Consider the following 288358-nt stretch of genomic DNA (forward strand, 5'->3'; position numbering starts at 1 on the left):
GGTGGTAAAGACTCAGCGCTGATTCTCAGCCCCAGTCTGTCCCATTTGTACTGCTCAATCTGGCAAAGGGAAATTCTCAACTTGCTTAAAGGGTATAAGGCCATACTCTCACTAGGGACCGTAGCCATTTGTTGTAATTTAGAATACTTCCCAGGGTCCTCTTGATTACATCAGAATCTGGGTTATGGCCAGAGCTGTTTGAGAATCAGTGTCTTCTGCCTGATATCTTGCTGTCTTTCTCATGCTCAGGGTATCCAGACACCAACGAGAAACTGTCCCTCCACCATTAATTGTGCAAGTCACTGAGTATTTCTTCTGTTTCTTTTATTGGTTGAGTCTATCCTATGTGAGTGAAGTTGGTAGGGGCTGGGGGGAGGGTATTAGTTTAGCTCTGCAGAAACCATTTTCACTTTGCTTCACAGAAAGAAACTACATTTCCGTTGAATTCTCTGAACCAGCTGAAAAGCCAAGAAAAAATACTTTTTCTTGTCCCTTGTGTCTAACTCTGGCAGGCAATATTTTCGCATATTATCATCTTTAATTCCCATAGTAATTTGGCAGTGTCCAATCCACAAAGTGCAGGACTATTTAAATCCAAGGTGGGTGAGGTGTAATTATAAAAAAGCATTGGAGGGAAAAAAAGTTTTACAAACCTTAAATATTTATTTTGGGGTTGGGACAGTTCTTATATTCTCTGAATTATGCATTCTTCAGCCATCTCAGCTTTTGACCCAATGTTAGGGCTGAGTCTTACAAGTCATTTAAATGAGTTTGTTCATATGTATAACTTCAAACATGTACTTTGGCACTCTACTGCACTGCGATGAAGTGCTCAGTACCTCGCAGGCACGAACCCTTCTGCAAAAAATATTGGGAAGCTCTTCAGTTTCAGCATCTTAGTCCAATAATGCATCTTGCATGCACATAGCACACTAGTCTCCATTTTTCCTATTCATGCAGAAACATGCAGATTACCAATGAAAATGAGCCAATTGGTTTGGATGAAATAAGAACCAGCTGTATCCCAAACCTGACTATTTTTCAAGTTTGGAGAAGTGTGGTTAACTTACTTTTCACCACTGCCTTCTCTTCCCACTTTGTATTTGGACCAGGAATACCAAAATACTTTGTCATTTTGATATTTCTAAACTAAATGAAACAGGGAAATAAAGATATTGCACACATGTACACACACATAGATATACATGTCTATCTTGTCAGCAGGATCAATTTAGTAGAAGTTCTCAGAGTAGGCCTGACAAAATAATAGGTCCAAAGAGAGAAGTGGCAATGATTGCATACTTTCTTTCAGACCTTGAGCAACTCCACTAGCCTTGTCTCCAGTTCCTGCTTGCCCGTTCTAGCCTTACTCCTTCCTTCCTCTGTTTCTTTTCAGTTCCCTGACTCTGGAGCAGCTCAGCAGATTCTAACTTCAGTTTGCTTTTTAGACATGGGTTCCTGTTCATACCTTCAGATTTCAATCCTGCTCTAACCATTTTTCAGGAACATTCATGCTTTGTTCTCTGACACTTCTGGAAAGCACTAATGAAACATGCTGTATAGGCTCCAGCTATTATTATATTATCGTACAAGAAAGGTCACACAAGAAATCTGTAATAAAACAGGGAGCGGAATCAGGTTTTTAAAGTCCTAGTCTACTCCTCTAACCATTGGTCGATGCTTCCTCTATTACATGCCTTTTCCCATACCCATCTAAACTTTTGCAGAAACACTAGGCTAGACCTTATTCCACCTACTAAACATCTAAATGTAATCTTACTTCATCCTGCCTAAATCCCTGAAACACCATTAATACATCTACTTTTGTCCATTTTAGCATCTAAACTAAACTACAAGAAGCTCCAAAGAGTATGAGGAGGACCACCCACTCACCTTTTGCATTAATAGTTTTTTAGGGACTTGAGCAGGGTAGGTTGGGAACACTTTACATGCATAAATATGGCTTAGTCACCTAATAAGTGGGGTAGGATCTGGCCCATTGTGTCCAGCTGATGAAATCTGATTAAGTTGCACAGGGAAGCAATAGAGATGAAAAAAACCCCATGCACAACATAGTATTACAGAAAAGGCAATCAAGTTCCTGCTTCACATTCAGTTTAGAGAACAGAAGATCCTTTCTGACTGAGAAATGATGTCCTTCCTCTCCCTCCTGCAAGATAGATAGGAAACACATTGACCCAGGGTAACAAATCCCTACCCCAGTTCTGGGCTTCCCATCTTTGGCTTTGTTGTGGTGTGTCAGCTCCAGAATTGTTTTCTACCTTAAGTGATATGGTTTGGCAAAGTTGTAGCTCTAATTAAGTGCAAAACTGTCCGAATCCATTGACCTCTTCTCCCACACCCCTTAAGACAGCTGCAGAGCTCTCAGCTAAGCAAAACTCTCTGGCTTGCAGATGCATTTAGCTATTAGTTTTCTATGAGAAAAGTGCAGATAGGGTTGGATAGTGCTGGCCAGAGGCCAGGTGCTCCAATTCCCTTTCTGTTCAAGAGATCTGGCCTGCAGCCCTGTTCTTGCATTTCCCAAGCAAGGGATAGCTATTGACCTGTGAGAAAACATTGGCTTCCAACCCATTTTCCATTACAGAAGAATATTAAAGCAAGGCTATTTCAATTCAATGTTAAAAATAAGACCTAAAAAGTATAGTTTTATTTATGAACATGTGTTACACAATAAATCCTTTGAATTTCTCTAGGACTTTTCATATCAGAATCAAAAAGCACTTTCCACACAGTAAATTAATTAAGTTTCATAAAACCCATGGGAGGCAGAAGTCATGTCACCCATATTTTACAGATGGGTAACTTGAGGCATGGATAGGATAAAGCACTTGCCCAGAATCACATGCTAAGTCAGTTGTTAAGTCAGAGGTCAAACCTGAGACTTGGCCTTTACATACCCTTCCCTCCAGCCAGTTGATGACACACACTTCTATTCCGTACATTAGTAGAACTGGTTAGGAAATGGGAATGTTTTTATTATGCAAAAACTTGTCATTTTTTTTTTTTGCTGAAGTAGTAGTAATAACAATATCGTAACTATAACAATTTCCAACCACCTCTTTACATGTTATTAAAACGGAGATGTTTCCATACAACTAAGTATGCACATCGGCACATTCCTTGGTACCCAGAAGATTGAAATATAAGTGATCTTAAGGGTACAGACAGCAGTCTTAAAGGTACAGTGGTCTTAAGGGTACAGACCATGGTCATAGTAATAAAGCCAAACAAGTTAAAGACTTGTGTAATTCCAGAAGATTTGAATATGGCTGTCAAATGTGAGCATCAGCCCATGAGACCAGCTTATGCTTACTGGTTCTTGATAGCTTCAATTTTTAATTTGCTTACTTTCCAAGTGGAAGTTCTTTTTTACTATCCTGACATGGTCAATCTAGATTCTGAGAATTAAATTGGTTTCTTTGGGTTCGCTCATCATAACTAGTAGGAAAAATTCTACAATTGGTATTAGCCATGAATAAATTTAGGCTGGAAACGATAAGATTTTTAACCATCAAAGCAGTGAGATTCTGAAATAGCCTCCAAATAGGGACAAACAAAGAATAGGGGCAAACAACTTATGTTTGCAGCTGGAGGTTAAGTTTTTTTAATCATTTTATTTGATGCCCTTGCCTGTGATATCCAGAAAGGTCCTTTCTACTCTTATATTCTTACTTGAGGATACTGTTGATGATGTAAAAGCCTGAAAAGAATTCAGGTCATCTTCCCAGAATTATATTGTTTCTGCTGGGTTAGCAAGATTATATTTAGGAAACATTTGTTTTTGTCTGTAGGGTGAGTTAACACGTATACTCACAAGGAGCAAATATGCTGACCAAGAAGGTATCATCCTTACCTAGTTTCTTTTCAATGATCCACATTTGTAATTCTGAATGGCAGGGGGCTTTTCTGCTCTAGTAAATCTATACAAAACTATCTTGTAGCTTCCTGAATGGGCCTGAAGAACTCTGAAGGCAAATCAGTAGCATGCAATACTGAGCAACATTTTTGTTTCAGCAGTTAAGTTCACTTTCCAAAGGCAAATCATGAGGTTAAAGGGAGTTGTGTAAAGAACTAAGCTGTTTGCATTTTTAAATATTAATGTAGCATTAGAGAGCCATCTTCACCATTTTATTAATTAATTCATGTCCTGGTACTAACTTGTACGTATAGAAACAAAGCACACATCAGTGAAAAAGATTAGATGATTACCTGTTTTAATGTAAAGTATTAAAAGTGCTCATTTCAGCCAAAAACACTGCTGCCTTTGCTTACTTCATTAGTTCTATTAGTTTGATTCAACCTAAAATCCGAATAAAGTTACTGCATGCAAATGATGACATACCATAACCTGAATTTTACTACATTGAAATGAAATTCAGTAATCTATTGAAGAAAGGCTTTTAATGTCTTTTCTTCCTTTTTTTTTTTTTTACCATGGAAATATTTTGCTCATGTTTGAATCATATAACTTAATTAGAAGAAAAATGATAACTGGATGAGCTCAGTTGCTGAGAGAGAGACCCAAGCTGTAAAATATAGACCTGAGTGCTAGAAAGGGCCAGGTTCTGGTCTCTTTTGTCCCTGAATTCTACTGGCTGGAACTCCATGTGGGACAAGGGGCTTGTCACTGTGGAAGGTACCAGGTGTGTGGCCTAGGTGGCTGAAGCTAAGACTGGTGTTCATCCTGTTACTATGATTGGGACCCTGTGCAACATTTAAGACTAGGTTTAAATAGAACATTTGGAGGCGTTTGGATTTAACGCTTGTGGTTTGAGTTCAACTGTACATGGTTCTACTGGTACGTTCTCTATATTTATCCTGTCCCAGATCCTTTTGTATTTTTGCCAGGGGTGGATGAAATACTCCTTCCTTATACTGAGGATATGGCCATCATATTTTTATTTTATTTTGCAAATAACTTATTATTTTGTACGCAGCTTTTTCTGAAACTATTACTGTTGTGGATCTTTGAATTGGGAATATATATGACAGAAAGCAGTAATGATCTAAAGAATCTGTGGAATGTGTACTGTACAGTGAAACCAGCTTGTGTGCTGCCTCTACAGTTTTTTTCTTACTTCTTAAGTTTTTCAGACCCAGTAGTGCAGGATAAAAACATGCTTGTTAAATCTTGACAGGATCCCATGTGAAAATGTGTTACTATTTGTGCCATTATACCCGATTATTTCACCCTTTTATCATCTAAGGCATCAGTAAATACCAGAACTCACCTACAGCAGGCAGGCTGGCAAGTCCATCCATGCAGATGGATACCCCTCCATTCTTCTGGAATGTCTGCCTGGCATATACACAGTGTGATTCCCAGTGGAGGGACTGCTACCACAAGAGCTTTGTTCCTTATGGCAGCTGCTGGCAGTACCATCCTGTGGGCACAGCCCACTTTTATTGTACCACACCTTTTAAAAATCCTAGTTGTACTACTGTCAGTTCTTTATAGTGAATGAACAAGACTGGAGCTGTTTAGGAAAGGGCTGTGTGTGTGAAGCCATAGGTCTTGAGATTATATATCCCCGTGGTATAATTGGCTGAGGAATGGAAAACTGGCGACGAAATGATTTTTGGATTATTACTCGTTCATACCAGCTCTCTTCCAAGAGATGGCTGGCTCTCACCACATTCCACGCGCCAGCCATTTTTGGAGAGTATTTTCAATAAAGTCGCCATCATCTATTTCTGTGGGAGTATTCCAGCTCATTGGGTTTCTGATTTGAGAATTCAGCTGTTACTTCTGGATCCTCAGATTTCTCCCCTTCTTTGCCCAGAAGGCAATGAAGAAAATGCAATGGGCTATGACAAAAAGACTGGTAAATCATGTTGAAAGACAAAAGAGTGGCTTCTGTGTTTTGCAGCTACAAGCCTTTTATTAAAACACAATCACATGTTTTCTCATTGCCTTGTTATCTTTGTCTTATTTTCTGTTTTCTGGATGCATGAATCTGTGCCAAAGACTGGCTGGGTCAATAGGAGGAAACTAATTGCTGATTCTTAAAGGTGGTGAGCTCTTACTGGCTTTTAGGCATGATTGTAGTTAACATGGGAACTTTAGTTTTGAGATATTTTTAACAGCAGACATCACCGTATGAGGCTCCAGTAATGAAGACAGTGTTAATGCAGCAACACCTATAATTAAGGTCACCTGACCCAGTTTCAATTTCTTATAACTTTGTCAAATTTTAAAAATGGGGGTTGAAAATTTGGGTGTTGTTTTCAGTCCTCTGTTTTTGGGTGGGTTTTTTTGGAAGTGATGGGTTCCAGTTCAAATGGTCAGCCTTTTCTCAGAAAAAGAATGTGAAGCCCATGGTAAAAATAAAGTCTTATTATGCCACAAAATTGGCCTTTAAAGTAGCTTAAATGCCCTTTTGCACTGCTTTAATGGCACTGCTGTTTGCACACTCGGTGGCGTATTCTGCTTTAAATGACTTTGATACGTAGCAAGATAAAACACCTCTGAAGTATTTTAGTTTGCTACCTAACAAAGTGCAACAGTGCACAGAGCGCTGGAAACCAATATGCTCAGGGCTTGGCAGGCCCCGCACAGTTCAGGGACTGTGGGACCTGGCGGCAGCTTCTGCCGGCAGGCTCCACTGAAGGAAAAAAAAAAAAGCATCAAGCCTGATCTTTTTTTTTTCCACCCTCCCTGGAGCCTGCCTGCTCACCTGCCTGAGCTGTTTGGGGGCCCAGTGCTTCCTTCTGTGGCTGTGGTGCCCCCCGGGACCATCTGGACTGGGTGTCAGCAGGCGGGCACCATCTGGGGGGTCCCCATGCAGCTCAAGGACTGCTCAGCCAACTGACAGCTCGCCCCCTGCCCCCACCCACCATCGAAGAGGCAGGTAAAGATTGGGCTGCCACCCTTGTGTACATGCCATGGGGGTTTAGTTCAGTTTAATTCTCCCTAAATTGAAGTGGTGTTTTTAAAAACCTGCCATTTCAATTTAGGGAAAACTAAATCAAATTAAACCCCCATGGCACATACAAGCAGCCTCCATGCCTTGTATCAGGGACTTGTAATTTGACAGGTGGGGTCTCCTTGATGCCAGGGATGTACCTTTTGACAGTGATAAACTCTCCTAACTAATGAATTTGAGACTAAAATTTCAGCTCAGCAGAGATTTGTTTGAGTTTCAAGACCAAGTGCCCCAAGGCTTCCATCTGCACAGAGCAGGCCCTTTCTCAGGTACCTGGGCAGGACTGTCTGGCCCATGCTCTCCTAGTGCCCCTGGGTAGCTCCCAGGCAGTGAGGAGGTGTTGAAGACACACCCTAACTAGAAAACAAAAGAGTGGGAAGCCAAGCCTCAGTGGAAAAGGAGAGTATGAGGACAAGGATACAAAGGAGGAACTGGGAAAAAGAGCTCAAGTGGGTTGGGAAGGACATAGAAACTGGAATGAATAGCCAGGGTATATGGTTGATTTCTGAGTTGTAGTCCCAGGTGATCTCTACTCTTTGCCAACAGAGAAGGGCTGGAGTCAGTCTGTGGAGGTGACTCTGATGACCATTAACTGCTTCCATTACATCCTGACTGGGTGTCACTCCTGTAAGAAGCATGTTGTGTTTCTGATCCTGCATTATATTTTGTGACCTTTGAAGCACTGGCTCCTGATGTTGAATGGTGATACCAAGTTGGGTTTGTAAAGGATTTAAGGTTAGGAAAAGTTCTATGAGGTGTGACTTTTCTAGGATGAAAGAGAAGATGGAGGAGAAGAAGAGCCTATATATCTTAGACTGGACATTAGGAAGAACTTCTTCACAGTTAGAGTAGCCAAGGTCTGGAACGGGCTCCCAAGGGAGGTGGTGTTCTCCCCTACCCTGGGGGTCTTCAAGAGGAGGTTGGATATGCATCTTGCTGGGGTCATCTAGACCCAGCACTCTTTCCTGCCTATGCAGGGGGTCGGACTTGATGATCTATTGAGGTCCCTTCCGACCCTAACATCTATGAATCTATGAATCTCATTAGAGGTCCTATGCCTCTGGACTCTCCTACTTTCAAAACATATGTTTGATGAAAATCAGAATGGACTGAGGGATATGCTTATTCTGTCAAATTTTGGAAAGGATTTAATATTTGAAATTAGAGGGTTGACATTCAGTATTTGTTGTGCCTATGGGCTTAAGGATTATCCTGGTCACATTTTTAAAGGATGGAAGGTAATATGCCCAGGTATATCATTGTTGTTGGGTACTGATACATTTTGTATACAAAATAAGGTATAGACATAATATGTTTTATATATTGTATTTTACTGAAGAAAAGAGGTGTTTGGAAGAATTACTAGCAATCCAGTGGTGAGATAACTGGCACAGAGAAGACACTCATTGGTGGTGTGAAAGGATTTAAGGCCTTCCAGAGGAAAATAAGTGTGAAATCAAAGTATAAAGGGTGTCAATGTGCAAATCTGGACTGCATCATGGTCACTTTCCTTCACCCTGTCCATATCATGTTCACTGTTAGACAAGTCATCCTTATATTATTATCCAGGAATGGTAGTCTTGATTCTGGTCATATCAGCTCAAAGAGGGATTTGTGTCTAAAACTCTCTAACTTTACTTCTCTCGTGAGGTAGAATTCTGCAGTTTTTCCAGCTGACATATGCTATCAACTTTCACAAAGGAATTTCAGCCACTCTTAATTTAAAAAACTCCTTAAAGCAATGATGTATTTCCTCCAGGTGTTTTATGACACATGTACACCATCAGTTACAAATAAATAGTAGCAAGCCACCTCCTAAATTGCTGCCTGCCATTTTTCATCTGCAAAACACCCAGAATTTGGGTAAGCAAACTCAGTAGAAATCTGCTTAATGACTCAATTTTGTGCATGCAACATTTCTGGCATGAACATAAAAGTCACTTTGAAAATCTGTCCTTATCAAATACATGAAAGCTACTTCATTCTGCAATGTATTGTGTGTAATCTAGTGTCTATAGATCTCCTGGTCCAGCAAAATCCAGTGAATACCATTCTTAAAAGATTATTGGACTGGATTCATTCCAGCTGCACAGCAAATTAGACCTCCTACTACTAGAGGGCTTTTCTTCACTCTGTGGATGGAATTTAGCCTGAGGGAAGAGGAACTGAAAACACTATGTGCCCTCCTCCGAGGTTTCTTTTTGAGCAGACAGTTTTTTATTCTGGATCCTCCATAGTAGTTCCTTTGACAGAAGTTACTTAGGGGGAGCTAATAGGGGAGTGGTTTGAACTGTTAATATAATACCCAGCTACTTTTGTCATAACCTTTCTCTCCCTAGCCAGTGTTACCAGCTTTTCAGGCTGCTTTGCTGCTTCTGGGTACCTTGTCAGATGTGTTGCAACTGTATTGCACTGGTGGCCCTCTGCCTTTGTTGAGGCTGGCACATTCTGTACAGCTGTTTCCTGCTGCGGGCAGTTGCCACCTGGAGGTGTCAGAAGAGGCTGGATGGTAACTTCTGTGTTATTCTCTCCTACTCTCACCATTCTGTCTGTATCTGAAAGGACTTCTGAGCTGGAAAATCTCCATTTCACAATGGGATTTCATTTTGGGAAATAGTCTCTTTTAACTGCTTTATCTGCAAAGAGAGGTCATTCTGGCCTTTGGATCCACCAGGAAAATACCAAAGTAAAGGAGTTCCTCACTTTTTTGCAGCCTAAAAGTTAACAAGGGATTATACATCTTAAAAATAAGATAGTCATGGGGCTAAGATGATTCAGGCAGAAGATAATCATAATAGACACCTCCATGGGCAAATAACTGTTCCAATTAGCTGTCTTTCCTTGATGTCTGGTGATGGGGATTTCATGGAGCATGTACATAAGGACGCTTAATGAATAACAGCAAAGTTACAAATGGAGTGTATACCTGCAAATGATATTTTCTGTGTGTGATATCTGTATTACTTCAGTGTTGCTAAATGTGGTTAATTCTGAATATTCTGTGCATCTGAAACAATTGCCTTTGCTCTTTATCCCATGCAAACTGTTCCCTTGAAAATTTTAAATGTAAATGCCGTGCCATATAGAACAGTGTTAACTGAGTGTTAATGAGCTGCCACATCAGCTTCCAGCCTTCTCTATAATCCAGTGCGAGGTCTCAGAGGTGTCACAATAAAACAGAATTTAAAGGCTATTAAATATATTTCATGGATATGGCTTCTGACTGTGTTTCCCAGTGAAGTGGATGTCCTTATCTTGGTCCTAATGAAGTAGTGCCAGCTGTATGCGTACATGGGAGTGGGTGTGTGATTATTTTTGCTGACACATCAGGTGGCCACCAGTCCTCAACCAGACCAGATCTAGAAAGTGGAATCTTCCTTTTTGAGGAAAGAAACTAGAAAATAAATATTTTTGCTGGTGTTTTAATGCAGTGATTCTCAACCAAGGTGTTGTGGCACTTTGGGTTGCCTCGAGATCTTTTCAAGGGTGCCACAGGGAGCTGCATAATATTAGCACTGTCAGGTGTGCGAACATCATTTGCAAGAGAAACCCAGAGATTTCAAATAGGAATCCATAGATACTATATAAAAACCTTCTGGCCTGTTGTGGCCTTTCTGAGTTTTTTGCAGCAGAAACATGACTCTCTTATTTTTTTGTTGTCAAAAAACTGCAACTGTAACCATAACCGTAACCCTTTCCCTTTTCTTCTCTTGTACATTTTCCCTTTTCCTTTCTTATTTTATTACTGCAGCAAGAGTAGGGAATTGGGCTAGAAAAAAAGAGGCAGCAACGAGGACTATAGAAGTTCCTATGCCTGCCCTTGTAGTACCTCTGCCCCTTCCTGGTTCCAGTCAGTCTAGCTAGAATAAGGACTTGGCAACCAGGCATGCATAGTACATTGGGTTTTCAGACCGCTGTCACTTAAAGGAATGTTCCTTCACATCAGATGTGGCAGTAGCGTAACTAGGGCAAGATGAGTATGGCACCCAACCTGGGCACTGTCTAGGATGGGGCTCCAGAATCTCCTTTGCCGGGAGCATTTGCTGTAGTGCTGGAAGCCCTGTGCTGCTGCTGCCTGGCCACAGGAGGCACACAATGGCAACACTTCACCAAGCCGGCTTTCTAGGGGCTGGGGGGTGAGTGGGGCAAACAGAATGGCACTTCCCCCACCCCCTGCCCCTCTCTCAGGGAGCCTTTGTCAGGGCAGGCACAGCCCTGCACCCAATATGTACATATTGAGGGGGGAAGTGAAAGGGGCACCAGGATCAGTGCTTCCAGGAAGTCTGGCCATTGGGCTGCTGCCAGAGCTGACCTGCTGATGCTGAGCAGCAGCCCAGGCAGGCAAGACTTCCTTTCTCTTACCCATGCTGCCCTGCCACCACTCTGTATCACCATGGTCAGCATACCCTTGCCCCCCTCCCCTCCTACCATGGGTATTCACTGAGTTCACTATGCCTCTGAGATATGGTGAAAAGGCTGCATCATATCTGAGCCAACTGTCTCTAAGCCACTATCAGTGAGGGGACTCTCTCGGCTGCCTGCCTAATCTCCTTGACTCTGTGATTAACCTCTCTGGCTCTGCATCATTTGCCTGGAGGCAAGTGTTATTCTATAGACTGTAATTTTGTCTTTATTCCCTGGATTTATTAAGGTAAGCAGCATAAGATTTAGCACTCTGTACACTGTGGATGATACAATAATAACAATAATAATAATAATAATAATAAAGTTCAGTAGCAGCATGTAGGCCCTAGTTCCTCAAGAGCATGTATAACTTTGAGCACTGGATGCTTGGAGTCACGGGAAGAGTTAGATACCTTGTTGAATTACTGCCTTGTTGTATCGGCTAGTTTGATTTTCTCCATTTCTGTTGCACTTGCATACTCAATACTTCAAAAACAAATACTGCTAGTATACTGCCATGAAACTAGGTTAAGAATAGATGCAAAATTGCAATTATGAAATCTTGGATTATCAAAATAGTTCAAAACCCATCTTTCCCAATAGGGATGGATAGCCCAGTTGACTAGATTTCCTACAAAACAAAAAGGTAATCTCCTTTTCTGTTCTAAAGAAAAATAATTCCAGCCTGAAGAACCATTTTATGATGTCACCCAGAGACTTCCTACTAAAAATAAATGTGTAAGTGTGTGTGTTTTATTTATATCTAAGGCAAAAACGTATTTGTTGTGCATACATTGGAGAAATTGGTATTATCTGGACAACAGCAAAGGAAATTTATTTAATCTGCTTACCAGCCCTTTTAGCTATGATTGTTCTGAAATGTCTCACTATAATTCTCCAGTGATCTAAAATATTTAAATCAGTAACTGATGCTCCGATTCAGGAAGGCACTTAAGTATATGTGTAAATCACATTGGAGTTAGTCAATCTGAACCATGTGCTTTTCTGAATAGGGATGGATTTACACATGTGCTTGAGCGCTGTCCTGACTCAGGGTCTGAGAGGTTGGTTATACAAGAAAAATTAATTGGAATGAACTAAACGTATAAATTTATAGGGGATAAAGCTTTAAATTAAACCAAACTTTGATTCAGAATGAATGTCTGCATAGGGGTTTAATGTTTTAAATTATCTGCTTTAAATTACACTTTTGTTTAATTCAGATAATTTTCCTGAATGACCCTATGTAGATGAGCAATTTATTAATCACAAATGTACATGAATGCTTTATATCAACTGCACTATTTATGTCCCTAATGTTAAGCCTGGATATTAATGTTTACAGGTTCAGAAACTGGCAGAATTTGTGTGCTTTAAGAACTCTACATCTCTACATTGTATGGTGACTTGAGATAGGTACAATTTATAGATGTGATTTCACAATGGCTTTATAATTTTCTGCAGAGTTTCCTTACTGTCCAAAATAGACATATAATCTCACTACTTTCTCTCTCTACCATTTGAATAAGCAACCTAAACAACCAATTACCTTCGGATACACAATATTTGGGTCTGCATTCCAGCTAGTCAAAACCAGACACTGGAAGATTATTTTTAAATATTTGCTATGCTCTAAGTTTGCATTTTCTCCTGGCCTTTATGATACTTGACACAGTTTGTTGCTGTGTCTCTAATAAAGAGTTTAGTATTAAAATAACAATCTTTGTGTTGGTCTTTGATTACATGAACTTGTCTCTCTATCTGGTTATTTGCTGGCGGTGGGGGAGGTCCCACTCTACTTCCACTGAAGTCAGCGGCAAAACTCCCACAGTCTTAAATGGTGCCAAATCATGTGGCAGCCATCCTGCTCTCAGTGAAGTCAGTGGGAGTTTTGCCACTGACTTTAATAGCAACAGGGTTGGGTTGTTCACACATGTCACACTTTGCATACTGTTTTAAACTCTGTCATTAATAATTTCCTGCATGAGAGCATAAATTCTAAAAATAGATTAGGGCCAATGTCATTTTTCCATTCCAGGGCAAAAATAGATCATAGGAAATGAGTTATATTCAAGAGGGCTGCATATCATGCTGCCTTATAGCTATGACCTCCTACTCTGCCACTGACTAATATAACCATTTTCTTTTCCCTGGATCTTTTATTTTTTTCTCTCTTCTCTTTCTCATATTTTGGCATTTTCCTTCTTCAGGCTCCAACTTTGGTCAGGATGTTCAGACAATATTTAAGGAGGTGTTTTCTTTCTCTAGTTATCACTGTTGTTGCTCTAAACTAGGCAAGATTATTCAATTCCTCATAAGAAGAGATGACTTAGTGCAATTCGTTTGCTGAATTTCACTTCTCTTTCTGTTGATAAAATGCCCAGGAACAACTTAAACATTTTGAAAAAAATATATTCATTTTTTTACAGTAACTTTCTCTGGATAATTCTTGGTCCACACACCTTGGGGACCAATTTGGGAGGAGCTGATTGTATTTGCTGCCTGGATATTCAGGTTGTTTTGGATACCTTTGTCTGGTTAGATAGCAAGGCTTGATTAGATGAATTCTGCTATCTGCTTAGATGTGTGCAATTTTTGTTTTATTAATTCAAAACTATTTTGTTTTTGTTTTTTTCCTGGCAAGAGACACCTAAAAATCCCGGGTGAGGATCCTAGCAAGTACATTTGTTTGTTTGACTGTTATGATTATGATAACTGTTATGAAGCAGGATGGAGTGTGATTGGAGACTTCTGTCCCTCCTGTATGCCTAAGCTGTTTCTTGCTCTTCTGAATTCATCATAGCAACAGCCCCAGTATGAATGGTGCCCCAGAAGGTGGAAAATAAGGGGGTTTCCCTGTGTTTGAGGAACACAAGGAAATGGAAGGGAAGATATTAAGAACAAAGTTGTTACAGGGAGATGATTTTCATGACCCCTTGGGTGAAAAGAAGAGGCTGTGACACTTGATCCTGCTGCAGCTGTTCTTAGTGAAATTTAGCTTTCCAGAGACTCCTCACCTGCACAACAGCTAATGCCCTGCAACTACAAAGGGCAAAGAAAGATCTTATAGCAAACGAGGAAAAGGCCCTTCATTTAATGCTAGCTGTATTTAGTGCATCACCAATTAAATAAGCACATCTCCTGCCAGCAGCTCCTTCTATAGCTGATGCTGAAACTTACCAAAATATGTCCCCAAGTAGAGTTCCAAATTCCTTACAGATCATGCACCCATGTGAAGTTGCAAAAGATTCTACAATAATTTCATAATGCGGTGTTGGCAGAAAAGGGGGGAAGACATCTTATTTTGAAAAGTTTCAGCTCATGATTGCTATGTGAAAATGATGCAGAATCTAATAAAACCTTGACTTCATATATTTCAAGTTAAATGTTTTAAGACATATAACAAAACAGTAAACTATCCTTTGAGTATCTATATTGGCAAATCACAGCAAAAATATATGGAGCAGATCCTACTCTCCTAGGGGATCTGTTACTTACGGGCTTATAGGATATTTCTAGAAGCATCTACTGTCTCAGCCCACAGTCCACTTGGGCCAAATCTATCCAAACTGATTTACTTCAATGGAGTTATCTGCAGAAGCAGTTTACCATGTTATATGTGGGGGGGGGGACTGAAACAAACATTTTTTGTTCTATGTGAGAAACTATTTTACTCCTGTGAATTTCCAAGGCCTTTTATGAAATTGATGGTATAAAAGGAAAGATTATTTTTCTAAAGCCAGGCTCCCATGTGGTGTTCTGATTTTGATTACTCTGTGCACTTCAAGAGTTGTTTCATGGTGAGTGGCTTGTTTAAATGCTACTTAGTTTTTAATATTTCATTTGTTGCCTTTAGAGAAAGTGAGATGCCCACAGAAGCTACCATTAACATCCTTTACTGTGTTCCCCAAGGTTGCCTTCTATAAGGGAGATTATTGATTTTGACTTTTTGAAGGAGAATTGGCCAAAAATAATCCTCCTTGACAGAATTTCTGCTTGGGACAGGAGCTGAGAGGGAGCAGTTTAACAAAAATAGCAAACACCATTACAAACAAAAAATTTATTTCAGTCTCATGGAGGAATTCTGTGGATTGTACCAGCCCTAATAATAAATCACCTTGCTGTATGAAGTCAGCTTTCCCATGCAGGGAATTAGAGGAAATACCAATCCTTGTTTCTTATATAAGGGAGTTTTCATGCCAGTTAACTGGCTGGGTGACGTTCTTTCAGAATGTGAATTTCAATGAGTTGTCTATTAATAATTACACTGGGGAAAATTGATTTTCTTGTTAAAATGTGTCCTGGATCCCAACGTGGATATACAGAACTGGCTTAAGAACGGGAGGCCCAGTTGTCAGAGTACTGCATTCATCTATTATGTGTGTCATTTGTGTATCTGCATGGAGGCTGCCCTCATGGATCATTTGGAAGTGAAGATTATAGACAGATTCTTCCTTCGAAAACAGATTCCAAAAATAATGATCAGTAAGAGAGGTTTTGTTTTTCCTCACAGGACACAGGTACCTATTAATTAAATGTATAAACAAAACCAGAATATAATGACCTTTTTCAAAGCATAAAACCAGGGTTCAAATTACATTTTGACTCTTGAAGGGGGCTGCAAAAAAAATTAAACCAGCTCATTAATTAATAAGTCCACCTACATGAAGGAGCAATCTGATTGGAGACCCCCCAGGTTATGATTTTCAAATCCTTCAGGGGGGACTTTTGTCTCTTATGGTGGATGCTCAGACCCCTCCCGGCCTGCCCCCTAAGCTCCCCCTTAATTCGGACCTTGCATAAAACCTGTCATTAAGTCTGTCAGCCTTGTGTCTTCAGCTCTTTACACAACAGATGTATTATGCCAGCCCACAGAGGCTCAGTGGGGCCCAAATAACTATGTTTGCTGATTGTACACAACATACTAGACTTAGTTACATCTATCTATGCATGGCTGCTCTGGAAGGGTTCTGGTGGCTTCTGAAACAAAGATGATGGTGGAGACTGCAAGGGGGAAGAATCACAAACTAAAGGATCATGAACCAATTTCTATACATTACAACATTTTCTGTTCAGTGGCATGCTGTTTAAATACTGCAAAACAAAGAGTAAATAGTTAATATATCTTTATTCTGGAGGTCGAATGGCTCTCAGCAAGTGTGTCTTTTATCTATAGGGCAGTGGTTTTCAACCTTTTTTCATTTGCAGACTTCTAAAAAATTTAAAATGGAGATGTGGACCCCTTTGGAAATTTTGAACAAAGGTGCGGATCCCTTTGAATTGTAAGTGTAGGTGTTCATGTACTTTCAATTGATCATAATCATCTTTTGCGGACCCCTTAGACATGGTCTGTGGACACCCAGGGGTCGGCAGACCACAGGCTGAAAACCACTGCTGTAGAGTCACAAACCTCCCTGCAGTCAATGAGTGTGCCAGCTGCCTTCTGTTCACACTAAAGGAAGGAACAATTAATTGCCCTGTTACTGGCAGTCAAAACAAGGGAAGCCACTGACCAAAAACAAGCCTGAATGTAGTTGCAGGCTGAGGACTGATTTGGCTGCAGCTGTGTAGGTGTAAAAGAAGCAGCCAAAAAGCAGGCATAAAACTTTCAAGAAGGTTGGAGACCACAAGAGAAGCATTGGCTCTGAGAGAAAACAGAGAGAAGGAGAAACCTGATTGGGCAGAGTGCTGGAAATAAAGGGAGGCTTGCAACTGTTTCTGTTGTGTTCAGGGAAACAGGACCTTGCACATGTTCTGTATACAATAAACCAACAGGATCGCATCAAGCTAATACCTGACACTACCATCAACTTCTCCTAAAGAAAAGCACATGCTTGACCCAACGTGTTAGCTAACTGTCAAGCCAAAGCAGTATTATGGTTTCTTGAGCACAACACAGCATGCATTTGCTTTCTTGAAACAACAAAATCAGGAATAGTCAAAGGAATAAAATCAGTGGTTCTCAGGAAAAGATGTGGCATGTCACATACCTTTTTAAGATCTTTGTAATGCCCATGTATGAAGAGGGGAGAGAGGAGGTATGCTTTTCTTCCACTGCATAGTTCCCATAGACACTCAGGGAGAATTAAACTGTCCTATGCAGAATAGAGTTGGCACCTGAAGTGTGAGCCCTGAATCTCGGGCAGTGTTCTGAGTTCATTTCCCTTTGGTTCTGTAACAAGGGGTAGGAACCAGGATGGCAGGGAGCTGTGAGTTCCTATTTCTTTCCCAGAGCAAAATAAAAGTAGGTCATACATATTTAAATGAAATGGCAATAGGAAGCCATTGATTAGAGGCTCTGAAAGTGCTTGTTTATCTCGAGAGCTTCCAAGCATGACCCCCTCTGTGTGGAGGACTTTTACAGAGTGAGAAAATCCACACAGATTGGTTCACTGTATTGTTCTTCCCCGGAAGGGCTCTGGTCTGGGGAGCAATATGGAGAGGAGAATTCCCATCAAGAGCTACTTCTGAGAGATCTTGAAAGGTGAGATATGGAAGGCAGAAGCCTCTTCCACGGAGAGTGTTTATGATTGGGGCCCCTCCGTTGCTACCATACGCCTGGCCCCATTTTAGCCTTTGCATAACAAGCCCCTTTCCTGTTATCTGCAAAGGAATTTTATAGCTGAAAAAGTCTTTTGGACAAAGACCAAGGGGCAGCTAAAGCAGAGAAGGAAAGTTACACACATAGACCTGTATAAATAAACCTGGACACTTTTTAGTCCTATGGATTGACCAGACAAGGTTCTTAAGGGAAAATATTTACTTCCAATTTGCATAGTTTTCTTAATGCTTATTGCTCTGTGCCTGAGTACAGTGGGAGGAAACAGTTGCAACCCCTGCATTTCTTGATGCTTCCTATATGTATACTAAGGAGAAACAAAGTGCAACCCTTTCTAAGGAAAGATTGTTCCCTAGGAAGAACTATCTTCTGGGCTGTTCCTGCCCTGCCTGATTCTGGAGGTACCTGGGATTTCTGCTCTTACCACAGTCAGTTTAAAGTTGTAATTCATGAGACCTTTGATCTTGCTTCTTGCTGCTCCACTGCTTTCTCTCTCTAGTTTCCTGTCTCCTTGCTGCACTGCTCTGCTTCTTCTAGGTTTAGAACCATCTATTATTCTGTCCTGTCTGCCTTAGCAAGCCTCTTGTTTTCTGCGTGTGAAACCCTTTTTCTCTGCACCTTCAGACTCTCTCCTTCAATCCACATCTCTCCTTCAAACCACGTTTTCTCAACAGTAGGCTTTCTCATTGCTGACCTTTTTCCCAACATCTTGTCCTATTTCTTCTGTTTGAGGCTTATCTCTGTTTGTAAACAACCGTATACATTTAGTATTATGAAATCCTTTGTAAAGTACTATAAAGTTTCAGGATAAATCATGCGTATCTCTGGACAACAAATTTTTGAAAAACAAGATTGTTAAAGACAACAATGATAGGTTTTGTCATAGAAGTAACATATTTCCTCATGTGAGGACTCGTGACTTGTGGCAAAATTGTACAAACCATTTCTAATGGGTAATAAAACTCACACCCAGTGCTCAAACAAATAAACAAACTCTCCAAATAGAAATTCATCTGCTACTTTTCCTGACAAGTTAATGTTTCCAGTCTTTCAGACCCATGAATTTTTCCCCCTAAGCTATTGCAATGTATTCATATTGGAAGACATATAAGACACTGAGGCATCAGAGGAGGTAATGATACCTATTGTATGTGATGGTGTGATGTTGTTAAATTTGAACTTTTCCCTATACTCTATTGTACTTTTTTGTTGTTGCTGCAGAAAATTTGCGTTTTGGGGATACTATCAACTGGAGGTCCATCTAATAGTCAAAACAGACTGCACAAAAATGACTTGCCCTTTTAGCTTATGCCCTTGGTACTGGATGCAGTCTTGACTGGGCTGATTGAATTCTTGTTCAATGGACAATTTTGATATTTCAAAATTTGTTTCTATTTAGAATCAGGACAAAAAGTTGAAATACTGAAATTTTCAAAGAACAGAAAGTTCTAAAAAAAAAATCAGTTCCCAATATTTCCTTTCAGCACATCCAGCAAACCTTTTGACCTTTCCCTAGTTGAAAGTTTTAGCTTTAGCTTGGGGAATTTGGGGGGAATTTTCAGCTTTAGCTTGGGGAACCACTTCGAAACATACCATTTCACTCTAGTGAAGTGAGCTATTGCTCAAGAAAGCATCTGTGGTTCAATGACTTTATAACATGGGTGAGTAATTATTTGAGCTGGAAGGACACTGAGGGAGTTTTGGTGAGCTGTTGTGGGGTGGGGCAGCACTGCTCCCCCCTTGTTCTGGACTCAAGACAGCTCACTAAAACTCCCTAAGTGGCTCTGTCCTGGGACCTGGCATCACTCAGTGGCCCCAGGGTTTCCATAGAGACCAGCCTGGGACCTGCGCAAGCAGGCAGGGCATGCTCAGCTGGACAGATGGGATGGGACTGCAAGCAGGGAGTGACACCCGGGAGTGGGACAGGTGGTCTGGGGCTGGGATTGGGTTCACAGGGCAGTGACAGCATGGGGCTGGGGCCTGGGGTAGAGCTGCAATCTGTTCCCTGAACACCCCTGCTGGTCACAGGGATGTGTGGTCAGCAGATCATGGCTCTGCATCAGGCCCCAGCCCTTTGCTATCAGTGCACTGTGATACTGATCCTGACCCTGGCCCCAGCCCCAACCCACCTGTGGTCCCATCCCATCTGCCTGGCTGAGTGCACTCTGCCCACATGTGTCCTGGGTTAGTCTGGCATCCGTGGTGGTGGGTGCAGGGCAGACACACTGGGGTGCCCAGGCAGTGGGGTTGGATCTGGTGGTGGAGACTAGCAGAGGCAGCTGGAAGGAACTGCTACTGTAGGGGCTGTTGGGAAGTGAGTCCAGTTGCCATATTACCCCAGTCCCACTGCACACCTGGGAGTGGTGGCACTGGCTACATGAACCACGGCCCAGGCTGCTCCCCATGCCTGGGTCAGACAGGACCAAGGGACCAGGCCTATTGTCCTCTATGGACCCAATCCTCCAGGTAGACAAGAAAACGAAAGGGTTAGATGAATATAGTCTTGCCTTATTTACAACATGTGGTTTCTGATTATTCTAGATGTGAATCAGTCTCATGACTTGAGGGGAATACAACTTTCACTCCTGCTGGTTCTGGAACTTCTTCCTTGTCCTAGAACAGGGGTGGCCACTTGCAGCCTGTGGGATAGATCTGGGTCACGGAGCCTTTGGATCTGGCCTGCAGAGCCATGGCTTTGGCAGCATTTGGCAGCAGGGGGAAATCTGTGCTATGCCACATTCCCTGCAAGGGGCTCCAATGGAGGGGAAGCTTTGCTTGTGCCGTGTCACAGTTGGGCAGCAGGAGGGGAGAATGGTGGGGAGAAACAGTGGTAGTGGTCAGGTCCTAATGCCCCCCTCCACCTCTGACTTGAGCTGGGCCGTTCTGGCTCCTCAGATGGAAACATTGCCAACCCCTGTTCTAAGCAACAAGCTTTATAATGTGTTGAATTCCATTTCTCAGTCAACAGTTAAGCATGCACTACTATGTAAAAATCAACAGCTCCTTAGAAATAAATACTTAAGTTGATTTGTTTTTAATTATTTGCTTGTTCTGACTTGTGACTTTTGTTTGTAACTCTGACTTTTCTTTTTATTTCTTCCCTCCTATAAATGTCATGTATAATAGCCACAGTAGTGGTCGTTCTGTCCCCAGTGCTGTGTGCTCTAGAGCAGGGCTATCCAACTGATGGCCCATGGGCCATATGTGGCCCCAAAAGGGCAAGCACAAGGCCTGCAGGCTCCTGCCCAGCTGTAACTGCTCCTGGGGGTGCAGTGGTGTAGCAGGAGGGGGTCTGTGCTGCACATTTGCTGGGGCAGGGGGTTAGGCTCCTTACATTTCACACATGGAAAAGAATGTGTAGGTATGGTGCACAGTTGAGATGGGGGGAGCTGGGCTGTCCCTGCAATGGGATGAGGAGTCTAGGGGAGGGGAGCTCCCCTGACCATCTGCCTGCTTGTGTGCATGGCAAATAGCTCATGCAGTCTGCAGGCCCAAGCTGTCCGGGAGTTGGACAGCGCTGCTTTGGAGCATGCCATAAGGGGGCAAACACAGTGTCTAGGGACAGACATTCAAAAAGCCTGAGCCTGAATTGATTCAATCTTTGCAGGTTAGTCTAATCAATTTGGTGATGGATAGACATTCCCTTTTCATTCCAGAAATGTAGGCACATGCCTGCAGTGGCTCAGGCTAGAAGAGGTGGGGTGCAAGAGCAGCTTTCCCTCCCCTTTTACAGGACTGAGCTGGAGGGGTTGTGGCCAGGCCCCAGCAGGTTGCTCTGATTAACCCCAGGGAACTGATAACAGTGTTTATCACCCCTAACTCAGTGTTTATCACCTCATTAAGACAACAACAGAGGGACATTACCAGTTACCTGTTGATTCTACCTTTGTCACAGCACTGATTGGAGCCAGGATGTGGTTTGCTAACTAATACACAGATACCTCTCAGCAAGGAAGAGGGGAGGGGGGAATTCCTACTTAGCAGGGAGTGGTGACAGGGAGGGAGGGAGCAGCCTTCAAATCTTTGCCGGAGCTGCAGCCAGGGAGCAGAGAGCCCTGCCCAGCCCACAGAGCATGCTGGGGCTGTCTGGTTTTACTTAAACCAGCAAGGGGTCTGGGACAGACATTGCATATACTGATGTGACCCAAATCAGTTAAGTCTGATACTACATTCAACCGGGTTTATCTCAAACTGGTTTCAAAACTGGTTTATATGCACTGAACATCTGTTCTGTTACAGGTTTAAACCAGTTTCTGATCACTTAAACTGGTTTATGTGTAATGTCTGTCCCTAGCCAACAAGTCCTTTCTGTATCTAGTCCTTAGCTTCTCTGTACTTCAATTCATCTGTGTCACAGGGATATAGTAATATGACAACAAAATGAACAGTTGTGAGATGCTCAGATTCTGTGTTACTAGAAGGGACATAAAGTACATTAGATCATGAGAAGAGGAACTTGAATCTCCCCTGATTAGTTACAAATTTATTTTAACTAATGTATATATTCAAATATATTGTTATACAGAGATTGGGTGGAGGGGAGGAGGTGGTACGTGCAGGGGGGGTAGTCTGGCCTTACAGTTTTCAGATCCCAGGTTATGTTAAATCTGTCTCAGTTTCCTTTCTCATGGGAAACAATGCTGGTGGCAGGGGGAGGCTGGGCAGCTTATGTGTTATGGAGTCACCTTAGATGCCAAGTATCAACTGCAATGCATATGCCTAAGGCCAGCCCTGGAGGTTGGGGAAAGGCAGAACTGCATGGTAGGGATGTGTTCTCAGCTGACTTTACTCCTGTTCCCCACCTTTCAGGAAGAACGCAGGCAAGCACCATGAATTACCTTAATTGGATATTAATTTATCCTGAATTGACAAGTGAAGCGACAATTTGTAAAGGCAAAAATAAGCACCTAAAGAAGGTGATCAACAAGGAAAAAATCATACTTCTGTGCCAGCCAGCATCCTATCTGCTATTTTGCACAAAACTTGGAGCTTTGACGCAGATCCACTTAGAAAGCTGGGCTGGTGCTGCTCTTCCTGAAGTCAAAACTCAGCTTTGCTGAATGTCTGTGATAGGCATTTACATTTTCAGACGTAAGTTGGATCCACGTTGAAAATTTAAAACGATAAAAAAAACCCCTCACGGAAGGAATTCGGGAGCTAAAAATAAAACATGTCAAAGGTGTTTTAAATTACTGCGAAAAAAATCCTAAAATGATAAAATCGGCCGACAACATGGATCTGCAGATGTGATTTAAGCAGCTTACAGGCAATTGTTGTCACGTGGAAACAGGGGAAGTGTAACATGGTAATGGGAGAGGTGTGCCGTGGACAAGCGCCCTTACCGTTACAGAGTACTAGACCACACTCCCAGGGAACTGCACAGAGAGCTGGAAGGCGCCCCTTGCTCTTGAGGCAGCTGGCATGGAAATTTATGTATATTGACTTCAGGTGATTTGTGTTGCTCTCCTACACTCTCACGTATTTGGCACAGTGCTTGGTCCCGTGTCCTAGCTTCCTTCTGCATCGCCTCTGTGTTGGCTGACAGCTGCGGAGCTGAGGTGATTGTTTCCAAGCAGCAGAGGGAACTGGAGAGAGAGGCTGTGCTCCTGGCGCTTGCCTGCGCTCTTCCTGAAAGGTGGGGAAGCAGAGAAAGGGAAAACATCACCAGAGACACCACCAGGAGGAATTGCCTCAGAAAGATAACTCTTTGAAGTCTGGGACTTTCACAAATGTTTATTTTCATACCTTGAAGCCGGTTACATTTCAAATGTTTTTCTTACCCTGAGGCTGGCAATGTTTTTGTTTTGATTTCAGCATTCATGCTGCCCTGCACATAGGCCACCTCAGAGAAAACTACCGCGCAGGTCCAGCTCTTGGAAACGTTCATTGCCTTGTCCCCCTTTCAGGCGTCTGTTGCATCCCAGCAGATTTTAAACTTGTTAACAAATGAGATGACGGGCTGGCCTGAGGTTAGCACTGCCAGCTGGGTCCCGAGACCTTCCTGGGTTGGTAGGGAATGTGTTTTTCTAAGGGAAGGAAGCCCTATCTGACTCTTCAGTAACCAGGAAACAGGACAATAGGGCTCCACATCCAGCCCTTCACAACTATGCTGTAAAATGAAATCTTGGAGGGAGGAAAGTCTTCCTTAGCTGAATGAGAGAAATTAATTAAAAAAACAAACAAACAGCAGTATAAAGGTGCAAGTGAAACATTGGAGCTGTAGATGTAATTTAGGAGCTTGTACAATCTGAAAATTCCTTAATAACTTATTATGATTGATTAAAGATACCGAATCTCTGTTGGAAAGATGAGAACCAATAGGGCTGATGAAGGAAAGGCACCCTGTGGTTGCTTAGGAGGAGATGCCACTTGTCATGAGAAAAAAGAAGGAAGTACTTAAGTCCCAGAGGCCTACTTGCAGCTGCAGCAGCAAGGCTAGGAGCCAGACTCCAGACCTGCCGCTGACTACATTATTGACACCTTCTCTTGGACCTTGAACTTTGCCCTATCACAAGACTTGGTCCTCCTGCTTCCCCTTTCTGTGTAGTCTCTTATAGGGACAAGCAAACCAGCCCTCAGTGAAGAAAATATAGCAGGTCCTTTGCCTTCCCTAGTAAAGCAAACTATGCTCTCTCCCTTTCCCCATTCCAATTTCATTTTTTCCTTTATTGCTGTGCATCTGAACACATCACATCATTTATTGGGACACACTAATTCTTGTGGCCTACTCTGGTTTTCTCTTTATATTCTACAGAACTCTGGATATCTCGCTTTCCCCAGCTTCCCACATACTTTTCTTCTATTCCCCTCCTTTTCTTCTTGTTTTTCCCTATTCATTGTTCTGAGACCTGGAACAAGCCTATCCTATCTTTCTGACATTATTAGTTCACATCACATAGGGCACGTCTACATGAGATGCTAACTGCAGGGTAGCCTAATAATACTGTGCAGTAGTGCATCACAGCACGAATAGTGCTAATAAGCTACTGCACAGTATTATTAGGCTACTGCACAGTAATGTCACTAAAAAGGTGTGCGCTGGCACTACTGTGCAGTAATGCTAGTTACTGCACATTAATTTAGTATTTGATTATACACGTACTAAACTTAAATGTGCAGTAACTACCGTGCATTAATAAAGGTTTAGACAATGACATGCCCACCAGGCACCAACTTCTCGGTCATTACAGTAGATACATAACAGAAACGTAAAAGTCAAAAGATCCATTCCCTACTACATACTCAACTAGTTTGCCTCCTTTTGAGTTCTGGATTGGTGAGTAGAGGTTGCACCCCACAAGCTGCCAGGTGCCTCCAGGAGTTACTGAGTATGCCAATGCCCCATTGATTCAGGTGCTAGCCTGACATTGGCTGCATTTTTAATACTTTCTAAACTGCTACTGGCATTCTTCAGTAGGTAGTTTTTCTAATGGTAAGAGTGGGGCCTTGGCTGCCAGGACTGATGTGTTCTCCTGGGGATCCAGCACTACTTGCCATGTGACTAATTGAGTCCCTTTTCCTTACTGTGTCTGGTTTACCAGATGTGTATGGCTTAATTAATGTCTGCAAGAAAAGTAGGAATGTTAAAAGAAAGGCAGCCCAGAAATGCCAAATATTGTTGTTTTCATGATTAAGCTTTGTACAGACAAGTACTCCAGTTCTTCATGTGATATGGGCTAGGATATCACTTTTGTAGTGTCAAAACTACAATAAAAAGGCAAGAATGTATCTCCTTTCTCCTAGATTGCAAGCTTATTCTGTTTATCTCTCCTTCCATAGAGAATAGAATAATAGAAATACGACTGTGTACATGTGACATCCCTATTCCATCTCCTGTCAGACTGGCATTTTATTTTGAGAAAAGCGGATTTATTTTTGTGCAATTAAGTGCTCCATGGCAGATACCATACTCACTGAAGTTCATATGGACAGCCTGCTCCCAAGCTGTACTGCTAGCATAATATACAACTGAACAAATTTCATAATTGACTGTGGGGTGCTTGGTCCATTGAAGGCTGCGAAGATGACAGAATTGTGCTGGCTCACAAAGTCAGAAGGGAACTGTCAATAGCAGTAGCATAATTCAGGCAAGGTGACTGGGGCAGCTTCTCTGGGGTGGGGTTGAAAAAAAATGTTATCCCAGGCACATGATCATTGATCATGCTAGTAGCACAGCAGCAACTGGAAGTTGATGCAGACTGGGATGTATTGCAGCTGCCCCTGGGTGCCTGACTACATTGTTATGCCTCTGGACAACCCTATTAGTGGGTGGAACCGGAAGTCCAGCTCCCAGCTGTAACTCAGAAGGATTTATGCAGTCTGAGTTACAACACTACCTGGGACCAAACAGATGTTCACCATTGGTCCCAGATGAAGGGGAATCCAGCTGCGAGCTTGCAGCCGTGTTCCCATAGCAATGGCCATGGCTCTCTGCCAGTGCTCCCTGTTTTCAGAATGAGAGGGGGGAAAGGCAGCAGAAGGAGCTTGCTCTTAGGGCTCCCCAGCTGGTGCTGAAGGGTGGGGTGGGCAAATTGGAGCCTCCCCCGACTTGGGGTGGGGGCTCCAATACACCTGCCTCACTCTCCAGGGGGGCTGAAAAGCCCCAGACTGAACTCCTTCTGCTCCCTTTCCCCCCTCCCATTCTGAAAACAGGGACAGGCTGGGAGCTCCCCAGACACAAGTTACAAAAGAGGCTACATTTTTTAACATCTTTATCAGATACCTCATTCAATAAGGGGTCAGATTTTCACCCAATTGGCCATTTTTGAAGCTGTACACAGCCATGTACTTGTGTTTGGTTATAGCTATAAACTGCTGTCTGTGGCCAAATCAGGCAGACTTTGTCACTTCTGTCTGCACCTAAGTGTGAACAACAGAAAGAAGCAATAATTGCTGCTCTGGAAAATGCTTCTTACCTGTTCTAGGATTAGAATATCTGTATGTGTCCAGGGGACCAGAGTGTATTATGTATTAAGTCATGGGGGTGATTTTTGCCAATACAGTTATATCAATAAAAGCCAGAATGTGGATGTCATTATAACAATATACAGGTTTGAGGGATTAGTTTTTCCCCTCCTTGTACAAGAATCAGTTGGTCTAATAAAGGCTATCACATCTACCCAAAGAGCCTGTGGCCATTAGTACAAAACACTTTTATACCAGTATAACTACACCCAGGCTAAAAGGGATGTACCACTAATAGCACAGGACAGTTAAAGCTATTCAACTTTAAGTGTAGACAAGACCCTAAACTGGTTTACAAGTGACTAATATCAATATAGCTTAATCTGGTTTGTTTCTGGCCCAAGCTCCTGAACTGATTAAAGTGCATTCATGCAGCTGGGAATGGAGAGGATATCAAGAATGTAATCAAAACAAGTTTGAAACCAATTTAGTTAGATCCTTATTCAGGGACTCTAGGTATGAAGGGGCTGGCAGCTAGGAGGAACACTGACTTACAGGGGGAACAAAATACACTGCTCTCTGGGAGTCAGTGCTTCAGACAGGGCGGTCCAATTAAGCAGCTAGGGGCCGCATGCCCTGTGGGCTGCAGTAGCAAGGGCTGCATCAGCGTGGGCCATGGGGCACCAGGGCAACAAAGTGTATGCCCCCCTACTGCACTGTCCCTTGCTGCACCATGCACCCTGCCACTACACCACACTTTCCACCCTCCCCGCCCCCCCCACTACACCACGTGTCCCCCCCCACAACTATACTTCATTCATTCCCTGCTTCCCTCTCCTGCTGCAACATGTGCCCTGGTGTCCCCCTCCCATTGTACCATGCACCCTAGATTGCACTCTGCTGCCAGGGGTAAGCCAGATGGAGTAGCAGCCAGAGCAATGTGAGAAGCTGTGGTTGGAAGGGAGCCTAGCTGTAATTTAACCCCCCCACGGGCCACATGCAGTCTGCAGGCTGCCAGTTGGATGGCCCTGACCTGGAGCACAACAGCTTCCTGTAGCAAGGTCTCTACATCAGTACAAGTGGGGGGGTTGTTTGTTTCTTTGATTTTGGTTTTCTTTAATTTTCTGTTCTCTCCTCTCTTTCCTGAGTAAACAATAGGTTGTGTACAGGCCACTGTCACTTGTAACTGGTCTGCTGTTTTTTGGAGATTGCAGCTCCTGCCTGATCCATAGACTTGAGGGATCTTTCCCGCAAAGAGGAAGAGTGATCAGCTCTAGTAATTAGCCCACCAACCAGAGGATCATACCACAGATAGGCACCCCAGGCTGATGTAAAGGTAAGCACTAAGTTCATATGAAATTAGCTAAAAGACTCTGCTTAATGAAATGCTGATTTCTCCAGAGCAAGTTCACACATTTGAAGAGACATCCTGTACCAGGCTACCAGCAAAATGGCTGAGAGAGCTAGAGCTGTGCAATTTGTCCTTTTCATGCTGAAGAAACAGAAACCTGCTGCCCATATAAGCTTCACTGGCTTGGAGTGTGTGTGTGAATATTAATCCGTATCCTGTGACAGTCTTGATATTAGTCCAATGGGCAACATAGGAACAAAATCCTTGAACCAATCTTTGAAGTCTGGGATGAGGAAGTTTTGAATTTAACCACCATCTCTTACTATGGAAGGTCATTTTTTTAAACTAGGAGACTCTTCATTACATGTAGGGGAGAATTGGATAATAAGCTTCCAATATTGGGCTGGCCACAGCATCCTTAGTTTAGGGAACCCAAGTGTAGAGAAGTGCTGATGGGTGCTACCGGCTTGCCAGAACTCGCTTGTTCCTCCTTTCCCCAGTTTCCAAGATATAACAAAAAAGAAAATGTTTCTCTCAGCAGGCATGCAAAATCCCATGCTTTAAATATAAATTATACTGACATACAAACATTATACTCTAGGAATCATTTCACTCTCCAGGGAAATGCAGCCCATCTCTAGGGGAAGACATGGCAGTAACTTAACAACACACTGAAAATTTTAAAACAGCATGAAGATCACAAGCATTCCTTCCTTCACAAGGGTTAAAGTTACCCCTAGACATTTATACTAATGTCATCCAGGAGCATCACTCAGCACTTAAAACTGGTCTTAATACTTGCCAATCAAAACATTACAAAGTTCTAGCTGCAGAGCTATGTTTGTGAAAAGATCACACCCTGTAGCCAATTTAGCTGTGCTGGTAAAACCTGTGATGTGGCTGCATACCCATCAGCAGAAGAAACTTCTGCTGTCAAAGCTGAGGCTGTTCGGAGAGCTGATATAGTGCTGATGGCAGAAGAACTCAGAGAGCAAGCAAAGCAACATTTGGACCAGGAGACTTAACTGCTGCTGGTGAGCCAGCCACCTCCACAGTCTACACAAGGGCTGTCCAGTTTCTAAGCAGGCAGAAGCTGCGTACCTCATGGGCCACAACAGCAGGGGTTGCATGCCCTGCAAGCCGTACCAGCAGGAGCCATGGATCCCCTGTGCACATGGGTGCATTTCTCCTTGCTGCACTGCATACATCCTTCCTGCTGCACCACATGCCTACCTAGCTGTCCCAGACCCATCTTCATTTCTCCAACTTCAGGCTTTCCCATGCTACACTGCACCACGTGGCTGCCCTGGGCCATGGCCTCCCCCTGCACCTCAGGCTGTGCCACGCTGCTCTGCCTGGCCTGCCCCCTGGCGTAGGAGTGGGAGCCAGAAGCTGGAGGAGGGAGAGAGCTCAGAGGGAAGTGGCAGCTGGGTAGAAGCTCAGGGAAGCAAAATAACTCCTCATGGGCTGCATGTGGCCTGTGGGCCACCAGGTGGGCAGCCCTGGTCTAGACCAAGCCTAGATCCAAGAGTGTGAAAATCTGTTGTAGTCTCAACAGATTCTTCCATCAGATACATGTGTCACAGTAGGGTATAGTTTCCTTGCTTCTCTGTAACTAGACTGACACTTGTACCCAGGGTGGATTGCTTTAAATGCAAGTGGTTCAAAATTGTGATTTAAGTCAGTGAACAGGAAACCTTTAAATACTTGATTTAATCTTGTTTTATATTTATGCTTGTTATTTTTCTAACGAAAGGTTGACTTTTATTGGTAACCATTTTGATTTGTAATGTAGTCTTTACACTAATTTTGGTACTTGGTTTTGCTGATGAAGAGGAGGCATGATATCTATACACATTTATTTAGCAATAATATAGGTTAAAATTATTTAATGAGATTCTTAATTTTTATATGTTTTGTTAGGAAATGGAAAATGGTGTGTTTATTTGGGGGGGGTTTTCCTTAAATATATTTCTGAAGAGCTGCATTTGCATGGAAGTTGGAATAAATTCAAACACACAAAATAGCATTTTAAAATCTTTTTATTACTTGAATAACACTACCTTAAGTGCTGGGTACATGAGGAAAATAAATAAGTTTCTCACAACATGCTTTGTATTTAAAACTAATGTATTTATTAAACTGAGCAAGTATTTGCAGTTAGTGAATCGAACCTTGTCCAAGATTTCAGAGTGCCTAGATCTCATCCCTTCACAACTCATTTTTATTCATCTTTATGAAAGAAAAACAAACTTTTCAGCTTTTTCTTAACTCTCATTTGGTTTGTCAACTTTGAAGTAGCTTGCCATTTAATTGAATTAGTTATATAAACTGAAACAAAGGAAATCACTCTGTGACTCTAGAAGAGACTCCTGCTGTGTCAAATGCTAGTTTGTCATTTCAACAAAATCTTGTTCCAGGTGCTTAGCCAGTAGCATCCCCTGATTCAGTGATCTGACTTTCCTTAAAACCTGGGCGGCAGATGCAGGAGTTGAATTGTAATTTAATTTAAATTATGTTAATGGTTTATGGTGAGCTTAGTTCTTAATACAGTTTGTCCTAATTTCAAATTTAATTTTAAGTCAGTTTATTTTTTTAATGCATTTAAATTTAATTAAAAGATTTTTTTTAAATAGTTGTTTTTGCCCATGCCCCCAGTCCTGCAAGCTCGCATTCTCTACAGCTCCACTGACTGACTTAGGGTGGTAAAAGTTGTGAATGAGCATACCATTTGACCGCAAGAATCCTAAAAAGCAGATAGACTAGTGGGAAAACTTTTCAGTTTCCAGAAAAATGAATGCATTTTACATTTCAGCTGTTGCAAAGGGTGAGGTTGTCTGCAGGCTTCTGAAGGACAAGTTACTTCTCTTTGATGTATCTTTGTTATATCAATATTTTACCAGCCCAACTAGGTGCCCAACAAGTAAGAGGGTGCTATAAACCTTCTCTGTATTTAAGCAGATGCACAGCTGTCAGTGCTTTGTTCTATACAAATAAAATGTGTGGAGGGTATCAAAGCACCATCCATAGCATTACATGCCCTGAAGAGGAAATGACTGTATGGAAAAGAACGTATCTCCCTCCCCTCTGCTCATCAGCTGACAATCCAAGGCCAGTGCTGTGGGAATGGATGCTGCCTAGCTCCCCCAGAACAGTGTTTCTCAACCCATGGTATGCGTACCCCTGGGGGTACGCGAGACACAGGCAGAGGAGACACAGGTGCTGCATTTTTATCTTTGCCTGCTTGGGCTGGAAGTTCCAGCTGCCGTCCCTCCGCCCCCTGTTCATTGCGCCGGGGCTTACACTCCCTAGCATCAGTGTGCTGGGGGATAGGAAGGGAGGCCCTATGCAGGCTGCTTTGTCCTGGGCTGGGGTGGGAAAAGTGAGACTCAGCTCGCAGCGGCAAAACTGGAAGAGCCACGTTGGGACTTCCGGTTTCGCTTTTGCTGTGTCGATCGGCAGGGGGTACATAAGGTACCAAAGGTTGAGAACCACTGCCCCAGAACACGTAAGGCTACTCTTCTAGGAGTCTTCTGATCACTGCTGCTAGCATGACTCACCTCTCTGCTACCTTCCCCCTCTCCTCTTGCTGTGTCCGTACAAGCCTTATTTGGCCCACTGGCCTGTTTGAAAAAAAAAAAAAAGGCTGTATAAAATGCGAGAACTTGGCCCATGTTAGAACCAGTTGTGATAGCAGGTACTGGGTCAGCAAGGTGGAAGGGAATATTTCCTGATTGGTGGCTGCAGCAAGCAAGATAGACTGTTGCATATTTGAACACCGTGTGTGAATGCTGCCTGTGGTGCAGGGCTGCATTCCTGGGAACTACAGACAGCTAACTCCTGCCGCTGCCCCAGACAAGCCACTCCCCCAGATTTGTTTCTGTATAAAAATCAAAAAAGCATGGGATGGAGGTTATAATGCCAAATAACCATTGAGGAGCAGGGCATTTCCTAGGGAATTAATGACTGGCTGAGGTTAATGGCCCTCTGCTTTGCCTTGGGCCATCAACTCTCCCAGCTAAGTCATTAATCCCCAGGAAATGCCCTGTGACTCTGGTTATTGCTTGACTGGGGAGTATGAATCAACAGTGTTCTGTGCCTGATTAGTAAAAAGGCAAAATGTTAATAAATTCATTTTTAATAAGAAAATCTGTTGTGTTTGTTTTTGGAAGCCCCCTAGTTCTCCTGTCTAACACTGACCAAAGGTGGGGGAAAAAGACTCCTCATCAACAAAGCAATATCAGGAGCTGGTAGGAGAGAAAAAGATGCATCATTAGAGTTTCCTTGACCCCAATTCAATCTTGGGTCTCCTCTCACTCGGAGCTCTTCCATCCTGGACAGCCCTTTGTGCAGACCATTTTAATCTTATCCTGGGTAGCCTGAGGTGGAAGGGCAGTTTTATGCATTAATAACCAGTAAAGAAGTCAATGAGCAGCTAGCTCTGAGTCTTACATTCTGGGCAGGGAGTGTGAAGCAAGATTCCCCCTTATACCATCTGTCTCAGTTTCTGTCATATAGGCCTGGAAGGACTTAAAATACAAGCAGAAAACTCTCTGAGGGGAAGATAGGAGAATGGTGTGCAACTCCAAATGTGTGTCCTCGCTGCAGCTAAAAAAAATGATCACAGGGAGACTCAAGCCAAGGACTCGTTTGCAAAATAGCAAATATATCTGTTCAGAAGATGGAGGTTATGCCCATGTTTGTAAATGTGCGTCCATATATATTCATTGGGAAGCACAGTTATATTTTAACTCTTTACCTGTCACTGGTTGATTTATTACAGTTTTTAGTTGCTTATTGCAGCTGATCAGGACAATACATCCAGAGTGCCACTGTAAAATGTCAATCCTTTCTGCCTGAGATGAATTGAATTCAAAGCCTTAAATGTGCATTGTAACGCAGAGGCAAATATTCTCATTTTGGTATGCATAGATTTCTGCATATAACTCACTATGGCATTAAATTTCATCATGCTGTTATGAAAATGCCCCTATTTTGTAATAGCCACATATGCCGTGGCAGAGACGGGTCAAAATCAAAACCTTGAATACAAATCTCTTTTATTTATGAGCAGCAGATTCAACTTGATTAGCTAGATCTGAAGCCATCCCTCCAATTTTCAGATGTAAGTTGCATCCTATATCCAAAAAGGTATTGTTTTCTGTTCTAGTTCTGGTACCTTTATAAAGTGATTAGACTAAGAGATAAGAGTCAATTAAGGTAGCAGTTCATGTTGGTCTAGATCAGGGATGCTCACCCTTTTTCCCCAGTGGGCTGGATGGACAGTACCCCATTTGTCTGCAGGCCAGATTCCACCAGAGGTCCTAATCTGGCACTGGGTCTGGCGTGGTAGGCATTATCCAGCCATGTGGAGAGGGGTGTGGGACAGCTCAGCAGCTACATGGCCCCATGGGGGAAGGCATAGCTTGGACCCAGAGGTAGGGCATGGCCCAGCCCCAGTCCAGCTCTCAGGGGAAATACGGGGCATGGCTTAGCCCCATGTGGGGAAGGGCATAGCTTGGCCCCATGGGGAGAAAGGGCATAGCCCGGTCCCAGCCTGGCCCTGCAGGGGAAAAGGGGGCATGGCTTGGCCCATCACCACGGGAGTGGGAAAGGGGGCATGGCCCAGCACCGACCCAGATGCCAGGGAGCGGGAGTGGCCCAGCTGTGACCAGAGGTGCGGGGCTTAAAGTGTGGGAATTTGGCAGGGGAAGGGTGACTGTATTAATGGTCACCAGTCCTCTGCCGCTATAGGGAGTCTTGTGGGCCAGATGCAGTGCTTTCATGAACTGCAGGTTGGGCACCCCTGATTTAGAGGGTGAAGAATACGAGTAGTTAAGGTTAATCAGCAATTCACATGTGTAAAAGGACAAGGAGGAAGATATTGTGGACACAACGGCAAGCAACTGTTATGAGGTGTTCAGTTTTCTCAAAGTATTCATATAGCCCTCATATCACCCTGGTATCTGAGCTCCTCACAGTACTCACTAGATTTCATTATCTTTATACACATGTGAGCTTTGGAAATTCCCCCATTTTGTAGATGTGGGTCTGAGGCACCAAGCAGACTATATGAGTTGCCTCTAAGCATGCAGGAAGCTTTATGTCTGAACCTAGAGGTCCCTGAATGCTAGTCCAGTATCCCACCTACCAGGCCATCCTTCCTTTCAGAACAGCCTGCCAGCTTTGACAACCCATGAACAAGTTTTCTGCTACAAGTGCATGTCAGGACTGAAGTGATAGGGATCTCAGAACTGGAGAAGAGGGAAACAAATGCCAAAAACAAGTGGAAGAGGTGTATATATTGCAAGGAGATTTGTCTTTGGCAATTAGATCCTGTCCAAAACAACAATATTACCTGTGCGTTATCTATATGTGTGTGAGTAAGTGGCAATGGTATAAACCGATGGTGCTCAGCGTATCTGGCCCTGCATGCAAATGAGTGGTGTGGGGCTGGTCTGAAGGCTGGATTCCACATATGGGGTCATTCCATAGGCCAAATCCAGCACAGGATCAGTCCATGGTTGTGATATGGTGCTCCAGCCCAGCCCTGCATGCCATATCTGATCATGCGCAACCAATGCCACATGCTCAGATCTGGCTGTATGCCAGCCTGACCCTGTGTGCCCTGATCTGGCCATGCGTGCCAGAATTGGCCCTGCATGCCATCCTGGATGCACCTAGATCCAGCTGTAGAGCAATGCCACATACAATCTAATGTGCATGGCCATGTCACCCAGCCCACAGGACTCTCCGTGGGTCTGGAAATTTGGCAGCAGGGGAACAGCGATTAACACTGTCATGCTCCCTTGCCTCCAAACTTCCAGACCTGTGGGGAGACTCATGGGCCCACATGACACAGCTCTGTAAGCTAGGGGTTGAGTACCACTCATGTAAACTATCCAGCAGCTTGCCTGAAACCCTGCAAAGTCCTACCCATTTGCTGTCAGTGTGGTGCCCCTCCACAGGGGAGCTTAGTCTTGTTGTGATGGAAATCTATTTGTTATTCTTAAAGACAGGGCAAACTTTTGGATCCTGTTACACAGCATTTGGAGTTCTCCCTGTTTCTTTGTGGCACTAACCATAGTTGTGGGGAGGACTGACAACAGTCCCCCCAAAGCAGCTTCCCAAGGGCTCCCTGTGCATTTCAGGCAGTTCCAAAGGCTGACCCCACTCACTCATTGTAGCTGTGCAATGATTACTTTCCCTTCTAGTTGGCAATGCTTGGGAGGGTTGTTACATCAGCTGTTAAATGAGTAACAGCCCCTTGTTACCTCTCCTCCTCAGTTGCTCTGGTTTTCTTCCCTTTGCAGATATGCCAGGTCCCCCGCATTCCTGGATATTTAGAGAGGTAGAATACTATTTGCATGTTATCCATGACAGGCCTGATGCCTTGCCAAATCTATCTATGCCATGTAAAACTCTTAGAGCTAACTTCTGCTGGTGTGATGGAAAGCAGAATGTGGTCCCTTTTAGCAGTAGCAAGTAGGAAGGCTCCTCAGCCCTCTGCAGCCTGCAGAGTAAAAATTCTGAGTCTGTTCCTTAGCATGTGTCTTGTGCAAGACAGGGCCAATATCTGTGCTCCCAGGTAACCTAGAACGCAAGTAATGGAATTTGGATCCGTAATTGGCTCCCAGTAGGAGCTTGGCAGGCTCCTGTGTTGGCTGCCTGGAACAGTGGGATTGTCTGCGGAGACTGTGTGTTAGAAGGCTAATTCTCTCTTCTTTTCAAGCCTATCAGTTCCTCAGGAGATCAGTGTTAAAGGAGTTTCAACAATAAAAAAAGGTAGTTTTCCCATGCCAATTTTTTTTCTATGGAAATTTTCTTGAGCCAGACAACATGCCGGTATGGAGAGCATTTCCCTACGGTGTTTCCTTTGTGAATCAAAAATTAAATCTATGGCCTCTCAGCCAAAAAGGGAAGCTGGGATCTTTAAGGGTTGTATATTTTCTTTGATAATGTAGCTGTAAAAGTTAAAAATGTGTGTGCGCATATATTTTAAAACTAGCTCAAGCCAAAGAAAGGAGGCACAAATTAACAGCAGTTTATTGGGTTTCCTACCTTTCACCTGCCAGTCCCCAGTATAAACAGCAGGGTTTACTTTTCCTTGCATATCAAAACATAAAAGTATTTTCATTTCTTTGTTATAAATAAATTATTGTTTTGGATAACCCTGCACACATGCATTTTCACAAATTTAATAAAATAGCATTTTTCTCTGTGTCTCTTGATTCAAAAGCTATTTCCCCATGGAATCCTGAGCTCTAGACCCTAACAGATTGCTGCCTGTATTGGTATCAAAGGTTTATTGAACTGAATTTTGCTACAATAGTTACTTCTACAAACATACAATGTTCATAATCAGAGATACTTTTGCTTTCAATATGTATATGGTGATACATTATTTAAGTAATTAGTTGCTGTGCCAGGCTGCCCGTGATTTCTGGAGTTCATTACGGTGAACAGGAAAAGCCAAAATATGCCCGGCAAAGAAGTTACACTGGCAGTCAATTGAGAGTAAATTTGTTAATATTTCTGAATTGGCAAGATTAAGACCTGATGCCATCTAGGTATACAGCCTGTGAATCTTGATGCTGGATTTAGAGAGCTTGTGAATTGCCCTGACTTCTGCCAGGCACATAACTTCCCTAGTATGTAGATGTAGATGTATATTAGGTCTGTGTGACACTTCAGTTGCCAGTTCGATTTGGAGGAAATTCAGCCTGATTCAGGGGCTGAATCTCTGAATCCAAATCGAATCAGGAGACCCATTAAAAGCTCTGAATCGATTCAGAAAAGGATCGGAATTTTGGATCGGCTGGGGAGATGCTGCAGGCAGCTGGATGGCTGCAGGTTTTCCTGCAGCTCCTCCAGCTGTGCCGCCTCTCCTCAGCCAGGGGGAGCTGCGGGGGAAGCCTCCATGGCTGTCCTGCCCTGCCCGGTCCCAGCCTCCCGGCACTTAAAAAAAGCAAAAAAAAAAAAAAAAAAGCTATGCACTCACCAGATGCAGCAGTCACACGGAGCCCGGCAGCACTCATCCCCAGTGGCCCCAGCTCCCAGACAGCATGCAGCACCCTGCTGAGCCAAGCTGCACCTGCACCATGGGGCAGCTGCCACATGGGTGCCAGGCAGGGGGGGTGATCCCCGCTGCCCCACACTGCATAGTGGGGCTCTGCCATAAGTGCCCAGAGACCCTGATCACCGCTGCTGCAGCAAGTAAGTGTGGGGCTTTTTTTCTTTTCTTTTTTTTTTAAGTGCCAGGAGGCTGGGGCCAGGCAGGGCAGCCATGGGGGCTTCTCCTGTGGCTCCCCTGACCCGGGGACAGGTAGGCATAGCTGGAGGAGCTGTGGGAGAACCTGCAGCCGCCTGGCTATGCCTGCCTCTCCCAGACTGATCTGGATCACCAAATCTCTTCGAATCAGCACCGAATCTTTGGAAGCCAATTTGGCCAAATTGAATGGGGACAGTGATTCGAATCACCAGATCAAATCACTGTCCTCTGAATTGGCCGAATCCATATCCGAATCGAATGCTTCCCTATTCACACAGGACTAACATATATGTACATGTACATGTATCTGCAGATAAACCCCTGAACCCCACAGGTTTTTTTTTCAATGAATAACTTTTCATGCTTAAAAAGAAACAATCAAAGCCGAAGAGATGGATTTTGGTTTCTGTTTAGTTGATGGAAGTCATGGATTTCTTTCATGTATATACAGAAGCTGAAAGAATTGTATCCTCCACAGCCCTCTCCAGTACACTGCTCAGGCTATAGACAAAAGCCTATGTTGCTTAGCAACCACAGTGAAGCCAATCAACACAGCTTTGAATATTAATATTTTACTCCCCTCTCCCCCCCGCCAACAAAACCACACAACAAAAAAAACCCAACAACTTATCCTGAAATTTGCGGGGCGTTCATTCCTCTCACCTTTTGGTAAAAAATTAAGTAATGGCTTTCACTGTTTCATATTAATGTTTCAGGCCAAGATCCATGATTTAATCTTGTTGCATGGAGTCTAAGTCTGGCACGACGCCTTTGGCTTCCTTAAAGTTCTGCAAAGGCTTAGTGTGGCCCCTTTTCCAAATACACTAAAACATCTTTCTTTAAAGCAGCTTTCTGGTTTCAGAGATGCATTTATATACTTACTCCACCTACTGCTTTCCATGCTCTGTGTTTTTCTCTTTGATACGGCTCAGCTCCATATCACTTATCTACCCCAGTTTGTGCACTGAGTTCTCAGTCTTCATGCCCAGATTTATAGACCCTCTGCTTGCTGGACTTGTCACTTCAGCTGTTGTGTCTTCCAATGAGAAGATCCCAGCAGGGTATTCAAAGGCATGTTGCTTGAAGGACACTGAGGGGGCACAGGCAGAAGAGATGACATTGAACAAATCAGACTGAGAACCCTGAGAATTTAGTAAAAGCAGATAAAGTGCTCAACAATTAAATGAGAACTATGTATCAACAAGTGAAACTCAAGAGCTGGGTACAGGGCCCACACATGGCCTGTGCATCACACAAGTCCAACTTTCACCCTACTTTCAGGACTTAACCAGAGCCTACAGGAGGCATGGGCCTTGCACTTCTGTTCAGGCATGAACGTAACCTCTTGAGAGGAGGAAAACCATTTAGCATGAGGGAAGATATACACTAGGAAGTGTATACTGTCATACTAGCTATGATAGTGGGGGAGGCCAAAAGAGAGGGAAAACTTTTCCATCTCAGCCCTTCCCATTCAAGGAACAGGGTAGGGTCCTTTTTAGTGTGTAAGAGTGCATCATGAGATATGCACACCTGTCACAGTAATACAACCCCATGTTTGCAAGGGGACTTGATGTGAAAGACTGTGCCTGGGAGAAGAAAGCAATGGGAGCTTCTGCCTGCTCAGCGCTTCTGAAAATAAGGCTGCTATTATAGAGGATAAATACGGGCTTAGGTTCTTATGTTCCCACATCCTTGTTAGAAATCTTGGCCATAACTTGAGGTGCAGCAAGGCACCAGGTTCTACATGGAGAGCTCTAGGGAGTGGGAGACTGCCTGGAAATGTCACCCAGGAAGTGAGAGAATACCTACACTTTGGCAAAGGAGTTCTTTACCATGTAATTTTCCTTGAAAACAAACTTAAAAAAAACCTAGTTTACTGTCAGGGACCAACATGCCTAGAAAACTGATTAAAAACATTATACAGAGTGAGAGGCAGGGGTCTTCATAGGGGAGCAGCAGCTTTTTAACATCAGGCAGCCAAGTTCCAGCAGAGTCCTAATGTCTGTTATATGTTGGGGTTTTTTTGTTAAGTAATTCTTCTCCCAAAATTATAGGAGGAGTTAATAGTTAATAGGAGAGTTAGACAACCAGGTTCTCAGATGTTACCATTTTGTATACCCCACCATCATAAAAAAGTGTATCCTATGAACACCTCATGTTCCCCTCCCTCTTGGTCATGCAGTCACATGGTGTTTCTCAAGAACTTTGCTTCCACTGGAAAATAACATTAAGAACATATTTTCTCTGTCTGCAAAGCTTTATGTGTTTTGTCCTTTGAAAGAAGGTTAATTGCCCTCAGCCAGATCCTCAGCTGGTGTTAATCAATATAGCCTCATTGACTTCATTAGCTCTGCCAATTATCACAGTTTAGGCTCTGACCTAATCTGTGTGCCTAAAATCATTTGTTCATAGGAACGTGATCCAAAATCCATTGCAATCAATGGGATTCTTTCCATTGATTTCTGAGGACTTTGCATCAGGAGATTGGACCTCCTTTGGCCTTCCCTCATTTTGTTCTTGTGCCACCTGCATTGAATTTAGCAGTTACTTCTTCTCTCCATTGGTTTCACAGGGAGGAGGATCAGTCCTACCAAGCATCCTTCATGTTAAGCAAAGACTACATGCACAAATTAGTGTAAAGACTACTTCATTACAAATCAAAATGTTTTAATGGTTACCAACCAATAAAGGTCAGCCTTTAGTTAGAAAAATAACAAGCACAAATATAAAACAAGATTAAATCAAGTATTTAAAAGTTTCCTGTTCACTGATTTAAATTGCAATTTTGAACCACTTGGATTTAAAGCAATCTACCCTGGGTACAAGTGTCAGTCTAGTTAGAGAGGAGCAAGGAAACTGTGCTCTACTGTGACACATGTATCTGATGGAAGAATCTGTTGAGACTACAACAGATTTTCACATTCTTGGATTTAGGCTTGGTCTAGACCAAGACTGCCTACCTGGTGGCCCACAGGCCGCATGCAGCCCATAAGGAGGTAGTTTGCTGCCACGAGGTTCAGGCTAGCCTTCGTTGCCCTCTGAGCTCATGTGCAAACATCCACAGGCAGAGTTGGGGTGCATATTGGAGGTGTGTGTGCGCACAAAAGCTGCTGCACGCTTGAATGGAGGACACATAGATGGTATAGTGAACTATGGCAAGGATACGTCACCTTTCTCCTCATCTGTGATTGTGCCTGTTCTTCGCAGCATATTTTCATCTTTGCAGTGTCACTCAGACCTACCAATAAATATTCTCTTCCTGATGATGCAGCTCTCATTCTGAATAGAATCCAAGACTGCTCTTGTAAAAGGTAAGCAGAATTATTTTTGTCTTTCTCTCTTTAAATGCTATACTATGAAAGCTGGTACTTTGTGATTCTTTCCCTGTCTCCTTTTTTGCCAAGGGTCGGGTCGTTGCAGCAGCCTGCTCCAGTCCTTTAATTACAGGTTCTCCTGTCACATACCCAAGTATCCATCAGTTCCCTTGCACGTATTCTGAAGACTGCATTTGGGCTGAATGAGCTGCTTTTCTTTTTGAATTCCCTGATTTGGACTTAGAGCCGGTGAAAGGTAGATTACTAGCCCTGGAAACAGGAGTTTTCCAGGTTTTTCTTTATCTACAGAACAGGCACAGCCTATCCAATCAAGTTTCCCAGTCAATATGCCTCAGTCCTGTTTTCGAAGGGAGGATGAGCTCAACCAGCCCTTTGGTCTGCTGTCTGACATCACATGTTTTGTGATGTGGACCCTCATCTGCTTGGAACTGAATTCTGACAATCAACTGATTTCATAGGGACCATCAGCTAGTAACAATTTCTGGTCATTGACTACTTAGGTTAGATTTGGACCAGCAACATAGTGGAAGGTCCCATATGCCAATACACATTCCCTTGGCTACCCTCCATTTGTTATTACCCATTCACCCACTCTAGCTTCCATAGAGGTTTCAAGACTCTGTTGGGGCTGAGTTCTCCTCGCCTACAGAGAAGTAGGGCTTGGATGAGTTTCCACCCAACAGACTCCAGGAGGGACACACCTTCCCTGCTATGGCCAAGTGTCTCCTCTTCAGTACACCCAGATCTTATTGATTTAAAGAATCCCATGTTTTCAGCTCTACATGTCTTGATTTCTTTGGTTTCTGATATCATTTCTAAATTATGTGTATTTCATCCCAAGGGAAATAATCTAGAACTAAATAATAGTTCACCAAGTTCAATTAAGCAGTAAAATGTATATACAGGCTAGGAGAGATGAATCACAGAATGTGGCAAGAGCTGGAAACCATTTCTCTAGTTTCAGAAAGGCTACAGAGAGTCAGTGACAGCAGATTACCATATTTTATCACATACCATATGCCCCCAAAAAACACACAACTTATTTTTGGAAGGCAGACTGTAGAAAATAGTTTCTTCCAGAGTCATGGCCTAGAACTAGCTTGCTCATGGAGAGGTTGTGTTGCAAAATAGCTGCCAGGTTCTTGCTCAGCCAGCAAGCTGAGAGAGGCTATGAAAGGGTTAACAATGGACTCCACCCCTCCTGCTTGCTGGCTGAGAGAAGTTGACAGCCATTTTGTAACACGGTGTCTTCATGGTTCTATTTAGGAGGAAAACAGTCAGCTTCCCTGCTTTAGACTTGCACCCCAATTTTGAAGGACTCACTTCTAGGGGAAAGGGTGTGGTGGTATGCAAATATATGCAATATATGAAGGTAGAATTGAAGAAGCAGGTAACACATTTATTGCAAAAGGATAGTTATGAGAGGTGTGCCTGCCAATTTGCAGCATACTTAAGAATGGACGTTGCTGAACTTGGGCTTTTTGATGGGATAATGCGGGGCAGACTCTTTTTGTAGAAACTGTTATACACTTGTTGGTGCTGCATTCATCTTGCATAAAACTGCTTAGTTGCAGAAACTAACCCAAACAAACTATTCGTCAGCATAGGAGTAGACAGAGATTAGGCCATCCATTATACCAGCAAATATCAAGAGAAATTCCTTCTACTTCAGGGGAGTTGCTTCAGATTTATGCCATTGTGTCTGATAAAATATAAGCCTAGATCATATGTCTGTAAAGCAGTTAGGAGAGGACTTGTGCATTGTGGGTGGCTGGGTCGGGTGTTTCCCAGCTCCAGGAGGTTTAACTTTGTTCCTGGCTGACTGCACATAGTGCTTATTGTAGTGACCATGGGGTTCAGTGAAGACGGGCACGAATGAGACAAACTAAACAATAAACACTTATTGTGAAGCAGTAGAAAAGCCTCTGCAGTCCTTCAATCTCTCTATATTGTTTTCTTGTATACAACATGCAACTTTTCTGCTGGGGATGGAAACGCACTGCTTTGATTCCTGCTCCGCAGTGGAGCAGCTGTAGTATTACTACTCTGGCAGCTGAAGGAGTCAATGAATTTAATGGTTCATTGTTCTTCAACCCACAGGTGTTAACAATCACCTCTCCTTTTTAATGGTCTCAGTATGCCAGTAATCAAACTATCCATTCTTAGGGAAATTTTGTAGTTTGCTAGCTGCTCCTAGTTTTTTTCCTTCTGTTTCACAGCCCTGGGGACTGTAGCTTTTTTCAAAATCATAGATCACCCCTGGAGACCAGTCCTCAGCAGCAGCTATGGTTTCAGGTATAGTTAGGCAGGAAAGGGAGGGCAAGTCATCTTAAAATTAGGCTCTGTCCCTGCTGTATGCAGCCATAACTCTGGAAAAATCTTTTTTCCTTCATTCTGCTTTTCAAAACCAAAGTCTGTTATATTCCAGAGTGTATGGTATGCAAGCAAATATAGTAACTAACAGCTACTCCCTAACTGAGGAACTATCTCCCAGTTCCCAACTCTTCCAAATCAGGAGTATCTCTAAATTATAACTTTTATCACTACACTTCACCAAGCTTATAGAAACAACACAGTGAGTATAACTAGAAAGCTTTTACTTACTGTCAGCCAGCTGATTAGACTGGCTGGCAGAAGGGAAGGGAAGGGCACAGGGGTCATGTGTCAGAAGTGTGATAGAACAGTTGCATCTTTTATAACTTTGTTGTGCATTGAATAACTATAGAAACCAATTAGCTTCTAATAAGGAAACCAATTATCAGTCACTGCACAGATAACCATGCAGATACACCCTGTTTTACTATATGGGTATGTGTACCAATTAGTTGTCCTCTTATTGTTGAACCTCCCTGCCTTCCGGGAAGATGTGTCACTTGACTTATCATCTTCCAGGTACAATCTGCAAGGGCTTTGAAACTCCTTGCTCATTATATTTCTGGCAGCCCACCCAAGCCTGGTACTATCTTCCAGGAAGAGAGATAGGAAGGGGGAAACTGAGACCTTGTTAAACAAAGAAGAGAAAGGGACAGTATAATGAGGCAGGGAGGCCTGCTAGGAGCTGAGGCCTTGTTAAGCCAAGGTTTTGTTGAAGCTGTAGACAGTGTGTTAGGACCATAGAGGCTAGTCTGACCAACACTGTGTACTCCTTAGCCAGGATACTCTGTTGTGTTACCAGCCAGTACTATCAGGACCATTGGTTCAGGGAAGCTTGTAGTAGTTAGTGTCCAGTCTTGATATACATGATGAAACGTCCTACCCTGGTTGTTGAATCAAAAGTGCCCCTTAAAACTCAGTAAGTATTTTCTGTGGTTTAGAGCTCAAAAAAACTAGGGCGAGAGATTTGCCTTCGTGCAGAACTGAAATTAAGGCCAATCACGTCATGCATTTTGAGAGAGAAGGACAAGACAGGACAATCCCTCCATTCAGAATGCATCGATTTATTAAAAAATGCATATAGTGGGAAAAGCTTTTAATTTGAATGATATTGGTGCCCAGAAGCATGGCAATTACAGAAGGTCTGCCAGCATTTCTATTATATATTCTGTTTTTATGCATTTACTATCTCAGCTGTTCAAATCACATCAGGCTGATGTCTGGCAAACACTTTTTTCCTCTCTGGATACAAATCAGAGCCCCCTCTGCTCTTCTGATGCTTGTGCTTTTGCCCTAAGCACAGGGCTTATTGGTATGAGTAGAGGAAAGGCTAGTGCTTCAAGGTTGCATGGCCTTTTGTGGCAGTGATGCACTTCTATGCTCCCATTACTAGACACAGAAAGGAAAAAAAACCCTTCTAGCTAGGGGTGGCTGGTGCAATATTTTGCCTAGTTCTATATGAGCTTTCTCCCTCCCAAGGTCTTCATTTCTCCTTCCTCTCCCAGCCCTGTACAAGGAAGACGATTAAGCTGTTTACTGTACATGCTGGCCCAAATGGCCACATCTTTTCTTTCCCAGATCCTGATTGGGTCACAGTGGGAGATGATGAGATGTGCATCATAGATTCTTTCTGTCTCTGGGTCCTGTGCTGGGGGCAGTAGGAGCCTGCTGACCTACTGCTATGCTGGTGCCATCCCTGGCCATGGGGCCTAGCTCCTATATTTTCTTCCTTTAGCCCTTAATGTATCTGTTTCTTAAGGCCTCTTGACCACGGTGCTTTGTTTACATGTTAAATCTCCTATTCCTTATTTAAATTGTTTTTCCTTTTTGAATTGTAACTTAACCTGGGACAGGTATTTCCTCTAATTGGGTGTTTATACAGAGCATGAGAGTGGGGACTCAATCCTGATTGTAGCCTTTCAGTTCTACTACAGTACTAATGATGATGAAAATAATGATGATGGAATATTTAAGCTGAGCTGGTGGCTGTCTTCAGACCTTGTGAAGTTCAGGGTACTCTAGAGGCCAGAGGGGCAGTGATGCATTCTATGACCCTGTTGAAGATTTCAGAACAAATTATTTTAGACCAGCAGATAGAGTGTGGGATTGGACATGTCCATTGATCTACAAGCAAAGGTAAGAGCTGGTCAGGTGGAAGAAGAGTTAAGAGTTCAAGGAGCCTGCTGGAGACTTGGGAGGGGGAATCCAGGTCAGATGGATTTGGTTACCTGTATGCAAGGAGGGGCCAAGAGAGAAACTAGTGAATCTTAAACAGGTTCAGAAAAACATAAGGTCAAGTTCTGTGCTAATTTACACTGCTCTGTGCAAACCCCTGGGAGATGTGCAAGGTAAAAGTCAATGTAGAATTTGACCCTTACATTTTGAGTTGTTTGTTACAGCCAAACCTCCAGATCTGTTTTGGGTTCTGCAGTTTGCCATTCAGTCTAGTGTTTGCACTTTCCATTTTAAACAGTCTTCATAAATATTGTGCAAATACAGGTGATTTGTACCCAGAGTGCAGAATCTGAGAGAAGGGGGACTGGAGTTGCACAGAACAGCTGAATCAGGCTTGGAAAGGTACAGAGGAGCTTAGGAGAGATTGGAATAGCACAAGGGAGCTGACAGGATTGGAGCAGCCTGAGGGAGCTCAAAGAAGATCAGAACGATGATAAATGCAGTATAGATTTTGTAGCTGGAAGGAATGCCACCAGAGAAGGAAGTGGGTGAAAAAACAAATTGATGGTACTCTCCTCTCATAGCTCTCTCCTCATGCAGCAGCCCTAGCATGTCCTGCGGGACACATCAGCTGCTTAAGCTCAGCTGGTCTCTCTAGCCAGGGACTACTCAGTGTATGATTTCAGGAAGGAAGGACAGAATGTGTCATGCCAACAGAGGCAGTGAAGAGTACCTCACAAACTTTTAGGATGACATTATTTTTAAAATGAAACCTCTGCTGGTCAGAAGCTACAGGATGGATTCTTATGTGTTAGCTATTAAATGACCCAAAGCTGCAGTAGCTTTAGCTAACGTAGAGTTTGTAATTGTAACAAGACTGAGTTTTTTGTTTTATACTGATCTCTGTAATAATTATTTAAAATGTTGCTGTCTGCTGTTAATTGCTGTGCTGGGCCATCTGCCTTGTTATTTCCTGCCAGTGTACAATGTTTGACATTACTCTTAGCTGGAAACCGGAAGTAAACCTTGCCAGATATAAAACCCAGTGATAGAGATTAGTGCAAGAGAGCCAGGCTCCGAGAGAAAATTGGACCAAATACTGTCCTGCTTGTATGTGGTTTCCTTCCTCCAGGGGATCCCAATACATGTTATACACAATTGACAGGAATTGCTTTAACCACAACTGAAATTCAGTTGGAACACAACTACTGAATGGCAGCACACAGCAAAATTGCATGACGTTTAAAAAGTGAAATGAGGAGGGATACTATAGGTAGTCAAAACTGCAGGGAATATTTAGGCATCTAGGGTACAATTATCCATACTAGAATTTGCCCAAGGCACTCTGTTTGCTACTCTTGTAAGTGTCATGGCATCGTTAATGACCACAAAAAGTCAGAGTTGCTGTTTTGCTTTGGCTACTTAACGATATTCCAGTGCCCTAATTCTTGGCTGGTTTTTGCTGTCATACAGGAAATCAATAAGTCTGTTTCAGCTGATGTCCTGCATTTTCCTTGGAGATCTCCCATCCATGTACTGGCGGTCCTGTCAAATGTCAGTAGGTAAGATAACAAAGTCTACAACTCAAGTTCTTGCTAGTCTTTGCTACCAAGCCATCAGCTCTCCCCTGCTCTTTCTCTGTGCATGAGCCTGATGCTGCCTCAACTTCTGGAACAGAACTTGCTAAATTCTTTAGGGCTTGTACGTCATGATAGAAACAAAAACAAGGTGCATATTATACTATGGGGTATTTTTATATGCAAGAAAACCTAGTATATGGAGCTCACATTTCACCTTGAAGTGTGACTTAACCTACCTGCTTTGTAGTAAGGATCCATCTCAAGCCTGAGTAGCAGATTCTGGGTGTGGATTGTCCACCAGTGCCACCCCTTAATTTCCTGGAACTACTCACTTCTCACGTGTCTCCCATGCAGCAGAAACAACTGCTGGTTTTATACACACAGTCTGGTTTTAGCTCTTTGTTCCAAGTACCCTACTCCATTTCTGCAGTACTCAACTCACCTCAGCCAAATCATGCTAACTTATGTTTTACCAGCTTATTGCTAAGTTGGCAGAGGAGCACAGCTGGGGAGGGTTAGACTCTGTTGTGAGTATAGCAGAAACACAGATATGGGAGATGTACCGAAAACCAGTTGGTGTATGACAGCATCTTGAAGAAGCTGATGGAGGCTAGAAAAAGGTCCAGTGTAGTAAACCAATTAAAAGCCTTGATTATGTCCTCTGTAGGCAAAAGGATACTAAATCAAAACCTCCCTCCTACCTGGGAAGCAGTTTGACAGATAGTATGGATATTGTTGGCTACATAGGCACCCAAATAGTTTTGTGTGAAGTGCCATCTTGCCTTCAGTTTGTCAAAGATTCACTTTGTCACCATCCTACAATTGTTAAGTGTGCCATTAAAATAGTTGGGCAAAATATGGCCCACATGCTGGGGTTTGCAGGGTGTGGGGACTCCCCCACATGTTCTCCCCATGGTGCACAGTCCCTGCTGCCAGTGGTGGCAGCAGCAACAGGCAGCAGACCCTTGGGGTGCTTGTGGCCTGTGCGGGTGCAGCCTCCCAGTTGCGCGCAGCTCCACCCAGTTCCAGGGGCTGTATGTGGTGGCAAGAAGCAGAGCCAGGCTGGCCTACCTATGTGCCATGGGGCAAACATGCAGCTCTGGGGACTTGTGTGCACCACTGAAGGGATGCAATGGAGCCAACTGTTTTCTCCACTTCCTGTCACCACATGCAGCTTACAGGACTCCACTAGGAAGCAGTGCCACTTCTGGTGGAGTCCCATGAGCTGCACGTGGCAGCAGGGAGTGGGGAAGGCAGCTGGCTTCATTGCACAGGGCTTCCCCCCAGTGGTGCACTGCATGTGATCCCTGCATGATAGAGGCAAGCTGGCCTGGCTCTGCTCTTTACTAAACACACGTTGTTCCTGGAACTGGCTAGAGCCAAGTGTTGCTGGGTGGCTGTGCCTGCATGGACCATGAGCACTGTGAGGGCCCGCTGCTGCTGCTGCTGCCACCAGCAGGGGCTGTGTGCCATGGGGGGGTCATGTTGGGGGGTTTCCACACCCCCCACCCTCCCTCGCCCATCCACAAACACCACATACATCCATACCCTGCCCACATCTCCCCCACAACTTCCTTATGTACACACACCCACACCCTGCAACATACCCTATGCAAACACACATAAATCAGGACAAAATATTCATAGATTGCTAGGGGCTGGAAGGGACCTTGTAGATCATCGGGTCCAGTCCCCCTGCACTAGGCAGGAAAAGACAACTGGGTTCAAATGACCCCAGTGAGTTGACTGTCCAGTCTCCTTCTGAAGATGTCCAGGGTAGATGACTGCACCACCTCTGGAGGGAGTTTATTCCAGTCTGGACACCCTGACTGTGCAGGAGTTTTTCCTGGAATTGAGCCTGAAGTGGCCTTCCAGGAGTTTGTATCCATTGCTCCTGGTCATCCCCAGGGGTGCTCTGGTGAACAGCTGTTCACCAAGTTCTTGATGTACTCCCCTGATGTAACAGTAAGCCTCTACCAAGTCCCTTCTCAGCCTTCTCTTTTGTAGGCTGAAGAGGCCCAAGTCCCTCAGCCTCTCCTCGTATGGCTTGTCTTGCAAGTTCCTGATCATACGGGTGGCTCTTGTTTGGATCCTCTCAAGTTTTCCCATGTCCTTGTTGAAGTGCGGCACCCAGAACTGGATGCAGTATTCAGCTGCAGTTTCACCAGTGGGGGTATCACTTCCTTAGTTTTGCATGAGATGCAATGGTTAATGCATGCCAGCATGTTGTTTGCCCTGCTGGCTACAGCATTGCACTGCTGGCTCATGTTCATGCAATGGTTGATCACTACCCCTAGGTCCCTTTCGGCTGTGGTGCAAGTCAAATTGTCACCACCAAGCCTGTAGGTATGTTGGGGATTGTTTGCCCCCAGATGGAACACTTTACACTTCTGAGTGTTGAACCTTCTCTCCTGTGTGCAGGTGGTGAGGGACCTGTTCATAGAAGGAGAAGAGATTGGTAAGACAAGACCGACCCACAACAAAGCCATGCTGGCTGTTGTTCACAATCTTACCCTCAACAAGCGTATCACACAAAGATTCTTTAATGAGTTTTTCCAGGATTTTCCCTGGGATGGAGGTTAGGCTGACTGGTCTATAGTTATCCGGGTCCTTCCTCTTCCCCTTCTTGAAGATAGTCACAATGTTGGCCCTCTTCAAATCCTCAGGGATTTCCTCTGTGTTCCACGATTTCTGAAAGAGTTTTGCCAGGGGTTCCACGATGGCCTCAGCCAGCTCCATCAGCACTCGCGGGTGAAGTCCATCTGGTCCTGCTGACTTATAAATGTCTAGCTTTTCTAGTTGGTTTTGCACCAGCTCAGCATCTGCAGTGGGAAGGTTATCATTCCCACCATGCCTCCTGTGATCCTTATCTTGCTTGTCTTTCCCCTTGATCTGGTGAAATACTGAAGCAAAGTGGGCATTCAGGAGTTCAGTTTTTTCCTGAGTGTGCATTACCAGCTGTCCTGAGGTGTTAGGAAGGGGCCCCACACTTCCATTTGTTTTCCTTCTGTTCCCTACATACCTAAGGAAGGACTTCTTATTGACCTTGATTCCCTTGGCTAACTTAAACTTAGTTGCCATCTTAGCTTTCCTAATCATTTCCCTATGACTGTGGACCACTGTTGTATAGTCTTTCTTGAGGACTGTCCCTAGCTTCCACTGTGTGTATGCCTCCTTTTTCTTTTTTGAGAGGACCACAATGTCCCTATTGACCCAGGAGGGCTTGCCAGCCCTTCTGCTACCTTTCCTCTTCATGGGAACGGTTTTCTTTTGTGCTTTGAAGATAGTGTTCTTGAGGAACAACCACTCTACATGCACCCCACTCACCTTCTGTCCCTGGTCCTGCATTGCCTCCTCTACTAATGCCCTGAACCTGTTGAAGTCAGCATTTTTGAAGTCTAGGACTTCAATCCTGCTAATTGATTTGTCAACCTTGTGGCAGACAGTGAACCCAATGTGCTCATGGTAGCTGTTGCCCAGGTTACCTTCAATGTTCATGCCTCGCACCATATCTCCTCCTTGGCCAAGACCAAATCTAGGAGAGCGGTACCTCTGGTTGGCCCTTGCACTTCCTGGGACAGAAAGAGCTCCTCGATTACAGTTAAGAAGCTACATGACTGATCTGACCTAGCCGAGTGTTCCTCCCAATCTATGTCCAGGTAATTGAAGTCACCCATGACAACCAAGTCCTTTGCACATGCAGCCTCTGTCAGTTCTCGAGAGAACTCCAGATCTGGCTCCTCCCCTTGGTTCCGGGGCCTGTAGTAAATGCCCACAGTTAGGTCTCTCTCACCTCACTCCCCCTCCCCTCCCCCCCTACCCTTCCCCATGAAGCTTGACTCAAAGGGTTTCAAGCTGCTTATCTTTGGAGCCAATGTCAGTCTCCAGAGAGGTGTACTGCTCTCTCTGCCTTTTCTCCCTGCTTAGTCCTTTCTGTGCAGGGTGTAGCCCTCTACGGCTATGCTCCAATCATGTGAGGAGTCCCACCAGGTCTCCGTGATCCCTACTGGGTCATATTCCCCACTAGAGAGCAGGAGGGCTAGCTCCTCCTGCTTCTTCCCCATGTTCAGCTGAGGACCCCAACTGACATCCTCAATTTCCTGAGATGCTGTAGGAGAACTGTTTGGTTAGCATTTTCAAAAACAGTTATCTTAGTGTCCTCCATGTGGGACCTTTCCTGTGTGCCAGTCCCCAGGCATGCTTCACTTGGAGTTTCCCCATCCCCCAGCAAAGTCAGTTTAAAGCCCTGTCTAATAGATCAGTCATCCTGGCTGAGAACAGGGACTTACCTCTCTCAACATGAGGTGGATGCCATCTCATCCCAGGAGTCCTCTCTCCCTGAAGTGTGTGCTGTGGTTGAAGAAACTGAAGCCCTCACGGTAGCACCACTGTCAGAGGCATCTGTTTACTTCTTCCACACAGCCTTCCCTCTTGGGTCCATGGCCTGCAACAGGGAGCACAGAAGAAAAAACTACTCAAGTCCCCAGAGCCCTGTAGTCACTCATGACCCAGTCCAGATTACTCCTGGTCATGTTGTTCGTGTCCACATGGAAGAGGAGCATGGGGTGGGAGCACCAAAGATGGTGATCAGGGGTGGGGCACCTGTCAAGGGGCAGGGCTACTGTTGCAGCCCTTGACAGCTCACCAAAACTAATTAATAGTTTCATAGTTGGTAGGGTCGGAAGGGACCTGAGCAGATCATCAAGTTCGACCCCCTGCCATGGCAGGAAAGAACGCTGGGGTCAAACAACCCCAGGTAGGTGATTATCTAGCCTCCTTTTGAAGATCCCCAAGGTAGGAGCAAGCACTGCTTCCCTTGGAAGTTGATTCCAGCTCCTAGCCGCCCTGACTGTGAAGTAGTGCCTCCTGATATCTAGCCTGAATCTACTCTCTGTCAATTTATGGCCATTATTCCTTGTTACGCCCAGTAGTGCTTGAGGGAACAGGGACTCTCCCATTGCCTGCTGGTCTCCCTTGGCCAGTTTATAGACGGCCACCAGATCCCCTCTCAGCCTTCTCTTGTGGAGGCTGAACAGGTTCAGGTCTTGTAGCCTCTCCTCATTGGGCCTGCCCTGTTGCCCCCTGATCATGCAAGTGGTCCTCCTCTGGACCTTCTCGATGTTGTCCACATCCCTCCTGAAGTGCGGCACCCAGAACTGGATGCAATACCCAAATTGTGGCCTGACCAGTGTCACGTAGAGGGGGAGGATCACCTTCTTGGACCTGCTTGTGATGCATCTGTGGATGCATGACAAGGTGCGGTTAGCCTTCCTGACCATGTCCCCAGATTGGGGGCCCATGTTCATCTTGGAGTCTATAATGACTCCAAGATCCTTTTCTGCCTCTGTGCTGGCGAGAAGGGAGTTCCCTAGCCTGTAGGTATGCTGCTGGTTCTTTCTCCCTAGGTGCAGTACCCTGCACTTATCAGTATTGAATCCCATCCTACTCTTATCCTGCCACCCCTGTAACCTGTCCAGATCCAATTGCAGCCTGTCCCTCCCTTCTAGCGTGCCCACATCCCCCCACATCTTAGTGTCGTCAACAAATTTGAACAGGGTGCTTTTTACCCCCTCATCCAAGTTGTTGATGAAGATGTTGAACAGTGCAGGCCCAAGGACCGAGCCCTGGGGGACCCCACTGCCCGTATCCCTCCAGGTCGAAAATGACCCATCCACCACCACTCTCTGGGTGCGGCCCTTCAGCCAATTGGTGACCCATCTGACTGTGTAGGCATCAACACCACAATCTCCTAATTTTTTAACGAGAATGCGGTGAGAGATAGTGTCAAAGGCCTTCCTAAAGTCCAGAAAGACTAAGTCCACCGCGACACCTGCATCCAAGGATTTTGTGACCTGGTCATAGAAGGCCACCAGGTTGGTCTGACAGGACCTGCCTGAATGAACCCATGTTGGTTGCCCCTAAGCATACACTCCCCTGCTTGCCCTTCGCAGATGTGCATCTGGATAATTTTCTCAAAGAGCTTCCCCAGGACCAAGGTAAGACTAACAGGCCTATAGTTATCTGGGTCCTCCTTCCTCCCTTTTTTGAAAATGGGGACCACATTTGCCCTTTTCCAGTCCTCTGGCACCTCGCCAGAGCACCACGAGTGCTCATAAAGCCGTGCCAGGGGACCCGCAATGACCTCTGCTAATTCCCTCAGCACTCTAGGGTGGAGATCATCAGGACCTGCTGATTTGAACACATCCAGTCCCACCTGAAGTTCCCTAACTAGGTCCTCTCAGACCCTGGGCCTGGCTGTGCTTCCCCTGGGACCATCAGGGATCCCGGTAGGGGGGATGACCCGGTCCCTGCTCAGAAAAAATGGAGGCAAAGAAATTGTTAAATACGTTAGCTTTGTCATCTGGCGAGATCACCAGATTTCCAAGAGTGTCCTGCAGAGGCCCCCAGCTGATTAAGCGGCCCTCCAGCTGAAATAATTGCCCACCCCACATTAAACCCTCTTCTGCCAAATTCAAGGTCATGAGTAAGGGCAGTAAAGGGATAGGGTACACTAAAATAGTAGTGAGCAGAGAGACCCCATTGTAGTCATATTATTTGAAGTGAATTAAGTCCAAACAGGTGGACAGTAAATTGTCTTACAGTTGGGACAACATTTACTCTGATAAAACATCCCATCACCTTTTACCTTACATTTCCTACTTCCTGTATTCACCACCTTGGCACCTTGCATCTTTCTGGTCCATTTCTGACAGGTGTTTATGAGCCTGCCTTCGTGGCCAACCAGGATCTGTATAATGATTGAAGTTTGGCTTTGACGTGTTCATGTGCTCCTAGTAGGGGGCTAACTTGACTACACATATGCGTCCAGTGGCCCTGACCCAGCTTGCAAAACCCATTTCCTTAATGTTAGCTGTTTTTTTTCAGGCACAGTAGTTCTCTCCATGGTCTGTGGGGAAACCACACTATCAATCACAAACAACACTGCAGCACCAATAATTGACTTGCCTACTGTAAGCTGGTGAGCTATGAACCTGTAGTAGTCTGGAGTAGTCAGATCTTATTGGCAACCTGCTTCCAGACTGGAAGGGCTTCATTCACATGTGCATCCTGATGCTGGAAGGTCAGGGCAAGCTCCTCAGCCAGGTCCATGAAGCTCTTTTTCCTCCTGTGGAATATTCTGGAGCTAGCATAAGAGTGTGACCCCACCACACTGCCAACTACCTTGTATCAGCTTGTATGTGGAGAATTCATAGTGACCACAACATAGAACAGATCTCCAGTCTGCAATGGGGAAAGCCCGTGTGATCTCATCAAGACCCTTCATTGCATGCTTTTAGTAAAATGCCCTCCATCAACTTTCCTGCCCTCTACCTTCATTCTCCTAAAATGACAGAGCAGCCACAATCAGGAATAGCTTGCACCAAATCTATGGCTTGGCATGGACCAGATGGGCTTGACTGGAAATACCTCTGCTAAATGTATTGGTGAGTAAAGAACAGTTCCACCTAGGGAGGACTGATGAGTTCTTCCACACTTTACAAACCAATTCCTCAATTTAATGAAGCACTAAAAGGCCTGGGATATGCTCTCTGTTACCTGGGAACTAAACTCAGGTAGCTACAATAGCACTGTGAATGGCTTCCAGAGTATGAGATGTGCACAGGTCTGACGTTTGAGTACTTGTAGATAGGCTTGGCCAGCCCAGTGGTCCATGCCCAGAGGGTGATATGATCTGCAGTAAAGAAATGCCCACAGAGAGAGCTGGGAGGAGAAGCAATCAGGGTATTGATTAGGTCAGGGTTCACTATGTATGTGAAGAGGGGAAAGAGCTTCAAAGGAACTGGAGCACAAGGTGGAGAGTGTAGTAAGGGAATTGCACAGAAAGGAGTGGCCTGGGAAAAAGAGTAGCATGCACTGAAGGGAAAATCTGAGTAGCAATCAAGTGCTGAGAAGGGATCAGAGCAACCGGAAAAACAGTGTTTTGCTAAGAAAGAGAAAAATGGGAGTTCTGATTGACATGCAGATGTCATTTGTGGCAGAAACGGTTTCTAGGGAAGTTTCCAGCAACAGTATTCATAAATAATGCTTTTAGTATAAGTTTTACTTTTCAGATCCATTCCTACTTTCACTCTGGCTGTTGTCATTTTTAAAGGAACACTGTCATAAGATTTTCTCTTATGTCCGCCTATTTTCTAATGTATACCTTCCACTCTATTTCATTTGTGCATGCAAACTGTATTGGTGGGAAAACATCAGGGTTTAGTACCTGAAAATCCTGCACCAGTTGCACCCCTTACCCTAGTCCAGAGGGTACTAGAGAGACACTAATGGAAGGCAGATCTGGATTCTGATCTGCCACTGTCAGCCTAAATTAGAGCAGTCCCTAGACTGGCTTCACCCATGCTTGTTCAGGAGCCAGCACAGATTGAACCATCAAATCAGGGGGTGGAACCAGGTCCCTGAAAGCTTTCTGCTGTCTAGCACCAGACACATACTAGGGGCAGGTAAAAGTCCAGTTCTTTGCATCCAGAAGAGGCCTACAATGGCAAATGAAAGCCACATCTCTTTTATAGATGCCCAACTTCGGTAATTAAAAACAGGATGCAAGTAGAACAGTACAATAGACCAGTACAATTCCACTGCTCTGAAAAGACCCATTAAGGTACAAACATGGAGACATGTCAAAAATAAAATATTAGCATCCAAATCTGCACAGCAAATCTGCACAGTAAAATCTGCATCCAAATAACATTGAGGCTTTCAGGACTTCTACACTTGTGCATTACACGCTGGTAGTTATTATAATATCTATTATTTTTAAGTATAATGACTAACCCAACCATCAGGAAAAAAATTAATGAAAAACTAATAGTCCCTACTAGATGGACCCTTTTATATTCTGAAATCTATACACAGACTCCAGGTATCATAACAGGATAATTCTGATTACATTAGATTAGACCCATAGTGCATAATGGATTAATTTTGCCAGTTTTTCCTCTTGAGGTCAGTTTATGGCTTATGATAGGTTTCTGCCCAGCACAGATCATCCTTCTTAAAACACCTTTTACCTTACCGAATAGCTATTAGTGTAAACAGTGTTAAAAGTTCACAAATAAAGATTTTACTTTGTATTTGTTTAGAGTTGTATCTATTGTGACATTTACAGGTAAAAGCCAGATTAAAGGCATCAGACCAGTCAGCAAATAAATTCCAAATTGCAGATATCTAAATAAAAAGCAAAGAAATGTAGAGACTAAGCCACCTCTCAATGCCTAACAGGGCTTCTCCACACCTAGATGCAGTGTGCATAATAATGCTGAGCAAACTGCAGATTTGTTTTTGTTCCAATTAGCATCCAGCTTTATACTAACACCCAGAACTGGCCTTATGGAAAATGGCACCATGGGCAAACTTGTATTTTGGTGTGCTCCCCCACCCCAAATCAGTGGTGCTACTGCAGGTAGAGCCAGGCAGGTAGGGGTGCAGGGTGTAGTCTGGTGGGGAGGCAAAGTGGCATGGTGTGCCAGGCAGGTGGGCAGGCAGGTAGGCACTGCTGCTGCTGTATGGGAGCAAAACAGGTGAAATGGAGCAGGCACCACCTCACCTGCAAGTGCCCGGCCCTGCTTCTCCTGAGCAGGTTGGGGTGAGTACCGTCCTCCTGCCTGGGGCAGGGCAGGGGGAGAGTGCTGCTGTGAGCACAGGCTGCTCACGTGTGTGTGTGTGTGTGTGTGTGTGTGTGTGCATTTGGCACCTCCCTGACCATAGCTCCTTGGGCGGTCACCCACATTGCCCACCTCTATGACTGCTTCATTCTCAAGAATGTTAGCAGAGCCAATCTCAAAACCAGCTCTTAATTCATTTGTGTCCAAGAATAAGTTAGGGTCTGGGGCATCCCCCACAAATGCCTGCATCCCACCTTCCATCAGGGTCCCTCAAACGCTCTGTTTGAATTTTCATCTTACCCTAAGAGAGGTGTCCCTGCCTGAAAAATGCAGGAGGGTCAGGGAAGGAGCAGCCAGGAGCAAGTGAGCAGTAATTCCCCACCCCCCACAAAAGAGAAGTAGTATAAGGCTGGCTTGTGGGAAGAGGGATACCATATTTCCTCCACTGTGGCTGTGGTCTCTCTAGGGAAGGCTTAATTAGCCAGCCATCTGCTTATCTTATGCCTAAGGTTGCCTTTGCACTTCCTTGAGGTCTCATGCCTCCAGCTGAACTTCCCAACACAAAATCTGCTAATTGGCTTTAGCTCTCTTATTATGAGGTCTCATTATAGGGCCAGTCCCCCTCCTCTATGAGCAGCTAAAATCCTCAGAGAAGTAAATTTCCCTCTTGGCAGTATAATCTTATTTAGAAAATATAACGTGGTACTTTCTCCAGCAGCAAAGTTTCATCTGAGGAATACTCCAACTAGTTACATTTCACTCTACTCTAGTGGGGTTTCCACACTTATGCATTTCACCCAGAAGGCAGAACAGTATCTTGCCACTAGGATAAAACGCACATAATATGAATGGCAGCGTAGTTTCCAAGGTGCCCTGGGAGCTTGGGGGTACAACTAAAGGAAAAACTAAAAAGTAATACCTGGTTTGAGACATCGACAGTAGAGCGCAGCAGAAAGTAAGGCTTATCAAGAGCAGGAAGGAAGTGGTTACCTTCTTGGGGTGGAGTTGGGACCAGAATGAGGAGTACTTTAATAGGATGCATCTGAACCTGAAAGGAATGTTTAAGTTCAGATCAGAAGACTGGCAATTCTTATACTGCTCCGGGTAATTCACACCCACTTTTTTTTTTAACATTATTTCCTACTAGGAGTTCTGGTGCAAGGCCTAATCAGGGCAGAATTATGTTAAAGGCATATGGAAATCTAATTCCTAAGTCCCTGGTGTTTCTGGATTTGAATCCAAGTATTATCTTTATTTTATATAGAGATTTCAAAACACTTGGTACTTTTATTATTTAACTTACAGGCTAGATGAATGTCAGTATATTAGTTACCAGGTATTTGTCAAACTGAAAAGTCTGAATTGAAACATGCTTGTGAAACATGTCAGGTAGAATATTCCTTAACAAAGATTAAGTTCTAACCTAACTTTTTCTTGCTTAAGTTAAGAGCAATCATGATATGTAGGTTGAACATAAGCTTCTAGGCATCTGTTGTTTTATCATTTGATAATGTAATTAAAATGTCACTTATCAAGGGGCAAATTTTAATGAACTTAAAAGCACCTTGATGGTATATTATTATTTGACCTGTTATATAAGAGGCTTATTTCCCTGTTATGGATTGAGTTTCTTTGTTACTACAAAAATAATTGTTTTCCAATTAGTTTTCTCTTTATGGAAGGGGTAAAGCTATCCATTGCAGCCCTTTATTACCACTAAGACTCCCTGCTAGCCAAGTTAAACTGAAGACGCCCTCTGGTTTTACACTTTGAGTTCATTATCTCCTTTAACTGCTAAAAACTTGGTAAATGTTGTTAGTCTGTGGTAAAATGTGTGAAAAGAGGACCAGGAGGAAAAGACTGTAATTACAAAGATATTTGCTGAAGGTCATTTGTATTGAACTGTATTCAGCTGGAGTTGGAGGGACTGACTGATGAGGAAAGATTAAAAGGGCTAAATAAGGTATAGCTAGGCCAAGTGACAGTGAAAGGAGGACCGGATAGCCACCTACAAGTTTTTGAAGGCTGTAGACACCAAAGAGGAAGTGGAAGTATTTAGGCTGGTATAAGGTGTTCTAACTGATAGGGAAGGAAGCTTTCATGTACTATAAAACACTTCTGTTGGGGAGAAAGAAGTGGCTTTGGAACAGCATTTGTGGGAAGCAGTTTGTTCATTTCTGTATGAAACAGTTAAAAACTGAGCTGTCATTCCATATTCTAAGACTTAGCACTCACTCTTCATTCAGCTAAGTTCCCATTGGCTTAATTCTGATTTTTCCCCCAAGAACATAATGGGCAAATTTAGCCCAAATGCTAGCCTCACTTCTGTCCTATTTAGACCAAGTCTAAGCTAATTTGCTCAGGTCTAACTCCTGATCTCCTCCAGTCTCTGAGAAAGCCTGCATACCCCGTCAGCTGGGTTTTGTTAAAAACAAAACAAACAAAAAACCCAGACTTGCTCCCACTGGGTATGCCCTCATGAGTGGGAGCATGCATTTCCCCAAAGACAAACAGCAGCAGCACAATATGTGCCACTGCTACTTGTCCCCAGAGAACACCCATACTCGTGAGCTCTGGCGCGTGGCACATTGCCTCAGGTGGGGTAGGAGAGGCTGGGGCCAGCACCTGGGCTGGCCCCAGCAACCTTACCTGGGGCTCTTGGGGGCCTCCAGAGGCTGCAGCTGTGGCAATCTGACAACAGGGAGCCTGGCCAGCTGAAACCTCACTCCAGCTGCTGGCCAGGCTGAGGTTTTGGGTGGCACATGCTGCTATCACATGCACTGCCCCACTTTTTTTAGTTGTTGGGGTATTTTGACACTGGGATCTCCTGGTGTCAAACCCCTCTCCCCCTCCCCCCTCCCTCCCAACTGCAAATTAGCACTGCAGGGAGTGCCTGCATGTGTGGCATATGCAGTGTGAGGCACCGCAGCCAGGTCTGCGACACTGCATATTTTACATCTGCACTCGTCTGGATGTGCCCACTGATGTCAGCTGTAGCAGCTTCAGGCTCAGAGATCTGAGTACCCTGCACATGCCAAAATACATCCCATTCCCTTTTACAGTTCCTGTCCCCATGTCAAACAAGAAAAGTAAGGAGATGGAATCACCTTTTTCATTGTGAAAACACTGTTTCTATTGTATTTTTGCATTGTGAGCACATCCCTCATTTTCATTGTCCTGTCTTCCGCTTCAGGGATCTGTATCCCCCAGTGTTCTACATACCATGACACCAGTGCATTTCCTTGCAGTGAGCTTGCGAGTGTTCAGTTTTGACTTTGGCAGATGTCACAGAACCCTCCCACAAGTAGGATTTCGGAAGAAAGTACTGTAATTACGCACAAAGCACATTCATCTTTTCCCCAGAATTATCTCTTCCAAGTATTGGTGTGCATGTTTTAAGCAAGGAAGCTCATTTCCTTGCCAGAACTGTGGCATGTGGTTACTGTAATGGCTGCCAGAAACTGCTGACTCCCTTCCCTGGCTCATGCAGAAGGGTCCAAGTGTGCTGCTTTGGTCACTTGCTCTATCCTTGCAAACTGCACAACTCAAGCTTTAACCCCATCAAAACCACTGCCAAATTGGCAGCAGCTTTTGGCTGAGCAGGTGTTTAGGCACCTCAGGATGCAGGCAGCTGCCTACAGGGATATTCAGAAGCCTTTGGGCCTGTAAATCCTTCTGAGCTGAGGAGCTGCCATCCTTACCATCTGAGTTCCTGCAGAAGGTTCTACACTGCTGTCACCTGCATGGAAAACTGCTACCTTTTATAAGCAGATTTCTGGAATTAATACGAAAATTTTATTTCCCATTACATGTTATTGGAAAAGCCTGGTTCTTGTCCCATTTAAAAATGAAAAATCCTGTATTTAAGCAACCTTCCTAAAGCAGTAGGGCCACATACTGGCTATCTGTCTGGGATGACAAGCATGAAGACTGAGCTGGTAGGTGTAAAAAAATTAATGTGCTTATTTGGGGTGGATAAAATTCTCACCTTTAGCCTAACTTATGATCTTGTAATTTTTAGGGTGCTCTAACAGACTATGTTGGCACTGCACAGGACAGAGGCATTCTGGGTTTCGTAGCCCCCAGGCACATGAGAGACTGCAGACTGATAAGGGAAGCTGTATATAGACAGCTCCTTTTTCTCAGGGAGGGGAAGTTTAGGAAAGACATTCTCCAACAAAAAAGATGCAGACTGAGGTAAAGAAAGCCTGGGAAAGGGCAGACTGTCGGCTGTCTTCTGCTAGAAAAAGGGAAAGGGTTAGGGAGCTCTGGGTGTTTCCACTAAGGACTTGGGAAATAGTTTGTCAGGGTTTGGGTGAAAAGCATTGGAGCAGGAGGCAGCAGAGACAGGTCAAAAGCAGAGTAAAAAACAACGCAGGGGGAGGTGGTTTATATTGGGTTTGGTGGCTTCCTATGGCAACCCTGTCATGGACTATGTTAGGATAAAAGAAGTAAGTTTGGGCAAGACCTTGTGTGAGATGGAAGCTCAGAGCCAGCATCCACTTCCTCAGAAGGGTCCAAAGCCAGAGCTCCTACAGGAGGGCATGAATAGATAATAATGCTTGCTGGTGAATGGGAGTGCAGGTGCTGTTTGTCTGGATTTCAACAACTAAGAACGCTTGTACACATTACAGGGGTTTAGTCCTCAGGGTTTTAGTCTATGCCTCCTAAATTGAAATGGTGGGGCATAGACTAAAACCCTGAGGACTAAACCATTTCAATTTTCTGTCACCTTATGGTAAGGGGCCTGATTTCCACCCCCCCCAATAACAAAAAAAAGATTTGGCCCTTTGCTGCTTCTGATTTCAGCAGGCTCCTGTGACTGGCAGGATGCCTGGGACCACCCAGGAAAGGGCTGGCTTGCCCCGGGGCAGCGCGGGAACATGGCAAGAACATAGCTGGGCTTGCTGGTGGCTGAAGAAGGCAGCGGGGATGATGCAGGGGGTGCTAGAAGCCTGGGCAGGCTCAGGGAAGTGTTGGATCAGATGCCTCTGAGCTAGGGCAGCACCCAGCCAGCTAGCAGCCTGCTTAGGCTTCCAGCACCCTGTGCACCACCCCTGCTGCCTTCTCCAGCTGCCAGCATACCCAGATGCCCTCCTGCCATCTTCCTGTGCTGCACTGGGGCAAGCCAGCCCTTTCCTGGGTTGCTCCAGGCATCCTGCCAGCTGCAGGAGCCTGCTGAAGGCAGAAACAACAAGGGGCCCTATGAGGAACTGAAGGATACTCACCTGGGATGCGTCCCTGACCAGGAACATGGACCCCACTGGACCGGGATGTCCACGCTGCGGCGGGAGCTCCCAGTCCACCCCAGCCTGGTTTTACCACCTCGGCAGGTGTGGCAGATTGGCGCAAATCCACAGCCGGGGCAATATCCAGGGACTGGAGGCAGAGCCGAGAGACAAAGGGAGGCAAGGATGGATGAAGGTGGCGAGAATGAAGTCTGGGAGCGAGAGATGCTAGGAAAATGCCCCGAGAGCAGGGTAAGCATCCGATCAGGCTCCGAAGATAACAAGGAACCCTTGCTACAAGGGTGAAGAGGAGGGGAAAGTAAAGAAAGAGAGAATAAGAATAGGAGAGACCCAGAGGGGAGGTAAAGAGGGCAGATGCTCCCGAGCCGTCGGCTCCATCTTTTTTTTTTGTTGTTGTTGTTCGGGAACTTGGATTAATCACTGCAGGCCACCAATTGAGCCGGGCGCAGCTGCAGCAAGAAGAGGAGTCAGATTGAGAGAGAGAGTCTCCTAGACTGGGGAGAATGAAACCTTGCCTCCCTAAAGGCACTGCAGCAGGACCTGAGGGGACAAGAAGCCAAGACTGGCTGAGGGAAGAGGACAGGGAAGTCCACCCCTCTCACATCCCTCTGCCTTGTTTGCGCTGAGAATTTCTTTTGCTTGTTGAACAGCAACGTGCCACCAATTAAGGCGGGCGCAGCCGCAATCAGCCCAGGAAATAAAAAGAGATCTCCCCAGCCCACCTGAAGGTGCAGGGAGAATCCAGGCAAGGGAAGCCTCAAATGAACCCAGGGGATGACCAGGACCCAATTATCCTGAACCTAGACCCAGCAGCTGTCCCACCTATAAAAATAAAGAGGAAAAACAGAGGAAGGAATTGCTTCAGACTAATCATTTAGCCACCCCTTTGTCCATGGCTTTGGGAACCAGGGCAGGAGCTGGCAGTCGGTCCTGGTGGAGGCGGGTAGTCACCACCTCCCTTTTGTTAACATCTCCAAAAGAAAAAAAAATCTTTTCAACATCAAAGTCGTGGCAGGAAGGAAGAGAGAGTGCGTAGGACCCCGCCTAGACTGACCAAAGGTTGCAAACACCCTGAGAGGGCCGGTGGATGTCAGTGGGACCTAAGGACATGCGCCCATATCTGGTGGCTACCTGACAGGCCCAATCTTATTTTTCTGCAGAACCTGCCCAGTACCCACCTTTCCCATGTCCAGGGGGCTACTTGACAGCTGTATTGCTGCAATTTGCAACCTAAACTACATCAGGATGTAGTTTAGTTTGCAGCAATGCAAACTCATTTAAAACCCCCAAAACTCTACTATGTGTACAGTGCGATGCCATTAAGCCGCACACAGTGACATTTTCATCACGTGTACCTCTTAATGGGGTCACTTGTACAAGCACCTAAAGCACTAAGGAGAGTTTAGGCCTTCAGGAGAAATATCTGGTCAGGAAAAACTCTGGGAAGACCTACTTTGTTTGTTTGGGACTTGTGTGAACATTTCAGTTTTGCTGGAGATAAAAGGCTATCCTGCTGGCCCAAGAAAATGAGGCAAGGTCTCTGGGGCCTGAATACTGTGATGATGGACATGTTATAAATCTTTGTAGAGAGCTCCTGTATTTAGTTGAGATGATGTGCCAGGAAATTAGACTGGCTAAGCAGGGACTATAGAACCTCACATAAAGACATTTAACAGTTGAAAGTTTCTTAGCTGGCATATGATCACGTGCAAGCTGAAAAACTGAGTTTTGAGTTCCATTTTAAAATACAGGTTTTAAACTCTTAATTGCATTAGGACAAACCTGGAATTCTTGATTCAAAATTACCAGTCAAGTGTTTTAGAAGCAAATTTTCAAAATTCCTCAGAAGAGAAAATGCCACAAGGAAACACCTGTCTTTTAGTTCAGTCCTGCAAACTCTCTCAGGAGTGATCCTTTTGAAGTCAATGGCTCTACTCACATGAATAAGGGTCTGCAGGGCAGCTTCTTTTATTTTTTTCTAAAAATATATTAATCCCTTCATTTCTTTCTTTCACTTATTTATTCTGCCTTTTTAGAGACACATTTTCTTTCATTTGAATTGGCATGAGGGGATGATTTAGTTACCCATAGAAGCATGCATGTGTTGGGTATGTATGCAAGTGTGTATGTGCATGCAACCATATGTATATGCTATACTATGAAGTAGACAGTTTGGTTACTCACAGAGGAGGGGGTGAGCATGTATGCGGCATTTTCAGGTGGGGATATGCATCTGGATTAATTTAGGTATCATGCAGATTTAGTGTAAAATGCATTGTGGGGGGAGATTATTCTACAGCTAATAGCTTTTACCCTGTCAGCATGTTCCAGTGGTCTGATTAGCAATTTTATTGTATTTAATTTGTACCAAGGTAATTCAGTGTCAGGCAGAAGAGCTCTTGGGATGAAAAATTGCATCAGAATTAAAAACCAATAGTCAAACTTTCAGTCTGAACGAGCTTTCTTGGTAGAATGCTGAAGCGTGATTAACAAAGAGTCCATCCTGGCCATCCCACAAAAGCATTTTATGGAATAATGTGTGTGGGAGTGGAGAGGTTGGTTGTTCCTGCTACTCTACATATAACTTTAGCGAAATGTGAGACAGGTTTTTGTTGTTTAATTTTGCATGCTTTTTAGCCTGAGTAACTGAAATTGTCATCATTCCAGGAGTTTTTTTCTATAGATCTCTGTTTCTGATTGTTGAAACAGCCACATTTTTCTACTGATCTTTTAAATTGTGCACCTTAAGCTTTTGATTAAAGTTTGTTATATTTCACCTCTGACTTCCAAGCCAACGAAGAATTGCCTCTTCCCTTAATATATACAAAATACCATAAGTCCCCATGACTTGGGAAGTCTACCCCTGTGTTACTGGGGAAAAAATATTATGATTATTTATTAATTGCCAGCCATATTCTGTTGCTGAACAGAACCTAGGGTAACATGACTTCTGGCTGACAATTAACTTACATCTTAAACAGAACAAGCAATAGAGCACTATGCTTAAGTGCTGGAAGGCAGTTCCCTCCCTCACTTATCCTTGTAACTTCATCAAAGTTTGTGGAGGCACACGGGTGAAACCAAGGGCAGAAATAGGTGCTGAAGAACTGCTACATGTTTGACTTTGATTAAATTGGAGTCTTCTTTTTTACACTGATTCTGCAAACACTAAGGCCCAGTCTACAGTACAAAGTTTGGTCAGCACAGCCATGTTGCATAAGAAGTGTGAAAGGATCATATTCACAACATAGCTACACCAGGAAAATCGTTTCCTAGACAGAGCTTTTCTGAAAGAAGAGGACATCTTTGGGCTTAGCTTCTGCTGTTTGGGAAGGTGTAGGTAAGTTAGCAGAAAAAAATTCTCTGCCAGCACGTCATGTCTCCAGCAGGGGGCTCTGCTGACATAGCTATAGTGGCAGCAGCTCTGTAATGGAGACAGGTCTTCCCACTGAAGTCAATCATGCCATCCAGGGACTGCAGAGACTTCCTCAGCCTTAAAATGGGTTTTTAAACCCAAAAGCTTGCTAAAAAATATTTTTCCAACTATTTAAGTTTGTCTAATAAAAGATATCAGATTCACCCAAAGACCTTGTCTGCCTATGTCCTTAGACCAACACGGCTACAACCTATACCCATGAAACTATTCAGGTGTTTAAATTAAGCATAGCAAAAATTATTGTAGGATTGGGTGTTTATTTGTTTGTGGACCTGAAAGGTTGGGGTCTTTTTTAAATTTTATTTCTTTATAGGCACACTTCTTCCTTTGACAGTATTGTATTGTTGGAAGATTTCGTAGAAGCAGTGGGTCTGGTTCTGCTATCACTTTCAATGGAGAAAAAATAGTGTCTCTGACAGCTGAGTTAGGCTTAAGAGGCTTGGGTCTCCTCTGCTCTTTGTCACAAACACCTGTGTCACGAGTTACCATTTGAGAACAGCAGTGTCCACCCACCTTACACAGAAGTAGAGGACTAGACAAAGTACAGGGCAGAGAAATACTGTGCCTAACAAGTTTTAGGAAGGATTTGAATGAAGAGAAAGTGTGTCTGATATATAAGGTATCTCTTCAATAAAAGAGAGGAACCAATTGAAGGAGAATCCCCAACAAACTGTGTAAGGCAGGGGTTTTCAACCTTTTTGGATCATTGTACCCCTAGCCACCGAGGGGTGCGGGGTGGCGCATGGCTGGACGCAGAACGGCGACAGCTGCCATGTGTAAGCTTCCCCCAAGTCCAGCTGGGTGAGCCACACTTGCACGGCAGCACAGGATGGTGCATGGTGGCGCTCCATGCCTGCCTGCTTACGTGTACCCCCTAGGGTACCCCTAGGGGTGCGTGTACCCCTGGTTGACAACCCCTGGTGTAGGGTGAAGCACAGGGCAAATGAGTATGCATTAGACTAGCAACTACAAGACAAAGTACATGGAACAGCATTTATATGTTCATTTAAATCTTCTGTGGAAATTAAAATGTTAAGGGTTTTTTTTCTCCCCAGTGAAAAACATGTTCCATTGTTACTTAAATAGCATATATCGCTGTAATAGCCTTTTAATGCAGAGCTGTTTTTCTTTAGGGCCTTGGATGTATGCAAATGAAAATGAAGAAAAGAGTGAAGTGCAAAGGAAGCACAATAGCCTGGAAAAAATCTGAGGGGTGGGTGACTGCAAAGATCAACTGGAAAGGCAAACTTATTATTTTATTTAGGTATTAACTGCCCTGGCATTCATCCTGTGTGAGAATATAACTAGCTTGTTATAGCTAGTATAACTAGCTGTACATGAGTCAGATGTGAGGGGAACAAAAAATGAAAATATTGTGTCGTTTCTGGTGAGACAAATGATACAAATCAGAACATTTCCATTTCCTTGACTATGATGGCATCAGGCTGAGAAAACAGTGTTTAAATGAATGATATCCTGTTTATGTGCATATTAGCAATATGGATACTAGTAAAGGCTCACAGAGATGCAAATATTGCTATACATATATGCCTTCTCCATTCTGGCAGCGTGGAAAAAACTAAGGTTGATAAATACCAACCAGTAACTATAACTGCTTAGCTAGTGATAAGGTACAATGTACTTGCATACCCAAGGAATATAGAACTTGCTCTCAAAAACAGGGGCATCTTATTATGATGACAGAATTCTTACCATATAAAAATATTTATTTGAACTAGGAAGTAGTCTGCTTAAATTAACAGTGGCTGCCAGAATAGATCAGTTCAGAACACTCCCGTGGCCCAAGCACTGATTTATTCTGAGTCAGTGATTATGCTGAAATATTTGTAAATGAAAATGTCCTTGAAATATCAAAGCAGCCAACAAATTTCAAATCAGCCCTTCTCTATCAAATAGCTACATCCCAATATGCAGTGTGGTGAATGAATTCATGTTCTTTGTCCCCTCTGCAGCAATATCCTAAGTAAATAAGTAGAGGCTTGAGAAGAGAACAGCCGTGAGACAGGAATTTGCTGGCTCTATGCAAGTCACTCCTGCCCCATTGTCGCTGAACTGGTCACAGGAGCTCATGATGCTATTACTATATGCAAAGACAGTTTGTTTCCGACTCCAAGGCTGGTTTGTTCACAGCTGGGCTGGAAATTTTGACGAGATGGATCCAGTTCCAGACCAGAGCTGGGCAAGTTCTGCAAAACAGTAAACATTCATTGGGGGGGGGGGGGGGAATGGGACAACAAAACCCTCAGGTTTTCTCCTGTTGTATTTGTCACATTTCAGTCATTTTCCACTAGCATGTGCACAAGCAATATTATTCGCAAGAACATTTGTGGAAAGCAAATATCTAGAAAGTGCTCACAGAAATGTGTTTGCACAAAGGTCTGTGATGGAGTTTTCCTTTCCTCTAACTCCTTTCTGCTGTAGAATGGGGAGAGAGCATATACAGTGGATCCCCTATGAGCATGCTCGGTATTTTGGTTTTTTTCCTTACCACATGTAACCTTTAATTCCTTACTTCCCTCAGTAGCCATAGCAAGTTTAATGAAAAGTTCATCTCATTTTGTTATAGCCCCTACCCCCAGTCTATTTGTGTTTTAAAAAAAAATGTAGTTACATGCTCTTTTACAAACGTGTGAATATGGCTGGTATTGTCTCAGAGCTTGGAAATTGCTGAAAGGTTTTTGGATTGAGTTTATAAAAAGAATACCTAAAATCACATGCCTTCAGGCCCAAACTGAAAGTTCAGGAAACTTCAAGTTTCTTGTGCAAACAGGGAAACTAGAATAGAAACTGTTTTGTAACATAGCAGACACTACCAAGATCTGTGAAAATGAGGCGTGATGCTTATTAGTCTGAGTAAGGGTCAGTTTGTGCAAGATCTCTGGATTTTTCTTCAGCAGCTCAGTCTTTTTTTTTTTTTTTCCTGTGGTGATATGGATCTTTTTGCTGTAAACCTTGTTTGTTGAGGTCTAGTCCTGGTTTAAAGAACTCTTTCCTGAAGTGTTGCTCTTGTAATTATTTATGGATCCAACAGGGGTGCTATAGTGTATACACACCTCTGTTCTAGTGCTGTCCCTGGCTGATCCAGATGCAGGCTGATCCAGCTACAGGCTGTGGCTGTTCAGGGTGCCAGGCTTAGCACGGACCAGTGATGACAGGGTGCAGGTTCCTCCTTCTAATACCTGCTTCCTGTCCCCACCCCATGTCCTGTGCTGGAAGGAGGAACATACAAGTTGCATCAGCCTGTGACAGCAGCAGCATGTACAGGGGAGTACAGAACCTCTTCTGCCCTGTTCTCCAGGGAGTGGCTGTGTGGGGAACCCTGCTCAACTGAGAGCAGCAGCAGTAGCTGGCAGGTTCCTCCTTCCAGTGCCTGTTCCCAGACACCGGGAAACACCTGCAGGGGAGGTGAAGTGAGCAAAGAGCAGGTGCTGGACAGAGGAAACCATGCTGCCACTGCTGTCCAAAGTCAAGCCTGGCTTCCTGTGCAGCAGCAATGGTGTGGGTGGTCCTACAATCCCTACCCACTAAAAAGGCCCATATGGATACTCCTGCTCCCTCCCCACTTTCCTGGTGTCCTCTGCTGATTTGGAGCTTCCAACTTTCCTGGCCCCCATCATCCCATGATTTGAGGGGTGGTATGTTGCACCCTGTTTTAGGAAATTCTGGATCTGCCTATGTGATCCAGCTATGTTGAAATTTAAGGGACTTTCTAGAGTATGTTGCTAATGATGCCCATGCACACAGAAGTCACTGAAAGAGGCAAAGTCACACAATCAGCCTTTTTAGAACAGAGTTAATCATTATATAATGTTTGCATATCTGAAGTGCAAAGAGGTATAGGTTGTAGCCATGTTGGTTTAAGGACATAGGCAGACAAGGTTCTTTGGGTAATCTGATATCTTTTATTAGACCAACTTAAACATCTGGAAAAATTCTTCTTTGCCAGCTTTTGGGTACAAATGCCCTCTGTCAGGGTGAGGAAGTATCTGCAGTTGGTCTGCGCTCTTCCAAAGGCACATTCCACTCTAATTCAGCTAGTTCAGCTGGCACCACTGAGGCACAGCACTGTCCTCACTTGGTAGAAGGACAAGGGGCATAGTGCTTCAGGAAGCACAATACTGCATAGACCTCTCATCATGGGTAGGTGGTCACAGTGGTTTATCCATATGGGGCTTTCTTTTCCCCCTTCTTGTGCTGAAAGTTCCAACTACTAATAGTTTAGTATAAACACAAGTGCAGTGGGCTGTGCCTTCCCAGAGAGATTCTGCATATGTGACAAGGTCAGAAACCATCCTTCTGCTGGCTACTGCCATGGAGTGCTTGGGCCATTTCCTCCCTCCAGTCTTTTTGTGGGTTTATTGCATAATAACAAAATAATGTGCATAGGATGGCACCATGTCTAACTTCAGGTGCGTGCACAAGGGGGACTGGGAGGGGAATGCTTGATATATTTACTCAACAACTGCCAAGCCTCCCCGAGCTGAGGTACACCTGTGTCCTGAGCCATCCCTCTCCCTTCCACATTGCTTCTTGCCATCTTATTCTTTGTCCCACCAGCCTAGTCTCTGTGGCCCTAATTAACCCTGTTCCAACTCACAAAACCCAATTCATTCTATTGCCCACAATGCCTCAGTTAATTATAGGCTCAAGTGTGGGGTCATTTAGTGAGATGGGGAAAGCAGGGGCACCCTGCCATCCCACCCTGCCAGATCTGGGGTCAGTGATGTTCCCAGTACCATGCCAGGCAGATAGCTTCTTGCCACAGTGACCAGGTCCCCATGCCAGCTATCCTATCAGCGGTACTGCTGCTTCTTCCAATAGTGTAGCAAGCAGCTTCATCTTCTGACCCAGCCACAGCAGCAGCACTAGATCTGTCTCTTAGCAGAGGTAGGAAGAGATTGATGGATCAGTTTACACTAGGGGCCACGTCCAAAAAGGTGTTTAGACATCTAAATTACCACTGACAATGGGAGTAAGCTCCTGAATAGGAATTGGGTACTTAAATACGTTTTAAGATCCTGAGTTCCCATTCAGAGGTTTTCTTCATTGCTGTAAGAATTAGATGAATTTTTTCCTTCAGGTTTAGGTTGTGCAGATGGTACTTGCCCTGAATGATTCTTGGTTGCCATGGTGGGATTGCAGGGGGAGGGAGAACAGGCACAAAGGGCTTTCTTGTAGCTGTGTGCACCTATGCAAAAGCAGGGCACAGTCTTATCACTTGCACTCAATGAACCTAAGGATTATACAAGGCTATGTTTGAATGATGCACTAGTCTGAATCTTGCATATTTGACAAGCATGGTTCTGCCATTGGTACCACCAGCAGAGATGGGAACTGGCAACAATACCTGTAACCCCCTATGAAAAGGTGTAGTACCTCCTGTGACATGGGCTTGTGGCTGGAGTTGTACCCCTATGATGGGCAGGCCCGTCTTGCCTATTTTCACTCTTGAATTCTCTGAGAGAGGACAGGATTTCCCCAATACTGCTTCCAGTTGTTTGTATTGACAGCTTTCATGCTGTGTTATCTCCTCTGGTTCATTGCTGAATTTTTTTCTCAATATGGTGTAGGATTGAAATTCTGAATGCTGTAGTGATTTATTTGTAACTGCGTATAAAATATTGTGGGTTCCTGTTATCCAATACGGTAGAATGTCATGAACATATTTCATGCCTGGCCTTTGTCTGAAGATTTTTTTTTTTCCTTTCTCAGGAAAGTCTGAAAAAAAAGTTTCTATTTTTTTTTTTCTAAAAAGCTCTTCAGTTAGTCTCCATAGAGAGCATTATTTAGTTTTAGAAGCTAGCTCTCTCAGAATGCTTTAAAAACTGATGTAATCAATATATAGTATGTACTGAAGCAATCCTGCTTGTAATGGAATAACTGCATGGAAATGCTGGGTCTAATTGGCTCTTTCAAAACTGGCATTACACATTCATATCTAAGCTGTAATCAAAGCACATCTTCAGGTAAAAGGTTATGACTTAAAAGTTTCCATTTCAGTTGTCAAATTCTTGAGGAACATTTGTATTTATTTACTTTTGTTGGAACACTTCTGCTTTCCTCTTTATTTATGCTGCTATTCTTGTGTTATGTGCTGAAGTAATCCTAGCACAAAGGTAGCAATTTGAAAGTTTAAAAACTCATTCTGGTAGTGAGAAGATGTTGTAAAAAGATCTCCTGTTTTTTCATCCATTGGTCCTAAAATGTGATGATTTTCTACGCTCCAGCATCCCTTATCTCCAAACACTAGCTGCTCTACTTAGCTTGTCTACCAGTTTCCGTGTGCTGCCTAGACCATGACAACCCCACATGCCCTGGTAATCTCAAGTCAGCTAGACATCCTTGATGCAACTGCTGCAATCTCACAACCCTTTGCAAATTAAAAAATGAATAGAGAGAGAGAGAGACTGTGTAATTAAGTAGGTTTAACAAGTAACTGAGGGTGGGGAGGTGGGGGTAGAGGTTTGGGTCCTGGATAGAAAGAAGTTGAGAGCCATAATGACATGCTACTAGATATTATTAAACAACTGCTTCATTCTACCTCAGAGATTAATGCACTTCAAGTGATTATTTAGTTGTATAAACATAGAATATTCTTTTAAAGTTAGGACTCTGGCCATACTAACTTCGTTTTTTATTGAACTAAGCAGATGAGACTCAGACGATGCACTAGGAGCAGATACAGAGATTGTTCTTTTTGAGTCAATCTTCATGCCATTGCCTTAAAAGTCAGAGGAGATACTCTATTGGGGTTACAGGAGAAAGCTAATACTGAAGAATAATTTAAATATTATCCAAAATTAACAAATCTAACATTTCTCCCTTAGGCTAAATTGTATGATTTTTTTTTTCTTTTCTTGGATCCAGCACTTCCAAAAAGCACCTTTTTTTATAAGTCTTGCATTGGGGACACTCCTTAAACATTTTCAGTCATTAAGCTTAATTTTAGAGACAGTTCTCAGAACGAGATGTATTCATCTAGCAGAGTAAAAGTACAGAGCACTCCTTTTGGACAGCGGGGTTTCAAACCTGATTGGTCTCAATTACAAAGAATTTTTAGGCCCCAGTCCCATAAATGTGTGTTGACTTAACTTTACTCACAGCACTATTCAACTTGGTAGGGTCCTTTACATACATAAACTCACAAGCGTGTAGAGGCATCTGCAAGATCCATGCTCTAGTGTGCAAATGGCCCACGCAGAACATTTTGTTTTGGTCTCAAGTAAACTTACATATTAGGAGAATTCTCAAAAATAGCATCCAAGGGGCAACCAATCATGATTGCTGATATGGAATTTCCCTTAGCTCAACAACCAAGGTTTAAAGTGAGCAGCAGTGGTTAAAAGCAGCACATGTATTCTAACCAAACACAGGCAGTTGGCTGCTGCTTCTAATTAGTACCACGCATGTTAATATGCTTTTGAACTAAAGCAGTATGGAAAATGCTGACTGCTGTTGGATATCATGCTACCAGAACTTAGAACAGAGAGCTGCTCCTGCAAGGCTGTGAGGGCTCTCCCCTCCTGCTGCTCAACAGATTGCAGAATCAGGCCTTAATACAGCCTGGAAAGAATTCATACAGGATGATTCAGAATGTGCATGGCCATCTCCTGAAACAGCCTCTGTCATGTCCCATCCATGTGACCTCCTTTCCATGTCTCTCCCCCACATACAGATGCATGCTAAGGGAAAAGAGTCATACAGGCCAGTTACTTAGACTAAGCACTCCAGCTTTGGCAGCTTTGATCTTACAGTCCTTGATTGGGCAAAATTCGCATCTGTGTCTCTGTGTTCTGCCTGCAGTAGGATTGTAAGAGCAAGACCAAGGTATACTCTGTTCAGCACCCACTGTACAACCAGACTAGACTTTCCCACCCTTCAGTACTCAAGCTGGTATTTGGCAGAACAGTAGATAAGCTAGCACACTACCAGTACCTGTTTTCTGTCTGTCCGTCTATCTCTCTGAACTATAAATTAGAGTCCTTTCCCTCCAGGATGCTCTGATTTACCACAAAGGCTTGATTGGCACTAGCTAGGCACAGAATTAGAAAGTTTCAACAAAGACATAAAGCCAGCTTTCTCCTTTCACTTCCTTTTTGGGTCCTGCACTGAGCACGATCCATTAGAACCCAAGAGTCGCAGCCAAGAGCTGAAAACAGTCGCACAATTTCCAACTTATTTATTGCCATCACATTATGTTTTTAATAACCAATTGTGTGTGGCAAGTACTGTCTGTAGTGGGAAGTCACTGCACATTCTTTGAATACCTGGGGACCATTATATATTGTCAATTCCACACACGCATCCCCAGTTCACCTCAGGCGAAGTTACGTACATGAACTGAGGCCTCTGCTGTGAAAAGAAATGTGGTGTGTTCACAAGATCTCTTGGTAATGTTGCTTGGGGGGGGGGGCAGATTTCCTTTCAAAGGTGGAGATGGCTGGGACTCCAAGTGTATGTAGAAAGGCAGATGATGCTTCTGAAATTACTTTTGCTTGTCATAGCACTATCATTTAATTTAAGGTTTAGATAGACAAGGCACAGGTCCCCCTTATGAAAAAAAATAGTTAAACACATACCGAATTTCAGCTCCAGGCTCTAAATGTTATCTTCTGCCAACATTTGAATGTCCAAATCATCACTCACTCCTAGCAAATATTGAAAGCACAAGGACATGGTAAATTGAAATCCAGTTTTTAATTTGCCAGAAATGTTTTCCCTGCTATTTGACCTGCTCCAATAGCAGGTGGCTTATTTCAGTTGAAATGAGTTTGGTGCTACACTAACTTCTATTGTTTATTCTTTTAAAAACCTGATTCATACTGGTAAGCAGATTTCTGAAGGCACATTCTTAATTTAGAAGCAATAGAACTTAGAGATGGGACCACCTTTGTTAAATGAAACAGGGAATGTGGGATATAGTCTCCTGTCTGAAGACCTAGCACATATTACACTGATAAATCTCTTGCCTAGAGGAAATTAGTAGTCTTTGTGAAGTGTGTATGGTAAAACACATTAATAATGGCAGCCAAAAACTTGCTGTCATTTTAGTAGATCACCACATAACACTATGCAGCTATTGTGAAGAAACTCTTGCTGAAGCTGAGAATGTGTCACATAGAGCACATCAGGAGCTTTGGTGGGGTTCAGCGTGGTGCTGAGGAGCTTTCCTATGCCACCCAGGCCCTGAGGGGGAGCAGCAACCAGGTCCTAGTACTGGCCTGTCTTGGACTGGAACAGGGGCATTCCAGCCCACTAGTAGAAAATAATGATTGTTGACAGTGCAATCAGCACTTTGATGGATCAAGGCAAATTTAGGAGTAAGCTGAATATGAATGCACTGAATAGATGAAGTACAAACCAGGGATGTCAAACATGCTGTCCTGCAGAGTGAGCACCATTGACTGGTATTGAATTCTTTTAAAAATAGGGTGACCATAAAAATTAGAGGGAAATCTGGGATAGGGTAGGGGGGTGCACCAAGGGGTAGCTGCATGCTGAATGCATGCTTGTGCTCGTACATGCACTCATGCATGCATGCACACAGCCCTGTCTCTGCAGCTCCTAGAAGTGGAGCTGGGCAGGACAGCACAGTGTGTGCACACACACACACACACCCTGTGATCCTATCCCCAGCCTCAACTCTACTACGCAAGGGACTCTGCTCATAGCCCAATGGGATCTCTTACCAGGGAGCAGCCAATTGGCTGGGCTCCCTGGAGAAAATTGAAAGCAAATTCCCGGATTGGCGCAAACTTGCCTGCACATGCCTGGCTCTTGACTTAGGAACCACACGTGCGGATGGGTTCCCGCCAATCCAGGACTTTTGCTTCAATTTTCTCAAATGGCTTGGATGCTGAGACAGCTTCCAAAATCCAGGACTGTCTCCGCCAATTGTCACCCTGTGTAAAAAGGACCTTCCTCTTCTCCAGGACAAGAAAACTCCCACACTCTATGCAAACAGAAGCAACTTTGCCCATAATAATTCACTGCTCTTTATTTTTTCTTAACCTTGGGATTAGGTCCCTCCCCTCCCTTACTGGTGGTCTGCCACTATTTCTATATGGTTGTTAAATCCAAGTGCAATTTCCTGTGAGGCTTGTGAAGCCCCATGCAAATGAGGGTCCAGCAGAAAGTCAAAAGTGTTGGTGACATGTTTAGGGATCTCAGAGGCTGTGAAAGCCACTTACAATCCATTTTTTGTTTGAATAGAGTGAGTCAGGAGTCAGGGGAGGGGCAGGGGTGGACCATTTTCAAGGGTAATAGTGTGTTCATGAATCCAGCCCTTTGTTCTAGTGGAGACTGGATGCTGACAACTGTGCTGTTTCCTGAGAGCTATGACATCTTTGTCCCATGTCCAGGTGCAGGAAGTAGAGGAGAGACTGTGACAGTCTGTTTCTGAAAGGACAAGAAAAAATCATTTTAAGATTTGAAACATAACAAAACAAAACTAATTTCTCACAATCAAAAGGGCTTCAGCCCAGGAAAACATCAGAGCCTCTTTTCGTCTCCACACTTCTATCCTACTGGAGCCCAGCTGAATCCAGCTGTTATCTGTCTTTTTGTGTAAATATTGCCTTGTTTTTTTCTTTTCAGAATCTTTGTTGAGGCCATTAGGCCTACACATCCTATATATTGACAGCTGGACATGTATTATCATACTGGGCAAGGGTTTTATCATTCCATAAACCTGCTTCTTGAATGTAGAAGCCTAATTTCAACCTGGCAGGAAGATAACCAATACGCTGAGGGCTAAGTTCTCAGACATTGCTACCTTAAGACAGGTGTAGCAAACCTGTACTACCATAATCTAATGGGTAATTCTTATTGCATGGTCACTGGAATCTACTTTGAGTTGCTCATGATTTTTTTTGGTGAATTTTTGTTAATTTATTTTTGCCTGAGGACTGAGACACAATGTGCCCCACAGAAATGATATATTCCAAAGCAGGAATGTGGGAATAACAGATTACTCCATTTGGTATTGAACTGAAAAACAGGGGGAAAAGAGTCTTGAGTTAGCTTCAAACAGATTTTTTTTATTTGCAAAACTTTTCAGTGAATCAAAAACTGAATTTTTAATTTTTTTTTTGTGGTCATTTTTAATAAAATAAAGGGAATTGGGAAGCCAATAGCTGGATTAATGAGGGAACGTATAGGTGTTTCATGGAATGGGGAAGGGAGAGGGGTCCTTTCTTTCTAACACACAGCCTAGCGATTGTAGCACTCATCCACAATGTGGGAAACCTGCTTTCTGATTTCCTATCTGCTCTGTTCAGATCCCAGGATATGGAGTATTCCATATCCCAGGAATACTCAACAGGATATGAAGTATTCTGAGATGAGTTTCTCAAACCCCCATGTTGAAACTGTTTCAGTAGGCTTTATAACTAAGTATTCATTGGAACAGAGACTAGAACCAGAGTTTTTCAGGTTAGTGCCCTAACTAGGATAGGGATTGGCAACCCTATCCAATGGGTAAAAAATTGGCTGATGGGGCGCACCCAGAGAGTAGTGGTGGACGGGTTGTACTCAACCTAGCGAGATGTGAGCAGTGGGGTACCCCAGGGCTCGGTCCTCGGGCCCACATTATTTAACATCTTCATCAGCAACTTGAATGAGGGGGTGGAAAGCACACTGTCCAAGTCTGCTGATAACACTAAGATGTGGGGCGAGGTGGACACTCTTGAAGGGAGAGAGAGGCTGCAACTAGATTTAGACAGACTACAAAAGTGTGCAGACGGGAATAGGATGGGGTTCAATGTAGATAAATGCAGGGTGCTGCACCTTGGGAGAAGGACTCCGCAGCATACATAACGGCAGGGGAGTTCCCTTCTTGAAAGCACAGAGGCGGAAAGGGATCTTGGAGTCATTATTGACTCCAAGATGAACATGAGCTGCCAATGCCAGACTGCAGCCAGCAAGGCCAGCCATACCTTGTCACGCATCTAGAAATGCAACTCAAGCCGGTCCAGAGACGTGATACTCCCCCTGTATGCGACATTGGTCAGGCCACAGTTGGAGTACTGCGTCCAGTACTGGGCACCGCACTTCAAAAGGGATGTGGCCAGCCTGGAGAGGGTCCAGAGGAGGGCCACCTGCTTGGTGAGAGGGCAGCAGGACAGGCCCTACGAGGAGAGACTGAGGGACCTGAACCTGTTCAGCCTCAGCAAGAGGAGGCTGAGGGGGGACCTGGTGGCTGCCTACAAGCTCATCAGGGGAGATCAACAGTAAATAGGCAGAGCCCTTTTCTCCCCAGCACCACCTGGGGTGATGAGGAACAATGGTAATAAGCTGATGGAGAATAGGTTTAGGTTAGAGATCAGAAGGCATTATTTTACAGTTAGGGTGGCCAAAATCTGGAACCAGCTTCCCAGGGAAGTGGTCCTCGCCCCTACCTTGGGAAATTCAAGAGGAGGTTGGACGATCACCTGTCTGGGGTCTTGTGAACTCAGCATTCATTCCTGCCTGTGGCAGAGGGTCAGGCTAGATGATCTGTTCAGGTCCCTCCTGATCCTAGCTACTATGAAACTATAAAACCTATGGCCCATGGAGCCATTTTATCTGGCCTACAGAGCAGGGAGCTTCTGTGTGGAGGGAGGAGCTTCTTCCACATGGCAGCTCAGAGATGGGGAGAAGCGGTAGCAGTGACATTATGGAGGGAGTGGGGAGGAGAAGTAATGACTGCTGTGGCAATAGCACAGGCCAGGTTGGAAGTGTCCTGTGCTGTGAGCTTGTTGGCTACAAATGTCCAACTTGGGATCCTTAAAATTCTGGTTTATTAGGCGGATTGAAACACTGTAATGAAGATAAATCATAAACCTTGGGGCTGGTCCCCACACACACACACACACACACACACACATGCGCGCACGCGCGCACACACAATAGCGAGCTACAAGAGTCAGGTATACTTATCCCACGGGTGCTGGAGTCTGCCGTTGAGGCTTCTTTCAGTGTGGTGTTATCTTCCAGAAGGGGGTTGCCGGCTGCTTCTTCTGGCTGGACAGGTCGGGTGCTGGTCAAGTTGGAGATCAAGAGGGCGCCACTGAGGGTCACTTTTCACTGCTTTTTATCTGTTCTTGGTAGACTTTGGTGACTCCCCAGTTTTCAGGTTTGCCCAATCCAGGGGTCGTTGACCCTCGTGGGACTTCCCCCCTCGGTGGCTACTGGATGACATCTGTCAGCCCCAGGAGTCGTCCGCATGTACGTGCAGGTTTGGGAGTCCGTTGATGAATTTTGAATAGGGCTCTGGGAGCAGTCGATCTGGAGATATTCAGCCCAAAAGTTGGTCCCTGGTGTTGATTAACTCAGACCAGGGCTTCTAGCTCTTGATCAGTGACGTTTAGAGATGTCCGGGTTGCTACATTGTCTTCTATTGATTTCTTCCGTTGGTTGATCTGCAGTTTCCCTAGGTGTTAATAGCTGTCTGCTACTGTTACGCATTCAATCACTGATTCACTCCCTCTTTCAGGGGCCCACCTGATACAGGGAAGTGCAGTTTGACTCCTGCCCTTGTTAGCACTGTTACAGTGTATAACTTACTTCTGAAACTAAACACATTTAGTTGAAAGGTGAGGAGTATAAAATATAAGCTACAAAAGTAATGCCATGGCACACAGATAGATAAAAATACCAAAATACAAGGGGAGATATAAAATGCACACACAAATTTTAAAACACAATTCCTTATCTTAAAGTGAAAGAAAGAGGAAGGAAGAAGCGGTAGAAGAGGAAAAACATATCCAAGGAGGGGAGAGCAACTTCAGGCAAGAGGAAAAGGGGGCTTTCTGCTACAAGCTAAGTGGCATTAAAGTGAAAACCCACTCCAAACTTTACCAACTCCTACACTAGGCTTTGGAGTCATTCAGTCTCTGTGGCCTAGTATGTCTTTACATAGATTTAGTGGAACAGCTTCATCCTTAGAGATGTAGAAGAAGCCCTTCCCTAGAAGGCCTGCCAGTCTGGTGGTTAAAGCACTCCCCTAGCAGCTGAGAGGTCTTGGCCTGAATCAGGTGAAGAGAGGATTTGAACCCAGGGCTCCCACATTGTACATGTAAGCTTGAATCACTGAGCCATAGGGTTAGTAGCTGTTTTTCAGCTCCCTTCCTCAAACTTGAAACAAAATGTTTTAGAAATGCTTAAGTTATCCATATTCATATTTCTTTTCTTTTTTAAAAAAAATTATATCTAACTGAAACTTTGCCAAACTCAGCCCCAATGTTTTAATAGTTTTGGTTGACCTGCAATGGCATTTTTCAGTGAAAAAGTACTCTCATGGAACAGAAAAACCACCCAGGTCTCTACAGAAGTAGTTGTTATGTTTTTACAGCTGTACATATTTTAGGAATGGTGCACCTGGCATGTGGTTCTCAAGTGCACAATCTGAACATGATTCAGAGCTCATTGAGGTTGATGGGAAGATTTCCATTGAATTCAGTGGCTTTGAACCAGACACAAATGTGATAGTTTGGGATATTACAGTTTCAAATGCTTTGAAAGCATCACAAAATGAGCAAATCAAAACCAGATTTCTCTGGCCAGACAAACCTCTCAGGACTTTGTTTGGATCAGACACAGCAGGAGTAATCAAGAACTTCTGAGTTGTAATGGCACTGGTTTCAATGATTTTCTGTGGCCTTGGACGAGCCACTTAACTGTTGTGGACAAGAAAGTGGCTAGCCAGTGGATTGAAGGGCGGGGGTAGGATGACCCTCTTAAGTACCTGCTCAAGGAGAATCCATATATAAACTCATCCTTCTGATCCTCGCATACAAGAGTGAGGGTTGCCTGCCAAAAGATGTCAGTGCCAAACACCCCAGGAAAGGGGGAGGAGAGCCCCAGCTTCATCCACACTGGCCACTGGAGCTGTTCGTTCAAGCAGTGCTGCTTCCCCTGGAGCTCATTCTGGCTGCCACAGCTGCAGGGCTGGGAGCAGGGTTAACACATTAATTGTGTGAACCCAATCCAGGCCTGGCTTGGAGTCCAAAAGTGTAATGGCAAAATGCTTTGTAAAAGTACTTTGTGAAAATGCTCTGTAAAAGTACTTTGGAAAGTGGTGCTTAATGCAGCAGCACCTTTCCTCTGGGGGAGACAAAGCATTCTATACACATTAATTACTTACGCCTCACCCTGCCCTTGGAATCCTATTTGGTACATTGTCTCGGTCTCACAGCTAGGTATAGTCAATCATGTGGGCTAACATGGTGTGTCTTTGGTCACAGAAGGAGCCAGTGTCAGAGCCAGGAAAAGAGTGTCTTGACCTGTTGTAATCACTACAGCCCCTTCCCTATCACTGGTCAGCTCACGAGAAGCCCTGACCGCATGCAGCTGCCGTAGAAATCTATGGGAATATTGTCAGATACTCAGCACATGTCCAGGATTTAGCCATCTACAGATAAGAGGATCCCTCTGCACAAGGAAGAGTTCATCAGCATTTTAAAATTCTGTTTCTGGTTTAGTCTATGTAGTTTAGTTTATCGATGGTTTAAGGGGCTTTTTTGCACAAAATAAGGCTTCTGGATTTCATAAGTCCATGCTAGTATGTAAATCAGTAGCTTTTTAAAGCAAATGTCCTATTCTAAATTCCATGCTGAGTCTCCATTCTGCATGGGTCATCCCTGAGGGATTCTCTGAGTCAGATCAGAAGTGCACCCAGGTACTGTACAGATCCTTTCCTTGAAGGAGTACCTTTTGTGTATACTCCAGATCCACATGACCACTGGGTGCAGCATCGTTGTTCCTGATTAGTGGTACAAAATGGCATGTTCTTGTTGGGGGCTGGCTGGTGGGTCAGAAGTTTTCCTTCCTTCTGCCCATTTAACTAAAAAATTGCACAGCGGAAAGGCAAAATAAAAGGAATTTGCCTAATTGACCAGTCCCCTTTACTGTCCAGTTGCTTCCCCCCCACCCCACTTTCTCTTCTATATAGCACTGAAGATCTCTATTCATGATCGTATTTATGCAGTATAAGTGTACCAGTCAGGTAAATCCTGAAGTAAGCAATCAACATGGTTCTTTCTCATGGAGTTGCCTTGTGTGCCCTTCTACCATGGTGATATGCCGAAACCTAAATGAATTAATCTATTCATTCTTTGCCCAGCAAAATATGCTGGTGAGACATTTTAACATTGTTTTTTCCATGGGATGCCACAATACCATAGACAGGTGTATCTGTAGCCAAACATGTGCCATTTCACAGCTCCGTGGCACGTACACATTCAGGATGTCTTAGGAGTTAAATATTGGAACTAATGGCCCATAAAGAAAATCATGCAATGCTGGCAACAAATATCCTGCTATGCATAAAGTTTCCATTAGATGTCTCTAGTCCCCTGATCTTGGCAGAGGAGGAAGTGGAGCATGACAGTAGGTGGTTAGTAGCAGAAGATGGAATTGGAAAGTGGTCATTAATCCTTCTAGTTAGCAAGCAGGAACTGATACAGAGTGTCAAACCGCTGAGGAAAGCTCTCCTGCTGCAGAAGGAACCCTCACAAATGAAGGTCCTCTCTGACCTCCGGTGGCATTGGGTTTTCACAAGTAAATTGTCCAGATATTAAAAATAGTTGCATTAATGGAGAGCATTCCAGCACTGGGATTGTTTTGCATTTTGTAAACATGGCTTCCTAAAGAATTTTCTTTTTGATTGTTGAAGAGGCTGCAGTTATTTTTCCTGCCTTAGTTGGATTGCTTAAACAGGCACAATAGACTTTTCGCTCTCTCCTGTCACAGTACAATTAGCAGAGATTCTTCCAAACAATCTTACTTACATTTTCAAAGTACTTCACACACATTAAGAAACTGGACAGATGCGCCAACTGATTTCAGTGAAGGACAGGACCTTTAATTGGAGTCACTTTACTAAGTATTACCATGCCTATTTTACACATGGATGAGCTGGGGCAAAGAAGTTAAGTGACTTGCTACCTCTACCCTACATTACTGGGGCTGCTGCTGCTTTAACTGGAATGACAATGCTATGGCAGCCCTGGTATAGACATAACTCTTCTGGGAGAAGCTTTCCTGCTGCCAGAGGTGTACCAGCTGCCCTGAAAAGCAGAAGCCATCTCTTGCTGGCAGAGCTGCATCCATGCCAGGGCTTTCCTGCCAGAACAGCATCTGCCATAGGGCATGATTGGGCCATACAAGTAGTTTGGTGGCAGGAATTTGTGATATAGATAAGGCCCAAGTAGATGACAGAGGTAGAATTAGAACTCAGGATTTCCTGGTTCTTTGCCCCCTGCTCAGTCCATTAGGCTAAGCTGCTTCTAATATTTTTATGCAATATATCAAAGACAGTAAGAATGACATATCTATTCTTTGCTGTTGGCTCATTAAAGTAATTAAGTATGTAAATAGGTGTTAAGATGAATGACGGTCTCTAAGGTAAAGAGACACGGATAGGAAAAACTGCAAAGCACTAATTACATTAATTGCAATCAATTTGAGTAAATTTCCTCCCTCCCCTTTCCCCATCGATACATTTCTGAAAACCCTGCCAGGTGAAACATCCCAATCTCACAGTCCCATGCACTTGCTCAGTTCCCTAAAAGCTGGTTTGGTCAAAGCCAAGTCAAAACAGCAGCATGAGACCTGAAATGACCATCACCGCTCCATTAGTCTGCAAGGCAGAAGTACTGTTTTAACACTCACTGGGTGCATCTACGCATGCGCTCTGATGCGCAGTAGACTATTTTACTGTGCATTAAGGTGTCACATAAAAAACCATGCAGTTGCTCTAATGCACAGTAAAAGCCTGCTGTGCTTTTAGCATTGCTAAAAAGCATGCAAATGCACTACTGCACATTAGTACAGCCTAATGAGCATTAATTTAGTACCTCACATTGGAGGTACTAAATTAAATGCGCATTAGAAAAAGCGCATTAATGCACGTGTAGATCCACCCAGTTCTGCTTCCAGTAGTCACATGAATACTTCCACTGTGTGCTTCTGAGACACCCTTGTGCCTTTAGACTGAGATGCTTCCACTCTCACTCTGACTACATTCATTGCACCCATGGTGGCTTTGTAGCAAGGCTTCCTGATGTGAATGAGGCCATACTGGATTGGTCCCTTCATTCTTTGTTTGGCCCATTCAACCTAGGATGAAATGCTGTCTGCAATTACAGGGCCATGTAAATAAACAATCATTTAAAATGATCTGACTGTTGCTGAACCGCTCATAAAAAGAGTTAACCAAGATGTATGAAGCAAATGCTAAGTGTATAAGATTTATGGCAGGCACAATGACCTTGCTTTGAAACAATGTCAGTGTCACTCCCCTTGCTGGCTGAGCACACGCTGCCTCTGCAGCACTCCCCGCCGATTTATTTATTTTCTGATTTATAAGACGTGCCCTATCTACATGTCTCAGGGCGCAGGCAGGACTTTCAATAAACACACACAATGCAGCCCCTTTTACAAAGAGTCTAAAGGGAAAACGCTCTTCCTCATAAAATAAACAGTCCCCCACCCAGCCACCCATCCCCTCAAGGAAATGCATGAGGAAAGAGATGCAGGCCTTGCATTGTGCCCTGAAGGTTCCCAGAACGATGCTTTTTGGGAGCAGTATGTTCCACAGGTGAGAGCCATCAACTGAGAATGCCCTACTGTCCCTCCTTCAGAGATTGAGATCTAAGGCCTGTTAGACCCAATTCGGTAGCTGATCTCTTCTGTGGTGGGGTGCTTTGGAAAAGAGAGGCTATTTCTGATAGCCAGGAGCCAGTGCTCAGTGCCCAGTAGCTCCCATTGTTCTCAGTGGTAGCTGATGGATACTCAGAGCTATAAGATATCCTCCATGGGGCTTTACATATAGAACCTGAAATGGCCCCTGGAGGGGAACAGGAAGTCAGTCTGTTTCCTGGAGAAATGGTGTAGATGAATGTCTATAGCTGAGCATACCTGACAGGTGAGCAGCATGGGCAACTGGTGCCTCCTGAGTCTGTGGGGGCACCAGATCACCAAGGCGGTGCGGAGGAGGTTTCCAGCTGCCGATCGCCAACCGGGGTGGGGGGGATGTCCCCCAGCAGCTTTGCGGCTGGCACATCCAGGGGGTGCATGATCTCAGGGGGTGCACATTGCCAATGGTGAGCAGACATCTTCTTTACCAGCAAAAGGCTCTGGACAAGATGACTGACACTGTCTTCACTGCAAAAAAAGATGTGGGGTTTTGTAGTGGGCTACTAGGCCTTGCCTATCTTTCTGTAAAATCTTAATTGGAGACAATGCACCTGTGGTTTTTAGAGCAGGGTGGCTGTTGAGCTTGGCATTCTCCCTCTGCTCGTAGCTAGCCCCCTTCTCATGTACCATGTGGTAAAATTGCAGAGCCACGTTTCCACTAGGGTTCCGCAGCAGATAACATGAGTTTAGCTACCCTGCAGTAAAAAAACCCTCACCTTTTCCAGCGATGAGAAAAGTGCCTTAGGGAGTAATTCTTTACCTGGCCTGGAGAAGTGAAAACGTGAACTCTGTATTGCTCTCAGATCAATGCAGTCAAAAAAATGTTTTCTATTTCATTAAATATATCTTTGTGTTTGCTAATGGTGATTATTACTTCAAGTCAATGCACACTGGTATATAACTGGAGACTGGCAGCAGTAGCAGAAGTGATGAAGGTGAGGTCACAGGAGCATCTATGAGTCTTTCCACACTCTTGACTTATGGGCTGGAAACCCTAGAGCTAATTGCAGTTTGGTTAAAGAGTGGAGAATTTGACTTGTTTTTTATTAAAAACCATCATTTGACTCAGGGTTTGCATGAAATTTGCCCAGTTTTCTTTACTAAGTGCTTAATCTAAAGCCCACTGAAGCAAAAGGAAAGGCTCCTAGTGCTTACTCAGTCTTTGGGTTGGCCCTTGGTGAACTTTTTGATCAGCCTGAGCTGAATTTCAAGTTTGTGGTGAAATCTAGCCTAAAGCATTAACTTCAGATAGTTTCAGATTTTGTAGCATATTGCACAGCCCTATTTCCAATAAAAATTGTACTACAGCCAGAGGAGAGGGCAGGTTACTGACTTTGGGTAGGAGGGAAGAATACAGGTGTGACAAGGGAGGAGTATGTGATGAACAGAGTAGCAGTAGTAGCGGTACCACACGCATGGCACTCTTGGGACTGAAGGATTCCAGGTGGTCTTTCTAAGTCTGACAACCTATCTCCCAGGCCATTATACCCGACTTGACTCCTCTAAGCACCTAACTTTTTTTAGAATAAGGTCAGAGTTAGTTTTCTGCCACAACTCTGGAAATTTGTGTTTCACGTTAATTACTCGCTGACAGAAGTGGTTACTCCTGAATTCCCTTTGTGTCTGACCCTTTCTTAGCCCTGGCTTATGGAATCTCGCTTTTGTAGCTGTTAACTTCTGAAACTCTGCTGCATTACCACAGCGTTAAGATAAATCACTAGAATGGAGGCTACTAAAATTTTCTCTTCAAAACATCAGCATTAATCAGTCTCCATCCCTTATCATTTGAATTGCGGCTGCTTGTCTCCTCCATCCCACCAGAAAGAAATATTTAAAACTTATCCAGAGCCAAGAGAGCTTACATTAGCTTGCAAGGACAGCAGTCCTACCCTATGTGCAACAGTCATTCTGCCTCAAAAGTATTCCTGGCACTGTTGGCTCAACAATATTCCTTCATCATTTGCAACGTTTATTCTGTATCAGCCTGCAGAGGCTGTGTTTTGGTGAGAACACAGGCAGGTTTTCCATCTGCAAAAAGAAGTAGTTAGCTGTGTTAGTCTGAAGTCAGGCAGAAGGCAGGATAGAGTTGCACTTTATGGACTAACTACATCAGAGATTGCATAAGCTTTTGTAAGCAGAATCTTGGTCAGATGCTAATAATGATAGCATCTACAATATTAATAATAATAATGATTTCTATCTGCAGCCTCTGATGCTCCATAATATAAGATGCTAACCAGTTTTGAGGACATTTAAATTTGTACTGCAAACACACAATCTGCATTTCAGCTTTTTAATGGAGGGGAAGGGGGCTGGATATAATGTGATGTGTGGGATGCCCCTGAAAGTGAAGATAGTGCAAGTCTAGCTTCCAGAGCAGCTAGCAACAGTGTTGAACCCCCAAGGCATTTTCTGCCAGTGAAAGTTTCTTCTGATGATATAATGTTCAGCTCTTGTTACCACGTTGGAGTCTTTTGGTGGACGAAGTTGTGTGGAACCAGCAGTGAAGGGCTCTTTCTTCTGCCTTTTGTGTGCAGTTTCACTTATGGTATTCAATGTGGTTTTACACAGAATAAATGATGCATGTTAATAATTAAGAAGTGATGGGGTGGCAGCAGCTGCCTTAAGTCTAAGAGCAGTCAAAAACAATAACTTTGTATATAGGAGTTTGCTGCTAGCATGTTGTTATTTATTTTGAAGTCTTTATAAAATTAACATGCTTAAGCTCAGCTGAATAAATTTCACCCTTTTAACTATGCATGATTTATATTACGGCAGCACTTGCAGGCTTCAATCAAGGATCAGGTCCCTGTTTTCCAGTGGATGTACGAATGTGTACTGAAAAGACAGTGATTAATGACCACATTCAATGGGTGGATGAAACAAATGGGTGGTATTTTCCTAACTCTATTCTGTTCTAGTTTAGTCTATATGTCCCTGTTCTCATACAAAGGAAAAGCAGGATTGGTGTAAAGCAGACCTTTTGCTAGCTGATTCAGGATGGCAAAGGTAAACAAAAGAGACTAGAAAGAAATAATCCCAAAATGAGTATATGAGGCTACAGACAAGAGTAGAAAGCTAAAACAAAAGCACAGAGCCTTGGAAAGCATTCATAAGAGAGAAAAGGAGCCAGTAAATACCATTGTCAAAAAGCTTGTCACGGACCCTCATTTAATTAGTAACTTTAATGAGTGGGGTTTTTTTATTATTACGTGATGTGTTGACAAATGTCTTGTTTACATGGGGTCTATGTAAACAGAGGTATGAGCAGTACGATCATGGCATTTAATCTGCTTATTTTCCAATGTAAGAAACAAGGAAAATATTTGAAAGCTGGCAAATCACTGTGCCCATCAATAGCTAATGTGTGCAGAGAACACTGGTCTTTGGTTTTCATTGAGAAGATGGAACTCAAAGGGACAAATCCCTGGGCCTAGCAGAGTGGTGCTTGGCACTGCACATCGCTGGAGGGCATGGGCTGAAGAGGGAGAAGTTGGCTCTGCACTGACTTTCTCCTCTCCTGCTCCTGGGACCAACCCCAGGCCAAACCAATCCCAGACATAACCTCAAACAGCCTAAAGGCGGCTTTCAACCATGATAGTTAGAATGGTCCCTGGGGGCCCATCCACCAGCCGGGGATTGCTGACACCCCCAGCCCTGTGCTCTGTTCAAGCCCCCTGCCTGCCCAGGAATGCTGGTATTGCCTGAGGGCAGGGAGCAGGTGGTGCAGAGCTGGTGAGGCTGGCGATATGCCAGACAAGGATTCGCTGCTGTTGTATCAGTCCCCAGGTGACCTGCTTAAAGTAGTTCAGTGGAACCAGAGCAGCAAGGAAAGGGCTGAGGCCCAGGATCCAGATCACCGTATACAAATTAAACCTAGCAAAAATCTGGGTCTGATTCCCATGCTTGGCCTGTGAACAGTTTGCATCATGCTGGATCCTTGGCCCGCTTCATGGATTAAAGATACTTGGGCAGCTATGAAATGATGGAAAAATGTTTCTAAAAGTGACTGTTTGGTATACATTATGTATAGAGGCTCTAGGACCCTGAAAATGAAAGGGACATAGGCTTGAATCCATTTCCCATCACCCAGACCATGTGCTGTACCTGGTGTAGGGACATCCAGGCTGTGGAGCAAAAGCTGCTGTCTCCAGGCAGGCAGTATCGGAGGATCCATGTTGGGATGTATTCCTCCCCAGCCCACATCCTGTTATTCCATAGAACGGTGCATGTAGCTAGGCTTCATGCTGTTCAGGGACTGAGCACCCCCTTCACAGCTTGCCAGGATCCTCCACACTGCTGTGGAAATGCATGGGCACTGTTGTAAGAGCACTCTGTATGCCAATGGGAAAGGGGCAGGTGTTTCCTCTGCATGTATCATCTGCTGCAGGTTAGCTTTAATTTCAGCCACTACTGTAGGATCACAGTCTGTCTGAAGTAGAAAGCAGATCCATCAGACATCTTTTCCCCGCCCCTTTGGAACAGTCTGAGTAATGATCCTCCCATGCAGCAGCAAAGGAGAGAGTCAAAATTTTGCTTCTATTGCAACTCGTGACCCTCATCCACAATGCTGAGGACCGTACCATGCTCTCTAGAGGGCAGCAGGCATCAGCTCCCTGGTTTGCGGAGCCTCCCAGCATGTACCTGATGGCTGATCTCGTTAATGACCTTTATCTTCACGAATGAGGAGAGGAAGGATAACTCATAAGTGGCTTTAATGGGTGAACATAAATATAATGGGAGATCTGCAATCATGTAATTATCTATCTAATCTGTCTGTCTGTCTGTCATGCACATGTTATTGATTATGCACACAGACATATATATGTGTGTGTGTGTGTATAAATATTTATATATGAATTATAATCTGCAATCTGTATATACATTTGCAAAATGTTGAACAAATCACCTGGTAGCTAAAAGATTTATCCTATTTGCCATGATTATTTGAACCATGATTTACCTTATAACTGTTGTTTTTGGATGCCCCTAAGTTTCTTAAACATGTTTCTTTACTAATGTAATTTCTATTCTTGCTCTCTGTGCAATGTTTGAGGGACAATATGGTTACTGGATGCAACCACATTTGCATCCAGCATGGATAAAAAGATATTTCCCTATGTTTTTATTACATTTCATTTAGTAGTAGATCTCCAGCGTAGCATGCCTGGAAGGGCCAGGGTTGCTGGCACAATATACTTCGGGGTGTGGAGGGTTACAATTGCCTCAGTGAAGCAAAGTGAAAACTCTGCACTCTTCTTAGGGATAAGAAAGCAAACAGAAATGTTTTTTTACTGAGGAGAGGGAAAATTGTGAGCAAGAACAAACCCTTGTGAACTTGTCTTAGGGCCTCTCAGCAATACGTGCAACGCTCTCAGAGATTCAAGCTTCCTCCTGAAAACATGTCTCCGCCTGTTTCAGTTGCAAAGACTCCATTATCTCCCTGTAGGTTATGGTGCTGCCACTGCCCTGTTCAGTGAACCTTATAGAAAACTGTCCCTGGCCAAACAGGAGCAGCTGTAAAGGTGGGACTTCACTGTCCTCTCCTTTCTCCCAGTTGCCTAACAGGTGTGAACCACAGAACCTAATTAGACCATTTAAAAGGTAACTTTATTAAATACAGGTAATTTCTGTTCCTTCTCCACCCTCTTGTAAAAAACTAACAAGTAAGGAAATCAGTGTATAATCCAGCTCCGCAGTTAACATTTAAAAAAATTGGGATATCTAACGCAACCAGAGTACAGCATTAATTTGGCCCAGCATGTATTTGTTACTTATACCACAGCCCAAAGAGAAATCTGTTAAATGATGATCTCCCTCACAAAAGCAGAAATTATAGAGTGAGGGTCCTTGGCCTGTGTTATGCAGAAGCTCAGCCTGGATGACTGCAATGACCCTTTTTGGTCTTAAAATATACACATCTAAAATCTGTGAATGAAAAAAGTGCTCTCATGCACCATGTGGCCAAGATAATATTGTCAGATGGGCCTTAGCTGTTGCATTTCCTGGCTTCTCAACCAGTTAATTATGCACCCTTTACAGGTCTGTTAACATAGTATTTTGCACTACATGATATGGATAAATAGAAGACTTAACTCTCCAGGGATGTTGATTAAAAGGAGAGAGAGAAAGACAGGAATAACAAAAGCAAAACAAACCAAAGGCCAAAAGTGTGCTTCTGCCAATGCAACAGTTAAAAAATTCAAACCCTGAAGGGTTTTTGCAAGTGACACAAGGACAGAAGCAAAAGTCACCCTCCCACATGCAACTCACAGCCAGAGTAGTTGGACTCTGTGTAGGGAGCTACGCTAGTGTGGGTTCCCCCCTCCCTTCCACCACCACATACAGGCTGGATGTGGAGCAGCTCCAGGGCTAAAATAGGGGCCCTGGACTTTCCCTACACAGAAGCCTTACTTGGATCCCAACAGGCGTGTGTTTGTACATGCAGCGGTCATGCATCGCTTCTCCCATAACCTGCCTCAACCTTCCTCCATGTACTAAAGTGGCATGGATGGACTTCCCAGAAGGCAGCATTCCTTAGTTCTGCAGCCATAATCTTGGCTGTGCCCTGAAATCCCTAGGAATGGCCTCTACCAGAGGTGAATTTTGCTACACAATGACCTCTTTACCCAGGATTATCTGATTTCTTAATCCTGAAAAAATCACCAGTTCTCCATTGCTACACTCATGCGATGCCAATCAATGCCCAACCATGTTTCAAGACACTTCTGTTCCTACAACTTATTTTTTCTGGTTCCAGGATATGTAACTTGCCTCATGTGTATGGTCCAGAGGTGCCCAACCTTTTGGCCCTGCTGACTGGATGAGAGGTGCGGAGTGGATCCCCAGGGCAGATCCAGTCCATGGGCCTCATCCGGCAGGCATAGGGTCAAAGCCCAATCCAGCATATACTAGATCAGGCCCTAGTCCTGCACACCATATTGCTGCCGTGACCCCAACCCCACATTGGATTGGGCCCACAACTCCAGTTCCAGCCCTGGCCCCTCACATGCTGAGTTGGGCCCTGTCACACCAAGCCCCGTCTGGCAAGCTGGATCTCACAGTACTGCAAGCCGGATATGGCCCGCAGGCTAGGAAGTAAGCACCCCTGATATATTTGATTCCTGATGAATGCACCAGCATGCCAACACTTCCATCCCTAATTGTATTTCCCTGCTTCTGCCAGCAAAAGTTCTGGCACCTGGCAACAGATAGCAGCAGTTACGCACACATGAGCATGCGCCATGATGCCAGCGTGTGAAGTACATCCTGGGAAGGCATCAGCTGCAGAAGGGATTGGAGCAGCCAGCAGAAGCTGCGGGAGCTTCCACCTGTAGGTTCTTCTGGCTGCTGGATGACAGTAGAAGTACTTCAGCTCTGACAGCGGAAAGAGGGGTTCTGCCACCATGGGGAAGCTTTGAGTGTGAATTAACTCAAAGTTTTGCTTGCAGGAGTGAAGCTGTGGTGACAGAGCTTTGCAGTGTACAGTATCTCCAACTTGGACCTGGAAATACCTTTTCATAGAAGACATTGCTACATTCACATTTGCAAGTACCTTATCTAGAACCAGTGGAAATAAGGTCTGGATACCCTGGGGCGAATCCAGGATTTTGTTCAGGGGGGTTTGGGAACAGCAACTGGCGCTGCAAGACTGTGGAGCAGGACTGGAGTGGGCTGCCTCCAGACTCCAGCTGCTCTATTGGAGCATCTGGAGACAGTGGCAGCAGTGCGTGGGGGAGAGGACTTAGGGAAGGGGAGCAGGGCAGGTGCTGCTGAGCACAAAGGGGAAAGGAAGGGTGGATTCTTATCCGAATCAGGTACTTTAAAAAAAGTCCCTAACAGCTTTTCCTGTAGCACTCTCACCTGAAAGTGGGGAAGGGTGTCTGTGCCACTGCACCCACTTTGACTCCATCCTTGTGGATACCTGAGCATGTCTGAGAGCAAAGGGCAGGTGCGTTGTTCTTAGTTTCCTATGTTAGAATCAAAAGGGAGTTTACCATGGAGCACAGGGATCTGTGAATGTATGCGGGCAGTGTGACATATATGTGGTAAGGCATGTGGGTTGACATGGAGGTAAAGTCTGGCTTTACTGGTGATTTCCTGAGTTCTGGGTGACTGTTGAAAGGAAATGTGCAACAGTAAGTTAGCAATATCTTTTTCTCTATTTTTGGCAGGACCCTGTAAAACAGATTGGTGTCTCAGGAGGTATCATGGGAGACTCTAACCATGCATGTGTGTCTCTTGTTGCTGATTACATTTTTCATTTACAGATGAGATGATAGGTGCTCAGGGTTATTTCAAAACTGCAGTAAAACACAGTGGATTCTGTGCTTTGCTAGACTCGTTCCCCTTTTCATGTAGTTGCAGCTCAAGGCCAGAGTTCTCATACCTAACAAGCCATCTGAGGTGTGAAGGGGTTGTCCAGTTGTAGGACTGAGCTTGGCTCCAGGATGAGTTGGAAGCCAGCAGGCCAGCATGTGCCCCCACACCCCAACAAGCTTCAGTACTGCCTGTTACATTGTACTGGGACTGGAAGGACTTTGTTCAATGCTGACAATCCTAGACACAGACATCTGGCATTTATCTTTGGAGCAGGCAGAAGATTGGCAGAGATGATGCAAGTTCCTATGTGTTGCTCTGCAGATGTGCCTCAACCTGGTGCTAGCAGGGTGCCCTTGGGAGGTCCAGAAGTAACTCACTCACCATGCTGATGCTCTCTCTGGCCCAGAGGCAGGGATAGCAGACACTGCAACCCAAAGGAGCATTCTTATGTAAATTACTTTATAAATAAGCCAAGGAACCATCACTTCAGCCTTCCTCTGAGTAATAATAACCAGGAATAAAGCAGCTTCAGAGACTAAGGACAGCAGAGTGATCACGAGCACTTATAACCACCATCAGCATGGAGATGCCATGCATGGCTAGAAGCCCCCCTCTGACTTTAGGAAGGGTCCTCCATGCAAAGAGGACATCTGTGGTGGGTACATTTAGCCAACTGTGTGCCCAGATGGTCACAACACTTACCAGCTCCCTCTCCCAGGAATAACTGCACTAAATACCCTCTAGATTATAAATGTTCGGCTTCAAAAAACAGTATCCTCTGGAGACTTAATGGTTTACTGCTCCTCTACTTGATTACTGTATTTGGAGGAAAGCCAGTGCCAGGCAGGATTTTATATTCCACTCTAAGTCATGAGACATCACACAGAGATGGGACTTCTTCATGGAAAGGCTGCAAGGTGCATAATATCTGGCGTGGCAGGAAGCGCTGGCATGACATTTGCTCCCTGTTATGCCAGCATGTCCACATGGGCCAAATGGCATGCCAGTGATTGGACTGCATATACAGTAAGATCTGTTGAAAGTATTGCAGCCTCCTGTTAAACAGTGGACCCAATAATGAATGTGTTGGCAAACTTTGTTTTGGTTATTTGCTTTCAGTGGACTATTTCTGTATAAAAAACAGCCACAAAACAAAGAATGGCCTAGCCAAACAGAGCTCTCCACAATGCACACAATTTCCTTTGCTTCAAGGAAAGGACAAGCAAAAGAGTCAACTAAACATGGCACATAGTATTCTTATCCTGTGAGACATCTCTGGAAGGTGCTCAGAGACCTGGGTGATTAGGGCTAGATAAAAACCCTGAAAGAAGAAAGTTTGAATTTGTCACCAGTCCCAAAAACTAGGTAGCTTTTAAAGGTAAAGAAGCTCTTTGTTTCTATAGTGCCTTTCTGCTGAGGATTTCAAAGCACTTGACACACAATTTAATCCCTCAACTCTGCACCTGCTGACAATCTCAGGGGACTCCTACATACCTGTGACAGGGCAGTGAGTCTGCCCTGCCATGAAACTCCAAAGGAACAAAGGAAAAGGAACAACTTACCGGAGCAAGCCCGGGCAGGGAGAGGAGACGTGGCAAACCCGGGCAGAGGAGGAACTGTGCAGAAGACCCGGAGGGTAATTAGTCTGTTCAGCTGCAAGAGCCAGGAAGGCAGCGAATGGGATACTGCTGTGGCCAACGCAGCTGATCGGAGTGGGGATTTAAAAGGACGCCGAGCGGTAGCTGGTATTGGCCCAGGAGCACTGGTTACCTGATGAGGAACCTGAAGGAATGAGAGGCAACAACAGTGACGAGGGAATGACCCAGGGGACTCGAGGAGGAGTCCTGAAGATTTACTTACCTGCAGAGACAGGGAGATGAGGCGGTTGCAGCGTTCCAGCTTGCGAGTCTGATTCCGGTGGGTGTGGACAGCTGTTCCAGGGACCTGGAAAAAAGAAGAGATGGAGGTATGTGTTAGCATGAGTCTGGGATATTGTCCCCATATGATCTAGTCCTGAAGGATAAGGCCTGGGATGAATTGTGGGATGGTCAGCTTGGGACCCATGCAAGGAAGAACGGGGCAAGCGACTGGGAGTAAGGGGCTAGACCCCTAGAGTCTGGTCAAGACAATCAGGAGGTTGAAGCTCCTGCAGACAAGAACTGATACAAGTAAATTCATAACATCTGGTGTGGTGAGGGCAGGGTATAGGGATGGTAGAGCCCTGTGAAGAGGAGCCAACCTTCTAAGCCACAGAGTTAACATCAAACATGTCTCATAGGCCTCTATCTATCTTTCATTCCTTCCTTTTTCCATCAAAGTCATGGTGGGCAAGTTCAAGGAGACTATCCAGTCCAGCGTGAGAGATGACAGCTTGTTTTGGGAGGACGTGGCTAATCTTCCACAATATCTATCTTACAAACAGAGAAGCTAAGGAAAAGAAGGATGAAATGACTCCTTGAAAGACACATGGTGACTCAGTGAATAGGTTGAATATAGAAAGCAGGACTCCAGGGACTCCTAGGATCTCCCAGACAATAATCTAAATCAGGGCTGTTCATTTGGCAACCTGCAGGCCACATGTAGCTCACAAGGGGTCAATATGCAGCCCCTGCGCTCTCACCCAGCTATCACTCCCCTCATCGCTCTGTCTGCAATAGCAACAAGAGCCTCCAGGCTCCCACTTCCTGCTTTGGCTGCTGCTTTCTGCCTTCATCTCATTTAGATGAGTGTAGTGATGGTGTTGGGGAATGTCCACGAGGCACACCTACCACAGTCCATATGGCATGTTGTCCCCAGTGGTGTGACCTATGTGTCATATAGCTGCACAGAGCTTAGAAGTTGGAGAGCATTGAGCTAAATCAAGTTTGAAAGATATGGGATACCTGGAGGATGTAGGGGAAATAAATCAGTGCCCTAAACCCAGTAGCAAGCTACTACCCCTGGGTGTATACACACTTACTAACTTTCTGATAGTTAAGCTGGTTTAGCTTTTTTAAGTCAACTTAACTGTCAGAGCATACACATGTATGTGGAGCTGAGGCGACTTAAATATGCAAGCTAATACACCTTTGAGGTGTAGTATTTTGAATCACATTAATTAAGACAACTTAGCTCACAAGATAGCTGCCACCATGTCACGGAGCTATACATGTGTATGCTCTGACATGGCCTAACTTAAGGCAACTTAATTAAGTTGCCTTATTTTAAGTTGGCTTAGTATGTGTGTATGCACCCCTTGTCTACAGCAGTCACCAGTTGCTTGGTAGCACTAGGTATGCAGCTTCTGGAACTGGGTAAATCACCTCAGTGAATCCAGAAATAGCCTGTCTTACCACTTCTTTTCAGTGGAGCCCCCATATTCAGTCTACAGCAGTATTAAAGGGGTGAGGAGGGATGATTCTTGCTTTCTTCCTGGCTTGCTTGCTTTCCTACACTTTTGAAAGTTGACTGGCAAGTTAGAGGAGCCCCAAAACTGCTCCTGATTATGTGCAGCTGCCCACTGCTCCAAAGGGCTGTCCTGGCTGTTGGAAATAGTAAGAGCAAAGAGATTTTCTAGCCTCTGCCCCTTATTCCCCTCTGTGCCCCCTGTTCTTGGAGCTGTGAAGTGGACATACTCTCAGACAGATGATTTCTGGAGTAGCTGGTTAAGATGGTTTTCCTGTCCTCTGCACTTCTGGAGCATTGCATCAGACCCATGGCAAATTCAGGTTTTGTACATATTCATTATATACCCTGGCACAGATTAGATTCTTGTCCCTTTAAAATAGAGGGGAAATTAAATTTCCATTTTTCCTCCCTGGCTCTGAGTTTGCCTTTGACAGAGCAAGCGGACAAGGGGCTGGAAATGGAGTTATAGCTCCCAGGGCCTCGACAAAAATAGCCTTGAGTTTAACATAGGTTCTTGCAAAAATATATCAAAAGAACCAGTGAGATCAGACTGATCTTTGCCATTGTAAAAGCTTCAGGCCAGCAAAGAAAAAGACAGGAGAAACAAAACAGTTTGGTATAAAAACCTTTGGTTCTGCATAACCCAAGAAGTTAACTAGAAAAAGAAATCCAGTGCACACTTGAATCTGGCAATAAATAAAATTTATAATTTAGTCTGCAATCTCGGGTCTTGCTGAAATCACCACTCTCAGCCTACAGGATCAGACAGACAGTTTAAGTCCATTTAATGTATCATCCAGTAATAAACTAGGTCATTTTTACCTGTCTTTTAGAAGACACGATTTTCATTATTTATGCTCTGTGAGAAGGCTAAGGATCTAAAAACTATGGCTATGGAGTTTTCATGTTCCTACTCATCAGTTTGGTTAATTGCTCATTTCATTTACTAGCTGGGTTTTAACTTTCCTCTGGATCACTTGAAATTCCAGAAGTACAAAACGTCAGCAAATTTTGGAAAGCATTCTCTTGAGAAAGGTCCTGGAACTCTGACAACATGCGTAATTTTCATTTGTGCAGGTTTAGTGCTCACACAGAATAAATAATCATTAACTATCCCCCACCACTGAGCCAAGATGCAGTGATTTTGTAGCCTGCGATGTGCTGTACTAGGGGACTAAGCATTTTACCTTGCAGGCTAATGTCTTTGTGAACAGAAAGTGTAATCATTACTCAGTGTATACCTTCCAGATGAAACATCCCTTGAGAATAGCCATGGCTAGATATAATACATATGATGCCAGTGAATGAATTACTTTGGCATTTAAATATCAACTCTAGTGTAAAAAGAATAAGAAACAAAGGTAAATTTTTGATTAACCCTTCTAGCCACTGGGTGCCACTATTGATTTGTTAAGTTAACAGAACAGTGGTGTTGCAATTTTGCCAGAGCTATCTACATGTAAACCACTTCAATTAAATATGAACACATGGAAGTTCACCATAATCAAATTAAATGCATGCAAATGACACGGACCTAGTTTCCCTCCATCCCAGTTCTAACAGATTCTCTATCTCAATGTCAGGGAATAATTTTAAATACTGATAGAGCTGTGTAACCAGCTCCTGTGAAGCCTGATCCATCAGAGCAACTAAGTCCACTCTTAACCCTAAACAAGTAAGTAGTCCAACTAAAGTCAAGGATACTATTCAACCACTGAAAGTTAAGCAAGTCCTGGGCCTCAGAGTACTAGGATCTAAAATCATAAAAGAAGTGCTATAAGAACAATAGACTTCTGAACCAAGGCTGTGCATCAGCCTTGCCATTTGAATTATTCATATCACTCATGGTTGTGTGCTTGGTTCTGTCCCCACACACATTAATAACACCCAGCAATTCCTTCAGAAGATGGAAGGCATCCTTGACTTCTAATTCACTTCTTCCATGGTGCCATTCTGCCTTCCTCCTCTACCTCACCTCTAAAATTCTTGAACATCCCATCTTCCCACCTGGTCTAACCATTCTGTCTTCCAGTTTCTCTTTGAATCTCTCCAATCTGACTGCTCCCCTCTCCACCAGTTTAAGTACAGGAGTGATGTTCAAACAACAAAGTTAAATGTGTGCACCTGTGTGCAGAAACACACGTCACTTCAGACTTTGTATCAGTTTGGCTTGTGCTTGTAAGTTGACAACCAGTATGAAACAAATATAAGTGTGTCCACACTAGGGTCTCCAGTCTTTAATTGGAGTCAGACTGATGCAGTTACTGCATGCAGACAAGTCTTGTTGGCTACCTTACATCTGCAATGTAGAGATTGTTGGTCACCACCTTCTATGTCTTAGTGCCGCACCATGTCCAGGTCTCTAGTTTTCACCCCATTCCACGTTGCTCTTCTGTGCCCAGGTTGTTTGCTGTCCATCCACAGGTTGGTTTGCTTCTTTCTCACCTTCCAGTATCAGTGCCGGTAAGGAGTCCCTGAAAGATTACCTCGCACGTCCAAGGACTTGCATTTTCCTCTGAGTTACTATATTGATAAGCTGTTTTTTTTGTCAGTGCCATCCTCTGCTGTATCTTACTATTTAACATGATCAGCATTTAGCTTATTTTCAAAGCATTCCCACAGCACCAGAATTCAAAGACCTGGAGACGTCTTTCATCAGACTTCCTGAGGGCTGTATACTTACATCCTTGAAGAACTGTTGACTGCACATAACCTGTTAGCATTCTTGCTCTGAACTCTAGGTCCCTCTTGCACTCTCCTAAGATTATGAAATGCAGATATTGCCTCCTGAATTCTGGCACTGACTGATCTTGGTATGGCATCCACCACTCCCTAAATTGAAGGTAAATTACAGGTGGAAGCCAAATGGATAGAAGCCAGGTTTAAATTGATGTAGAAGTACACTGTTTTAATTCAGATTGACATTATATATGTAACTATGTTGGTACAAGGTGCATATATAGACAGTGCCTTAGTCACAGACAAAGGGGTGTTTTTGCCATGAAGATTCATAGATTCATAGATGTTAGGGACGGAAGGGACCTCAATAGATCATCGAGTCCGACCCCCTGCATAAGCAGGAAAGAGTGCTGGGTCTAGATGACCCCAGCTAGATACTCATCTAACCTCCTCTTGAAGACCCCCAGGGTAGGGGAGAGCACCACCTCCCTTGGGAGCCTGTTCCAGACCTTGGCCACTCGAACTGTGAAGAAGTTCTTCCTAATGTCCAATCTAAATCTGCTGTCTGCTAGCTTGTGGCCATTGTTTCTTGTAACCCCCGGGGGCGCCTTGGTGAATAAATACTCACCAATTCCCTTCTGTGCCCCCGTGATGAACTTATAGGCAGCCACAAGGTCGCCTCTCAACCTTCTCTTGCGGAGGCTGAAAAGGTCCAGTTTCTCTAGTCTCTCCTCGTAGGGCTTGGTCTGCAGGCCCTTAACCATACGAGTGGCCCTTCTCTGGACCCTCTCCAGGTTATCCACATCCTTCTTGAAGTGTGGCGCCCAGAATTGCACGCAGTACTCCAACTGCGGTCTGACCAGCGCCCGATAGAGGGGAAGTATCACCTCCTTGGACCTATTTGTCATGCATCTGCTGATGCACGATAAAGTTCCATTAGCTTTTTTGATAGCTTCGTCACACTGCCGACTCATGTTCATCTTGGAGTCCACTAGGACTCCAAGATCCCTTTCCACCTCTGTGCCACCCAGCAGGTCATTTCCTAGGCTGTAGGTGTGCTGGACATTTTTCCTCCCTAGGTGCAGCACTTTGCATTTCTCCTTGTTGAACTGAAACCATGATGTTTTAAGTAGGTCTTCTGACCTGCTTCATTACATGCTGCAGACGGGATGTTAGGAGCACTTCTGTGTAGTTGTATTTAATGTCTCTCTGGAGCCTTTGATAAGTTAATAACATTATTCTCTGCTTTGGTTTTCACATTTCTGTATTCTCCAGATTTTGTTTGTGCCCCATTGGGCATATCTTCATGTGCAATTAATGCACATGAATACATTCCAGAGCTTATTGCTCCAGAGTTTTTTGCTCCTAGGCATGCCATTTGAATGTGCACCCGGGAGCAAAAAGCTCTGGAATATATTGCTCCAGAGTTTATTCATACACATCACATTGAGCTCTGTCAGAGCAATCCCAGCTGTCAGCAGCCCAGGGCTGCTCCAAGCAGGCTCAGTGTGCTGCAGAGGGGCTGGCTGGGGATGAGGGGCTAGCTGACAGGGTACCTTGTGTTAATGCCTTTCAGGATTCTGTTCCCCTTCCCACCCCTCTCGCTCTCTCTATAGGTGCCCCCATCTGCTAACATGGCTTTGACTATGCTCCCTGTCCCAGTGCCCCCTTCTCACTCTTGATTGCCATGCATCTCTTCAGCCATACTTCTATCTCTCTCTCCCTCTCCCCCTCTTTCTCTATGCGTCATCTCCTCTTGCACATCCCCAGATCTCTCCTAAATTCAATCTCTCCAAAGTTCAATGTTTTCTCTTTCCCGTTACACTTTTTAATCTATCTGCCATCCTAACAAGTTCACCATTTTTCCCTCCTCAGCAGCCCCTGGTGTGCTGGTTCATATCCTTTTTAGACTCAAGGTATTTTTCATTTGACTCAGGGTACCTCTTGTTAGTCTCAAGGCACCCCTCAGGGTCACAGTTTTCACTCATTCGTTGACTATGAAAAAATCCTGGAGAATTCTTCTATTGTAAAGAACTCAGGAAGCCATGGTAGGTCAGAATGGTTTTGACACTCTGGATTCCTATTTCAAATCTCTCAGTTTAACTTGTGGCTCACGCTGCAGCACTCTGGGTGAGAATCGCTGCCCTAACAACTTTGCCATAGTCCTTATGTCCCAGACTTGTAACAACTCTGCCATCTTGGACTCCTCTGTTTTCTTGCAAACAACAAATCCAGTGCCATGCTTACCTACATTTTCTCTTTCCTTGCTTTTCCCACTGCTGAAATGGCAGCTCACACTTGCTCATATCTCACCTTGATTATGGTAATCTTTTTCCTGGCCTCCCTGTTTCTTACCTCTCTTTTCCTCTCTATATAAAATTTGGATGCTATTCTAACTTTCCTTCCCCACTGCTCCAGTCATACCCTTCTTTATCTGAATGCTCTCACTGGCTTTCTCTCTCTGACTGAATCTAATTCAGCATCCTCATCCTCTCCACGAAGGGCAGACACAATTTTAACAGCCCTGCATTCTGTTCCCATTTCCTTCTACTCCCCCTTTTCTCCTAATGCTTACCCCTGTCTTCTGTTCTTGCTGGTCCCTTATTTTTTTTCTCCTACTTTCAGTTTGGCATTTTCATTCACACGTTCTCTGGGCACTTTAATGCACAGTAGCCTATTCTACCGCACATTAAAGTGGCATGTAAAAAAAAAGTGCTAATACACTAATGTGTGGTAGAATAGGGTGTTGCACATTAAGTGTCATCAAAAAAATGTGCACTTGTGCTACTATGCATTAGTGCAGCCTAATGAACATTTATTTAGTACCTGATATTGGAGGGTGCCTCTACATAAGCATGGAGGCTGCTCTGACAGGCTGGAATTTCAGCACATCAGAGCAGATTTGATTAATCAAGTATGCTGGAGCATGGCAATTACTACACTCCAACAGCCTCCTGCGTCTCATGTAGCAGTGTCCCCACACTTAAAAATGGTGGCAGGGGCGCTTGAACTAAAGTTCGTCGAATGAGCTTTAGTTCAAGCACCCCCTGCCAATTTTAAGCATGGGGATGCTGATACATGAGATGGGGCAGCATGTGTAAAAGTGCCTGGAGGTATTAAATTTAATGTGGATTAGGAAAAGTGCATTAATGCATGTGTAGACATGCCCTCTGTGTTTGGAAGTGTTTCCTGCTCCATCTCCACAAGTCTCTTTCTCTCTTTCCATCCCATGTATTATCAGAATCCTTCATTTCCTCTCTTCTAATCTTTCCGTGCCTTGTTTTACCTCTCACCTGTCATCCCATGTCTAGTTTGTCTTCTCAGTTTTAGACTGCAAGCTGTTTTGGATAGGGATGATGTCCTAGCACATTTTTGTAAAGTGTTGTGCAAAGTTACCATGCCATAAAAATGATATGAGAGGCAAGGATTTCTTTAGGTGATATCACTTGTTGTACCAACTGCATAGTTTGGATAGATTTAGACAAGCTTTTGAATGTAAGACATTCTTCTTCAGGAGAAGAATAAAGACCTGGAGAAAAATGTCTTGCATTTGAAAGCTTGTATAACTTTCTCTCAACTATGCATTTTGCCCAATAAAAGATATCACCTAAGGAAATCTTTCCTTTTTGCATAATTCCTGGACCATCGTGGCTACAACATCACTCTACCATAAAAATAATATTAAGAATGTTAGAACATAAGTAGGCTGGAGAAAAAGATGTCTAATATATTCTGCTTCTGGGGAACAGGATTTACCTGCAAATATCATTCCCTTGAAATCAGTGTGTACTCCCAATTCTCTCTGGCATTTCTCATCACTCACATCATGTGAGATGCTCTCCTGCTGTGAGATCCATTCAGCATAGAACAGTGAGAATTCAAAGATACCATAAGAGAACTGGCTATAGGTCCCCAGTGATCCACCCTGTTTTGGATCATGATCCAACTGGTAGAGGACAGTGCCAGCACAGTTCAAAGGACTGGGGACACAGAAGAGCATGTGACCCATAAACTCCAAAAGGAGGTGTGAGTGAAGAGTGACTTTATGACTAGACTCTAATGAATAAACCAGATCCTCATTTTTCAGAACTTTAGCTCTCTCAGATAGTACTGTTGATTTTACTGGGGCTGCTTAGATGAATAAGAGTTTGTAATGCAAATGCAACAGTAGGTACAGTGTTTGCTTAGCCCAGATCTATTATGATGCATTCCATTTTCTAAGTGAAGGAGGACTGAGTTTGTAATTAACCTAGGCATTTTTTCCTCCATCTGTTTTAAGAAATAGTTCTTACTGGTTCTCTGAGCTAGTGTTTCACATAGGAAGAGGATTGCTTTGCAAGAAATCACCATTTCATTAAAAATATACCTTTAGTCGATGACCCTTCTCAAACCTGCAACTTCTTTGCTCTCTTTCGAGCACCGTACACACTGTAGCAGTTAGCAGCATGCTTCTGGATTACAGTGTTCTAAGCAAGAGAAATTGCTCCTGAGATCATTTAACCTCCCTGGGGAGATGACAGGAAGGAATTAATCTTCCACTGCTAATCCATCCTGTGCTGCCGGATCAAAAATTGGCATTGATGGGGGTGCCCCAATAGGGAAGCCTGAAATGGCATTCACAATCCACGCAGCCCTTCACGCCCCAGAATGGAGAAATGATAGCAGGGAATCAAAAGGGCAGATATTTCAGGAAGTGTATGTAATGCATTGTCAAATCTTCTATGCTTTATGCTGTGTGGGAGTCTGGTTTTCACTGTTACACTGTGGTTTAATCCATGTCAGCAAAGTGAACGTTGCAGAAAAGCATTCACCAATACTCCTGCAAATCACTCTCTCCTTTCGCTCTGTTGCTATTTGCTGCTCCTTGCATTTGCCTATTCATGAGCATTCTGGTGCGTGAATGTTTATTCACCACACTATTTGTGGAAGGTAATATGGGCTAGTGTGAATAAGTGCTTGTGAGGGCATCTGCACCAGAAGGGTTTCTGTAGCCGTTGTGGAAAATTCTTTCTGTTGTGAGTACTACAATGGGCTGAATGAACAATTCAGAATGTGTGCAGACAATCTGCAAACAGAAAAGGGGGCTCCTGTTTCTAAAGCTTAGGTCAGGTCAGTCATATAGATGCAATACCCATGTGAGGTAGGTGACCAATCCTACGGCATGAAAAACAAACAGTAAATGCCCTTATTGACTAGGTTGTGTTTGCTAAAAATGTGTTTGCCCAAACTGCTTCTCGAACATTTGGAAAGAATGAACAAATCTGCACCAATCAAAAAAACCTGTGTGTGTACAATTTGGGAACAGAAAACCCGAGACCGAATCTCTGGGACAGACTTTTCAAAGGGAATGGTAAGAAATTAATGTGAGCAGCTTGAGGACAAGGCTTGATCTTGTCCTCATTACAGTCAAAAGCAAAACTCACTTTGATTTCCCTGGGAGTAGGATTGGGCCCCAGAAGAGGTAGGTGGCTGGGCTTCATGCAGTAGCTGGAAAAGCATTTGGAGTCTCAGTTATGTCACGTATCTTTGCCTTACACAGTGCAAACAAGTGCTAGGGGCCCTGCATTCTTGTAGGTCCACACAGCCTGTGCTGACTTGGCAACTTGCAGGCTGGCTTTGCATCTTTGTCTGGCAGCAGGACTGACAGAGAAGGAGCCTACTACCTAATCCTGACTCCTCACCTGGCAGTGTGAGGCACTATGAACCGTATAAGGCAAAGCCTTACAAGAATTCCTCTTTTTTGGGGGGAACAGAAGTGAAGTAAATACATTCAGACCATTGGCGATGTGTAGAGGGTACATGCAGGTGCATGTGCACCCCCTGAGCTTGGCAGTCCACCCCCTGCAAAAAGTGCCACTGGCACAGCTCAGTACCCACCCCCTTGCCACCGACACCGCCAGTGGTGTCTGTGAGTGGTCCCCAATCCCTGCTGGCTGCCACTGTCACTGCCGGCAGTGTCTGCGGGTGGTCGCCGACCGCTGGTTGGCGCTTGCCTTTCCCCGCCTCCGTTGCTGACACTGCCATGGCTACCTGCAGGAGCTCCCCGCTCGCTGCCACCACGCCCCTGCCGCCAGCATTGCCAACACTGCCTGCGGGTGATCACCATGCCCCCCCAGCCTCTGGGGGCATGCGGCATTGATGATTCAGACTATTCAAGCTGAACAGGGAGATGCCTGTTTATAAATTTCATTGTCCCCTGTGAGTACTGCTACCCCTGCAGAAAACAACTTTTCACCCCTGCTAGTACAAATTCTTCCGAAAGGCAATTTTTACTTTTAAAATGCTCCAAATGGTATTTTTATTGTGAGGTAATAACCCCAGTCTCCTCTCTTAAAAATGCTTTATGCCTCCTTTTCAAATGACTCCCCTTTAACACCACTCCCAGAAATAACACATAGGCTGCGTCCAGATGACTGCCACTGTGCGGTATGTGGCACTGCAGACACATCTGCAGTGCCACATACCACACATCCCGTTGTTCTCCGTGCTGCAAGGGAGCAGTGTGGATGATCTCCAGGATATCCAGGGGTAAAAAAAACCTGCAAAAAAAAAAAAAAAGTGGAGCTGCACATGCAGCAGCAGCATGTGCCACCCAAAGCCAGAGCCTGGCTGGCTGGAGCTGTATTCTACTGCTGGCCAGGCTCCACGCGGCAGGATCGCCACTGCTGCAGCCCTGGGAGGCTCCCAGGACCCCAGGTAAGGCTGCTGGTAAGGCTGCCAGTGCTAGCCCCAGCCTCCCCTACCCCACCTGGGGACAACTAGTGGTGGTGCAAGGCATGCCACTGCTTATTGTCCCTGGGGAACCAAGCATCCTGGCACATCTGGACATCACCATAGGCACCAATACAGTCTAAAAATTTGGTCTAAATGAATGTTTTATCTTTATAAGGGGAAAAAAACCAAATACATAAATAAATAAGAAATTAAAAAGGAAACATTTAGGGGCAAAAACAATTGTGTCATTTACTCTTTTAATTATGGAAGAAAAAATTAGCTATGTTTGTGTGGGCCAGAGATTCCAAGATGCACACCATGATCCCTCCTTTCTTTAAATTCCTCAGAGAGTCCTCAGTATTTCTGAAATGTTCACATTAAACATACAAACCTTGTAGTTATTATCCTGGTCACAGAAGGAGGCTTGTTACACAAACACACAAGATGGTGAAGATGGACCCCTTTAAAACTCTTTTGTCATTTCTTGGGTGTCCCCCGCCACACAAAGCTGCCTTCAGTGCTTCCCCTGGACCTTTTGAAAGCCTTTGTAGGCCTTCTGTCGATCCTCCGGCTTTCTGAAGCTGCTCTCCCCCCATCACTCTGAAGATGCCACTGACAGTCTCATTGAAGTTGGTTCTGAGGCTTCTGGTTCCCTCTGTACATTCCAAACTCTGATGTTGGATGAAACCAGGCCTCCCTATGAATAAGGTCTTTTGTCTTCTGTGTTCCAACCATAGGAAGCTACAGGTAGAAGTCATTATATCTAGAAATGTTCTTTTATATGGATACTCCAGGCTTTGATACTCTCTATTTCTGGGCTGTAGTCAAGGGATTGTATTATAAAGCCAATGATTGATCATACTTTTGTAGATGATGCAGATATAATCTATTAATGTGATCTGTATGTTTCTTTTTCATTCTTTTTCTTGGTTTTCTTTTTTTCCCTTGCAGAATCACCGAGCCCTCTCAGTAAGTCCATAAATAATACTTGAGTATGTTTAGGATGCCATTATTATACTGTCTTTTTCAATGAAAATACCTGGATGCATTCAGAGATCCATCTACAGTGTTTACTAGTGGGTGGTCTGTGATAATAATCAAAACTCTTAAGCATATAAACTTTTTTTCTGTTAATCAGGAATCTGCTTGCAGCTGATTGATCAAGGTGCAGAAATGAGTGGGTCAGGAGTCCAGGAATTCTGTGTCACTACTATAGTGAAAAACTTCAGTAAATCATAGTGTGCAACAATGGCCTGCCTTGTTTTTATACCAGCTGATTACACACAGCTAGCACAATGCATTGTAATCTAGTACAGTTTCACACGAGGAGGCTCTAGGGCTGCCAGTAAACCTTGTACACATGACACTGCCCTCACACAGTCAAATCGTATCTCACACGGCATCATTGAAAACAAACATATACATGCCCTAAATCTAATATGAGCAGCAGAATGTGTATTTCATTTGTATATTAAAAAGAACTTATGACTTTCAGCATGCTGCCTTACACTGAGTGTTACCCAGATATTTGCTTTCCTTCAGAAGGATTATAGTGTGAGGCCTCTTACCAAGGATCGCTGAAAATGGCATTGTGGTGGATTATATATTGCTTAAGCATACGTTCACGTGTAGTCTTTCTGCAACTCTGTCACATTCTCAGTATGTTAAAAAACAAAAGTTATTTTGCTGTGTGTTTGTGGTAAGGATTAGCCTCCCTGGTGACTGAGCACAAAAGGTCTCCAATTCCTAATTACCACTTTTTTCCTCATAATAGTTCCTAATGGTGTTTCAAAGAGCTAGGGCTTTATTTTAAAGGATTTCTCACCTGCGTGAAGCCTTGTCTACACTAGATTTTTCCCTCAACCATTCCCCAACATTGTTGGTGTCAAAGCAGTGTTAGAAACCACCGCACATTGTGGGCCAAGCATGGTAGGGGCTAAGTTGCAAACACTGCTTTCAGCACTGATTCTACTGGGAAAAAAACTAGTCCATATGGTGAAGAAAAAAATGTCAATGATCAAACTTTTTATTTATGGGAAATAAGAGCTCCCAACAGAGTTCACACCATTTTAGCTGAACCCCTGTGATAGTAGCTTCATATTATCTTATTCTCAGAGAAACTCCAAGACTAGCACTGTGGCTGAGGACAGACCAAGCATGGGTACAAGAGATGGGAAATTCTTCCTCCAGATATTGTACAGCAACAAGCCCAAGCCTGATCTTGGTCTTGGTTTTTAAGATTTTTCAGATGGAAATTAACTCCTGAGAAATGAATGGCTCTAGTTTGTGGAGATTTTTAACAATTTCAGGATGAAAAGAATTCCAATTCCACAGCAACTGTAGGGGAATCAATCTTACCTCAGAAATTAGTTTATTAAAATGCTATGATGCTTTTTTTATTTGCATTAAACCTAAAGCCAGGTTTTACTGGGAGGTGCGCAGTAGTGACAAGGCATTTGCAGCTTTGTCTGCATATACATAATTTAAAGTTTAGCAGCAGAAGGTAATATTACTTAAGCAATAGAACAGCAAATGTAAGGTTAATGATTCTTCAAATAGATAGTCCAATAAAGTAATGTACAGGTGTAGCCCAAGGGACCATATAAACGTCAGCCAACTAGCTGTTCTTGTATGTGGAAGAAACTGCTATTCTTTCTTAACCTAAACCTCATCAACTGTGTCCCAAGTGAGTACAACATGATAGACAGTGGTGACATGAACAGATGAACCCCAAGGTGACTGACTACCCTGTGTACGATAATGCAAAGCTGAGTTCCTTTAAAGATGAATTACAGTAGTGGTCAGATGCCCAAAGTCTACTTCTCCCTTAAGAAGTTGCCTCCTCAACTATCTTCACACATGAATTCCATGCATATTTGCCTTTAGAAAGAATCTCAGAGTCAGGGGAATCAAATCCTTCATAGCCTAGTGAAGCTTAACACCTTTGGAGCCCAGCCTTTTAAATGACTTTTGATTACTATTAAATAGTGCCTGGTCTCTTACCTATTACTTATGAGCAAAGGTCTAGGGCAACATTAAACTGTCAAAAGAAACGTAAAAATGTTACACAGATGATTTGTCATAAAATGTTTAGATTAATTTAAATTTGACATAGTCCTGTGTTTTGTTATGGCCCTGTCTGGCTTTGTCCATGCGGTTTAAGAAAGAGAAGGTGGAGACAACTTCGTAACTCCTTCATTTAGGTGAGGCAGGAAACAGTTTTATGTAGGCCTAGGGCAAAAGATTGGTTAATCTATCACTTTCATTAGGAGCTGTATAAACAAATGAGCCACGTTTTTATGCTGGTAATAGTCTGTTGCTCAAAATTAGAAACCAAGTCTTGCTTTCATTGGCACTCCTGTACATTTGGAGTAACTGCAGGAATGCAACAACCTTACACCAGGCGTAAATCCAAAATATAAGGATTTGGCTCACGTCTATGCATTCAGGCAGATTCTGAACATGGTTTAAATTTTAAATCCTTCATTTTCCATGTCCCATTTTAGTTTATATTCTCCATCTGGAATGTTTTATTTGATGTGGTGTGGTGGTTCACCACTTTCCACTTCATCTCTAAATTATGTTAGTGACCTCTCCTGACAAAAGTTCATAGAACAAGGAACTGGTGAGTATACTTGCTAATATAAGCTGAATGCAATCTAATAACTCTGAGGGCATCAATAGTGGCTCCAGAGTTAAAGCTATTTGGAGATTTGCAGTTAAAACAGGACTGAAATCCTCCTGTTTCAAATGTTTCTGATTGAATTTAATCTACTGATTTGATAGAATAGCTTTTGCATAAGACAAATGAATTTTCTGTGTACACTTTTGACACATTTACTATATTTCATAAGCAAAGCATTTTAAAATGTTGGATGAGGGTAGGGTCCATCCAAGGTTTGGATATAGGTTCTGAGGCAGGATGAAGGGGCAGAGGGACTGTGCAGTTGGTAGAAATGTTTTGAAATGTTCTCTTTCTGAAGTATTGTTTCCTTTCTGCACATTTTTTGTCAAATGACTATCAACTTCATGCTTCACGGACACAGATTCTGAGAGCATCTCATGGCATGGGCTGCTTTTTAACATTTAAAATTAAACCTCTTAAAGGCATTTTCCTTGCTCAGCATCACTGGTTAGAGTGATTGTCAAGATGAACCAACGGAACTGCTCAGTGCTCATATCCTCTTAGCCTCCATTGCTCACATACCTGGCCACAGAAGGTCTGGAGATGGCAGGTGGCAGATGACAGGATTTTCTGAAGCAAGGTGAGTGATGTGGGGGCAGCAGGACTGCAGGGTGAATAAGGTATATGTGCATGGTGTCCTGAAGGAAGAGTGGTCCAGGGTTTGATGTGCATGAGTGCTTGAGGCCTGCTAAAAGTGCTCGTACTCCATGGGGCTGCATCTGTTGTGGAAGCAAGTAGAGTTGGGGAAGAGGACATGGGGCTGGCAGTGGTGAGGATTTGTGGCAAAGGGGAGCCCACTGCTTTCATTACCAAATTGACAGCAGCTGAACAGCTCCCTTTGCAAATGCTGTTGTATGTGTGCTCCTTCACTGCCTTAGTTCCTCTCTGCTCCAGACTTCATTGCCAAATCAGCTGAGCCTCTAAGCTGAGGCACTGATGCATCTAGGGCTCTCCATAGCCTTCAGAGCATCAGAACTGAATTAGGGCATCAGGCTCACTTCCTGTCATGATTCCTCAGTTCAGAGGCCATGGCTCTCCCCAACACCATCCGACAGCCACTGTCTGCAATTATACTTCTGCCCCATCCCCACAGCCCCACTCAGCCCTTATTGTGCCCATTTCTTTTTTCCCAAGTGCATCACGTAGTAGTATTGTGGAGAGCTGCAGGGGCAAGTGGCATGCAAAAGGGCAGGAGGAGAAAGGTTGTGAGAGTAAAAATGGAAAAAAAAGCCTTGAGCTGTAGGGCCTCAAGTGGAAGAACCAGAGGGGAGAAGGGGCTGCCTATAATATGTCACAAAGGTAGCTCCTCTTTGCAGGCCCATCCAGCTCAAGAACCATTTCTCACATCTTTCCCCACAGCCCTGCAAAGCCCTCAGCCCTTCATACTTTTCTGTGTGCCTGCTAGAGCCTTCCACTCCACTGTCCTGTATCTTCATTCTTCACCATTCTTCCATACTCCCCCACACCATTCATCACTTGTCCATATGTATGAATGTGCATAGGTATCAGTAGTGATACATGGCCATAAATCAGGATTTAGTAGCGATGTGTGGTAGAGAAACAAGGGGCAGGGTAAGGTCTGAAGGTGGGGGTGAAGGAGGATTCAAGGCTGCAGGAAGGATAGAATATGAGAGGGAGGAAACAAAGTGAAGAGCTCTTCGGGGGACAAATAGGAAGAGTAGTGATGTGTGCAGGGTGTGAGGGCTAGTAGGGCTCTATGGAAGAAACTTAGAGATGAGACCACATGAGCAATCCATGTCACTTACCAATACTTGCATAGAAAGTCCACCAAACAAAAAATGTTAAAAACAGCTGCAGTTGTTCCAGTGCTTACATCACCAATGTAAGCACCAAAAAGCTGTGACATCCCTAGTTAAGTCCTCCCCCTTTTCTTGCAGCCTTTAACTGTAATTTCACCTTGAACACAGTCACCAAACCAGCATTCATGACCCACCTGCCTCCACCCTCCACCACCATGCAAACATGCAACCATAATTCTACACACAGGAAAACATCACCTCTGGAGAAAAGAAAGTAAGCATCAGAGTTCCTCAGTGGACCACCCAAATGTCACTGCTACAGACCTTACAGACAATAATTTCTCAAAACAATAAACTCCAAGGCACACTATTTCCATTTGCAAAGCAAATGATATAATCCACACCACTCACAGTCCTCCTAAACAGCACACGTTTAACTGTCAGATAAAACCTTAAAACCATGCACTCAGCCTACTTCAAATAATGCCATTCACCATTCCAAACAAGAACATCCTATTGTAACCACTGCACATGGTTAGAGTTTATGGTAACACATTTTGTGTGGAGATGGAGGGACAGGACATGTGGGTTGTGGGTGGGGGATGTGGGTGAGATGATGTGGAGAAGGTGAAACCATGTTTACAGAGTGCAATTTGGGGCAGGACAAAATAACAAATCTTTTGATTCTTTTTTTTGCACATTTGTGTTGGTGCTTTGTGTACTGGAGGAGCAATGAGTTTGGTTGGAATAAATATTGGGAAAAGGCAAAAGTAAAGTTAAATAGTGAATGTAGAAATCATAACACAACCAAAAGATTTTTTTTAAAATCTCTTTTGTATATTGTTTTATTTGTGCTCTGGGTTGGGATATTGACTTTGCTAAGAGCTAGCTTCCCACATAGGTTCTCATTTTGTGTGGAGCATAATGCTGTATTTATGCCACCATAGTTGTCTGGGATATGCATGTGATATAACATGCAGCAGTATGCCACTGTAGGATCAAGTAGGAGGAGCAGATGGCTTAGGAGAGTAAAATCATTGTTTAGACAACAAATATCACCCATACTTAGCAAATGTAGCAAAGGAAATTATATTAAAATGTGTGAACTTACTATATAAGAATATGAAGAAATATTTAAAACAGCCCCTTCTCACAATTTTCATCATTTGCCATCCACAAACATGAGTGTATATAACCTGCCCACCATGTTAAAGTTTCTGTTAGTTTTAACAAAATAAATGTACGGCAAAATGCTCAATAAGGGCTGACTAGGTGCATTGGTTTTAAGCATCCAACTTGAGACATTTAAGTGTCCCAGGACAGAACCCAAGATTTGCGGTGCCCCAGATCAGTTTACTTCTAAAAACATTGTCCTGGGGGTAGGCAATTGTCATTGAATTTGTAACCCTGGAAACTATCCATAGAGTAATTGTAGCAGAACTTGTTTTCTTATACTACCGCTATCGCTATGCTAAAATCTTGAGCACCAAGACATCATTTCGAGAGCATGACTGATTCAATCATAAGCAGCAGAAGTGACTGCTTGAGGCCCTACAGTCCCATTTTTTAAAGACATAGGCAGGGTAGATCTCTATCTCTGGCTACCAAACCAATACTCCGGTGGCTGCTGAGCTATTGCGTTTGGAAGTTTGCACCCCAGCAAATCGTAAGGCTCTAACTAAGAACTCTCTGCTGACTGAATATGTAGCCTTCCTGCCAAGATTTCTTTTTTTTTAAAAGCTGATAAGGATTCAGGCACCTACCCGCATTGAGTTAGCTGATAATCACCAGCTCATTTAATGCAAGAGTTGAGTGTAAATGGCCTTGAGATAATACATTTTGGTTACTCCTGCATCTGCATTCAAAAGGGACTAGCTATGCAGGGATCACTCTTTAAGGGCCTGTTACAAAGTCCACTGGCCTCAATAGGCAGACTGCATCAAGGCAGGAGAACCCAGTCCTACAATATGGTGAATATAACCACCATCCACTCTCTAGGGGTTTCAAGGGAGCTGAAGTTCCTAAGCAATTTACAGACGGTCATCAACTTGCTGCTCCCCAAATAGTATTTCAATGGATCCTTGATTCCCTTGGTACCAGACTGGTGACGCTGATGCTTTCCAGTAGCAAAAACGTTTTAAAAAGCAGACAGTAAATGTTTGTGTGGCACCAGCAAACACATTTTTCTGCTATAGTACTGAAATCTTTATCCAAGTGCGGGATTGTTTGCTTCAGTGAAGCAGTGTCACAGAAGTGGCAATAATGTTTAGGGTTGGCAAGCCGGTCAATTGACCGGTCAAATATTGTCAATTGACCAGTCAATTGACTGCATATTTTTGACAGGTCAAAGATTATAGCAATTTTACAAAAAAGCTGCATTTTTTTTATAGTTTCCTTGACAGAAATATGATTTTTTTAAAAATCGTTTTTGACACATTTCTTAATGGAAATGTTGTCCTTTTTCTGTGTATTATTTGGACCTATTGGCAATTTTTCACAATTTTTGACTAACGTGTGACTGGTCATCCCCTTCCTTCTCAAAGGCAACCCCCTGCTCTCCACTTCCCCCTCACTCCCCTGCCTGCTCCTGCTGCTCTCTCCACTGCTAAAGGTAGAGCAAAGCTCTGGAGCCAGTGGAGTTGAGCAGGGGCAGGGCAAAGCTAGGAAGGGGACAGTAGCAACAGCCTGGTGAGAGCAGCTCCTGCCTCTCTGCCTGAAACAAGTGCAGGTAATGGGAACCCCCACTTCACCCCTGCTGCCCTGTCCCCATCCCCAGCTGCACTCAGCCCCAGCACAGTGGGCAAGAATGGCACTGGTGCTTCCCCTCCCCTGGGATGGGAAAATCAGGTGTGGAGGTGGGGAAATGGGGTAGTGTGGATATAGCTTTAGGCAAGAAGGGGAAGGGAGGGAGGATTTCCACATGCTTTAGGGACTTAAAAAGTCCCCAGAGGTTCCTGTGGTGCAGTGCAATCCAAAAGTGGGGTGCAGCCACATTACTGCATGCCCTTTCGATCCCTCCCTGGTCAACCCCTAGCCAAACTACACAACTTACTGGTCACAAGCAGCCAGTACTGTAGCAAGGGCAGGGGGTGAGCAGGGCGACTGCCCTGGGCACTGAAGTGAATAGGCACATTCAGCCCAGTTGAGGCAAGACATGGGATGGAGCTGCTTGCAGCTCGTTTGGGGGTGGCTTGGGGATGGGGAAAGGGCAGCTCTGGTGGCTGCGTGCACTCCTGCGCAAGCATGGGGGGGTGTACTCCCCCTGAATCTGTGTGCAGGGTGAGGGCAGGTTGCTGCTGTGAGCTTTGTCCCCAGCCCCAAACCTCGTTGCTACGGCACTGCAAACAGCAAGAGGACATCCACGTAACACTGTCACGAGCAAGGCCCCTTTCTCCTCTGTGCCATGAGAAAGACCTTCACAGACCCGGCTGCCAGAAGCGGGGTCTTTTTCCCCGTTCCTGCGCCCCGCAGTCTGTGGCTGAAACAGGGCCTGCGCGTCCATTCCCTACCCGCCAGCTGTAGTGTCTATCCGCCCACCTGTCTCGGGGAAGCGGGAGGGGCAGTTCAGAGATGACTCAGGCAGCTATCAGGGGCAGAAGGGGGTGACTCATAGGGAAAGGGCTGAAGAGTCATTCGGGAATTAAAAAGTCAGGCTCGCAGCCTCGCGGAAGAGGCCGGCCTGAGCTGGTATCCCCAGAAAGAGCCCGAGCTCTGGGCCGCGCTTGTCGGGGGAAGTGCCGAGCGCCGCTGGCTCAGCGAGGGCCCCACAGGCAGCCGCGGAAAGGGGCAGGCCCGCCGGCTCCGGAAGCCTCCGGCTGCGAGCAGCAGCGAGGCTTTGCCCGCAGCCTGCGCCTCCTGCTCTGCCCCAGGCCTCTTCCGCCCCTGCCCTTCTGACACGTCTTCCTCGGGCGCGATGCGAGGCGGGCAGGGCAGGAAACCTCGGTTTACCACCCCCGACCGCAGGCCCGGGGGGGGGGGCGAGTTGCGCGCAGCGGGCTGAGCGCGAAGGCGAGAGCACAGCCCGGCTGGCCCAGCGTGCTGCGCCGGCACCTTCCCCGGCTCGGGCTGCGGATCCGCAGCGGCAGCAAGGAGGGAGAGAGGCTGGCTCCCGGCCCAGTTTGGCCCTCCCCGGCCGAGGGCGAGGGGAGCATGCTGCCGCGCTCCCCATGCATGCGGCGAGGGGGAGGAGGCGGGCAGAGCCGGGCCTCGGGATGAATTGTTTGCGCTCGTAACAAGGCAGCAGCTCCAGCAGCCCAGGCGGGGGCGGGTCACGTGCAGCAGCCCCGGCGGCGGCTGCAGCAGCTGGCAGGAGCGCGGGAGCTCCTCCCCGGGGGCCCGGCGTGCAACCCGCCGGCACCGCGCCGCTCGGCCCCGGGGCTCCGGGCCGGGGGCTGTGTGTGTGTGTGTGTGTGTGTGTGTGTGTGTGTGTGTGTGTGGCGGGGTGGAGGGTTGTGTAGGAGTGTGTGTGTAGGACAGGTGTAGAGTGTGTAGGGGTGTGTGCGTGTGAAAGTGCAGGAGTGGGTGTGTGTTTGTGTAGCAAGGGTGGAGGCATGTGTGGAAGTGTGTACGGGCCTGTGTGTGTAGGGGCAGGTGTAGAACGTGTGTGTGTGTGTGTGTGTGTAGGGGCGGATGTAGTGTGTAAGCGAGAGTGGAAGGATGTGTGCGTCGGGAGGGGGTGTAATGGGCGAGGGGGGTGTTTGTAGGAGTGTGTGTAGGGGGGTGTTTGTAGGAGTGTGTGTAGGGTTGTGTGTGTGTTTGTAGGGCAGTGTGTGTGTGTGTGCGTGTATGTGTAGGGTGCAGCCCCCACCCCTCCTCAAACGCGGGGCCTGGCTAGCAGCCAGCGCCGCGCTGTTTTCCAGCCGCGAAGGAGGAGCTGCTCCTCGGCTTAGTCGCTGCCACGAGCCTGTGCCACCCGCGATCCGGCAGCAGTTCGTAGAAGCGAAACGGGGGCAGCTGGGGAGAAAAGGAGCCCCCGGCTCCCGCTGCGCCCCCTCCCCACGCCGCCCGCACGGCGCACGGGGCCACGGCAGCCCGCGACGCTGGCCGGGGCTGGCGGGCGGCGGGGAGCAGCCGTGGAGATCGCGCTTAATAAAACAAACAAACCGGGCTGCCCCCCCCCGCGACACGGACAGTTGGCATGTGTGACAGCTGCACGCGGCAGGCAGAGGCAGGGGATTATCGCGGGCGCACACACTCATACCCACGCACATGCATGCACGCACTCGCGTCCAAACAGGCACTCACGCACGCACACATCCACACACATGCACTCAGACATGCACATGCATAGAAGACTCACACCCACACACGCGCGCCCACCCACCCACATGCACTCACATATGCACTCACACCTCACATGCACTCACTCCCATGCATACACCCACATGCACATGCAGATGCATTCACATACACACTCACACCCACCCACCCAACTACACGCACTCACCCGCACATGCAGTCACACATGCACACACACCTACACATGCACTCACCCCCACACATGCACTCACTCCCACGCACATGCACCCACACATACACATGCACACACACAGGCACATGCATTCACACATACGCTCCCACGCACACGCATTCACTCACATACACACATGCACTCGCACCCACACGTGCACACACCCGCTGTGGTACGGCAAGAAGAGCCCAAGCCAAGTGCCCGGGGGCGGGCTGGGGCAGGCCGAGCAGTGCCTGGGGAGCAGCTCCAGGCGCCCCCACGGGCCCCGGCTCGCCCGCCTGCCGCGGATCAGCGCCGCGGTCTGTGCGCCGCCCGCGCGGGCCGGCCCTTGGCCAGCCGAGCCAGGCAGTAGGTGTGGGAGCTGGCAGGAGCCCCGCAGGCTCCCCGCGGGCGGGCGCTGTGCAGCGCTGCGCTGCTCCTGCGCCTTCCCCCGGCTTCCCGCGGGCGGCGCGCTTGCCAAGCGGGCCCGGCACGGAGCAGGGGAGAGCCCGCCGCCATTTGCATGCCCGGCACGCTAGCTCGGAGCAGGCGCGGGGGAGCGGGGAGAGGCACCGACCCCGGCTTTGGGTCCCGCTGGCTGCAGGGCCCGGCCCCCGCGGCAGCACTGCAGCCCGGCCACCGATTGCACCGTTGTGGGGGGCTCGTGTGCCCGGGCGGTGGAGAGCTGCAGGGGCAAGTGGGATGCACAAGGGCAGGAGAAGCAAGGTTGTGCGAGGAAAAATGGGAGGCAAAGGAGAGGCCGCGTTTGCAGCGGGGCTGCATCCTGCCCCGCGCTCGCAGACCCGCGGCCGCACGCCCCGCAGGGCTAGGGCACCGCGTCGCGGGGCCGCAGCGCAGCGCAGCTCGGGGAAGAGCCGCCCGGCTGGGCGTGTTGTGGCTGGCACGGGGGAGCCGGGAGCCGGTGCGGGAGAGCTGCGCTGGCGTCGCCCACTCACGCCTGTCCCTTCACGTGGATTGCCAGCAGGATGATTCACATCTCGCCTGTCAATCAGGTTGCAGATCCGCGAGGCATCTTGCAGGCGCGCTTTGTCAAGGGATCGGCGCCTCTCCATTGTTTCCCCTCCGGCTCCGCCAGCCCCACGGGAGGCTTGCAGCGTCCTGTGTCCCCCCCACCCACCCGAGAAACGCCCCAGCCCGGGGGTGCCACGGGCCGCTGACCTTGGGGTGTAATTGCAATGAGCGTGCGTGTGTGCTTGTCGGTGTGTGTGTGTTCCCCATCGCCTATGCCTGAGGTTACAGCCTCTGACTAGACAATATTGAAGTGACAGGCTGCCATGCAGCGGCAATCTTAAATACAGCTGCACATTAATATGCGCGAACGCCAGGCAAGGTATTTGCTCCCACTGCAGGGATTCATTCAGCCTCCTGCTCCGCCACTGGGCAAGGCTGGCTCAGCAGCGCGGAGTTTCCAGCCTGCCGGCCCTGCCTGCAGCTCTCGTCTTCCTGGGGGTTGCTGTTGTAAAGGCTGGGGTGGGGGATGTAGCTGGGGCTGGTCCTCCTCCGAGAAGGGGGCTGCACTGGGTGCTCTCCTGAGGTCCCCTTCCAGCCCTCGTTTTCTGGGAAATATTGCATCCCAGAAATGAGGGTCGGCAGTGACCTCAGGACAGGAGGGCACCCAGTGCACCCCCGTGCTCTGAGCAGGACCACCCCCGCCCGCTCTACGACTTGATGAAGTCTCGATTCCTTCGCCCCCCTTTGGTCTCCCTCCAAACCCAGCCGCGGGGGCTGGCGAGCCCATGACTAGGTAGAGCTGCTTGACTGCAGGGCACTTCCACCGTGGCCCCCGTGCTCAGAGCTGGGTTGAAACCCACAGTGTCAGGGACAGAGGCTGCAGGGGCTGGCCATAATCGGGAGGACTGAGGGGGGGAGCAGGGCGCAGGTCCTGCTAGCAGTTAAACGCGAGCTGCTCGTTATCGTGCTCGCGGACAAACGCAGGGAGCCGGAGGCTGCGGCTCGCCTAGCTCGGAGCGATGCCGGCTGTGGGGAGCACGGCTTGTAGACCCCCGCGCCCCAGCAGAGCCCGGCTTGACTGTCACCAGCTCCTGCCCATGAGCCGTCAAGTGGCTGCGAAGGACCGCGACCTTCACCCTGGGCAGTCACTCGTGCAGGGCCCCGGGGCCGAGCAGCGACCGCGGCTGTGGTAGAGACGAGCCGAGAGGGCGAAGCAGCCGGCGGGAATTGCTAATCGCCTCGGCCCAGCGCTTTGTGCCCGGGCCAGGGAGGCGCCCACATGACATCAGCTTTCCCTGCCAGAGCTTGAGCAGACAGGCGCGGGGCTCATTTCCCTCCCATGCATGCAGGTGGCCCGGGGAGGCTTCCAGGAGCCCGGGGGCCATATTCTTGCTGCTGTGACATGCAGCCTGCCCCTGGTGTGTAATGCGGGAGAAACCTCGGTGGGACCGGGGCCATGGGTGCCGGCAAAGGTGTGATCCCCGCGGGAGCTGCCCAGCAGCTCCGCGCCGACTCCGGGCAGAAGGAGGCGGGTGCCGCTGCGCTGGCTAATTGCCACGAGAGGCAGGCGGCGCCTGCGTGTCCCTGGGAGGCGCTCGCCCTGCTGCCGGGGCCTGACCTCCAGCCCTTCGGGAGAGAAGCGCTGCCGCGTGACACCGGCTTGGCCGAGAGGGGCGCGGGAGCCTGCCCGCAGCCTGCCCGCCCGCTCGCTCCAGCTCCCGCCGCTGCCGCGAAGGGCTGCCGTGTCCTTGCTGAGCCGGGCCGCGCTCCTCGGGCGCCGCCGGGGGCTGCGGGGCTAGGGGCCACACACACACACACACACACACACACACACACACACACACACTACATACATATATATATGTTTGTGTATATACGTATATATAAATGTGTGTATATGTGTGTACATATATGTATTTATACCTACACGTCCACACGTATACACACATACACACACACTGGACACACGCACTATATAAATATATGTATGTGGATACATGTTATACACGTGTATATATAAAGGTGTGTATATGTGTGTGCACATATGTATTTATATCTACATACACATATGTGTACACATGCATACATACTAAATACACACACAATATAAATATGGGTGTGTATATATGTGTGTGGATATGTGTGTATATACGTATATATAAATATGTGTGTACACGTATGTGTGTGTGCGCTGTGTGTAGTTGAAAAATTTCTTCTTAGCAAGCTTTTGGGTATAAATACTCTTCCTTTTTTCAATTATTTAAGTCGGTTTAATAAAAGACATCAGAGTTACCCAAAGAACCTTGTTTGGCATGTCCTAGACCAACACAGCTACATCCTATATTCGTGTGCGTGTATATACGCACACATTTATATTTACATGTATATACACACATATACATATGCACGTATATGCAGACAGACACAGGTGTGTATATATATATATATATATACACACACACATATGCATATACACATTTACACACGGACACATGCATACACACATGTCCAGGTGGGGGTTTAGGTGCCCCCGCGGGAGGGAGACAGAGACACGCGCGCCCGTCCCCGCGCCGCCGAGCTGCGGGCGCTGCGGAAGGATGCGTCCCCGAGCCGCCCACGCGTGTCGGCGTGGAGCCAGGGTCACAGCTGCCAAGCGGAGGGAGGCCCGCGCTGCCTGGGCCCAGCGGTGCAGGGGATGGGCCGGGCTGGTTTCTCCGCGGCTTCCCCCAGGCCGCAGCTGGCACCCGCCGGCCGCGGACCGCCCCGCTGCGGGGAGAGGCAGCAGGAGGCGCCGGCGGCAGAGCTCACACGGGGACCGCTGCCCGGGGCCGGGCGGAGGCGGCGCTGTGCCGGGCGCAGGAGACCCCGCGGGCTCGGATTCTCGCGTGGGAGCTGCGACCCGTAAGCCGAGGCCGGCAGGGCCCGCGGGGAGGGCCCCAGCGAGCTCCCTTGCTGCTGCCTGCCCTCCGGGCTCCTCCCCGGGCCCCTGGGCTAGCTGCCCGTGCTGCGCGTGGGCTCCCCGGGCCGATCCCCTGCCCCCTCGGGCTCCGGGAGCGGCGGCTTCCCCTGCCAGCCTGGGCCAGACGGGGGTGGGGCGGAGCAGTGGCTCCCCGGAACCCCTCTGTCAGCTGCGGGAGTGCGGGCTCCCCTCCTCCCCGGGGCCCTGGGAAGGAAGCTATGCAGCCTCTGCCCTGCCCGGGGGCTTAGCCGGCGGCCCTGCGCCCGCAGCCTCTCCCCCCAGCTAGCCAGGCCGCAGTGTGCGTGTAAAACGGATGGCGGAGCTCGGTGGCCCTTCCCTTCCGGAGGGAGGCAGAGCAGGCACGGGGCCAGGCTGCCCCTGAACCGAGAGAGATCACGACCGCTGATGCGGGTTGCCTGGCTTGGCCCACGGTGCACGGGGATGCCTCGGGAGCCGGCAGAAGTAAAGCAGCGCTTCTTTCCATGCACGCGTCCTCAGTCCCCCCTCCCCCCAGCTCTCCAGGCCCCCCTGCCCAGGCAGAGCCCGGGGGTGCAGCCCTCTCCTGGGGGGCAGCAACCCAGAGCAGCGCCCCTCGGCAGCTGGAGCAGGAGGGAGGACGGGCTGGTCGGGGCCCCGCGGGGACTGGGGTGCGGATCGCTTCCCATCTCCCGCCTGGATGGATGCTGCGGAGGTGGCAGCAGCGCCGGCCGCCGGGCTCGCTCCGCAAACAGTGCGGCCCCGGAAGGGCCACTGGCAAGGCGGGCGCGGGGCGGGGGCCGGGGAAGCGGGGCTCCCCCGCACCTGCCCGGGGGAGGCGGCGACCGGGCTCTGCCACGAGCGGGGCTGCTTTCCAGGTGGCCAGGAGCGTGCTCGTAAACCCTAGGGCCACTTTCCCGCGGGGATGCACGGCCTTGCTCTTAACACGTGTTTCAGTTTGGGCTCGAGACTGTCCACGAGCCGTCTCGGGCGGCCTGCAGGAAGGGGCCGGCTGTCCTCATTCACCTCCCCAGCCCGGCGCTTCCAGAGGCCGGGCGGCTTTCTCGCAGCTTCTCGCCCAGCCTCAGCAAACCGGGCTGGGTGTGCTCCCCTCCCCTCCCCTCCCCTCCCCTGCCTCCCTCCCCGAGCCAGCTGGACTTTGCCTCCTCCAGCCGCGCTGTGCCGCCCGGCCCGGCCCGTCCGCCCCCGGCGCAGGAGCGCTCATTCTTCATGTCGCCAGGATTCAGCTCACAGCTGCGAGAAAACTCTGTTTACCCTTCCAGAGCAGAGATCGATAGTGCTAGTGCTGGGCGGGGGGATAGCATACAAGGACCCCAGCCCCGGATCAGGGGGGCTTGGAGATGTGATGCATTTTCCGTGGGAAGGCATTGCACTCTCTTCTAGCATCTAAATAAAAGCCAGGTTCTTCGAGCGAAAGATAAACCTGTCTCCCTCCCCACCGCCACCCCGACACACACACACACATACACGCAGGCAGCAGCCTATATATTCCGCGGGAGAGTTCTCTAAAGAGTGATAACTAAATGGCCGACCGTCTCCAGCAATTAACATTTAATCTGTTATCTGAGATCTGCAAACATTCAGAGCTTAGCGCTGTCAGAAAAGTGAATTCCTGCCTCCGTGCACCTTCTCTGCGCGCCGTGGTAATTGCAAAACACTTACAGCCATTTTAAGCCGTAATTTATTTCTTAGGCGCTGGGAGTCTCCCCGTGCCTGCCTCCCCTCCGCCCGGCTCGCTCCCCCCGCCCTGTCACCGGGAGCCAGCGGAGCAGGAAGGCTGGGCTTTGTGTTTGCCTAGGCATCCTGTCGTCCAGCCAGCTGAAAAATGTCTCCTGATTGCTTTTTTTTTTTTTTTTTGCTTAAGCGGCCGCGATCACGAGCCCTCAACCTCTGCTGGCCTGCAGTGTTTGGACTCCGAGCCAGCTGGCCGCGGAGCCCGGAGGCAGCTCGGTACAGCGCTTCCCAGCCGCACAACCGGGGCAAGGGAGGGAGGAAGGAAGGGAGGGAGGGGGCGGTCTCCCGCCAGCGCCGCCGCGAGTCTCGCCGGCCCCAGCACTTTGGAGATGCGAGGCAGCCCCGCACGGCTGGGCGGTATTGTGTGCGAGCGGTGCTCCGTGTGTGTGTGTGTGTGTGTGTGTGTGTGTGCGTGCGTGCGTGCGTGCGCCCGCACCAACCACCTCGCGCCTCCCTGACGATCGCAGGCAGCCTATAAATAATTTCCATTATGTTCAGCTGACAGCGCAAGGCGATTAATTTTAATAGCTGTATATTTGCCTGTTTCTCCTAATGCCCTGTAATGAGATGAGAAGCCGGCGAACCCCAGATGGCTCCGTCCCTGTGTGCGGGGGGCGGGCTGCGGGCGGGGTGGGGGGCTGCGCGGCGCCTCCTGCGGGGCCGCGGAGGCCCCCGAGCCGTGCCCGCCGCCGCTCTCCTTTCTCTCCACCTCCCTCGTCTCGGAGCTCCAGGAGCCATTGTGACGCGGCACAGCCGAGCGCCTGACGCGGCCACTTGTGGGCAAAGACTTTGCTCCGCGGCCGGCGGGGCTGGGGCTGGCCCCGGCTCGGCTCCCGCGGGCCACGCATTACCCCGGGCTAGCCTGAGCTGTGCGGGCCGGCGGGGGGAAATGTAGCGGATCGCTGTCGCTCGGGGTGAGGGGAGGGCGAAGGGGATCACGGATCACAGCCCGTCCTATTAACCTAAATTCCGTATCTTTGTGGCCTACGGTTTTGGCGGCAGGCGGGGAGGCGGCGGGGGCGGGGGAGGAGACGCCTCGGGAGGTGGGTGCTTTGTGGGAGCAGGGAAATCAACACGCTGCCTCGCCGCCGGCAGCAGCAGCCAGCGCTGTGGTCTGCCCGCCCGCCCGCCCGGGTGTGCGAGTGTGTGTGCGTGCGTGCGTGTGTGACAAAGCCTCGCAGCAGCCAGCCAGCTCGCTCCTGCATCGGCCGGGGGAGGGGGAGGAGGAAGCGAGGAGATTTCTAAATGTAGAGGCATTGTAGCGAGTCCCGGATCCAGGCGAGAGAAAGGAGCCGGTTCCTTCCCTGCTTAGCCAGGTGGAACCCCGGCGAGGCCGGCACCTGTGCTTGCCTCCTCTCCGCAAGGCGTGTGCTGATAATGACGGCGCTTAATTGCATTTCTTTGAAGGTCATTTGAAGTTCCAGGCAGGCTGCGTTTCGCTTGCAGACCTCGCAGACAATGCGTGCGCTCCGTGCTGCATGGCAAGCACGGGGCATCCGCAGCGCCGGGGCGGGCCGGACGCAGGCAGCTGGCGCCTCCCCCGCCTACACGCGCGCCCCGAGCCTGCCCCACAGCCGCGCGGAGTCCTTCTCTTGGCAGAAAGGGCGGCAGGCGGCACGCTGCAGGGCCGGGCACCCTGCCCCCCGCAGCCCCACCGCCGGGCCCACTCGAGAGCAGTGCCAGGCTGCCTGCCTGCCTGCCGGGCTCTTCTCGTTGCGGGCTCCTCCTGGCCCACGGGCTCTTGTTCCTCCGGAGAGGCTTAGGGGAGTGGGAAGCCCGAAGCACATCCGCCCAGGACGGGTCGGGGCTGCGAGCGAGGAGGCGGAGGCCCCAGGGGCTCGAGGCACCACGGCGGCCTTGCAAGGGGCAGCCCATTGTAAGAGGATGTGGCACTCTTTAAGTCCATTCCCGCCTCCACCCCCCTCCCACTTCCCACGTGGACAGTCAGGCTTTACTGCTGAAAACAAGGCTTGATTAACCGGTGGCCACAGGGCCCTGGCTTCCCCACAGGGGCTCCCTGGCTCCAGCACTTCAGTGGCTTTCCTCCCCCGCCCCGTCACACCATCTCGCAGCGCACGGCAACACTGAGTGCTGGCGGCCGGGGAAGCCGCACTCCCTAGGGAACGGCAAGGGGGGCCCTGGGAGTCTGAAGTCAAGTGAAAGGCAGGGTATAGACTAGCCCACGTGTGCCTACGCGTGTATATATGTATATATTTGTATATGTATGTGGATGCATTATGTATATACATGTACACACACACATATATATATGTGCATATATATATATATATATATATGCTTGTGTGCATATAGATGTGTGTGGATTTATGTTTGTATGTGTATATGTATGTGCATATATATGTATATGCTGAAACTTCCTCAACCTGATGAAGCATTTTTGAACCCGATTTCCCCCCACACTATTTAAGTTGGTTTAATAAAAGATATCAGATTCACCCCGAGAACCTTGTCTCTCTATATGTATAACTTGTATATGGTTGCATATATTTATATATATGTATATATGTATGTGCATATATGTGTATATATGTATATACTTGTATTCGTATATGTATATACTTGTAAATGTGTGCAAAGAGCAGTGTGTCGGGAAGAGACAGAAGCAGCACCGCGGGGTTTCCCCTTCCCCTGTGAATCACACGGGATCTCCCAGGGGTTGACCCCAGCGGCAGTGTGAGGAGGGAGCTGCCGGAGGAATAAAGAGAGTGGGCAAGGCCAAGAGGCGTCAGTAGCAGAGCGGGGACCAGAGGGGCTGGGTCCTTCGTGTCCTGTGGGCTGCACACAAAACGTGTCGCGGGGTGGAGAGAAGCTGGGGTGCGGAGGTGGGAAGAATCAGCTGAAGGGAGAGAAAGCGAGGACGCGCAGGCCCCTGCGGTGGAAGCCGCCTTCAGTGAGTTTGAGACGGGAAGTGCGGCTTCCCGGCGGCTGTCCGGGAGCCGGAAGAGGCAGGGGAGGCCCCGCGCAGGGCGGCAGCCTGTGCTCAAGCCGAGCGAGCATTTCCTGGGCTGTGACGGCTCGTGAGCAAATCCGGTTCCTCAGCGCGCAGCCCCGCGGCTCCCCTGCGAGCCGGGCCCCGCAGCGGCGGGTGCAGCGGCGGAGCCCCGCAGGAAAGCGACTCTGCCCCTGCTGCCCTCGGGGCGGGGCAACTCCCTGCTGCCCCTCGGAGCCTGACCCCAGGGTTAAGCATTTCTTTAGAGAGAGGCTGCCTGCGCCTCATCATCATCACCCGCCCGCACTGCTCCCGCCGCCGCGCAGGGCCATTCACTGCGCGCGGGCTTCTCAGCGCCGCACCTACCCGTCCCCAGGCACCTCGGTGCCGGCAAAACCCCAGCCTCCCCGCCGGAGAGCCTGCTCGGGGAGACCTGAGAAAGGGCCTGTTCCCGGCCACCCCCGTGCAGGGGCCGCGAGGCGAGTGTCCCCACGGCCCCCGCCTGGATCAGGGGCGCCCCGGGGTGCCCGGGCCTGTGGGCAGCACAACGGCAGAAAGGGAGACAGCCTGAAGCCGGAGGACACGCACCGGGGCGGGGGGCAGAGCCCAGAAGCCCCTCGGGGGCTGGGCGGGGGCCCGGGAGCCTGCCCCGGGGCTCCCGCGGGGCCGGGATTGTTGCGGCCGCCGAGCAGAGACGAACCCGGTCCCGCTCCCGCCGCCGCTGAGATGCAGCTTCGCTAGGGCTCGGCGGCTCCCGGTTGCGGCCCCAGCCCAGGTGCTCCTCGCCCGCCCCCGGCCCCCAGCGCCGCCCGGCTCCGTCGGGGCCCCCGGCCTGCAGCGAGAGCCCCGCCGCCCCCCATCCCGCTGCTGCTACTGCTGCTGCTGCTCCCCCCGCCGCTCGCCGGGCCCTTTAATCAATTTCACCCTATTAATTATTAATGTTACGCCAGGCAGGCTGCAAGGGGGGGGGAGGGGGGAGCTGCTGCTGCTGCCGGGAGTCTCCGCGTGTGCCTGCGAGCGCGGAGCGGCCCATCGCCCCGACCTCCCGGCCGCGGGGACAGGGAGGGTGCCCCAGCGTCCCTTGCTCCCTCGCGGAGCAGCTTTGCTGCCGGCCCCGCACCGACTCGGCCCAGGCTGCAAGCGCCCGCCCTGGGGCGCCCCGGCCAGCCCCGGCCCAGCTGCCCTCCCCCTTCCCGGGAGCGCGGAGAGGTGGGGGAAGCGGGAGCTTAACCCTCTCGCTGCCGGCGGCACGCCCTCATCCCCCCTGCTCCGGGCCGGGGGAGGGGGTGGCTTAGGGAGGGAGGGAGGGAGGGAGGGAGGGACACTGCCCCCGCAGCCCCGGAGCGCGGCGGGCGGGGGCGGCTCTCGGGAGAGCTCGGCAGCTGCTCTCAGGCAGGCAGCGCCTGGAAATCTATTTAAAGCGCGGGGAAGGGGAGGAGAACAAAGCCGGGGAGGAGGGGACGGGGCGCGGGCAGCGCCGCATGAGCCGGCGCTCACATCTGTCCGCGCCGCGAGCTCTGCGCAGGAGGGACCCGCTGCAGCCCTGCCCTGAGCCCGGGGCCACAGGCAGGCGCCTCCTGGGGCAGCCCTGGCTCCGCTTCTTGTCTCCTTTTCCTGTCCTGCCCCCGCCGCCCCAGCGAGGGGCCCGTGCGGCCCCCGCCCGGCCGCTCCCCTCCCGCACCCAGCCCAGCCCAGCCACCCTGGCACTGCGAGGCAGCGGCGTGTGGCTCCCGGGCTCTGGTGTTGGAGTACGAGAAGAAAGGAGGAAGTTAGCGAGCAGGAGAGCCGAGAAAAGCCCGCGTGTGTCGCTCACGTCCGGAGTGAAAGCGAAAGGCCCGTGCGGCTCCCGCTCTTTGGCCCTGCGGCTCCCGATTGCTCGGCCTGGCGGGCGAGGGCACGGGCAGGCCGCCGGCCGCTCACAGCCTCTCGGGGGCTCTTTAAAGCAGCGCCTGGGGGGAGCTCAAGCGCGCTCAGCGGGTGTAAATCCGGGGTGCCCGTGTGTCCGCCCGGGGAAGGGGCACGAGGCCGTTTGGCTGCGGTACCAACCTCCCCAGCTCCGCCGGGGCAGGGCTCCTCGCCCTGGGGACGGCAGCGGGCCTGGCAGAGGCTTGTTCGCGCAAATGGCCCATCCCCACCCTGCCCCCTGCACTGTCTGCACTGTCCTCCCATCGCGCCAAGGGCGCCGGGAACCCTGAACACCCATTGTTCTGCCCCTGCCACGGGGCGCTGTCCCCGTGTGCGCTCCTGTGTGTGCTCCTGTGTGGCCGTGTCTGTGCCTCTGTGTCTGTATGTCTGTGTGTGTTTGCCCGTATGTCTGAGTGCACCTATGTGTGTCTGTACCCGTGTGTCTATGTGCCTCTGTACCTGTGGCTGCATGAGTGTGTGTGTGTGTGCCTGTGTGTGGCCATCCGTGTCTACATGTGCGTGTCTGTGCCTGTGTGCCTCAGTGTGGCTATGAGTGTGTGTGCCTGTGTGCGCCTGTGTCTACGTGTGTGCATGCCCGTGTGCCTCTGTGCATGTCTGTGCGTGTGTGTACCTGTGTGTTGTTTCTCTGTGTGCCTTTGTGTCTATGCATATGCACGCTCCTGTGTGCCTATGTGTGTCTGTACCTGTGTGTTCCTGTGTGTGCCTTTGTGTCTATGTGTGTGTGCCCCCGTGAGCCTCTATGTGTCTGTGCGTGTGTGTGCATGTGTGTACCTGTGTTGTCTCTCTGCGTGTGCCTGTGTCTGTACACGTGCTTGTGTGCCTGGGTGTACCTCGGTGTGCCTGTGTGTGCGTGTGTACCTGTGTGTTGTCTCTCTCTGTGTGCCTTTGTGTCTATGTGTGTGTGCGCGCGCCTGTGTGCCTGTGTCCGCGTGTCTATGTGTGTGCGTGCGGTGCCGGGCTCGTGGCCTGCAGCGGGGCGGGCCGGGAGGCCGGGAGCTAAGCGGAGCAGCGCCCGCACGTGCGGCGGGTTTCTCCCGGGATGCTCCCAGCCGCGCAGGGGAGGCCGCGGCCTTTCAGGCCTTACTTCGCTACCGTCTCCGCGGCTTCCTGCCTCCCCCGTGCCCGGGGCCCGCGCCCCTCCCGGCGCTGTCTCCGAGCCGGCCTGTGTGGTGCCAGCGCGGAGCCCACGCTGCTCCGGCGGCCGGGAACAAAGCTGCCATTCAGCGCGGGCTGCCCGGGGCCCGGCCGGCTGCTGCCCCCACTCCGCTCGGCAGCGAAAGGCTCGGGGAAGCGGGGCCCGCCGAGGCCCGGAGCAAGAGGGCCGGGAGCAGCCTGAGCTCGGGCTGCTGCGCTCCGGGCACGGGGCGCCAGGTCGGGCCGCGCCGTGAGCCCTGGCACTGCCCGGGGAGGGCCGCCCCCCCCTCCCCCCCGCAGTGACCCCCGGCGCTCCAGCTCCTCTCGCTTCCTGCTCAGCGCAGCTAATTGGATCAGCCGCCGCCGCTGCTGCTGCTTGTTGATTTTTCCAGCTCGCAATCATTTCGCCTGCTCCGTGCCCCGTCCCCTCCCCCCGCAGCCCATAATGAGCAACTTGTTGGCTCTGTGTGAGCCGCAGCCCCTCGGAGGAGAGCAGCGGGCTCCCTCCCTCGCGCCCACAGGGACGGAGGGCAGGGGCCGGCGGGTCAAGTCACAGGCTCTCCCCCAGCCCTGCAGTGAACCCAGGGGCGAGACACTGGAGGGGGGCCACGCCGGCCCCGGCCCCGGCCCCTGCCCCTGCCTGTGCGGAGGAGAGGGCACGCAGGTGGCCTTAGCCCGCTCGCAGCGACCATCCTGCGTCCACCCCCGAGGCCCCGCGGGGGGCGGCAGGTTGGATACAACCGAGCCGCCTGCTCCCGTGGCCGGCAGGAGGACCATGTCCGGGCGGGGGTGATCCAGCGGGGGCAGGTGGTGCTGGGAGCAGAAGCTGGACTCGATGCCTCCCGCCGGTCCGGGCACCCCTCCTTTTCTAGGTCGGGGGAAAGCCCGGGAGCCTTCCGCCGCGGCCGCGGCCCCGGCCCCGGCCCCGGCCCCGGCCCCGGCCCGCGAGCTGGAAGCAGCAGCGAGGGAAAGCCCGGGGTGGAAGTTTCCTGTGTCCCCGGCCGGGCTGCGGGCGGCTCTGCCCCCGGGCTGTGCCTGCAGCCGCCGGCGCGGGAGCCGGGGTGGGGCAGTGGAAGTGCCCGCGCCGCGCAGGAAGAGCAGCCTCCGGAGCCTTTTGCCTCATGCAAGATGCTGGCGATAAGGAGCCTGAGCAGCATCCCCTGCTCGCCGCCTGTGCGGCTCCGCGCCTGCGCACTGCGGCCGCCGGAGCCAGCCCGGCCGGGAGTCGCGCGCGGAGTTGTCCCCCGCTGCTCGGGCGCCTGGCGGGGACCGGCACCTGGCCCCGGGGGGGGGGGCCACGGCAGCACGGTAGGAAGCGGCTCGCGAGCCCTGCGCCGGATGCATGCAGCCGCACGGACGTGCAGGCAGGAGCTCTGCCTCGCGGCTCGAGGGGAGGCGGGCAAGCCGCAGGGGGGCCCTTGTTCTGCTCCCCCGACCCGGCCCCCTCGGGGTGGGGGGCAGTCCCCACCTGCCTCCCGGGGCCTCGCCGGGCTCGGGTGACTTTTCCGGGCTCGGCGCCCACTTTGCGGACACACCCAGCCCCAGCCCCAGGCTCGCCCTGGGTCCTGCCCTGGCTCGCCCCGGCTGAGCCAAGTACAGCCCGGCAGGCAGGAGTCAGCGCGGCTTTGCTCCCCCGTCCCTCCGGCGGGCTGCAGCGCCGGCGCTGCTCGTGCGCCTCGGACCTGCGTGCCGGAGTCGCAAGCGTCGGGCTGGGGGATTCCTCGGATCGGTGGTTGTGTGCGGAACCAGGGGGCGGCCCCATGGCCCTTGCCGCGCTAGGGTCCTCAATCTCTAGCAAACCTTTCACGGGGGATCGGAGTTGCAAAGGTGCAGAGGCTCCTCATTTCCGGAGTTTTGCTCCTAAAATCCCTGTAAGGTCCCCCGGCACCTTTCCTGTTCTCCAAAGCTTGGGAGGAGGCATGCTTAAGAAATGTTTGTGTGGTGTGTGTTCTAGCTGGAGAGCAAGACTGAGACAAGAATGATGAGGAAACCCCTTAGTCATGTTTTTTTGTGGGGGGGGAAGTTATATTCCAAGTGGATCAGTACGGATGTTAAGTTTGTGCTCAAGGATCCTATGGCTTGGTGGGACTGCACCTCTATCCTGTTTTTAGTTTGCTCTCAGTCATGTTCTGAAGAAAAATACTGCAGTTCCGTGCACTCACTTTTATGTGACTCCTTCGGCGATGAAGTAACTAGCCAGGCTGGATCCACCAAGGGTTTAGACATGCAAGGTCTGATTTTTGTGTACTCTGATACCTGGAGGAGTCTTCGGTCCCCAGTTAAGCAGCAGTGTGGTCCCATGTGGAGAGTTAGGCACTGCACAATGAGAAGCTCAATGGCTGGCAGGTTGAGCCTTTCCAAGCTACTCAGGAATGTTTAAACCTCACTCCTCAAGGGTACTAGGCCTCTCGCTCTGCTCAGGAGTCCTAGCTAGAGCCCTCTTCCCCCTCCTCCAACTTAGGTGCCTAAGACTTTTTCACAAAAATAAATAAAGCCCACCCCTTACAGCTGGAAACCCAGGTGTCACCAGGCAAGTGGGAAACCTGTTTTCAAGCCTCCCTTCTGCCTGATGTCCTTCTGACTGGAGGTCAGGGACCCAGGACCCCCACCTTCCAGGAGAGTCTCCATGTTGCTGGGTATTCCGGGGTGAGCGTCTCTCAAGTCACTCTTGTTGAAGAATTAAATATGCATTGGGTCAGATACAGAGATCTGGACTGCACAGACAGACTCTCCCACTCACGGAGGGGGCAGGAGAGTCAAGGCCTACCTAGCCCCTACTCCAGTGGCAGCCAGTATTCAATTACTGTATCAAGTGAAACAGATGCTGCTAGTGGGGATGGGGGAACACAGTTCTAAAGCACCCAGAGCCTGGGAAATTAGAGTGTTTTCCTAATGTATAAGAAACAGACCTTTAAGGTCCTGCTCCAAAACCAGTGGGATCATAGGTGTCGACTTTAATTTTTACAGGGGGTGTGGGGAATGGGCACACTAAGATGATGGACATGTGGAAAGTTTTACTCATTTCAAGTGACATCCCTCTTACCAAGGGGGGTCCAGGCCCCCCTTGTGTGGGGTGGAGATTCAACCCTGTGTCTTCCACAAGGCAGCAGAATCCTGCAACCAGAGGCCAAGTGGAGAAATAGCTGCACAGAGCCAGCCCCCAAAATCCTGATCTGCTTATCCATAGCTGTCTTTTGGGCAAGGCCCAAGTCAGGAGGTACATCCTGTGAAAACCTCCTAGAGCAGGCCTTGCTGGTGAGTTTGGCAGGGGAATGCCTGGTGCTGGGGCTTGCGTGCTGAGGAGCTCAGTGGCACAGGGACTTAGGTGGTTGCCTGCATGCCCACAAACAGACAGGTAGGTACCTACGGACTTTATGCACTTACAGGGTTACACAGCCACTGAGCAGGGGGTGGGGGTGGGGGTCTCAGTGGTGCCCAAGTCCCTTGGTGAATCTAGCCCTAAACATTTTGTTCTTTACCCTTCCACAAATGCAGTGTTCTGTGGTTATGCTGTCCCAGCGCTGAACCTTGAATTTAAACATTCAGTTGTGTAGAGGTTGCAGAGCTATGCTGGAGGCAGCGCTAACTTGTGTGCATTTGGCTCTGATAAGGATTCTTAAACAATGAGGTGGTCTGTCCTACAGGGTCACTGTTCCCCTGGTGGCTGTTGGTGTTTATTTTATGTATATTGCTGTAGAGCTTGTGAGCAGCAGTTGGAAACCTGGAACCCACTGTGCTAAACACTGTGCAAACTCAGCCTGTGCCCCAAAGAGCTTGCGATCTGAGTGTAAGACAGGAGACAGCAGTGGTTACAGTGCTCTGGATGAAATCACGAGACAATATGGGTCAGCATGAAAGGCAGAGGTCACTGCTCAGCACCTGCCTACCTGTCACTATATCCTAGGCATCAGCAAGGGATGCATGGACAGTGAAGCAGCTTTGCAGGTGTCTGTGGCATTCCTCCTGACCATGGAAGGTGGAATAGGAGAAAGCAGGAAAGGGCCTGTTTGAAAATTTAAGAATTGTGATATAAAAGCCATCCTGGGTTGATGGAGGATGTCTTGGGATCGACCAGGAGAAGCTGTGGGGGAAAGCCAAGACAGAGCAGTCAGGTCAAATCCCTTGTTTGATGGTGTGGAGAAAGGGGAGGCAGTAGGAGGAGATACAAAAGAAGCCACTGCAGAGGGGTGACCCAAATGGCCAGGAGTGGGACAGACAGGCATTTGTCGAGGCCGGGAAAGAGGATGTGGCAGCGGTTGCAAAGAACGTGATGATGCTGGCTGAGAAATGGGAGAGGGGCTCTCCCAGCTCTTCTGTGACCATCACTTCTCACACCCTTTGTAGTGGCAGTGGGAACCAGCTGGGGGGTGGGTAGTTATAGGCTTCTCCTATTGCTGCGCCAGTGACCTGTCATCCTGGGCCGGGGACCTCCCACAGCTCTTGGCTGCCTGCTGTGTGCGGGATGGCCGCGCGGGTGCCAGGGGAGGCCGTGGCTCCCGGCCGCGGGCCAGGCAGGGGCTTGCCTTTCCCCTTTGTTGTGGCCCCCGAGCCGGGCCGCCGGAGACCTGGAGCATCTCGTGAGCCGGCCCGGCGGTGCACAGACGTGGGCCGCGGCCGCGCGAGGCCGCAGGCGGCCGGCAGCCGCGCTCGGAGCGGGGCCAGGCGGGGGAGCCCCGCGTGCGGCGGCCTGGCCCCACGCCCTGCTCCCGCCCGGCCCGGCCCGGCCCGCCGCAGCCGCGCTGCCTCTCTCGCTCGCTCGCTCGCTCCATGTCGCTCCCTCCTCCCCCGCCTGCTCCAGATGGTCTCTCCCCTCCTCCTCCGCCTCCCCCCTCCATGTTGTCTCCGTGCCTCTCCCCTCTCCATGTTGTGGCTCTCGCGCGCTCCGCACCGCCTCCCCGGGGCCGCTCTCCCCGCCCCGCGCCCAGGGGCCCCGGGAAGGTGGGGAGCGGGGCGGCCCTCTGCCCCGCCGCCTAGTCGGACCGGGCTCAGGCCGGGGCCGCCCGCGCCAGCGCCAGGGAAACACAAAGCATGCGGGGAGCCGGGCAGCGCGGGGCCAGACGGAGCGGGGGGGGGGGAGACTTCCCGGCGCGGCCCTCGGGGGTGTAGATCCGGAGAGGGATTATTTGGGGCGGAGGTGGGGGGCCACTCGGGTTTTTTTCCTTCTTAAATACAAGAAATTCAGGGATCAGCATCACTGGGCCAGATTCATGTACGCATGCAAAGTGTGCATGCATTTGCACACATGCACGCACAACCATACACCTGCGCACATTCAAGCAAGCACACATGCATGCACACATGTACAGACATGCACACGCTCAGGCACACATTCATGCACTCAGGCACACGTGTCCACACTCAGGCACACAGGCACGCACACACATGGATACGCCTACAAATGCACATATTTACACATGAAGGTGCACACACGCACACTCAGACACATGCACACACTCAGATACATGCACGCACACGCAGGCACACATTTACACAGGAAGGCACATGTACACATGCACACTCAGACATGCACACATACAGGCACACACATTTACACGCAAAGGCACACATGCACACACACTCAGGCACATGCACACGCTCATGCAGGCACACATTCACACGAGGGCACACGTGCACACACACATGCACACTTAGGCGCTCATGCATGCACATACAGATGCACACACTCATACAGGCGCAAGCATGCACACACGTATGCACACATGCACATTCATACAGGCACACACAGACAAACACTCTCCCATGCACGCTCATACAGGCACGCACACACGCACCAAGACCCGCCGCGAGTTGAGAGCCGCGGACTGCCGGCCCGTGGGGCTCGGAGTGAGGCCCAGGGTCTCGCACACGCCGGCCCCAGCTCGCGGCCCAGATCCAGCGCCGAGCCGAGCCGAGCTCCGCCAACTTCCCCCAAGCCTCAAGGCGCCTGGCTCGAGGCGGCGCTGCACCTCGGGGCACGGGGGCTAGGGCTGGGCTGAGCCAGGCTGGAGCGCAAGCAACACACAACCCCGGGGAAGGGCCGGCGGGCTCCCTGCCCCGCTGAAGCCAGTCTCGCGGCCCGGGGCAGCACAGGCAGGAGGGACCCCGGCTCCGCAATGCCACGAGCCGCTCCCTCGCGGGGGCGGAGGGGGGCGCTGAGGGTGGCAGCTCTGCCCCTGGGCGCCCGGCCTGCCGCGCACGTAGCGCTGCCCCTGCCCCTGCCCGCGGCTGCTGCCATTGTTCCCGCCGGCGAGGCGAGGCGAGGCGGGGCTGGAGCGCGGCGCTGGCGGCAGATGAATCGGCTCTGACGGCGCCCGGGCTCGTGGGGCTCTGACCGGAGGGCAGGGGGGCCTTGGGGGCGGCAGCGGCTGAGCCCAGCGCTGCGGGCGCCCGGCGGGTGGGGCGGGGGGTTCCCGCCTCTGCGAGCCCCGGGCGCTGCCCCCTTCCCCGAGGGCTCCGCGGCCCGGCCGGGCGCAGCAGTGCGGGGTGTGCGGGACATCGCCCCCCCCCCAGCCCCGAGGGGGAGGTGCGGGCTGAGCAGCCCCCGGGCAGGCAGGCACAGGCCCGCGGGAGGGCAGCGGCCCACGCGCGGGGTGGCTGGGGGCGGGCTCCGGCTGCGGAGGGGCCAGGCGGAGCCCAAGGCTCGTGTCGCAGCGCGGTCCGGGCTGCGCTGGAGAAAGCAGCGCCCTCCCCCTGGCCCCGGCCGAGAGAGGAGCCGGAGGGCAGGGGCCGGGGTCGGGGACGCACGGTGCCAGGGTGGCCGCGGCCAAGCCAGGCAGGCAGCATCCCCTGCGAGCCGGGTGCCTGCCTCCCACCCGGCACAGCTGCCCGGCTCCCCCCCGCGCCGCTGCTGCTGGAGGCGATGGTCCCCCGTGGCCAGAGAGCGGCTGCACTTGCTGCAGCCCTCCCGGCGCTGCCAGGAGCGCTCTCGCCTGCTGCTGCCGGGGCCGCCGGCTGTGAGGAGCCCACTTGCCTCTGGGAGGGTCTCCCCGTGGAAGGCAGCGCAGTGGAAAGCGGAGAAGAGTTTAATGGAGGGGGGAAGGGAGGAGATGCTGACAGCTGAGCTTGCACGTGCCTTGCCGCAGAGAGGCCTTCTGAGGACTAGGGGCAGCTCTGCTTACAAACCCCTGAGAGAAAGAGGGGGAGAGAGGCAAAGCTCTGTGGCTGTCTGCATCTCCGGTGGCTTGTGAAGGCCAGACCAGAGCACTCATCCCCAGCAAAGCGGAGCGGGCAGCGCTTGCCAGCTAAGAGAAACACGATTCACCACCCTTTCTGTGCCAGAAGAGATTGGTTGTGTGCCAGAGCCCATGTAACTAGCCCTGGTGGGAGAGGGAGGCTGACTTTCTCCCCAGCACAAGGGCCAGGTGTACGTGGCACACAGCAGATTGCCAGAGCAGTTGATCTCTCCTCTCCTCTCTTCCTATGTTGCTGTGGGTTAGTGGGAGAGAGAAGGACTTTGTGCCTGGGTCGAAGAAAAGAGCTGTAAACACGGAAAGGTGTTAACACAAGCTGATCAGGGGAGTAACATTCAACAGAAGCTCATGGCTTGGAAACAGCCTTCTGGGCTTGTGTGGGAGAAAGACGCAGGCCCCAGGGGAGGGAGGCAGCACGTGAAAGATCTGGAGGCAGAGTGCAAGAGTGAGACAGCAAGGCATGTGTGAGCTAGTGCAGCCTCCTCGCTCTGGGTCAAGGCAAGGTCCTCCTCTCCCCCCTTCCTTGGTTTTGGCAGGGTTTGCTGCAGGCCTTGCTACACACTGATTGAAGGATCCGAGCATTTCAGAAAGGAAAGGGTTGTAGCTGAAATTCACACATTTACCCCAGAGGTCTCTGTACTTCGTTCTGACCTTCCGCATAGAGCTGGTAGCTAGCCATCTACTTTCAACACCTTCAAGGAGTTTGTCAGAAACAACCGTGGTTTTATCCACACTGTAGCAAATGTCTGCCTGCTTCAATGGCTAACAGAAAGCAGTGCAACTTAGCCAGAAAACAGGTAAAAGAATGGTTCAGGCTTCCTGTTCTGGCCTGTACAACCTGATCTAGCTACCCCTATTTAGGCTTTGATTACTTTTAGAAAACTTTTCCCGGCTGGGGACCTCCCCAGTTCTTTTAGCATCCTGGTAAAACAAACGATGTCCACACTCCCAATAGTTTGTGCGTGTGCCAAAAACTCTGTGGATTAGACTTGCTTTCAATAGGGCTACATGCCGATTCAATCGGATCCAATTTAGCCTGTGCTGATTGAGTGCCAGTGGGGATCATCCTAAATGGTTCAGACTGAAATGGTTCAGATAATCCTCCCACATTGTCCCACGATGTGTCAGTGGCATTCTGCAATCTCCCTGGAGGTTCTTCTAAGATCTGTGTTGGGAACTGTGGGCTTGTTATCCCAGGGGGCATAGCAACTGAAACCATTAAAAGCAGGAAGTACTAGGGTGGATGGGGCCATACAGCAATGGTTCAGAGCACAAATCAGGTGGGTTAGTGTGGAGGTGCTATGCTGGTTCAATTAGAAAGGGTTTGCTTTGCTGGCACAGGCCCAGACCTAACCTCTCTAGATATCCTGTGCTGCCCCCTTTACTCTGCCAGCAAGATGAGGATCTATGCCCTAGTGGTGTCCAGGTTGTTTGAGTGCTGGCAGCAAAGATGACACAAACTCATGAATGGAATTCTTTCCAGACCTGGGCTTCAGTACCCAGACAATCACAGGATTTGCTTGCTTACATTGGCTGTCCTGTGTCTGTTTGGAGCAGTGGTTTTCAAACTGTGTTCTGTGGAGCACTGGGGTTCAGAGATAGGTCATCAGGGGTTCTTCAAAGAAACTGGGAGGAACAGTGGAGCAGGCCAGGAGGCAGTGCACTGCCATTGCAGGACCGGTCACCTGGCCCTGTGTCAGTTCACACAGCCCATGGAGCTAGGGGCAGGAGTTCCACGGCAGAAGAAAAGATATGAGAGGGTTCCTTCCCTGACTTCAGGAAGTTTGAAAAGCACTGGTTTAGACTATAAGTGATTTGGGCATAACTGCATCTTTTAACTATCTTGGAGTGTCTAACACAGTGGGTGTTATATAGAGAAATAATGGGCAGTTGACATTTTAAACTAAAATAGGAGGAAAGTCACCATGCATTGAGGTGAAGGGGAAAATAGATGTATTTGGAGCTGGAGACATGAGATTAGTTTCCGTGTTATTTTTATTACTGTAAGAGCACCAAGATGGCTACACATCCTATAGTTTAAGGCTGCCCAAATTAGTACACAGCAATGTTTTTAGACATAGACATATATATAGATATCTGTGCAGGCACACTGCCAATGAATTGGCACCCAAGGTGAGCTTTCTTCTGCAGCCCCTGAAAGCCCAGCTGCAGTAGAACCCTGTCCTGTCCTGCATTTTCCCATGAACATGTGTAAGCATGTTCACACAAGTGGCATTTTGTTTTTTACTGAACCTGCATTATCTGTTCTTTAGAGCCAGTTCCAGTCAGGAGGTTCAGGTAAAGGCAGCAAATCTGCAGCCATTCTTCCACTGGGGAGTAGGGCATCACCCATGTCCTTTCCCTGCCCTGGTTTTGGCTGCCCACTGCCCCACAACCAGCCTTGCTTCCACATGGAAGCCTGATCTCCACTTGAGAACTTGCTGGCCCTCATGGTGCAGGACAGAGGATGGGCAGTTGGTTGAAGGGGAGAGGCATGGAGGTCAGTGCACAGCAGACTGAATGTGTTGGGGAGCTCAGGTTGTCTTCCTCTGAAGTCCAGGGAGGCCACCTGGGACTACAATAAGGAGAAACAACTCGAACTAAACCAAGCACCATACCAGCGTTTGAAATGCAGAGCTTTTCCTATGTATTTAAAGCCAGAATTAGTTTCTTCCTGTTCTCATTTATCTTATTAGGACCACAGCAATACCTCTACAGGCAGAGAAAATTTGGAAATTGTTAGTGTATTTGTTCAATTAATGCATTGAATTGGAACAGGGTTTATGTGTACCGTTTGGATAGGAAAACACAAAACTTGTTTTGTTTTATATAAAGATTCGGGGAGAAATTCCTACCCATGTACAGTACAAGGGCAAAGTCACTTCAGTCATACTGTAGACTTTGAAACCAAATACACCTGAGGCACAAGTTTTGCACTATCCTATTGCAATGGTGGAGAGTGTCACCAACAGGGAAGGATACAGGACTGCATGATCCTGTGCACTAAATGGCACCACATCTGGCACTGAAAACTTGCAAAGGATGGCATGGTTTTGGTGGGCAAGGCCCCATTGAATTTGGTGGGTCTCCAGTGCTTTAAGGAAGCAAATAGCAGCTTGCAGGGGAGGGCGCCCATTCTCCTGGCTTTGGCTTCTGTGACTCCTCTGAGTCATGATATTTAAACAAAATGTCAGTATTGGATTCCCACATATATATTCCAGTTCAGCTCCCCATGAAACTAATGACCAAACCCTCAGAAAGTCAAATAGAAGAGGGATTAAGAGTAGGAAGAGTAATTTAAGCCAAATAAACTTGGTCATAGCAGAAGGGTAGAAAGGGCATGTAGTACTGAATGCTCGGACTAGGTGAATTAGACAGGCTAGTGAGGAGCCTATTCAATGGTACACAGTGACCCAAGGCTTCAAGGCAGCTAGTTGGAGTGACACAGCTTCATAAAGCCATGAATTACATTTTGGTACCCTGTGCTGCCCATTCAAGTTATGTGCTGCTTTATTATAACAAAGGTGACTTCTCCCCATTCACTTTTTATAGGGAGGGCCAGCTAAGAAGTTAATCTGAATGGGATAGCCAACTAACAGGCTTTCAAAGGGAGTGATGCCAATTGTGAGAGAGAGCATCCATAACCAAGGTAGTAAAACATACCTCTACATTCTCCCTGGTAGGAAAATTTGGGCCAGCTGTAGAAAGAGCAAGCTCCTATGACTCAGAGGGGAAACCTGGCCATGCTGAATGCATGGAGGACCAAGTGACTGCTACTGTCAGGATTTGCAGGCTTACAAGGTGTCAGTGGAAAATTAATTTGTCCTAGATATGCAAATATAAAGGGCCAGATCATCTACATGCAAGGAAGGCAGCTTAGCCCTCAGTTCTGCACTGTTCTGCTCCTGGTGTTTTGCTGTGTAGGCCAGTCCCCTTGGCTGTGTTACAGGTTACAGCTGCCTCTGGACTCCACTAATTTATCCCAGCCTTTCAAGGTTACAGGGGGCAAATGCACAGCAAAGGTGCTGCTTTGATCAGGGCCCACATTCCCTTTTCTCTGGTGTTGCAGAAGGTGAGTGTCAGAAAAGCCCTGAAGGAAAACTGGATACCATGGGAGAATCACCTTTATAGGGGGGGGATTTCCCCCTTGGCCAGCTACACCAGCTTTACCCATACATTGCACTGGTGGTAGAACTACACTGCACCAAACAATCCAGCTGTGGCCTCCCAGCTGTCCTATCACCTCGGCCAGGGTGTTTGTGCATGACTGGGCCATTCTAGGCCAATAGGATTAGTACGGACAGGAATAATATCTCCAATCTGACACAGGACTGTGATGTCATGATAAGACTCTATGTGCATTCCCTGACTAGTTGCCTTTTCTAAAAGGATCTGTGGAACCAATCCAGAACAAAATTTAACATCCCTCACATCTGGTAGAAAAGATAATAAATTCGTGTTTCTCTGCCTGGTATATGTATGCTACTGAGTAGAATTTAGGAGTCGGGGTGGGGAGGAGGGAGTTGGGGGTCTGTGAAAGTGGGGAATAGGATATTTATGATACTGGGAACAGGCATTTTCAAGACTCTCTTTGTCCAGCATGGTTTTTAATTGTTGATGATGTTGAGTGGTGAGATGAGAACTCCTCAGGGCAGAGGCTGTCTCTTTCTTAATAGTTTATATAGTATGTGTGAAAATGAGGCCTCAGTCTTGGTTAAGGACTCCTGGAATTTGGGAGGCAGCTGATCAGGAACTAAGAAATCATTTATTGTATGTTAGAGAATGCATCCTTCTGACATCTGTCAAGAGGACACATATAAGCAGCAGGTATAGCTGGAGAATAATAGGGGATGAGGGACGGTATAGATCCCATGGAGACTCTAAAGTTAAAACCTCTATTCTACAGGAAGCTTGGATCCATACTCTTCTCACACCATTGGGTTGGGCTCCAAAGAATGAGCCCCACTACCACCAAGTTCTGAACTGGAGGTGTATAATAACTAGATAGGTCAGTTACCACATGTTTCTCTATGTTTATACTCTATATGCCTAGAAGTGGGTTCATGTCATAAGGAATGGCAGAAAATGTGTTCATTGTGTAGTGGTTTCCTTAAGCTTTACTATAGAATAAGGAGCTTGCCTGGGTTAATGCTACTGTAACAGTGCTTGTGAGGAAAAGTAACTTCCTTCTGACTTTGAGAAGTCTACAGCTGTGCTGAAGGTTGGTGACAATTGAGACCTTAAAAAAAAAAAAAATTCTGGAGAAACGTATGCTCCTTGGTTTGATCAGATGAGGCCCATGGCAAAGTTGATGGACAACAGTATTCTGCATGAACACATGCGCGTTGTCTTCTAGACAACATGCATAGCTTTTAACAAAGTCTGTATTGCTAGGAATGTCTATTAAAAGGTAATCTGCAAAGGATTTTAAACATATGGGTTTGATCCCTTGCTTGCTTCTTTATTATGTGGAATGGAGACCTGAAAGCTTTCTTTTATTTTCTAACTTTATTTCCAAAACAAAGCATTTTTGTCTTTTCTGCTTTTTATAAGGCAAGTCATTTCAGAAAGAAAATATAAAATCGTTGCTGGCAAAGTTTGCAGATGGCATCAAAATTGGTAAAGCGATACATTATTATAATGGGTCTATTCTACAGAGCGATTTGGATGATTCAGTAAGCTGGACTCCCTTGAACAACATGTATACAGCCAAATCCAAGGTCATACTCCTAGGGAGAAAGACTGCATAGGGTGGGGGGAGGGGCCGTATTTTGGAAAGCAGTTACTGAAACAGTGTCAAGATGAATAACTAATGAACACAAGTCCCCACTGTAATATGGTGGCTAAGAAACCTGCTACAATCCTTGGGTATATAAGCCAGAAAAGATGGAGTAGAAGCAGAAAAATGGTATGACTTCTGTTTACAGTGTCAACAAGGCAATTGCTGGAATACTCTGTCCAGCTTTGGGTGTTAAAAAGCATGGAGACAAATCAGCATGGGTTTGGAAGAGAGCTCCAAAAAGAGATTCAGTATCTGGAAAATCTATTTTATGGCCAGAGACTCAAGGAGCTCAATCTGTTTAGTTTATCCAAGAGAAGGATATGAGCCGATGTGATCAAGGTCTTTAAGTACCTCCATGGGGAGATTTCTGAGAGTAGAGGTCTCTTTAATCTAGCAGACAAAAGCATAATGCAATCCAATAGTTGGAAGCTGAAGCCATAGGAATTTAGACTAGATTTAAGGTGTGGATGTTTAACAGCAAGGGCACTGGACCAAGTGAGATAGGGAAGAGCTGGGCCAAAATGTCTTTCACTAGGTGAAATTCCATGGCCCATATTGTGAAGGAGGTCAGGCTAGTCAGGCTAGCTGATCATGAGCCATCCTGGCCTGTCAGTCCCTAGGTCAGATATTTCAAATCTTGTCATCCCTGATATTGTTGGAGGTCTCAGAGATGAGCACTGTCAGTTGTCCTGCCTTCCACATAAAGAGGCAGGGGTGCCACTGCCACAAATCTTCTATTTTATGTGCTCATTAGGGGCTGGAGTTCAGTAGTTGCTAACAAGCAAGACAGTTTCAAAACTGTCTGACTAAAACGACTGCTTTCAGTTGCTCAGCTTTGTCTGGTGTGGAACTTCACTAAGTGAATCTCACTGCCTCAGTCCTTTATGTGAGGCAAGACATGAAATCCCAATTAAAAAAAAAAACAACAAAACCCCCCAAGTAGACAGCATCCTGGAAGCAAACTGCTTGTCCCCACACCACCTTCTCCCCACAAAAGCCTGACAGGCCTTTTTTTTTTTAAATAGATCATAAAGAAGCAGGAAAGGGCACAAGCACCATTTGTTCTCCACTCTTAAAGGTGGAAAGCCATTCTCTAACGGGACACCCATTTAGCTGAAAAAGCCTGCAGCTTGTCTGACTGAATGGCCAGGGAAATGGTAAGGGTATTTAGAGAGGCACAGGGACAGGCTTGAAATTATGCAAGTCATTAACCTCCTCGAGGTTTCATAAAAAGGCCTCCAGCAAATTGTCCTCGCTAGGATGTTGGGGGGGTTTCAAGGCACAGCACGGGTCTCTCCTCCCTTATATGAAGAAACCCTTCTATGACTCTCAGGAGCCTTGTAAATCATAGCTACTGTCCTACGGAGACGCTAAATATAAGCTCCATTCAGCGCCTTGTTAATCTTAGCCATCAGAAACGGAACAAGAGCTGGTAATTGGTGCAACAAAAGACCGAGTTTAAAGGATCTCCGAGGCTGAACTCCGTTATTGGAAGCCTCCCCCCACTCTGAAACCGGGACTGAACGAGGGGGGGAGGCACCGCCAAGTCCCAAGGCGGACGGAGCCGGTGGATGGGAGCGAGCCAGGCAGATCCGCCGGCGAGCGGCGGCGCCTCGGGTGACTTGTTCAGGCGCCTCCTTCGTGCACGGGAGGAAGAGGCCCCGAGACCCGCTGCCCGGGCCGTGGATCCACGGAGTGTCTCGGCGCGCGGGGGCAAGGGAGGGAGGGAGAGCGCCCACGGGCTGCTGCCTCGCTGGCCTGGCCAAGGCTCGGCGGCCGGGAGCCCCAGCCTGTCCTGGCCGCGGGAAGTCCCGGTGGGAGCGCAATGAATGAGTGGGAGGCTCCGCGGCGAGTGGGGGGGGGGCACGATCCGGGGCGAGGGGAGGGCGGCAGCGGCCTGGCCAGGCCCCAGGGGCGGCCCCTGCTCTCGGGCGGGGCGGCGGGACCTGCTGCGGGAGAGCCCGCGGACAGCGGCGGGGGGGCACCTCCTTGCTCCGGGGGCCGGGGACGCGGCTATAAAAAGAGCTGTCCTCCTGCCACCAGACGTCTTAAAAATAAACCCGGCTGGCTGAGCTGCCGCCAGCTGCGCGGGCCGGGAGGCAGGAGGCAGGAGACCGGAGGGGGGGTTGGAGCTGGCGAGAGGCCCCGAAAGCCGCTGCCTGGGCTCAGATCCAGCCCCCGAGCTGGGGCCACGCTGCAGGCCGCGCCGTGCTGGGGCGGGACCGGCCGCTGCGGGGGGCGGCGGGGCAGGACGCTGCACCCCCGGGCTGGAGGCAGTTTGCCCGCGGCTGGCGTGGCCCGGGCGGAGGGAGGGCTGCAGGGCGCCGTCGCGCGTGGGGGAAGGCACGCGCGGCTCCCGCGTGGCGCCGCCCCCGCAGGTTCCCGCTCCCTGCCGCGTTCGCGGTTCCCGGCCGCACGTCTGTCTGGCCGCGTCATTGTTTCCACAGCCCGCGCCCGGCAGGACGCGCGGGGGCCCGGCCGCGCCGCTGGGGAGCTGCGGCCTGAGGCTGCGCCAGGCGCAGGGGAGGGCTGCGATGCTGCCCCGCAGGCCCGAGCTCCGGCCGGGTGACTCCAGCCGGGCTCACGCAGCCCTGGAGCGCGACCTGGGGAGCGGGCTACGCTGTCCGCGCCAGCCACCCGCCTCACGCGGCACCGGCGCCCGGGCTCTGCTCGCTGGGCTTTCCCCTTAGCTCCGGCCGCGCTGCCTGTTTGTCCTGCCCTCCCTCGCTGCGCCGATCTGTCCGGCCCTCCCGCTGCCCCGGGGCAGCCCCCCGGCCAAGCCGCGCCTGCTGTGCCAGCTCCCGGCCCGCGGGGCTGGGCCCCGGCTTCTCACGGTGGGATTAGCGGCCCGCGAGCCGGGCCCTAATCGCATTAGCCCGAGCCACTGCGGGGGAGGCCGGCTCCCGGGCAGGGGGCTCTGCAGAGGGGGGAAGGCCGGGCTCTGCGGGGCCTCAGTTTCCCGGCATCGGCCTACCAAAATACGGAGACGGCGCCCAGCCGGTCCAAGTTCATGGCTGCTGCCCGCGCACCCCCCGGGCCTAGCCCTGCCTGGGAAACGCTCTGCCCCGGCGCTGACCCGCGGCAGCCGGCAGCCTGGAGAGGAGCCCGGAGAGGAGAGCGATCCGGCCCCTCCAGCATCCCACGGGCTAAGGATGGGCAGGCCGGCTGATTGGCCCCACGGCTTTTTGGACTGCTCCAGGTCCAGGCCTTCCAAACCACCGTGTGCCGCATGAAGTACCCGGTCATGGACCACCCGTGCACAGAGTACTCGCACGGGGAGCACCTGGGCATGGGGTAGCCCTGCACTAAGGACCCGTGCGTGAAGTACCCGTGCACTGAGTACTCGCACACGGAGTGCCAGGGCACGGACCACCCGTGCAGTAAGTACCCGTGCACAGAGTATCCGCACAGGGAGTATCTGCGCATGGCGTACCCCCGACATGGAGTACCCGTGCACCGATTACCCGTACGTGGATTGCCCGGGGCCCGGGCATCACCCTTTGCCTAGGAACAATCCGGCTAATTCGACTCAGTTGGCACAGAAGCCAGTGTGCACAGGCCGGGCCCAGCCTGCTCCACTGCCAGTCGCAGCCCGAGCCGAGGCGGTGGCCGGCCAGGCGAGCGCAGAGCTGGGCCCGAGCCAGGGGCTGGCGCGGGCGGAGGAGCCGGGGCGCAGCGCGGAGCAGGCGCCTCCTCTCCCCGGGGCGGGCGCAGGGAGAGCAGCCCCCGGGGAGCTCGCGGCGGCGCCGAGACTCTGCCTAGAAACACCGCCGCTAATTTTGCATTTTTACATCTGAAGGGGGCGGAAAGAGAAGGGGAAGGAAAAAAAAAAAAAAAAAAAAGCCAGCGCGGCTCACGCTACCTGCCCTCCTGTCATGCAAATCGGGACGCAAATAGCTGCGCGGGCACGCCAAGCTCTTGCCCCGGCCCTGTCGCGGGGAACAGCACGTCCGCAGCGCCTCCCGCACGAGCCCCGCAGGCCGCGCCGCGTGCAGGGAGCGAGGCCAGCGCCGGGAGGAGCTGCCCCAGCAACAAAGCGCGGAGCAAACAAAACCCACCCCACAAAGTTGCCGCTCGGCAAAGTGGGGCCGCAGCGGGGCAGCCCGAGGGAACCGGGGGTAGCCCGGCCCTTTGTGTCCGGCACCACAAAGCCTTGCCAGGCAGGTGCCCTCCCCCGGGCCGGCCTCCCGCCCGGCCCCGCCGCGGGGCTGCAAAGGTGGAGCCCGGCGCAGCCCCCTCCTCCCTGCGGGCCCCGACCTCCGGCCCGGCCCGGCCCCGACGGGGACCAACCGCGGCCCGGCAGTCGCCAGGGCCCGGCCGGGAGGAAGGAGCCGGGTGCGAGGCAGCGCTGCCGGGAGGAAGTGGAAAGGCGAGAGCAGAGGCAGGCGGGGGGAGGGGAGACAGCGCCATCTTTTCATGTCACAGCCAGCGAGACACAGCTCAGCTCGGCTCGGCCCGGCCCCGGCGCCCCCCCCCGGCCCGCCCGGCCCGGCCGCGGGAAACGTGCCCGGGGCGGGTGGCGGCTGCCTCGCGCTCACGCGCGGCTCGCCCGCCCGCCCGCCGGCCTGGGGCAGGGGTCACGTCTCCACCGGCCAGCCGGGGTTCTGCAGGGCCTTGCGGGTGCAGCGCGCAGCTCCCCGGGCTGAGAGGAGCGGGGTGGTCCCTGCCCCGCACCCCTGCTATCGCTGCCCGCACGCTGCGCCTTATCGCGGGGAAGCAGCCGGGCCATGCGTGCCTGCCGGCCGGACAGAGGGGCGCAGCCCGGGGGCTCGTGCGCCTCTGCTGCTCGCAGACGGGGAGGGGGGGAGGGACGTGGCCCAGAGCTGCCCTCCCTTCCCCTTCCCTCCCCCAGCCCCGTGCCCAGCGCTTTATTCTGCACCCCTCATTGTGTCGGGCAGCAGCCCCTGGCCCGGGGGCGGCTAGCCCGGTTCGCCTGGGCAGGGAGCTGCGCCCCGCTCCGGGCACGCTGCCACCCCGCGCGGCTGGCGGTGGTTCTCCCGGGGAAGCCGCGCTCAACCTAGCAGCAGCTCTCGCTCCGAGTCGCACCAGCCAGCCCCAGCGCTGCTGCCGCCGCCGCCGCCTCGCAGACCTGCTGATGCCTGGGGCTGGGTGGGGGATTTAAAGCCGGAGCAAGGGGCGGAGGGCTGCGCTGCCGAGGGGGATGTGGTGGATGGTTGGCTGCGCGCAGGGAAGGGGGGGGGGGGCTGGCTGAGCCTGCTGACTGGGGATGAGAGAGACTGGGGGGTGGCTGCGCGAGGAAGGGGGGCCGCAGGGGGCTGGCTGCTAAGGGGATCTCGCTTTTTTTTGTTGGGGGGGGTGGTCGCAGGTAGCTCCCCATGGAGACACACGTCTCTGCTTCGAGTAAAGGAAGCGGCCTGCACTGCACGCTGCGTGATGGGGGCGAGGTCCTGCGGGTGTCGCTTGGGGGGGTGACAGCTGTCCCCACTGGGGAAGGGGCTGCTGGGGGCGGCGGGGGGGCCATGGGAGCTGCCGCCTGAGTGAGGGGCTGTGTTTGAGGGGGCCTTCGGCTCCCCGGCTTTAGGGGCTTCCGAGCGGGGGAGGTCTCGCCCCTGCTGGGGTGGGGACGCACTAGATGCCCTGGTGGGGGATTAAAGCGGGGCTTAACTGTCCCTGGTAGGGGGCTTTGAGGAAGGGGGGTTGGTGGTTCCTGGCGGGGTATAGAAAGTGAGGGGTGATTTGCCCCGGGGGGCATGTGAAGGCGGGGAGTGTTGGCTGTCCCCGATGGGTGTCTATGAAGGAGGGGGGGAGGGGGAGGCTGCTCGCCCTCTGGGGGGTGCGGGAGGGTGGCTGGTTGCCCCTGCGTGTGAGGGGGCTGGGTGCGAGGTGGGGGAGGTGTCGGCAGCGCCGTGCCCGCTCGCATTGGCGAGGGGCGGTAGGAGACACGTCTCCTGTTTCTAATAAAGGAATCGGCTTTTATTGAAGGATAAATGCAGAGAGCCCGAGTCGTGTGGGTTGCAGCCGCCGAGCTTCGTTAGCTGCTGATGTGACTATGAAGAGAAAACGCGTCCCCATCCTTTGCGCGCGGGAATCGGCGGGGATGCAGCCTCCCCACCCCCCGCCGACCCCAATAAAGCCCCAGTGTCTCTCCCGCCCCCGCCCCGCGCGGCCGCCCCGGGCTCGGCAGCCAGCGAAGGTGCCCGGGGAGGCAGGCGGCACAGACCCTGCTAACGGCTCGGCCTTGGGCGCCTGCCAAGTTTCTCTGACTTAGGGGAACTCGGGGGATGACTAATCGCGCCGGGCTGGGGCTTAGGGAGGGTTTTTTTTTTCTTCTTCTCCTTCTCCTCCTGTCATCAGCTGCTGACCCCCCCCCCCCTCCGAGAAAGTAACTGCGGCAGGTTTCTGAGAAGGGCGGGCGCGGGGCCGTGCCCGGCTGGGGAACCCCGCAGCCCGGGGGAGGCAGCCGGAGAGCGGGCTGAGCTCGGCGCTACGGGCGTGTGCCTGGCCGGGGGGGGGGGCAGCAAAGCCCTGTCGGAGGGAGAAGAGCTGCCACCTTGGAGCGGGAGAGCTCTGCCTGAGCTGAGGCCCCGATGCAGGGGCGAGGAAGGGGTTGCCCGGGCCTGCGTGTGAGATCCGCTCCCAAGAGCGAGGCAGGAAGGCTGTACTTGCCGCGTGCGTGGCTGGGCTCTGTCCTGCCGGGTCGTATCCCCTGGTGCTTGGAGGGGTGCACGCGGGCAGGGATTGCTCCGTCCGAGAAGGGCCCCGCTTTCCAAGATGGGGGCTCTTGGACCCACCTCCTGCCCAGCTCCGGCCCCAGCTTTCGAGGCCTGCGGGCGTAAACCTTCCTAGCTCGGCTGCACGTGCGGACTGTGAAAGCAAAGGAAAAGCCTCTCCGGCCGTCTTGTCAAGCAAAAAACCCTTGTGGTTTTTGCTTGACGAGGGGGCTGGGAAGGCCGAGGGAGTCTTTTCCTTTGCCTTTTCCTCGCGTCTTCCCCCCACTTTTTTTTAAAGCCTCTCCCGACCTTCAGCCCACTTGTCAGGCAAAAACCACAAGGGTTTTTTTGCTTGACAAGAGGGCTGGGGAGGCGGGGGGCTTTTCCTTTGCCCTCACAGTGCGCACAGGCCGGGGGGAAGAGGACCCTGCCGGGCACGGCTCCCTGTCCCCTTGCGCCGCAGCCACCGGGATCGTGCAGCCCCGCCGCTGGAAGCAGCGCGCCTGGCTAATATTTCAGCGTAGTGCCTGGGAGCCCGGGCTCGGATGTGCAGTAAATCTTAATGATTCGTAGCTTTATGTAGTCTAATTACCTGCATAATTCCGGCTTCCCATAGACACGTTTATCAGAGAAACCTTTCCTGAAGGAACTTGTGCGTGGCTCGAGCTGTGCGAGGGACCCGCGTTTGCGGTGGCATTTCGAAGTGAAAAACGCTTGTATTTTCCGCTGGGTTTTTTTAAAGCTGTTTTCCAAATGAACGTTTACGCTATTTTACTTTTTTTACTTTCTGGGGATAAGAGGTGACCCATCAAAATCACGCGGGGAGGGTGTAGGAAGGCTACAAGCAGGCATTTTTTTCCTCCAGGCGTCTCTGCTCAGGGCACTGTTATCTTATTTTTCCCACTTGCAAGGCGACAAAAGGGTGTTTATCTGTCTGCCCAGCCCCCCACTCTCCCCGTCCACGGCTAAAAGCAGGGCGAAGTGTTAAGTTTAGAACTCAAGAATCTCTCGGCCTTGCACCAAAAAAGACCTGGCTGTTTTAAAACAGTGGGGGCTTTTCTCTTCAAATACGCGCGCGCGCACGCGTGTGTGTGCGTGTGTGCGTGTGCGCGCACGCGGGTAGGTAATCACTCAGACACTGAGCTCTCCCCTCCCCCTCTCCTTTCCCACCGTGCTTTCATATTGCACCGTTGCCATGTCATATGCATGCATCCAGGTTAGGAAAACCGCGGCGGCGGCTCCTGCTGCTGGGCTTTCCTCTATCATGAAAGCCCGAGCCCTCAAGGCCAGGCAGGCGGAGAGGACGAGGCAGCAGCAGCGCTGCCTGCTTGTGACAGAGGCCTGGTTCAGTGAGCCGTGCTCCGCGCTGGCTCTCATCCACCACCCGCCCGCCCTTCCCGCTCCAGGAGGGCCGGGAGCAACTCGCTGCAGTGCCCGCCGCCCCATGCACAATTCCGCCGGCTGCTCGGAGAGAGGATTATCTCCTCGTGTATTCTCCCCACCTTCTTTAAAACAAAAACACAACACAAGGTGGAGGGGGGTGGAGGTGATTCAGGGCCTGAATCCAATGATGAACACAAGAGCGAGTGTCTCCGTGCGTGCACACACACACACACACACACGCACGCACACACTCCCCCCGCTGCGCTGTAGTTGAAGTCTGGAGCTGGGAGGGTGTTTTGTCTCCTCGGAGTCGTTTGTCTGTGTCACGGGCAGGCCGCTAATGGCTGGGATCGACGAGGCGCTGCGCATTGTGCATTGCCGAGCTGCCTGGGACGCGCTTGAAGGCTCCGGCCGGGGCTTTGCGGGAAAAAATCCCCTCTCGCAGGGCCCGGCGCTTGGCTGTGACAAGGCGCTGCAGGCGCGGGCGGGCTGCAGCGAGACGCGGATCTCTCCCAGCGAGCGATGTCGACCGTGCCAGGCTCAGCTTGCTCCTCTGTCGGCCTCGTTTGTTGTTGTTGTTGCTGCCGAGGTCGCGCTGCTCGCTCCAGGGTTTGCACGAACAGGCCTTCCCCGCTCCCCGCCGAGCCGAGCCGAGCCGGCACGGGGCTGGGACACCACCAGACCAGAGTCTATTTTTACTCCCCCTCCCCGGTCGGCCTGCGCCTCGCAGCTGCATGTCCCTGCGAGCAGGACCGGACGGGCTGGCAGACACTGAGCCCTTTCAGGACGTGTCAGCGCCGGCCTCCGGTGCCTGTCGGAGCTATGCCTCCCCTGGGCGCCCCCCAGCCCCCGCCGGCCCGCCCCGCGCTCCCCTCGCCCGCTCCCCGCAGGGGCCGGGCTCTCCCACTTGGAGAAGTGGCGGGGGGCTGCTTGCGGGGTGTGACGGGGGGGGGGTGGGGGGCTGCAGTAGGCCGAGGCACGGGGTTGCGTGGGGAGGGAAGGCCAGGCCGCTTTTCCCAGCACCAGCACCCACTACATCCTCAGGTCACTGATTTCGCGAGCCCCGGCGCTCCCTGCCTTGCCCAGGCCCGGGGGAAGCCAGGGCACGTGTGCCCGGCCCGGGACTGGCGCGTTTCCCAGCCCCGGCAGCTCCGAGGTTCCTTCTTGCTCGTGTTTCCCGTGCTGCAGGGGAACAAAGCCAGGAAGCTGGAGGACCAGGCTGGTCCCGTCTCTTTACCTCCGTGGCCGCTGTTGTTTCCTCACTACTGGAAATCCAAGCCGGGGGCGGGGGCCCCGCCTGACTCTAACCCTCCTCGCCCTCCCTCGGGGCACGGACATACTCCGCCGCCCTCCCTGGCGCTCAGGCCGGGGGGATTCCCATTGCCGGGGCCCTGCCCGGGCAGCGAGAGGCGCGGGGACCCTGCCGCTGCCTGCGCTTTGTGCCGGGCTCGCAGGTGCCACCCGTGCCCGCGTTTCTGGGGAAGGCTGTGTGTGTGGGGTGGGGGGGATGTCTGCAGGACGCAGCGGCCGTGCCTGGCAGCCCTGCCACGTCCGATGAGGGTTGTCCTCCTCGGAGGCGCCAGCCGCCCCCTTCCCCGGCTTTCAGAGGGAGCCCGCGCCGCGCGGTAACAATATGCTGGCACCGTGTCAGGGCTGCGAGCGCTGCAGCCCCTGTCTAACGCCAACTGCAGCTCGTCTTGTTTTGTTATTTAGATTTGCACGCTTCCATTAGGAGCAGCCCTGCCATGGGCGGGGGAGAGGTGGGGGGATTGCCGGTGCTGTGGAGCGAGGCCAGGCCAGGCCAGGCTCGCGGGGAGGCAGGCTGTGAGCTTACATCAGGGTGCAGGTGGGGCGCAGACTGGACCCCCCCATGCCCTCCCGGCCTCGGAGCTGTCTCTCGGGGCCGGAACTTCTGGGCGATGCTGGGGAGAGACGGGGTGCTGGCACGGCCGGCCCGGGGGAGGGCGAAGGGGAGCACCGAGGCGCGCTGTGCCTCCGCCAGCAGCTCCTCCGCGTGTGCACGGCCTCGCCGGAGCCCCGCTCCCCGGCGCTGTGCGCAGCGGCCTGACCTGCCGGTCAGCTCCCCGCGGGGCCGGAATGAGGCAGCGCGGCCTGCGAGAGTCCGGGGCCGCGGAGCAGGCACCGGGCCCGGAGCGGGGCAGGCCTCCCCTCCTCCCCGGCCGAGCCAAAGGCCCTGCAGCACAACAAGCGCCGGTCTGTTCCCGCAGGAAGCCGCACTCACAAAGACGGAAAGTTGCAGAGAGCTTGCAAATCAACGCGGAGCGATGGAGGTGCAGGCTCCGCGGGGCACGGAGCCGAGCAGCTCGCGGAGCCGCAGGAGGGGGCTTCTTTGTAAAAAAGAACAAACCAAAAAAAACAAAACTCCGGGGGCAGTGTGGGGATCTCAGCCCGTAGTAGCGGATCGCGGGGCTGGGCCGGGCTCGACCCGCTCCAGACACCTCGGCCACTGCGAGAGGCATCCGCAGCTCCACTGCTCCTGGGCAGGGCACTGTTCTCACCCCGCGAGGCATGGGGGCGGGGGGGGACGGGGGACGGGGACCAGAGGCCTTTCCTCCAGCTGCGTGTCTGTGTCTCACGTGTGCGCAGTCTAATAACTTTTAATGTCTAGCCCTAAAACGTGTTTATAAAAAATCGCTTTACAACGCCGGAGGCCAGGTGTCCTTCTGCCGCCTGCGGGAGAAGGAAAAAAAAAAACCGTGCTCGGTCTGCCCCTCCCCCCCTTCTCTGCACCCGCCAGGGAAGCTGGCACCCAGCTCGGCTTCCCTGACCCACGGGCAGCTCCCGTGCCCCCGCCTCGGCCAGCCGCGTTTCCTGGAGGCCACTCGACCGCCTGCTTCTTAAAGAAAAAAAAAGAAAAAAAAAAGAAAAAGCAGTTTGTCATTTGCATCAGCTGTTTTTTAGAGGCTTCCAGGCAAGGAAGCGTGTCTCGAGTCTCGGCTTTCGGGCTGCAGGTCTTTCACTTCTGCTTTGCAAAGGGGCCACTCTTGTCTTGTAAAGAGGTCCGGCCCGAGCACAGGGCAGGCTGGGGGCGGCTGTCGGGGGCAGAGGAAAGGCCGGGCGGAGAGAGCCTAGCTAGTTACCAGGCACCTCCGGGCCCCGACGAGAAAGGAAAGCCCCGAGCGGGGGAAGGGAGCGGGCAAGGCTTGAGCCTGAAGCCGCAGCGCGCAGCCTGGCGTGGGAAGGCGGCCCAGGACCGCGTGCCCACAGCACGAGACAGCCGTGCCAGGAGAGGAGCCGGAGCAACCCGGCCCCGAGGGCAAGGCAGGGCAAGGCAGGGCGCGGGCACCGCACGCACAAGCCCGGGGGAGGGGGCGGGCTGCAGGCTCTCCTGCTGCGTCCTGCCTTCCCTGTCCCCCGGGAGCCAGAAGGCTTTGCCCCTGCGTGTCTGCAGGGGCAGGGCTCCGCGCTCTCCTTGGCAGCTGCTACCCCTGGCATAAGATGCCGGCGCCTCGGCTGCGCGGACACCCCGCGACGGGCGCGGCTGGCAGCGGGCACGACTCGAGCCCAGAGCCGCGCTGCCAAAGTCAATAGCTGAGGCCGATAAGGGGCTGCAAACTAGCAGCCCCAGACGGGAGCCGGGCTCGCCTCCTCCCCGGCGCTGCGGACGCCACGGGGACGTGCCCAGGAGGCTCCGGGCCGGGGCTGCAGACGGCGGGTCACGTCCCCGGGCAGCGCCGCGGGCAGCGGGGACCCCGTCGGGCCCGGCGGGCAGACGGCGGCCGCCGCGCGGCAGTGACAATGGCCAACGTGTGTGGGAAGCCGGGAACAAAGAGGCCGTCCCGTGGGGGCCGGGGGGCAGCCCGGGGCAAGCCCGGCCGGGCGGGCAGTCGGGGCGCGGGGGCAGCGTGCCGCCGGGTGGGCAGCGAGCGCGGGGGCGACGCCCGGCGGGGGTGCCCCCGGGGCAGCGGCGCGGAGCCCCGAGCGCGGCCGCGGAGGACGCGGCTTTGCTCCGGGAGCGGCGCTGCTGCAGCTGCTGGTGCTGGCGGCGGCTCCCTGAGCGCAGCGCCGGCCCGGGGGGAGGGGACGGGAGGGGAGGGGACGGGCGGCAGGCGGCGGCGGCGGCAGCAGGAGGAGGAGGCGCAGGGAGGGGAGGAGAGGGGAAGGGCGGGCGGGAGGCGAGGGGGCTGCGAGGGGAGCGCAGCGTGCGGCAGACGGAGCCTGGGCTCCCAGCGGCAAGGTGAGGAAGAGCGGCTTTCCCGGCGGAGGCGGGTGGCGGGAGGGGGGGGACGCGGGCCCGGCACCAAAGCCGGGGCGGGCGCGGCGGGGCCCCGTGCAGCAGCGCCCGCCGCGGGACCTGGCCCGGAGCAGCCAGCAACATGGCGCTCCGCTCCCGCCCGGCCCCGCCAGCCGGCCGGAGCATCGCGGGCTGAACCCAGCGCCGCAGCCCTGCCCGCCTGCCGCCACCTGCCCCGGCCCGGTCCCCGCAGCCCGGCCCCGGCGGGGGGAGGGGACCAGCAAACTTTTCTCCTCCGCCCAGACGGGGCTTCCCCTCCCCTCCCTTCCGGGGCCCCGCGCAGCCCCGGGACCGCGGGCCACCGCACGCCTCGCTGCCGCCGCCGCTCTCCTGCTGGCGCGGATAAGGTCAGTGCCGCCGCCGAGCAAAGCCGGGACTCGGGGCCCGGGCCGGGGGCTGCCGGCGCCGGGCTCCCTCCGAGGGGCAGCGGCTGCGGCCGCCGCCGAGCAAAGGTCTGGGCGGTGCGGGCGCAGGCTGACGCGGAAGTTTCTCCCGCCTGCAAACGCCGGGGCCGTGCGGTGCGGGGGCGGTTTGGCAGCCCGCGGAGCCGGGGGCCCGGGCCGCATGGCTGAGTCCGCGCCGTGCCTGCAGCCGCAGCTGCGTCCTGGAGCGGGGAGGGGGGACTTTCCCGTGGCCGGGCTGCCTGCGAGGCAGCGGGAAGCCCCGCCGAGGAGCCGCGCGGCCCCGGCTGCTGCTGCCGCCCGCGGCTTGACTTGTTTCCAGGCTGGCGCCGCCCCAGCGCCGTGTTACCCGGGGGTGCTCCCCCCCCCAGTCCCGGGCATAGCTCCGCGCCGCGGGGGTCGGGCTCCGCTGGCAGGGGGCTGCAGCCGCGCCGCGGCCGGGAGATGAAGTTTGCAGGTGAATGGAGAAAGCAACTCCGACCCCTCCCTCCCCCCGCCCCACCCCGCCCCGGGGCGTGGGAGGCCCGGCTGCTTCCAGCGGGATCCGGGCTGTGCCGCAGCAGTGCGGGGGCCCGGCGGAAAGGGGCAGGCGGGCTGCTGGCAGCAGCGGGGCAAGGGTTGGCGTCTCCGGCCATTTCCGAGGTGAGCTGCGGTGGACGGCGTGGGGGGGAAGGGGCTTCCCCAGGCATCGCCCTCCCGGCGCTGCTGGACGGGTCCAGACAGCCGGGCACCGAGCCTCGAAGGCAGCGCGGTGCGGGGCCGTGCTGGGGGGGCGGCCGACCGAACTTTACTCTTTGCAAACTCCTGGAGCGGCCCCCTCCCCGGGCTTCCCTGGCCCGGCTGCCTTCCCCGCCCAGAGGAAGGCGAGTTTCCGCGGGAGCTGCCTTTGATCGTGTGCCCCCCGCCGTGCCCTCGCCAGGCGCGGGACCCGGGCCCCCCGGGACGGGGGGAGGTGGAGGGAGCCGCGGTGCGGGGCAGGTGTGCTCCGCTGGACGTGCGGTGCGGGCCGGGCGGCAGGAGAAGACCCGGCTGCCGAGCAGCAGATAAAAGCTGGCTTGTGTCGGCTCTGCCTGCAGCGCGGCCCATCCTCATTCCTCTTTGTCTGCGCCTTGGCTCCGGGCGCTCCCGCCGGCCTGGCTGCCTTCCCGGGGAGTCCGGCCCGCGCCGCGGCTGTTTACACGTCACTTCGGAGCAGCGCTCGCCTGGGGCGGGGGAGGAGGGGGGCAGCAGCGCCTTCCGCCAGCAGGGACTCGTGCCCCCGCCCGGCCCCCGGCGCGACCTGACCGCTGGGCTTTCCCCGGTGCTCTCCCGCGCGCTGGCTCCGCGCAGCCCGGAGATGCGATGCGGTGCGTGCGGGGCTGCGGCAGGCCCGGGGCTGTCCCTGCCCTGCGCGGGCCGGGGTCCCCGGCGCTGCAAGTGCGGCTGACTTGGGCCGGTGCACACCAGGCCCCGCGGGCCCTTTGCTCCCGGGCCTGAGCCATGCGCTCCCCCCTTTGCCCCCTGGGGCTGGTGCCCTCCAGCCCCGAGCAGCCGGAGGCGGCTTCCCCCTGTCCGTGCAGCCCGGGCAGGCAGCGATCGCGCCGGCCCAGCCGATCCCTTGGTGAGAGGTAGGCGAGCTCCCCCCTCCTCCCCCCGCGGCTCCCTGGGCAGGCGCTCGCCGTGTGTGCGCACGCCGGGGAGGAAGCGGAGGCCTTGCCTTGCAGACAGGGGGAGTTCCCTTGTCCGCGGGCAGCGCTGGCTGCTGAAGCCTCTGCCCGAGCAGGCGGATCGCCAGCGCTGCTCCGAAGCGACCTTTCCCTCCGCCCCGCTCGCCTGGCACGGCCCGCACCTCTTGCCAGCAGCTCGGGCGGTCTCTCCAGCAAGCAGCTAATGAATGTTGCACCGGGGCTTCTCTGGCATGTGCAGCGCCTCCCTCCTTCCCGGGGCAGCCACATCAGGCTGCAGCGAGAGGCCGCGGGGACTGTCCGGGGGCCGCCGCGCATCTCTGCCCCGGGCCCTGGTGCCGGGCGCCGAGCCCCGGGGGGAGGCTCCCGGCCGATCTGCACGCCAGTTCCCAGTATAATCTCATTATGCGCCACAGACTCCCGGTGTTGTGTTGTCGAAGGCGGACAATGATCAATTTGCATTGACCTGGGGCCGGGCGAGCTTTTAGATGGTAATTGCCGTATTGATTTGTATGCAAAAAAAAAAAAAAAAAGCCCTGCTAAAATGAAAGGCCGGAAGCGCTGGGACGGGATTTCTTGTCCAGGTGCGAAGTGCCGGGAGCCCTGCTCAAACTCCTGGAGCTTTAGCGGCCCAGCCTGGCTTCCCCGGGCCCTGCCGCCCGCGCGGAGCCTCCTCTTCCCCAGCCAAAGACAATCTTGGCTGCGGCTAGGGAAAACAAAGCTGGATTTGGCTCAGGCAATTAGAGCCGACAGCGCAGAAAGGCCGGCTCCGCGGGAACCGGGTTGCAGGAAGAGCCCCGTGCGTGCAGCCCGCAGCCAGGGAGGCCCGGGGGCGTGTCTGCCGTCCGGGCCAGCAGCCGCCGGGACCCGGCCCGGGGCCACACCGCCCCTGCGCCTCCAGGTATTTTTAGCGTGGCTCGCAGGCGGCTCTCGGGGAGCGAGGGGGCACAGCGGAGTAGCTCAGGCTGTGAAAGCAGGCGGCAGGTTTAATGCGGGGCCGCTCAGGCCGAGATTTGACTGGCTTGGAAAGGAGGGGGTAGTGATTCAGCCACCAGACTTACGGGGAGATTCACTCGAATAAGTCCGGATTGTTCCCAGTCCAGGTGTTAGGATCATAGAAAAGGAAGGGTCTGGAAGGGACCAACCTCTTCCCCCAGCAGGACCAGCCCCAGCTGGATCATCCCAGCCAAGGCTTTGTGTATTTGGACACTTGACAGGTACTTAATGCAGGGCAGTGGGTTTGCCTCTGTAAGGTTTCTGGGGTGCTGCCAGAGCTCAAATCTCACTCAGAGCAGCTGCTGGAGGTTTTTTTGGTGCCTCCCAGTGCATTTCTGTTGGGGCCTGTCCAGGCCTAGAGGCTCAGGTTTGAAGTCCCGCTGCAGGCAGTGGTGCCCACAGGCACATGTTCAGTGCCATCTGTGGGGCTAGGGCACTCCTGAATGCAGCTCAGGGCTGCACTCTGAGGACTGGCTGGGTCCAGTTAGAGGAGGGGTGTGTTTGGGTTTGTAAGGAAAGAGGAGAGTAATGAAATCCTTCCGCCCCTGTTTGCAATTGTGCCTCCTCCCTAGGGGCCAGGTTAGCAGTATCCAGGCTGGTTTGTGCTCCACCTGTTCCTTTGGCCTGGCACAAAGCACTTCCTGGTAGGGCAGGGGCCACTGCACTACTAACATGGCATGGCCCGGGTGTCAGATCTGTCCCCTGTGGTGGAGCGCCTGTGCCGTAAAGGCAGAACCTTGGTGTATGTCCTGACTACAGAGTCCAGCCCCAGATCTTTGCAGTGGACTTATGATGGGGTGTGATCTGTGTTGGGCCTGAGGGAAGAGCCGCAAAATGTAGCCTAGGCCTCCCCTCAGGACCCCCCTTCCCCCAGCTCAGGTGCCAGCCCCTGGGCCCTGGGTTGCCTGTAAGAATGAGCAGACCTAGGTCACAGGATGAGTCACTCAACCTGTCTAGGCTAAAAACAGGAGTGGTTTTATGTGGGCCTGAGAGACTGGGTTTTGACTCCCATCCAGACAGGCAGCTTGAATGGCCATTACCAGACGTTAGTTTTGTTTTTCTCTGGGACAATGTGTTAATTCCAGTACTTCACAGGTACTTAGGGTGGGACATTGGGCCTGAACGGCTGTAGGACCCAGGAATAAAAGGCTTTGTGGGGTAGGGGTGACAGGCCCAGGCAAACTCCAGAGGCTAAGTGTGACTACCTTGGCAGCAAGCCCCAGGTGTGTAGGCAGGAGCAGTTCCAGTCACCTGCAGAGGCCTGGTTAGCCCAGACAAGTGGAGGGGTACACGTCCCCTTTTCTGTTAGCAGGGGAACAAGAACAGCTCTGCTTAGGCTGCCAGGTGTGACAGAGCCTGGCTTGGGGCTTCTGCTTTTGCTCCAATCCCTGTAGCCTCTGGGTAGTGTAAGGGCCCAAGGCGGCTTGGCACCTGCAGTTGGACCCAGGTGTGTGGCCTCACCGTGTAGGCCTGGGGCTTTGGCAGTGAACTTCACACCCCTAGCCCGACCCCAAGTGTGCCTGTTCTTTTCCATGGAGGTCATGTGTAATGGTCAGCAGCGAAGTGTCCATGAGACCTGAGACTTGACATTGCAAGGAGCTGCTTCAAAAGTAGCTGCTGCTATAGTGCTGGCTGGGGTGAGTAGATGCTGGGAGGGGGTGGCATGGGGAACACGCACACTTGGCCAGGGACACCTTAGTGCGCTGCGGGCTCTGTGCTGAGCAGGCGCCTCAAGGTTGTCTTACTGCAGCTGTGGAAGGAACCGTGGGCCCGTTACTATGAGATCGCATGTTCAATAAACTGTATTGGCTCCCCTCTTTATACAAATTGCTGCTATGAAAGAAAACCAAGCCTGCATGCATGGAGGCAGGCATAAGCTAGTGAGATCAGGTTTCCTACTGAGCTCCCGGAGGAGAAGTCAGCATTTGATTGAAGCTACACTTGGTTCTTGGTTCCCAGGGGACAGCAGCCCTGAAACACGAGAGCCCTCCCTCCCTCCCTCCCTCCGCTCTCTCTTCTTCCTCTAAAAGCCTTTGTGCTGAAAGAGCTTCAGTAGGCACGAATCGCTGGTCTCTCACAAGAATGTGTTGCAGCCTTTGCTGACATTGTTTTGTTAGCGATGGGTTTTACCAGGCCAGCAGATTTTTAGCTCCTCACAGGCGATGAGCAGTCCATGTCCCCAACCTGCAAGGCACCCCCTGGGATCCTTGACGAGAGAATCAGGATCGGAAGTGGAGCGCAGACGTTACACGGCGGTGCCAGACTGTGCCTGCCTTGTGAAACGTTAACCTTCAGCAAGAGCTGGGCCGGGAGGGAAAGGCTCTTCAAAAACAAGAACAGCGACCCTTTAGTTGTCGCTTGCTGCAGGTCCCAGGGCGGCTGTGCACACCTCGGGCGGGCTCCTGCTAGAATAGATGGGCTCGCGCGGGCTCTTGGGGCAAAGCCGCTGGCTGGGAAACATCCTTGTGCAGCGCTGCGCTTCTCCCGGTGCCGACGCAGGGAGGGCAGGCGGGCCTGCCACGGGCTGGGAGTCGCGGCCGAGCGGCGTGCTCGGCTCCCGCCCGCCGAGCCAGTGCACACGGGAGGCACTAGCGCTGCCGAGTGCAAGCGACAAAGGAGCGGGCGAACTTACTGCCACGCTGATTTGCCGCTTAATTATTATACAGGCTATTTCACAAGCACAGGCTGATTTGCATTAGAGCCGGCGGGGGGGTTCCCCCCCCCCTTTTTTGAGCAGGGAAGGAGATGAATTGCACACGCATGATTTAAAACTCAGTTTGGAGACACTCTTAGGGCTTGGGTGGGATTCGCGGAGAGGCCGGGTTGTTTTAACTGCATGGGCTCAGGCACACAGGGAAGCACTGCTCTGGTCCGAGGGGGGTGTTGGCTGTCTCCGCCAGGGACTCTGAGCCCGTGTGCGTGCGTGTGCATATGTGGCGTGTGCGCGTGTGTGCATATGCGTGTGTGTGCACGCGTGGTGTGCATCTGGTGTGTGTGCATGTGGTGCGTGTGTGCGTGCATCTGGTGTGTGTATGTCCTGTGTGTGCACTCGGTGTGTGTGTGTGTGCATGTGTGGTCTGTCTGTGGTATGTGTGCGCGGCTGCAGCCAGCTCAGCGTAGTTGTGCAAACCCGCCTGGCTGTGTCGGGGCCGAGGGCCCGCGGGGTCGATTGCGAGAGAGGCGAATGCTCCTCGGCCCGCTCGCTCCTGAAGCCGGAGGGGGTCACGGGCTTGAGCAAAACCAGCTGGACTGGTGTGTGGTGAAGGCCGGCTCGCTGCACGCCCGGGCGCGGGACCTGGAACCGCCGAGCCCAGCCAGTGGCCGGGGTACAGGTCGTGGCTGCAATGCCGGGTACGGAAGCAGGCGGGCTGTGTAGAGAGGAAACGCACCCCCGCCCCCGCCGCCGGCAGGCAGCGATCTCCTGCTGAAGAGCGAGCGGCTCCAAGCGCTACAATGCCCGCAGGGCAGGCAGGGGCGCGGGGTGGGTTCCCCCGGCGGGGCTTTCCTGAGGCCGGATCCGAGTCAGGCCTGAAGTTTAGGCAAACTTTACCGTGGGGTTTGGCACGCGCGCCAGTCGGGAGCCTGGCTCCGGCTTGCAAGAGAAGCAGGCTGTGGCGGCCCTCCTAGAGCGGGAGGGAGCCGGGCCGGGCCGGGGCTCGGACCGGGGGCGGCGGGGAGAGGGGCTCCTTGTGCGGAGGCAGCCAGCTGCAGTGGCTGCGGCCGGGGCAGGCAGGCCGGCACAATGCTGCTGTTGTTGGTTTGATCTCGAACTGTGGATTGTTAGTCTGGATTTAACTGTGTGGCGGGGGGGGGGGGCGGGAAGGCTGTTTACAGCTAGTGCAAATAATGTGACAGCTGTTGGAGCGCGAGTAGCCCGCGCTGCCTTCGCCCTCGCACAAAAGCTGCGGCCCCGGAGCGCGCACGGGGGGTCGAGGCGGGTCCGAGGGGCGATCCGGGCCAGGCTCCTTTGTGGCCCAGGGGGACCGGGCACCCTAGGTAGGGGAGGCGCCGGGCCGGGCCTGGCTGCGGGGGCGGGTAGGGCAGCCCGGGGGCGCAGTGGGAAGGCCGCAGCGCGCCCGGGCGCGGGGCCAGGCTGCAGGCTGCCCTGGCCCCGGCTGGTGTCGCGGGGACTGGCATTGTTTGCTCCCAGCACGTGCTGCGGCCGGCGGAGCTGCTGCCCCAGCGGGCAGCGCCTGGAGCCCGAGGCGGCCAGGGGCTGCGTGCCCGGAGCGAGGTGTTGCAGAGCCCTCCCGAGCTGTGCCCCCAATGCCGCCTGGGCCCACCTTGGCACCAGTGGAGTGAGTGTTGCGCAGGGCCTGCACTGGCAGGCTGCTGGGCCCAACCTAGAGGCTCGGCTTGGTTTCTCTTTGCCTTCAGCTGGGGAGGAGGTTGGGGCGGGGGTCTCGGGTAGGCGATTGGGGGACACTCGGGTAGCAGGTGAGGGAGATACTCGGGTAGGAGGTTGCGGGATACTAGGATAGGTACATTGGATAGGAGGTTGAGGGACACGCGTGGAAGGCTGGAGGACACCATAGCAGGCTTGGGGGAATAGTCGGGTACGAGGTGGGGGAGATACTCAGGTAGGTGGGGGAGATACTTGGGTAGGAGGTTGGGAAGATACTAGGATAGGTTGGGATAGGTTGGGGGGTTAGTCGGGTAGAAGGTTAAGGGACACGGGTAGGAGGCTGGGGGGCTACTTGGGTAGGACGTGGGGAAGATACTAGGATAGGAGGTTGGGGGAAAACTCGAGTAGGAGGTGGGAGATACAAGAGGTGGGGGTGGTCGGGTAGGAGGCTGGGGACACGGATAGCAGGCTTGGGGGATACTCGGGTAGGAGGTTGGGGGACATTCGGAGGTGGGATACTCAGGCTGGGGGGACAGAGGTAGTAGCTTGGGGGATATTTGGGTATGAGGTTGGAGAGATATTGGGATAGGAGGTGGGGGCACTCGGGTAGGAGGTGGGGGGGATGCTTGGGTAGGAGGCTGGGGGGGCACGGGTAGCAGGCTTGGGGGGCAGTCGGGGAGGAGGTGGGGGGATACTTGGCCCTAGGAGTACGTGTTCGGCTTAGGGCTGACCGCCTGGGCTCGGAGCTGGAGTCGGGGCCGGCGGGGCCCCCGAGTTTGCCGGGCGCCCTTGCCCGGTGCCCGCGGGAGGTGACAGCCGGCGTCCCTGGGAGAGCGCCGCTTGCGAAACTCGTTTCGCCTTGGAGCAAAGGCGGAAAGACAAACAAGGCTGCATCGGCCGAGCCCCGCAAGTGCCTTCCTCCCGCAGCCCTTTTCAAGCAGGCCCTTTAAAGTCACGGCGCAGCGTTTCCAGGCTTACGCCACCGCCGCCGCCTGCGAGGGGGGAACTGTCGCCGGCTTTTAAAAAAAGCGAATGCAAATGAGAGCAAAATAATTTTCTTTCAGCGATATGCAATGTATTAGTCACTTGTTATCGTGCTTAGAGGCAGACCTCATTTGCGCGTCTGCCAACTCGCTCACATCTGCTCAGAGCTGTTCAGGGCATTTTAACCTTGGCGGTGTCGTGTCTAGTCCCACGGATCAAGAACGAGTAATTAAAGCTCTAAGCAGCAGCAAAAATGCATAGCCGCCCATCTGCAGCGCAGTTGCTTCCCCGCTTTGTTCCGGGGCTGAGCACTGAGCGGGGGAAGCCCAGCTCGCGGGGCAGGGCAGGGCAGGAGTGCGGGCCCCCTCCCCCGGGCAGCCTCGGAGCCAGGGGGGCACCGCGCCTTGGTGCAACTTGGCACACAGCTTGGCTTGGCTTTTCCAGAACGAGTTTTCGGATGCTTGTAGCAGACATGGGCTCTGGCTGCCTGTGCGGGAGGCTGAACGGGAGATGAGTGGCAAACGCCGGTGAGAGAGGCGTAGTGCGTGCGTGTGCACACGTTAGCGCGGGGTGCGTTTTGGGGCGCACACCTTCCCTGGGGCGGTCTTGGGGCTGGGAGGCCCGGGACGCCCCGGGAGGGATGTGCGGCGGAGCGCGCGCTGCTGCTTCCTCCCGAGCTGGGAATAGGCAGCGCTTTGCGGAAAGGCTTTCCCGGCGAGGTGGGGGAAGGGAGCGCTAGCAGTGCAAGCCCTACCTACATCGTCGGGGGGAGGGTGGGGGGGGAAGGTTATGGTCACGTCTTGCCTGGCAAGAAACCGAGTTGGGTTTCGGCGGCTCCAACTTCCCTTGCACGATCGGTGCATTTCAGGCTCTCCACCTCTAGCCTAGAGCAGTGCAGTCGCGAGTCCCCCCCCCCCCAACTGTGCTGCCCAGACGGAGTCCTTGGGAGCGGGCGGGGGCTGGGAGCTCGGGGAAGCAATAGGCAGAGGACCAAGTTTAATATTTCGCTGCCGGCGCGCCGGCCATTTGCTGCATAATGAGGAGCCGCTTTCGTCTCCCGAGAGAATCGCCTTCATGCTGGCTCCTCTCGGTGCTGGTGCGTGTGTGTGTGTGTGCGCGCGCGTCGGGGGAGGGGGAGCTGCTCCTAATCCATCAGCCCCTCAAAGCTGTTGCTCCGCAAATGAGGGAACCACAGGCACTGTCAGCCACAATTATGCAAAATCAACTCGGCCGTGATCAATATCTCCTCCTGTCCCCTGTGGATCCGGGGGAGGAGGGGCCGCCCCCACCGCACGCTGCCGCGGGGACTCGGCGTGGGCGGTGGGGAGAGGAGGGAGCCAAGGGCGTCCGACCCATTCATCACTCCGGCGGAGGGAGGGAGGCAGGGGCGCCCTGCCGGCCTTTCCACCTGGGGCCGGCTGCGGGAGCTGCCGGGCTCCGTGTGCGGGGGCCTGCGGCGCCCCCCCTGGAAGTTTGCAAGCGGGGCAGGGCGGCAGCCCCGGGCCGAACAATGGGCGCGGGCGGGCGGCAGGCGAGAGGCGGAGGCGGGGGAGGGTGGTGCGTGTGTTTGCTGAAGAGCCGGAGCCCCAGCAAATCAATGCAACAATGCGGACGCCGGCCGGGCTGCGCCGTCCCCGCAGGGCGAAGGGGTGGGGAGAGAGGAGGGGGGAGCCCAGGCCTGTGCTCGGCGGAGCCAGCGGCAGCTGCATTACCTGAAAGGCACACTGCTGCCAGCCCCACCGCTGCTCCCGGGCCCGGCGGCTGCCTGTTGTCTCTGGCAGCGGCGGCGGAAACCTCGCTCCTCTCGTGTGTCTCTAAAATGGCGCGGGCGGGCTCGGTGCAGAGCAGCGGGGCCGGGCGGAGCAGGGAGGCCGTGCGCCTGGCCGGGGGCTCAGGGAGTAGAGGCCGTGCGGGGACCCGCCGGATGCAGTGGCCGTCCTCCCCGCCTCGGGCACTTCGCCCCGGGTGCCAAGCGCCCTTAGCCCCCTGCGAGATGCTCTCTTGCCCCCACCGCCGCTGTAAGCCGTGCCTGCGGCCCTGCAAGTCTCCCGAGGCTGGAAGGGGCCTCCAGGGCTGTGCTAGCGCAAGAGGGGCTCGACCCTGCCACCTTGGTGTCATGAGCACCGGCTGCAAACTCCGCTGGGTAAACTTCGGAGCCTGGCGGCTGAGCTCGACGGCGCGCAGCGAGCTGCCCTGCCCTGCCCGGCGCGGGGCTCTGCCTGGCGCGGGGGTGGGAGGCTCCCCGCAGGCAGGGCCGGGTGGGGCACGTCGCCGCCCGGGTCGTGTGCAAGCTCGCCAGCCATTTTAAGTCTCCCCAGCGATGGTGCTTCCTTGCAAAACTTTCTTCCCGCTTGCTCCCGGCGCCGAGAGCCGTGCACGCATCCAGCCCGGGGAGCCGGCGGCGCTGCTCTCTGCAGGCTCCAGCGCGTGGCAGCCGCAGGGCACCCGTGATTCCCGGCCCGGGGGAGGAAACTCCGGCGTGCGGAGAGAGGGGAGGGGCAGGAGGGAGTGATGCCACCCCCTTTCCCCCCCCTTCCCATTCGGGGCGATAGGAAGCTCCTTTTGGGACAGGAGGGAATGATGCCTCCCTCTTTCCCTACTCTCAGTAGGGGTGATGGGAAGGCTCTTTTGGGGCAGGAGCGAGTGATGCCTCCCCCTCTCCCTACTCTCACCTCCTTTTGGGGGCGGCAGGGAGTGATGCCTCCCCCTTTCTCTCCTTCCCACTAGGGCGATGGGAAGCTCCTCTTGGGACAGGAGGGAAATGATGTCTCCCCCTTTCCCTACTCTCAGTAGAGGCGCTGGGAAGGTCCTTTTGGGGCCGGAGGGAGTGAAGCCTGCCCCTTTCCCTCCCTCCCTGGTATCAGGGACCCTGGGAAGCCCCCCTCCGCTGCCGTGTGTCCGTGGGCAGGAGGACTTCCCCGCGGCCCCCCCGGCCCGTGCCGCTAAGCCGGGCTCGGGCAGCGGGAAAGCCGCAGCCGCCCGGCTGGGACGAGCAGCAGCAGTCACTTCTGCCAGCCCAGTTCCGCTCCCCGCCTCCCCGGAGCAGTGTCTGTTTGTCGGGCTGGGCCGTCTGTGGGGAGGAGCCCTTTGATGGAGCTGATACGGCGCACAGGCTCCGGCTGCCCTCAAATGGCTCCGCCGCGTTGTGTTGACACGGTAGAAAGTCCTGATAGCTGCGCTGCACGTGACCGTGTGGGAGCCTCGGGAGGAAAGACGAGTCAACACGCGGAGGAAAGAGCCTGTTTGAGAGCCTTAAAATAGACTCCGGCCCCCCCTTCCCCTCCTCCCTCCCCGCCTCGCGTGTGTTGCTCAAGCCGAGCCGCACCAGCGCCGTGCATGACTCACTCTGTATTTTGAATCGGTTTCGAGACCTTGCCGGCGCACGGTGCTCGGCTTGCTGGGGAAACGAAATGCCACACGTCCCGGGTAAAGGTCAGGCTGCTTTTCTAATCCGCGGATCCATGCGGCGGCTACTTAGTCTGCAGCTTCCTCCCCGGGGCTCGCAAAGTGTGTCAGATGGGTGTGATGCCGGGCGGATATTTGTGGAAGGGAAACAGAATAACAACACAAAAGCCCCGCCAGCCCCTGCTCTTGTCTGGTATCAGCCCGCTGCTGCCAAAGCGTTTGCACAAGTTTTTTGCAACGGAGCAGTATTATGGTGTCTCTACCTCCCCCCCCTTTCCTCCCTGTCTGACGAAGGCGCAGGTCATTGTTTCTCTCTCATAAATACATGGGAGACGCGACAGCAACGCGTTGGTAAGCAGCAGCTGCCTATATTGAAGCTTATAAATACTGTACAAGTGCGGCCCCTTAAACTTCAGACGAAGGGCTTGAGGTCTAATCGAAGTAGATTGCGTCGAGTCCCCGATTGCTTTTCGCTTCCCTCGCCGGGATTTTCACAAATCTCGAAATGAATCCTGGCAGTGGCCTGGAACCAGCGAGGGGAGAGGCATGTCTGGCAGCGTCGTGTTCTTCCCAAGGCCGGAGGGTTTCGCGTGTGCGGCTCGCAGGCTGCCCCCGCGGAGCTGTGCCCCCCCCGCCCCGCGCGGAGGCCGGCCGGGCTGATGCAGTGGAAACTGGCGAGCTGCCAGCGGGAGCGGGAGGTGGAAAGAGTAAAGGCGCCAAAAGGGAACTCGTGCGCCGCTGCCTCCTCCTCTCCGGCTCGCTGCAGCCGCCTGCCCCAGCCCCGCTGCCTCTCCGCCTCTCACCTTTCCCACTTGCTGCTAATAAAGACGCCCCCGCCCGCCCGCCTTCCCTGAGAGCCGAGCCGCGTCTTCTCTTGGCCCCGGCACCGGGTTTTGGGTCCCCCCCTCTCGTTTCCACGCCAGGAGCGTGCTAACAAAACTTTGCTGCCGCCAATGGCTGCCAAAAGTCTGTTGACGTTGCGAGGGAGACCCGCACGTTTCCCGTCCTCCTCAAATGCCCGAGCTGCTCGCCGCGCGGCGTGTGCTTGCGCCTGCACGGGCGGTGCGGCGGAGCCAGGCTGCAGCCGCGCCGAGGAGCCAGGTTAGTGCTCGCCCCGGGGGAGCCCGCTAAATATAGCCCCGAGCGGCTCTGGCGGCCGGGCACCTCCGGGGGGAAGCGCCGGGCTGCGCTCTGCTGCCTGCCCCTCCCGCGGCAGCCGGCTCCCGGGGCGGGATCCGGTGATCCTGGGCCCCGAGGGGAACAGGCTTCCCAGCCCGTGCTGCCTGCAGACGCCGAAGCCGCCTGGCCAACGCAGCGCAGCGCTGCCGAGCCTGCCAGAGCCCGGGGCTGCAGCGGCTCCGCGCGCTTTCACCTCGCGGAATGAGAATAACAATAATGATCATCATCATGATAGAAAGCCTGCCAGCGTGCAGGTCTCCCCCGGAGCCGCAGAGGCGTGCACGGGGTGCGTGCCTGCCTCTCGCTCCCTCCCTCCCTTCTCACCCTGGCCCCTGGCAGGCCCTGCACGTTATATAAACGGGATATTGGTGGTGGTGGCGGCGCGCGGGGAAGGGCAGGAGGGGACAGCCTGGCCCCGGGTTGCTGGCCGGGGGGGGGTGGGTGGGTGTGTGTGTGTGTGTGTGTCCGGGTCGCCGGCCCAGGGCGGGCTTCTGTGGTGTGTGTGCGCGCGCACTGCGTGTGGGTGAGTACAGGAGGGGCACAACGCCGACCGAGGCTGACCAGGGCAGGCTTCTATGCTCTGGCCCGAGGCTCCCCGGCCAAGGCTGGCTCCTATGGGGGGAGGGGGGTTGTCTAGGTGTGCACAGTATGTGCGTGCATGTGTGTGTATGTCTGAGTGCAGGGGGGCACAACGTGGACCGAAGCTGCTGGACCAAGGCAGGAGTCTATGGGCGCGCGCGCACCTGTGTGTGCATACGTGTGCTTTGTGTGTGTGTGTGTGTGCGTACTGTGTGGGGGTGAGTACAGGAGGGGCACAACGCCGAACGAGGCTGACCAGGGCAGGCTTCTATGCTTCGTGTGTGTGAGTGTGAGTGCAGGAGGGGCACAGCCTGGCCTGAGACTGCCTGACCAGGGCAGGTGTGTGTGTGTGCGCGCGCGTGCAGGAGGGCCTGGCCCGAGGCTGCGAGACCAGGGCAGGCCTCTGCTTCGCGCGTGTGTGCGTGCAGTGTGCGTGTGCATATGGGGGGGAGGTGTCCATGCACGCCCGGCTTGTCCGGGGAGGCGGAGCGGGGCGAGAGGAGCGGGAAGAGTTAACGTCTGCTGCTGGTTGCAATGAAATTATGGCTGGCGGTGGCGCCGCTGTTTGTTCAACAGACCTCCACTTTTCAGCAGTTCACAAAAAGTTCATCAGGGCGCCGCGAAGAAACCCGCGGGGACGGCCGGGCCCCTCTGGGCTGGGGCCCCGCGGGCGCGGCCAGACGGGCAGGCCCGGCCAAGCCCGAAGCCGCGGGAAGGCGCTGGGGGAGGGGGAGGCTCTGCAGGCGCCGGTGCCCGTACACCTCTCCGGGGCTGGGGGGAGGGAGACCCCGGCCAGCCGCAGCCTGTGAGCCCCGGCCGTCGTTTTAGCATGTCATCATTTGCAAATGTCAGGGGATTGACAGGCTTTAATTCCGGCCCCGCAGCTGATGTTAATGACACGCTTCCAGCAAGGAAACGAGGAGCATTAGCGCGGCTCCTCCAACCAGCAGTCTTCGCCTGCCTTTCATGCCCTCAATGCAAACCAAGCCCCCCCCTCAGTGGGGCAGCCCCGGCTCTCCGGGGCCCAGCCCAGTCCTGCCCCTGGTCCCGGCGGTGGAGGCGGCTCCTGCCCGCGCAGCCCGCAATCACTCTCGCCGCCGCCGCGCTTGGAAACATTACGAGCGGCGCATCTGGAAACCAGTAAATCTGTCCAGAAAGCGTCTTCCCCGGCAAAGCGCTCCCTCCTGGGCTGCGCTTCCTCGCACCACTTAGCGGTTTGGTTTTTGTTGTGTGGGCTTCGGGGCCGCAAGCTGAGGGCGGGGGGGCGCAGTTCTTCCAGGCGTGGGGGTGGGGGTGGGGAAGGAGCACGGGGCTCTGCTGCCGCGCGTGGGCTGCGCGATGGCCGCGAACATGTGTACGGCGGAACAAAGGCAGCGAGTTGGCTCGGGAAGCGGGGCTGCTTCGGGCAACGGGAGGCCCGGGGCCGGCCAGCTTGTGCACGTGTACACCGCCCCCCCCCCCCCAACAAATAAATAAAAAAGCGAGAGTATCGTGCCTTCTCGGGCCAGGGCTGTGTTGTGGGGCAGGGAGGGATCGGTAGAGCAGGCTCGTCTGCCCCCAGCCTTGGAACGCAGCGGAGAGAAACGAGCCGCCTCCAAAGAGCAATTATAAAAAAACCTTGCCCTGGAATAAATCATGCGTCGCGATAATCCTGTTAATAAAACGCAGCTCGTGCTGCTGCTCCGCTCAGGAGGCTGCGGGGGGAGGCGGGCGGCGGAGGGCAGCGAGAGGAGGCGAGGGAGGCATCCCCCTCCCGGCGGCGGGCGCGCAAATCCGGTTACCTTTCCCCTGCCAGTGCCGCCGCACGCAGCGCCGATCCTCTCGGACTGCTAATACTTCTCCAGCGAGCCCGCTAATGATTTCTTTCCCTGGAGTGAGCCGCGTCATTGAATTACTGCAAGCCTTCGCAGCGGCAGGCAGCAAGCAGCAGCAGCAGCTCCTCTAATGCAAAAAAAATAAAAAGCCACCCGGCTTTGGTGCTTGAGCAAATCAAGGGGTGGGGAGCTCGCCAGCCCGCTTACTATTTTTAAACCCGAGTCAGTCGTGTGCAGGCGCTGGAAGGGAGGGCTCGGGTGGGTTTTTTTTTCTTTCTTATTATTATTCAGATGCTTTCTGCAGCTTTTAAGTCCTCCTGCAAAAGCTTTCTCAGCGTAGCTCAGTGCTGTTCCTGCCAAGCGCTTTCTGCTCCCGTGCAGCTCAGCTCTGTGTGTTGCTGTTATTCTTTGCAGGTAGGAGAGGTCCCCCCCCCCACACAAGCAGAGCCTCTTCTGCCCTTCGGGGGCAGGGCTGGGGATGGGGAGAGTCTGTGCCAGGCCAGTGGTTTCCAGTCCCAATTAAATGCACGGGAGAAACTTTTGGTGGCAAGCCTGGAAGGATGCTTAATGGTGTGGATGCGCGCTGGGGAGCAGCTCCATCTCCCCTGACCTATAAACGCCCTCGATTTGCTCCTTTATTGCAGTGCGGCCTCTCCTTCCGCATTTCAGGCAGGCAGCTTACTCCCCGCGCCAATCCGACATCCATTATTAATGACCCGGAGGGAGGCTGCCTGCTCCGCTGTGATGTTTGCACTTCCTCCCAGACAAATCTTCTCAACTTCTTCTTCCTCCTCCTCTCCTTCTCCTTTTTTCCTTTTTCTTTTTTTTTTTTCTTTTCTCAAAACAGAAGCTAAAACCGTCCAGAGAAAAGAGAGGCGATCTTAAGGAGACGTCATGCTTTCTGCAACCCCCCTGTATGGCAACGTTCATAGCTGGATGAGCAATGAGAGGGTCCGCATGTGTGGGATTAATGAAGACAGGTAAATATCTAAGCTCCTGGGCAAGTGAAGCCCACACCATCACTGGGCAAGGCGAGGTTTCAGACTTCATTCGCTTCCCTGATGTCTGAGTAGACAGCGGCTGCCTTGTCGCTTCCAGATCCGGCTGGCATTAGGGGAAAGGCACAGGGAAAAAAAAGAGATGTGCGTGACAGCAGTAGACCGGGTAGTGATTTACTGTTTCACAGGCAGCCTGGTTCAGTGAAGCAGTGACGCCCTTTAGAAAAGATTACTCCCCAAAGCAGCCTTTAAACGCACTTTTACACTTAATTTATTATTTCATATTTATGAAGGAGAATTAATCCAAGTGCACCTTCTTCTGACTGAACGGGGGCGAGCTGGTGCCTGGGGGTGGGAGCTCTGTGCCTTTAAAGAGGAATAGTTTGCCCAGTACAATAGGATCAGTGGCCTTTTAGCAACCGCTTGGATTCCTTATAGCCAGCCTACATTTTCTTGCCCGATGCCAATCATTCAAGAAATGTAGTTATGCTTCCTAACAAATAATTTTCAAGTGGACAGATACAGTCAGTTGACGTGTCCCTTCCACAGGAAATCTAGTTTCTTTTAAGACAGGCAAACTGCCTGCAGAAGTTTAACAGATTTAGTTTGGCCACCAGTTCTTACGCTTTTAGGGACTTTTGCTGTTTATTTCTTTATTTTTTCTTAAACTTTCTCGACTGTTGTGTGACAGCCCTGTGAGAGGCAAGTAAAAATTGTCTGTATACAGGGAAACTGAAACCATTTGTCAGGCATAAAAGAAACTGAGGAAAGAATAAAACATTTCCTCCCCCCCTATTGATCTTGCGGTTGTTGCAAGCAACATCTAAGATCTCAAGCAAAAATTGAGAGAGGTTTTATTCACTTATTTATTTTTTTAATTTGATGGTGTCCCTTTAAATGCCATGATTGAAACTGGCTCTTTTGGGTAATGATGAAACTTTCCTTCTGCTGCATGTCAGCGATTTTATCCCTGGGATTTGAAAGTTGGCACTAAGGTATATTCTTTATCGGTGCTTTCTGTGATAACAAGTCCCAGTGCTGCAACACTGGTATGGCGCAGATGTGCGGTTCCCTCTTTAGCATGGAACAGCTGACGTTTGTATGATATTAGTGTGTGTGTTTTAATTTTCTCCTCTCTAGCATTTATAGATGGGACATGAATATGATACAGTAAATATGGACTCATTGTCACTATGGAGACTCAAGCTTTTAAAAAAAATCATTAAAAAAATCATTTTTCTTGCTTTGGGCAAAACTGCTTTGAAACATACTAAAATGCGTTTGTAATGTCAAAACCTTTTTGCCCTGTATCTGTTTTCATATGCTGCTTGCTTTTTTTTTTTTTCTGAGACCATCATTTTGTGCATTTTCTGTAGGATAAAGATAATATCATATAGGATGGCTAATGTGGAAATTGAAATGTGGAAGCCATATAATTTTATGTTAAAATATCTTTACAAGTTATTTTAAATAGTAAGCGACATTTTTTTTAAATAGGAAAATTCCAGTAAATGATGGCGAGGCTCCGAAAAGCAGACTGGAATTGAGAGAAGAAAATCACCTGAATCACAGTGTGGTAAGAAATTAATAGTTTCATCCCCAAATATATATTTTTTAAAGGATCATAACACATTCCATTTAAATAAACTGTTACAATACCTTAAGTGTAGTTGGGACTGCAGTTAAGAGACAAGCTGCTTTTGTTCAGAGATGGTGGAAAACAATGATGATGATAATTTTTTTTAAGGGACTGAGGGTGGCCTAAACATATTTAGCCATATTTCGTATCTTATTCATCTTTCTTTTCCCCCTCCCCCATCTTGTGACATGCATCCTGCTGCACCACCAGCGTTCTTTCTTCCGAGCCATTATGAATAATGTGATGTGGTACATTAGCTATTCTGGCAGGATTCATTTAATGTAGTTGCTAAATAAATCAAAACTTCAGCTATCTGTCTGTTGAAGAGCTGAGGAGTGAAAGGCAAAAAAGTTTCAGTATTATTTAGTCAACAAACTTTGAATGTTAAAAAAGATATGTTGAAGCTTGTGTATGGAATATGGGCAGCCACATACCTGGGATTTTCCCATGTAGGCAGACTTGCAAAAATATCCACAAGTACTGTAGTGATGCCTGCTGGATATCTGAGAAGGCTTGTAACCCTAAAAGGGATTGCACTTTGGGATAATGGAGCTGCTGTCATCTGTCTTGTAGAAGGAGTTTGCTAAGCAGCAGAAATTTCAGGAGATAATTATTTAAAGGCAGACTTGACCCTAGTTAGGTTCCAAGTGTAAAAGGAACAACACATTTATCAAGTTATTAATTTTAAAACTCTGTTTTACTAAACTATACCAATGCACAGCTACTCGGGTCCTCCAAGCCTAATGGGAAGTATTGTATTCACATTATTTCCTGTCCCATGTTCTGTAGTTTAATTAGCCTATGTATATTATAACAGCCAATAATGTGTTTGCGTTAAGATCGTTTCTCTTTTTGAAAATGTATTCATTGCTTGAGTAATAATGCTGTTTTTGGCAAACTCCAAAACTAACCTATTTCTTATTCCATAAAGGTGGATGCAACCACAGCACATCGCATTGACAGTCTCGCAGCCCTGAGCATGGAGAGGTCTGGACTTATGCGGGAAGGACTTAGAGTCCCTGGTAGTATTGTCTATTCTAGCTTATGTGGACTTGGCTCAGAAAAAGCACGGGATGCTACAAGTTCTATAGCTGGTCTTGGATTTACTCCTGAAAGAAATCCAGAGATGCAATTCAAATCCAATCCCTCTGAAGCAGTTGAAAATGCAGCTGTCCCCGGAAAAGCCCCAAATGGCTTCAGTGCTATATACAAAACGCCACCTGGAATACAAAAAAATTCTGTTCCAACAGGGGAAACTCTAGGCTTGGACAGAACTTCAACTGACAAACAAAGTCCTCTTAATGTCAATGGTGCTAGTTACCTACGGCTACCCTGGGTAAATCCTTATATGGAGGGTGCAACACCCGCTATTTATCCTTTTCTTGACTCGCCAAATAAGTATTCGTTGAACATGTACAAGGCATTGCTACCTCAGCAGTCCACTTACAGCTTACCACAGCATCTGACTTACTCACCTGTATGTACAAATGGTGAACGCTTTTTATACCTGCCGCCTTCTCACTACGTTACCCCCCACATTCCGTCGTCATTAGCTTCACCCTTGAGGCTCTCAGTCACTTCAGCATCTCCAGCAATTCCCCCTCTTGTACACTGTCCGGATAAAAGCTTGTCTTGGAAGATGGGAGTCAGTCCTGGAAATCCTGTTGACTCGCACACCTATCCACATATTCAGAGCAGCAAACAGCCCAGAGTTCCGTCAGCAAAGTCGGCAGCTAGCAATATGTCAACAGATCCTCCCGGTCTCTTGTTGTCTCATTCACCGAGACAGTCATCCAGAGTTCCTCTGGTAACGCAAGTCGGGGATGCCTACTCAGAATTTCACAAACACTTTCCCAGAATTACAACATCTCCTTCTTCTTCTTCTTCAGTGACGCTCCCAAAGCCATACATGAATGTAAGTAATGAATTTCCTCCCTCAAGACTGCCCAATGGAAAACTTCCCAAAACAAATGACACTGGTGAAATTTCCCAGCCAGCTGCGCCACACGTAAGGAAAACAGGTCATGACAGAAAGGACAGCAGGTCACCTCCGCTCCTAGAAAAACAGACTACTACCAAAGATGTCATTGACAAACCACTGGACTTGTCATCAAAAGTTGTTGATGCAGAGACAACCAAATCTGATCACGTTAAAAAAATGGCACCGACGGTGTTAGTTCACAGCAGGGCTGGAAGTGGGTTAGTTTTACCTGGAAGTGATGTTCAGAAAGAAACTATTTCACCTTCTGGGAATGGCTGTCCTATCTACAGGCCTGAAATCATTAGCACTGCACCCTCTTCCTGGATTGTTCCTGGTCCAGGTCCCAATGAAGATACAGGAGGTAAAAACGTGCAGCTGAAAAACAAAGCATTGGACTGGGTGATCCCACAGCAGCGCAGCTCTTCTTGCCCAAGGATGGGAGGCACGGAAGCTGTAGTCAATAACATTTCAGGGTCTGTTGTCAGTGGAGGTCGGCCGGCATCTGCTTCACCAGCTCCAAATGCTAATGTGGACTGCGCCAAATCAAATAGGAGCTCTATAGAAAGTACTGCATCTGTCATACAACATATAGGGCAGCCTATAGCAACATTTGCAAAGCATAACAATAAAGCAGCTAAATCCAATGGCCAAGAAACCAGTTTCAAAGCAAATGAGACTGCCCTTACAGCGAGTTCCATATTTTTACCACCGAATGAGGCTTTCCGATCGCCGCCACTGCCCTATCCAAGAAGTTATCTCCCGTATCCCGTACCAGAGGGCATCGCTATCAGCCCATTATCTTTACATGGGAAAGGACCCGTGTATCCTCATCCAGTTTTATTACCCAATGGCAGTCTCTTTCCTGGACATCTGGCACCAAAACCTGGCATTCCATACAGCCTGCCAGCTAGTAGGGGGGAGTTTATGACCTATCAGGATGCACTGGGGATGGGGATGGTACATCCTATGTTGCTACAGCATTCCGCTCTGGACATAAATAAGGATGAGAAATCAGAAAGGAGGTCTAGATCACATGAAAGGCTCCGCTATGAGGACGCGGCTATAAGAAACCGATTGCCAGAGGTCCTGGAGCCTAGCACCAAGATCCATTTTGAAGTACCTAATGATAAGAACATGAAGTCACACCAAAGTTCAGGTCATAATAAAAATGCTGCCAAAAGTGACAAACACCTCTTTTCAGATCTTCTGCGAGAGGAGCAGGATGCTAAAAGTGAAACAAATTTAACAAAATCTGGCTTTGCTACTGAAAGCAGTAATCAGGTTAATGACCCCGCAAAGCACAAGGTAGACCAAGCGACACAGCACAGAGATTTTCTTGTAATGCGAGAGGAGTTTGGAAGGAATAATGATCTCCATGAAACCTATAATATTAAACAGGCCCATAGTTCACCACTGTTTGGTTTAAGGAAAGAGGATATGTCGGTAAGCCAAAATAAAGAGAGGTTAACAGTTCAGCCTCCCTCTGCTTTCTTGGAGACTACCCAGGGGAATGAGGGCCCACCTATGTCTTTTGGCAAAGTGCAGGATGATGCAAAACAATTTGGCATGGGGAATACGCAGGCGAATATTGAAGTTAATCAGACATATACCAAAGATGGAACTGATGATGTAGAATCTACTGATGGCAAAATCTTGAAACCCAAGCCATCTAAATTGGCAAAAAGAATCGCAAACTCTGCTGGTTATGTAGGTGATCGATTCAAGTGTGTTACGACCGAACTGTACGCTGATTCTAGTCAACTCAGCCGAGAACAGCGGGCACTGCAGGTGAGTCTAAGTGATTTTTTACTCCGGAAGCCGTTTTAATTTTTTTGTTTATAGAGTACACAGTTAAGTGTTAAATTTGATACGTACTACGAAGCTGGGGGAGTAAGGTGTGTAGAGTTTGGTTTTCTTTTTTTTTTTTTTTGCTTTGGAGGTATATGCTTGCCAGAAATGGTAACAATAATTATTTTGGTTAAACCATATGAAGCCAATATATATAAGTAATAATAGCTATGAATGATGTATATATTCACTAGTAAGTTAGAAATATTTTAAGTGAGATCTGATAAAATGCTATTAATGGCAGAATATTTAATACTTATGCTATGAAGGGGAGTTGAGGAATGCATGATATGTTAAACTAGTGGTTACTATAGTTTCTCAGTTGGCCTGTACTATAAGATAGCAACGTGTATCCAGAAGTTCTGATTAGTAAGCCATGCAAGGCATTTGATGGAGAAGAGTAGCAGCCATGTGTTGGTGGGTTTTGTGCAACTTTTTCACCAAACAAGTATGTGGTAAAGGAATAGAAGTGGTATTGATCTGATGTTGTGAGCAATGACAATTACTGTATAGGAATTTCCTTAAGTATTTTACTTTTAATGAACAGATGAGTTAAGCCAAATTGCTTTGCATTGTTAAGAAAAGAATTGGTTTATGCTTATAAAAATGGATGAAATTATCTAAATGATCCATTGAGTGCCCATTTTAATTACATAGATGGAAGGATTACAAGAGGACAGTATTTTATGTCTACCTGCTGCTTACTGTGAGGTCAGTTCTTCAAATTTTTATTACTAGAATCTTACATAAACCTTTGAGTTAAATTTCATTTCCAAATACACAAAGGGAAGTTTGTGGGCCATAGTCGTCTTTATTCATTGTGCAGTTTTTGTCTTTTCATTTTTGTTTTGTCTCTTATGCCTCCAAAATGGAATGTTTTTGTTTATACACTATATATATATATATACATATACATATATATATATATACATATATATGAAAGAATTGTGTGGTTATTTGCATATAGATGCTAGAAGTTTTTATACTGTTATACAGCCCCAGGCATTTTAAAGTTTTATATTAGATCTTTATCTCAAACCATGGTTTTGAGCAGATTTTTTTTTCTTTGGAAATACTTTCATATAAGGTAAGGTAAATGAAGCAGCTTTTATTGTGCAACTTTTTTTTCATATCAATTCTCTTTCTAGCGTGCAATGATGCGCTTCTCAGAGTTGGAGATGAAAGAGAGAGAAGGCCAAACAGCAACCAAAGACTCAGAGGTCTGCAGATACAGCCAGGCAGACTGGGAAAACTTGAAAGGAAATAATGAAAAGAAGCCAAAGTCTGTCACTCTGGAAGATGCCATTGCTGACCAAAATGACAATGATAGATGTAAGCAAATTTAGATAGCTTTTTGAAGTGTGTGTTTGTATACCACAGCAGTTCGTACTAAAACTCCGTTACACATCGAAAGTAGTATAATTTTTATATTTGCTGCAGAATGTTGTAAATATATTAATAGTGACAGCAGTAGCTAATACAAATTTACACAACAGTAAACCACAGTCACATTGTATATACAGAGTTCTGACATCTGCTGTTCTCTGTGCATATTTTTCCCTGGCCTGGGAGTGGCTGTTTGAAAGTTGCACCCTATACCTGCTACTGATGTCTGCTACTGATGTAGCTTTTGGAAAAATAGGTGGTGGTCACAACAGTTCTTGACCTTGGAGCAATTCTTCTTCTTATTATTATGAGAGATGGAGTTGTTTCTTATTAGTTAAAATCAAAAGACCCTAAGTTGGATTATACCATCATTTTTAAAGTGAAACTTTCCATTGTTTTCTTGTTGAGTTCTGTTTAAAAACTGTTGCCGCAATGAAGTTCCAATAACAGAACTTTCAGGCAATATGTGGCAGTAGTCGCAAGCAGACGGTAGAGGAGGTCAAATGGATAACCTACCAAGTCTGCTTATCTAGGAAAGCTGTGGCTGCAAGGTTTTGAAGCGTGTATCTGTCTCATCGCCTGCAGTTTCTTCTGTGGCAGGATGAGTAAGTATCAGATCACCAAAAGTTCTTGCTGTGAAAATGTAGGTTGTGCTGGTATAATTGGTTGGTCTTTCAGGGCTGAGGATTGAAGACCTCCCAGGAAGTGGCAGAATACATCACTGTGTGTCCCACAAAAGTACAAAGCACTGTTTTGACAAATAATAATTTTTTAATGTATATATGCAAAATCTCTTTGAGCTTGTGGCAAGGCTTCAAACTTTCATCAGTCTCTAAAGCTGAAGGTAGGGCAGGGTGAGTCTCCAAGCTCTTCGCTGTGCAACAAATTAAGTAGTTAATTTGTCCCTTTTCTTACTATCCTAGAAAAAAAAAACCTATGCTCAGAAAGTTGCAGTATAAGAGAAAATTCGTTTGTAGAATAATGGTTGTCATACAGTATGTGTGTGTATAACTTTCTGTGTCAGTGTGCCCCTCCCTAGTTGGAAACTCATAAGTATGACAAGGGAAAATTTAATTTGAGGAATTTAGTACCTGTGAGTTATTGTACTAGTCTGTTTTGGGCAGTGTGTGTGTGATGCTCAATTGTACTTGCTCAGTTACTCACTGAAATCAAGTTAGTGTGGTATTACTCTTGCTAAAGTAGCACGTGAACAAAAATTAGCTTGGCAAAATAACAAGTGAATGTTTATTTGTTCAATGTGGTAAAGTGTAAAAATGGCATACAAGCTCAGCTTTCGCAAACTCAGCCCTCAGATCTCCAGGGGTCGGGGGGCACGTTTTCATTCTGTGGTGTCCTACTGTGTGGTGATAAGCATGTTAACCATTGTGTTGGGAGCTGTTGCTACAGGTTTCTTGAGCTCCCAATTCAACCTGCACCTGGCAGTGTGTGGCATGCTTATGATGCCTTCTATTAAAGTCTGAACATGTGCTGAAACCTCAATGTGTTGTAAAGTTTAAAGAGCAGCAGCAGCTGGGTCCTGCCACCTAGCTGCTGCTCACGTAGGAAGGGTAGGTCACCTACATGCTCAAGGGAGTAGGACCGGAGCCAGTGTGAGCTGTATGTAGAACCAGAGTTGAGTGTGTGTGAGGGAGAGGTGATTTCAGGCAACAGTCAGTAGTCCAGAGAGTGAGGGAAGGAGAGACATGGGTATTCATCAGATGCTTATCTAGCGTAGGAGGAATGATCTTCAAATCGCTAGGGACAAAGTCTTTTAAAATGGCAAAAAATGAAAAATTGTTATGCCCTACAATTTGTTGTTTCATTGAATTAATAATTTTAGTAGTGCTCTGGCTCTTGAGACTCCATTGGATGAACTAATAAAGAATTGTTGGGAGTGGGTAGAGTGTTGTGATCCTCTGTCAATACATTTTTGTGGTCCATTAATTAGCCAGCAGTTATTAGAATATTTTATGGTTTTGCTAAAATTACTAAATCTATAAACTTTAAAAAATGTGGCTCTTTTATAGTTAAGGGAGTGCCTCTTTCCCCTAGGCAGGCAGGCTTTACTGCATCTGCTCTTGCACGTATGGACTCAGTTCTCAGTAGAACTTTCTACCACCACATTTCACTTCTTGTTCCTTGGGATAGCAGCTGATGAATCAGGAAGCTTGAGTTTCACACTTTTTGAATGCCTCTAGTATGGTGGTATTAGCACTCTGGTGTGCCTTGAACTGCTGGAAGCCCTGACAAAACCGCCCTTCCCAAATAACTGACGTAGAGGCGATAAACTCTGCCTACTGTTCTCTGCTTTTTATCACTGGTGAGAGCTGTAGCTAGTAATCACAGAAGAAGTTCTATATACTGCCATTATTGTCTTCACCAATTTCAAACTTCCCATGCTGAAAGCTTTAAAATCAAATAAAACATCAAACAGCCATAGTTCATACCCTCTTCCGGTGCTAGATCTTGATGTTGAAAAGATGTTCTGTTTTGTGTTATAGAGTATTCATAAACTTTTAGGTGAAATTACAGCAACAAGGATGCAGTTGCAACAATATAGTTACAAACAGGAAATTTTATGAGCCAAATTGATTAATGAGCAGCTTGTAGGTAAATTGTTAATTCTGAACCCTTCTGTGAACCTTTTCTTGGCTAATGTGAATCTGAAGAAGACAAGCCTAACAGAAAGCCTAAACCTGCAGTATGTGACACACAGGGTAAGGCTTTGTAGAGCTGTACTCATGTCAGTGGGTCAGTGTGCAGGTACATGGTGGGGGACACTGCAGGGTTGGGTAGTAGGATCTGGTGCTGGTGTCAGACTCCACTTCCTAAAGCTTGCTTCCTACAGTTGCAATGAAAGAAAAATGGCAGACTGGGAAAGACAGGCATCGGTATGGCCATCTGACAGTCCAAATGTTTTGTTTCTGGCTTGTCTGGGGTATTTATCATCTTCTGAGTCAGGTGGTACATGTGTAAATCCTTTCCCTCCCAAAATACCCTGAAATGATCTAACAAAGTGTTCACAGTGCTGAAACTTTTCTTTAATGTTTAGAATATAGACAGTTGCTGGGAAGTTACTCTAATGGCTTATGGGTTTCTGATGCTCTTTGTGCTTTTCTGCAGAAAGTTTTGAACATGATGATTAAACAGAGATAGCCGGACTATTTGGCTAGCAAGGGTAAAGTAAAAGTACCTTAATGCTCTTCCATCTTGTTTAGGAATCACTGGGCATTATGAGCACAGCCGCGAAGCTGCTTTGTTGCTAAGGTGACTTGTAAATGTTGCTGTGGCAATGCTTCTGTGCAGCATTTCCATAGCACAAACATGATAAATTATGGGATGTATATGTCATGAGTCATAGGATTGTTCAGAGATCAAGTGATTTAAGCAATTGGCATGGAGAGACACATCAATGTAGGTCATGTGATGGTAGTATGTTGGTAAATAGCCGTTGCTTTTGTAGCATTGCTGAAATCATGCTAAAGTGTGTAAGATTAAATAAATTCTACAAGCTTAATATCTTGATAGAAGAGCATAATTACCACTTTATCTAATTTAACAGTAGAGAGATACTGATGTTTTAATCCTTAATTCAGAAAAAAACTGAGCTAAAAGCACTTGATCTTGGGACGTTAGGATGTGAAGAAGAGGTTACGGTAATTCTCTGGTTGGAAGTAAACTGCTTATATTTGCTAGGATGGTAAAATTCAGATGTGAAAATTGATCTGCAGTCTCTTTCCAAGGTGTTCTATATCCTTCAGCACACAGCATGGTAATTCTCCAGATTTTTGCTTGTGTGCATGCTGAGTAATGAAAGATCAAAACGGTCAACATTCTGTTGTCCTTTTGGCTTGGCCTGTTGTTACCTTGCTATGACACGTAGCGGTGCAAAGAAAAAGAATTAAAAAACCCCTTTATTATTTTAAATATTGTGCACTTAAGCAGATGGAACATTTGGAAATCTCCTGGCAAAAACATCAAGAGAAGAAAATAAAACTGTTTATATTCCCTGAAATCCTCGTGGGATATCCAGAAGTCTGCTTTAACAAGAGGCTTGGGTAAATTGTACTATTCTTGTTGTGATTTTGATGATGAATACTAGTTTTAGTGTTCAGATAGTCATTAATATGAGGAGGCTAAATGGCATCTTGCATAATTGACTGCAAGGAGAGGTTGCTGAAGGGAAGAGGAAAAGCTGGTTCTAGCTGCCACTTTAGCTAGGGAGAGAGCTGCAGTTTAAAAACTATACTATGCATTTCCTGTTCACCCTGACTGCGAGAGATTGTCTGATAATGTTTGTGTTGGCAATGCAAGAGAGATAGAGTAATGAAGAAATGATCACTTATCTGTCTTTCAAAGTGACCAGTGCATTGGAGGCATTGCTTCAAGGAGAAACACTTTGTGAAAGGGAGTTCATGTCCATTTTTTTAACAGTTCCTAGTTTTACAGGATAGTGAGAGGTAGTTTTGGTTGCTGGATAAGCGTGAATTAGAAACCTGAGTTTAGACTGAGTTTAGCAACGGGTTTCAGGAAAAGGGAGAGATGGCTTTTGCAGTGTTTGGTGTTTCAGGTTGACTTCTGTATCTCACCTTAAGGCTTAGGGAAACCTTTGTCTGGCACAGGTTGCTTCCAAGCAGTTTGAGGACAGAATAGAATGTAGTACTGAAACAGCAAGAGAGTTTGTGGAAGTTTGTGTTCTGAGAAGCTACTGCAGTTGTGCTGAGGAGAAATAAAACATGAGCCTTTGACACAGTTAGCTATCATAATGATCGTGTGATGTAAAGTGCATGCTAAACATGGTGACAATGCACGGGCTGCTTGACAATTCACACTTCTGTTTCTAGTTTGTCCTGGGGATTTGTTATTCTTGTAGGCACTGGTAGAACTTTGCCAAGGAACAAATCTTCATTCTTTTTTAGAAATCAGTGGTAACATTATTGAGAAGTGTATTTTGAGGAGTTTGCAAACAGGCTAGAGTCAGGATGTTTCCCAAAATATTTACACTTCTGTCTGAGTATTTCCTCTCCCTCTTTGTTGTAACATAGGCATAGGATGATGGTGTCATAGATGTTATATACAGAATGCATCTAATGAGTCTAAGTAGCTTGGTACAGCTACTTGCTACAGGATAGCTTTTTTTTTAGCTTGCCAGCAGTAGGATGTTCACTGTTAACATTCTGTGAGACCCAAATGAGAATGTGACTGGTTTGCTGCTTTTGAGATGGCAGAGGTAGACAAGTCTCAGAGAGGACAGAAGTGAGTGGCACTACTTGTGCTGGCAGTTAACCCCTGACTTCTGAACTGGCATTGATAGTTGATTTGCTCCTCTCTCTAGAAAAACAATGTGGAATGAAGAACTGATAATGACACTAAAGCAAGTGCCTTTTATGCTTGACTTTTACAAGGCATCACAGGACACTGTTTCTCAGGCAGATCCGGCTGCAAAACAAAAAATAAATGAGGGAGTTAATTCAAAGTCATTTTGGTTCATTTGTAACGGGAGGGGTGGAGGTAACTCTTTTCTACCACCCCCAGTGTTGTCTCTGGATGCTTACAACAAGGACTCAGGGGCAGATCCAGAGATGGTGCTGTGGGAGCTGGGGAATTTTTTAAAGTCCTTTAAACGGGTAAGAATTGTCCCTTCTTTCTTTTCCTCCTGCTCAGTGGCATGTCCCCTCCCCTATCCTTCCTACTCTCCCCAGCGGCTGGGGGGAGCTGCTCCTGCCCCACTCCAGCCAAGTGCATGGGGAGCTGGGCTCTGTTAGGGACAGCAGCAGCAGTGGCAGCAAACAGGTTCTCCCACCCTGCCCAAACCCCCATGCCCCCTTCCTCTGCCAGCCTGGCAGCAGGGTCAGGGACGGAAGACCCACCTGCTGCCACTGCTGCTGTCACTGTCCCGGTCTGAGTTCAGCTGTGGCTGGAGCCAGGGTAGGAGTGGCTCTAGAGCTCTCCTGGTACTCTCTCTCTCCTGGGACAACTGGGGGCAGTGGTAGCAGGTGAGAGAGGGGGGAAATGGAAGAGTGAGGAGGGGCTGCTGAGCAAAGGGGAAGGAAAAGGGTGTTGGGAGTGGAGGCAGGGGAGAGTCTTTCCTGATTTGGGGACTTTAGGGGAAAAAAAGGTCCCACAGTGCAGTCACCCTGTCCAGTAGTGGTGGGGGAGCTGCGAGTGGAGGTTCAGTCACCCTTGCAGTGCTGGTCACTGATCCCACACTCCCATTTACAAAATCCTGGATCTGCCCATGCAAGGACTAGTGCCTCTTTCTGGTCCTAACAAGAGTCTTTGGGAGATAATTGGGATGTTGCCTGCCTTTTCTCATTCCTGAACAGGGAGACTGTCTCAACACAGTGGCTTTCAGGCTGAAATGCAGTACATAACTTCTGGTATGGTCAAAAACCTAAAGAATTTAAGCACTAGAAATGTGGTGAAGTGCTTTCTTACCTGATGTGTTAAGAGAATTAAACACAGAGCTATCATGTGTTGTTTTTTTTTATGAAAGAAAATGTGCATGTCTCAATAAAAACATAAATTAAAATCTAGTGCAGACATTTTTGAAGTTTTTATATCTTTAACACTGCTGGTTTGGCTTCTTTTAAGTTGTGCAGAAGAAAATGGATTATTGTATTGGGGTGATTATACAGTGTTGCTGCTTATAGGGCAAATATTCTGGCTAAGTTTACACAAAATGTACATGTGTCCAGTGTTCACAAATGCATTCTGATTTTGGCCACTTATCAGGACAGATTGTACAATAAACCAAAGGATCTGCTTTATTATTTCAGTCTTTCCTTTTTATAGAGATATGTTAGTGTTTGTATACTACAGTGGTTTTCAACCTTTTTAGACTCAAGGAACCCCGTTTTAGACTTAAGGACCTGTTGGAAAATGACAGCTCTTAATTTTCACTTACTTTTTGACTACAGAAAAATAATAGAGCCTTTCTTTTGTTGCAAAGGATTCAGAAAGCCCACAACAGGTTAGAATGGTTTTAATGCTATGGATTCCTATTTGAAATCTCTAGGTTGATCACATGAGTCATATTTGCATGCCTAACAGTGATAACACTGTGCTATACCCTATGCCAGCCTTGAAAGGCTCTCAAGGCACCATGGCTGAGAACTGCTGGTATACTAGGTGAATTGCACCACACAGTTACAGTTTACAGTTTAAAAAATGAGTGGGTAAAATGCCAACCAGACAGACAGATGATCTGGCTCACACTTATGATCAGGGCCTGAACATTCAGTTGGCCTAGATTCAATTGAACAAAGCTTTCTTGGGCACGTGCCTTTAGCATCTATCTTTTTTCCTTTCTTTTTTAATTGACTGTGCGGGCAACTTTGCAAACTATGTCAAATGATGCTGTGTTGTCTTTTGGAATCTGTAAGCTGCTCCAGTGCCTTTGCTGCTGCTTAAAGCTTTTCCAGTGGAGCAATGAGTAACCAGAGGCTATTTAGTTGTCACTGCTAGTAATGGAAAGCTTTGGGAAAGCAGGAGAACTGACAAGCATTGGAAAAGTTTAGCTTTGATGCAACCTGGAAAAAACTATAAGCAGTTGCAGGAAGTTCTGAAACCATTCACTGTGTAGAAAGAACCTAGATGAATACTGAGGAGGGATGTACTTGCTGACATTTGGAAAGCTCTGGGTTAGGACACGAGGAATCAGGTCTTCCATTAGTTAGGCTACTTGAGCAGTGGGGGCCCTAACTTTTATCAGGCACCTATTCACTAGAGCAGTGATACCCAAATTGTGGTCTGTGTTGTGGTCTTCAAGACTATGATAAATTATCTGACAACCACACTGGAACCTCCTGCCCAATTGAAAGCTTTATGGTTATGGTGCCTGGTGGCTTGTGAGAAATGTTGAGACTTAACAGTCGTCTGTTGCTCCCTTCCTCCTTCCCCCCCCGCCCCCCAAATTTGAGAGCTGTTGAACTACAGGCTATGAAGAATAAATCCCTTAAGTGGAGTCCAGAGATAGCAGTCTGGTACGGAAACCAGCTTCCCCATCCCCACCCATTTTTACCCAAGTGGAAAGTAAGCAATGACACTGTTCCAAGCTCTGCCCCTTCGGGACACCAATATGATGTGCAGTCTGTAACAACATTTTTGTTGTTTCTTTGTTGGATTGTCCTCTGAATGCTTTGAACAGGAGTGAAGGAGTAAATAGTGTAAATGCCTACATTAGGCTCTGGAGTCAGCATCTACTTAAATAGCATGCCAAAATGCTGTGTAGTTCCTGCTGTCTACAGACTCAGGCAGATATCACTGCCATGGTTTATATCTGGTCTTGCATTTTGAACAATTTCTTTGCAGCCATTAGGCCTAGTGCTTTTTTAAAATGATAGCATACATTCAGGAGTATGTGAAGACAGTGCCAGCTCATGGAGTATTTAAAGAGCCAGCTTTGCTCACTGCCTGCCTTCTTGGTTGGTTTAGCATGATGCCGCTGCTTCTTTGGAAACTGTAGAAGGATTGTGGGGCCACTTCATTTAGTTCTTGGATGTTGAGGGGTCTGGTTCACATTTCAAGATGGGATGGTGTAAAGCAGGGGTGTCAAACATGGTGTGTGGGTCAAGTCAGCCAGCTTGTAGCATTGATGACAACCACCTGGGCAAGAACCAGGATGCTGGAGCCCCAGCAGTACCGCAGGAAGAAGCCTGATGCTGAGGCTTGTTCCCACAGCCACAGCCAAGTGCCCAGGATGCTGGACCTCTTTCTGCTGGGTCCCAGATGAAGGGGTAGGTCTGTGGGCCTGTTTTGGCCCACAGGGATGGTTTTGCATTTGTTCAGAGCTCAGGGCCAGATGAGTTTGACCCTGATGTAAAGGAATAAGTAGGACAGCAGTAAGTGTAAGGAAGGGGTCATATGGGGGTGGACAGGGTTGGGGAAGGGAGGGAACTGCTACAATATGTAGAAAATGCATGTATTTATATGCGTGTGAGAGCAATTGTGATAGAGAGCTGGGAGAGACATAACAGATGGAGCAGGAAAAGAAGGCAATGCATGATAAAGACAAAGGGATATGAAATGTTGGGAGGTGAGGGCAAAATAAAAAGAGGAAATTGCCTAACAGTACTGGGAAGGCCAAAAAAAGTGGAGTTAGGAAGGATAAGAAATATGGGGAAAATAAGTTATATTTATAAATGAATTTTAAAAGGAAGTTGATTGACAATGCTATGCTTGCGCACAGCATAATGTAAGTTGTACAAGACTGTTTTTTGTTATCATTTAGGCTCCAGTTCTGGAAATTATCCCTATTCAAAACATGGCTTGTGTATCACAGAATTTAAGCATATTTTTAAAGTGAAATGCATGCTCTTTGAACTGGGGGCATTGAGGGACAAGGGGGTGGCAGCACAGGTATTTTTCTTTGGCCTTTATTCCCCAAGTTAGCATTTCCTAAAGATTTATGTGGCCACTATAGCCAGAAAACTTCACAGGTAAGGGGAGCTAGAGTCTTGAGGTAAGCGGTAGCTTGGCGTACAGTGACTCTCAGAGTACTTCAAGTGCAAAGGCTGTCTGCAACCTTAAATTCAGGTAATTTTTTATAATTACGCTGTTATTCTGAGCATTTTTCCTACTGGCACGACTGCTAGAACGTGTATTTGTTTGTGTTCCCCAATCATATGTCCAATGACATGTAGTAACAGGATTGAACTCTTGTCATCAGACTCGGCAGTTTGCCATGCTAAGTCAGTGAAAGACTTGTACATTATGAGAGCAGCAGAAACTAATTTTTATAAAAAGTCACTGCAGAGAGGAAGCTTGAATTACTACTTATCAAACGTCAAGGTTGCTTTTCAAAAAGAATGGCTTTTCATACCTAAAGGTGTCTGTCTGTCTGTCTCTTGTAAATAAAACATAAGCATATTGTGGTGGTTTTTTGGATATCTGTATGGTGAAGTGTCTGCTCAGAAGCTGGCTAAAAATTTGAATGCCGAAAATTTGAACACCATGTTGGTTTCGTGCTTAACTTATGGAATAACTGTTGTTTTAGGGTTGATTCTAGCAAAGTTAATTTAAAATGTTAATCTAAATTAATTTTTTATCTATATGTTTTAGAAACCACAATCGTGATAAAGTGATAAGAGGTTGACACTGCTCTTGGAGATGTTAGTTCACAATAGATTTCTGCATTCGTTAAACTATATTTATTTATTTTGTTTTTAGGTGATTTTAATAGTGACGTAAACAACCAAGGTCATTTTCTTGAAACTTCAGAGGAAAAAGATTCTCAAATTGAGAAATGTTATTTGGAGAGACATTCCGTATATGAAAAGGCAGAAGATCCATTACCAGAAAATATCAGTCAGCATGCATGTCCACGTCTGGAGAGAAAGCGTAGACACTCTGGTGAGAAAGTGCAGGATGATGGCAGCCCAGGTGAAAACTTTGTGGATGAACTGCAAGATGAAGCTGTATCAAAGGCAAAAAAGAGAAAGAACTCCAAAGGTAGACAGCTTGCTTTGGTTTCTCTTAAGGAATGCCTTGTGAAAGGAGCATCCCTAGGACTTAATTAGTGTTTCCATTTATGAACTTGATGGTTACCAATGTGAGCACTGTCATTTCACTTAAAAATAATATCTTGGTATGTAAGGATAAAGCACTAGTCATGGGACACTGTAGACATAGCAATGCAAGTTACTATAGTGCATGTAACCCTTAATAAGAAACCTTTACAATGCATAGTGTGGTGGTAAAGCTGAGACTATATGCCCCAAAAGTGAAATGTAGCTTTTGTTTTAAGTTGAGGGGGCTTTTTGATTAATTTTTAGTTATTTTTCCATTAGATGACTGGCCTGAGAGGGAAATGACAAACAATTCCTCTAACCACTTAGAAGAGCCCAATTGTAATGAGGTGACCAACCTGAAGGTGTGCATTGAATTAACAGGGCTCCATCCCAAAAAGCAGCGTCACCTGCAGCATCTTAGGGAACTATGGGAGCAGCAGGTGTCACCAGAGAGATCCCCGTCCGGCAAGTTGGGCCGGCAAAGCAGGAAAGATTTAGCTGAGGCTGTTCAGCCAGAGGCCACTGCAAAGGTCAAAGACTGCACAGAAGAAAGGCACACCAAGAAAAGGTCAGAGGTCAAAAGCAATAGAAGTTGGTCTGAAGAGTCCCTCAAAACAAGTGACAATGAACAAGGTATGCAGAGACTATTAGGGAAACCAGCTAACTTAGCATTTATAGTGACGCATGCTGCCACCATTTTTAAGGAATTGTCAACAGTTTTTACAGAAGTCCATATATATGTATGTATGTATGTGTGTGTGTGTATATATATATATATATATATATATATAAGGACTGACAGCTCCAGTATAAAAAGTCATTGTAGCTGAAATCTGGCAGACAAGGGAGTGTGTTGGTGTGTGTGTTTGTGTGTATTTTTGTGGGGTTTTTGTGTGTTGTGTTTTTTTTTTCTTTTTTCTTTTCAATTTTATTGTGGTTTAAATAATGTACCATCCTGTAATAGATATACAAACATTGAAGTTTTGTGTCTGCAGAGGTGTTTTGGTGTTCTGATAACTTAGAATAAAATGACAGTTTGTTAGTCCATATAAGAGTTTTTACCACTTGTACAGCTAAACTTATTAGTGCCTCAGGGTGTAGTTTAAAAAACAACTTTCTGAGCAGAACAACAAATCTGGTTCTGTATCCTGGGAGCCCACTGCTCCATCTGTCTTAGAACTACTGAGCTTTTCTGCCTTTTCTAAGGCTTAGGAGCAGCCAGGAGGGTTCTCCTTGTTGGTGGAGTCTGCCTGTCTGTTTTTCTAACAGGCAGGCCCTGTCATTTCTCTGTGCGCACATAGATATGCCCCTCAGGAAATTTTCCACTTTTTCTTCTTTCTCTCTCCACCTTTCAGTTTTGCTCTTACAGGGGGCAGCACTATGGCTAATAACAGATTCCTCGCCATCCCTCCTGTACCCTCTCCTCTTTGTAATGGCAGATTCTACCCCTTACCCCCTTCACCCACTGCTCCTGTTTCTGAGCTCTGGTCCATACACTTAGGCAATCTCCTCTTTTGCTTCCATACAACCTTAGTTTCTGTAACTTTGTTCTGGGGGTATGGGACATCTTTTCCCTCATTTACCCTCATGTACGGCTTATTTTCTTCTTCTTTTTACCTCACCATGCCAGCCACCAGCTTGTCAGTTAAGTTAATGATGGAAGACCATATGGGCTGCATGGCATCTTCCTTACCTTCACAGTGATCAGCTCCAGCTGTTTTCACTCTCCTCTAGGAAGGGGGTCAGGCACTGTTATTTTTTCCATGCTTTGCTGACCTCCTGTTACCACCATTTACCCTTCATCTAAGAGGTCTTCCCTCCCAGCCCTGCTTTAGCTCTCAAATCCCAAGTGATCAGATACCTCAATAGCACTTGGGAGGGGGAGTACTTCTGCGCACACAGTCCTAGGTACAGATACGATCCTCACTGGACCCTGAACCTGCTTCATGCTCTCTATCTGTCTGGCTTCCTGCAAACACAAACTATGAGGCTGTTCTGGTCGCAGATCCTCCATTCCACATTTCCCCTGCCCCATCACATCCCTATAACCAGAGTCGCTGAAGGTCTCCTTTTTGTTCTTGCAGGATTTGTAGATTAAAGACTATACAAGAATATTTCCTTCATTCCCTTTCACCTCCAAAACCCAAGCCAACCTCCTTTTCTGAGGACATCTCTTCAGTTTTTTGGCGGGTGAAGGGAAATGGATTGCCTGTCCTGAGCCCACTGAATCAGATATTCTTTGTGGTGGATTGTTTTTGTTCTTGTTCCCAAACAGTCCAAAGATGGCAGCTCTCCTCTGCAGTGCCTCCTGTGATATTGCCTCCTTTCTCTAGTACTTTGGCTCAAAGAAATGTGTGTCTATAGGTTCAGATACTGTTTCCAGAGCCACCCTTTCTTTGGCAGTGTAAAACTCTTGGTTTTCTTGGGAAAAGCCCCTTAATAGCACCTAATCTCCAACTAAAATAGACCCAATCATTCATTAGGAAGGGACACTCAAGATTTTGCCATTTATTTTGCTGCAACTACTACTTCCCTCCCTACTGACACATTTATGCTCAAATCCTTGCCCCCCTTTCTTTTTATTTTAATCTCAGTTCACCAGGAATAGGATATTCTTTTCCAGTATCAGCCAGAGAGGTCTCTTCTACACAGGACTTAAATAAAGCAGGAGAGCTCAGTTCTTCTGGTCCACAAATACTCACTCAGCTTTTCTTAGGCTTTCCAGAACTCAAGCAAACCTGTTCCCCTGATATTGGCAGTAGCTGTGTTTTGCAAGTGGGAACAAACCATGCAGGTTAATATGTCATCCTCAACTTGGGGCTTCACAGTTCTGATGGCTGTCTCGGGAATTGGGCAGGGCATTTAGGTCTTCCCTATCCTGCATGATCTGCTCATGAAGGCTTTGTTTCATAAGATGTCTACTACCCCACTGGTCCTGGAACACTTTGGATTGAGAAAGAGTGATCAGAAGAGCTTTGTTACCTGACCCTGGACTTGCTGAATCTGGGGGAATTGCTTCTAGTAAGAATTCACCTGAGTTTCATAGCAATGCCAGAGGAGAAATTTGACAAAATACGAACTTTTATTTAAACAATTCCCTGGCACATCAGTGTATTCAGCTGCTTGGCACAGTGGTGGTCTATGGCAAATGATCCTTTGACAGCAGTCCCTTGCTGCTCTTTTTAGGGTGTCAGGGATCAGCTATCAGACTCAGGATATGAATTGCCTGACAATCCCTCTAGATACTAGACAGCTCCTTTTTCCTAGGAATATTCACCCTGTTGTCCGTCCAAGGATCTGCCCTTGCTAGACCTGGTAGCAGCTTGCATGATGATCAGTGCTGATCTCTTAGGTTGGGGAACTCAGCCAAGTCCTTGCATGACTTGGAGCAAGTGATCTCCCCAGGAATCCCTAGCTCAGCAATAACTTCCTGGATGTCCAGGCAATGAGGAAGGCTTCTCTTAAGAGTCTCTCTGGGACTTGGATTTATTTGTGTGGGGAAAAAAACCCATGATGGTTCTGTTAGCTGATGCTATCCAGGCAGAACAAGAACAAAAACCTGAACAGGGAAGTTGGAAGGATTCTTCTGCACTTGGAATACCTCTGAGCTGCACATATCCACTGTGAGACCAACAGGCTAACTGACTCAGCAGCTATAGGCTGGGTGCAGGAGGAGAGAGGCTGAACAAGTGTCTGGTCATACAGATCAGACAAGATTTCAGAACTAGTCACGCCTGGCTGTCCCAGTCTGGTGCGCACGTCTGCTCCGGATATGGTCAGTCTCTTCAAACCTTATTCATGAAGGACTTTTAACTTCAGTCCCTGTTCTGCATTATAGATTTAGGATGGCCAACAATGGATCTCCTCAGTGATGTCTACAGGAGGTTTGCATAAAATGTAAGGGTAGCATTTAGCCTGTGAGAAGTAGTTAAACATTTGTTTGTTCAGTGTCCTATTGTTTCACTTAGCATCACTGAGAGGGGAAAACAGCTGTCTTTCTGCCATCCTTTCTAGCTATGTTTTTCATATACAGCCATTCCACCTTCCCTCCTTTATTCCAACTCCTAAAAAAAGGAGACATTTATTGACTATTTGACCTTTGCAATGTGAAGTCTAGAAACTTAAATAAAAGTGTAGACCCTTTACAATATACGTTTGTCATGTGGGCCACCAATGCATTAAGTGAGCCAAATCTGACCCATGAGCCACATGTTTGAGATGGGTCTCCTGGAATATGGCTGCCCTCAGGAACTTTCATCCTCGCAGATCCGGAAAGTCTTTTACATACTACATCTATTGAGGGGTGGGAGAAAGGGAGCGGGGAAGGAAGGCAAACACCTGAGGCTGCCTACAAAAGAGATTCTGGACTTCTTGCCAGAATAAATTTCTTCAAGGGCAGGTTTCTGTGCTGGGTGCAGGGTAACCTGTCCATTCCAGTTCCACCATGTTGCTTCATCCACATCTGTCCTTTTCTAAAAGCAGTATCATTTGGGAGACACATACTTTTGAGGTTCTTGGGAACGAAGGAACCTCGGTCATGGTTACCTCACAACTTCAAAAGATGTTTTGGTATCCTCTGTCTTTTTGCTGTTGGTCTGGCAGATTTTTTCTCCTTTCCATCCAGCGCTTTTACTTTAGTGTGTCTATGTGCATTCTTTGTCAGTTCCCTCTCTCCCTCCTTCCCTTTCACTCTCTACCCCATCATACCTCCCAAGAAGGCAGTTCTGAAATCAGCCCCAACTGTGTTCCAAAGGGAAATTCAGACTTTCACTTAGTCAGCTTCCTTATCTTTACTTTTTTCTAAGCTTTCTCACACCTGGAAAAGCAGCTATACATTTTACATGTAGTAGGGCTGTAAAATTGTACTTGCTTAGAACAAAGCAATGGAGGAATCTGAATGCTATGGGAAGCCTAGAAGGAGGAACAGTGCATCAAAATATTTTTATCTGTAGGTGGGCTAAATCAGCCAGTGTTACAAGGCAGATCAGAGTCATCTAAAGTTATTCACTCCACAAGGGACACAAATATTTTGTAGAGTGTCACACAGAGCCTCTTTGAAAAAGGCTTCTTTAAATTCCTTACAATTATTCAAAAGCAGTAAAAAAGGGACATGTTGCTTTCTCTGTTCATTGTCATCTTTGAGCATAGAGTCCTTTCGGTATTCTACTGGTTCTCTCATGGGAAGAAACTTCACCTTAATTATTCCTCCTTGCTGCTCTTCCTCCACCCCTCCCAAATCCATACCTCTGGCCTGTCACTTAAACATGGAAAAGGCAGAAAAAAACAGCAGTTCCAAGCATAAAGGCAAAAGTTAGTTCCCATTCAGATAAGACAGTTTACAGGTAAGGAAACAAATTTTGTCTTTCACATTCACCCAAGCCAGGACATTCACAGTTGAGACTCTCAGCTTTGCCCATTGATGCTAAAAGTTGCGTTGCATCATTTTCACAGCATAGTAGGATACTTACTATTCAGTCCCTGCAGAGCTTAGGCACGGTAGTAACAAAAAATGTCATGGAGCAAGTTTATCAGACCAATTATAACTACTTTAAACATAGTGCATTGTGAGCTAGCTTATTTACAATTTTGAATATGGAATATTTAAAATATTAATGATTTGCAAATTTAATCAGTGAATCTCTTAACCAGGGCAAGAACTTGTGTTCGGTGATAACCATATGTTTTCCTTTCAACACACCATGCAATGTGTGATGCCTTTCCTCCCATGTAGGCTTGCCTCTCTTCCCGGTGTCTCCGCACATGAAGGGCCTGTCTTCTCCCAGTGCAAACAGCAAAAGGCAGACTCAGCCAAGCTCCACTCCAGCCCTGAGGTTGGCTGCCAAACAGCAGAAAATTAAAGAGAGCCGGAAGACAGATGGGCTGTGCACAGAAGAGGAGGAGGATTTCCAAGCTGCATCTCTGCTGCAGAAATACAGAGAGTGTGAGAAGCCATCAGGGAAACGTCAGTGTAAAACAAAACACTTGGCACTACAGGAGAGGAGAAGGAGGTCATCCCTGACAGGGGATGACACTACAGATATTGAAAATGCTGAAGATAAGGTATCTTTATTTAGACTTAATCGTCCACTAACATCACAGGTTGTACAGCAGAGCCAGCCTGCGTAAAACTAACACAGTAGCATACTGTAATAGTATTTTAATTCAAACTCCTCCTGTTTTACTATTTGCATGCTTTGAATCTGTTCTTAGTCTGCCTACTGTAGCTTTAAAGACTGACGAGTTGTACAATTAGTAGAAGTAGTAGATTTTTCTAATGAGAACAGAAATGTAATTCTTAACTGGTAAAATATATTCCCATTGGTGTATTATTAAAGTGGGGGAAAAAAAATCCAATAATTATTTTGACAGGTCATGGTAACAAGAAAATTCAGAAAGCGACCAGAGCCTACTTCAGACTGTGACTCCTCACCAGCCAAATCACATGAGCAGAAGCTGTATGATCGCCTGCAGCAGACTCCCTCATTATTACCTGTCTCTCAGCCCTCGCAGCTGCAGATTGCAAGCCCCCCTCAGGAGACCACCCCAAGTCGTCCCATGCCGCCTGAAGCGCGAAGGCTTATTGTCAATAAGAATGCTGGGGAAACTCTTCTGCAAAGGGCAGCTCGTCTGGGATATGAGGCAAGCTTCCTTTTAAATACTCTGAATTAAGATGCAGCGGTTGCAATTCTTTTTTTTTATTATTTGTTTGTCCATTTGTTTTAAAAAATCTTGTATTTGTGCATATGGCTCAAAGACTTTGCAGTTCTGGTTCATATAAGCTTAGTGCACTGAAAAAATACTCAAAAAGCCCAAACAATTTCTACCATGCCCATTTGTATACTTGGGATAGTTATTGTGTGTCTTCGCTAAGTCATACTTTTCTTTGTCTGCTCTTCTGTGGCTGTGAAGAACGAAGCTGTTCTACTCTGGTTACACAGGGTTTGTATGATAAAGACCTGAACCTCTGGTGCTGCATACCCTCCACTGCTGTCATCGCTAAGAGGGATTGAAAGCAGCCAGCACCTTTCAGGGCCTGTTCTTTCATAGTGAGGTTTTGTAGAGATTTGAAACCCCTCTACTGGAGGTTGTTATAGGCTGTTAAATTTTGATTTCCTATACCATGTATGGAGAGCTTAATGAGTTGTATTGTTTTTACTTGTGGTTTATGCTAAGGATGGTTAGTTTAAAAAGGAAGTTTGGGGATTTTTTATATGATAGCGAACATAATGGTAGGTATGTTCTTACGGGTGTTTGAATAGGTTGCAGAAAGGATTCTAACTGTCTTTGGAGTGTGAAGCTTTTCAGCATAGTTAGACAATCCCATTCTACTCAGGCGCTGTTTCTATTTAAAAAAATATAATGGCTGAATTCTTCAGCTCTGATGTTTTGAGACATGTTTATGTTCTGTTGTTGGGGGAAAGAGGATATGATAGCATGGAGTCATTTTCCTCAAATTAAATCTTCAGTTCTGCAGAGAATTACCATAATGAAGTGGTCCATCGTTGAGAGAGACAACTGATTTTGCTGTCGGAGTGGAATGATAAAGTTTGCCTTAGCTTTGAGAGAAACAGTTGTGCTTGGCAGAGGCCTGTCCTGCTTCAAAGGCTGCCTGCCACCTGAAAAACTTGGTTTAGTTTGGGAATTTAGTTTCAGTAGAGGCTTTTTCCACCTTTGTAAATTAATCTGGAGAGACTTCCGTTAATCTAGACCAGTGGTTCTCAACCTTTTTTGTACCAAGACTCATTGGTAAACATTGATGGCCAGTCCTGACCCGGTGCCCTTCATTCCCAACCCACAGGCCCCAGCCCCCCTGTGTGGGGCAGGAGGGGCCCAAGCAGCCCCACGCAGGCTGGAACTCTGCCAGCCTGCGAGGGAAAAGCCAGTTTCCCATGTTTTTCTCCTTTTAAAGGAGAATCCGTTTTTAAAGTGTGTTTGTGATCCTTTCATATATTCTTGTGATCCACTTTTGAGTTGTGACCCACAGGTTGAAAAACACTGGTCTGGACCAGAGGTGGAATCCAGTCCATGGGGCTCCCCACTGGTTGGGAAATTTGGTGGCAGTGGAGCAATACTGCCACCCCACCCCGCTGCCAAAATCCCAAATCCCACGGAGCGGGTTGGAACCAGGCCATGAACGACGCTTCCCCCACATGGCCAGATTAGGGCAAGCCCAAACTCCCTTCCTTCCATGTGGCTGGGTTGGGGCTGGGCTGTGCCCCCTCCCCCTCCATGACTGGTTTGGGGCCAGCCCATGCCCCTTCTGTGGGGTTAGGCCACGTCCCCTTCCTTCTGTCCAGCCAGGTTGGGGCCAAGTCATGCCACCCCTGGGGGCGGGATTCCTTCTCCCACTTGGCTGGATCAGGATCAGGCTGCTCACCTCCATGCATCTGGATGGCAGCCCACCACACCTGCCCTGGTCTCCATATTAGGTACACCAGTAGGATTCGACCTGCAGAGGGATCAGGCACTGTCCATCTGGCCTGCTGGATAAAAAGGTTGAGCACCACTGGCCTAGGCGAAGGCTAGTAGTCCTAACTCTGGGTGCTTTTAGTTTTCGCCAGGAGATACCAATTGCGACGATTCCTGTAGCAGCTTTGTAAACTATGTATTTGGTTTTCTTTTTAACATCCATTAGAACTGAAATAAAAACTGCATTTTATATGTACAAAAGACTGTGTACAAAAGTAAGTGCATGCTGGAGCCTCTTTCATACTGCCATGTGACATTCATGACTTAACTTTCTTCACCAAGCAGTCCTTCCCGAAGCCAACAGGATTACTTGCAGTGCAGAAATTCACTTGCATGCCTGAGTCTTGATAGGGTCAAGGCCTAAAACACTCTCCAGCCATAAAGTAAACAAACGAACTGCAGCATTGAACTGTCTTTTAGTTCAAAAAGGCTCTTGCTTCCCTGACCCAGTTACCTGGGATTTTGACTGGATCGGAGTGAAGGCCCTGGGGCTCACAAATAACTTCCTGTTGGTCTCCAGACATTTTTGGTTTGATTCGGGATCTGATTATATATAATTGTATATACATATATTTAAACAGAGCAGCGCCCTTAGATAAATTAAAATCGACTCTAAAAACTCTAGTGAATGTAGCATTTTTTAATGTGCAAAGTGGTTCGGTGTTTGCACTGTGTGAAAGGGAAGAAGGTTTGGTAAGAAAAATCCCAGGTATAAGTGGCTGTGGTACAGCTTAGGGATTTCCTTTGAGGAATAGACCTGGGGTAGTCTCATAGTTTCATAGTTGGTAGGGTCGGAAGGGACCTGAGGAGATCATCTAGTCCGACCCCCTGCTGTGGTAGGAAAGAGTACTGGGGTCAAATGACCCTGGCCAGATGTTCGTCAAGCCTTTTTTTAAAGACCCCCAGGGTAGACGCCAGCACCGCTTCTTTTGGAAGTTGGTTCCAGGTCCTAGCCGCCCTGACAGTGAAATAGTGCCTCCTAATGTCTAGCCTGAAACTACCCTCCGCTAGCTTGTGTCCATTGTTTCTTGTAACTCCCGGGAGTGCTTGGGGGAACAGGGACTCTCCCAATGACTGCTGGTCCTCCTTGACTAGTTTGTAGACTGCCACTAGATCCCCTCTCAGCCTTCTCTTTTGGAGGCTGAACAGGTTCAGGTCCCTCAGCCTGTTCTTGTAGGGCCTGCCTTGCTGACCCCTGATCATGAGGGTGGCCCTCCTTTGGACCCTCTCCATATTGGCCACATCCCTTCTGAAGTGCGGCGCCCAGTACTCCAGCTGCAGCCTGACCAGTGTCGCATAGAGGGGGAGGATCACCTCTTTGGACCTGCTTGAGATGCATCTGTGGATGCACGACAAGGTACGGTTGGCCTTCCTGACCGCGTCCCCACTTTGTCGGCCCTTGTTCATTGTGGCATCAATGACTCCAAGATCCTTTTCTGTCTCGACACTGGCGAGAAGGGAGTTCCCCAGCCTGTAGGTATGCCGCTGGTTCTTCCTCCCCAGGTGCATTACTCTGCACTTGTCAGTGTTGAACCCCATCCTGTTCTCTTCGGCACACCCCTGTAACCTGTCTAGATTCGCTTGCAGCCTGTTCCTTCCTACTAGCGTACCCACTTCATCCCACATCTTAGTGTCATCTGCGAATTTGAACAGGGTGCTTTCTACCCCCTCACCCAAGTCACTGATGAAGATGTTGAATAGTGCGGGCCCAAGAACTGAGCCCTGGGGAACCCCACTGCCCACATCCCTCCAGGTCGAATAAGACCCGGCCACCACCACCCTCTGGGTGTGGCCCTCCAGCCAGTTAGTGACCCATCTGACCGTGTAGGCATCAACACCACAATCTCCTAGTTTCTTACTGAGAATGGGGTGAGAGACTGTGTCGAAGGCCTTCCTGAAGTCCAGAAAGACTATATCCATTGCGATACCTGCATCCAAGGACTTGGTGACCTGGTCATAGAAGGCCACCAGGTTGGTTTGACAAGACCTGCCCCTAACGAACCCACGCTGGTTGCCCCTGAGCATAACCTCCCCTGCTGGCCCTTCCTGGACATGTGCCAGGATAATTCTTTTGAAAAGCTTCCCCAGGACCGAGGTAAGACTCACAGGCCTATAGTTTCCTGGGTCCTCCTTCCTCCCTTTTTTGAAGATGGGGACCACATTGGCCCTTTTCCAGCCCTCCGGCACATCGCCCGAGCGCCATGAGTGCTTGTAGAGCTGTCTCACTCCATGAGAGCTCAGTTTGTGACACCTTGTTAGTTTGATCACTCAGAGAAGCTGTCGGGCTGTTTCCCCTCTCACAACCAAAGCACTTGCATTCCAGGAAGTAGATTGTCTCTCTCAGGAATAGTGATGAGTAGCAGGAACAAAATGTTAGAGGACGCGCAGAGATATACTCTTTTTTGAAATCATTGCTACCCTCTGCCCTCCCCAACAGTGGGAAAACATTGGCTGTGCCACTGGTATGCATTGGCTTTAGGCCCTCCCTCATGCCTTGTAATTCTGTCTTGTTGCCATGTCTGCCAGTGGCGTGACTTTCTGAGCCTCGCTGAAATCAGCCACTACGGCAGGGTGTGTGGAATTGCATGCAGTTCTGCGGCTGCAGATCAGCTAAAGATATTTAACAAGTTGCTTTTCATTACTGAAGAGAGATATTCATATCGACCAAGAGCTTAGATTAGCATTCTGTAAAACGGGGCAGGGGGGCAACCCTCAGCATAATTACCACAAGTGGCAGGGGCAGCCTCTGCCTCCAGAATGTGGAAGATCAGGGAGGGGACAGGCAACACAGCAGGAGATAGAGCGGGAAGCAGAAGTCAGAGTAGGAGATCAGACAGGGAGCGCAGGGCATGAAACAGAAAACAGGGCAGCATACTGCTTTCTGCTCCCAGCCCAGAGAAGCAGATTAGGCAGAGGAAGGGGATCAGAGTGGCACTTACAGAGGTTACAGATTTAATTTTTGGCATGCTTACCAAAAAGCTTGGCTTCCACTGCTGTAAGCTGACATCAGATGACATCAGTTTCTCTTGGTAGGGCTAGCTCTAGAGCAAAACCATGGGAAGCCCTTTTCAACTCCATCTCCACCTGTGACCAGGTCCTCCCTTTGCAATCCAACCTCTGGCGCTGCATCTGCTGAAATAAGTATATGCGCATGCACATGCTGGGAGGCCTTCAGCAGGCATGTGGCTGGGTGATGCATTGCATAAGCCAGATAGCACCATTCTGTTGATGCTGCATCTAGTAACAAACAACCAAATAGCAGCAGAGAATCATGGTGAAGTGGAAATTTAAGTTCGTCCAGAGAAATGGTCAGATCTCCTTTTTGCTACCCTTGTGCATAGTGATTCTCAGTTATCATGACTCGTCCCCTTGCCAATTCGGCACTGCAAAGTGAAGTTGAAAAGTAGAGTAGGTTCCTTGGGGGTCATAAATAATGCTAAAGAGGGTACAAAACTGATGTAACATTTTAAATGAAGGCAGCATATGTAGCCCTATACGCAAGCCTTTGATAAAATGGTTTCCGCCCTCTGCACTTTCTTAGCAGGTAATATGCTTTGTCTGTTGTCTTCCCACACACCTTCCCATTCTGAATGATAATTTATAGTCCCAGCATCAGACCCTGCTGTGGGAAGATAGTGTGAAGAATATGCATGGAGTCTAAAAAGCCTGGTGGTTTTGTTTGGCAGCAGAGACGTAGGAGCAGAAAGCAGCACCAGTAGCTGTAAAGTCTTTGTAAACTCCTCACTTCTTTACTCCCCACCTCCACCCCTCCATCCCAGTTCACTTCCTGGACTGTATTTGAACATATTTTCTGTCATTACTCTTGACTAATATATTCTCAGTGGCAGTGAATGAATAAACTTGCCTAGATTTCAGCATTTTGTTTCTGGGTCTGTGAGCATGCAGAAAAGTTGCAGCAAGTATGCGTCTTGAGGGCCTGACTCAAAGACTTGAAGTTCATGTGAGTCTTGTTTTAATTTCAGCAGACTTTGGATCAGGTCCTTGGCAAATGCGGACAGTAGCACTGTGCAATGTAATCTCCCTTTTGGATCTAGGAAATTTCCCCTTTCAAAACAAATCTTTAAATGGCTTACGTTTGGTAAAGTATAATTTTAGCAATACTGTTTTTTGCCTATAAGGACCATAAAGGCATGGGGGTGAGAGCGGGGAGGAAATTACAAAAGCTGTGTGTAAGTTTGATGCAGGATGAAATGCTATTTTGTATTCTCCCTAGTGCTTTTTAGTGGAAGTGTTTCGTACTGTCAAACTTTTCAGCTCTCTTCAGTGAATTTAGGATTAGATCATAACCTGAAAGGAAGTGAAATTAGAGAAACATCCAGTGATCTGAGGAAAGATGCATGTTCCTTGGACACTTGCTACTGAAGGAAGACTATGACTCCCCCTTCTTCCCTCCTAGATTTTCCATAGTATTGCATCAGTGGATCATGCAGTAGATTTCACCTGCATAATCCATTAGATACTCATGGTACTTTGAAGGTGTCTGTCCAGAGCCTTGTGCTTCTCAGCAACTCCCCAGCTCTGTGTAGCTCTTCCTTTTTGGTGAGGCTGCCCTGGAGTTGTGCTGACCAGTTCCCCTGATCCCCCTTAAAGTTTGAGAGGAGGGTTACTTTGTAGGTGAAGAGTGGCTCAGTAGAAAAGGTCATCAGGTTTTGGGCTCTACTATAAAGGTTTCCCTGTAGGGTTGGATGGAGGAGAAACAAATGTTTTTGGCATCTAGTGTCAGGGAGCACAATGACCCTACATGCATTGAGACCTAGGCAGGGTGCCTGATTTTGTATATTTTAAATACGCTGAAATCAGGGGCATCTTTTCTTTTTCATTTATAGGTCAGATTGGGTTTAAAACTGTTGTTTAACATTTAAGGTTAACTACTTGGCTAAAGAAACTGCAGCAAGAAAAACAGCTATGGCAAAGCTCTTGTTGGCAGCAAGCTAGCTGACTCTTTGGATTAATTTAAGAGTAATTTTCAGATGGCTGCTTTAAATAGACCACCTGACTAGATCTAAATTGACCCATGCAAGCTTCACAACTTCTCTCTAAGGTTAAAGAGATACACACTTATGAAACGTGTTTATGCTGCCACATGTTCCTGCATTCAGCAATGACAGTTAATTTTTCTGTGAATTGAATAAATCATGTTAAAAAAGTTAATGAGGCATTTAATTAATTAACAATGTAGAGTTTTATGGTCTTCATAGTTACATTTTGTAGCTAGTGACATTCCTAACATAGAATTGCCCAACAGAATTAGCTTTTTTGTGTCCAGTCAATGGGCGTTCCATCATAGAATGGCTATTTCCTTTTAAAAAAAAACAAAACAATAAAAAGAAAACTGAATTCAGATCCTTAATGATTTTAAAAGGTTTTAGAATGACAGCTGGATACGCTAACCCACAGCATTCTTTTGAGAGTCATCTAGCTTGCTACCAGTGAGGCCTTTGTGTTGGGTCTGGTGGGTGGGCTCATTGCTGCCACCTTTAAAGGACAGCGTGCTTCATTCCACCTTCAAAAAAAGCACATGCAGACCTGAGGGCAGACTGTGTCTCCTGGTATTTCAGCATGTACTGTTGAGCCTTATTAGATTTGAAAAATAAATTATACCATTGCGGGTTTTTTCTGAATTTTTCTTTTTTAAAGGGGAAAAATTGCTAAAAGAATTTCACATAGCTTCTTCTCTTTGTCTTTCTTTATTTCTGTTATCCATTTAAATGTGTATCTGCTTAAATTTTCCCACCAAAATAAATCAGCTTTTGCCTGAAAAAACTTACAATTAAAATGTTTCCGTTTTGAAGGGAATTCTTGCTTCCAGAATTTTAATTGCACATAGATCTCTCAGATAGGCATGGGACAGTGTCAGGAAGGATTCGACTTCCTAGACTGATTTCAGCCTTCAGAATTATTAATAGGGGTAATAAAGCTTTTGATTGGTAAGGCATCAGACTGCTGGGATCTAGGGTAAATTGATCTGTGCACCAGCAGTAAGTGGCTGATGCACTTGATCCCAATGTCATGTGACTGGGTTTCTTTCCTTAGCTGGGACAGACAGCTCATTAACTTGCTGCTATCCACTTTACTCTGGTTAGTGAGGGCCTGCTAAAAGAACAGCTTCATGCTGTATCCTAGATACCAGTTCTCGGGTCAGATATACCAAGAGTACAGATTATTGTGGGCTTTCCGGTAGATTCTGAAACTGAAAGAAAAAATGCATTTTAGCCAGCATATATTTCATTCTTTTGGGAAAGCAAACAACCCCCACCTTGCTTCCAGATAAACATGAAGTTAGTTTACAAGACCACTGCGTATGCTTTAAAAGTAGAGAATACAAATAAATGGATTGCAGTTCCCCTTAGTACATTTTGAATTGTTTTACCGATTGTGGGGGTCATCTAACACCAATTGAATGAGACTTGTACCATCCCACATTTTTGGTTGAGTGATGGAGCAGTCATTGTTTCAAGGTTGCATGAGAGCATAGAGTTAAGGATGACCTAGGCCCTCAACCATGATACATTTGACTGCAAGATAAATTGTGTTAAATACACATGACTTCCCACAGCATAGGTTAGTTACAGAAAACTAGCATCAGGGTCTACTTCTGAATGAAGAAAATCACTGGTTGAAAACTGGGCTTCACTGACTTCAGAGGAGCTAGAATTTTCTTAGGGTTAGTTTTCTAGTGGCAAACATTGTCCCTTACACCAGCGGTTTGCAATCTGTGGTACGGGTACCACCAGTGGTACACGGACAACCTGTCAGTGGTACACGTTAACAGATTTATTATAATTACTTTATATGACAATAAATTGTTGGTGGTACTTAAGGTTGTATCATTTTAAATTGGTGGTGTGCAATCTGTTAAGAGCTTGGGAACCGCTGCTGTACACATTTAAAAAAACAAACAACCCATTTCTTCATCAAGCTCACTTGATTATTGGTGTGCTTGGAATATTTTTGTGCCAAATTATGTATATTTAGAAGTCATATTAAAATACATAAATACAGTAAACTCTATGGAAACCAGCACCTTACAAGCCGGCGTGTTCTGTTAACTGGCATGCCGGCTTGGAAGGAAAAGTGAAACCGGAAGTGCCCACCATGGCACTTCTGGTTTCTCTGAGCCCCCACAGCCCAGGGCAAGCAGCCTGCACTTCAGGGCCCACCTCCCTGTCCCTCAGGGCCCGTGGGAGGGGCGGTGATGCAGCGGGAAGGGCGGAGGGACATGGCGGGAGAAGTGGCAGCCAGGGCTGTTCAATTAACTGGCATATTTTGTTATCCAGCATCCCCCATTCCTGGGGGATGCCAGATAACAGAGCTTTTACTGTAGAGGCCGTATTTTAGTTCTTAAAATGTGGGCATCTTTTCTGTGCTTTCTGACATTAGCCAGTACAGATAAATCCCTTTTGTGTGCATAAAGAGCTCACTTCTGCTTAGTACAAAGCTGTTGTACTTGTGAAAAAAATTATTGTCTCTGGCTTTCAAAGTTACACTTCTCCCTCAAGAGGAATTAAAAACTATACAACTGTCTCTATCTCCCTTTCCTTTCCAGACAGGAGACAGCCTATTCAAAGGGAGGTAACCCAACCATAACCTAAACATGTTAAAGGAAAGGTATGCACATCTCCACAGCAACAAATAACTTGATCTATCTATTTTCCCTTTCTCTGTTTCCAGGAAGTGGTACTCTATTGTTTGGAAAACAAGGTCTGTGATGTAAATCATCGTGACAATGCAGGTTATTGTGCCCTGCATGAGGCCTGTGCCAGAGGCTGGCTGAGCATCGTGCGACATCTCCTCGAGTACGGGGCTGACGTTAACTGCAGCGCTCAGGATGGAACCAGGTTAGCAACACTATGATTATGAAGATAAATAGCTAGTACTTTGTAGCAGGCTAACGGAATAACAAATGACCAGATAATGTTATGGATGCGTGAGATCCACTTTGTTTCCCAAAGAAAAGAAAAAAATGATTAAAGAAGCTTGTCTTTCAAGTGTTGGTATCCTAGATGATGTCTGGCTCTTCAGTTTTGTAAGTTCTGGAGTTGACTAGTTTACACGCAGTAGAAATTTAGAATACTTTTGAAATAGCTATTGCATGTTTCATTAGCATGTCTAGTATCTGGGGAAGCAATCCGGCTGCTTACAAAAGCTTATGCTGTACATCTGATTAGTTAGTCTATAAGGTACAGTTCCACTTTGCCTTCTCTCTAATTGCTAGTCAAGTCAGGTATGAAGAGGGCAATGACAGACTCCTCACTCATGTAATTCCCCTCCCGCTTTTTTTATGGACTGAGGAAGCACATTTTTTTTATTGCAGTTTGTTTGGTGTGCAGTTCATTCTTTCTATTTTATTAGTGTCCATGATAGTTTTTAGAAAAATAAAAGTATATTATTATACACTTTTTTCATTTCTGGATCTTTATGAAGTTTTTAATTGAACAGTCAAAAGAAATGCTACCTGCAGGCTATGATCCTATTCTGCCATGATCCTATTTATACATTCTAGGTCCTTTATTTTTGCCAAAATGTTTGCTTTATTAGAGTTGGTGCCAGGCAGCACTGCATTTGCAAGTACTTTGTGCATTAGTTGTGATTCAGTGTGTTGGTGCTGTTGTTTATTTTAAAACTTTCTTTTTTTCATTCAGTAATTGAGATGGTTTTGTGAAAGTCTGCCTGCCTATATGCTTTTCTTCCTCTTTTGCTGACACTGGCAGTTTTTGTCTTCATCAGTACCATAGATATTTTAGTTCCTGTTTTGGGGGTAGAGGTGAACTTTTTTCTGTGTTGTGGGGGTTGAGGAGGTTGTTCTGCATGATTTCTTTACCATTTAGTGCATATTGTTAAGTACAACAAGTTCATTATCTAATCTTAAATGCTTCATCTTTTGTTTCCTGGAGAGCTTTTTCCCTCCAGTGCTTTGAAGAGCAGTAGAGCAGGTCATTTTATATTCTAAGGGGCACTTGCAGTTAGTTAGCAAAATGTGATAAAGTATTCCAGTTATCACCATCCAAATAACCCATATGTAAAATTAGCATAACTAAATCTGTTTCTTTTGTTTCTAAAGTCTTTGTGTATCAACTTGAAATATAGTTGGGTGGGGAGAAGTTGGGAAAACAAAGCACCAAGAGTCCTGGTGAAAATGGTTCCTTAGATGATGTTGATGGGCACCATTACCAGCATATCAGTAGAGAAAGGAGAGGTTTCTGGAAAAAACATTAAAACCAGGGCTGAATAGAAAGATCCCTTCCCGGTCTCTGACAGACAAAGGGAGAAAATGGTAACCATCCAAACAAAAACAAACCAACCAAAATCCCCCCAAGGCACCTAAAATTATTTTCTGGTACCTCTTTCTCTGAATCAGTGTCATTCCTAAGTAGAAATAGATAGGCCATCATGAAAAGCATGCTAAATTGTTTGTTTCATTTGCCAAGACAATCCGTATAGAAAACTAATCTGAGAAAGTTTCCGAATATTCAGTAGCATGTATAAATTCAGATACCACCTTCTAATCCAGTTCATAAATACCAATTATTTCTGCCATGCCAGGAAAGAAATTAGTGAGGACTTCAGTTGTGTCTTTCGGGGGAGGGGGAAGACAGTTTAGAAAAAGATACATTGCTAAATTGCAACAACATGATCACAGGTATTACAGGCAGAACTCCCTTCACATACTGGTAGCAGATTTAACTTCTTGAAAAGCTTCTCCATACATGATGTATACCAAAACAGACATAATCTACTGTTGTTACCTAGGAGGAGTCTGGAGAATAAAGAACAGAGTAAAGGACCTTGTAGAGCACCCCCTGCTTTTTTGGTTTGCATAAGACTTCTGTCCCAGCGAAAGAAAATTAGGACATTCATAAGACAAATCGTGTTTCTCCTGTGAAGCCTTAATAATGGTCTGTGTCCCTTCGGATTTTAAGGAGGAAAAATGTAAGAAGCATGCACCTGGTCTCCCTCAGTTCTTTTACTTCTTTACTAGAATTCCTGAGCTTTCTAGCCACTTAAACCAGGACCAGTGTTCACATCTGAAATGTCATAGTACTCTGCTTTTGCCTAAACTGAATATGCCTAATCTGCCCTCTGTGCCATTCAGCAAGCACAATATCCAAATAATTTTCAAGTTGCCAAACAACAATGAAATAGCATACTTTTGGAGTTTCATTTTGGGATTGTAAAAGTGACTCCCTGAAGGCCAAGCCATAGTGGTATATCTGCACGCACTTTGTGTTTCTCTAGTATGTATCTTGGCTTCCAGTATGATCCCCATCTACCACTGTTAAGATCTGTCCTATTTACTACCATCTGCTTTTCATCACTTAACATGTATTCTCCAGAATACTAGCCATTGCTGTTGTGCTGTCAGCCCCTGCGGATATAAGTCTGTTCTATTGCTGAACTAATAATAAAAAATTATTGGAGAAGGAGTTGAGATCTTTAAGTCTTGTCTCAAATATGCTGCAGTCACTAAGGTCTTAATTGCAGTTCCCTATAAATGAGCCCTGGTAAACATTTTCTTTTTTTGGCAGAGCCCAATAAATGTCTTTGCTCGACCAAGAGCTTGAGGTGACCAACTATCTGATATTAGCAAGCACCATTATTGACTTGTTAGACCTTGCCTTCTGATTCTTTCGTTTTAATCACCAGTGTGTCTTCCTCTCCTTCATGACAAGAATAGGCATTCTTCAAATGAAGTGTGACTGTTCTAAATATAAAGCCTATGTAAATATAGGCTGTGGGTGCTGACTTCTAACTATTGCACCTTTACCTCTGTTAACCATGAGTTCTCTGCATTGCCTGGTAGACTGTGGTCAATGCACTAAGCCAGAGAGAATGGCTTTCCCCAGCCAGGTTATTTTGCTCTTCTGGCAGCTGAATTAAGCTGGTCTCTTGCTAAGAGGGCCCTGCCAGAATGGCTTTCTGCCTTTTGTTCTTCTTGGCAGGATGATATCCTGCAACAGCTCATTTTATTAGAGGAGTGTTAACTGGCTTAGCCATCCTCCAACAGCTTGCACCTTGTGTTCTCTGCTGCAGCCTTAAATAACAGCGGGCACTGAAATGAAAGTCTAGCATCAAGACATTGCATTGCACAATAAATAACAAACAGCAGACTTGCAGGCCTTTCTTTGCAACAAGGGAATTCTGGGGGTGTCTTAATGATGAAGAGTAAACCTTGAATGGTCTGGTAATTGCCAGCACCCTGTGAGGGAATTGGGAAACTTCAATTGCAAGTTTTCCTAATCTAAAAAGTAAGGTGAATTAGCACAAGGTAGAGAATCTGGATCCTTGCCTTTATGTAGGATAGTATTTCTTCAGAGCTCCCTTCTGAAGCTAACAAAGAGGGGGTTTTCTAAGGGCTTATTTAAATGCAGGTTATACTGCTTTACCTACAGTATTGGGCATAGGTAATCACTGCTTCTGAAATTCCCAGAAAATAAATCATTTGGATGAGTGAATAAAGCCCTGTAGTGGATTCCAGAGGATTCTTTCTCTCTCTCTTTAATTAATTACTAATTGGTGTGATTTTGTTATGGATTATTGGAGGAAGTTGTAATTTATGGTAGAGGTATTTTTGCCATTTCCAGAGAGATGAACATCGATAGAAATGTGAAAACTCCTTTACATGTCACCCTGAGTAGAAATGTTAGTACTTGATTGTGCTTTTAGGCTGCATTTGGCAGGGGCTCTGTTGGCTAGTTCAGGGTTCCAGCAAATACGCTTATGGTGCTCTCTCTGTCCACGTTTGCTCACCCACCTTTTAACTCTGCTTTTTCTTCCTCATCTCTGGGCACCATTTCCTTTTTTTTCTTCCTTTTTTTGCTCTTTCCTTCTCTTGCTTCCTCCCATGTGCTGAGCTTTCCCCTTCATGTTTTGAACTCCTGTTATGTTTTTGAAAGCCTCCTCTCCCACCAATTGCAGGCAGTTATAGAAGACAAATACAGAGGAGCTGCTCTTTGATGGGGTCTGAGGGTGGGTCAGGAAGCTCAAACAGTTCTCCTTGCCACTGGTGGGGGTGTGTGTATGTGCATAAAAAAGATAGGGCTCTGAGGCCTGAAAAGCAGCTGCTTCCTGTGCAGGCTTCCTGTAGCACTAGAGCAGGGGAAGCAGTTCCTGCAGGTCACTGCAGTAAGGGGTGTGAGGGGGAGGCACGGCTGAGCTGAGCTGAGCTGAGCTAGGAAGCTGCTCTGCCTGGGGAGCCATAGCCTGTGCTGGTGTGCACTTGAGGAGAGGCAGGAACCACCCTGGCCTCCCAACAAATGTCAGTCACTTCCACCAAGCCCATTCCCAGAGGGGAAAAAAACAAATGTAATAGTTACTCTGATTCCTCCTGGCTTTGGCCAGATCTGCCATACCAGACTTCTTTGCAAACTGGGTATGCCAGGGAGGAGGGGAGTGGGCTCCAGTAATCGTGTACAGCAGATCTGATGCTGCTTCCCCTTCCTGGGCCTCCTAAGGGGCCAACCTATTTTTTAAGAAGTGTGTGCTGGGGTCAGTAAATCAATATGATGGCATCAGTGTGTGGGTTTTGGACAATATTTCCAATGCAGATGGGCCTTAGGGAACGTGTCAGACCAACAACTTCTTTTAAAAGCTCAGTTAAGCTTGTAAATGTGGGGGGTTTTTTCTTTTTAAAGAAAAGATCAGTTAGAAAATCCTGATTTTTAAAATAATATGGAAGATCCAAATATTCAAAGTTTTAAGACTTAAATAAAAGAATTAGTAAATCTATATGTAATTTCTTCAGCTCTGGCTGGCTGCCAGTGTCCTGTCCTGTCCTGTCCCCCCCACCTTCCCCCCCAACCTTAAACTAAGGTCTGCTATTTGCCCAGCAGGCTCCATACTTATTTGCATCTTTTCACCATGGGTCACAGACTGTCCCCCTCTCCTAGCATAGCATAGCATCCACTGCACTTACACACGTGACACCAGTCTTTACTTCAATTACCTGGTGACAGCAAGAATCACAAGCATTTCCTTGTCACTTCCCTAGCAGCACCACATCTTATTACATGTTTCTTACTACCCCATAGAATATATAGTTACCAGAGCCAGGACAGTTCCCCCTGTACACACCCTGTAAAAATCAAAGAACAGTCTCTGCACAAGAAGGCTGACTGTCTGAGACAAGAGACATTAGATAGATACAGAGAGAATAAAAGATAAAAGTAGCAGTAGCAGCATGTCTCCTCAGTACTCTTTCCCCAAGCACATCGAACTACTTCTGTGTTCTCCACATTGTGGGCTTGATGCAGAAATTAGCAGCTGGCATTCTCTGGCCTGCTGTATGCAGAGGGTTAGACTTGGATCATCCATGATCCCTTCCAGCCTTAAAAATCTACAAATCTAGGGTTTGATACTGGCTTTCCTTAGAATACCAAGTCTGGTTTGAAGGCCACAGTCCTTATTTTCTAGGCATTCAATATCTAAAAGATGTCAGGATAACTTAAAGAGAACATAAAGGCTGGGGATGAAAATTGTGGTTTGTTACCTTAGTACAGTTTTAGGTGTAGGTACCAAGGGAGATCTGGCCTGTGCAAGAGCTAGAGCTTTCTCATGAGCAGGTTAGAGACTGTGGGATGAGCAACTCCCCAGGGACTGAGAATTAACAGAGACTTTGCCAGTTTTTATTGCTAGTTTCAGATGTACTTCCTTTGGTCCTGCATCTCTAATATAAGCATGTAGCATGGTATATATAAAACATAAAACAATTGATGTGCCATGCTTCCAGCACAGAAAGAGAACAGGCGCCTTGTGTGTGACAGTCACATTGTTTAATATGCTATTAGAAGGCACACAGATGCTTTGGTGAAGAGGACATTGTAAGACAGCATGAAAGTGAATCCAATTGCAGACAGAAGTGACAATTTTTTCCTGATCTGGTCACAGAAAGCAATTTATAGCTGTGACCAAACACAAGTACATGGCTGCAAACAGCTTAAAAATGGCCGATCGGGTGAAAAACTGATCCTTCATTGCATGAAGTATCAAATGAAGACATTTCAAAATGTAGCGTCTTTTGTAACTTGTGTCTGGGGAGCTCCAGGTCTGTTCTGTTATCAGAATGGGAGGGGGGAAAGGGAGCAGAGGGAGTTCAGTCTGGGGGGTTTCCACGCCCTGGAGGGTGGGCTGGATATTGGAGCCCTCTGTGGGGGGGGCTCCAATTCACCCACCCACCCTTCAGCACCAGCTGGGGAGCCCCAAGAACAAGCTCCCTCTGTTGCCTTTCCCCCCTCTCATTCTGCAAACGGGGAGCATTGGCAGAGAGCTATGGCCATTGCTACGGGAACATGGCTGCGGGCTCCCAGCCCACAGCGGGATTCCCCTCCCCCCTGGGATCAACAGCTAACTTCTGTTTGGTCCTGCCTAACATTGTAACTCAGACTGCTTTTCAAAAATCCTTCTAAGTTCCTGTTGGGAGCTGCACGTCTGTCTGCACCCAGTTGTGGTCAAACAAATTACTCCGTAAGCTTGACACCCAAGTCCCCCTCATCCACTAGACAAGCCATATCTTTTCTGGAAGAGGATCACTACATCTTCCATTTCAAGCTGCTCCCGTACCTCTGATCCTGCCGGACTGTCATACCTGTGACCTCACGTTAAGTTCATCAGAAATTGCACCGTAATTAGCTCTGTTTGGTCAGGATGGAAGCCATCTTGTTTGGAAGATGCAGGTGCGCACAGTCCTTTTGTTGATGGCCTGTGTGGGGGTGAAACTCTTCCTGGGTTGTTGGTGCAGGGGGTAGGGTGACAATTGTTTGCTAAGTTCCAGGTGTCTATTTTTTGAATGATTTAATATTTTGAGGATTTTGCAGGGAAGTCCTATGTCACTATATGTCTTTATGACTCTTGTCTTCTGAAATAGATGAGTTTGAAAGTTTTAGTGTCTGGTGTGTCTTGTTTGGTAGCAATTGTGTAGATGCCTGGGATGCTAAACGTAGGGGAGTACAAAGGAGTATTATCTTTTTGAGAAAATGAATTTAATTGTTGTAATTAGAGGCCACTGAATTTAATATCCTTTCTGCAGCCACTCTCCTGCTCACCTCCTTTTGAGGCTTTTTGTTTTTTTGTTTTAAAACCTGTTTCCATTAGAGGCTACATGTTCTGTTGCAGATAACTCCAGTTGTGTGTGCTCAGTGTTTTAAAGACAGAAATTTCTTACAATTTTATAGAAACTTAACTTGGACTTGCATGAATGCATATTCATTACTATTTATGATTTCTGAAGTCTCAAAATATGCATCTGTTTTTATACATTGATGATATTCGTAAAATGTGTAATGTTGCCATCTAAGAGATCATAGAGAATAACATCAAAACAGTCATATGCTTTGATTTTTTGGACCGACCCCATTCTACAAGTGGAGTATCTGAATTGTTCCATGAATATATTAATTACTACTTAAATATATAGATATTGCTGTAGATTAATTCATGGCAAGTTTTCACAAATGACTCCTGCATACATAATTTAGAACCGTTAGGTAACTTTAATTTATCCATCTACCCAGACGACAGTTCAGTGAGTCTGTCCTCCCCAGCCCGTCTGGTTAAATTATATTGGCTGACATTTGGAATGTTGTAGTGGTTTGCCTAAAGTGAAGTACTTTATAGTGATAACACATATTCTGCCAACCGCTATGTGTTTAGTAACATCAGTGTAACTTCTGTTGGAGCATCTGGAATAGGTGCTGTAGGTAGTGTACAGGTTCCCTCAAATGGCTATGGCTCTGTAAAGACGGGCAAAGTGTAAGGAAACGAGAACTGATACCTAAGTAAAATAAGCAACTCATGGACTAATAGCCCTGTTGATAATTCTGTTGTGGCTTTCTTTTTTGTTTTACTTAGTTGTGCTTGCCTGGCAGAGGTACAATTTATAAATAAGGCAACAGCAGTGACTCTGCACTGACTTCAGTTTTACACTGATTTAACACTAGCATGTTTAAAAGTTTAACTCTAAGAAATCTGTTTTTTCTAGGCCTATCCATGATGCAGTGGAAAACGATCATTTAGAAATTGTCCGCTTGCTACTTTCTTATGGCGCTGATCCAACACTTGCTACATACTCAGGTAGAACCATTGTGAAAATGACACACAGTGAGCTAATGGAAACATTTCTGACAGGTATGTTTCCCTGTGTTCTTTTGTTTGTTTTTGATTTTTTGTTTTTTTCCTGATACCATGATTTCACTGAGGCATTTCCTGTGTCTGAAGCCCCAAACAACCAAAGTTTGATTCTTCCTTGTAAACAGTTACTATAATACACTTAAGTGACTTAATATTTTGTGCGCCAAAAAACAGTGAGAAGTAAAAATTGGGAGCAAGGCTGTGGACGCTGACTTGTATGCTATTTGAAATTTCTAGTATGGTGTATAATGTGTTGCCATCAGATTTTATTATTGAGAGACGTGCTGTTTGGACCCTGATCAGAGTAGTTACTATGAGTACACAAAAATCTGTTTGAACTAAAATAAGAAAATTGCCAAATATAATCGCTGTGCATTATGGATAATTAATTACATCTATTCATTCATATGTCTTAGATTGTAGATTTTAAGTTTTAGTGATTTATTTCCCCCTCTGTTTTTACCTTTTAAAAAGTTCAACCTACTATTTTTTGTTTACAAACCTATGAAATCAAGCTATTAAATATATAAATGCACTAAAATGTATGGAAACATTTTAATAGGTTCTTATTTTCCCTGTTAATTTTGGGGTAAACATGGTTGAAATCTTTTGTCATTTCATGGGACCTTTTTATTATTTATAATCATTAAATTCAACTACCTGCTGTGTATCAAATCTAAAGGATTCCTTTTAGAGAGCAGGGAGATATCTGTACTGTCCTGAAGTCCAACAGGCTGGAGCTCCCAAACGAATTTCAACATATTGCAGTGTAATTCACTGGCAAATCTCACATGCTAAGGCTATACACTAGCTAAAAACAGCTTAGGAGTGATGGGATCTTACTGTAATACACTCCCTTTTCTAGTCTCTTCATGTCTGCATTTTATATTCCAAATTCCTTATCTCCAGGAATTGTGTAGGGAGAAAAGTGCTAATTACTTACTACAAGTCAAAGCTCAGGACTCCCTGGGCTATGGTCTGTCACTGCAGTTTGTGTAAGGATACAACTTTTTATGGGTGGAGTCAGGGGTAGAAAAGGGGCCTATGGGGAAAGTATATTCCAGGAATATTCACAGGAATGGTATGTGCATGCTGTTCTTCATATTACGTACGTGAAGACTATTTTGTGGATTCTTCAAAGGGAAGTCTGAAGTATGCATATTGAGACCCTATGACACACTGTCTGCTAAACTTGCCAGGTTTTTGTTCTTCTGATCAGTGTGTTTTTTGTTGTTGTTTTTCCTCTCTAGAGTATTTAACTGACCTGCAAGGTCGAAGTGTTGATGACCCTGGTTTGTACTGGGATTTCCATGGCAGCTCTGTGTGTGGTGAGCAAATGTTATCCTTTATTTTTTGTATGTGAAGGAGTTTCAAAACATTATATAGCATGTGTGGGATTTTGTTTAGTTTTGTGGTAGAGGAAGTTAGAAGGGAAGCATCTAATCTTATTTACTGCTTAGATTTAATGGATATATTGCAGGTTTTGCTTTACTATTCTTGTAATGCTGATTGGTATTTTTTGCTTTGTTTTAAAAAACTAGATCCAAAAGATGAATCTGGATTTGACATCTTGGCAAACCCCCCAGGTGCAAGTGATGAGGATGAAGATGGCTTTAGCGATGTTTTTGAATTTGAATTTTCAGATGGGCCTCTCTTGCCATGTTACAACATTCAAGTGTCTCTTTCTCAGGGGTAAGAACAGATAGAACTTCATTGAGAAAATAGCTGAAATAATCTGTTGGACATGGCAGTACATCAGTAATCTGGAGCTATTGCTGGTATTAGAGTACCACCATTTAGAATTTAAAGGATTGTGTAGCATAGTTTTTAAATAAAAATGTTATGCTGTGGTAGGTAAGAGGGGTCAGTAGGATTTGTCAGTAGGAGTGTGGAATTTCAAATAGCAAAAGGAATTTCAGTCAGTATTCTTATACTGTCTTTTTAGAAAATAAAAAGTATAATGGTGCTTTATAAATTGCAGTTAACATAAAAAGGTAGTTTACTATTTATTTTTGTACATCTCAGAAAACAGTGAACTAATGATTGAACACAAGACACATCAAACTTATGTTCACTACCTAAAAAATGACCCAAATGCACATGTATACTTCAAGCAGATTAAGAAAGTAGTGTTAATTGTATTTATCTTGGTGAAATTTTCCCTTTTTAATTTGCATATCACTATTGCTAAATGGATGTTTTCCCGTGGATGACAAAATGGCAGCATAACTACAGCTCCACCATTCTCATGCAAAACAGAATTTGACCTGTGGCTCACACAAATAGAGAAACGACTTATAGCACTGTGGTTGTACACACATACTGTGATGCTGTTGATCACACAGACCTGACGGTTATAATTATGTAGTAGCTCCTAAATATGTCTTAGCTCAGTAAACAAGCACTGTTCTGGTTTGTAGCAGCTGTGTATCTTAAAAGATAATAAGGCATTTTAAACCAATCAAAACTGATATATGTGGAGATCAAATTGAAAAAAAAATCTGAAAAATCCAACTAATTGATTTTTCACTATTGGCTGCTTTAAAATTCTGAGCTGCTGCAGATTTTAATTATTTAATAAGCCATTTGCTAGCTGCTAAATACAAAGGAACGCTCAATCATGTAAAGACTTAACACATGCGAGTAGTCATCAGCGTGACTATTAACATGTGTAAAGGTATATACCTCTGTGTTTACAGGACCTGGATCTCCGTTAATTCATCATATGGCTAGACTGCCGCCCCCAAAGCCATGGTTGGATATAATATGTGTAGCTATTTCCATGTGGACGTACTACCAGTAGTACTATTGATTTCAGTGGGACTATTTGCATGGGTACAATGACTGAGATGTGAGACATAAGGAAAAGCTACTTCTTGCATAATCAGGATGATGGAAACTTCATGGCAGTTGTTTGAACCCTCCCTTTCCTTTGTTCTACAGACCACGGAACTGGCTACTGCTCTCCGACGTGGTAAAGAGGCTGAAAATGTCATCTCGCATATTCCGTTGCAACTTCCCTAAGCTGGAAGTTGTCACAATCACAGAGGCAGAGTTTTACAAACAGGTTTCTTTAAGTCAGTTGTTCTCTTGCGCTGAGGACCTTGGAGCTTTTAATGCAGAAAGCAAGGAACTGTTGGACTTAGTAGAGTTTACGAATGATCTTAAGACTTTGCTTGGATCCTCACTTGAGTGGGTGCATCCAGTTGATGACCATCCCTTGGATATTCATTGGTGAACCACCAGGCCACTTAATGTACAGTATCTTATAAAGTTAATTCTTTATGTATATGTGTTTAAAATGCAATTGTTTCTGTAAAGAAAGGACACTATTAAATATGAAAATATCTTTCCTTTATATAAGAGAACTGAATTCCAGTTGGATGGATTTTGGAAGATTTTTTTTTTTAAACTTTAATCGGTTTTTACAAAGTTGTTATATAAATGTTTCTTTAAATGCACACAGGCTTTGGGATAAGTTTGTTTTTACTTGGAACACATTTTTAAAAAAAAAACCACAAAAAGAACACACCCACACATTGACTTTGTTTCATACAAAGCACTGATTACACAGAACATACTTTTATAGGTGATGTGATCAAAGTCATGTGGCTTGTTTGGGAGATAGAATTTGGTAAGGCACTTCATGATATTATTTTTGTTTTTTTGTTTACAGAATTACCTGCTTTGGCCAGGTAAGCACTATTGAATATAATTCAGTAGTTTGTAATATAAATTAAAACCCATATCCATACACATCAACTAATTGTATGAACTTTTGTATCCTAATTTAAAAGCTGTGAAATTTAGTTTTCACGCATCAAACCGGATTGTTTATATATGTTTAAACATTTTATGCTCTTTATTTAAAGAAGACTTTGAACTATTTTTTCTGTACCTTGTAAGATATTGAAAAACTAACATATGTTGAAGTTGCTTGAAACTGTACATAAACTAAAATTTTTGAATTGTGTGTTTTATGTTTGAGATCTGTGTTTTAACTTTGTAAGTAAATTCTCCTGCCTTTGTATTTATATTTTACAAAAATTTTCTTAAAGGCAATAAAACTGTTGAGAAATGAAGAAGTTGATGTGGCTTCCTTTAATTCTGTGCATGATTGTAAAATTGAACTGCTGACTTTGTGATGGTTACATAAATGGCGCTAAGGAGGTGCTGGGAAGCAGCTTTATGAAATCTGATGTTAGATTCATGTTGGCCTAACAAGGCCAGGAGAAAATATTGGAAGTTTTATATGGAACAGAAACAAATCAAGCTTCTCTCCCATAAAATCTCAGCATTTATAGGGGGTTCTCTGAGTTATCTTGTACTTTAGAAGTGGTGAATTTATGCAATTCTCCCTCCACTTACTTTTCATTTTTAAGTTGGTTAGACTGCTTGAGTTTTCTTCTCTGGTTTCTTACAGAGAATAATAAAAATGAATGGTCTCTACACCAAAACTAAAGCAATGAAAATATGTCAGCATCTGAAGTGTCCTTTCCCACTTTATATTAGTTAGAATAGGCTCTGGGCCTGACAAAAATCCTGGCTTTCCTTAGACCCAGTATAATTTCTTCTTGGGTGTTTTTGTTCTGTTTTTCTATGACACTTCTGTTGCATTGAGTTTTGGGGAAATATAGAAAACATGCATGGTGTAATATCTGTTATAAGTGGCTGAGGGTTGCAGGTTTGTGTGTATGGGCAGTATTTTTGGTTTGCTTTTAACAACTGGCAAATCTAAATTTTTCAATATACAAGGAATATTTGAAACTCAGCAGGTTGTGGGTTTTTTCTGCTTTACATCCATTATGAATACTTGGAATGATTTGTAGCTCCTCTAGTATGATATCCTGTATGTTTCATATACTATAGTTGTACAGGTAGCAATAATTGTATGTTCCTGCTGGTCAGTTAAGACCCAGTTACAGGAGGCCTCTTTTTAACCACTCTGGCAGAGTAAAGGGAATGGTGAAAGGTGGGTAGTAGACACGAGACCCTGAGAATACCCCTTCATGGAGCATCTCTATAGCTGGCAAAGAACTGTAAGAAAGTTTCAGCTTTAGACTTGCTTCTAGCTCCTGATGTACAAGGTGGGAGTTGGGAAGAAAAGATGTGTCCTCCAGATACCTGCTGAGTCAGAGCCCTCATCTCTCGTTGGAGTTCTTCCTTGCATGCTCTGCATACAGGGCTTTATCCTCACTGAGACTCATAGCCACTTTCAAATACAGTTACAAATTAACACTGTATAACAGGACGGTCTGACCCTTCAAAGGAGGCAGACTGCCCTGGGGTAGGAGCCCAGCTGGCAGTGTAAAAGCCCCAGGGGAGAAAGTGCAAGCAACTTGAGCTGGAAAAGGAGGCAGACTGAACCTAGAGAGGCTCACTTCTATGAAGGACCAGAGCTAAAGGGCCTTCTGTTGCCTGGAGAAAGGGTAAAGATCTTTAATTTGCTAATTTGTTTGGTTGTTTGGGCTAGGAACTTTCTTTGTGTTATGGACTCTTGTTTAGACTGACCATGGGGCTGCTAAGGAGACAAAGCCTGCCTGCATGGGAGCAGGCACCCCTACTTACACATTATCATTAGCAATTTTTTAATCTAGGCTAAGGACTAGGAATAGAAATTACACGTAAAATGGTATGTGTGATTGGAAACTGTTCAAATTTGTAACATAACAGAAGTTCAGTGCACTAAACCACTTCCAAAATGGCCCAAACCAGGTTAAGATAACCTGAATGGGGATGCAGTATCAGACTTAACTGATTTAGGTTAAATTAGTTCATTGAACTTCTGTCCCAGATTCCTTCCAGATTCAAGTTAACTTACTACAGTCCCCCAGCATCCCACAATACTTTGCACCTCATCTGCAAACTTCCCCCCACCCCCTCTCCTTGCTGGGTGGGTAGGCTAGCTTGGCCCAAGCTGTCTGCTCCAGGTAAGCAGGGAGGCATACTCTAGCACCCCCCAGCTTCTTGCCTGGGCCACTTCAGGAATGAGGCTGCATTTCCAGAATCAAAAGTGTTCACTTGCTTATTTGTTCAATCTACACAGTTTAGACTAACTTGCGAAGACTGAATTGTTTCAGCCTCGGACTTTTTGACTGTCTGTTCCTAGCCAGGGTTCTCAACTTTGTTAGACTCAAGATACCCTTCCAAAACTCCCAGCTCTTAGCTTTCTCTCCTTCACTGACTATGGAAAAATAATAAAGCAATTCTTTTGCAGAAAACTCAGAAAGACCACAGCAGATCAGAATATTTTTTGACACTATGGATTCATATTTTGAACCTCTGGGTTTTTGTCAATCAGGTGTATGTGTTTTCACACCTAACAGTGTTAATATTGTATGGCACCCTGGTTCACAACTGGTGTAGGCCCTATATACACTGGATAAATGCAGGTGTCGTGGGAGAACTCTTTACAATGCTATTACCCTTGATCTAGTTGAATAGCTATCTCAGTTATGGCGCATAAATTCCAGATGTGTTTTTGAAGACTCTCAACTGGGCTGAAGCCTATGAGAGACCAAGGTAGAAGAATTTGGAGACAGAGTGAGGCTTTGGTGCTATGAGATCCCACCTGCAATGCAAGGCAGAGCAGCACTAATATGTCTGATGTAACCAGATGTCCTGACAGTTCTGATTATATATATATTTTTTTGCAGTTGACAAACCCCAATGTGGATAGTTACAGCAAGGTTGGGAAAGGCTGATAGCATGGTTCTAAGCAGGACAGTGGACTTTAAGAAAAAGATCTGGCAGGGATAGTGCTGTAGTAACACTGCCTAACAATTGGCAGGAGCAGCCCAAGGACAGCTCTGCCTGACAACAAATATTAAACTATAGCTAGCTCAAACCAGAGCATGGTGTTGATTAGGTCAAAAGGCTACTACCATTCTTGCTCATTTCAGTTCTTGAGGTGGTTTTCCTTTCCAATCCTTTAACTCTTGGTCCTTAGCTTGTTTCCCAGGATTCCCACCTGTTAGCTTAGGTTCATTTGTAAAACAATGTCTTGTAGAGGAAGCTTCTCTTCATTCTTTGAGCGCAACCTCTTTTCTGTCTAGGACCATGGTATTCAAGATCTGGTGTTGTCTATGGCAGAGTTTCCCCTGAATTCAGTCAGTCAGATTCAGTTGTTTATAGAGCCCTGTAGGAACAGCTGGGGTGCCTCTGCTGCTCTGCTTTTAAGGGCCAGCAGAAGGAGGAATTGCTGTTATGCTGGTGAAAGATGTACTCAGCAAGAATACAAGAGCAGAAACATGAGACTCCCAGCTTGCAGTTTATTTTGGTTGAAGTCTGCGTGATGATGGGTGGGGAATTCCAGGCAACACCTTATTTCAAGTGAGGTGGACAGCATGGTCAGTCCTGGAGAGAATGATAGAGTAACGTTTCTTTAAGGTGGGGAATAAATGTTCCTCAGTTGTCTCCTCCATCCAACTCTCCCTGGGGTTGAAGATCTCTTCAGGTAGGGTCACTTGGAGGTGCATTTTCCCATCTCCCTAAGCACATGCCTCCATTCCTTCTCTAGCAGCAACCAAGGCTGTTCTCTAGAATTATGTGGTCTGACCGGAGCCCTCTTCCTAAGCTGGTGATTGAATGACTAGAGCCATGAACTCTGAAGCCCAAACGTGTCTGGTGTCTGGTGGCTTGAAGGAGGAAGAAAGTGGCCTTGGAGAGTACATTCGGTATAAGAGAGCACCCTTGCAGCACAAAGCTACTGGGGAAGCTCTGTACCAGCTCTCTACATGGAAGGTGTGACCATGGGAAACAGGGAGTAAAATCAGGACAGCTGCTGCTGGATGCCATGCTGGCCCCACCATAAAGGTGGCACCCCTCACTTCTCCCCATCACTTATTTTGCTAAGCACAAAATGGAATAAATGAGGATCAGACTCCCAGGATGTATATTAAAATGAATTGACGTGTCAGAAAAAGGTAAACGTAGACACTGGTTGCTCTACTTGCAAACAGATTTAGCAAAGCACTATGGACCCCCCTTCAAATCCTGAGATTGCTTAATTTCATGAAAGAAAATTGAGTGCATTACTATTTTTAACTTGTACACTATAAGGAGCTAAAAATATAGTGTTAGTTCCACCTATGATTGTGTGAGAGCATTGTCTTTTTCCTTTTATGCTATTTCACAGGATGAAAGGTGTTTTGGGTTACCATGCAAGGTAGGAGCTTTGATGCCACAATTATGGTGATACAATTTCTGTTTTTTACTGGACCAAAGTTGTATTTTCCTTATCACATCTCTACTTTTTGCAGCAAGGGAATACCTGGTTTGTAGGGGGCATAACTTAAAGAAAACAGGTCATCTTCTAAGAGCTTGTGTTGACTCAGGTGAAAAAAATGACCCCCTGCTCCCTCCCCCATGTAGAGGAAATAGGGTAATTTGCAAGTAATGCTTCCAAATATACATATATAATTTTTCACTCCTAGTTTAGTCAAGCTAGTTTTGCATTTAACATTTTGTGTGCTTTACACTGGTTTCTTTGACTGTAGAGTGGAGAGAATGTATCTTCCTACAAGTTAGAGCCATAACAAACTGCTGCAAGGAGCATTATTAATTAAGGAGTACTTTAGAAGCATTTTGCTACTTTTGATTTTTAGCTCAGACCCCAAACACTTTAGCCTCCTCTTTTTCTTTTTCCTCACCCAGCAATGTTTCTACCTCAATTTCCTTGATCTGGAAATTGGTGGTGGTGATGTTTTGCAAAGGGCCCAGACGAAAAAGGCTTGAAAAGTGGTATATTACTCTTAACTCGTACCAACTGTACCTACTGATAGTGTGTGATGTTGACTGTCCAGATGTTAGCCTCCCCCACCCACATGCATACACTTTGCTCCAGAAGGGTACAGTGAATGGAAATGTCTCTCTTGCACCAGGTATGAACTACAGTTCTGCCACTAAATAGATTTTCCTTTTGTTGTCACATTAATTTGCAACTCATTAATAGTGACAGAAGTGAGGTACTGCACTGATGCAGATTTGCATATTCATGACCAACTTATTATTAAACAAATAAGATTTTCCTAGCTTAGGAAGCACCCAAAGTAATGCTACACAGTACATTACACCAGCCTGGCTGTTTTATTCTCTCTTTAATATGTTAATAGATGCAGTTGTTTTTTTCTAAAAGTAAATATGCATCTATAAAATAACATGTAATTTTAAAAATCAGAATAATTTAAATAATCCATTAACAAAATTGTCAATAATTGAACAGGAATAGCTAGTTAATGTAAGAATCAATTTATGAATTTTAACTTCCTGCTTTGTCATCTAATAAGTGTTATACATGCCCTGTCAGCAACGGCCTGGGAATCTCTTAAACAGCAGAGTGAGCAATAGGCAGATTAACTGGTTCTGGATTTTGTGGTTCACACCGAAGAATGGGAATTACAGGTCAAAGTTTGAGGCTCTGTTGTGTTTCCCCTTCCTTGGTCAGTGACAGTGTACATCACTGCTTGGGGCAGAGGAAGGGAAGAGAAGTAAAAAAACGGCATCCCTCTTGCCCAAGCATTCATGGATGCTGTGTGTTCAGAGAAGTGCCTATTCTTTCAATGGAATAAGGCAGCTCTGCGCACCCATGAGTTCGCCTGCAGCACACAGAGCTGCTGGTGAGAAGTTACTCGCCACTGAACTGACCAGCTCAGCAGGCATTGTTTGTTCCTACGGTTTCATCTTACTCACACTTCACCATATCCTCCTCTTTACTGTCATGGGTTGGGGAAATATTTCTATTAGGCTTAGCAGGGACCCACACCACTCCCCCTTATCTCTGCAGTCAGGCACTCCCCACGTGGAATCTGTTGACATTTACCATTGTTCTGTTAAGTCAGTCCCACACACTGAGGGCAGTATATATGTCTGCAACACTATTGTAATGGTTGAATGTATTCATTGTAAAATAGGTCTAAGCTTTTTAAACAGGTTGGCCACTTTAGATACCTAAGGCTCAGCCAGAGGTGGGGTCTGCATCCTATATGCCAGCCAGTGTTGGGAAAGGTGCTACTTGTAATGTCTCTGCTCTAGTCCTCCTACCACCTCCCTGTTTCATCCCTGACCCACCAATACAAAGCCATGGAGGGAGGGTGAGAGAAAGGAGAGAAAACACCCATGTACAAGCAGTATGCTCTTTAGCTACCGTTGTTACTTACAACTCAAAAGAAAAATCAGTTTAACAACTACAAAATGCAGTAGTTACTTGAAGTATGCTGGCACGACAAGGGAAGAGGAGAGGGGATAGGGAATGGCTGGCATGTGAGGAGTTGTGTATTGTCCAGTTGTATCATGGTTCATTGATGTGTCATCTATGAGGGTCACTTCCAACACAGCAATGTTTTCTTTTCTACGGGTCCATTTAAAAACAGGCTCTGTGTATACTGAACACTTTATTAAATCCTCAGGAAGCTTATGTCTGCTTTCCTTTCTGGCTCTGTAAATGTTATATAAATTGAATGTAACTAGATGCATGGGTACAAAGTGGTTACTGAAGTGTTCCCACCCAATCCTCACAAAGTATTTTCTCTTTCTAGAGTTTCCAGGTGACTTTCTAGAGCTACTAAACAAATAGACTGGAAATGGTTGCTACAAGTTTTCCTTTTTTTCTGCTATTCTCATTCAGCTTCACCATTTCTAGGCCAATCATTTAAAACACTCCCCAGTGCAGGCTGGCTAACCTGAAGGAGTGGAGAGGTGTGACTCTCCCTGAAGAACTTGTGCTAGGGGCTGTAATCTGAGTGGCAGGAGCCCCTTAGGGGATGGGGTACTTGGAGGTGGTTTTTAAACAACATTTCCCACCTGCTGTTTCCCAACCACTCTCTCTAGAAGGAGATGGTTTCACTTTCAAGGGCAGATGTTCTTATCTCCCTCTCATCTACCAGGTTCTTCCCTCTCAGAAGCAGGAATTCCAGCCTGTGTTTTGTCAGAGGTTTCTCCAGCTTGATCTCATCTCAGTGCTCTTAGCCAGAGCCATTTTAATGTGCTGAGGATGTACAGAGTTTGTCAACACAGGTAGCAGACGGTCACGATGGCAGAGATAGCATTCAGTATATGTAGCTGCCGGAATTTCAAGGAAAGGTCTCTATAATGGAAACTCTGTTCAAGCAGGCCATAAAACTCTTGTTTATATAAAACCGACATGAAGGCATGTCCTGACAGGCTACCTGAAATGAAAAGGACTGATTATTTAACAGCTGATCAACATTAATAACCCTTGGCAAATACAGTATGCAAATTTAACAAGAGCTAGAATGATGCAAAGACACCTAGCTCGGCTGGCTTACTGATTAAAAGGAAGCTATAAGTCTTCATTGATGGAGCACTGCTGGGAGCCCAGAGATCTGTGGGAGGTGGGGAATGTCTAACACTAACTCCACCACTGAGAGAGCATGTGATCTTGGGCATGCTGCTTACTCTGTCCCACGGTTGCCCCTTTTGAGAACTGTGGTTGAAAACTGCTATGCACTACGAAGAGGGCAGGAACCTGACAGTGCTGATGTCATCAATCTCCTGGTAATAAGATTTCTCCAGAGCAAGGATCAGTTCTGAATACTTCTGTGATTAATCCTCCTCCCCCACAATCCTGCCTCCTAACACTTGGTCCAGTAGTTACAGCTGCTCCTTCCCCTTCCCAGATTACCAGAGGATGCTGGAGTGGAGAGCACACAATCAAAGCTAGGAACGAGGCTTTTGACGGCCTCATTTTTTCTTACTCTGAGTCATGCTGATGAGCTGTATATTCAAGGCTGTCACATGCCTGAGGCTGCTTTCTGTGCTTGCAGTTCAGCCTTGCTCCACAATGCTGAGGTACCCCTGACTCAGTTAAATGTCTTTCAGAATGCAGGCCTCTTACTGCAAGGACAGACTCTGGTGCAGCCAGTTCACCACAGTACCAACCACTTCCTACGTTCACTCATTCAACTGTACTCTCAGTGGAGCCCAATTAGCAAGGGATCAAAAATGAACAAAGTCATATGACTCCAGATGCTGAGCAGCAGCAGCTCTGCTCCTGGGATGAAGGCCTAGATTTGACAATTGGTGTAGCCTGCTAGCAGTCCACAGTCCAAAAGGGTGTCCAATTTTGTCCAGTCCTCAGGGGGTTAGTGAATTAAATGGCAGGTCTATCCAGAGGACCAGCATTCCTTTGATTACCTCTGCTCTCAGAGACTTAGGTTTGATTAGCAAAGTCAACAAAGAGATGCAAATACATTACATCAACAAGGTGCTTTGGTATTTTTCAAGTGACTGTCCTCAGAGGCAGGCAGTGATTGCGGGTGCAGGGGAGCATAAAAAAGGGTGCATTAATCTAAAAGCACTAGTGATTCAGACCAGCTCATTTCTTCACCTACACAGAACAGTTTTTCTGTCTCCAAGGTTATTCAACAGCAAACTACTGCTGCTAGAAGGCAATCAAAATTTACCCATTTGGGGCTCCAGCTTGTTGAAATGCTTGGTTATATCCAGGATGCTGCAGGAGTTTCAATGGAGTTGAAGCAGGACTGAGGCACTGGAAAAGCCAGTTCCAGGATGAGGTGAAGTATTTGTGATTACAAATGCACTTGTTTTGCCCTGTCTATGTGTATTAAGTATGTGATTCAATAGCATTTTGCAGGGCCAGGTAGCTTTTGAATGTTGTTCTGCTTCACAACACCAGTATTATTATTATTTATACTGCAGTAACATCCAAATGTGCTGAACACTTGTGAGGAACCCAGAGAAGTGCCTTGGGAGTAGTGCCAGGTGGGTCCATGTTCCTGAACACAGCACTGCAGAGGAAGTAACTCCCTCTGCCTGATGATTATTCTTTTAATCACAAAAAGGGATAACTTGCAACTTAATTCCACACCTCATTTGTCAGTTTTCCCTTAAAGACAGTCATGCAGTATCAGCCCCTTTGTGAGTAAACATGCAGATTTTTTTTCCCCTCAACTACACACTAGAGACCCCTCCAGTGCCCAGCTTCTCTGTAAAGTAAATTTATTTGACAGGTTTATTTCTTTATCAGGCATTTGTTTAACCTCATGACATCAGGAGAGCTGATTTCCTGGCACTAACCTTAAAATGCAGCCTCCTGGAGCTACTAGCCATAGTAGCCAGTTTCCAGAAATCCCTCACCCTAGTGCCACAGGTTTAACTGTGTAGCTTAGGGATTCTTGAAGCTACAACAGCAGGTATCCAGTTTAACAGAGCATTTTATACATATCACTTAGAGGCAGCAGGATATGTGAGATATATGCATACAGAAGTTCACAATAACAGTACTATTGTAAAAAAGTTCATATTAGCTCTTGGCAGACATATGTTTCAAGTGGTTTCCTGGGGTCAAAAACTGGGAAGTCGACTTAGCAATTTGCAGACTCTGGGCACATCTACACAAGATGCTGACTGCACAGTAACCAAAAAATACTGCGCAGTAGCGCATCACAGCATGGACAGTGCTAATGTGCTACCGTGCAGTATTATTAGGTTACTGTGCAGTAGTGTCACCTAAAAGATGTTTGCCGGCGCGACTGTTTGGTAACTCCGGTTACGGTGCATTTATTTAGTACTTGCTAGTAGAAATACTAAATAAATGTACAGTAATGACTACACAGTAGCATCTCACGTAGACACACCCTCTGTAGCGTTAAAACATCCCCTTCACATTGGGTGCAGAGATCTTCTGGGATGTGGATGTTCGAAATACCTAAACTGGACAAGGTTTCTTATTTACCATGCCCCGAAATTTGCAGTACTGTTTACTGATCAAATACAAATATCTAAAGCATAAATCACTATAATTAAAGGCAGTTTTATTTATAACCTAGGGGTAGGCTCTTGGGTGACTTGGAGAACAATTCTGTAGCAGCAACAGGGTAAAATAATAAACAGTGCAGCTTCAGTCTAAAGGAGGGGAAGTTGGTTTCTTCAATAAATGTACTAGAGTTTATTTCAAGATATTCAACAGCTGTAACAGCCATGAGAAATTATTTTTTAACCTATAGCTTTCTTCCAAATGTGTAGTGGGTCTTAGGACACCCTCCATAGAACCCCTGACAGAGGAGAGGGCTGCAGGTGGAGGAGGCAGGAGGTTTGGGTTTTAAGAGATTAAATGCTCTCAACTCCACAAGGAAACCCATGCATCCTGAATATCTGAATATGAGGCCTGTAGGTCCATGATGTTCCCAGAGACCTCTTTGATCCTAACAAAACCTCTTCCAATTAGATATGGTTTACTTCCTTTTGTCTTCCTCTTGGCTCTGGCTCCTCTCCAAAAATGCCTTCCCACGTCCATTGGGTGAATAGACCCAGGCAAATGATAATGGTTCACCACTCAAATCTGTCCGACTCAGGCAGCTGTGGAAGCTGCTGCATCCAGAAGAAACTGGGCTAAACTAGCACCAGCCATCTGCAGTTCTGAACATAGCCTGGGCCTGGAGACCCCAAAGAGACCTCTCTGTTTTGGGTGGCAGGGTCATAGAAATAGAGGCCTTTCTATTTTTAACTTGAATATTGTTGGTCCCCTCCCCAAGCCCTCCAGTTCTCTTTTTGGCTTGGTGTGCAGCTGAGCTAACTTCCCTTCTTGTGTTTCTGTTTAGGATCCAATGATAGAAGGGAGCCAGACCCAGGTCCAGAGGGAATGCTTCTCTTTAGGACTCCATGAAACACAGCCAGCTCCTCTTCCTCTTCCTCTTCCTCCCGCATGAGCAATGCAGAGGGGTTGGGAGTGGAGGGGAACCACAAGTGGGTGGTGGAGAACCATGGAAGTGAAGTGGTCTTGCTTGGGATTTACAGCATGGGAGGGGTGGATAGAAGGCCTCATAATCAAGAAACAAAGTTTGAGTCCAGCTACAAGGTCAAAACAAGGCCAAAGGCCAAAGAACAGCAAATGGACACCCACAAGAATTGCTGACTAAAAGAGCAAGATGAATGAAATCAAACATCTTACCTCCCCAGTTGCTGCTGCATATCCTCATGTAATTTAGGCATAAAGTGGTTCCCAGCTAGCAGAAACCTGTGGACTCTTCACCTTGACATCTGCACTGCAGGTGTGAGGTAGGAGGGCACACATGTGGCTTCTGGAGGAGGGTGGAACCATTCAAGACGTGCACTGAAACAAACGGAGCATGCGAACAGGTGCTTAGTCACAGACCCTTGGCACCTGCTTCAAGGAACTAAGGATGCAGGCAAAACGATTCACAGACCCTTCACTAGCTGTGGCAAAGCATGGTGTGCTGTGGGCACTTGTAACAGGGAGGAGAGTGCAGACAGGCTGCACTGTCATGCTCAAACCACTTCCATCCTGCCAGGAGGCTGCTGCAGTTCTCCAGTAGATAGGGCTTGTGTGACACTTAGTGGCAATTGCTAGTGGTTTGTTTAATCAGGTGTTCACAGTGAATTCTAGGAGGTTCCTCTTCTGGGCTATATTAAGGCAGATGCAACGGCTTGAGGGCGGGGGTGAGAGGACAGCAAGAAATTGTGAAAGAGGAGCAAGCCGGGGCCATCGAGAAACTAAGACGATTTGGCAGTGTTTCAGAAAATGGGGTGGTCCAGTTAGGGAGTACAGGAAATTGTCTGAGCTAGATTAAACATTTTCTAAAACCTTCTGGGTGCTTGAGAGCTGACTTGAAAGTTGGCAAAGTTAAATAAAACAAAAGTTAACACATTCCCCTCAATTTATTTTGTTACAGGGCTCGTATAAAAGCAGCCTATTTTCATTACTTTGAACGCCTCTTTTAATACCAAACTATGAATAGGTGCCTGCTAAAATCCAAGGGCTATTTCACAGAGCAATTGAAGGCCACATGTGGCACACAACCGCTTTTGTACAGGTTTCAAAAGCCGTAAAAAGACCTAACATTTAGGCATAAAAATGGATTTGTTCCTAATGGCGCTTGGGCATAGAAGAGTCTCAGTGGGTCTGTGGCTTGCTGCTGTATTACTCCAGCACAAGAATCCTCCATGATCACTCCAGCCAGCGAGTAGCCTGCTCAGCTCAGATGGCTCTTTTCCAGCAGCTGGACTGTGTTCTGGAACGAAATATGCTGGCACAGTTCAGACCACGGAAAGGGGGTCTATCTCTTCACTCTCAAATCAGAACCAATCCTAACATAGCAGCGTGGAGGATTTCCAGGAGTAGCTAACCCCTGCACTTGGGGCTTGTCATCATGGAGAAGTTAGCATGCAGTGATCAGGTGTGGTACGCTAGCTGCTCAGCATGAGCTCCTGGGGTAGACATACTTAGGACTAAATCCTAGTTCCCTAAATGGCATGCAGTTTAACAGAAGTTTGTGGCAGTTCTGCAATTCAGCTCTGGGTGTGCAAGTGTATGTACACCCACTGAGCATGCTTGGTGGGGCTGTGGTTTGGATGGGCAGCTGTACAGCAAAATAGAATTGCCTGGGTACATGCATAAGGCCAACTAAGTCCTGAGAATTTAATGAAGAAAATCCCATAACTAGCAATTGGAAAGAAGACTTCTCCTACCTTTTAGCCTAACAGCTCAAGGCTTAGGGCCCTTGCCCAAGGGAGCAGAGGACCCAGATTCTAGTTTCTCTCCCTCCTCACCACAAGGGAATTTGAACCTTCATTGCTTGCTTCTTAGTGCAGAGCACTAACTAACAGGACACAGGTTAGGCATTATGCAGGTCTTTCTCTAGCCCCCTTGTTGAAACTGGCCCACTGGGCAGCCAAGACAAGGAGCTATTTGGGAGCAAAAGGCAGCAGATAATCCAGAGGGTTTGAGGGTTTGAGACAGATGCCCCTCTGGGTTCTAACCTGAGATCCTCCTCCTTGTGGGGCAGAATCTTTCCCACTGCTGTTTACCCAAGGAATATTAAATGCGAGGATAAGAGGGTACCACCAAGGGTCTGGCAGGAGAGTGTAATATTTAAACCCTGGCCTGCTGTTGAGAACACTTTTCTGGGAAGCAGGAGATGCAGTTCAAACCCTCTCTGGGTAAGCAGGGAAGAGACCTAAAACCCAGGTTTTCTGTTTCTTAGACAAGTAAAGTAACCATTAGGTTTTTAGATTAAAACAGCATGGGAGGGTCCTCTTTAGTTTCCTTCAGGTATGTGCGCGGAGTGGTTCTGTTTTGCCACGGGGTGACATGCAATTCTAGACGGAGTGAAAGTGCCAAAACCTGCTGTTTCATAGCAGTGAATATGCCTTTTGGGCATGTAAACTGAAATAGAGCTTAGCCCTTAGTATGCACTAACTGCAAGTGGAGTAAGCTGCACAGCGAACTAAGATAGCCACAGCAGCGTATGTGATGCTGCTGCAGCTGCAAGCCTCATCAGCTGTGAGACTCAGCTGGGGCAGCGCATGATGCATCCCTATGGCTGACAGCTCCCAGTCATGGGGATGCACGTGGCCACAGGTTCAGTTAATGGCATGATAAGAAAGAGCCACAATGTTATTACACATTTTTTGTGGAATAACTTTGTGGCGTATTCCTTATTTTATCACACCGTTAAACGATTGAACATGTGGCTGGGTCATAACTTAAGATGTGATTAACAGGGTCATGCAGATGTGGCTAGAAAGTCCACACCAGAAGGTAGTGTGGAGGTGAAATCATGCTGGCACTATCTGTCCACTATCTCCCATGTGTAGACATGCCCCTTGTATATAGAATGTAACGGTGTGAAACTGTGCGAAGACTGACAGTTTCAGGTAAGACGCAGACCTCCCATTTCCCAGTCCCATGGCAGTAATGAATTAGGCCCTTTAAACACACAGTCACAAGTAAATCTTAGGCTGGAAAGTTTCTTGCTTATGCTAACTTCCAGTTAGTCTCTGTAAAAGGGTAAATTGAATCCTGCTTCATTTAAACAGTGGTCTGTTAGTTCTACCTGTCATATAGCTGAGCTCTTCAGGCCTGCTTTGGATGAAGAAAGAATGGCGGCTGACCTCAGGAGAGAAATAAGAAAATAAATGCAGGTATCAAAGCAGAAAAACACTGAGCATAGCAGTAGCCCAGGGTGTGAGAGAGAAGAAAACAAACTTATCGCAGCCAGAGCAAAGGAGGCCATCCCACAGAAGGGAGGAGACAAGAAGGACAGCTGACATCCTGCCGAGAGAGAATCTAAGGCCTGGAGGAGAGAGCACGCAACCTCAAAGCGCTGATATCCACACAAGGATATGGGTTTTAAAGACACAGTTGCACTGAGAACATGACTTAAAAAGCAGGGAGGCTGACAGGCAGCCCGAGCAAGCCAAATGAAAGAGCAATTGCAGGGCAGTTACCAGGGCCAATGGCAGGTGTGATCATGTATATTTTTAAACAACGTGGTTTATAGATTCTTTGCTATCCACAAAGTCCCAGGGGAAATTGAGAGTATAAACAGCCAAGTGGAGTATGTTCAGACAACTGTGAATTACTAGACAAGAGATCTGGTGCTCTCTTATTTATTAACACAATGAGGATAGCAGCTGTGAATTGTCCATACCTACCATGATAGAAGGGCAAGAAAAAAAAAATCCCTCTTCAGAGGAGAACTGCTCCAGAGAGAATCCAGTGACTTACTCTGGACACACAGCAGTCAGTAGTATGCTAACTAAAGCTCAATGCCCTGTCCATTTTAGCAGAAGGACGATACAGTTGGAGCAAGTAAAAAAGCAAGAAGCATTTCCTACTAGCACAAGAATTGTTTGGCAGTCACGGGTTCTGCAAAGTGTGGTTAAAAACTTCCCATGCTTGTGGCTGTCACTGATCTGTAGTTAGAGGACAACATCCACTGTCCAAAAATGACTCTCCAAAATGATTACCACATCCTTAGAAAAAGCAATCAGGAATCACAGGCTGTTCTCCATCACATGAAGTTTGTGGTGCAGGGGGACTAGGAAAAGGACAGTGGCTAGGGAAGAGATATAATGAGGAGAAACTCAGAGTGGGGAAAGGGCAAAACAAAGGCAAAAATAGCTGGGGAGAAGGACAAGTCAAAAGAGAAAAATGCCTTTGAACAGAGAAAAATAATTGTAAAGAGAATGAAAAATTCTAGAAGAAGGCAAAGAAAGGACACTGAAAAAGTTGAAGAAAAACATTGGGATGGAAATAAAAGTGAAGAATGAGAAGAGAAAGAATAGAGGAAATATGCAAGTTATTTTAGGTGAGATTTTGAATCTATGATTTAATGGGGTTTTGCTGTGTCTAGTATTTAGAAAAAGTCTGTGTGTCTTGTCAGAGCTGAAAGGTGAGGGGCCCTGATCCCTCTTGCCTGCCATGACCCTGCCTGAGATGCTAGCACTCAGCTCAATTTTCTTTTGGGGAGGTTGAACATCATATACTGCGTGTAGGCAGGAGAAGCTCTTACAGCATGCCTTTCATAAAAAGCACTCATGTAAGGTTTAAAAAGATGATTCTAAAGATGGTTACCCATAATGCTGCTAGCCCAGTTCTGATTACATGTTTTATTTAGCCACCATTTGATGATTAGTTAAGTGAAACTTTAAATATACTCTCTAGACAAGTCATTTTAGTTTGTCCACTGCCTGCAAAACAGGACTAAGTATCAAAGAGGTGAGATGAGGACAGTTTTAACATTTTATGATTGGTATGATGTCTCTATTTAATTACAAAAATTTACCTTCTGGTGTTCAGATGACACTGCATGTGACTCACTAACACTCTAAGCCTCCAGTGCTTGCTGAAGTGTAGAATTGTAATCTTGCATCATATTAACTGCCAGAAGTATACATCCCTAGCCTTCCTGCTACTCAGAAGTATTCATTAGGCTTCTTTCAATGTAAGACTGTCAACCTGATTACAGATGCTGAGTACACTGCACCACCACATACAAGAGAGAGATATTTTCTATAAAAAAACCCAACCCACTTACTTTGTTCACTTTTCAGAATATACAGTGGTACAGTATAGACATGCCAGTAAATGTTTCCTGGTAAGCGGCACTGACAGTAGAGATGGGGTAAAGTAAAACATTCATACATGCTGTGCATCCCCGTGACACTCCACAAGAGAGCAATTACTCCCCAAATTTGGATTCCACTGTCCAATGCCCAGTCCCACTGAGAGGAATAAAACTATCTGTTTGAAGGAGCGCTCATATTTTGCTTCCTTTTTGAAAAGAAGCAGTAAGGCTGTGTGTGATAAGAGTATCTTGTCAAGCAAGCTAAGACTCCTTTGCTAATGTTTCCTTGAGAGAAATCCTGTTTCCACTGAAGTCAATGGGAACTTTTCCATGGTTTTGAATGGGGCCAGGAGTTCAGCCTTCATATTTCTTATTTTATGTTCATTTACTGTTACAGTTATCAAAAGCTTTGCCCAAAAAACACATAACAGCCACAAATCCTGGTGTGAAAGAATGGATGGTAAAGTTGAACCATCACTGCACTACTTACTGTTGAATTTGTTGGCGCTCTCACTTGTACACTTACCACTATACATATGTTCATTAAATGGGAGAGGTCCCTGTCCAGGATATGTCCTGAGATTTCCTTAGGGGATTTTATTTCTAATTCCTTCTGGGCGTCCTTATTTCATTTGTGTACATAGCACTTCTCTTGCCTATAATGTACTAAATATAAATGAAACAATTTGCTCAGGTTAATTTCATTTCTCTTCTTGATCAACGTGTGATTTTCTGCTCTCTGATTTAAAAATAAAAGGTGCAAAATAAAATCACCAACAGCCTGTGTCGAAGGAAAGTCCGGAGGAAGGCAGCTTGGACCCATGACAAACACTGTGAGGGAAGTATCTCTCAGCTCCCAGTGATTGCGGTTTCCAAACCAGATGGTAACTTTTTTGTCTCCTGGTGCCTGTGTATGGATGGTCTTCAAATATGTTAAGGTGCATTTTTCCTGCAGGCCTACACTGCAAATAGTTACAGTGTATTTGCAAGCAAAACTCCTCTCAGAAAAGAAGCTAACAGTGTGTTTCAGTGAAACCCAGCTAACAGCCATAACCAAGGTCATGTATGCTATTAAAAAAACCCCAGAAACAAAAAAAGTCGGCATCTTTTTTTAAAAAGCCCATTGTTTGGAAATGAACAGCTATAGGATCCAGCCTCTTGCCCAGAGCCACTCTTTTATCAGTCCCTCTCAGGCAATGTCTACACTGGGAACACTTTACTGGGATTGGAGTGCTGATCTATTATACCAGCAAAAAGCTCCTGGTATTTAGTTCTTCCAGCTTTGCACAAATATAGTACAAACCACCCCTAACAAATGAAACAAGCAGTTCCAGTAAACACACTATTTTAACTATGTCCAAGTGAGGGGGGGTTTCTTCCAGCCACAGGTATGTCAGTAACTGACCCTTCCTCTTCAGGGCCCTGACTAACATTGAGGATTGCTGCCAAAGGGGCTGTGTAGATGTGGCCTCAATCTCCCTTACAGCATCACCCACATATAATTTTGTCCTGTAAAACATGTATAAACACTGGCCATATGCAAATAAGTTGAAATAACATTTAAATGAACCACACCCCCTCTAACTTCTTATCTCTCTCTCTTGGCTGGCCAGGGGCCAGCTTCAGAAAGAAAGCAAGGAAGAAACTGGAGAAATATTCTAGCCTGTGGTGTGATAGTTAGAATATTATGCTGGGAAGTCAGAGATATACAGGCTCAAGGCTCTTCTGGATCAAGGAAGGGGACATTAGAGCTCGGGTTTCTGGCTTTGTGGGCAAGTGCTTTAATTGCTTAGCTATTGGGGTTAAAACATGGGAAGGTTGTTGCCCTTCTCTTCCTGACACCTATTAGTCATGGGTTTTTGATTGGCCATATTTCTGTGACCTGGGACACAGGGAGATACATCAGAATGGGTGTATGTATGTAGCCATATACCTACCCAACCAGTGAGCAGTCAACAAAGCAGGCTGAGTCTACATGTGTATACTTATATGTCCATGTTGCAGGGGAAATAGAATCGTAAACTGTGCATAAGTGGCAAAAACGCTTTTAGGCAGCTAGAAAACTGCCAATTAGACACACAAAGGGAAAAAGAATTCCCCCTAGGAATAGACAGGCACCAGGTTCACTCTCTAAAGGTTTTAATTAATCATGGGTGTTCTAGAAGTGGAGTCCAGAGAAGTTCATCAGCTTCTCTCCACTCCAACACACACACATACAAGGACAGCCTTAAAAAAAAACCCAACAACAACCCAAAAACCTTACACTAATTAGCAGTAGACAGTGAGTAGGAAAGTGTTTTTTCTCCCACCCTCGGCTCACTGTCCTGCTGTGTTATGACAGATGGAATGTTAATTAATATGACCTGGCAGGTAATATTCAATTCAAGACAGTGTGTCACCAAAATGTGCGACTTACTCAGGGATCATCACTTAGTAGGCACACCCTAGAAATCCACCTGTGTGCTAGCATGTAAACACTGAGTGATGAGCTAACTGCAGCACTCTTAATAGGCATAATCCAGAAGCAGTTTTAAGGCTGTGTCTATGCTAGGATTTTTCCAGGATACTACAAAGGTGGGAGTGCAAGAGTGGACTGGCCACCAGTGCTTACCAACCAGATCTGAGCTGAACAGGGCTAGTCACTATGGTTGTTAAAATGCTGGTGGTCACTCTGTGTATGGCTTTATATTAGGATTTTATAATGCTGCCATCACTATAGTATTTCAGCCCCTTCTGTGTAACCTTAGTAGTAACAGTGGTGTTCTTAGTGGACTTTGCAAAATCTCTCCCTTTCTGGTATCAAACTAAACTCTGTATTTGAGGGAAAATATGTTTTATTTTGGGTTAGTTGATTAGTTAGAGGTTTTCTAAAGTTATCTTTTGGGTAGGAGGGTGTGTCTCAGCTAAGGGTCAGGCTTGCTATAGTGACAAAGTGCTCTCCAGAAGGAAGGTTTAGTGGCATTGCCTAAAGCTGGTTAGACTCAGGATTTGCCTAATCTCATCTGGAAGTTTGTTCAATAGCCAGATCCCCTCCACAGAGACTGCTTTGTCCTCAGTTCTCATTTGCTTTGTCCTGTGCTTTGTGATTTTCATTGTCCCAGAGGAGCACAGCTGTCTCTGTTGTTGTGCTCAAAATTTGCTTTTTAATGTAGCTGGGGCTTGAGCCATTAACAGCAAGGAATCAGGACATCAAAAGGGCATCAGAGCTAGAGCAGGGATGTGAACACAAGCCTGCTTGATTTAGGAGAGTCCAGACCAGTAGTGCTCAATCTCCAACTTGTGGGTCAGAACCAGCTTGCGAGACCATATCATCTGCTCCCTGGTTTGCCCCATGGGTCGTGAAATTTGGTGGTAGGGGAGTAGCAGCAGCTCATTGCTGCTTCCTTGCTGCCAAATTTCCTGACCTGTGGGGAGCCCCATGGGCCAGATAACAAGGCCCTGCATGCTATATCTCGTGAGTGCACAGTGGTTTCTAGGACTAGGTACAAACATTCAAAAAGCCAGAGGCAGAACTGATTTAAGTTATGCAGTTTTCTGTAAGTGATGTAGTTTAAATCAGTAGTGAACAGAACACACATTTGCCCTTTGGTTGGGGAGAGGGAAAGAGGGGAGTGGGCAAGCAGACTACCTATCTTAGACTGGGTTCTGCCATTTTTAAACCAGTCTGTGTGCTGAACTTCTGTTCTGGGTTTAGACCAGTTTCTGATCACTTATACTGGTAAAAGTATAATGTCTGTACCTGGCTCAGCTGATCTGGCGCATGGGGTTGGGCCACTGCATGGACAGATCTGGTGTGCAGGGCCGGGCTGGTGCCTCGGATCGTAACAATTAACCAACCCTATGCACAGAAGTTTGACCACCAATGGCCCGGACCATTGTGGCTTACATCGTATAGGTGAGCTACATTGTGTGCTACCTGGAGCCAGTACATTTTCTTTACATTCAGTTGGTTCAGCGAAGTGCAATAATGCAGACACTAATGATTCCAGGTTTGCTACTAAAGTAGAATTGGAATGATAAAAAAAAAGTGTGTGTGTGTGTGTGTTGCTTGGGGGTGTGGGGGCAGGTAGGCAGGAATACAAGTAATGGAGAAGGAGATTTAAGGTGCAAAGACATTCGACAATCATTGTTGCATTCCTGTGCTAGTAAAACAGATGCCATATGTATTCGAATAACCAGGATAACATATTGTTTCAAGTGCCCAAGTAAAATCACCCTGTATTGTCCTGCACAAAAACCATTAATGTTTCCTAGAGCAGGGTTTCTCAACCCATGGGTTGCGACCCAAAAGTGGGTTGTAAGAATATATGAAAGGGTCACGACCAAAAATGGATCAACAAACTTTAAAAATGGATTCCCCTTTAAAGGAGGAAAACCTTGGGAAACCATGGCTTTCCCCTTACAGGTTGGCAGAGTTCCAGCCTGCAAGGGGCTGCTAGGGCCTGCTTGGGCCCACCCCTGCACCACACACTGAGGGGCTGGGGCCTGGGAGTGGCGGGGCAGTGGGTCTGGAGAAAGGGGCATTGGGTCCGGACTAGCTATTGACGTTTACAAATGGGTTTTGGTACAAAAATGGTTGAGAGCCACTGTCTTAGAGCTTCAGTCAAAATGTGCAACATATTTACTTTCCACTTACTAGATTGTCTCTCAGATAAAGCCATGGGAAGCTGCAAAGAATGTTTAGAGAAACACTGTCACGTATAGTTTAGACCAAAGTTTTAGTTTTGTAAAATACGCTTTCATACAAACTGAGACCAGTGCAAATATCATCAAAAAACAAAACAAGGAAGAGCAAGCCAAAAATCCAATGGAAGCTTTTAAAGATCCATGTTAGTACAAAAGAACTTGCAAGAGAAATGGCCAAAAAGTCAGAAAAATGGACTTTATTTATTGTGTGCAAGTAAAAATCTTAACGTTTCATATAGCAGGTAGACAATTCTGAACAGAAGTAAAGAACTAGTTTGTTTTAGAAATAACAGTAAAATTTTTCACCCAGATCTCTAAAATCATATTTGTAAGCCTAAATTAAATCAGCTTGATTTTCAGAAATTTTGAACTTTTGCACCTCCCAGTGATAGCAGTGAAACAGATCTGACTTTAGTGGGACCTGTGTGTGTGCAACACTTTGGAAAATCAGAATTTTGTGATTCTGGTCTCTGTGGGTACGTCTACACATTCATTAATGTGCTATAATTACACATTATCAGGTACATAATAACAGGTACTAAGTTAATGGACTGTAATCGGTGCTACTGTGCATTAACGCAGCTGAACACTTTTTTGTGACATTAATGCGCATTAGACTAAGTTTACAGCCCATTAGCATGGTTTTTGCCAGCTGTGCTAATGCACAGTAGACTTAGTCTTCTACGCATTAAGCATCTCATGTAGACACACACAGTATATAGGAAATAACATTTAGGAGCCCAGTTTGAAAATTTGGGCCATGATTTTTAAACTGAGAGTGCTCTTTTAAAACAAGACTGGTCCTTTGCCAAGTGGGGGTTATACTACCCAAATAAAGAAGTTTTGCAAGGCCTCCCTCTTGTTTAATTGAAAGATCAGAATTTATGTTAGCTTTCAGATGCTACCTAACTTAGCATGAAAGTAACCAGGTGCTGTTCCTTTAGAGATGCAGGCCAGTAATTTCTAATAATTTTAACAAACATAAGCAATATCTCTCTCTCTCACTCACACACACACTTTGAATTGTAGGAATCGAAAAGCTTCTTTATCGGCAATACCCCATACACTTTACAGCCAAGAGCAGACTTTCTGACCACGGATATCTAAAAGACAGAGTGGTCTTTGGGTATTATTTAGTTCCAAAGGGGCTATAAAAGGCAGATGGTCTCATTAGAAACAATTTATGCATATATATTTCTAGGAGTTGAACACTGCCAGAATAGGTTTAGCTCTTTCACCATACAGGAGGAAAATATCACCACTTGCAAATGTTTCCAGTTTTCAAAATAATGACCTATCCAAAGTAGCTAAGCAACTAATTACTCAAATACTAGAAGGTTATATGCCAATATTATCACATTGTTGGTCTCCTGGGCAAACAACTTCACATTCCTCAAACTGCCATAGAGTGTCATTAGGTTTTGCAGGGAAGTCCTTTCTTAATAGCGCAGCAGCAGCCCCAATGCCCCTGTGCTTCTGCCATCATTTCAACTATTATTTCCAATCTCCAAGTCAAATCACTTATTAATTAGAGCGGCAACTCTAGCAAACCCAATTACCCGCAGGCAGTTTCTTCCCAGATGTGAAGCCCTTCTTGGAGGTGGGCCACAATGTTCCCAGTTGCGGGGAAGCGTTTTTGATTCCTCTCTTGCTCTTCCTAGCTCGTATCAATCCAACCACACAACACCAGAAATACCCTCCCTAGCTTCTGCTGCCTCCCCTTCTCCATTTCACATGCCTCCATGCTGGACTTAATTCTCTGTTTCCAAACCACAGTGAATTCAACCCCAAACTGACTAACCTGAGACCTTTTTTATTTGATGGGGGGAGGGCATTTTAAGCTCCAGATCTCAAATCTTAGGAATTTTTGGTGGTACTGCACTTGTAGAAGAATGTGAGGATGAACTGTCTGGAGAAATGGGCCCTGCAAAGAAAGCAGCTTTTAGGTCTGATTTCTGGATTCACTTTAAGCAGAAGGTAGGGTGTGAATGGCTGTGCTCTATCTTAGATGGGGGCCAGGACTGGATTAAGAATGCATTGTATTCAAAGGCTTGTCTAACTTTATCCCAACATGCAGTTGCTCCAATAAAAAATATCACTCACAAAAATCCTTGCCCTTTGCATAATTCCTGAACTATCATGGCTACAATATTACTCCTTTATTTTAGATGACCTAACCATGCTATCATATCCTCAGGTACTTCAGTGCAGACATTTCCCTGAGGAATGGTCAATTGGACTAATTAAAAGCAATCTCCTCAGTCATTGTAACTATAGAAGAAACTGTGTTAGCATGATTATCTGCAAATTATTCTGTAGCATCCGTATAACAGATATTATTATATTAGGTACTTTTATAGTGCCCATTATATTAGTAAGTGAGAGCTCCACAATCTGTAAAGCATTTATCCTCATCCTTCCCCTATGAAGCCAGGGTGTTCTGTTTATTCCCATTTTACAGACTGAGCACATGCTAATGGAAAGATTTTCAAAATCATTTAAACACCAGGGTCTCTCAGAAAATCTGCAACAGGGCAAGGACTTGGGCGACAGGTTCTGGTTCAGCCCGTAACCCAGTGATTCTCCACCCGAGAGCTACCATGCCCTGCAGTGCCTTGAGATCCATTCAGGGGTGCCGTGGAGTGCCACGCAATGTCAGCACCGCTAGGTGTGCAAACATGGTTCACAAGATAAACCCAGAGATTCCAAGTACAAATCCATGGTGTTAAAAGCATTCTGACCTCTTGTGGGCTTTCCAAGTTTTTTGCAACAGAAGAATTGCTCTCGTTTTTTCACTAGTCAAAAATCAAGTGAAAACCAAAACCCAGCACTTTCCAAGGGGTGCTTTGTATCTAGCAAGTGGTGCCCTGAGTCTAAAAAGGTTGACAACCACTCCCCTAACCAATGGGACAACTTGTTCCTCAAACAGCAATGAAAAGGCAATACCTGACCAACAACAAAGTGTCTCTGTTGGATTGCTCCCTGCGAAACGATCCCCTGATCTCATGATCTCACCTTTACTCCACCCCGAGGTAAAAACATAAATAAAAAAGTGACACGCTTGCCTTCTTAGTTTGATTCTCCCTTGGTCCACCAGTGCTGACCTACATGTGGCCACAAAATAGATCCAGAGGAAAAAAAAATTATGACCTCATTAAAAACAATCAACTTGTTAAGAGGTGTTTTGCAATAAATAAATACATACATACATACATCTACAAACAATGAGGAACATGGGCATGTAGCTTTAACTGGAGACTCTTCCCAATGTTTATGCCCCCAAATTTATTGGCTTTTGGGACCAATATCCAAATCCAGGGCCCCTGCTAAACATGTTAGGTGAAACATCTAACATAGAGTTATAAACTCATTCATACAGTCACCTGTAAGATGATCTCTAAAGAAGCGGTCACTTACTGTGATACATAGATCCTAAAGGCTAGCCTGGAAAAAAAAAAGATAATTCAGGAAAAAAACCCTTCAAGACAAAATCATTTTTATTTTAGAGATACCCTAAATATACATTCCTTGGCTTCATGATAAATGCATCAAGGAGATTCAAGATGGACTATAAAAGCATTGCAAGGAACAGCTCTACAGACCTTGTATGCCATAAAGAAACCACTAGAGAGATACAGCCCTTCTACAAAATTACTGCTAAAAAGTATCTGACAACTTAATTCAGTCCCCTCTACTTTGTGGGAGTGAAGCCTGGGGCCCCAAGGTAAACAGCCAACTACAGCTTTTGGAACAAGGCTCCTCCATAAAACCTTTGTTGTTCTGCAGATATTGCCTATTACTGATTGTTAGCAATGGCTGAAAAACAGGAAGGGCTGATTCCTCTTCTTAACAAACATAGAAAGAATTAAAAAACCTCGTCTGAACTAGAGAACTTTACTGAGCTAACCAGCATTTGTTCCCACAGCACAGCTGTGAAACAACTCTGATTCCTCTACAATCTCCACCCCCCCTCCCCCACCAATTCCTTTATCAACCAGTCTAATGTAGGTTATAGAATTTGAACCGAAGTCATTCTGGGCTCTGTTTGAACACCATGAGAAAAAAGGTACTAGCCCAAATGATGCAGAACCATTTTACTGTAGCTGGATCTAAAGAGCAAGGATACCAGCTCCATATATATAGAAGGGAAAGGGACAGGGGAAGTAGATACTAAGAGAGGTAAAAAGCGGGTTGATTGGATCAGTTGAGGTGAACAAGGGAATTAACACTTTGGGGCAACACTTGAGTTTGTAGGAAAACTCCCAGTTTTTCTTTTTTTCTTTTAAAATGTATTCCCTCCCCTTCCCCAACCATTTCTGACTTTTTCTTTCCCTTTCTATTCCCTATAGATAAGTATAAGTGAGCTAAGACATAGGATAAGCTTCAACATTTTATTTTGATAGCAAGTTGTATTGGTTTTGTTTTTTCTCCTTCTTTATATTGTATAATTATTATGTTTATATTGATTTTTACTGTTCTATATTACTGTTTTACCGGTACTATATGATTTAGGCCTACATATGTAAGTTAGCATAAGTCATGTCAAGTTTCTATTTTGTTTGTCAAGCCTCCATCCTGTCCCCAGGCCTGGTTGTGTAGCCCATGACTTACACCTACCCCTTCTATGTAACTTGGTTCCTGAATGAATGGAAATGAATGAGGGTGCTTGAGAGAAAATGGCAGTAGGTCTAAAAATAGCTCTTTCTGAATGACCGAACCATTAACACCAATACCTAGACCAATGACCCAGCCCTTGGAACCACCCTCAGCATTCAAGAAACAAAAGATGAGGCAACCCACCATTGTGCCAAGGCTGCGCATGCTCAGTAAGAAAACCTGGAGCCCTCTGGAACAGGACTGTCCTTGCCTGGACAGGCCTTCCCTATCAGAGGAGATCAGAGGTAGTCTGCCCCATAAAAGGGGTAGTGAAGACTGCACTCTCCATCTGGACCAGCACCATGCCACACCACCTATCCATCCACAGGCCCTGCCGGCAACCACCTTCTGGACAACACCTACTGGACAAGGACCCCTTTCCAGCTTGGATAGGTAGCTATCACCCCCACCCCCTCTTCAACCAAGGACTTGGACTCTGCTTCTCTTCCCTACCTGGACTCCAGCCCTTCCACTGAGTCTCTTTCTCCTGCTGCCATTGTGAGTGCTTGTGTGTGTGTGTGTGAGAACCAATAACTTCATGGGTTTGTGTAGTGTGTTGTCTGCGTAATAAAACTGTTATTTGGACCCCTAAGTTGGGTTTTGCTTTACTCTGGTTTGTCCCTGCTTCAATCTCTGCTCCTTGCCCCTCTAACTTCTATCTCATTTCTCTCTCTCCTGCTTCTGGCTCACTGCCACCTCCAACACCTGTCCTGAGCCCCTCTCTGCCTCCAAACCCCCTTTTTCTTTGCCACTGTCTTATCCCCACTGCCTTTTCCTTTTCCCCTGAGCAACCAGGTGTCTGCCTCAGTTTCTTTCCTGGCTGTCTTCTCCTTGCCACCACTTATCTGCCCCCACCCCCCCTACATCTCAGCTGTCTGCCTTTATTTCCAGCCTCAGTCTACCTTAAGTAAACCCAAGCCTCAGTTCCTCAGCCAGCTTCTCTGTAGTCTACTGGTTCTAATCCTGGTTCTGGCAATTTCCATTCCCTACACTTTAACTCTCTCTCTCTCACCTGAACCTTCTCCCAAGTATCCCAGGTACCCCAATCACATACATACACACTGTGCCATCCAAGTTAGGAACTTACCTGTGTGTATGTGTAGATGGGTTGTATGTGTGTGAACTGGTGAGTGTGTGTGTGTGTATATATATATATGGCATTGTGTGCATGATATATGAATTAGTGTCTAACTTCTGGGGTGTATAGTATATGTGCTTGAATTGGTGATAGGTATGCATGTGCCTAGGCTGGTTTGGATGTGTATGTGCCTGAGCAGGTAGTGTGTGTATGCACCTAATTGATTTGTGTGTTTGTATATGTGCAATTGTGTCATACCCTCCTGTCTAACAGTGCAATATTGAGATCCTGAGAGTTGGCCTGACCCCACAGGGCAACAAGTTAACTGCTAATCCAGGTAGAACTGGAAGTTGGCTTCTAAAGGGGCCACTCAACCCTACCTTCTTCTTAATGGTACTTAGGGATGCCTGCCATAGATTGGGTTTCTTGGATGTGAGTGGTTGAGGTGGGCACAGACCCCTGACATTTAGAGACTTGAATCATGTCTTCTCTTAAAGACCCTGCTCCAGAAATGTCTCCTTTCCCCATTTCTAGTCCTGGCAGATCTGTCTTCACCGAAGCAGCTTTACTGGGTCGGACTGGGCCGGAGCCAGAGCCAGAGGCAGCCATTTGAGAACAATTGATCAGGGCTAGTATGCTCAAGTGGTTTAAATATAAATGATTCATGGAAGGAATTCCCCCTGTCTTCCGAAGCCAGTGTACACCACTTCAGGCTTATTGGGGCCGATGGTGTGAAGGCATTTGGTGGAGAAACTGTGCAGAGATATTTATTGTGGCTTTATGCTGTCCCCTCTGCAATCCCTAGGGCAGGGGCCATGTCAGAGGAGTGTCTGTGGTTCTGTGTTCTATGGAACCAACATACTGCTGCAAGGCAAACCAAGGACAAGCCAGGGGAGAGGGGACTGACATAAATAAGAACAATCCTGGGCTGCTCTAATTTATATTGGAGGGTGGGAGGGCTGTATACTGTACCTTGGAGCAGCCAAAGCCAGAAGGGCATATGAGCAGCCTAAGGCCATCTTTGCTTCCTCTCTCTTGCCCTGCCCTGTGCATTCTCTGCTGCTGAAGAACAGGCACAGAACAGAATGTCAGCCCAAGTCCTTGCAGAGAACAGAACATAAATGTCTGGTCTTTGCAGTTACAGCAGCGAACACTCCCTTCACCACAAAGCACTAGAGAATGAAAAATTAAATCCAATTGAAATCATGATGCATTCATATATCACTCCCCAGTCTCAGCAACACTAAACTTCTTAACAGTGCAAAAGCAACAAACAACCTGAGTCAACACAGAAAAATAGTCAAGGCACTAGAACACCTAACAGACCAAACATATCAAATCTGGAGAAAAACAACCTTGACTATTCCAGACATACTGTGTTAGTAGATTACCTCATTACCATGAGCTGTGCCAAGGAGTTATTAAATCTGCAAGAAGAGTGGTAAAGAAAAGTTACCTCCTTTTCTACTGCCCCAAACAGAGGGAGGTGTGAGAAATTCCATTTTTTTTTGTCAAGGGTGACAAGACTATTAATGAAGAAGTGAGAGGTAAAAGCTACCTATTGCTGGGTGGAGAAGATGGAAGAGGCCATTGCTAATAATCACGCTGGTCAATATTGTATCATGATCTCTCGTATTCACTATTCAGCTTTGTAAACTGCATTGGGGCATGGATATCTTTTACTCTGTGCAGCCCCTGGTCTCCAGGGGTCCTGGTCAATGAGTGGGATTCCCAGGCATTACAAACATGCAAATAATACAAGGGTAGCATTGCTGGATAAGCGATAGACAAATGGCTACAAGGGATAAAATCCTAGATAGTGTGAAACCCCATCTTGGGCAGGCTGTATCTTCCAAGGTCGATTAGATCAGTTGAAGTGAACAAGGCAGTTAACACACTGAGGAACACTTGAGTTTACAGTTAGTCCAGGGAGAAGGGAGTCAGTCTCTAATAAGGTGTCACCTACCCTACCTTCTGCCTAATAGTGGTACTTGAGGAATCTGTCTCTTTTATATTTTGGTAACAGTTGCATAACTTGCCTTGCCTGTTAAGTTTTTTAACTGAACTGTATAGAATGTCAAATGAGCTATGTGAGCAGATAGGCTGGCTGGGTTAGTGTGGTTTTCTTGAAGTTGTATGTGTGGCAGGTGGGAGGTGTATGGAGAGTGAGTGTGGAACAAAAAACATGTGAGGGCTAGTTTATAATGTGTTTGCACAGCATGTAGGGATCACAAATTGTATGTGGTAGATAAGATAGGCAGGGAGTGTGTATACTGTGCATGCAAATAGGGTGTTCATGTGATTTTTGCACACAGACACTGGAAAAATGTCTGTACATGGTATGCAAGGAAGGTCGAGGGCTGCATTTGTTGTGTGTTAGGAGGCCTGCATTTTCATAGGTGTCCATCGTTTGTATAGGAGTCCACATTATCCTATCTGAGTGTGTGTATATATAATCTGCAGGATACTTACAAGGTGCATGTAGTAAAAAATGTAAAGGAGCTGTTGTGTGTAGGTGTGCATGTGTAGGTGCAGGTGCAATAATGTTAGTGTGGCCAGGGCCGGATTAACGCATAGGCAAACTAGGCACATGTCTAAGGCCCTGAGCTGTGGGGGGCCCCAGTCTTTCCCTCTGTGCTGACAGCACTAACGGCCCCGTCCCCTTCCCTTCCCTTCCCTTCTTTTCCCCTCCCCTCCCCTCTGCTGGCCTTGCTGCCACAGTGGCTGCTTCCTAGCTGTGGCTCTGAGTCCCACTCCCTGTGGGGGGCAGCACTGGGGTGGGGAAGGCGGTCTCAACCAGCCCGGGGCCCACAAGTTTGTCTGCCTAGGGCCCACTAAAGGGTTAATCTGTCTTTGAGCGTGGCTAACACGCTGGACTGCTGCTTGAGTGCCCTGATTTCTAGTGCTTCCCCATGCCTTTGCTATGCTGGGTCTCTTGACAAAAGTTGCTACATTTCTGCATCTCTCCTCAGCTTCTCCTTCTGTAAAGGATGAGGATACATTGCTTTGTTAAGATTTAAATGGGTGCATGTGTGTTCAGGGGGCATATAGAGCATCTGCCTGTTTATTAATGGGTTTGCAGTACATATGCGGGTGTAGAGAGATTGTGTGCATTATATGAAGGAAGAAGGTGTATGGGTTCCTATGTAAGGATAAAGGGCTGTAGGTGAGAAGGCTGTAGCTAGTCTGTGTACATTAGCATAAATAACAAATGTGGATGTTGAGGTAGACTGGCTTGTCTGTGAGGAAGGCCATCCTGAGGGTATAGGTCACTGTGTGTATGTTGTCACAGGGGATAAAGTCCCTTATATGGTGTGATGTGTCATCTTTGGTAAGTCATACCTTAGAAACATGTCTCTTTTATACTTTAGCAGTGCTTCCTTCCTTTTTCCTTGCCCTTGTGACAAGGCATTTAGCAGAATTCACAGATTTGTTGGATCTGACAGGCTGCACCATGACTGCTTATGCTATGGCCTCGAACTTGTGGCCTCTGGGCACCCCAGCACCCTTTACCAGTGCTGGTATAAATGGTTATGTTGCTTACAACCATAGCTTATATAGCAATCAGTATGTAAGAGTTTGGAGGAGCTGTGTGTAGGGGAGGGATGTCAGTGAATATGTGTTCCGGGGCACCGTGTGAAAAGAAGGGGTGGATGTGTGGAAGCGTATGCAGGTATGTGTGTGATGGTGAGGGAGTGTATGATGGTGTATGGCAGTGTGGGTCTGGGGGTCTGTGTATGAGGAGAGTATAAGTGTGCACACTGCAGGCTGTGTGGGAGTGTATGGAAGCCTATACTAAAGCGCATAGGGATATGTGCAAGCATACAGGGAAGTGGGGGACTCTATGGACACAGGTTAGCAGTGCATGGGGAGGGTGTATGTGTAAAAATGAAGTGTGTACACAGGGATTCACAGGGATTCACAGGGTATGAATATGCATGGGAATCTGTACACGAGGCTGCAAGGGATTGTGCATGAGAGTGTGTACATAGGTGTGGAGGTGCTAAGTGTGTTATGTGTCCCTTCTTACTCCCTCCACCTGAGATGCTAGCACGCAGCCAACCCCTACCTATGGATACCTGACCTATGATCCTACCCTGGCTGGAGATTTAGATACAAAGACCTTGAAACCCATCTCCTACAGCCTGGCAGGGCTGCCCACCCATACACTGCCTAGTCTTTGCACAGCACAGTTTCAGGAGATGGTGTGTGTGTGTGTGTGTGTGTGTAGGGGAGGGAGTATGTTTCTATATAATAGAGGAAGAGTGTGTATGTAGTAGAGGATGTGTGTGTGTGTGTGTGTGTGTGTGTGTATGTAGGGGAGTATGCATGTGTGTGTGTATGGGAGGGTATGTATAGAGGTGGGCATGTGGGGGCATAAACAGGGTGGGGGGTGTGAAGCAGTACCAGCTGTGCACGCAGGCACGGTGGGGGGGGGGGGGGGGGCGCAGAGTCCACACGTGTGCAGCAGTGGGCGTGGCGGGGTGGGAAAGCAGGGGCTGCCTGTGCTGTGGGTGCAGGAGGTGTGTGCATGCATGTGCCTGTGTGTGCCCTGGCAAGCTCAGTGCTGGCAGCCGTGGCGTGGTGGGATGGGATGGGGCAGGGGCCTGGCCTAGCGGTGCAGCAGGGCTCAGCCTGGGGCTGCCACTGTCTGCAACTTGTAGGACTGAGGTGCGGGGCAGCAGCCACCTGCCCAACCCTGCTTGCAGCCTTGCAGACAGGAGCTGAGGCCAGGCAAGTGAGGAAGGGGCTCATGCCCCCTCCCCCCCATGGGTCCACCTCTATGCAAGTACAAGCCTCTGTGTGTGTGTGGGGGGGGAGGGGGAGTGCATCTAAGGGTGTGTGTAGGGGTGGGGTGTGGGGTGTGTGTGTATGTACAGGAGGGGTGTGTGTGTAGGGAAGGGGTAGGGGTGTGTGCCTGGGGTTGGTGTGTTTGTAGGGGTGGTTGTGTGGGTAAGAGTGTGGGGTGTGTATGTGTAGGGAAGGGTGTGTAGGGGTGGGAGTGTGTGTAGAGGTGGGGTGCATGAGTGGGGGTTGTAAAGGTGTGGGGTGTGTGTGTAGGGGTAGGGGTGTGTATATGTAGGGGAGGGTGTGTGTGTGTGTATAGGGGTGTGGGATGTGTGTGTGTAGGGATGCAGAATGTGTGTGTGTATGTAGGGGAAGGGGTATGTGTCTAGGGTGTGTGTGTAGGTGGGTGTAGGGCTGTGTGTGGGAATGTGTGTAGGGGTGGGGTGTGTGTATGTAGGGGAGGGTGTGTGTATCAAGGAAATGTGTGTGTGTATGGGGTGGGAGGTATAGGGGTATGTGTGTAGGGGTGGGGTGTCTGGGGTGTTTGTGCATAGGGGTGTGTGTGTAAGGTTGAATGGGGTGTGTGTCTAGGGGATGGTGTGTGTATGTGTAGGGGAGAGGGGGTATATGTGTCTAGGGGAGGGTGTGTGTGTGTGTAGGGGTGGGGTGTGTGTATGTGTGTGTGTGTAGGGGAGGGAATAGGGAGACAGGGTGTGCGTATAGGGAAGGCAGTATGTGTGTGTAGGGGAGGATGTGTGTGTGTGGCACTATGAATGTCGGCAAAGTAGCACCATAGCCATTTTTCAGATGAGTCAGTCAAGGCACAGCATAGTCCAGGACGACCTGTGGTGGTCTGGAAATCTGTGACGCAGCTGCCTCCCAGCCAAAAGAAAGAGTTTATGACAAAGCACTTCTGGCCACCCCACAGCAACAACAATGTTTCTCACTCTGTCCCTGATGATAAGTTCACTCTCTATCTACGGCTCTGCTGTGAGCCTTCACAAAGTAGCGTACAATATTAACGTGTTACTGCTAGATTCCTATATAACCTATAAAAGCTAGTAGTACACTTGACATTTTGAGGGCATTCAGTTTCAACAAGCTCTTTGAAGGGAGCAAGGAAAGAAGAAGGAACAAAACAGTTTTAAGTCAAATTTTGTAGGGAAGTTGGAAGGGCGAACCCTAAAATGTCATTTTTTGTAGTCCCTTTAGTTTCTGTCTTTATGGCTTGTTTGAAATCCTCCCACAGAAAGATGCCTGCCAAGACACCAGCATCGTGCACAACTAAGAACTCAGTCTGCGCTATTCTGTAACCACCTCTGTCAGTGAAATGTGTGGGTAGGATAACAGCAGCCAGAAAGATTTTCATCAGGTTAAAGTGGTGCATAAAGCAAACAGGATCAAACACCTTCTTTAATGTTGAATTTGAAGCTTGGTTCTCTATAGTAAATTAAAACAGAAGCCTTCTTTTTATTTCACATTGAGCACTGCTTTCCAAAGAAAAGCAGGTAAAGAAACCAGCACTTGTCTAGTGTGTTGGTCTTTACAACTCATGAGTTCAACACTAATGAGTTATGGGTTGGCCCACGAAAACATAATGTGTAAATTAGGAATTTAATGATGTGTAAGATTAAAAGCTGTGCGGGGTTGCATTTATTTAAGGCTGCCATCTTGTGTTCAAAGAGGAATTACTTTATCAGACAATGTCCCTTTCACTAGGTTTAAATTGATTCCGTTATGCATGTTATGGAGGGTACTCAAGTGCCCGAGACTGCCAACTAACAATATTTCCCACTAAATGTTCTCTCTGCAGCTCTGTTATCTGCTTCATATAGGCAAAACGTACTGTGAGAGTCATAATGGCTTCATCATAACTTGCAAGAAATAGGCTGTTGGTGATTTTTTCTTCCTCTAGAGTTTGCTCTTAGGAAAGTCAAGCTTTTATAAAAGGCAAAACATGTAAAAAGTAGATTTGATTTACACCTTATACCCACTTTCCAGAAGTGTGGTTGCTAGGGCTTCCCTACCTACCCAGAAACTATGCTCCCAGCAAACTGCGTAAATTAGTACATTTGATCCTTATGTATGCATGCGTTGTGATGATGCATTTTTAAATTCTAGCCATACGCTGGGTGATTTCATGGCTTCATTCTTTAAACCATGAGTCTTAGTTCTTGAGTCATGGGGGTTTTTTTTTTGCTGACTTGTACAGCTGACATAAGTTCAGTTGGGAGTTTGACTCAGAGCCAAGCAGGTGTGCTCCAGCTTTCAGGGATGCTAAAGTGACATGGCTGTATTACGCAGGAATTATGCAACCTGAAACCCTGTTGCTCAAGGCTTATAAAGCAGCTCAAACTCTTCCCACGCAAAGAAAAAGAAGGATGCTGGCTGTTTGTTCAGCTTTTCTGTAAAGACATGCTGGAGAGTGGGTCTTGTCTGATTTGATACAGAAAAGCAGTAAAGTTTTAAATAAGTACCAAGCACTAAATCAACAAAGGTAATTAGCTACCTAAATCCAAAATCTAGGCACCCCAGTGAGATCCTGGAGATCCCCATGCAGTTGCTAGCTAACCTAAAAGGCTTCACAAAAGGACTTCAAAAGGCTGGGGAGTTCAACTGGGTTGTGCCTATGGTCTTACTGGGAGAAAAGCCGGAGGTTCCTGGCTAGAGGGTCTTGTCCCTCCATTCAGGGTCAGACTGATTATCATATTTGGGGTCAGGAAGGAATTTTACCTGGGACATCTTGAGCATATATTGATAACATTTTATAGAAGCAGGAGATTAACCGCCATGGTTCCCCTACTTTACCTATGGCAGGTTAGGGTGTTAGGTCTATGTTGTGTCAGGGTTGACAGTAGTCTTATGTAGAGTTCAGATTATGGTTTTATGGGATAGTTTGGATAGGGATGGTCCTGCCTCAGGCAGGGGGTTGGACTAGATCAGCGTTTCTCAACCAAAAGTGGGTCACATGAATTTGTGAAAGGGTCGCGAACAAACTTTAAAAATGGATTCTCCTTTAAAGGAGAAAAATGTGGGAAATTGTGCCTTTTTGTTGAAGGCTGGCAGAGTTCCAGCCTGCACGGGGCTGCTTGGGCCCCTCCTGCTCCACAACCCACCCCACCCCACATACCCACTGGGGGCTGGGGGCTGGGGGCTGGGGGCAGCAGGTTGGGAGTGAGGGGCACTGGGTCGGGGCTGGCCATCTTTTTTTTTTTTTTCAAATGTGTCCTGGTACAAGAAAGAATGAGAACCACTGGACTAGAGATGACCTCTGGAGGTCCCTTCCAATGTTACTTCTGTATGACTCAGGTACCTAAAATGCACTTAGGTGGAACTGATACCTCTAAATCCAAGAAAATGATTTGTGCAGACCCTGCCCAACTTCCGTAGATAGCTGAGACACCACAAGCATGTAAAGTTCCTTTACTGGTCCTCAAAGGACCATTGTCTTGGCAAGGACCATTGTCTTGGCTGGGCTGAGCACTGAGGTAGCTGTCATAAACTAGGAATGTCTGTGCTTATATTCCTGAATGGGCCCAGTCTGGGAAGGCTACCAAAACGAACTGTATTTTGAGTGTCATGCCCATGTACACTTCTATTAAAAAACATGGCTACTAGGCCAGTGATGCAAGTAAGTGATGAAGGCACTCCACTCAAAGAAGTGGGTCTTGGGTTCTGTTTCTGGAGTTGCTTAAGCATTTTGCATTGTGTAGTTATTAGATCAAATGAATAAATGGCACTGACAGCAGGAACCAGAACCAAGAGTTGCCTTCATCAGTGAGCCACAGAATCAAGTTCCTTCTTGCTTGTTCTTCTGGCCCAGCCTAGCACAGCCTACAGCCTGCTAGTGCAGGTACTCTCTTAGGAAGTGGGAGCCGTTGGTTTGAATCCTCTCAAGCTGAGGAGGGCTTAGAATGGAGGTCTCCCACTAGCCTATCATGTCCAAGGCCTGCTTCAAGGCTGGGGTATCCAAGGCAACTGGCTATCATGTTAGCAGTGTCTCTTCCTTGTGTGCTGTTGACTACAGAAACTGGTGTGCTTTGACCATGCTGGACTGATGGGCTGTTAGGCTTGGGTGGACCTTTGCCCTTGATAATGATTAAATATGTTAATTAGAGTTGAGAGAGTCCAGCAATAGTTCTGTTAGTTGGAGGTTAGTTGTTAGTTCTCAAAAAAACCCTATTTAGGCACTGAATACTAGGTACAGGTTTCAGGAAGTGAATTCTACTCTTAAATAGGTGCCCAACTCAGGGCTGCAAGAAGATCCAAGAGAGAGACAGGATTCCAGCCCCACTCTTCTTTTCAGGAACTTCTATTGCCTGGCTTAGACACCTCTTTGTTCATTGTGCTGAGTGATGTGAGTCCTATTCTTAGGGGCCTACACCTTCTCATTTAAAGCACAGGGAACTTGGGTTTGAGAATCCTACTCCTTTGGCTGGGGCAGGGCTAAGTTTGACTCAGAGCCAAGAGAGTGTGCTTTATCTGTCAGGGATGCCAAAGGAACACCACTATATCACAGATGAGTTTTGCAACCTGAAACCCTGCTGCTCAATGCTTTCAAAGTATCTCAAGTTCTTCCTATAGAAAGGAAAAGAAGGGTTCAAATCTCTGATTCAAAGAATCTAGCAGAGTGGAGATTGGAACAAGGTTTGTCCCAGCTGAGCATCTTAACCACTCTGGGCTGACCTGGTTTAGACACTTGAGTCCAGGTGTTCATGGCAGTGAATCCCTAACAGAGATCGGATCCTCCCTCCAGCCTGGTGTTAGGCATCTGACTTTATTTGAGAGAGAGAATTTAGGCCTTTCCTTGACATTTTCTATGAACTAGCTTAGGTGGCCTTATCCCTTTCAGTCTGCTGGCTTTGGAGAAGCCCATTCTTAGGTACCTAATGCTCACCATGCAGCCTCACTTGAGGTAGAAGATTCCTTTAGGCATCTGTGTGCTAAAAACTCAGTGTTGTAGTGCCTGTATCCCTTTGAAAGTCTAGCCCCAAGTGTATATTTAAATAGGGGTGATTTTTAATAGCTATCTTGTATAGACGTCATATAGTGTATCTTCTTATATAGCAGAATGGTTTATGGCTTTATATGCATTTGTACAGGGATTGGCATTTGTACAGGGGTTGGCACAGTTTGTAATGTTGTGAGGCAGTCTGGGGTCCCTGGGTCCTAATACATCAGAAATATTATGAATGAGTTGATATAGATATATCAACACATTTTTCATATATAATAACTATGTAGCGTTCATAGTCCTGCAGTTGTTTTATGTAATCTGTAGTTACAAGTGGTAAGAGTTTTTTTTAAAGCTTTTATTTGATTTCTAGAATCTTGTAACTGTTGTATATAGGAATCCTTATATGGGTGAACTTTAATCTATAAGCCTCTCAATAACATTATGCACTATCTGTATGATGATAGTGGGAGCTTCAAATGTGGTAGGCCATGTACAACTATACTGTTCTGTGATAATTAGTACAGTAAGCTTGTGAAGGGGTCAGAGAAGCAGCACTTTGCCTTGAGTAATTTAAACAAAGTGGGGATTTAGTAGTGAGGTAAACCTATTTCAGTTTTACCCACAGGGAAAAGCTCTAATGCTCACTGTGTTTGGTTTTGGCTACAAGACACTGGCCTTAGTACCTATGATATATAAAAACCAGAGCCAACCAAATCATTCCATTTGATTTTTATCTGCTAATTTCCAGCATATACAAAGGCAATTCAACAAGGATTAGGATCAGCAGATCACTACAAAGGTCAGCCATTTGCAAGATCAGACTGAAATCCTGTTCTGAAACTCTGTGTTAAAATGTCCTGTCCAGTTTAGTCTTAGACCTGACAGCTTCACTAAGTCAATGTATGTGCTATTCCATTGCCTATTTTTAACAGGCTGCAACTGTTATTTGTCATGTTTCTGGTTGTGATTGTTATAGCAGAGGCCCCTGCTCCAGACAGTTTATGTGGAATAAGGATTCCTCTCAGGATCACTTTGAGCTCTCTAGTCTAACACACTGGCATATGACTTTGTCATCAAATCTGAGGAGAACTCAGATGAGTCCAAAGCTGCCATCTGGTTCATCCACCAGTGCAAGTTACGTAACCCTTCCTTTGCTTTTGGCAGAAGTGAGATTTGGTGATTATAATGCTGAGCTGGTGCAAGAGCTGTTGCTACAGCTTTAATAGTTCTGTAGGATCAGTAGCAGGCCAACATTTGCTTTGTGCCTGCACATTTTGATGTTTCACATACAGAATTTTAGGTTAAACCTGAAAAAAGTTTAGTGTTGGGTGAAAAAAACCAAAAACATATCAGTTGGTGTCTCCAACATAAGATGGTTTCCAGGGATGCAGGGCAAAATCCTTGCCTCCCATGCAAGCAATGAGAATATTGCTATCAACTGCAATAGGACTAAGATTTCACCCTCTCCCTTTTTAAGTGTCATTGACAAACTTAGCTCTGAGGGTTTTTATTGGTGGGTTTGGGCTGTATTTATTTATTTTTAACAGCTATTATATTGCTGCTGTTATACATTTGGAGAAGAATTTAGAAAAGAAAGAAAAAATGTCATTGCCATGAGAGAGAGAGAGAGTGTAAAATACAAGCAATTAGCAAGCATGGGAATTTTGTTTCTCAGCACAGCTTGCTAGCCCCAGCACAATGTTACTTCTATGTGGGTATACTGCTTCCAGCTCAGGAGCTGATTCATAGATTCATAGATTGTAAGGGGATGGAAGGGACCTCTGAAGATCATCAGGTCCAGCCCCCCTGCACTAGGCAGGAAAGATAACAGGGGGTCAAGGGACCCCAGTGAGGTGACTGTCCAGTCTCCTCTTAAAGATTTCCAAGGTAGGTGATTGTACCACCACTGGAGGGAGTTTATTCCACAGTCTGGACACTCTAACTGTGAAGAAGTTTTTCCTAATGCTAAGCCTGAAATGGTCTTCCAAGAGTTTGTGGCCATTACTCCTGGTTTTCCCTAAGGGTGCCCTGGTGAACACTTGTTCACCGAGCCCTTGATGTACTCCCCTGATGTAGCGGTCAGCTGCTACCAAGTCCCCTCTCAGCCTTTTCTTTTTCTGACACACAGAGTGAATATGAATATCTCTATGTATATCTCTGTATAGCCTTGCAATATGTAGATGCAATAGTAGAACCTTACAGCCTTACGTTCCAAGGCCAGATTCTGGTACCTCTTTTATGCTGAATGGTACCACACAATCAATGGGCTGAGTTATGCAGTACAGTACTGTATGTCATGTGTAAGAGTATCAGAAACCAGTCCATAATTACAATTACAGCTGTCCTTGAGGAACAAGAGATATAACTGTTTTTAGCAGTGCATTTTCTCCTTCATAATGACACAAAGCTTGAAAGCACTACTTTCTCAACCACCTTAGAAGGTATAAGTAAAATGTTTCTATTTTACTCACCAACTGCTACAGCTGCGCTCCAAATATAGTCTAAGTCAGTGCTGCCAAGCATTCCTATGGTGTGGTGCACGTTATAGGAAACTCATTCCTGAATGAGCCCCACTCCCTGCACATCATTTTCATGTATGGATATTAATTTATGTGTTCACTTGAATACAAACGCTCTCCTGTCTCTATAAGTTATAGAAGCAATCATCCAAGGAAGCATCAGAAACACCTAAAGTCAATTCTAGTGTCATAATTTCATACTCTAACCTGAGATGCCAAATCATGGCCCTTTTAAATGAGGAGCGGGTGTGTGAAAGCACTCCCCTTTTCAGAATTGCAGAATTTATTTCTCTATAAAATATATTTATGTTTTGAAATAATAAGTGGCTAGCCTGGCAGTGCAAAGTAGGGGGATCTGTATCCCTTGGGACAGCTTGAGGAGCATGCTCAGATCTAGGGGAAAGGAGGCACTGGCAATTCCCTTTCTACTCTTTCTCACTTTACACAATTGGAGAGCTTAGTCCTCCCTCCTAGGCAAAATTTTTCCCACAGTTTTTGGTACCTTGACCTAGGACACTTTCCAGCAATTTCCCCAAAGGTTAAACAAAATCCTCTAGAATGTAAGTCAGAGAGCAGGGAATACTACCTGGGAAAACATTTAATTAACAAGAATCCTTGTATATACTATCTGAAATTACATACTGGCAAACATCCTCTCATATTTGATTTGTTGAGTAAAACACATTTTTTGCAGGGAGCAAGGACAGTGTTTTCTGGGATTATTCCTATTTCACTCTCTTTATCTCTTTTTTCTTCTCACTTAACTATAAAAAGCCAAACCCATGATACATGAATGCAGGACCAACTCTCTTCTGAGTTTGTTAGTGTCGCTCCAACCATTAACTGGAGCTGATTGCTCTTGAGAGACACAAGGTTTCTTCTCCTTGCTCCTCAAGTGATCACACTGGATGTGTCTACCTGGGCATGTCTACATGAGATGCTTTACTGTGCAGCAGACTAATTTGCTGTGCAATAAAGTGTCACTGTCTATATATGCACAGCAGGTAGGGTGCAGTAGACTAATTTACTGTGCTGCCGGATAGTCCTATCAGATACAACTGGTATCTGGCAGTGCAGTAAATCACTGCATTTAAACGCACACGTAGATGGTGATGTTGGGATTAGTCACATTAATTGCATGTGTAGACATGCTCATTCTGTCGATTGATACCTTGCCAACATTTGGCATGGATTCTCAAACTTAGATGTGTGACCTTATAGGACTACTTTTTAGGCTGGTACCATGTAGTACCTTCAGTTGCACCATCTCAGCTATACCATTTAATATCACCAAGCTTACTACAACATTCATTACAACCAAATCCTTTCAGATGGGAAACTGTTGCCTCACTAAAGAACCTAATTTAATTACATGGAGGTTTTTTTTGTGGAATAAACTATATCTACTTTAAAACAGTTAACTGGTGAACATCTTGGATGCTAGGTAGATTAGACCAGTCAATAGAAGCTACACGAATGATGCCAAATTTACTAATAGAAAAGGGGAAAACAGATTTATTTAAAATTAAACAGGCCTAATCTATAGCTCTGTAGGTTTATGCACTGTTTCTTTGTATAACACAAAATATGAAGTGCTATGAAGAGTTAATTGAAAAAAAAAACGGAATTGAAATTTCTATGAGAGGATGATGTACTGTACCTATGCATTTTATAGCACTGGGTAAGTAGTTTAATGTCTCAGCTAATATCAAACACTTCATTTGCAAATCTTAGTATGCTTGGCTCCCTAGTGGTTCATGTAATAAAATGGGATGGTTAAAGGGCATGTCCTTGCATTAACTATTCCTTCTAAATTTGAAGGCCCCAGCCGTTATGTAAATATTTACTATAATTAACAGATGAAGTTCTCATGTTGTCCTAGTTTGCAGCAATTGTCTGCAGTCACTGTTGTTCACAGGCTGTGACACATTATCTGTAACTGGTCACTTTTTCCACAACTGGGAGGAGAAGGAGCAATAGGAGGACAGTGACAGAAGAGGCTGGTTTGTTCTGCTAATCACATGTCATTCCTATGGACAATAGTAACCCCTGTTTTACTAGTCACTTAAATCCAGTTTGTAAAGAGATACTAAATATAGGACTTTTAGAGACAGGATAACTGGGGAAAGGCCAAGGCGTAACAAATGTAAAACATAGCAAACTTATCTTCCAATTGCCTGACACCATGTAATGGTCACATTTCTTCTTGTGTTATTTATCTTTAAAATATTGTTCAACTTGCATGGCTTCTATACAACACGAACATGTGGGCTTATGGAGCTGTATCTGAATCTATACCCAAGAGGAGAGAAGATGCTTTAAAAATAAATGCTGTGAGGCAGCTTAGTGGCACATTGGCAGAGCAAACTGAGCTGCTAGCAGGGGAACCCAGGATAGTGAGGTACAGTCAGGATCCTTGGCTCTCAGCCAGTAGAGGTGATGCACTCGGACTCCTGGCTAGAGGAAAACAGTTTGCTCCATGCTAACAGCATTTCTCTTTGACCTTTCTATGAAGTTGTAACGATGAAGGCTCTGTAAATAACCACTCAATGCCCACCCGGATGGAGGCTAATGCACTCTGCCTCCCCTCCTCTCTGTTTGCAAAATGAACAAATCAGCCATTTAGTAAAAGAAAAGCGTGCTCATGCCCAGTCGTGCACTTTGAAGGCCTGCATTCCCCCTCCACCCCTCCTCCCCGCAACTGAAAACACCCAAACTGGAGTCGATTAGGCTGTTCATTTCCACCAGGAACCTCTTCTGCCTCCAGGAGACCACACATTCCCTGCTAATTCTTCCCTCTTCCATACAGCCTCTCCCATACATTGGGTTCACTTTTCCCCTGACCTGCCCCACAACCACAAGTCATGGTACACTACTCTGATCCTACATACTAAGCTGCCATGGTGGCATCCTTAATATGCTAATGTCGCCCTACTTTGTCTAGTGCCATATTTATTTTTTACAAGATGAATGTACCTTCTCGCTTAATGGATGGGGTCAATGTTCAAGGAGCAGGATTGACTGTGGAAGCAGTAACATAACCTCTTCTTTTTTATCATTTAGGCTTTATTAAGCACCCAACATTTTATCGTAAATAATCTAGAACACCTTTAGCAGTCCTGGCATGAAGCTAAAGAAACAGGGGACACCAAATCTTCTGTCTAAAGAATTCCAGCTGGTGTGACCCCTGCATGCCTGATGACTATGCTGCGGAGGGAGCTGCAGTTTTATGACATTAAATATTAACAGCTGGATATTAATAATGAAGGCTGACAGCTCCTTTCCCAGTTTCTAAGGTTGTCTCTCCCCCAGCCTGCAAGTCCAGCAGGACCTGTGCTTTTTCACTGCCTAAGCAATATGGTCAGGCCCCCCTGATCTTTAAGGTCAGGAAAGGTAAGAAAAATAACACTGTGGTGCCACTGATGTGAATGGGAGTCATCTCCATCTGCCTGGCCCCTGTGCTGCACGGACACTGGCTTCCTCTTCCTTAGCCTCATCACGAAATGTTGATTGGAAAGCAATTTACAGTTAAAGGCAGAGAAAATGTAGGATGCTAATAAAAAAAATGTGGCACTAAATGCTGATCTTCATGAATAGTTTCCAGCTGGAGACGAATAGGATATTCTAATATTTCTGCACTTACTCTTTTGGGTAGCTGTGAAAAGAATACAGTTTAAAAATCCTGTGCCCTGCCCCCCCGCAAACTTGCACACAAATTACCTCTCCTTTTTTTCACCCTCTAATTTCCCACCCCACTTCTGTCCTCAGTGCTAGCTCAGTGCCAGCTTAGGATGGGAGCAAACCTGCCTCAGTCTGTAGCTATACCAGCTCTGTTCCTTGGATAATTTACAGGAGACACTAATGCACAAGGCAGACTATTCCCTCCCACCAGCAGCAGCATCACCGCAGCTGAATAAGTCATGTCTGTGGCTCAGATCGGGTGGCCTGAGGACAAAAGAACACAAGTCCTCTCTTGAACTCATGACCCTCAGCCCTGCGCTGCAACCTGTTAAATGTTGCTGAAAAGTAATCTCTGAGGAATTCCAGCACTGCTTTATTTGAATAAAGAAAATACGCTAGAAATACAGAACACACAGTGGTCACTGATAAATCACAGGATGGTTTCATTTTGCTAGTGCAACGCTACCTTATCTTTTCCATATGAGACTTTTCTCCAAATTACATTTTCCCAGTGGATTCTAGTTCTTGCTACTGTGAGACAAACTGAGGTACTGTTTATTATTTATCCTTGCACTTTGACGCTGTACAGACTAGATCAGTTTTGTCTGGGAGAAATAAGTCTGCTTCTTGCAGAAATTAGATATTTGGATCAGTACCCTTTCCCACTCTCTCTGTCTCTGCAAATATTAACCACTAACCATGTCTGCTCTGTAGTGGAAATGGCCTCTGATTTTTTTTCCTTAGTGTTTTTCACCCGAGAAGTTCTACCCTATTCAGAATGGGTATGGCCAGGTGGTTAAAACAACACGGGCCTCTACTCTGTCAGTGTAACAGTAGTAGTAGTAATAACTGAAAGAAAAAAACATCCATGGGAGAAAAGGGGAAAAACAGAGGGAGACCAAAACAAATAGGGTTAGAAGAGGCCTGAAAAATCTAGTCTTCTCCATGCAGGATCATCTGTCTATGGGGCTTTCTGTCTAAGTAGGAAGTAGACTGCAATATGCAGGGGGGATGGTGATCTGCATGCTTTCCCTGCAGGCCTGGAGAAGTGTAAAAAGGATATCACAACAATGGACAGAGCAGGATGTGGTTAGTGCTGATGTTGTGGTGGCCACCTTTTGCCTGCTTACTGTAGGTGTTAATGACGCTAATAAATTAATGTAATAAATAGTCACTGAAGTGGGATTTTTCAGCTCCTTGGGACCAACTTTGGAAGCATCATGCAAGGAACAGGACTCCAAGTTACTCTACGGTAAGGGCTAAGTTATACCTCCTTTGGCTAGAATAAAGAATCTGCAGAGGAGGGGCTTATTTTGCATTCTGGTCAGTCTTTGGGTTGTGCTTCTTCACTCAGCTAAGGCATCTCTCATGCCTTCTCATGCCTCCCCCATTACTTTTATGCAGCAAAAGGCTGGTTTCCCAGCTGACAGGAGCAGTGGGCTGCTTGTCTGTATCTTGTTCTCTGGAAGTGGTGGTGGTAGAAAAATCAGATATGAGAAGATGGGTGAGGAGCACAACCTGTTCCTGTAAGCCTTGGGTTGTGCGTCTCAGCAGCATCAGTGCCAGGAACCACAGCAACAGAGGGTGGTGAGATTGCTAGGAAGAGATGTATCAATCACTGGGAGAGAGCAGCGAAAAGTGATCCTGTCCTATCCCTTCTAAAGCTAAAGCAGCAGCAACCTTCACAAGAAAGGGGAGCCAGGGGGACCCTTCACCTCCTACTGAGGAAAAGCAGCCTGGAGGAAGGTGCTGTTTTCAAATCAAGATGGGATGCTTTTCTACAGGAAATGCTCAAGTTCAAACACATTTAATCAGGGAAGTCGTATGTCTTGCACCATACAGGAGGATGAACCAGATAACCATAGTGTAACCAGTTCCTTCTGGCCTTATAATTCATAAAAGCCATCTCTTGTTAGCCCAGGAAGAGCAGCAGCAGCCTGAGGAAGAGCATTAGGTGTTTTTTACCCTGTGGTTGGGAAGCAGGACTGGCCAGAATGGAAAGTGAGTCCTCCTTCATAGCCCTTGGCAACTCTGTAAGGGACAGAGCTTCAGGAAGCATGTTAGGAAGGAGGAGAGGTGTGCAGGAGAACTATGGATACCTATCACTTATGTTTAAGTTTATTCTTAAATCCTGCAACAGGTGTGTGCACAGGCACCAGGTCTCTTCTGGTTCGTGAAGAGGAAGCAGTGAGCTAGGTGACACTGAGACATGCAAGTGAGCTACAAGTTGGATGTGGCCTGTGGGCTGTTTGTTCCTTATCTCAAACAATAAGGAAAGGCAACTCAGGCTACTGTCCTAGTGTGGGAGCACTAGCATCATTTCCTTTTATCAAGAATTTCATCATTTCCTTTCTATCTTGCAAAAACGGTAGTCTTAGAAAAAGCGTCAATGATAATTCCCAGAAATCCTCAGAATGATGCAGCTAAGGGTGAGGCAAAAGAGCCAGCTACTGAAAACAAACAAACAGCCAGACCCCCCACCCACAGGAGTCTACTTGGTTGGTTGCTACACCAACATTTTAATAAAATAACTAGATACCCTAGAATTATGGGTTTCAATCCCAGTAGGCTAAATATAACTCTTTAGACTTCAGAGTAGACTTCAGAGGCCAATCAAATAATTTTCCTGTAATTTAAGTGTGGAGAATGTCCACTGGGTAAGACCTGCCTACTCTGCATGGACATCAAAGACCCTTTGGTATTTTAGTAAAAGCAGAGGTTTGTCCCAGTGTTGTCAGCTGACATGTTCTTCAGTGTGTTGGTTATCTGTATGGCTATAGTCCTCACACCCTAGAAGAGGCTGCGTTTCAGTGGTGGGCATAGCAACTCCCATTTGTCCAGTGCAGCCTAGTTCATACAATGTCTTTTAATTCTTTTGGATGGAAGGTTTTATAGAAATGTAAAGATGATGTTATACTTTGTGTGGGTCGCAAGTGAAATGACTGCAGTGGTCTCAAATATCAGTCTGTGGGTGTTTGCTCATATTGGTATTTCAGTGCTGGAAAGAGCAGAGAGATGGATAACTAGGAAGAATGAGTTCTCCATCCACAGAAACTCTGGCCCAAACTGTACCATCAGCTTCATGGAAGCTAAATGTGATTATCTGTGTGGAAACCAGAAGAGACCGAGTGCTTGAGCAGACACTTGTTGAAGGGTTTAAGAATAAACTTATACATAAGTAACAGGTATCTATAGTTCTCCCTCATGCTCATCCTCCAGCTTAGCATGCTTCCTGGAGCTCTTTCCTGTCATAACCCAATGATTTTTAGTGCCTCGGCACATTGAAATTTTCCGGCCACATGGAGCTTTCTTTGCACGGTGGATTTCTCAGCTGCAGAGAGAAATCCCCGGTGCAAAAGAGTTCCTGCCACACGCATGCAAATTAGTGTCCCACTATTGGTCAATTCTAAATTATTCCTACGTGGCGGCTAGCAATTGGCTCGCTAGCCGTATAAAAGGTTAGAGCAGTTTCCGCCCAAGTTGGAGGACTCCACAACCATCTCGTGGGGAACTCTAAGTGCGCTGTGGAGCCTAGCAAACTCCGCGTGTGTCTTGGAGGAGGATATAGGGGCCTGATCAGCTTCTAGCCACTCCCCGTCATAGTGGAAAATTTGACGTATCCCCCGTGTTCAGCGTGCGGAGTCGTACATCGACGCCTCATCTCGGTTCGGTTTGGTTCGGAAGAGATCTCACTTGAGTTTGTTTGTGTGCAACTGCAACTCAAGCAAGTTTCCTTCCTGCACTGTGACCATCGGCAGTGTAAGTAAAGCTTTCTTTGTAAAACCAATATGCTTCCGTGCCTAACCCTACTCTGTCGTGGAAAAACCCCACCTGACGGTCCGGGCTACTGGCCATAGCCTCAGACAGCCCTCGGTCCCGACATTTCCCTTACAGAGTTCCCAAGGGCTATGGAGGAGGAGGACTCACTTTCCCTTCTGGCCGGTCCTTCCCAGCCAAAGGTTAACATCTTCTAACACTCTTCCTCAAGCTGCTACTGCTATACCTAGGCTAGCAAGAGATGGCTTTCATGGATTACAAACCCTGAAGAATCTATCGGGGTTGCCTGGTTGGTTTGTTGAAGTCAACTGAGGAAGAGTGGGACCTGGGTTTATTGGAGGATGCCCATGAACTGTGGTGCAGTGCAATTGTGAAAAAGGCCAAAGCAATTCTAGGCTGTGTCCACATGAGCGTAGACATTTGTTTCCCTGGGGACTAGAAGCAGTGGCACACCTTGTGCCACTACTATTTGTCCTTGAGGAACACCTATGCCACGTGCCCTCTGTTGCACTGCAGATTACCCCGGGTGGGGAAAGGGAGGCTGGGGCCAGCCTTACCTGGGGCCCTGGGGGCCTCCTGGGGCTGCAGCAGCAGTAATCCTGCCTCTCAGAGCCTGGCCAGCAGCTGGAGTATGGCTCTGGCCAGCTAGGCTCTGATTTTGGCTGGCCTGTGCTGTCCCTGCATGTGCTGCCCCGCTTTTTTTTTTGCACACTTTTTTTTTTACACTAGGATCTCCTGGGGTCAAGTTCCCCCGGCCCGGCCTGCTACCTTGCAGCACGGAGAACATCTCAATGTGCGGTATGTGGTACCATGGAATTGTTTGTGATGTCACATACCACATGGCCACGCTCATCCGGATGCAGCCCCAGGGTGGATTAGGCAAGGAATATATAGTAGAGACAAGCAGGTACAAGTGCCATTGTGTAAGGTACTGGGAAGACTCCATTTAGAATGTTGTGTGCAATTCTGGTCACAAGTGTTCAAAAAAGATGAACTTAAATTAGAAGGGAGTTGAAGAATGACCACTTAAATGGTACAGAAAATAGAGAGGAGGAGGAAGATTAAAGGAGCTTGGTTTGTTTAATTTAGCAAAATGAAGACATGATCACCCTTTCCAAGTACATTTGTGGGATGAATATTAGGGAAGGCGGAGCATTTTTTGGCTGAAAACACCAAGGAGACCAACTGGCTACAGATAAATTTACGTTGGAAATTAGGTTTTTTTTAACTATCAGGGGAGTGAAGTTTGTAATTATTCTTCCAAGCAAAGTAATAGCCTGCTCAGAGTGGGCATGACCAGGTGGTTAAAACAACACTGGCTTCTACTCTGTCAGCCTAATTGTAGCAGTGGTGGCAACTGAAAGACAAAAGCACCTGAGTCACTTTAAAGAGCAAATTGGACAACTTGATGGAAAGGATCCTATGATAGAAGAGGGCTCAACTATCAGTGTGTGCGTGCTACGTGGCATCATACATTTCCAATGCCCAAGCTGGGATACTGAAGTAATTCTCTTGTAGCGGAGAAGAGGTCTGCCATGCTTCATGGTATTTGCTGGATGCCTATAGGGGACAGGAAAAAATCTTTTCCTCTCATGAATGCTACTGGTTTTAGGGTTTGTTTTTTTTCTTTCTCCTCTATTTGTCCCTTTTTCCTTCTCCTTCCTCTGAACCATTGTGCCATTGGCCAGAGACTGGGAGTTTTTGACTGAGATGCAATGAGACTTGCTGGTGCTGAGAAAACCCAGAGCTCTGTGGGTAGCGGGTTTGTTTTTTTTTTTGCTTTTTCACTCAGAGTTACACCAGTTGCCAAATTTGGAGACAGGAAGGAATTTTTCCTTTAGATTTGATTGACATGGGGGTTTTAGCTTTCCTCTGTAGTGTGGGGCATAGTCCTTTTTGAAGTATCTTTTAAGCATATATTAGCAAACTACTGGGATCTGGGAGGGAGCAGTGGTGCAGCTGCACCTTGCTTCTGCTGCTGCTGCCCCATCTCAGACTCTGGAGTGCAGGGGGAGGCTCAGAGTTTCTTCAGCCCTGCTCAGCCATGGGATGCAACTGTGTGGAGTGCCAGGTTTGGCAGAGGATGGCAGTGGCATTGTGCAGGTTCCTCCTATCAGTGACTGCTCCCTGCCTGCCCCTCCCCTGCAGATGTCCCCCACTGGCTGGGAGCAGGTGCTAGAAGGAGGAACCCATCCCTTGCTGCCACCACTGCCCCTGGCTGACACAGGCACAGGGGATCCCAGAGCCACTCCTGCCCCATGCTACAGGGAGCAGGGAGGAGCCGGGCAGGAGCAGTTCTGGGGATCCCCCATGTCTGTGTCAGCCAGGGGCACTGGAGACAGTTTACAGGTTCCTACTTCCAGTGCCTGCTCCTGGCCAGTGGGGGACACAAATGGAGTAGGAGCAGCTCTGTCCCTTCCACTCAAGCCAGCCAGGGGCAGAAGCCATGGTATCCTTTGAGGGGTGGAAACTTGGAGGTGGGGAGGGAAGGGTCCCCACCTTTGTGCACCTGCTCCCTGCCTGGCTTCCTGGTGCCCCCTGCTGACCTGGGGGCTCTGGCCACAACTTGTTTCCATTCCCCCGTGGTTTGAGGAGCTGTATACTGCATAGAGTTTACATGTCTTTTAATAAATCCTGGATCCATCAATGCAAACTACTACCCTGTACTAGAGTGGCAGGGTGTTGGCAGTGCCCTCATCTCCCCTGCTCTTACCTATGGCATGGAGCATATTCTTGATGCTTTAGTATTGTGCCTTGTAATTGTGCAAGGCAACCTGAAATGCTGATTTGGGGAATCCTTGGATAAATGGTTGCCTATGAATATAAGGGACTGGACTCAATGGCCTAGGAGGCGGCTTGTAGTCCAGTGTTTCTCTATGAAGCCAACCCTGTACCCAAAGCCTTGGTACAGCAGTTTCCATATAGTACACACACAATATGCTAGGACTGGTTCTGGTGCTTTACAGTTTTTCTTATCCCAATATATTAAAAAAATTCTAATTATAAACCATCTGGAATAGGTTTCTATTCAAAAGGAAAGAATTAAATAGATGTGAATTGGCAGGAGCTTTCATTGAGAATTCCCCCACCCCCTTGTGTTTGTATTATGCAGAAAATTCTACAGGAAGATGGGATTCATAAAGTTGAGCATTTCATGACAAGTTGTCACCTACTGTGCATACATTTTTGTAAAGTGTGAAGTGCCAGTGGTGGGAGGAGATGTTAGGTCACTCACTGCTAATCTTGGAAGGTTTAGAAGACTTTACATGTCCTTTAAGAATGTCCCTTTGATGGAATAAACATCACTTGTCCAGAATGATTCCTTCATGGCGCATATAATCCATGCATTTATTCGATAAAGGTGTCTGTAAAAAAAACCCAATCACTAAGCAACACTCCCAATAGTAATATCAGCCCCTTTCCCTTCCCCTTTTCATCTGCATGCCACCAACCTTCTGCTGCATACAATAAGTCTAAAAGGAAAAACAACACTCTCTTAAGTGCTGTCTGTATATTAACTAATTAATCTTTATAGTGCATCTTGAGGTTGGTCAGCTGTTATCCTAGTTTTTTACAGTGTGAAAAACTCAGGCAGAGAGGTTGAGTGCCTCATTTACAGACATTCGGCTCACCCATAATTCTATTTTAAGTCAGAGATGCTAAGAACCTCTGCTGAAGGCTTGTTTCTGTGTGTGATATTCCTCAAGCTTTGAGCAAATGAGGGTAAATATCAGGCCCAGGGTTTGAATACATATGCTCCCTGACTTGTGGTTTAATTGTACCCCTGTCAGGTGTCGCTTCTAGAACAGGCAAGGTATTTTACCTGTGACCACTCAACATTTCCAGCAGAAGTTCATTCCAGGGACTAGTTCTCCAACAGCTATACTTTGAATTTTACAGTGCAATGCATCACTCTCTTCTCTACTCTGGGGTAATACTGGGTCAAGTGGTACCATATGTGCTTTGTGAGGCAGTGCAATTGCCTGCTTTGGAGTTTTGTGGATTCTTTAGCAGCAATGGGACATCATTTTAACAATGAGAGCGCTCCTCTCATCAATCCCCCTTCATTCTCTGGGCAGGGGACACTCTAAATGAGTTTGGAGTGGCTGGGTTGTGCCTGGGGCTCAAAAGGGGATTTCTGGCTGAGTGGAAACTTTGCCAGGTCTAGACAAGGTGTATTCTTGGCTAGTTCTTGCATAATAGAGAGCAAGAGAGACAGCAGTTTCCCCCATTTGTATGCCAGCAGGGGCTGGCTAAACTGGGCTTTTCTATTTATTGCGTGAATAGCTGAGGTGCCCATGCCTATAGCTTTTCCTGCCAATTTCAATATGACCCTCATAGAACAATAAGCAGAGTGGGAGCTTATAGTTCACAAACCCATTAATTATTGCCCTTCAGCCTTGTAATGGTTTCAGCAGACCTCTTCGTGAATCCAACCTCGCACAGCAAGTCTCCCATAGCTCTGCACTGCTCCTGAACACTCTCTGAGGCAGAGGCATTCCAGGGTGGATTATATATGTACCTGCAAGGCATGCAAGAAGACTTGGCTTGGGCCAGAGCTGGCCTAACTGGCCAGGCAACCCAGGTTGCTGCCTTGGGTGGTAAATTGAAGGGTGTGGCAAAAGTGGCATGCACACACCTTGCATGTCTCATTGAGGGCTGCAGTGGGAATCCGGCCACGTACAGAAGTGAACAGGGCAGCTCTGGGCACTGCCAAGCCGCTGCTCCTGGGCTCGATCTGATGCCTGCCCTCGCTAGGTCTCCGGTGTGTTGCCAGGGAGGACGACCAAATTCCATTTGCCTAGGGTGGCAAAATCCTTTGCACCGCTCTTCCTGGGGCTCTTGACAAGGTGTTATTTTTGTAGTGCTACAAAAATAGAGTACTGTGGGGCATGCACAGGTGCACAGCCCCCTGGCTGAAGCATGACCAAGTTGCCATAAAGGCACATGCTCCAGCTGGGGATGATAGGAGGCTGCTCCTTAGCTCCCCCTAACTCCAAGGGAGCCTGTCATTGAGGCGGACAGGTCCAGTGATAGGCTTTCCTGAGCAGCTGTTCCTGGGAGGCAAAGGTGATGGGGTTGCCTGAAAACCACCTGCAGCAGCAAGGGCTGATTGGGTGGTCTCCACTGCTCCATCAATCATGGGGGCCACTGGAGCCCCATCAGCTGTTGTCACAGGGTAGCAGCAGCTGATGGGGCCACCTGCAAGTGGTAGCAGTAACAGCTGATCCCACAGTGGAGACTGCTGCTGCATCAGTGCGCTGCTGCCAGAGTCCCAGCAAGACCCCATGCCCTGGCACTTATGGTGGCAGTCAGAGGTGGATCCAAGGGCACATGGCAGTGTGGTCTCACTCCCATTCTGCTGCCACTGTCCCCACTGGCTCATCCAGGTGCAGGGGAAGCCCCGAAGCTGCCTCTACCCTGTTCCAGCCAGAGGCTGTGGTTGCACAGAGTGCTGGACTTGACTGGGGATAGCAGCAGTAGTGGACAGGTTTCCTCTTCCTGAACCTGCTTCCTGCCACTCTCCAACCCTCATCCATGCTGGCTGGGAGCCAGAGCCCCCGCTGCTGTCCCCAGGTGATGCAAGCACCTGGGAAACCCCAAACCCACGCCTGCCCTGCTCGAGCTATGGTCTGCAGGATGTGGCTCTGTGGGGTGCTAGACTGTGCCAGGGACAGCAGCAGTGGCCGGGTTCAGGTTCTTCCTTCCAGCATCTGCTGCTGGCCAGTGGAGGACACTGTGGGGAGAAGGGAGGCAGGGAGCAGGCGCTGGAAGGAAGAAACTTTGTGGTGACACTGCTGTTCCTGGCTGAGTCCAGCTCCCTGTGTAGCTGGTCCTCACAAACGGTGGCTAGAGTGGGGTAGGAGCAGCTCTAGGGCTCCCCCTGTCCCAGGTCAGTTGGCAGTAGCAGTGGCGGTAGCAGCAGGTGGGTCTCCCCTGCATCATGCACCTGCCTTCTGCCTGGCTTCCTGGTGTCCCTTGCTGCCCCAGGGGCTCCAGTCATGCTTTACCCCATCCATCTTGGTGTGAGAGGTCTTGTGGTATGGTACACCCTACCCCCTTTTATTAAAACCTGTATCTGCCCATGATTGCAGTAGGAGAGTCCCAGCAGGGCTCCCTGACAGCCTGGTGGCCTTGGAAGGGATGAGGGGAGAGCAGAGCACTTGTGAGATACTCGGGGGGTCTCTCAGCTGTGTATGGACATTAAATCTGGGACTGAAAAGTTTTGGGCAACAAAGAAGTTGCTGTTTGAAATAGCAACTTTTTTGTTGCAGATCCACCATTTTTTGCACAACAAATGGTGTGAATTAATGGAAACTTGCTTTTGTTGCACTAAAACCGTGCATATAATGAGAAAAATATAACATCTGCCAACAGTTTAGGACAGTGGTGCTTAACCTTTTTATCTGGCAGGCCGGATGGGCAGTACTCAATCCCTCTTCAGGCTGGATCTCGCTAGTGGACCTAATCTGGTGACTAGGGCAGGTGCGGCAGGGCCTCATCTGGCTGTGTGGAGCAGGGCAGGGTACAGCCCAGCTCCAATCCAGCCATACAGGGGAAGGAGACTTTGGGAGGGGAGAGGCATGACCTGGCCCTAATTCAACCCCTTGAGGGGGGTGGTGTGGGGAGAAAGGGACATGGGCTGGTTTGGGGCGGGGGCACTGCCCACCCCCAACCTGACCATGTGGAGGGAAGGGGGTGTGATCCCGCACTGATCTGGCTGGGCGGGGGGTCGGGTCATGGCCTGGCTCTGACCCGCTTTGCAGGGCTTGGGATTTTGGCAGCAGGGTGGAGTGGTAGTATTGCCACTACTCTCTGGCCGCCACATTTCCTGACTGGTGGGGAGCTCTGAAGGCTGGATATTCAAGGCTCCATTGGCTGCATTTGGCCCATCGGCCAGAGATTGAGGACTCCAGTTTAGGATATTCATGTACCCTGGCTATTCTGTGGCTGCGCAAGGCTCAGAGGGATAATAAACGCTAGGGAACAATGTAGGACTACTCTAAACAGCTCTAGGGGCAGAGCTAACCCTACCATCCCCAGACGAGTAGTACTGTATAACCTCCCCTTGACCTTTCTTCCCCAAGCTTAGTGCCACCTGAGGATAAAATTCCCTCATAGGATGTAGGGCAAGATCACTGATCAAATATTAAATCCCAGAGGTCCCCCCCTTATGCTTTGTTTTTTGGCAAGCAGAGAAAGAAAGGAAACTTGATTTTTATTCAGTACAAATAAATTAGAATTTAAGGGGGAAAAAAATTGCCCAGACACTGGGATTAAAGGTTATTATATTACATAAGTACATCTGACCAAGGCTGTGTTGTGCAGTGCTCAGAGTAAACAGAAGTGTCTAGTGTCAGGGTCAAGTCAGTGCACCCTATGTGACCAAAGTAATTCAAACCAGGCTCCCTACCTGTCTAGGAGAGGGTGCTGCATGGGCTTCAGCTTTTAGCTCTTTAAGGAAACCGATAAAATATTGACATGCACAGAAGTCCTTTCCAAATTAAAATTCCCAGTGTTTCCTTTTCTCCTTGTGTGCCTTATCGGAAATACATGCAGGTAATGTGCACAGGCTAAGGCTCTCCTTCCTTATGAAAGATCAACTTTAATTTTACTTTTTCAGTCTAATGACTCAGATTAAATATTTAAGCACTCCTGTGCAAATCCCCTCGGCACCTCTGCCAGGAGGACGTGAAGCTGGGTTGGGGTGGGCGACCCACTATGTGCAGGATATTGATTAGGAGCCAGCTGCAGCCCACCTAACCTCCCGGCTCTCCTGCCTGCAGATTGGTTCCCAGGCCCGGCTTTGCAGGAGCTGATTCGTGCAGGCTTCAAAGTAACCGAACTGTGGCTGCAGCTTCTAGTCAGCCAGAAAAGATCCAGCAACCCGCTTAATAGGTTGCTAGACCCAGCAAACCCCAAGCAGCGAAGTGAAGAAAAACAAAGGCCATCCCAACGGCTGCTACAGCAGACAACAACTGAGAGCAAAGATTCATTTTATTGCGAGGGGAAACACGAGAAAGAAAAGAGAATGAGATGCTGTTTTTTACACCTGAATAAAGGCTGAATCGTTTCTTTTTTTTCTTCTTTTTTTCCTGCCTCATAAAGAGATTGAAGGAAAAAAAACCCAGAAAGAATATTCCACAGATTTTAATCCTTATCAGAAAACAGCTGTAGAGGAGATGCTTTTTCCTCCCGTTAAGTTTTTAAAAGGAAAGCTAGTTCTCTTTTCCTTGTAGAGGCATTTTTCTGGCTCCAGCAACCTAATAGGTTGATTGCTGAGCCTCTTCTGTTTCAATTACTTTTGATTGATTCTCAGGTCTGTGTCAGCCATTCGGTGCAGCCACCATCCCAGAAACAAATCGGTAGCAGCTGAAAATGAAAATAGCTTCCATGACCACTAAGGATGGGAGTTCAAGCATCTTGGCTGAATGTGAAGTTGCTACAGCCATGTCTCACAAACTGCATCCAGTCCTCACTAAGGGGTAGGATCCCTCTTGCCAAGGTGAGCTGTGTTTAGCTTAGAATATGGGTCAGAAAGAGGGCCAAAGAGACCTTAATTTCTTTGTGGTTCTTTTTAGGACTGCTGAGGGCCAGTTTGGTCACTAGTAAAAATTAGAGCAAGCATCTTGAGAACTGAAGTAGACCAGAGAATCAGGCCTGCCATATCTACCTTTTTTTTTAAAAAACAATTTCCACTGTTGCTCCAAATGGCTCAGCTCCACAGCTGGAAGCAACTGTAGGAGCTCTCATAAGAGGCAGGACTCCTGGCAGCCAGTGGTGTGTGAAGTACTATGCCACCTTACCCTGTTCAAAGTATTTCTGCGCAACAGGGTGTTTAAAACAACTGATGGCACCCTGGCTGTTGGAATTTCCACCATTTTTACCACCAGTAGAGAGGCAGACACTACTGAAAGCAAAGGCAGGGAAATCTCAAGGAAAAAAAGCCGAGTGTACTCCAGGTTTAATTCAGCAGATACCCCTGCATCCTTATGGTACATTTGCTGCAGCTTGTTTTGAGCTGAGAAAAGTGTTCATGCGTCTCTGCAGCTAATGAGGTTAGACAGATTTGTCTGCAAGAAACAGATTCTTTTACAGGTTATACGTCTTCTGGAGTTTTCTGTGCCCCCCCCCCCCCCCCCTGCATCTGATATGAAGGGATCATATCAAAATCGAATTTGATGACCATCTTGGACAGCCCCCTGTGTAAATGTGGTGTCCAACAAACAGCACAGCACCTAATTGAAAGCTGCGATCTCTATAAATGCCCAGATGGGGTAGATGGAATACACACATTGAGCAATAATGCCAGACAGTGGCTCATAGATTTGGAAATTGACACCTGACACCACATGAGAGAGAGAGAGAGAGAGAGAGAGAGGGAGAGAGAGAGAGAGAGAGAGAAGGGATCCTACATTCTACCAGAGCAATGTTAGAGGCAGGGAGTTGTGGCTGGGAAGTCCCATTTCCCATCTGCAGGCAGGATGAGAGAGACAATGCTGGAGCTACTCTGATCACACTCCTGCCATCCAAATAGAGACAGAGCCCTTGTGGGAAGGGGTCTGTGAAAGGCTGATCCTTCCCCAGGAGGGACAAGGAGCAGAACAGGTAAAGAACACCCCCCCTTACCTCTGATATACATGGGGACAAACAATACAGGGGAGAATAAATTACTCCTTACTCCACTAAAACTCTCAAACCATACCATCAGGAAATCTTGGGTGAGTAGACAGGCTTTGTAGCTTACCCAGACATTCAGTGAAATCTGATTCTGTCAAATCAAGCAGAGAAACACTGGCAGAATTTAGAGTCATCCTCTGAGTTGGCTAGGCTGGTACGCACACAAAGTGGTATATGGCTCCAGTGTCCAACCAAAAATTTGAAGTCATTTGTACTGCAAGGAGCTGATCTTCAAAGACTTACATGGTTATTTTTAATGCATGAAAATAATCTGTCTAAGGAGGGGATCCTTCACTTCCACATGGTTGCATTGTCACATAGTTGCAGCCAGTCAGGGGGCATTCCCTTAGAGCTGGCAAGCTCTGGCTTATGCAGCCTTTTTTCATTTATGGTCCTCTGTGGGTCAATGTAATGGGCACTTGCACAGGGAACCAGAACTGTCCAGAGGCAGCCCAGGCAAAACTGCCACAAAAGCAGCCATGCCTGTGCACCTCTTGAACTCACCCCCTGAGGTCACAAGGGCCCAAACCGATGCATTTGAGAGCAGTTTTTTATTTCCTTCTTGGAGAGAGGGGCAAAGCAAGTCTCATGTGGGATCAGGGCCCTAGAGTACCCTAAAAATCTGCTTGTCCTTTGCAGCCAGTATGGTACATTTTTATTTATTTCACACAAGTATAAATAAACTTGTGAGGGCCCCAGGTGCTGCAGACACTCTTGATTAATGCATCTGTTAGCATTTACAACTCTCATTGTCACTGGTCTAAATTGCAATGGCTGGCTAAAAACAGCCAGCAACAAATCCCTGAGAAAACTCCCACTCCCACCATTCACTACCCTTGAAGATCTTGCAGCCTGTCTTAAAGGTAGGAAAATTTGTGTGCCTTTGGACCCAGATGTAGGCACAGAGACCTAAAACTAAGTCTTTGGATAGCCAAAAGCATGGAGAAGAAATGACTAGGCACTTGTTGTGAAAGTCTGTTGAGTGCCCTCACTGACCTGAGCCTCTTTTGGAACCTACAACAGATGATTTGTATCAGCAAAGACTTTCCCCTAAGTGACTTGCCTATCCTCACCTACTGAATCAGTGGAAAAGTCAAGAATAGAAGTGGGTCATGACTTATGACACCCAGCTGCCTGCCCAAATCAGTAGATCACTGTGAGAGGGGGAGGTGGGTCTAGCTCGGTCTCCCTCTGAACTCACCTGCCACGACTTGAATAAAAAAGAAGCTATGTTCAGGGTTAGTTTTGGGGTGAAAAAACACCACATACCACCCAGGTGATAAGCTCACACGGTGCAAGTTTTATTCCCCAGCAGGAGGTTACAGGGTTGTCTTTGCCTTGCTAATTACCTCATTAGCAAGGGAACTTTGGCATAGCTGATAAGGGGAACGCGGGGATCCCAGGCATCCTGGATACCTTAGGTTACTCTGTATTACTGCATTTTTTCCGCTAATTGATTCATTAGCGGGGCACATTCTCCGCACCTTCACGGGTCCCGGTCCAGGAGCTACCCCCGATGCTCCCTCTCTACCGGATGGTAGACCCGGCTCAGTTCGTCATTGTCCTGGTGGGGTGGATCGCCGAGAACTGCTTTCTCCGCTCGCGTGCCATCTTGGAGCACTATCACTCTGAGTTCTCCTTGGCGTGCCAATTCCCCGGCTTTTCCCTGCACTAACCGGATTGGCTGTGGGTCTCAGGTGAGTACGCCACCTTCTTGTCAGCCGCCGTACCTTCCTGGGACCTGTGGTCTCGAGTCCTTTGGGGTTGCAGATTGGGGTCTCTCCCTCTTTCTCCTTTCCTTCTCCTGTAGCTCATCCTCCTTCCTCCTGTGCCCGAAGGCAAGGCGTGTTTGTTTGCCGCCATGCTTATACTAGCCGCAGAGGGATGATTACTCTGACCCTCCCCCAGTGTGACATTCCCTTCACCTGTGCAAGGTATTCTCCCTAGTTACCAACTCCCATGGCTATCTCAGTAATGGGGCTCCTGCCTGAGCCCCTGCACACCTCCCCCCTTAGGTCAACAACTATCCAAAAAAAAAAGGAAAATTTTCCTAAAGTTGGCACCTTCATCTGGCCCTTGCCTAATCTTTTTTTCTGGATGTTGTCTCATCTTCTTTCCATGTGAGAGGGGAGATTGATGTTTCCATTCTTCTTACCTGCTCAGTGTCTCACTGTAAAATAAAAAGGTTGTAATGCAAGGGACCACCTCATCAGTCTGGCATTATCCAGCTTGCCTGTTCACAGCCAGTGCAGAAGGGCATGGTCTTTGATTAGTACAAATTCCTGCCCTATAAGGTAGTAATGAAAGAGTTTCACCCCCCACCGGATGGCTAGGCACTCTCACTCAATGGTGGAGTAATGAGCCTCAGCTGAGGTAAGCTTTTTGCTTCCAAGGCTATAGGCTTTTCTCCCCCCCCCCCGGAAAAGGATTGCCCCTAAGGTGGTACCTGATGCATCTGTCTGCAGAAAGAAAGTCTTCTGGAAGTTTGGGGTGTACAGCACTGGATGTTGGCATAAGACCTCCTTAAGTTGCTCGAAGGCACAGAGGGCTTTCGGGTTCCACTCAACTGGGTTCCTTCGCCTTTGGTCAGCTTCGTCAGGGGTGCCGCCTTCTTCAAGAAACCCTGAATGAACCACAGGTAGTAAATGGCTAAGCCTATGAATTATCATAGTTGTTGCAATGTTCAAGGCAAGGGGTGTTGTTGAATTGCCACCACTTTGTCCGCCACGGGTTTTATGCTACCTTGCCCTATCATAAAGGCCAAGTACTGTATTTCTCTTTTCCTTAGAGCACATTTCCGGGGATTGGTTGTTAGCCCGGCCTGCCGGAGTTCTTCTAGGACCTTTTGTAGATGTCGTCGGTGGGTCTCCCAATCCTTTGAGAAGACGAAGATATCGTCGATATACGCAGCAGCGTAATCTTGGCCTGGCCAACTTTTTCCATCATGTCGTTCACCTGCAGCATGGGGAAAGCATTGAACGTTGTGATCTCATTTACTTTGAGGTAGTCGATGCATAGCCATATTGATCTGTCTGTCTTCGGAACTACCACCACTGGGCTCCTCCAGGAGCTGCAGGATTCCTCAGTGATCCCTAACTTTCTCATTTGATCGATCTCCTGCTTGACTGAGGGCCACAAATGTTGAGGTAGCTGTCTCCAGTGATTGCGCATAATCTGCCACGGCGGGGTTTGGATCTGAGGCTCTACCCCCTGGCCTCCTCTGGTACCTCTCTGAAAACATCCCAGAATTCTGATATCAAGGCCCTTAGGTTCTCCCACTGTTCTGGCCTCAGCTGTCCATCGATCCCTGGTCCACCTGGGGGTCCTGTCACCTCTGAAGGCTCCCTGGTTCCCTCGTCTTCTTCTAGTCCATCTGGCTCTCTCATCATCCACCCCTCCCGTTGCCGCCATTTCTGTAACAGATTGATGTGAGAAATCTGTTTCCTACAGGTGGGTTTTGTCCAGAGGACCTCATAGTTTACAGGTCCTGTGCGCTGAGTCACTTGGAACTGTCCTTGTCACCGTGACAATAGCTTGTGGGAGTTGCTGGGGAGTAGCACCAGCACTCAATCCCCTACCTGGAGCTCTCTTTCAGCGGTCTGCATGTCATAATGTTGTTTCTGTTTCTCCTGGCTTTGATTCAAATTCCTTTGAGCGATCTCTCGGGTCCTCTTCATTCTTTCCCAGAAGTCCGTCATGGCTTGTGGCTGAACCATGTCTCCTGCCCCTTGCTCCCATTCTTTGCATATTACATCCAATAACCCCTGCGGGTGGTGGCCATCTACTAGTTCGAAAGGAGCATACCCAGTGGAGGTCTGGGGCGTCTCCCTGATGGAAAAAAGAAGGAGGGCTATCATTGCATCCCATCATCGCAGGTCCTCCTGGATACAGGCCTGGATCATCCCCTTTGAGGTACGGTTAAAGCGCTCTACTAGGCCGTCTGTCTGGGGATGGTAGATGGACGTTTGGAGCTGCTTGATCTTCAAGGTATGGCATATTCCTTTCAGGATTTTGGACATAAAGTTCTTCCCTTGATTGGTAAGAATTTCAAGGGGAATTCCGACCCACGCAACCCATTTCAGGAGGGCCCCTGCTATCACGGTGGCCATCACCGACCATAGGGGCACAGCCTCTGGGAAGCGAATGGCATAGTCAACGATTACCAAGATGAATTGGAACCCTGCCTAGCTTCAAGGGAATGGCCCTGCCACATCGAAGGCAATTCGGTCGAAGGGTCTCTCTGCTAGGGGCAGGGGCATCAGTGAGGTCTTAGTGGGTTTCACCCCTCCCGTCTTCTGTCACTCAAGGTGCTCTGCGCAATACTTCTCCACCATCTTATAGATGCCGGGCCAGAAGACTTGCTGCTTCAGGCATGCTTCTGTCTTGTCCCACCCCAACTGTCCCCTCTATGGGGAGTGTGTGTGCCATCCATAGCAGGACCTCCCAGTACCTTCAGGGAACCAAGATCTGTCACCTCTCCTCCTTGTCTTCCTTGTCCTCCACCTGATAGAGGATGCCCCCTCTTACCTTGAACCAAGCGCTCTGCCCTGCTCTCTAAGGGTCCAACACCTCGCCCTCATTCTTGGCTAGCTGGGACTGCCAGACATTTTGGAACAGGGGTTCTTGCTTCTGTTCTTCCCGGAAGTATCCATCCCCTGTAATTTGCTCTACATCCTGACTTCCTCTTTCTTCTTCCTCCGGGGCTCTGAAGCAAACAGCCCCCCGGTCCTTTTCCTCCTCATCTCCTCTCTTCGCTAGGACCCAGGTGACCACCTCTTGCAGGTGTGGCCAGTCAACCCCAAGGAGCATAGGACAGGGAAGTGTCTTGGCTAGGCCTACAGCAATTTCTTCCACGCAGTCCAACACCATGAGCTGGATGCGCCAATGTTCATAGGTGTACGAGGCCCCATGGATCCAGATCATGCTCACCAGGCTCTCAGGGCTCCCCAGGTGGGGTGGGAAAAGGTTGGCTCATATCATTGACTGTGAGCAGACGGTATCGACGATGGCAAGGATGATGGTGTCCCCCACCCTGACCTTGACCACCGACTTGTTCTGGCTTTGTTCTGGTCTTGTGTCAGCCAAAGCTGCAATCCATCTTTTCATCGTGTGAGTTGTCTATGGGCACCTTGGCTTGGGACCTTCATGGGCAAAACTGGGATTCGTGCCCTTTCTCCCTGCATCTGTAGCACACTATCTTCCTGGGGTCCCAGGCCCGGGGTTCCCAACCGGGGTTTTGGGCATTCTCACCCCTCCTTGTCTGGCTGGTCCCCACTTGGTGGGAACCCGTCACCACACCCCCTGGCCACTCCTTCCTAGGGGCATCTCCCTCTCCCTCAATGGTGGCATAGTCCTCGGCTAGCCGCAGAGCTTCCTCCGTTGTCTTGGGTTGGTGGCGTCGAACCCAATGCTGGGTGTTACTGCCAAGGTGAGTCAGGAATTGCTCCAATACTATAAGATCCACTACCTCATGGATTGTTCTGGTCTCAGGCTGCAGCCACCGATCTACTAGATCCCTGAGCGTCTGGGCTAGCAGGAGGGGGCAGACCCCTTCTGCCCCTTTCCGAGCCTGAAACTTCTGATGATACGTTTCTGGGGAGATCTCCAGTCAATACAATATGGCCTCTTTCACCTTCTGATAATCCCTGGCCTTGGTCCTGGTGATAGCCCAGTATGCTGCTTGTGCTGGGCCAATGAGAAGAGGGCCTATCTGTACTGTGCAGCTGATGGGGTTCCACTTTGCAGCTGTGGTCGTTCTCTTGAAGGCCTCCAATTGGCTTCCACACCATCTTCTGGGGATATCCAGGGGAACCTGGCCCCTTCCCCTTCTTTTCCCAGCAACATTTGTTGGGCTTCAATTTTTTTGCTTAGATCCTGGTGGCGAGAGAATAGCTGGATCCAAGCTTCTGCTGCTTATGTGCGTATCCTAATGATTTCCTCTAGCTGGGCTTGCTGTCCCTGCAGGAGGCGTATGGTGATACTGTGTGTCTGCTGCCAGTTAGTCAGGACTTGTGCGTCCATAGACTCCATGGTTCCTCGGGTCTCCTAGGCTTCCTGGCCAATGCATCAATTTTTGTGAGAGGTGGAGGTGGGTCTAACTTGGTCTCCCTCTGAACTTGCCTGCCACTACTTGGATCAAAAAGAAGATATGTTCAGTGTTAGTTTTGGGGTGAGAAAACACCACATACCACCCAGGTGATGAGCTCACACGGTGCAAGTTTTATTCCCCAGCAGGAGGTTACAGGGTTGTCCTTGCCTCGCTAATTACCTCATTAGCGAGGGAACATTGGCTTAGCTGATAAGGGGAATGCGGGGATCCCAGGCATCCCGGATACTTTAGGCTACTCTGTATCACTACATCTTTTCCGATAATTCATTCATTAGTGGGACACGTTTTCCATGCCTCCACAGGTCCTGGACTGGGAGCTGCCCCGATGCTCCCTCTCTACTGGATGGTAGACCCTGCTCAGTTCATCACCGTCCCGGTGGGGCAGATCGCCGAGAACTGCTTTCTCCGCTCACATGCCGTCTTAGAGCACTCTCACTCCGAGTTCCCCTCGGTGTGCCGATTCCCTGGCTTTTCCCCGCGCTCACCAGATCGGCTGTGGGTCTCAGGTGAGTATTCTGCCTTCTCGTCAGCCGCTGTACCTTCCTGGGACCTGCGGTCTCAGAGTTCTTTGGGGTTGCAGATCAGGGTCTCTCTCTCTTTCTCCTTTCCTTCTTCTGTAGCTCGTCCTCTTTCCTCCTGTGCCCAAAGGCAAGTCGTGTTCATTTGCTGCCATGTTTATACCAGCCATGGCGGGCTGATTACCCTGGCCCTCCTCCGGTGTGACATTCCCTTCACCTGTGTAAGGTGTTCTCCCTAGTTACCCGCTCCTGTGGCTACTTCAGTAATGGGGCTCCTGCCTGAGCCTCTGTTACAATCACCATTACTATCCAGCTACAACTGTGCATGTCAGATTAGTCACAGTCCTCTCATTAAAAGAAAGAAAGAAAGACGTGCGCATATTGTGAAAGGGTGGAGACAGGTCCCTGACATGGCTGATTAAGTTATGCATTTAAGCCACATCCAATTCTTCAAATCTGGTTTGCCACATTTTAAAAAAATATTATCCAAGCTGAAAATATGGATTCTATTAACAGCAAGAATAGAAGTGCCACAGTTTAAGTAAAATGATTTTGGCAAAATAACCCCTATACTTTGTGAGTAATTTTGTTTCAGCTTGGGGCTTCTAGGAATATTAAAGTTAGACAGCAAGTGCTGTGGACAAAACCATCCAGATTTTTTAAGTATTTGGGTGTCTAAGGGGCTAGTGTATCTTTAAGCATCTGGCCCAAGTTTCCTGTGAAAAGGCTGCAACCTTTGAGACAATTTCTCTGTATTAGATATATAGTTCCCCCTACTGTTTTGAAAAGACATTTTAGATGCAGTGCCGAAGTAAACTTAGAAACCATGTCAGCTGACCAGAATGCCACACTAATGACAAAATTATTAGCTACTAACAAAGTACGTGAAAGATCAGAAGATAGTAATCTTATTTTCCTATCTGTTCAAAACTATTAAAGGCTTTATATTCTACGGTAAAACAGTAAATAAGTATCATGATGGGATCCTGTAGCTGAACATCTATAATTTATTAAGAGTACAAAATACATTAACTTAAAGAAGGGAGCCAGCATGACTATAGGTCACAGTCTGAAGGGATTGTGGCACAACTTACATTCAAAGCGATGCTTTTCAGATACCAGTAGTCAGCACTTGTCTATGTCAGGCACCTAAAACCAAGTACAATTGAGTATCAATGATTGTTTGCAGCTGTTTAGGGACAAAAGATTAAAGTGCTCACTGTCCACGTCTACTAGCTATGAGAGATGTAAAATAGAAAATGAAAAGGAAGGGTTAGAGCAGGGATGGGCAATTATTTGGGCCACAGTGCCACTTGGGTGGTTTTGGTAAGCTGTTGTGGGCCACCCCCCACCCCTCCCTGCCATGGCCCACAACATCTCATCAAAACTCCCTGGCTTTGCCCAGGGGCCTGGTCTCTTGCAGTAAGTGCCCAGCAATCCTGAGGTCCCCATGGAAACCTGCTTGGGACCTTCAGAGGCAATGCATGCTTGGCCAGGTGGATGGGCTGGGGCCATGGGTGGGCAGGAAGTGGCATCCAAGAGTGGGCCTGGCGGGCAGGGCCAGGGTTGGGATTGGGATCGTGGGGTGGTGACAGCGCAGGGCGAGGGTCCAGGGCACAGCCACAATCCATTCCTTGCATGTGCTTGCCTGCAGAACTGGCGCCTGTTGCAGTGATATGCGGGCAGTGGATTGTGACTCTGCCCTGGCCCCTGGCCCCACACTGTCACTACCCTGTGAACCCAGTCCTGGCCCTAGCCCCACCTCTGCCCACCTGTCCTGCTACCAGATGCTGCTCCTCGTCTGCCTGTGGCCTCATCCCATCTGCCCAGCTGAGCACACCTTGCCCGTGTGGGTCCTGGGCTGGTCTCCGTGGAGACCCCACCTACCTGCGATGTCCAGTGCCCTGACAGTGGGTGAGGGGCAGATGAGGTGGGATGCCCAGGCAGCAGGGCTGGGTCTGGCGGCAGTGGTAGTGGAGACTGGTAGTGGCAGCTGAAAGGAGGCTGCCAGGAGGCAAGTCTGGCTGCTCTGCCTCCCCAGCCCTGCTGCATGCTGGGGGGGTGGCAGGACCAGCCATGTGCACCACAGCCCAGGCTGTCCCCCACATTTGCCCTGGGTGGGGCTGAGGGACCTGCTGCAGGCTGGATAAAATTCCTTGATGGGCCAGATTCCCTGGGTAGAGTAACAGCCACTGCATATCTAGATGAGCAAAATCCAGTCCATCTAGTTCCACAGGTTATAAAATTCAGCTGAAATCTCACCCATTTAAAATTTAAGATCTGGTATCTCGCTTTTCCTGAGTAAAGAAGTCACCACAAACTCAGGGCGATGAAGTGTTCACAGTGACATCTCTTCTGCCTCTGTCTGCCTACAAGTTGAAAAGGCGGAGTTTGATCACTTTATCCAAAACAAACATTTGGACCTTGATTCTGCAAAGCACTTACAGATGTGTTTAAATCCAACCCCTGTATAGCAAAGTGCTTAAGTACAGGCTTACGTGTGTTTCTAACTCGGCACTTTGTTTCCTAACTACTTCCCTAAAGGTAAGAGCTATACTTAGATGGCTCTTTGCACTAAGTGCAGTCCTTAAAGAATAGGTAAGAGACAGGACCCCTGCAACAGGCCAGGGGGAAACTGAGTGCAGTGAATGCCAGCAGCAGGAGATCCTCATGGAGTGGGCTTTTACTGGCTGTATCTACATAAGACACTGATTGCACAGTAGCTTGTTACTGGCACATAGCAGGAAGCGTGACACAACGCTACCGAGCAGTAGTAACAAGCTAGTGCGTAGTCAGCATCACCTAAAAGCCATTTGGCGACACTACTGCGCCATAACTCTGGTTACTGCACAGTTGTTTAGTACTTGTATAAACTTACTAAATGACTGCGCAGTAACAACTGCACAGTCAGTGTCTCATGTCGATGCGGCCTATGATGGGAAGAGGAGAGCTGTGAAATGGCAGGGCCTGCATATTTGTGGGCAGCTTTTGTGCATACTATGGTTGAATTTTTCACTTTGTAATTATCCCATATATATTGGCAATGTTCACAGGCTGCTCAAAAACCAGAAGCCAGACCAAAAAACCCCTTCCCTCTCCTCAGAGCAAAATTGACACTGCTTCCGAAATCAGGGTGGATTCTTTATCCATTCTCTCGATTTTCAAGGGCAATGCCATTTGGTGGGGTTCTGACTGAATAGCTTAGCCCATCACATAACTTTCATTACTGTTTTGCTATTGGCCATGACCAGCCCTAGTTCTTCACTGCTGCCCACTCTTTGCCAGCTTCTGAAACACCTTCCTCTGCACCTCCTGGCTCCAATTCAAGCTTAGCTTCGTGAGAACTGAATACCTCTTATCCCCAAAGCTCAATCCTCTTCCTTCATTGTCTATGATGGTTGGCAAAACCTCTATACTTCTTGTTCAACAGGCTTACCACCTCAATGCTATTTTTTTCTCTTCTCTCTCTTCCTCCTCACAAACTAACGTCAAATGGGATTTTCAAAAGTGCCCAAGTGACTTAGAAGCACAAGTCTCATTGAAAGTTTTGAGGGTTTTGTGTCCTAACCTAAATCACTTAGGTGCTTTTGGAAGCCAGCCAATGTCATTATAGTTTAACAGCTTTAACTTGCTAGTCTGTCTGCCTAGTAGAAAATGCACAAACACTGCCTTTGAACTCAGGATGTCATACAGCCCTGAATGTCGGGCCTCTATTTAATAATTTCTGCTGTGTCTAGAAACTTAATTCTTTCAACTATAGCTACAAACAACTTTGATCATTTGTAGAAAAGCTTGAAAAGCTTTGAGTGAATTTATTACTCACGAAAAGTGCCAGATTGACAGCCATAACCACTTGTCATCTATTTATCCTCAGAGTTGGACAGCACAGGCACCAGCAGTATAAATTTCTTTGTAATGTCCTTCAGCTTATATCTTAAAAGGCACTCCAGTGGCCTAACAGCATGAGGATGTTGGCATTCCCTGTGCACTTGGCTACCTGTTCAGTGTCTGCTATGTTTGCAAGCACCTTGTATTTACTTCTAATTTAAAATATTAAATTAGAAGCTATTCATTGTGAAACAGAAATCACATAATTAACATTTACCTCAAACTCCACACACTTATGGGTTGCAGTAAATGCTATATGTGCAAGCTGGCCTTTGGCATTTCCTGATTCAGGAGTGCTTAGCACAGCATCTTTGCCACTCAGTAGTGTCATTTAGTCCCATGTTCCTGCAATGCATCCTGTTTCTCACAGTTGGCTGATGAAGGGTAGCCCAGGAGACCATGGCTGCATACTCCCCCTTTGGCAAAACAGGCTTTTTTCAAAGCCAATTGCAGTCAACTGAAATTCTTTTACGGACTTTGGATCAAGCCCTGTGTGGGTCCCTGAAGTCCCAGAGAGGAGACTTCCCTGTATTTCCCTAAGAAATCAGTACTTGCAGTGAGTACTTTAAAAATCACAGCTCCTGTGATTTAGATGCAGAAGCAAGGAGTGAGAAGCTAAACTTTAGGTACCCGTATTTGCAACGTTGTCTGTCATGGTTATTAAGTGCATAAAGAGAAATTGAGTAGCACAGGAGCTGTGTAACAGGATACAGAATAAGAGAGCTGCGGCAGTGTGTTTAAGGTCTTTGCTGCTGCATTTCACTGCAGACTATGTATCACAACGAAGCACTTAGGCTTCCTCTGGAAGTGTTCTCCTCGCATGCCAGCACTTCAACACCTGCTGTTTGTTTTGCACTAGGTACCTGGAATGTTACTCAGCAGTCAAACGGGTGAAAAAATAACCTTCAGAAACCCAACATGCAGCAACAAGCAACGCACAGAAATGCACAGATGTGCAGTGACATTTAAAAAACATGCACTGATTTGTTAGGAATATGCAAAGAGCATATGAAGTGCTTGAAGTTCCTGTTCCCATGGCTGAGACTATTTTATTTCTTTTATGTGCATTGACTTACAAAAACAAGCATCCCCCTTTGGGTGCTGCCAGTGTGGGTACAGCTGGGTTTTTTTTTGTGAAATTAAATGTAGTCTGTGCGGGGGACTTGTTTCTTTGTCAATAATTAAACAGCAGTGCACTTGTTGATGAAGCACTGCATGTTGGTATGGAGATCAGTCAGCCTTGACCACAAGAGACTAAATCACTATACTATTGTCTACATTGTGGATTTTATTTTGCAATAAACTTTCTACTTTTTCTGACCCTCCTTAACTCCACCAGCAATGGACTGAAAACTCTGGTGTGCGTGAGACAGCTGACCACTCCCTGAATTTTTTGATCAGTCCCATTTTTAGCAAGGTTAGATAACAGGGCACTTTAAAAAATACCCGAAGCAGCTCATCGCCACTCCAGTTCTCAGAACTAGGGTAGAAACTGTATGACTGTTAGCAGTGGCGGGGAATTTCTGCAAAATGCCTTTAGTGCATGCAAAGCCTCAAGGTGCAGAATTTCAGTCAGAATTTCAGATTTGCATTTCCCTAGAACAGCACCATGTCTGAAGCATAATAATGAAGGCAGCAAAATAACAGTAATACTCTAATACTTAAGAAGCACATTGCCTCCCCAGAATGGATGCAGCCATTAGGGATAGATAGAGATGGACCACCAGAGCAAGAGAGAATTGTGGTAATGGGCAGAAGAGAAACTTTGATCAAAGGCCACTGCAACAAATTCCCTAGCTTACAAAGGGAAATCAAGGACTTTTAACGTCCACAAAGGTCTGCTTAATGGGATAAAGTCTTGCCTAAAGGAACAGCCCACTGTAATCTGCACCGAACACTACTTATTTGCCTAAGAACAGTGATAGGCCATGAGTTGGCCCAGGGACAGGGGGTGAGATTGTTTGTCCAAACTAAAAGAGAAATGTTTCTAGGGATTTGTGAGTGGACATATGAGTGGGAACCTCATGGTTCCCTTTAGCATCCTGTTTCCTACCGTGGCACCTTGAGAGAAACCCCTAGCAATCTGGAGAGCCAGGTGTGCAGGAGGGAGGTGGTGGTGCCAGAAGGAGTAGGGGACATGTAGCTAGAGAGCTGTGTATTGACTCCATGAGCCTTCAGTGGTAAACCTGTTGTAAAGTTAATGCATCAGGGGAAATCCTCTATTGAAGGGAATTTCCAATAGCAGCAGCAGCTGGTGAGTGAAGCCTTGGCAGTTTCAGAGCCACACTGCAAGGAAGGGAAAATGGGGCTGAGAATACCAAAGCAGGTGCACAGGGTTTATATTCTGAGTGGGGAGATCTCCCTGTTTTGGGGGATGCTACCTCCCCACATGAAAAAATAAGGAAGGATGTGGGGGGTGCTTCCTTTGGGCACCTTCTCTTTTCTGCAGAGACCTCTCCTATGGTTTATCCAATGCCTGATATGGCCCTCGATCCTTAAGAAATCCCCTCCATTTTCTTCTTTTTTTCCCCACTATTATGTCTCTCTATCATGTTGATTCTTGGTATTTGACAAAAGCGCTACAGACACTAAAGCACAGCACGAGACCCAGCAGGGATAAGGGAGTTGCTTTCAGTTCCCTGAAGCAGACGGATATGCTGTAATGTCTGACTACGGCTCAGAGCCATCTCCAGAATGATGAAGAGTCAGAGCCACTTCTGATTAAGGCAGGTGGAGGGTATCCCTCCCACCCCCTTGGCTTTTTTTTTGTGCTTGCTTTCTGTTTGTCCTTTTCTTTATATATATTAACATGTTCAGCATCACAGCCACAATTACAATTATTTATATAAAGACATGCAACACTACTGACTATGCTGCAAGATTGTCGTAGCTTAACTTCTCTCTTCATTTCATGAAACTTTTCACTTGGAAAGACTGCCCCCCATGGAAGAATGGGTCTGACCACAGGGATATATTTCTACCGTGGATTTTATTCTTGTTACTGATGGCTTTGTCTGAGCAAGAAAGTGTTGAATGGTAGTGCTGTGCTGACAAGCTCTCTGAGTGGAGATGCACCATCTGCCAGAAGAGCGTGAAGCAGGTCTCCAAACAAAATGTATCTACACCAGGGCTCTTGCCAACATAGTTAAGAAATTCTCTGGTTGGATTTCTTCCACAACCCTAACCCCCATCATTATGCTGATGAAATGTCAAAGGAGGCCATTGTTTTTTTCCCTCCTCTTTTTTTTCTTAGCTTTGCTCCTCTGTTGCTACTGTCTTCCCCAGCCATTTACTTAGTCCCATTGTGTTATATGTAATTTGCTCAATAAATATGAAGGAAGGATGTGAAGATTCTTCTTTTTTTTCCCCATAGAGTCATTTGCCTCCAACAAGTGAGGCACAGAGTCTGCATGCCTACTGGCACATTTGAGGGGGTGCAGTAAACAAAGGGGCCAGACCAGAAGGAGCAGGACTTGGGAACTGGGAGCTTGAGGCGGCTGGGCCAGAAAGACAGAGAGGGGGATGCTGGAGCTGGAGATTGATCAAATGGAAAGGGCCTTTGGGGAAGGCAGATTAGGATAATGAGGAGCAAAAGTGGTGGGGGCTGGGCAGCAGAGGGAAGACATGAAAGCAGCCATTTCATTATCTAGTATTTCAGGCTGATTTTGAATTCTGACTCGAGCAAAATATCAAGATTTGTCTACACAGTAGTTCTTATGTGGGCATTTTCCTCCTTTTATTCCTGTCCATCAGCTCAGCAGCAAGAATGGGGCCTCAAGAAGTTGTTAGGCCTTCACTTGTTGGGTTTCATTGGTTGAGTAAACACTGTGTTCAACCACAACCAAAGGCATAACCAACACTTTCTCCATCTTGGGTGGTAGCACTGGCCATTCTTTTATTTCTCCTCTCCAAATTGGCACCTCGGACTGGTGCCCCAATTGCCTACCGCCAGTTTTGTGTCAGCTCACTCTTTGGCTACAACAGATGGAGTCCTGAGACAGTCTCCCATGGGCAACTGGTGCCTCCTGAGTCTGGGGGGCACCAGATCGCCAACTGGGAGGGGATGGGTGGTGCCCCAGCAGTCAATCGCTGAGACAGCAGCAAAACCAGAAGTGTACTTCTGGCGGCACTTCTGGTTTCAAGGCTGGCGCTTCCAGGGGGTGCATGGCCGATCTTAGGGGGTGCATGTGCGCCCGTGTGCACCCCCTACGCATCGCCAATGCAGTCTCTCATCAAAGTATGACATCAACTCTGGGTTGCTTAGCTTTCAATCCACAGTTCACACCACTAATAATACTTTTCATGCTGCAAATTATTAAACCAGCACAGAGAAGTCCAATGACTTGCTCAAGTAAACCTTTGAGTCAGTCTACACTTATAGAACCATAGAGAAGTAGGTCTGGAAGGGACCTCTGGAGGTCATCTAGTCCATGCCTGAGGCAGGATCAGCCCTATCCAAACCATCCTGTACAAATCCACTGTCTAATCCAGTAGCAAAACTATACAATCACAAGACCTAACACCCTAACCTGCCACAGGGAAGAAAGGGGGACCATGGCAGAAAATGTCCTGCTGCTGTAAAGGTTGTTAATATATGCTTGAAAGAGCCCAGGAAGAAGGCCATGTCCCCTGCTACAGAGGAAGGCGAAAATCCCCACAGAATGTACCTGTCTAACCATTGGGTAAAGTTATTTCCTGACCATTAATATGGTGAATGGTCTGATACCCTGAGCAGAGGGGCGAGACTCTCTAGCCAGGAACCTCTGGGTTTAAGTCACATCAGGAACACAAGCACACTAGTCACAGTCTCCAGCCTTGCCTGCAGCCAACACAAATGGTTTTGAGGAAAGCTTAAAAAAAAAGCCAACCCCATTCACATATAGTAGCAGGAGAGGGGAAAAATTGCCTCCTGGCCCCACGTCGCAACCAGCAAAGCCCAGAAGCATGGGGAATGCCCATACTAGAGCATAGGCATAGCTACACCGAGATCATTCCTGACCAGCGACTGTCCAACCTCTTACTGAACACCTCCAGTGATCGAGAAGCCACAGCTTCCCTAGGCAGTCTGTTCTACCACCTCACTGTTGTAACAGCAAAGAAGACTTTTTTTCTGACAGCCAATCTAAACCTACTTTGCTGCAACTTCAAGCAGTTTGTCCATGTCCTACTCTCTGCAGCATGAGAAAGAAAGTGCTTTCCCTCCAGTTTATGGCAGCCCTTCAGGTATTTGAAGACTGCTATCATGTTCCCTTTTAAATGCCTCTTCCGCAAGCTGACAATCCTGTTTCCTTTAACCTCTCCCTATATGACTGGCCTTCCAAGCCCTTTATCATTTTTGTCAGCTGCCTCTGGACCCTCTCTAACTTCTCCATGTCCTTTTTAAAATGGGGAGCCCAAAACTGCATGTGACACTAGATGAGGCACCATCACCTCCTGTGTCTTGCATTTAGTAGTCTGAACTCTAACCAGTGTCTTACTCTGTCTGTGAAAGAAATTATGTGTTTTAGCTCCAGCTAGACAACTTAGAAAGATCAGAAAGTTTTAAGAGAATTATGACGGATTCTCTACAGATGCACATTTTAAATATCCCAAGAGATCTGGATATTTTCTCCCACTGATTACAAGGTAGGGTAGAAAGAATAGCTATAGCAGCGTAATTGTAAATTAGAGGTCTGTGTGGCCCTCGGCTATCAGACAGCAGGGGCAAGTCAACACCTCCATGTTGTGTCCATGCCCAACCCACTATCTTCCACTGTGCACACACCAAACCCATAAGGAGGTCTGCAAACATAGAGCCTAAGAGCAGCATTGATATATGCTTAGAGCTGCTCTAAAACAGCTACATTTCTTTGCTTTGGAGAGCAGAACAGGAGAAACTGGGTGAGACGTGCTTCACAGCAGTGCTCCTGAACAGGGCATGGAGGGGTGCAGACATGCCACTGGTGTCCATACATCCTTTGCAGCAATCATTTTGCCAGCAGCCTGAAAGCCCTGTTGCTCATCTCTCCTCTAATCATTTGTGTAGCTGGCTCAATCTCAGATAAGCAAGACTATTGCTGGAAGAAGCCTGCATTTGTCTTACTAGGTGACATATGAAACCCACCTCAGGAACACCAAGGGCCAGATTTTGTTCCATCCAGTAAATCTTTAAATGGCACCTAAGTCTAAGTGTGATCCTATTCCACTCTGGGCGCATCTACACGTGCATTTAAGCACAACTAAATTTAATGCGCGTTAAGCTAATGCACATTAAGGAATTTTTGCCAGGTGTCTACACATGCAGAGACTTGGCTCTAAAGTTAGTGCCAAGTCCCTGCAGCCCTGCCATGTGCCCCTAGTGGCTGGGCAGACCCGGCACTAAATATAGTGCCAGGTCGCATCTACACGTGCATTAATGCACTCTAACTAATCGTGCCTAAATTTGATATCTACCTTTGCACAATTAGGTGCATTAAGTGCAATTATCTTAATTTTACCATTTTTAATGTTCATTAGAGGTGTGCACATGTAGATGTGCACCCATAATGTGCATTAAAGTAGGCTATTGTGCATTAATGCATCTTGTGTAGACCCACCCCTTGAGTCCCTGAACAACTGGTAATACAAATGGTGGGTGGGTCTTCCACCTCTTCTTTCTCCTGTTTTGTTACTCAGTCTTCAGGGTCAGGTGATGGTATGTTATTAAACCAGACAGAGAACTAAATTTACACAGACTTGAGCAAGGTGGAACAGAACCACATTTAGATACCTGAGTGAATGTAGACAACCAATAGGTGGAAGAGAACCTGGCCCTTAGAACTGACGTTGATGCATGCGATAGAAGTAGATTCTGACTGGTTTGTGTCTTTCTAGTGGAACAATGTGCTCTTAAACCTGTTTTAACTGGTTAGAAGGGAATTCTTCTTGCATAGAAGAACTCCCAATGGTACCTATGTCACCTATTTCCTGGCCTCTGGTGGACATGGTGTGG

The 288358-nt window shown here is 47.6% G+C and overlaps 1 protein-coding gene and 2 long non-coding RNA genes across 11 annotated transcripts; 2 read left to right on the forward strand and 1 right to left on the reverse strand.

The window, feature by feature from the left end:
• Positions 1 to 17684: 17684 nt before the first annotated feature.
• Positions 17685 to 111393, forward strand: LOC109283113 (uncharacterized). The gene is made up of 5 exons (XR_002090174.2): positions 17685 to 17835; positions 28022 to 28150; positions 40644 to 40747; positions 46793 to 46881; positions 106150 to 111393. It is a non-coding gene; the product is annotated as an uncharacterized LOC109283113 (long non-coding RNA).
• A 17385-nt stretch (positions 111394 to 128778) lies between these two features.
• Positions 128779 to 215285, forward strand: BCOR (BCL6 corepressor). Of its 9 annotated transcripts, none has more exons than XM_059720804.1 (15): positions 128779 to 128885; positions 169073 to 169205; positions 170721 to 170799; positions 171794 to 174631; positions 175349 to 175402; positions 175840 to 176023; positions 186248 to 186529; positions 186868 to 187221; positions 192320 to 192648; positions 192958 to 193227; positions 202750 to 202916; positions 211052 to 211197; positions 212451 to 212528; positions 212742 to 212892; positions 214144 to 215285. In XM_059720804.1, the coding sequence occupies exons 2-15, from the start codon at positions 169120 to 169122 to the stop codon at positions 214436 to 214438; spliced, it is 5313 nt and encodes a 1770-aa protein (XP_059576787.1). In that variant the 5' UTR covers positions 128779 to 128885; positions 169073 to 169119; the 3' UTR covers positions 214439 to 215285. The 9 variants fall into 9 exon arrangements, with proteins under 9 accessions (XP_059576787.1, XP_059576791.1, XP_059576790.1 ...); XM_059720808.1 differs by having other exon boundaries at positions 193090 to 193227; XM_059720807.1 differs by having other exon boundaries at positions 186970 to 187221.
• Positions 215286 to 221574: 6289 nt separating this feature from the next.
• On the reverse strand, positions 221575 to 229232 carry LOC109282865 (uncharacterized). Its single transcript, XR_002089897.2, has 3 exons — positions 229035 to 229232; positions 226130 to 226291; positions 221575 to 222365 (listed from the first exon to the last, which is right to left on the reverse strand). It is a non-coding gene; the product is annotated as an uncharacterized LOC109282865 (long non-coding RNA).
• Between the last annotated feature and the right edge of the window lie 59126 nt (positions 229233 to 288358).

This window comes from Alligator mississippiensis, chromosome 1 (genome assembly GCF_030867095.1).
Source record: "Alligator mississippiensis isolate rAllMis1 chromosome 1, rAllMis1, whole genome shotgun sequence".
Classification (NCBI taxonomy): Eukaryota; Metazoa; Chordata; order Crocodylia; family Alligatoridae; genus Alligator; species Alligator mississippiensis.

Bases quoted from the DNA above. Each gene is read 5' to 3' on its own strand.
- BCOR (XM_059720804.1), top strand. From the start codon at position 169,120: ATGCTTTCTGCAACCCCCCTGTATGGCAACGTTCATAGCTGGATGAGC. The intron at 211,198-212,450 runs GTATGTTTCCCT...TTTCCTCTCTAG, and splicing joins AATGGAAACATTTCTGACAG to AGTATTTAACTGACCTGCAA. The intron at 212,529-212,741 runs GTGAGCAAATGT...TTAAAAAACTAG, and splicing joins CCATGGCAGCTCTGTGTGTG to ATCCAAAAGATGAATCTGGA.